This window comes from Spermophilus citellus, assembly GCF_964194105.1.
Source record: "Spermophilus citellus genome assembly, chromosome: 18".
Taxonomy (NCBI): Eukaryota; Metazoa; Chordata; class Mammalia; order Rodentia; family Sciuridae; genus Spermophilus; species Spermophilus citellus.
In genome coordinates this window covers 4474235-4762592 of record NC_138200.1, presented here as the reverse complement: position 1 = coordinate 4762592, position 288358 = coordinate 4474235, and the positions used below count along the sequence as shown (strand labels likewise).

Genomic DNA, 288358 nt, shown 5'->3' with positions numbered 1-288358 from the left:
ACAACTGCATAAAACTCAAAGATGAAATCCTTCATGTATAATTCCCATGTATGGACAGATAATGGAGGAGGATAAATCCATGCTCTTTGTATGTGTTAAACTCTGATGCAGCAAAGAAAAACCACCAACTCCAATTTTAAACAAATTAAAGCAAGTTTATATTTTGTGTACACAAAGGAAGCTGATCAGTGGCTGACTGTCCTAACATGGGCTAGAAACCAGCAGCCCTAGCTCCCCAAAGAAGAGATTTTATAGCTCAAAAAGTTGCAAAATAAGAGGGGGGTCTTGAGAACTTACAGCTAACAGGATTTTGACAAGCATAATTCAAAAGCAGACAGTAGGTTAATGATCTAAACTGCACAACATTTCAAGTTAGGGAGTAAATTCAGATCCCAACACCAGAATTTATGAGATGCTGCTGAGATGTCAGAGAGGGTTGTTATCTGGTCAGGGAAAGCCAGGTGTGGGTAAGTTCAAGGCCTGGGCAGGCATTCCAAGCAAGTTTAAAACATCAAAATAGGGCCAGGCCAAATAGAAGTCCTAATATTTTACAGAAAACAGAAATGAACTTTTGGGCTGGGGATGTGGCTCAAGCGGTAGCACGCTCGCCTGGCACGTGTGCAGCCCGGGTTCGATCCTCAGCACCACATACCAACAAAGATGTTGTGTCCGCCGAGAACTAAAAAATAAATATTAAAAATTCTTTCTCTCACTCTCTCTCCTCTCTCACTCTCTCTTTATAAAAAAAAAAAGAAATGAACTTTTTGTTACTTTTACAAGATGGCTCCAATCTTAAGAGGGAATTAGGCTGGGTTTATCTGTGTACACCTATGAGCCTCCTCTAAAGACTTTACATTGAGAAAAAAAATTTTCAGTTTTTGTTATCTTCAGATTTTTTCACAGCCTCTGGGAGGGTTTGAGGGGAATCTGGCAGACCCCAGGGTCAAAACAGAAAGACCCATAACTTTCAGTACTCCATCGACTCCACTCTTATTTCTACATTGATGCTGAAAAAATAGGAATGAGGCACTGACAATCCAATCTCACTCCAGTGTCTTGAGAAACATGGCAGAAATATATTATTATATGTAAAATATTATATATTTTACTTTTAACTTAGCTCTTGTTTCTTTGGTGTTATTCATTTTTAACATAGAGAATATTATTTCTTTTTTCCATTAATACAGTAAAACACTTATGATCTTTAATTGTTTATTCATTCAGGAGTCTACTAGGGAAGGGGCCAGAATCTTGCCTCCTGGTGCATGAAGCTCCAGGGCTTCCTGAGGCCAGAGCTTCCTCTTTCCCATGCGAGCAGAGACTTCCCTAGTCTCTGTGTTGCTTTTAAGGTCAGCACTATCAGGGAGGTTTGGTCCAGAAGTCTTGGTGTGGAAGGCATATGATAAACAAGTATTGAGTTGACTCTCTTCTGTGAGGAGCCTGTCTCCACTGATGCTCTGCTCAAAGCCATGGACATACTCTGTTATTTCCCCCCAGAAGCCATCCACTACACAGAGGGATTCTGAATTCTGCACAAGCCTCAGCCCACCTTAATGCCTGTCATGCTCAAACTCCTGTCTTCAAAAGATCATGATATGCACATCCTTGGAGTCTCCATCTCAATGTGTTTTTTATTCCAACAAAATTCATTAAAAGGGGGAAGAGGAACAAGTAAAGGATGGTCATACTTGAGGCTGGCTCTAGAGTTCCCTTACCTGACTTATTCCATTGATTTTTGTTGAAATATTGATATAAATGAATTCATCTCTTTGTGGTAGAGAAACAAAACAAGCCCCACTTGGTAGAGAGAAAATGAAACGCATGCTGCATATAACTTGGGTAGAGCTCCTCTCTGGGCCACTAAGTCTCTGAAGAAGAAAGGGAGAGCTCTCCTTACCTGCAGCAGGTGGGTCTCAGGCAGCCTTCTGTATGAACGCAGGTTCACTCAAACATTTCATGCTGTACTGCAGAGGTATGTAGAGCCCCAAAGGATCCTAAGGGTAGGGAAAATGAGAAATGGAAAGGTGGACTCACAGGCCCTGTCATACTGCATTGTCTGATGTACCTACCATTTGCCCTGCAGCAGATAATCTTCTCTGTTCTCCATCACAGCACAATCCATTCATTGTATCTACACATGCAGTTTAGAATATCTACCTCACTATTCTATATGTGACCCAAGTACCATCTGCCTTTCTTCACCCACAGAAATTTTGACACTGATACTAAAGCCACAGTCTTGAAAATCTGAAGTTTTCCCAGGTAGTTAATTTCTTGGTATCCTCACTGTGTTAACATATAACCTCCCTTCAAAATTTGTCTTTGCTCATATCAACACAGATAGAACTCAGTCCATGCCCATTAGTTCACAAAGTCCATGTATATAAGTAAAGTTTCAGGGTGCTCCACTTAAGACAAGAGCCACATAGAGCCAGAAAGTCTACCTCAGGCAGTAAATGGGGTCAAGACATGTCCATTAACACCAATGTTGTTTTTGGAAATTTGAATTTTTGCCAGAGCCAATCTGTTTCATTGTTGTTGTTGTTGAATATATTATTTGTAGTTGGCAAGAAATACGGAGGAAAATTGAAAACATTATTAGTGGTAGAATTTCAGTTGACATATCTTAACATGTGAATATCAGATCAGAGACATAGGGCTCAGACTTCTCTTAAGACAAGAGCTCAGTAGAAAGTCAATAGCTGACTTTCAAAACAGTGTGTGAGGCTGGGGTTATAGTTGAGTGGTTGAGCATTTGCCTAGCAAGTTCAAGGCCCTGGATTCCATCCCCAGTGACAGGGACACAAAAACAAACAGGGTAACTACATGTGTCTGGTTTCTCAGAAGTCAACATCCTTAGGGGCATCTCTGGGTAAATGATGTTTGCCAGACTCCAAAATGTGAATCCATAAATCCAAGTTTTCTTCACCATATGAAATATGAAAAACCATAATTTGAGAGGAGTTACCACTTGAGTCAGACCTCACCAGACTGAAGGTTCTGTCTAGTCAGCAGAACATCATCTATAGCTGAGAATATTGGACTTAGAAGGCAGAGATCCACATGCAAAATACTGATTTGCCCCTCATGGTCAATGCAGGCAGTTCATGTCACTTTTTATGGAGAGAGTGGTGTTATTCTCCTCCCTGTACCTCACTGAGATAAGAAGGAGATAAGTTAAACATTGAAATTAACTCCTTGGTTATTCCTGACAGACAATTTATTATTTGTTCCATGTCCATGATCCAATCACCCCAGATATTCATGTCAGGGTTTTAAGGTTCAAATATGAGTTATCCTACAAATCTTCTGTGTTACTGAGGGAGTGTGCACAGGTGAAATAATTGGATTATCAGAGCTCTAACCGAATAGGTCCCTCCACATTCGAGTGGACTAAATGTGGCAACTCTAGGCATGTGGACAAGGGCTGGGGGAATGACATCACTGGGGCTGGCCTTGAAGGTTCCCAAGTCACCCTGCCAATCAGCACCTCCACATCGCCAAAGCAACCCTTCTTAAGCTGAGGCTGCTGCTCTCTTCCTCTCCTTTTATTCCGCTTCAGGCAGCCCCCAATAAAATCTCTTGGTTGAATTTCCATCTCAGTTGAGTCACTCGCCTTCCATCCCTCTCCTCAGATCCACAGCAATGGAGTTGGTCAAGCACAAACTAAATTTCTAAAACCATGAACCAACATAAAAATTTCCTCATCTTGGTAGTTTCCAGGTATTTTGGTCTCAGCAATAAGAAGCTGGTACTGAGAAGTGGGACACAAATTGGTACTGAGAAGTGGGGTCCATGCTGTGACTGGTAAACCATGTCATTCACAAGACACTAGAACTGCTACATGTAAGGAGTTTGGAAAGGATTGGAGACATAGCATTGTCACAAGGCATCCATGGGCGGCGTGTGAACTATGATGCATAGCAGCCAAATGAGGGCATAGGCCTGGCTCTGCACAATCTGTCAGGGTGTGATCCTGTGATGCTGTGTGCCTCCCCCCAGCTCTGCCTAACATCCCACACAGCACCTGAGATGGGTGTGGCTTGCCAAGATGTCAATCAATCTGCTGACCACAAGACATCAGGAAGCCAACCTCCACCCTTGAATCCTTATCCCTGCCTCTGATGTCCCTGCTATAAAATAAAGAAAACATGGGTTCACACAGTCTTTCCAGTGTGAAAGCTGACCCTTAAGGTCACAGAGCCATCCCAACCTGGGTTTAAAAACTAAAAATCAAAGGCCAAATGTTTTCTTTGATATGAGGATGCTGACTCATTATGGTGATGGAGGTGGGGGAGCATGCAAGGAATGGAGAGTCTTCAGATAGGACAAAGGAGAGGGAGGGGAAGGAGGGGGAAAGGGAGTAGGAATGGTGGTGGAAGGAGTTAGACATCACTACAATAAGTACACCTTTGAAGACACGAATGGTGTGAAAATGCTTTGTGTACAGCCAGTGACTTGAAAAATTGTGCTCTATAGGTGTGATATGAAATGAATTGCATTCTGCCATCATGTATAACAAATTAGAATGAATAAATAATTTAATAAAAATAAACTCAGTTAAAACAAAACAAAACAAACAGAAAAATGTTCTCTGTGTTGTGTGATTTTTTGCCACATTCTTAGCTTAATGTTGCAGCCAGCTCTTTTAAACCCAGTTCATCTCATCTGTGCAGATCGTGGTGGAGACAGAATGGAGGTGAAAAATGGTTATAAACGGAGCTGCATGGGAGCTTCTGGTGCAAACTCAGAAGATCAGCATGCTGCTAAGAGTGCAACTTAAGGACTGTGTGCATGAAACCTCAAAGGGGAATAAAGAGTGGAAATTTGGCTGGAAGGCAGGTGTGTTACATTCTGCTGATGTCCTGAGACTTTGTGTGGAGCCAAATTTTATGACGATGTACTATTGAAATTGGTGGGGAGCGTTTCCAGGCACCACAACATTCACGCATTAGCAAGGGTGTGGCAGACTGGGAGAAGAAGGAGCAGAAAGTAGAATGGAAGGATTTTTAAAACTTGCAGTTTTGTCAGAAAAGCACATGTAAAATTGACACCAGTGAAAATGTGGCTATTGAAGAGATTACTGCCAATAAGATAATGGGGAAATTTCTTGAGGGCCTCTCAGGGATTAGTGGGACCCATCCACCATAGGCTCAGGGGTGTGCAAAAGAAAATTATTAAGAAAAGACCATAGGGGGCTGGGGATGGGGCTCAAGTGGTAGCGCACTCACCTGGCATGCCTGTGGCCCGGGTTCGATCCTCAGCACCACATACAAACAAAGATGTTGTGTCCACCAAAAACTAAAAAAAATAAATAAATATTAAAATTCTTTCTCTCTCTCTTTATCTCTCTCTTTAAAAAAAAAAGAGACCATAGGGACAATGTTCACATGTAGGGATTTTTAGGAAGTCATTTTCACAGGATTTTATTCACCATGTTCACTTGTACACATATTTAGAGGCTGTAGCAGCCACAGTCCAATGGGGCCTATCTAATACTTGACCTGTTGGAAAAGTTTGGTGTCATCCAAGAGAGAAGGCATGGTAGGAATGCAAGATGATGGAATTGAGAGATCATGGAGGCACTTACTGAGATTTAAAAGGAAGATATAGGAGGACAGGAAAAGTGTAGCAGGGCTGGAATCCACTGAGGCAGCCCCTGATAGGGCAATGCATTAAGCTGTAAAACTAAGCTGAAGTTAGAATGAAGATCCCTGGATTAGGGGCTCTGGATGTGGCTCAGTGGTACAGCACAACTAAAAAAATATTTTAAAAAGTAGGTCCCTGGATTTAGAGATGCCAGTAATGTGAAATGTCTGCTGAGATAAACTGCTAGCTATGAACAGAGCAGTCTAAGAGAGATCACGTCATCTACAAATGGCAAGTCCCCAAGAACAGAGCTACACCAACCCTTTGAAGATAACATTTCACTTCCATGTGCCTCAGATACAGAGGAAATGCTTGCCAGCTGTGTTTTACTCTCATCCCTTCTTTTTATTCCCTGATTTATCCCTTTGGAATGGAAAAGTTTAGTATGTGCCATTATATAGTCAATGAATAGGACTTCCTTTTGATTTTCACAGGGGCTCATTGCCAAGAGCTGGTCTTGAGTCTGGGATGAGACTTTAGACTTGGATTTTTGATGGTGCTGAAACTGTTGATTACGGAAACTCTTGGAGGTGAGTTAAATGCACTTTTTATTGTGACATGGACATGAGCTCATGAGGGCCAGAGGTGGGATGCTTTTGACTGGATATGATCCAGTCAAGATCTCCTGTGTTAAAGCAGAGGTACTTTGGGGTGAAACGATGAGATTAAAACACCTCTGACCTAATCATTGAGTAGTAACTATTGGGACATAGTTGGAGGAAGGAGGTCACTGAGGCATGACTTTGGGCTTCATATTTTGTCCCTGGCACCTTTATCATTCTCTTCTTCTTGACTTCCATTAGGCAAGCTCTTTCCTCACCATACTCTTATGTCATGATCTTCTGCCTCATCTCTGACTCACAGCAAAGGAACTGGCCAGCCATGGACTGGACCTCTCACACAGTGAGACCCAAATATATATTTCCTCCTGGAAGTTGTTCCTGTCAGGTTTTGTGGTTACATATACAAAAAAAATGTAGATTAAGGATTATAAGTATATAGGTCTAAATCCACACACACTACTTTAGACTGTCAGAAATGCAGATATGTGTATGCAGGAATCCACACTAAAGTACACGTATACACTTGCATGCTTATGTTCATACGGTCCCTCACATACACAAAGTCACTAGCATGTTCAATCATTTATGCAGAAACTTTGCACATACACCTTCACCACTCATATTCATAATACTCCCAATGATATACACATTCACATTCTTATAACTTATGTAGTCATCAGGCATGTGTCTTGATGACCTGTCCATATACAGAAGAGTTACATAACTACAACTCTGGGTGATAGCAAAGAGAGCCCCTGCCATACTTTAATCCTTCTACCCATAAAAAAGTCCTATGGGAATAAAGTAACACATAACTCTGTCAACTTTCCCTCCCTGTGATGAAGTCCCTGAGATAATCAACTCAGAAAGGGAAAATGGTCATTTTGGCTCATAGCTCTGGAAGGTCCATTCCATGTCCCATTGGTGCCATTACTTTGGCACTGGCAAGGCAGCACATGATGGTGAGAGTTTATGGCAAAGCAAAACCATTCACCTCAGCAGGCAGGAAGCAGATAGAAAGAGGAAGTGCCAGAATCCCACAGTCTTCCTCATGGGCAGAAGCCAGGGACTGAAGACCTCCCACTGGGTCCCCCATCTTAAAGAGTCCATCCCCCAGACTCAGGCCTTTAATACACTAATCTGTGGGGACATTCAATATCCAAATTCAGAGACAGCCTTAAAAACTGGTATGAGTGTGAGCACTTAACACCAAGAAATCTGGTGAGAAGGCTGCAGTGATTGCAGGAGAGATACTGCTTTGGTGGAGGACAGTGGAATCCAGAAGGGTAAAGGGAAAGAGTGTTGATGGGTAAGAGGGTGAGTCTGACAGTCTGTGGCATGGCAGCATAGAGAGCAGGAGAGGATCTGAAAGGAAAAGAGATGGTGTTACATGAAGCTGAGGGTTCAGTGTGCATTATAAGGATTGAGGATATGGGGCAAAGTGCAGGGAGGGGACTTAAGGGCATGGAGCACTGCAGATGATAAGGAGGGGAGGGCAGGACTTTGTGAGAGTGAAGGAGGAGGTGGGGATGGGGAGATGTTGGGCAAAAGGGTGAAAGTTGGTGGTTTGTAGAAGTCACAGCAGAAGTTCCATGAGGGGTTTAGGGAACGAGGTGTTGTAGGGGTGAGTAGCATGTTTGGGGCAGGAAGATTGTGGAAGAAGGCAGTGATCCAAGGAGGTTAAAACTGTGGGAGGGGGAGATTGAGACAGAGGGAGAGAAGAGACCTGGGCAAGGGGACAACAGGGCAGAGGATAGAGAAGACTCTAGGGGGACAGTGGGCAGGAGTCACCAAGGAAACCAAGAAGGGACTAGGATCACAGAGGTGGTGAGTAACAGGTGTTCCACTACTCACCTGTGTGCCTGTCCTGGGAAAATAAAACAACAACAAAGACATAAGAATCAAGGTAAATATATCAAGCTGTATAGTTTAAAATTAAGAGATTTTTCTTATGAAATATGTACATGGATTTTATAAAACTGATTGGAAGCATTTGGCGGAAATGAGGAGAAATCAACCTGTGTATACCTGCAAGCTAGAGACCCAACTCTTCCCACACTTACACCCAACAAAAAGCCCTGCTGGGTCTCCAACATGAGGCAGAACTTTCATGGCAAGACTATCCACGAGGCCCCAAACTGAAGCCCCACCTGGGCATCAAGGGAGGGATGATTCATTGCTGGAGACCCCCACAGTGGAATCCTGTCACTAACTGTGAAAATGAAGAGAAGGTAACAGGCATATGGAACTTTAAAAGTCAAACACTAAAGAAGTCATGCTGTGTGGATCCATTTATACAGAATACAAAGGGAAGACAGTGACCATGTAGTTAGCTGTCACATTGCGGTCACCCAGGGACAGTGACTGGAGAGGAATGAGGAGGCACCAGTGAGGGGGACCTTGCTTCTTTTGGACATTGGAGCTGCCAGCAGAGCTGTGGTCACTTAGTGAAACTCACTGAGCAGACCAATCATGACCCGTGCATATAATTATTTTAAAGACACAGGAGCAATTAAAAGTACATTGAAAGAAGGTAAACAGGTTAATATACAACAGTCTTAAATTGTTAAGGAAGAGGCCAAACATTCTAAATATCTTTACTGGGTGACTATCCACATGTGGACTCTCATTTATAGGCTGATCTAAGATATACTCAATACACATCATGAAAGAAAAAGGGAGAAGTATGGAATTATGAGAATAAATTGCAGAAAAGGAATCAATACAGATATTTAAACACAGAACAAGTGTCATGAAGAGCATAAGGTTTCTTAATAAATCCTTCCCAGGTGTGTCCATGATTGTATCACCTTGAAGACTAACTGTGATTTTAGTCAAATTTAGTTGAGTAAACATATCTGATAATTTTTTTCCAAGAGAAAAGACGGAGATAAGAAGGCACCCAGGCACAGCAGTAGCACATCTGACTCCAGAAATAGCTAAGATCAAAGAATTGAATTAGGTTAGAAAATATATATATAATATATATATCTGCATGGCATTTTAACCAGTTAACCAACTAGAATGGCAAGACAACATCCAATAAATAAACATTGTATTAAAGCACATTGTCATTATAAAATGAGCATTATTTTACAATCTTGAATTTGTACAACTTACATAAAATTTTCTAATATCATTTTATGCATAATAAACATCATCTGAATGTGGTCAGACATACTCAGGTAGATGCAGAGACACACATTATAACACACTATGCAAACGTGTGTGCATGTGTTGCACTTTTACAGTGTGACTGCCTTATCACTAAGAGTCTGTGGAGATGAGATTGTACAAAACTAAATGATGTATATTTTTCTCACATGATTGGCATTCTTCCTATTCTGCACCCAGGCAGAGTGGATCCTGGATGCAGTAGAGTCTCTGCTCATGAGCAGAAAGGGGCTGACGACTGGGAAACACCCAGAGATGATTGCAGCTGCACTCACCACAAACCAGTTGGGATTATAAATAATAGCTAACCAAACTTGGAATATACAGGAAAGTGTGTAAAAAGAGACAAAGGTGCTCACCAGGAGGAGGATGGTTTTAATGGCTCTGTACTCAGGGGAGGATCTGAGGGAGCTGGTCTTGTGAAGATGCTGCATTCTCTGCTTGTGCCTGTGCAGGATGAGCACCATGGAGCTGCTGGCCCAGAGCATGAGCCCCACACACAGGGCATCTGGGAAGGTTAGCAATGCTGCAAACAGTGAGTCTGTGGTTGTGTCATGACGAACACCAGAACAGTATCCAAAATCTTTTAGGATTGTGATGTTTTTGTGGCTTCTTCTCCCAGTCATATATATAAGAAAAACAACATTCACGAAGAGGTACAGGATCCAGCTCAGGTATATGGAGGAGCCAATATACTTATGAATATTTACTTTAAGGTCTGAACAGCATGAGTCTCCTGGGCTGATCTTAATGGCCTGGAAGACACTCAGGATGCAGGTGCTGCCAATGGACACACCCCTGCCCACCCTGTGAAGATAGAAAAGCAGCTTGCATCCAACATCACTGAGGAAAATTTTCACTCCAAAAGCTGCTACTGTCTGGGGAACTCCTTTACACAGGAGAGTTAACAAGTTGGCCACAATCAAGTGCTGAAGAATCCAGTCTGTGTGTCTTACCCTGCACCCAGTGAAGTAAAGGACCAGGTAATGGAGGAGAAGAGAGGAATTTCCCAAAACACCAACCACAGTCTGTGACAAGAAGATGATGTCTACAGCCACATCACTGGCTGCCATCCTGCCATGTCCCTGCTGTCCCATCCAGAGGGTCCTGCAGGGGAACAGGAGGCCTGGGCTGTACATTTCCTGTCAACCAAAACCCAGAATTACACACTCCTCCAGAGTTCCCACTGTGAAAACTTTTGGCCCAAGCATCACCGTCAGCTCTCTCTCTGCACAGGACTAGAGGATTCCTGTGAGCTGCTCCTACTCCACACAACAGGCAGAGACAGACTGTAGGTCCAGCACTAGAAATCACAGACATTTAGGGTGGAATTCCCTATGAGAGAAACTGAGCAGCTGAGTGAATTGAAAACAACATCCTTGTACATCATGAAAAATCACATTTCCTTTTCACTTGGATTAAACCATAACAGTCACTGTCAATGAGGATCACATTAAGTTAAATTAGGATCCGTCATGGTTTGGCATTGAGGCTGGGAACCCACTCATCTTTACTACCTGGATCCCATTCTTCGTCAGTTCTTCTTCTCCTTTTGTGGTTCTGGCTTCTACGGGTTCCATCCAGCCCCCCGTTTTTCTGATGTGATCACTTACCCAGACTCCTGAGCTGGGTCTTCCCTCCCAGATGCTGCTCTCACACTGATTGTGCATTACTCCTCAGGTTCTTTCTCTTTACCAGGATGGTGATCCTAGTGCACAGAGCTCTGTGACATGGACATGTGCTGCACGGAGGTGGCCACATCCTGAGATATGGGTCTGTGACTCTGTGACCTCACCTCCCCTGAGACCTGCAATTACCACTGTGCCTGTAGCAGCAATGGGCATGCAGGCTGGGGAGCTGAGGACACTGCTGGAAACTCTCTCCCCAGGTGACACGTAGCAAAACAATTATAGGTTTCTTCATAACATGTCTTAAGGGGACCCTGGAGTGTTTGGTCCCTGAAGGCAGCGTGTCTCACTTGGAGGGAACAGGAAATACTGAGGCCTGTCATGTGAAGGACTGGCAGTGAGCTGTGCATGTCCCATTGCATTCCTTGCTTCCCTGAGAAGTTTCTACCACAAGTCTAGTTGGTTCCTGTTCCTAATTTCAACAAATGGCAGCATCATTGAAGGTATCATCAGAGAAATGGAGAGAGAGAAACCTATAGGAAGGATATTAACACAGGTACCAGGAAAAGGAAGAATGTGGTGCTAGGTGTTCACCTTGGAAGTCACTGGATTCATCTGCACAAATGAGAGTCAGTTAATTGGACTCACTCGCTCAATCCAATTGAAACTGATATCCTCTAGTGTGGATACATGTATTCTCCCAATACGGACCCCCAATCCTGACAGGAGGAGAAACAGACCAACATCCACAGAAGGACTGGAGCAGGTTATTAATGGGCTCCTCCCTAATTACAGCCGCAGAACCAGAGGGTCTGTCAGGCCACATCTAGCATTTCTGCAAATATCCAATACACTTGGGGTTTGTCCACCAGGGATTTTGTCTTGGAAGCTTGGTGTCCAGTGTGGCCATGTTAGGAGGTGGTGAGGCCTGGTGGAGACAGGTCACTGGGTCTTTGCCAATTGAAATGACCAACGTGGATCTCATGGGATCTGGCTAGTTCTCAAGAGGGTTGTTATGAAAGAGAGGACTGGCCCCAGCTTGTCTCTGGCTTTCAAACTCACCATGTCATCTGTCCCTCTCACAGAGAGTCCCATACCATCTGCTATCCTGAGGGCCACAGAGAAACTGATGGTGGTGTCATGCTCAAAACCGCTGAAAGTGGGTTTGAGTTAGGGCTCAGAAGCAGAGCGCTTGCCTAGCATGCATGAGGCACTGGGTTCTATACTTAGCACCACATTTAAAAATAATAATAATAAAATAAACATTGTGTCCACCTATAAATAAAAAAATATTCTTTTAAAAAACCCTGAAAGTGAAATAAATAACCATCTGTGCTGTATACTGTATCCAACCTCTGGGGTTTTGTCATAGAAGAACAACTGCTAATACTCAAGTTTTTCAGCTTTACCCATGTGAGTTGAAGTGAAATTTCCCTCTGGGTTGAGAAGCCCATTTCCATATTCCCTCCCTGATGGTCTACTGAATTCATGATCTTAAGGTCATCTCTCCATTCAATATGGAATGATTCTTATTCTGGATTTCTGAAGCCTAAAGTTTTGGGGCACAGGGATCAAAACCATCCATTCATTCTGACATCCACACACAGCCCCTGAAGTTCTCACGTGTCCAGCAAGCTCAGTCTGGGGCTGAGGCAGTGAGATATCACAGGGAGCACATTTTGCATAAGCCACCCTCATTTCTGACACCAACTGCAAGTTCAAGGATTCCCAAATTACACTCAAGTTCAGCAGTTCCCCAGTAGGGCTCAGGGACAGTTGAAGGGTATTGTGCTCCCACGTATGACTTATTACAGGAGAAGGTCACAGGGTGAAATCAGCTGAGGGAAGGAGCAGGCAGGCAGCATCCAGAAAAGGGCCCAAGATGAAGCCTCTCATTGACTTCCCTGGAGAGTCCCAGACTGGTTTATCTCCTGGTGTTGACACAAGACAAGGCTTGTCAATGATTTGCAAGGAGGAACAGGTCACTCAGGCCTGGTCCCTGGGGATTCCAGGGCCTGGTCAGGTATTCTGCCTGGATGGCCATCAGGTCCCACCTTCCTAACAGTTCAGGCTGGAGGGTCTGGAGAGGGAAGCCAGTGTTGTGTCTGTGTCCTTCGGGTGTTTGGAGTCCAAATGAAGTGCCCCAATGTCACTGCCATGGAACAAAATGTCAGAACATTCAAGCCTCCACTTTTAAGAGAAGGTCTTGGAGATCACCTGAAATGGGGGTGACAAAGGAGGCCTCAGGGGCAGACCTCTACAGGGTCTTTGGAGCTAAAACTATTATTACACAGAGATACAGATTTCGTTTCCCCTGATTGCCCTGGTAACTCTTTCCATCACCCATTTAATATCCTCCAAGAATTCCACATGAGACAGAGGTTTTCTGTGAATCTGAATCCTCTGGGGAATATTTGAGAGACCTAGAAATTCTTTTTTTTTTCTCTTGGCTTATAGGAAAGTCCAATTTTATATGAAAATTTGATTTGAGTACAGAAGAGATACAGATATAGGAAAACTTTTAGATGTTGGGATAAATTCCTGGAAAAGCTGTAGCATTTCAAAGCTGTCAAAGTGATGTGGCAAAAAGAACATCATCAAGGAGTGAATCTCGATCCAGAAAGTAGCTGGGATCCAGGTGGAATAAATAGATTTCCCCCAAAGCATACCTTATACATAATTAGAGAATGGAGAGGAATAAAGGGAGGCCCAGGGAAGAGCAGATAGGTGGGACTGCCTGCAGGCTCTAGAGGGTGGTGGGTAGTGGTCAGGGGTACACATGCTGTTCATGGAGGAGCTGAGGTACCTGAAGGTTAAGCACCATGGGACTGAGGGTGTTGTGCAGCCAACACAGGGAATGGGCTAAGTGTTGGATCTTGGAGTAGATACAGGGCACGGGAATGCCAGACACAGGATATGGAATTTGTGGGGGCAGGTGGAGGTGAGCTGGGTGGTTCATTTAAGGTGCACAACAGGAAACTTGTGAAGTACACTGTGCAGAGATCACTACAGTCGTGTTAGTTAATATACCACCACCACCATGGCCACCAAGTGTGTGGTGAGGACACTCGGGATCTTAGCAAATTTCAAGAACACAACACAGTTCTACTAGTGCAGGGTCCATGCTGTGTAACGGATCCCCAGAGCTCATTTATGTCATAATGGAATTTTGGCCAACCCCCATGTCCCTTACTACCCACCTCTTTTCAACCCTCAATCCACTCTGTTTCTGTGGAGTTCTCTACAAGAGTGAGGTCATAAGACACTTGTATTTAAATAAAGTCACCTCTTGCACCACCCCCAGGTTCATTTATGTCCTGTCAGTGCAGTATTTCCCTATTTAGGAGGCTCAATGATATTCGCAACATTTTCTGTACCCCCACATCCCCTGGTGGACATGTAGGTTACTTCTATGTTTGGGCTATTATGAGTAGTTCTGCAAGGAACAGGTACTTGCAGTTGTCCCTTTGAGATAGAAATTCGTTCCCTTCAGTCACACTCCCAGACGTGAGATTGCTGCACCACATACATGTTTCATCCTCAATTTTCAGAGAGATCTTTGTGTTCCATGGTGGCTACATAGTCTCCTACAGGGGACGAGGTGCTCTGTTCTCCATGTGTTTCCCAGTTCTTGATTTCTCGCCTTTTGGAATCATTCATTCTAACACTTGTGTGGTAACATCTCTGCATGGCTTTATATATTTCCCTGGTGATTGGAGATCCTGAGCATCTTATTATGGATGTCCTTTTTGCATATCTTCTTTAGAATAGATATCTACCAAGGTGTGCTGTCCAATATCGGAAACAAGTAAGTTCTCCGGTGTGTGTCATGGTAGACAATGTGACACCTTAAGGTGCATGGCAAAGTGGTTACTGGGTTGAATAAATTATCTCTCTCAAAGATTCCCATATGTCCCACTTTGACAAAAACAGTTCTAATCTATTTATTGGCAAAATAATAACTAAAATATACTACCATCATGCCAGGTGTAGGGGTGTCCAGCTGTAATCCCAGCAACATGGGACGCTGAGGCAGGGGGATTGCAAGTTGGAAGCCAGCCTCTGCAACTCAGCATGGCCCTAAACAACTTAGTAAGAACCTGTCACAACAGTTTTTTAAAAAGGACTGTGGATGTGGCTTAGTGGTTGAGTCCCACAGTTTAATCACCCAGTAACCCCACTCCTCAGAAAAAGAGAAAAAACTAAACTATACTATATCAATGATAACTTCTTGGACCTTAGATCTTCTGAACTAGTCATCTTATATATGTGCCCTTTGGCATGTTTTACATACAGGTCTGGACAGGTGAACTTTCATACAAATCACATGTTCTGGGAGCCCAATTTTATCTCTAGAATTTGCTTGTTGTAAGTCCAGTCTTCCCCAATGGGCAAGGCCACCCGTCATCACCAAAACTGCAAATAACAAGAATTTAGAGCAAACAAAATGAATCCTCTGATTCACAGCTGGCAAAGAGACTCACACAGAACCTGAATTGAAGGCTACGCTGTTAGAAGAGAGCTTATCAGAAAAACCTTCAGGTGGCGAAGCACAGAGCAGAGGGTGGATTCTTTGTCTCACAAATTCAAGGAATGAGATCCACACACACGGAGGTGGGAGCAAAGCAACAGGGTTTAATAGAGAAACAGAAAGCAAGCAGAGCTCCCAAAGGGGAAGGATCCTAAGGAGGGGCCCAGGAGACTGGCTGCTGGCCTGAAGCTCATACAGACCCACTTAAGGCAGCCAGCCTCCAACTCCATCCTGGGTAAGGCACCCAGTGTCCACAGCTCCTCATGGTCCAATATGGTTACTGGGCCTTTTTTGTGGGGGTGGGTACCAGGCAGTGGATGTCTCGTTATCAGGTAGTTCTGTTTTTCCTCTGTTTCCACAGGAGTTGGCCTGGCCTTGCTGGGGCCTGGCTCGTGTCTGTACTTTCTCAGCCCCACTGCACGCAGTCCTGGCCGCCAAAGAGCTCAATGAAAATGTGAGTCTTCAGCACCATCACACATACACCAATTGTGAGTGGACTTCCACAGTAAATAATTAAGAAAACATAAACAGTTTTAGAAAAGTCAAATTCAGTGTTCTAAGAATAAGAAAATATTGCATACAAAACACTAACAATGCACAAAATAACAAATAAGATTGTATTAAAACTATGGAGCATTAAAAAAGACACACTTACATACAAGGAGAGACACTCAGATAAAAAGAGTCAGACAAAGACACATAATAAGAGATAAAGGGAAACAGAGATGCAAAAAATGATAGAAAACTAGATGTATGCAAATAATAATACCTGGATCCCGAGATCAAATCTTCTACTACAAAAGTTGGTTGGTTTATTCTCTCTCTCTCTCTCTCTCTCTCTCTCTCTCTCTCTCTCTCTCTGTGTGTGTGTGTGTGTGTGTGTGTGTGTTGTTGTTGTATTCTCTCTGTATAAGAGATGGGGTGGACCTGAGGTGTCAACTTAAGGTCTCTCAGCCCCACCTGGGACAGCGTCTTGCTCTGTGCTTGAACAATGAAGGTCTAAATTCTATGTTATATTCAAGGGCTCTAGAATGACTGAGATACAAATGGAGAATGAGGAAAATAGGATCAGGTGATGAAAAACAAAAAGACAGTTGCCCTTTGAATTGCAGGTGAGAAAAAAAAGTATATTGTAATGCCTGGGGAGGATGTGACCTGGCTGCCTGCCTCTGTGTCAGCAGGTGAGAGAATAACTTGTCAACCAGCAATGACAGCACAGGTCCCTAGTGGACACACAGGGTTCCCATAGCCCAGCCTGTCCTCTACAAGGTGAGGGTAGGCTGTGTCAGGAGCCCATATGCATGGCTGATGACTCAGGATGGGTGGGATGTGTGGATGCGGCTGTGCCAAGATCCAAAAAAACTGAAATTAATTTTCGTGTCCACTCAAGCTGTGTCCTGGAGTGTCAAGCCCTCAGTGTCCTCCAGGCAGTTCCTGGAGGATCATCACATCCCACATCTGTGGCAGTGAAGCCGTGTCTGTGTGGAGACAAAGTCCTGGGGCTCCTACCCACAGTCTTCCCCGGATCCTCTCCCACTGAGGACATTAGACCCCAGGTCTAACCTTGAATGTGTGGTGCCCAGACATTGATAGGACTGAGGGAGTCAGGAGAGGGGGAAGGAGGAGCCTGGACAGGAGTCAGCTCAGAAGGGAAGGGGTGCCATCCTGGGTGAGGCAGTGACAGGTGAGGACAGAGCGTCAAATCAACATTCTCAGAACATATTGAAATGTTTTGTTTACTTTATAAAACACTAAATCACTATGAATGTATGTAACAAGGAGAATCAGAATGGATTCCTGGTGTAAACTTTAGAGGTATAAGTTGATGTCTGATTAAAAGAGAGAGAACACCTTAGAGTCAGGTGTCATGGCAGAAAAAAAAATTAAAGAAAAGAAGACCACTCAATGTTCTCTTGTTATGCAGAGGAACACCTGGCACCCCTCTGAGTTCTGGCTCCTTGGTGGCCATCCTCCCCACCAACAGGTCCAGGGAGTGGCTTCTCCCACATGCTGCAGGCCACAGGCTGTCACCAGCTCCAGGGCTGTTGCAGTAATTGAGAAGGTCCTTCCAGCAGCATCCAGACACTTGATTCCATGGGACAAGGAAGGTGAAGAGGGCCTGTACACACACAGGAAGAGGAGAACCAGCAGGATGTCCATCTTTTCAGAAAACAGGCTGAAGAAGATGCCACTTGGATAGCGCTGTTCTATCCCCTGCAGCATCTGGGAAAGGGGTAGGTGGCCTACAACCAGCATCCAGAGCTTGACAGACAATGTGAGCTGGCAGATGTCTCTGGACCTGATGACCACGGTGCTCACACAGCCTCAGAGCCACGTGGACACTGTACCACTCACAGCTGGCATGGAACCAGAGTTCCTTGGAGAGGGAGTCCAAGCCATCAGGAAGTGGAGAGAGGCTGGAGTGAAGGTGGAGGGCTGCTCTTCAGGGAGTGCAGAGGCACAGGGATACAGAAGAAGCCATTCCTGAATTCTTGATGCTCATTTGATACCAGGATTAATACAAAGTTCAGAGGTGCCAGGGACTAGAAGGGAGTTCTCCTTCAAAGAATAGCCTGACAGTTACAAGAAACAGCCCCCTGGGAGACATCCCACCTGGGAGACATCCTGCAGCCATCTACCTCCCTGAGACATCCTGCCTTATGAAGACATCCAGCAACTGCCGATAAGAGAGCTCCCCCATCCCCAGCACATAAATACCCCTGTGTGAACAATAAAAGTTTGCAACTTGATCAGAACTCCTATCTTGCTGTCACCTTTCGTGTCTCTTGTCCCTTCATTCCTCCCCATCTAGGTTCGCTGCCCACGTTGATGTGTCCTGCCGGTAAGGACGAAGAGTAATCTAGAACGTTGCCAACAGCCTTGAACCAAGGACCTCTCAATTCTGGCAGATGTTACCTGAGAGCCAGGGCTGCAGGGGAAGCAGATGGGCACGTAGCTGTGCTGGGCGGACCTGGTGATGCAGGTTCACAGAAGAGGGGGACCTTCCTATGGCCTGGTGCCATCTGCAGCACAGGCTCCCGCCTCCTTGACGCAGAGCTGGGTGTCCAGGGAGGACCATGCTGCACCTCACATGTGTGTCCTCAGTGTCTAGCTTTATTCTACTGGTAAATTAGCTCACCTATTTACACAAACACTTGCAAGTTCATACATGTATATGCTTTCCTGGGCTCAGAAGTGGAAAAAGTTCTTCAGGTCAGTGAAAACAAAACTTAAAATTGCTTTATATGTACAAATTTTTGAGACCATAACTTCTCAGCCTTATTCACAGAAAACATTGGTTGGTTTAAGAAATTTCTAGGACTGGGACTATAGCTCAGTTGGTAGAGTGCTTGCCTTGCATGCACAAAGCCCTGGGTTCAAGCCTCAGCACCACAAAAAAAAAAAAAAGAAATTTCTAAAGTGAAGATCAAATATCAAATATGTTGGAGTCATCGAGTTGCATACAAAAATAGAAAGGTGGTTTTGAGAAATTACACAGAAGACTGCTATTTTAAATATTAAAAATCTTCAGAAACACTTTTGATAATAATTTGTTTCCTTGGTTCATTACAACTTAAAAAGACTTGCAATGGCTGCATTCCATATTTGCCTCCCTGGGTGAAAAAGACAAAGGCATTCATCTCTGCTTTGGAAGTATAAAAATGGGAAAGAAAACTAATTGGATCTTGAGCAATCGAGTATCTGTTACTTCGGGAGAAATGTGCTGATGGTCTGGAGCCCTTTGGGAGCCATGTCTCTCAATGAAAAGGAGCCCTGAGGCAGCGGCTCCAGTAGAAACACAGTCTCACTACTTAACCACTCAGCCCTCTGACGCTGGCCCCTTACCACCTGGGATTTGGTGGTTGCCTTTCTAACTGTGTCTTAGCAATGTTGAGCAAATGATATTCCAGCTTGTATGATTGTGTCGAAGGATACCCCAACAACAGTATGTGTAACTGTAACCCACTAAAGAAAAATGCTACAAAGCTGTAGAAGTCAAACAACAAGAAATTGGCATAAAAATAAAAGAGTATCTGTTAATTGCTCTTTACTGTTTTTTGACAATTCTGCTAAAATTACTCCATAACACCAAGAATGGTCATGATGAAAATGGAGTTTTTGAGATGAATCTTGACTCACCTCAATGGGGTTTGTGCAGCTGCAGGCCTCACCAATTCCTTATGTTTTTTTTCTTACAAATTTGAAAAATAAAACCCATAGACCATAATGAAGAGGAAAAGTGAGCAGAATGAGATTTAAGTGAGAAGAGACAGAATGCCTACACTGTGGGAGGGGATCTCATGGTATTACAGGGTGGGGGTCGTCCAGGAAACTGAGGCAGCATAAAGACCTCCTCTGTTGAAGGCCACAACCAAGGAAAGATGGCGCCTGGCAGTTTGCTAGGAGGAATGGTTTGTGAGGCAACGCCACCGAGCCATTAAGATGGTGAGGATTCCTTATTGGCTGACTGCTGTATCTAGATGATTCTAATTGAGTCAAGCTGTGTGTAATCAGTTAGGTATATATACCTCTGCTGTTTTGAAATAAAGCGGCTCTTGCTACCTTGAGTGCCCACTCAGTTCCCGCTGAGTTCCCCCGCAATAAAGCAGTTCCCTCTTCAACCTTCAAGTTGCTTGTCACCTCCCGGTTATTTTGCCCCATTCTTCTGCTTAAGTCAGAACCATTTCTGACATGTCAGTCCTCTCAGAGAGGAAGAAGAGAGCCTGCTTCTCCTGCTCTCCACTTTCATTGGGGATTCCAGAGAAGTCTCCAGAGAGTTATACCAGCTCCATCCTTGACATTTGACTGACAGCAGGATGACATCGACTTTTAAGTCCCCTTTGTCATGACAACTCTAGGTCACCTTGGCCCATGTTAACCAGTTCTAATTGGATCTCTAACTATGCATTCTTACAGATTTTATGGTTAGGAGAAATAAGCCTTATCTCCTGAATTTCAGGATCTGAGGTGTGAAAAGAGTCACAAAAGGCTCCCCCTTCATTGTAGTTTGGGTTCCTTTTATGCACATTATTTCAAGTCTAAATTTCTCCTACAGATAATAGGTAGTGTGCTGAGGAATGTAATGTATCCTTTTCACTTAAGCCAGGAAGGGCTTCTGGTGAATTTCTTCTTGGAAAATAAACCATAAGGGGGTCAGCAGAGTGAGCCCATTTATGGAATTATTCCCTTAACTTTGTGTTCCCATCACTCACATCTGTCGGCCCCTATCAACAATGTGTGACATTTTCTTCACAAATAAATGTGAGAAATATAATTTTATAACAGCATTACACATTCTAGTTGCATTAAAATAGGATTTCATGTTAATTGCATGGTATGATTAATAAAAGAATCTTCTTCCTTAAAAATAAAAACAGAAGCACCTAATGGGTTGAAACTCATATAAACACTCAGTAACATTATTGGCAATATACCCTAAAGCTGAGTATGTGTCAACTCTGACCTAAAAGGGCACCTCTACATGTACACCCCGCAGAAACTCCTGCAAGTGTCATCAAATCATGTTGCAGATCCCACATGTCAATGCAGATCATGATGCTCCAAACTGAAAGGCACTCATATGTTGTATTGATTTGTTTCTCCTGCATAACCAAATGCCTATGCAACACCTGGTAAAGAAAATAAATGCATTGATCTACAGTTCTGGAGATTAAAGAATGTGGTGTCTGCTCAGCTCTGATGAGTCCCTCACAGCAGATGGAATCACAATGGTGGGAGCACAGGCAGAAGAGACCACAGGGCAGGACAGGGAGCGAGACCGTGGAGACACCGGCACTTGCTGTAGGACCACCCATTAGTGTGTAAAATGATCTCCATACTCCAGGAGATCAGCATTTATCCCTCCAAGGGTGACTGCTCCATTACCCAAGCCCCTTCTCCTTGCCTTAGCTTTTCAAAGCCTCCACACCCAACACATCACACTGGGGCAAATCTTCCAACACATGGAACTTGGGGGGAAAAAAACAAATAAATCATAACCAAAGCAAAGCACATGTGCATCAGGAGAGGAACACTAGGGTTAAGTGATATTCCTGCACTTGAATTCTAACACCAACAGGGGAAAATATGTACTTTAAACTCTTAGAATTTTCAAAGTCAACATACAAGAGTCCATATTGCACTTGTTTGTCTATATAAACTATGAAAGAGGTGAATGTGATCTACCTGTCAGATGTCACCTGTGAGTCACTCTTGGTGATACTTATGGAAGAGGAAAGACAAGGCATATTAGAGAATGAGGATGCTGTTTTCCACACAGGAGCTCCACACTGGGGAGTGTGTTTAGCTTCTGTAAGGTAATTGAGGCATACCCATCTTGTACAGAAATTTTACCCATCTTTTACATGTATTTTAAAGATACATGTCAGTGACTTAAAAATCAGCTATAACCAAAATATATTAGTTTTCAATGTCATACATTCTCAAGTGGACAATAAATATATTACATAAATTTACATTCTTATCAACTTTGGAAAAGATGAAATGCAGCATTATAAAAATTACACAGAAGAAATAGAAAAATTAAAACATCTTAAAATAGACCACTACTAGACCATTGATACCCATTGTGCAAGGGAAAATACTCTTTGAAAATGCTTGCATCGACATTATCATCAAGAGACATAGCTCAAACATAAACATAAGAATAGATAAATGAAAAACACATTCCACATGTTTAAACAAGTTAATCAATCAAAAGAGTTGGAAAACATGAGTCAATTTTATGGTGAAGGATTTTGCCAACTTGTAGTTTTATATTTAAATCTAAAATTTATATTTGTTATATCTATTGATCCAGAAATATTGCTTGATGTCTGATAAACTTAATCCTAGTGATATGCATGAACATAAGCGTGCACACACAAACACATACACACAGAGTTATAATACACAAATAAATATTTATAAGTCACCATTCTTATGGTATATGACTTTGGATTACTGTTCTTACAATTTTGTGGGTAAGAATAAATAAACAACCTTTAGCAAATGAAACAAGATCATGTGATGAGAGAGAGGAGAAGCCAAGGCATTACGGATTTCAGAGATTACACTCCTGAGTTAATTAACACCTGACTTAAATGCAACTATCTCAAGGAAGCAAGATTGGTGAATGATATCTCAAGAAACCTGGTGCAGTCTGGCACATGTGGAGCATGATGTTGTGCTTTTAAAAATTCAAATACCAGATTATCACCTGTCATTCAAATGCATATATTTCAGAATTTTCACTTAGAGCCAATTTAGAATCACAGAAAAACTGAGCAGAAGGTGATGTGATTTCCTAACTGCCTCCTTCACTATCAAACTCCTAGACCTAATGTTATTGTGCAAAAGCTTACAATTTACATATTCCTCGTGATATCAGAGGTTTTCCTATTCCTTATCCATGCAAGGCAGAGCCTGGGTGCACTGGAGTTCCTATCCATGAGAAGGAAGGGGCTGACAGCTGGGAAACACCCAGAAACTATTGTGGCTGTGTTCACCAGGAACAAGTTGGGATTAGACATAATACCCACATAAATCTGAAAGATGCATGAAAGTGTGTAAAATGAGACAAAGGTGCTCACCAGGAGGAGGATGGTTTTGGTGGCTCTGGACTCAGGGGAGGACCTGGGGGAGCTGGTCTTTTGAAGGTACTGCATTCTCTGCTTGTGCCTGTACAGGATGAGCACCATGGAGCTGCTGGCCCAGAGCATGAGCCCCATGCACAGGGCATCAGGGAATGATACCAATGCTGCAAATAGTGATTGTATAGTTACGTTGTACTGAATGGTAGAACAGTATCCCAAATCTTTCAGGCTTGTGCTGTTTTTGTTGTTTCTGTTCCCAGTCGTGTACATAAGAACAACAATATTTAGAAGCAGGTACAGGAGCCAGCTCAGGTACACAGAGGAGTCAATATACTTGCAAATGGACATTTTAAGTTCTGCCCACCTGGAGTTCCTAGAACTAATCTTCACGGCCTGAAAGATGCTCAGGAGGCAGGTGCTGCCAATGGACACACCCCTGCCCACCCTGTGAAGATAGAAAAGCAGCTTGCATCCAACATCACTGAGGAAATATTTCAAACTAAAAGCTGCCACTGTCTGGGGAACTCCTTTACACAGGAGAGTTAACAAGTTGGCCACAACCAAGTGCTGAAGAATCCAGTCTGTGTGTCTTACCCTGCACCCAGTGAAGTAAAGGCCCAGGTAATGGAGGAGAAGACAGGAATTGCCCAGAGCTCCAACCACAGTGTATGACAGGCAGATGATTCCTAGAGCCACATCGCTGGCTGCCATCCTGCCAGGTCCCTGCTGTCCCATCCAGAGAGTCCTGCAGGGGAAGAGGAGGCCTGGGCTGCACATGTCCTGTCAACCAAAACCCAGCTTTGCCCACACTGAAGAGTTCCCACTGTGAACATATGCTTCATGTTTTTGTTTTTCTAGATTGGTCTAATAAGTTTTGTGTAAGTAGTTAAAAGCATGAAGCGTGGGTCAATCCCTGCTGTGCAGGTAGAATATGGTGACTTCTTCAGTCCTCACAATCATGAGGCAAGTGCTGAGATGACATTGAATAATTACAAGAATTCAGGCATGCAGAGGTTAGGTATTTGCCTAAATTCACACTGGCTCAGGGCAGAGAGCTCTTGGAACTTGTTCAGTGGTAACAGAGACAGTACAGTGAAACATCAGACCTCCCTGAAGCTATCAAGGGGGTTTGCAAACAACACAGTTCTAGATTTACTTTTTTTTTAACATTACAATTACCATCTAAGCTAGTGGCATTTATACATTTTTGTTGTAACAAGTTCCCATTCTCTTGAAAAGATTCATTTTATCAGCCAGTATATCTTATGAGGGAACATTTACACGTTCTCTTGAAGGCAGGTGAAGTGAGGGAACAAGATCACCACAGGCATCTGACTGGTTATGTGCATGAGGCCACACTGGCTCCACTTCAGGACCACTTTGGGGGTTAGGAACCAAGTACAATGGCATCTACCACAGGACTGGTCCAAGAACCACAATCCACACCAAGAGCTTTAGCACATGTGACCAGATCATGTGATGAGAGAGAGGAGAAGCCAAGGCATTACGGATTTCAGAGATTACACTCCTGAGTTAATTAACACCCGATTCAAGTGCAACTATTTCAAGGAAGCAAGATTGTTGAGTGATATCAGAAGAAACCTGGTGCAGTCTGGCACATGTGGAGCATGATGTTGTGCTTTTAAAAATTCAAATACCAGATTATCACCTGTCATTCAAATGCAGATATTTCAGAATTTTCACTTAGAGCCAATTTAGAATCACAGAAAATCTGAGCAGAAGGTGATTCAATCTCCTATCTGACCCCTGCACACTCGCTGCCTCCTTCACTATCAAACTCCTAGACCTGATGTTATGTATGCTACAATCAGGGGGATATGATTAAACCAGTGAAAGCAAGAAGATATTATGTCTGAAAGGTGGTGTTGGAAACCCACAATATTTAGGATCCATTTTCTATACATGTTTCTTATCACATTAAGAGGGAAACAGTGTCATGATAATCATAGACTGCTGATGACAGCAAGATTGGTACAGTCACCAAATCCACTAATGGTATCAGCCCAGAGTTAATGAAAAATTCCTGCTCAAACAATAACTAGTCAGATACATTTTCTACCCAGGATGAGGGAGGATTCCTGTAAATTCTTTCTACTCTATACATCAGGCGTGGGGAGACTAAGGTTCAGCTCCAGCAATCCTGAAGGTTTCAGGTAGAAATCTTCTTCTGGAGGCTTAGCAGCACACCGACTGAAGATTCATACACTTTAAAAGTCACACTTCATTTTCACATGGAAAATATGAATCTAACTTAATGTGATTCTCAGTGAATCACATTAAGTTAGATTAGGAGCCACGAGAGACTAGGAATATGGCTGGAACTCCATGCACCTTCACCATCTGATCTGCTCCCACAGAACTGATCTACTTCCTGGGTGGCTCTGGCATTCTATGGGGTTCAAACCAGAATGCCTTTTTCTGACACAACCACTTACCCAGATTCTTGAAGGGGGTGTTCCCTCTCAGACTCTGCTGCAGGCTGACGTTGGATAACACACTGGATTCTTTATTTTACCAGGATGGCAATCTTAGTGCAGAGGCCTCTCTGACTAGGTGGACAGCTCCTGAGATATGAGTCCTTGACTCTGTGACCTCACCTCCACTCAGACCTGCAATTATCACTGTGCCTGTGGCAGCAATGGGTGTGCAGGCTGGGGGAGCTGAGGACACTGCTGGAAACTTCCTCCCCTGGTGACACTGATCAAAAACAATTACAAGTTCTTCCTAACTTCTCTTCAGGGAATTCTGGAGTGTTTGGAGAGGACCTTATTTATCCCTGGTCCCTGGAGGGAGACAGGGTCTCCAAGGAAGTAGAAAACCCTGTGTCTTGTCAAGTGCAGAATGGGCAGTGAGCTGTGCACATCCCACTCTGTTCCTTGCTTCCCTGAGAGGTTTCTACTTCAAGGGTAGTAAATTACTATTCTTCATTTCCTTTAGTAGCACCATCAGTTACATCATTATCAGGGAGATGGAAAGAGACTAAATACCTGGGAAAAAAATTTTAACAGATACAACTTAAAGAAAAAAAAAATGTGATAGTCATAATTCACCTTGAAGTCATTGGACTCATTGGCACAAATTCAAGTCAGTGAACTTGGACTCATTGGCACAACTCATTGCCAATTCATGCCAAAATTTTGTAGATAAATATATTCTACCAATACCAATCTCCATTATTGACAGTGGGCAGACCCAGCACATCAGTACAAGACACAGAATTCTAAATGAGTCCATAATCAACAGCAGCAGCAGGAACCGATTGCTGGACAGGACAAAGCTACCCCTTCTATAACCACAAGATCTGCCACTGCTACTCAGTAATTCAAGGGCCTCAAGAAGAAAAGGAGCCCCCCTGCCTTTTTCTGTAATCCCTCTCAACCTCCTAGGTCCACATTTATAGTAAATCGTCTTAATAACTGCTGTGATAAGTACCACGGAGGGCAAGACCAACTGGAGCATTCTGGATGGTGACACTACCTAGGTGTCTGAGATGGAACTGCTAAGCTAGGGGATGACAGAGGATGAGGGGAAGGCGGGCATGGGGACAAGCTGGGATGCTGTGGAAAGACAGGGCAAAAGAGAGAAGGTGGGGGAGCAAATCTCCTTAAATACCCAGAAACAGCTCATGATTATGGTGGAGTTTGGGCACACAGGGGGCAACGAGGTAGGGACACTAAGGACAAGTTCCTACCAGACAGTAGAGTCATGGGTACATGGTGACACAGGAATGAATGGGCATCTGGAGACTGGGAGCGAGTGTGAACAAAGGTGAGGGTCACTGCTTGGTGAAAGTCATAGAAGATTAATGTCTCGGAGGCATCAATGTATCCCTGTGGTGGAAAATTGTGACTTCACATGGGGTGGGTTGTCCTGAGTGTCTGTATGGATCCAAAGGAGACCTAGAGTGTCAGAAAAGGAGGGTAAGGCTGGAGAGAGCTAATGGGCCTTCATGGTGACACAGTAGAGACAGGGCAATGAGGAAGCTGGTGGAGATACTGGGCAGAGAGAGCAAAGGAGGCCAGATAGCAAGATAAACAGGAAAATCCAGAGAAGGACACCTGCTCCTGGATTCCAAGACTTTCTTGGAGGCCACAGTTTTAACAACATGGCAGAGCTGGAGGACATGCAAAGACACCAGCGGAAACACAGTGAATTAAAACACACATCCCTACAAGAAGTAAGACAAAGTGGAGTCACCAGGGAGAAAAGTGGAGGAGGATGGGATTGACTGCAATTGATCTAGGGTTTGAATTGGAAGTGGAGGATGGTGAGAGTTGCACCTTGGACATTGGTTTGTGTAGGATACAGAGGTTATGGGGAGGGACCAAGATATTAGAATTGGGAATGGATAAAAGACAATAGAAAGGAGGACGCTGGTGATGGGTCTTTTTGAGGTAATGGCGGGTAGAAGGGCTGTCCTGAGGCCCCTGGGACAGGAATCACAGAAGAGTGAATGTAGGTCACAGGATGCAGGTATATATGGGGCTGATGTGGGTCTCAAATGGATTCACGGATGAGGGAGATTGGTGGAGTTTCAGCCTTGGCTCCAGCTCACAGGGTGGAGAACTGAGCCCATCTTTGTGATCTGGGGAAAATGCTTACAGATTCCCCCCCCACCTGCCCTGCTTCTTTAAAGTATGACTGAGAAACAAAGGTGTGTGTATTTAATGTGTACCAAGGCAGACCTGATATGTGTGTATATTGTACACTGATTGACACAATTCATTAGCATATTGACACAGCTCATTAACATATCTATGATGTCACATAGTTATCTCAGTATGTGTTTGTGCTGAGGACACTTGAGATGCCATAAAAATGTGAAGAACACCACACTGTCTTGCTAATGCGGTCTCCACGCTGGGCAGTGAGTCCCAGAGTTCATTCATGTGGTAATGGAACTTTGTGCACTTTGACCAACCCCACATGTCCCTCACTACCCTCCTCTTCACAACCCTCTTTTCACTCTGTTTCTGAGGCGTTGACTACTGTAGATTCCACATCTGAGTGAGATACAGGGCTTCTCTTTGATTTATGTCACCTCCTGCACTGCCCTCCAGGTTCACTCCTGTCCTCACGGTGGCTGTAGTTCCCTACCTAGGAGGCCCCATAATGCTCCCTTACATGAAGAGACCCCGTGCCCACACAGGCCTGGTGGACACCTGGGCTGCTTGCATGTCCTGCCCACTGTGAACAGTGCAGCTGTCTCTTTGAGGCACTGGGTTCTTTCCCTTTAGACGCTCACCCAGAAGGGAGGTGGCTTCACTTTCAATTTTCAGAGGGACCTTCTCACTGCTTTCCATGGTGGCTCTGCCAGTTCACATGCTCTCCTACAGGGCACCAGGTCCTTTGTACTCCATATAGTCCCCAGTGTTCCTTTCATTTTCTGTGCAAAACAATGTTTTAATAATTCTCAAAATTATTGAATGCTGTTGGATAAGATGGAACCATTTGCTTCTATGATACTTAAGAAATATGACAATTTTCTGGCTGATCCTCTAATGCTGTTAATTTTAATTGTGAGAGAGTGTTATAAGCGTCTCTCTTCTAGTGATAATGTTCTGATTAGACTTCCTATGAGTGCTGGGGTAATATTCATTAAGTAATGTTTCCTAAAATATTTTATATCATTATTTCCAAATTAATTTGCATTCAATTTTACAAATGAGTTCAGGACTTTGTAATGTAAATTGTGACATTATGTTTTTCCTTTTCCTTTTACCTCATTAAACATCCTTCTCAAATGATTTCTCCCTGCTTATTCACTTATTTATTTTGATTTGTTTTCTTGTTTTTTATAATAATGAACCTCAAATATCTGAATGTTAATAATTAATAAGATTGGACGTAGAAGAACTCAGGGAATTCTGAAGTCCAGTAAGATGTACAAACACTTGGCCCCATGGTCACATCTTACTATTTCCTGAATCTTCCATGTAAGACCCTGTCAGCCTGCAGGGATCAGGGAAAAGCAAAAAACTCCTCAAGACTCATTCTGAAGTTACTAACAAGGAACTAATAATTGCCTTATTAATTAGCAAGTGTGGAGAAAGTTTCTCAGCCTTGTCCTGGGCTCCCCAGGCCTGCACTGTCCTTGCCTCTCCAGGTGAAGTGATAATTGCAGCCCTGAGGGGAAGTGAGGTCACAGGAGCACAGACCTTTATCTCAGGGTGCAGCTGCCTCCCTCCCTCCATGCTGGCTGTCAGGACCTCACACTGAGCCCAGCACCCTGCACACAAGAAGCACAGTGAGTGTTCTCTATTTCTGACATAGAGGCAGAATGGGTAAGAAAATAAGTCTGAGGAAATGTTCATTTCTGAAAAAGGATTTGGTGTAGAAACAGATCCAGTGACCATGTAGTCAAGGGAGAGAAACAATTGTTTTGTTATGAACTGAATTAGTAAAAGCAGTTGTATCCCTGGCCTGATGCCAGATAATGATGACTCCAAATAGAATGTAAAAAGTCCTCACTGAGGGTGACTATGGTTAATAATCCCAGTTGTTGATACTGAAACCTGGTTGTGGAGGTGCTGAAGCATTCTGGTAATTAAAGCATCCTGCTGTCCACATTACATGAATCATAGAATAAGTCATCAGTATCATTGTAGCTGAGTTTATAATGCCTTCATGCCTACAATAAAGATAAGGATAAAACTATGAAAATCATCTCATCCTAAGCAGAAACCCAGAACAGCATCCATTTTTGATGCACTCAATGGAGATAGAAATTGTATCCCCACTGAATCACCTATGGTGTGATGCTTGTGGTGAGAATTCCTCCCCTGATGATCTTGGGAACGCACCAGGTAAGGGAAGTAACTTTATGAGTATTGGACAAGGTTGTCAGGACCAAAGATGTTGTGTTGCTTCCTCTGGTTTGTTAATTCTCACCTTAATCCCAAACTCATTCCTTTGTGTTTCAGCTTATATAACACACAGTAATTCCTACTCTCCAGTTGTATTTAAATGTATTTTATTCATCTTTCAAAAAAATTGCTTTATTATCAGTAGTTTCACAGGTGTTGGTAAATATCTTCTTTTAGCTTAAAATTGCTAAGGACTTAATTTCTAACCTACATTATATTATCATATATTAGTGTTTTATGTGTCATGGTTTGGGGACACAGCAATATCATTCAAAAATTGTTTTATACATCTCACCATATTTATGTTCTTATAATAACAAAAGTAATATTTTTGCTTTTATTAGTACATTAATATTATACAGTATAATAGTGGACTCATTTTGACATATTCATATATGCATGAAATTTATTTTGCTCCATATCAGTCCCCAGTACTTCTTCTTTCTCTCCTCTCCTCCCTCTCTTTATTCTACTTTCCTTACTTTACTGGTTTTCCTTCTATTTATTGATTTCCATTGGCTCTTTATAGGTATGCAGAAAGATGGAAATCACTGTGGCATATTTATACATAGGCATAGAATAATATTGTAAAATTCACTTAATATTTCCTCCCTTTTACCCTTTACATTGTACTAGCTTCCACCTATGAGAGAACCATTCAACACTTGATTTTCTGAGTCTGTCTTATTTCACTGAGCATGATGCTCTCCAGTTCCACCCACTAACTGACAATCGCCATAATTTCATTTTTTATGACTGAGTAGAACTTCATTTTGGATATAGGCCACACATTCTCAATACATTCATCTCCTGATGGACACCTGGTCTGATCCATAACCTGGCTATGAAGAATAGCAAGCAGTACACTAAATATTGATGTGCCTGCAGCACTATAGTATGGTCAGTTTTGTTCTTTTGGATAAATACCAAGGAGTGGGATAGCTGGGTCATATTGTGGGTTCCATTTCTAATCTTTTGAGAAATCTTTATACAGCTTTCCAAAGTGGTTGTACTAATTTAGTCACACTAACAATGAGTGAACCTTCTTCCCCACATCCTTGCCAGCACTCAATTATCAGATGACTGTAACTCTGTGACTTTCTCTCTGTGTCTTCTATTCTATTTCACTGGTATTCATGTCTTTTTGATGCCAATAATCTCTTCTTTTTCTACTATAGCTCTGTAATATAATTTGAGGTACAGTATTGTGACTCCTCTAGCATTGCTCCATTACTCAGGATTGCTTTGGCTATTCTGGGTCTTATATTTTCCAAATGAATTTTAGAACTGTGTTTCTAGTTCTGTGAAGAAAGTCATTTGGTATTGTGTTTGGGATTGCAAGGAATCTGCATAATGCCTTTAGAAACAGCCATTTTGACAAAATTAATTCTGCCTATCCAAGAATACTGGGAGTCCTTTTCATCTTCTAAGGCCTTTTTTGATTTCTTTCTTCAGGGTTTTGTATTTTTGATTAGACAGATCCTTCACCTCCTTGGTTGAATTTATTCCCAATTACTTTTTCCTGAGGTTATTGTGAATGGGATTGTTTTCCTGATTTCTTTCCCAGCAGATTCACTCCTGAAATAGAGGAAAGCTATTGATTTCTGAACATTGCACTTACATTCTGCTACTTTGCTGAGTTTGTTTATCAACTCTAAAAATCCTCTGCTGGAATTTCGGATTTCTAAAAAAAGATGTAGGATCATGTCATCACCAAACAGATGATTTGACTTCTTCATTTCCTATTTGTATTTCTTTAATTTCCTTCTCTTGGAATAATTCCAGAGTTTCAAGAATTACATTGAATAGGAGTGGTGATAATGGACATCCTTGTCTTGTTCCTGATTTTAGAGCACATGTTTTCAGTTTTCCTCCATACAAGATGATGCTGGCTTTTACTTTGTCATATTGTCAACTTGACTTTATCAAGTTGAGTCAAGACCCTTCTATCCCTAGTTTCTCCAGTGTTTTTAACTTGAATGCATGCTGGATTTTATCAAAGGTTCTTATCTGCTCCTCTTAAGATGATCATGTGATTATTGTCCTTAATTTTCTTTTATGTGGGGAATTACATTTATTGATTTGCATATGTAAATCAAATTTGAATCTCTGGGATAAAATGCACTTGTTCATGGTATATTATCTTCTTCTTGAGTTTTTGAAGGCAATTTGCTAACACTTTATTAAGTATTTTTACATCTATTTTCATTAGGGATATTGGTCGACAGATTTCTTTCCTTGGTGTTTCTTTGTATCATATTGTTACCAACATTATGAAGGCTTAAAAGAATATAAAGTCCCCTTCTTTTATACTTCATGGAGTAATTTGAGGAAGTCTGGAGTTAGTTCGTCTTTAATAGTATAGTAGAACTCAGCTGAGAATCTATCTGGTCATAGGCCTTTAATTATTGAAAATATTTTAATAGCTGATTCAATTTCCTTACTTGATATGAGTATGTTTAGGTTTTCTGTCTTCCTGATTCATTTTAAGCAAGTCATATATGTCCAGAAATTTGACAATGTTGTGGATACTTTTTAGTTTAATAGAGTATAACAGCTGGATGAAGTAGTGCATACCCTTAACACTAGTGACTCAGAGACTGAGTCAGGAGAATTGCAAGTTCAAGGTCAGCTCCAGCAACTTAGCGAGGCCCTAAGCAACTTACTCATACTCTGACTCAAAATAAAAAGGCCTGGAAAGGGTTGGGAATTCAGTGATATAGTGCCACTCTGTTATATCCCTACAGAGAGAGAGAGAGAGAGAGAGAGAGAGAGAGAGAGAGAGATACATAGACAGAGAATATATCCTCAAACTAGTATCTAGTCATCCTCTGGATTCCAGAAGTATGGTAGTGATATTTTCTTTTTCATCTCTAATTTTGTTGATTTGGATTTTCTCTCTCATTCTTTTGGTTAGATGGCTAAAAGTTTATAAATCTTGTTTATATTTTCAAACAATCATCTCCTTTGTTCTATTGATCCTTTGTATTTTTAAAATTTTATTATTATTATTGTACCAGGGATTGAATCATGAGGTGCTTAACCACTAAGCCACATCCCCAGCCTCACTGAGTTGCTGATGCTGGCTTCTGCCTCCCAAGACTTCTGCCTCAGCCTCCAAGCCCCAGGGATTATAGGCATGCACCACTATGCCTGGCTGTATTGCTTTTTTAAATCTCAATTTTATTAATTTTGGCTCTAATCTTTATCATTTTATGTCTTCTACTGATTTCTTCATGAGCACCTCAATATTTAGCATTACATTATTTGTTTAGGATCTTTCTGGTATTTTTTAGTGTAAGCATTCAATGCTATGAACTTACTTCTTAGAATTGACTTCATACTTTCCCAGGGATTTTGATATGTTATATCTCTGTTTTCATCTATTCTTAAAATTTCTTGATTTCTTCTCTCATTTTTTGTATGCTCCATCCCTCATTTAGAAATATATTTTTCAACCTCCACATATTTGTTTGGTTTCTATGTATCAAGCTGTTGTTCCGGTTTCATTGCACTCTGATCTGGATTCACAGGATAACATCAAATTCTTTTGTTTTGGCAAGACTTCCATTGCGACCTAGAATATGGTCTATTGAAGAAAAAATTGTCCTAGAGTGATCTGTATTGAGACCCTTTCATAGGTGTGGTGTCCACAGCCTGTTTCATCTATAACAATGGATGTCCATAGGCGGGACCTAGGGGCCCACCCCTAGCTGTTTCTACTTGGGGCCTGGTCATTAGTTTGGGTTTTTGACTCTTCTATTCTTTGTATTAAGGGATAGCTGAAGATTGAGTGTCATTCCTTTGTGTGTTGAACAAGGTGCGCTGTCTTTTGACTGAATTTAGTTCAGCAGCAGAGTTTCTATCCTGTGAACTTGTAGCATCTCTATAGTTTCCAGCACTTCACAGAATAGGAGGAAACAAACAATAAGCAACAACCTAGGTGAACAATATACAGCATTAAACTAAATACTTGGTTCCTACTATGCACCTACAATGTGAATTGTGACAAAAAACAGAAATGGTAAGGGCAGTGATTGCTTCCAAAAAAAAAAAAAAACAAGTAACCATGAACTGTATCTGGCATTAAAGCAAACAAGAGGTGTCAAGAATGGCATCCACAGCAGAAATAATTGCAAAAGCATTAATGATGGGGTCAGGAGTTATATAAACCAATTAGTGCTAAAAGATGGTAAGAACAGAGTTAACTAAAAGAAAAGAACATGTGATAAAAAGGTAGAAATGAGTTTATAATTTTAAAAATTTAATGGAGAGAATACAGAAGAGATGCAGCATGTGATGATTATAAGGAAGGAGAAGAAAAAACAGGCATACAAAGTAAAGGGAGAATGAAAGAGAGAACAATAGAATTTGTCACCAGAAGAAAAGGAAGAAAGAGAAACAACAGAAAACAAAATCAAAAATACTATTCAAAAACCCCAACCCTCAAGACAGAAAGCAGAAAATGTTAAAATGCTAAAAATTAGGAAAGAAAAACCATATGTGTGTGTATCCATGAAACAATAAGCACAGCAAAACACACACCAAAAAAGGAAGATAATTAATGAAAAAATAAGGAATCATTTCTACTGAAGTGCTCAAAACAGACCTCTTATTCAAAATGACTATCAAATACAGTTTATGCTGCAAATATTGAATTATGCTTTCTGTCCACTGATCTCACTTTCCATTGCTTCCTCCAGGTTATCATCAACTGATTTTTAAAGTTGACTTTCTTATTAAAATCTGGGAACTTCCCCTATTCCTTGGTACATCTATATTTTTTTTAATCCAACCCATGTACACAGTAAAAGTTATCCCTGGTGTAAAAAAATATATTTTGAGACAAGTTTTGCAATGTTTCCTAGGCTGAGTTTTAATACCTAGGTTCAAACCACACTTCTGCCTCAGCCTCTTGATTAGCTGGTACCTACAGATATATACCACTGTGCTTCACTACAAAAATTTTAATGAGTCATTTTTTTTGATCATAGCAAGGAGTTGCTATCATTCAAAGGAAAATGTGCTAAATGAGAGAATGGACTCCAGAGATGTGGCCATGGGACTGATATTCTTATCACAGACTGCTGTTGGAATCCTGGGAAATTTCTCTCTGCTTTATTATCATTCAGTCCATTTCTGCAATGAGCACAATTTAAGGTCCAAAGATTTGATTCTCAGGCACTTGATTATAGCAAATTCCTTGATCATTCTCTCTAAAGGAATTCCCCAGACAATGACAACTCTTGGGCTGAAACATTGCTTCAATGACCTAGGATGCAAACTTCTTCTGTATATTCAGCGAGTGGGCAGGAGTATGTCCATTGCCATCACCTGCCTCTTGAGCGTCTTCCAGAACATCACCATCAGCCCCGTGAACTCCTGTTGGAAGGATCTCAAAGGAAAAGCTCCCAAGTACATTGGCTTCTCCATTTCCCTCTGCTGGATCCTGTACATGGTGGTGAATTCCATTTTTCCTCTCTATGTGTTTAGCAAATGGAATAGCAAAAACCTGACAGAGAAAAGAGATTATGTTTACTGCTCTATTGCAGGGCATGACAAAATCACAGACTCATTATACACCACACTGTTTGTATTTCCTGAGGTTGTCTTTTCCGTGCTCATGATCTGGTCCAGTGGCTCCATGGTTCTCCTTCTGTACAGGCACAAGCAGAGGGTTCAGCACATTCACAGCATCAAAGTTCCACCCAGATCCTGCCCTGAGTCCAGAGCCACCCAGAGAATCCTTGTCCTGGTGGGCACCTTTGTGACTTTCCACACCCTCTCCTCCCTGATACATCTTTATATCACTCTGTTTTCCAAACCTGTTTGGTGGGTGCTGAACACCAATGCCCTGATCTCCATGTGTTTTCCCACTGTCAGCCCCTTTCTTCTCATGAGCTGGGAGACCATTTTATCCAGGCTCTGCTTCTAAAGAGCAAATATTCTTAAATTTGATCATAATTATATGAGTCATATGTTTTTAACAATGTGCAATTGTTAAGTCATTCTTCATGCTCAAAACACCAATAGAGAAACTTATAGGAGACTCACCTGTGCTTCTATTGTAAACTCCAAAGGGCATTGGGGTTCTCAGCTGGCTGAATGCAAGATTTTCATGGCCATGGTGATGGGAAATAAAGTTGGTTTTCCTCATGTTGATACATAGCATCCTGTAGACAGTAGGCTGAATTTATATAGCTGAAGGCCAAATGAATGAGCAGCTTCACCTTCAAAGTCAGTTTAATCACAATGCCTGAACAAGTGGTTTACTCCTGAAAATGTCTGCTGGAGAAATACAGTGGAGAAATGAGTGGTGGGTATTGCAGTATAACAATTGTATAATAATTGTCTTAAATGTTTCTATCTTATGGAGAGCTTTTCTTGGAAGGTGAAACCAGATCCAGAAAGTACCTAAAATATATGCAAAATTAATAGGATTTGTTTCCAAAATCGTACCATTAGTGTGATTAGCAAATGAAGATGAAATAAAGGGAGGCCCAGAAAAGAGTATTAAGATGGTGGTGGCCCTGCAGGTTGGAATCTGGTGCACTGCAAAGTGGAGCATTTTCATGCAGGCATCCTGCCTTATGCAGTGTAATGCACTCCAAGATCCCTGATGCATTTCTGAATCCATGCATACTACTGCATTTTATAGTAGTTTGGAGGCCCCAAGTAAAACCAATGTGGTTCTACATCTAGAGTAGCCAAGTAGGTGTAAGAGAGACTCCTGTCATTAATCCTATCTCCAATCTCCATCTCCATCTCTAAGGCTGCCCTGAAAGCAACCACTGTTCAATGATAGCCTACTGAAAATCAACACCCCAGCAGAGCCTGGAGGAATCTGACATGCCTCTGAAAAATTCTAGAAAGCACATCCACAGAGAACTTTTACTCTTTAACTTGTCTGATAAACTCATTTCTCATAATTTTTCGCCATTTTACCTGCCTCAGAATTTGATCACTGTACACACACTCCAACTCTTGGGGCACATGTCAACAATAACCAGCAGCAATTGTTTAATAGTGAAGCATTTAGAAGACTGAGAGTGTCTGGCTATGTGACAGATGAGAGTGACAGAGGACACAGGGAAATGGGATGACAGACTTAGGACAGTGGAGTGGCGAGCCTGGAGGTTGGGCTTACAAAGTTCTGGGGAAGAGCAGAAGGTGGAGAATGAGAAGACAGAAGGATATCACATGTTTCTCAGGGGCTCAAGACAGTGCTGGGCTTAGGTTACAAAGACAGCGTGTGTGTGAGGAAGTTAAGGATATTGGGTTCTGGAGGGGAGGAGGATGATAACAGAGGGTAAAATGACAATGTGTGGTTCAAAGGCAAAAGGGGATCAAGGTTCCAGGGAAACATGATGAAGTATGCTGTGGGAAAGGAACGTGAGAGGAGCAGACAGAGCTGGGTGGGCAATAGACAAGGGCACCTACAGGGGGTAAATAAAGGACATGGAGCCCGGGGGACACGATAGACATGGGGAGGGGGGAAGTGTAGGGAGCCTGAAGGAGGAGGGGATCTTGAGCATGAGTGGGCAAACACACCCAGGACCAAAGGGCAGGACCATGGGTTATGGTGAGTGGGCCAAGGTCATACAGTTCATGGAGGAGCCAGGGATGCCTGAAAGTCGAGCACCATGGCTTTTCCCCTCACATGTTGTGCATTCACAGCAAACACCAGAGCCTGTTTAAATGCTGCATGTGGACATGCTGTCCTGGTGGGATGTGGTAGGCTCAAAGGGAACATAAAGATCAGACAAGGCCACTCTCTATGGCATTCACAGGCCTGTAGATAAGCACAAATGTACACACACACACACACACACACACACACACACACAAGGTACTGAGACACACAATGAATATAAATGTGTGATTATGTGATAGTGAAACATGACAGTTGTATTGGTGTCTGCATTGCAAGTATTTGTCTGTTAAAGTATGGGAATGACTGTGTGAATATGATTCAGTATGCCTGAGTATGGGTGTGTATACTGGGTAATGAAATTATACACATGGTGTTGATACTAGGCCTACCAGATGATTCAAAGAGAATCAATGCTTAAATATTCACCCAGACTGGAGCAATTAAGAGAAAGAAGCTCACTAAATGGTGCCTTTCAGAAAAGTAGAAGACATAAAAATCCATTCATCCATGTAGAAATGAATACAATATGAAAAAGCCAGGGAACAAGCCCCCTTCAATTAGCCCATGACCATGAAAAAACTGATCCTATTTACATCACATTGGAGGAAATATCAGACAAAGAATTTAGAAAGCTCCTTCTTAAAAAAAAAGAAGGAACTAAGAAATAAAATATCCAAATGAAAGGTTATTTCAGTAAAGAGAGAGAGAGATTCTAAAAAAGAACCAAATTAAAGACTGAATAAATCAAAGTTAAAATTTCATACAAAGCATCACCAATGTATTATATCAAAAAGCAGAAAGTTTTGGGGGGCCAAAAGATAAAATGTATAATCTAGAAAATAAAAAAAGTTACTAAAACATCATAACCAGAAAAATTCAAGAAATAAGAGATAATATCAAGAGACAAATCTAAAAATCATTGGCATAGATGAAGACTCCAAGATACTTATGCTAACACACAACAAGGGAAGGTAGGGGAAGAATAGAAATTCAGTGGATTAGATAAAGGAAAAAGCAGAGAAGGGGTGGGAGATAGGAATAGGAAAGACAGTAGAAAGAATCTGACATAACAGCTATGTTCATGTATGAGACTCCACATCATGTACAACCCCAAGAATGGGATCCTAATTAGAATAATTTATACTCCACCTATGTACAATGTGTAAAAATACATTCTACAGTCATGGATATCTAAAAAGAACAATTTTTTAAAAATTGCATAATATTTTGAAAGAAATAGTATGAGAATTTTCCAAATCCTATAAGTGAGACACAAATCTACATACAAGAGGCATTTAAAATCCAAATAGATAATATCCAAGAAAAGTCCTCTCCATAGCACATCATAGTTAAAATTCCCAATATAGATAACATTGATAGATTTTTTGAAAGCATCATGATAAAAATGGCAGATCACATTTAGAAATAAGCTAATTAACACTTTTATGGATTTATTAGCCCAAACCTTAAAAATCCAAAAGGGTTTGAAAAATACATGAGGAGCCCTGAAAGATAACAGGTGTCAAAATTTCTACATCAAATCAAAATTGTAGTTCAGAATTGGTGATGAAATAAAAATTTCTCATGATAAGCAGAAACTAAAATAATTCATAACCACTAAACCAACACTACCAAATATGCTTAATGAAATATTTCACAAAGAATAAATGATATTAGCAAACATGAACAAGGAAAACCAGAAACCATTCAAAGATTGGAGAATAAATAATACATGCATAAACGAATAATGAGTCACAGAAGCAATCAGAAATAAAAATGATGTCCCTGTAAGAACATGAAATGTAAATGGAGTAAATGCTTCAGTTAAAAACATAGACTGGCAGTTTGGATTTTAAAATTCTCCAACCAAGACCTTCAATGATACATAAAATTATAAGAGGTTATGAGGGGCAAGGGGGAGGGAAAAAAAGGGAGAGAACTGAACAACAGCAGGGGAGGTAGAGAGGGAAGATGGGAGGGGAGGGGAGGGGAGGGGAGGGGGGATAGGAAAGGTAGCAGAATACAACAGTCACTAATATGGCATTATGTAAAAACATGAATATGTAACAGATGTGATTCTGCAATCTGTATTTGGGGTGAAAATGGGAGTTCAAAACACAATTTGAGTCAAATGTATGAAAGATGATATATCATGAGCTATGTAATGCTTCAAATAATCAATAAAAAAATTTTTAAAAAAATTCTCCAACCAGAGCCAATGCTGCCGCAGAGGTCACTGCCGAGCCTGGAGGTCTTTTCTCTGGGTACCCACGTTGCTACCTCAGAAGTTGCTGCCTCAGAGCCCAGAGGTCCTTTCTCTAATCAGCTGCTGCCTACACCAATAGCACCAATGCTTGCTGCCTCTGATACTGCTGCTGCCTCCCCAAGGTCGCCTGGAGGTCTTCTTTCTGGGTGCTGCTGCCCTTGCAGCTGCTGACACCAATTCCCACCACTACCGCTGCTACCACCACCCAGAGGTCTGCTGTAGGAGTCCTGTGTTTGGGATTGGGGTCTCTGATAGCCTCATGATTGTGGCATGCTTGGCAGCTAGGGAATCTTCTGTGCAAAGACACAGAATGCCTGGCTGTTAGGAAAGCTTCTGTACAAAGACAAGGAATGCCTAGCTGCTGTAGCAATGTCCTGCATAAGGAGGCTCTCTGATAGAGTCTTATCAGCCTCGACCTTGATCTCATGCACACAACTCTTGGAAATAAAGAAACTCTCTTGTTAGACAACCACAATGTTTTAACAAGTTCCTCTGGGCCTGAACCTGTCCACATAACAGTAACTTTTTAAACAATGGACTTTCTCAAGCACTGCACAAAGGTCCTAACATTGCATATTGTAACTGTAGAATGTGACTGCAGAATAGTCAACCTTACTGATACAATAAACAGTAACGTAGCTATGGTACTAATGACCTAATGTAACCTATTGGTATAAATAAACATGAACTCTTGGACAAGCAGCCATTTTTTTCCTGCCTCTACATCTTGTCTCTGTGCCCATTTTTTATTTTACTTACAGTCTTCTGCCAGGGAGACTCCAGGTTTGGTTGCACATGGCCACACTCATCATGGGACACAGACCAGGGCCTGGAGGACCAGGGTGCCAGCACATTTGCCAATACAACCACCTCTGTCTGGGGACACTAGCTGGAACTTGCAGGTCTAGTGTGGAGATGCCTGTGGGTTTGATGGTGCCTGGGGTCTCCCTGCTGGGGGTGCTGGTGGCCCCCCTCTTCCTGATGCTTCTCAGGGTCACTCCTTTGCATGAGCATATCCCTGCTAGTCTCTGCAAGTTGGAGCAGCATTGACATCTTGGGACTGCAGTGTGACCAAGCCTGAAGTAGCTGAAGTCCAGATTAGTGGTATAGTGACCAGGTCTGTGAGGGCAGATCTGAGCCAGATGATCCCATGAGAAGTCAGACACAAGGCTAAGAAACTTTTGAATGCTGATGGAGATGGTTCAGTTTTCCATCGATTTATTTTATTTATTTATTTTTTATATTTTCAAAGTTGTAGATGGACAGAATGCCTTTATTTTATTTATTTTTATGTGGTGCTAAGGATCAAACCCATTGCCTCAAGCATGCTAGGAAAGTGCTATGCTACTGAGCTTACATCCCAGACCCAAGACTTTACCTTTTTTTATTTGCTAACATCTCTACCATATTTTAATAAGGATGTAGAGGAATGTCTTTTATGAATGGTGTTTTGCAGCTTTGTTGTATTCTTACATCTTTAATTTTTTTCTAAATTTATATCCATCTCCTCACTTGTCTGTTTTCTTGGATTTTCTTTCTACCTTTTCTCCAAGTAACAGCCAATCTCTGCCATATTATCTTTTTCCATTCATCTATTGAAGGACAGACACCAAAGTTGGTTCCATAGTTTACCTATCATGAATTAAGCTGCTATAAACATTGAAATGGCTGCATCACTATAGGATGCTGATTTTAAATCCTTTTGGTATAAACTGAGGAGTGGGATAGCTGGGTCAAATGGTGGTTCCATTCTGAGTTTTCTGAGGAATCTCCATACTGCTTTTTATAATGGTTTTACCAATAAGCAGTCCCACCAGCAATTATGAATGTACCTTTTCCCCACATCCTCACAAAATTTATTGTTGCCTATATTCTTTTTTTATTAGTTGTTCAAAACATTACATAGCTCTTGACATATCATATTTCACACATTTGACTCAAGTGGGTTATGAACTCCCATTTTTCCCCTATATACAGATTGCAGAATCACATCCATTACACATCCATGTTTTTACATACTGCCATACTAGTGTCTGTTGTATTCTGCTATCTTTCCTATCCTCTACTATCCCCCCTCCCCTCCCCTCCCCTCCCATCTTCTCTCATTATCCCATCTTCTGTAACTACTAGATTCACCTGTGCTATGGACACTATTTGCAGGGCATCAGATAGTGACCACAAAAAGGGAGGCTTTGGGGCTGGGGCTGGGGCTCAGTGCTAGAGTGTTTGCCCAGCATGTGTGAGGCCCTGGGTTCAATCCTCAGCACTGCATAAAAATAAATAAATAAAGGTATTGTGTCCATCTATAACTAAAAATATTTTTTTAAAAAAGGAAGGCCTTTCCAATACGTTCAATTCCCCCAACACTGAAAAAATACTATTTACAATGAAGAGTTTTAAAAATTGCTGTGAGCTTTCCCACTCAGGTCAAGACCTGTCATAGGACAGGGGAGTGTTCAGGGCAGTGACCCTTCATAGCTGTGAGGAGAAGGCAAAGAAAGATGGCATAGGGAAAGGGCCTGGGGAGAAGAAGTGTAGCAGTTGGTGGGGAGCTGGGAAAGGACAGGGAAGAGAAGGTGGAGGGGAAGGGAAAGGGGGTGAAATTCAGAAGTCAGCGTATAGCTGGGCTGGAGCACACCGGAAACAAGTGTTAATGGATATTAAGGACACAGGGCCTTTGGTTCTAGAGGCACGGGGTGATGTTTTCATAGGATGAAGGGGCTCCTGGGGGTGTGGCCTGAGAGAAAGTGATGATGGTCAGCAGTTGGTAAAACTCATAGAAAATTCAACACTTGAGTTGTCAATACACAGGGTTGGGGGAAGATGTAGATATGAGTGGGGTTTGTTGTCCTGGATTTAAGTAGAGGCTATAACAGAGTGGCTGAAAAGGAGGCCGAGTCTGGGGAGAGAGAGTGGGTCTTGGAGAGAGACAAATTAGAGATAGGGAAACAATTGAGCCAGGAGGGCAGTGCCTTGAGAGAACTAAGGAGGCCGAGAGAACCAAGAACAGCAAGAGAAGATCAGAAAGACCAAGTTCAAAGGCAGACTCTTCTAGAGTTCCAGGCTAAGGGTGAGGAGACGTTGCTCCATCCATGTGGCATAGCTGGAGGACAAGCAAAGACACCAGTGAAACCAAAGGTCGTGTCCTGCCTTACCCTGCACACACATTAAACACAGAGTTCTGCCCTCAGGAGAAAAATGGAGGAGGATGGGGTTGGCAGACGTGGGTTTTGGATTTGAATTGTGAATTAAGATTTCCAGACTGGGCTAAAGATTCTAAACTTCGTCCTCATTTTCTGCTCCAGTAACCAAACTTCACTGCTCTCAAAGTCTCAGCGTTCAAAGTTGGTGCTTGGAGCATTTACCATTCCACCCACCTCTCCTGTCTGCCATTCCTTCAGTGACACCTTTCTGAGCTGTGGAGGGGTCAAGGTACACTGCCAGGCTCTGCTCTGCCATTTTCCTTCTTCTCTTCTATTTCTATTTTATACCAGGAATGACTCCCAGGATATTGCTACCCCACCAGTAGACTTTAATGCATTGGGGTTTTTATAATAAACTTCTATCTTGACTTGACACAGTTTGGAGGCCCTGGCTAGAGGAAGGTCAGTTTCCCTTAGTGGTCAGCTGATTATGTCCTAATTCAAATGACCTCTGTAGCTGGGCTGTCACACAGGTGGCTACCAGGCACCTGACCAAATTCCCTGAGCATTGTGAGCTTTCCCATTCAGGTCAAGACCTGTCATAGGACAGTGGGGTGTTCAGGGCAGTGACCCTTCATAGCTGTGAGGAGAAGGCAAAGAAAGATGGCATAGGGAAAGGGCATGGGGAGAAGACAGTGCAGCAGTTGGTGGGAAGCTGATTAAGCCTTACACCAAATATAAAAGGTCTCATTAGACTAAAATTTTCCCCCATTTTTATTATTTACTTAATAGTTTTTTTCCCTGTAATTTTGCTGGAACATACTGCCTATTTTATTCATAGTACATTCTGTAAAACTTATTCCCAATGGATGCTTCAATCTCTTTTGCACACACCCTGTGTGTAAGTGTGGCAATCAGTGGGAGGAAGCTTTTCATTTAACTTGATCTAATTTGTCATTTCAATCAGATTTGTAAGGTGTTTCTCCTCTTTGATACACAAATTGTTGCCTAGTAGTACAGAAATAGTCTTTTATTGTTGTGAAACTTCCATTTATTTTCTTTTAAATTACACCAAAAATCCACTCGAAACTGAATTGTTGTATGGTGTGGGTGGTGACTGGTGTTGCCTCTTCTTCAACATGACCAGGACATATCAGTTTGTTCTAAGAATGTTGCTTTATGCATTCTGACAACTGCTCTCACTTTTCATTGCTTCTCTCAGGGTATCACCACCTGATCTTTAATGATGACTTCTCAAAGAAAACAGTGTGGGAATTCTGCCCATCCACTTGTGCATCTTCATGTCTTTGCCAATCCACAGGTGCATACAATAAAAAAGTTACTCCTGGGGTAATTTGGAGATTGCTGTTGCTGTGTTGCCCAGGATGGCTTCAAACTCCTAGCTCAAGTATTTCTCCTGCCTCGGCATCCCAAGTAGTTGGTGACTACAAGTGCACACCAGTCTCTGGATAAAAATCATTTTAATGAGGCATTCTGGTCATAGGGATGGCTGTTGCCATAATCCAAACAAAACTGTGCTAAATGACAGAATGGCCTCCAGAGACGTGGTCATAAGACTGATGCTCTGACCACAGATTACACTTGGGATTCTGGGAAATTCTATCTTCTTTACTACTACCTACTCCTTTCCTATAGTGGGCATCCATTAAGGCCCACTGATTTGAGCCTCCAGTCCTGAATATAGCCAGCCCCCTCCTCATTCTCTCTAATGGAATTTCCCTGATAATGGCAGCTTCTGTGATGGAACACTTTTTAAATGACCTTTGATGCAAAATTATTTCATATATTCAATGAGTGGGCAGGAATGTATCCATTGGTATCACCTGCCCCGTAAAGCCTCCTGTGGGAGGGCTCTTAAATTAATAGCTCCAAAGCACACTGGCTTCTCCATTTCCCTCTGCTGGATCCTTGACATGATGATGAATTTCATTTTCCCCCTATGTGCTTGGAAAATGCAACAGTGAAGTCGCAAAGAGAAAACAGATTATGGGTGCTGTTCTTTTTTTTATTGGTTGTTCACAACATTACAAAGCTCTTGACATATCATATTTCATACATTAGATTGAAGTGGGTTATGAACCCCCAATTTTACCCCAAATGCAGATTGCAGAATCACGTCGGTTACACATCCACAATTTTACATAGTGCCCTATTAGTAATTGTTGTATTCTGCTACCTTTCCTATCCCCTACTATCCCCCCTCCCCTCCCCTCCCATCTTCTCTCTCTACCCCATCTACTGTAATTCATTTCTCTCCTTGTTTATTTTCCCATTCCCCTCACAACCTCTTATATGTAATTTTGTATAGCAATGAGGGTCTCCCTTCATTTCCATGCAATTTCCCTTTTCTCTCCCTTTCCCTCCCATCTCATGTCTCTGTTTAATGTTAATCTTTTCTTCCTGCTCTTCCTCCCTGCTCTTTTCATAGTTACTCTCATTATATCAAAGAAGACATTTGGTATTTGTTTTTTAGGGATTGGCTAGCTTCACTAAGCATAATCTGCTCTAGTGCCATCCATTTCCCTGAAAATTCTATGATTTTGTCATTTTTTATTGCTGCATAGTACTCCATTGTGTATAGATGCCACATTTTTTTATCCATTCATCTATTGAAGGGCATCTGGGTTGGTTCCACAGTCTAGCTATTGTGAATTGTGCTGCTATGAACATCGATGTGGCAGTATCCCTGTAGCATGCTCTTTTAAGGTCTTCAGGGAATAGTCCAAGAAGGGCAATAGCAGGGTCAAATGGTGGTTCCATTCCCAGCTTTCCCAGGAATCTCCAAACTGCTTTCCAAATTGGCCGCACCAATTTGCAGTCCCACCAGCAATGTACAAGTGTACCCTTTTCTCCACATCCTCACCAGCACTTGTTGTTTGACTTCATAGTGGCTGCCAATCTTACTGGAGTGAGATGGTATCTTAGGGTGGTTTTGATTTGCATTTCTCTGATTGCTAGAGATGGTGAGCATTTTTTCATGTACTTGTTGATTGATTGTATATCCTCCTCTGAGAAGTGTCTGTTCAGGTCCTTGGCCCATTTGTTGATTGGGTTATTTGTTATCTTATTATCTAATTTTTTGAGTTCTTTGTATACTCTGGATATTAGGGCTCTATCTGAAGTGTGAGGAGTAAAAATTTGTTCCCAGGATGTAGGCTCCCTATTTACCTCTTATTGTTTCTCTTGCTGAGAAAAAACTTTTTAGTTTAAGTAAGTCCCATTTGTTGATTCTTGTTATTAATTCTTGTGCTATGGGTGTCCTATTAAGGAATTTGGAGCCCGACCCCACAATCTGTAGATCGGAGCCAACTTTTTCTTCTATCAGATGCAGAGTCTCTGATTTGATATCAAGCTCCTTGATCCATTTTGAGTTAACTTTTGTGCATGGCGAGAGAAAGGGATTCACTTTCATTTTGTTGCATATGGATTTCCAGTTTTCCCAATACCATTTGTTGAAGATGCTATCCTTCATAGGCAGAACTAACATCATCAAAATGGCGACATTACCAAAAGTTCTCTATAGGTTTAATGCAATGCCAGCCAAAATCCCAACGGCATTTCTTGTAGAAATAGATAAAGCAATCATGAAATTCATATGGAAAAATAAAAGACCCAGAATAGCAAAAGCAATTCTAAACAGGAAGTGTGAATCAGGCGGTATAGCGATACCAGATTTCAAACTATATTACAGAGCAATAGTGACAAAAACAGCATAGTGCTGGTACCAAAACAGGCGGGTGGACCAATGGTATAGAATAGAGGACACAGAGACTAATCCACAAAGTTACAACTATCTTATATTTGATAAAGGGGCTAAAAGCATGCAATGGGTGCTGTTCTATTGTAGGTCGTGACAAAAATCACAGACTTGGTATATGCAACGTTATTTGTATTACTGAAGTTGTCTTTTCTTTGCTCAAATCTGGTCCAGTGGCTCCATAATTCTTATTCGTACAGACACAAGAAGAGGATTCAGCACATTCACAGCATCAAAGTTCCTCCCAGAACCTTCCCTGAGTCCAGAGCCACCCAGAGAATCCTTGCCTGGTGGGCACCTTTGTGACTTTCCACACTCTCCTCCCTATTTAATGTTTATATGGCCCTTACTTCCCCTCTGGGTTGGTGGATATGGAGTTAGTTAGGCTAGCTTAGGCAGTTAGGCTAGGTTGTAAATAGGAAGACCAAATGATCCATGTTTCAGTAGACTGTAGACTATGTTCAGTAGAATGTAAGTTTTTGGGGATATGGAAAAGATCAGAGTAGGAACAACAGGTGGGAGGCAGGTGATATGAGAGTCCTAATAGGCACAGATTTGTATAGAGTCTTTGGAGGTAAAACTCATTATTATACATGGATATAAATTTCTTTTTGCTTGATTGCCCTGGTCACTCTATTCTCATCACCCAAGTTATATCATCTAGAATGCCACATGAGACCACGTATGTCTGTGAATGTGAATTCTATGGGGAACATTTGAGAAATCTACAATTTTTTGTCATGGTTTATTTAAGAACACCTAATTTTAAATTTTATTAGAAAGGCTGAGTTGAGGATAGAAGAGATACCGGTAGAGTGAACAACTTAGGTATTAGCATAAATTCCAAAGAAATCTTAAGCACTTTAAAACTATCAAAATGATAGTGCAAGGGTGGGATCTTCAAGGAGAGAAATTAGAATCAGAAAGTAGCTGAGACACATGTGGAACAGGGTTTTTTCCCCCCAACGTATACATTTTTTATTAGAGAGTGGAGATGAAATAATGAGTAGCTGGAGAAGAGCAGGTAGGAGGAACTGGCCTGCAGGTTGGGTTCTACTGCACTGGACAGTGGAGACTGTCATGCACTACCCCTTCCTTACGCAGGGGAATGCAGCCCAAGATCCCTGATGGGTTCCTGAATCCACATTTACTACTGAAACTGTTTTACTCTACATGTACACCTACATATGATAAAGATCAGGTTATCATTTAGGGGTAGAAAGATATTAATCACAGTAACTTGTAAAGAAGTGGAACAGTTACAAGAATACATTCTAATGAAAGTGAGGGGAAAGTGCTCTGGTCTCTGGGATTCTCCATTTAACTGGAGGTTGACCTCATGTAACTGAGACCGTGATGGAGCACTGCATGCCTTATGCCATCCTTGACCTAGTCAGCTAAGCAATGCAGTTTCCTTTCTAGAGAGCTCCATAAGTCCACACCAGCAGGCTCAAGAGTGACTTCTGTCATTTTAGCTTAATCCACTCTCATCACCTCAGCTCAAGGCTGTCCTGAAGGCAACCACTGTGCAGCTACAGCACAGTGAAAATCAGCACCCTAGCAGAGGCTGGGGGGGTTCAGAAATGGCCCTGCTGTGCCCTGAAAAACATACCCACAGAGAATTTTCACCCTTTAACCTGTCTGACAGCTTGCTGATACTCATTTCTCATAATTTGACCTGACTCAGAACTTGATCTCTGTATGAACTCCAACTCGTGGGAATTTGTCAACAACTGCCAGCAGCAATTGTTCAATGCTGAAGCATATAGAGAGTGACCTTGTTTGCATGACACATGACAGAATAGGGCACGGGGAAAAGTGATCAAGGGCACAGATGGTGGTGCAGAGCCTGAAGCAAGGGACATGAAAAGAACATGCAGAGAGATAAAAGGTAAACCAGAATATATATCGGGGGATAAAATCAATGCCAGGATCAAGATTACAAGGGGAGATTATGTGCAATGAAGTTAAGGGTATAAACATATTTGGTTCTAGAAGGATAGGGATTTCAGGGTGTCATAGGAACACAGGGGAACATAGCAATGCAGTGTTAAAGGTCAAAAGAAAGAAGAGGTTTTGTGGAAAACGTGGTAAAAGCATGCTATGTGGAAAGGAGGATACAAGTAGAGGAGGCAGAACTTGGGTAATACTAGATCAAGACAGATACAGAAAGCAAGTAAAGGAGATGCAGCCTGGGGAACAGACAGACATGGGGAGAAGGGAAGATGTACACAGGAAAGTGTAGGGAGTTGGGGAATACCGTAGGTATAAGTGGACTAAAGCCCACAGAGATAAAAAAACAAACCACCTGTAGAGCATGGTGGATAATGGATCAAGGGCTTGCATGCAGTTCATGGAGAAGCTGAGGATGCCTGAAAGTTGAGTGCTGCTGTGGGGCTTAAGGGTGTTGGGCAGAAGGATACATGGAATGGTATGAAGTGTTGGATCTGGAAGTAGATACGGGAAAAGAAAAAGGAAGACACAGGCGACAGAGTACAGGAGCAGATGAAGGTGTGGTGGGTGGTCCTGGGAATGCTGGGTACACACTAGGAGGACTGTATTGGAATTGAGGGACGACAGAGGTTTGGCAGATCTAAGGTGACGGGTGGAGAGATGGACATGTAGCAGGACACATTGATGGACAGGGGCCCTTCTCAGGACTCCAGACGCCTTTTCCAACTGGGAGAATGGCTCTGTTCCAGATGCTGTTCTCTGCACCTGCGGGGACAGCTTTGTGCGACACCAGCTGCTCCAACTGCACCCAGCTGAAGACCAAGTGCAGAGTAGGAGACGCAGCCAATAGCAGATCATTAGTCCAGATGCCAAATGATGGTTCAGTCCTTTCCCATGCTCTAGGCCATGCTATGGTTGGAAGTGGACGTTTTTTAAAATAATGCTATACAGGGTCAAATTGCCCTTTTGGACCATACTGCAAGACTTTCTAGATGAGAAGTTCTTGTCCCTAATGACATAGGATGAGCATCTTTTCTTAGACTCTTTTGCTATCTGTTTACCATCAACTTTGGTAAAATTTTTCTTCAGAACTTTGGCCAGTTATCATCTGTGTTGTTTTCTTGTTGAGTTTTAAGAGGTCTCTATAATAAGTCTTGTATAAAATCCCTTTATCAGAAATGTATTATGCAAATGTTTTCTCATGGTCTGTGGCTTGTCTTCCTCTTAAGAGTGTATTTCACAGGTCTTATTTAATTTGAACAAAGTTCATCTGACTATTTTCTTTTATGGGCTGTGTTTTTTATTTTATACCTTCAAAGTCTTATCAAACCCCAAATCACCAGGATGTTCTCCTGTGTCATCTCCTATACTTTTTATAAGGTTTTTGTTTTAAAGTATCTGAGGCATTTGGAATTAATTTCTGTTAACAATGTTTCTGATAATGGTCCTAGTGTCCATCAGGAAGAGGGAAAAATGAACTATTTCATGTTCATTCATATATTGGAATACCACTCAGACATACAAAGGAATTAATGCTCATACATGAACTGAGCAGAGGAATCAAAAACATTACACTCAAGGGCTGGGGTTGTGGCTCAGTGGCACTGGGTTCGATCCTCAGCACCACATAAAAGTAAATAAATAAAGACCTACTGTGTTCATCTACAACTAAAAAAATTAAATAAAAAACACTTAATAACAATACACTGAATATAGAAGCTGTGACACACTGAAGAACAACCCAAAGCTGTGCACATCCTAATGTCCAGAACCTGTGAAAATATAACCTAACTCAAAAGGAACTTCAAATGGCCCTTTGTCCCCCAGGTGCCTAATTTTTTTTGGAGAGGGAGTGCCAGGGATTGAACTCAGGGGCACTCAACCACTGTGCCACATCCCCAGCCCTATATTTTGAATTTTATTTAAAGACAGGTCTCACTGAGTTGATGAATACCTCACTTTTTGCTGAAGTTGGCTTTGAACTCACGAGCCTTCTGTCTCAGCTTCCCAAACCACTTGGATAACAGTCATGCACCACTGCACCCAGCCCCAGGTGCCTAATTTTGAACCTAGAGACTTCCCATCTGTCACTGACCCCACATTTCCTCCATCTATGACAAAGAGATTCAGTTAGCAATTTCTCAGACTCCCAGTTTGTTAACCACACAAATTTCCTACCAGCGCCCCCATACCCTATTTTTTGACCCTCAAGACCCACATCACCGAGGAACATAGACCCAGACCCTCATCACGAGACAGGAAAGTAAAATAGGCCCTTGAGACGAGACCCTTAGAACATGAAGACCTCTGAAAACAAGACCAGTCATGCTGAGCTTGCTGCTTCAGCTAAAGATGAACAGGACATTCAATGTATGCTTATCAAAGACTAGATGTCAGTTAGAACATCTTCCACCTAAGAAAGCTACACAACATGCTACCATTGTATGAATGGTTAGAAGGTTTGACAAAGGAACATTCTGACCTTCAAGTATAAGGCGGTGACCACAGGACCTGACTGTCAGGTAACTCAATCTTCAAGGAAGCGTGTTAACACTTTCCAAATCAGCAAAATCTAACAATGGCACCTCCACTTACGCTCCAAACACACTCTAAAAAATCATATTAGAGAACTCAAAGCTGGGCACCTCACTCATCTTTTGAGATAAGGGCTGCCCTTACTCCAAGTGTAAATTCTGTGGATGTCCTTAAATAAATATCTACCTGTGCCTTGCTTTCTGAAGTTTCCTTTAATTTTGAAAAAAAAAAAAAACTGAGAACCTAGATGGTTTCCATTTGGTATTCCCATCTTGGGGCTTCCCCATACCCCTCTGGTGATTATTACTGATCCCCAAAGAACCCTTCCAACTCAGTTGGTGCCAGGGACCTCCTAAATCCAGCAAAGCACCTGTGAACTGCAAGTGGCTGCTGGTCATGAGGTGACCCAGAAAGCCTTTGTGGGGAGTTATGGCCACACCCGTGGAGCAGCCACCTTTCAAGGTGTACTACAAGAAAGAGGCATCTCCCACTGGGCACTTCAGCGCCAGAGTCTCTAATACCCCAGGTGTCATCAATACGTGAATGTAGACCACCTCCCAGCAGTAGAAAACCAACTCCTTATACCCACAGCCAGGTGGCCACGGCCTTCCTCACATCTCTTTTTGGGCAGGGGAAGGCCACCTTATGGGAGGATTCCGAATCCCAACCTGAAACTGTTAGCCTGGGAAGGGGGAACACAGCCAAGGCGAGAGCCAGGGGTGGTTTTTCATTTCAACACTCTGGTTTTGAAGTGAAGCTCAAGGCCAGAGTTGAAACAGAACTTGAGCTACATTCCTCCATCTGGAAGGAAGGGATTAAGCAAGCTGCACTCCAATAAGCCTGTCATCCTTGCCTTTAGATATGTGGCCACCCTTTTTTTCAGAGGGTGGGGGTTTTACGAGGGATTGAACCAGGGGGCTTAACCAAGGAGCCATATTCACAACCCTTTTGTTGTTGTTGTTGTTGTTGTTGTTGTTGTTGTTATTGAGACAGGGTCTCACTGAATTGCTTAGGGCCTTATTACATTGCTGAGGGGAAGCCACTGGGATTACAGGCATGCACCAGAAACCCAAGCACTTTCAAATGGTCACCAGGTGTCTGGTATTTTTGATAGAGATATTTTTTAAAAGGCCAACAAGTGTCCAGTATATCTGATAGAGATTTTTTTTCCCTAAAGGCTAACAAATACTTTATATTTTTGAAGAAAAAAAATTAAAAGAGAACAGAAATCCTAAAAAAAAAAAAAAAGGTCTGTTGATCCATTTCACTCACCAAAAGATGCCCATTTATTAGACACCAAAATATAAAACTGGAGTATGAGATGCAACTGAATTCTCTTATTTCTGCAGGCAGCTGAGGCAGGAGAGTTTCTCTGTCCCGTGGGGTCTACAGTAATGTGTTGTAGTTCTTAATGGTGGGAGAGGCCCTCCAATGTTAAAGCAGACCCCAGCAGATCAACAACAGTTTCTTCTTCCTGGATTCTTGTATCACAGATTCAAACGGAAAAAGTCCAGAGACAAGGAGGAGTGAGTATCAAAGGAATCACCCAAGTGCACAAACCAAACCACAGTGGAAGGAGAAGAAACCTGACAACTGTTGCCACTTGAGTGTGGGAGTCCAGGGATTATATAGCATTTGGGTGAATGCTCATCAGGGTTTGAAAATGGACTAAGACTATTAGTTCAAACTTATACTAAGGTTGAAAGGTACTCACACTACTGGTTAGTCCTGAATGCCACTTGGGTTTGCCTTTCTTCCATTTCCTCCATGCTTCTCAGGACGCAGGAGGTTGACATCAGCAAACTGCACCTGCTCAGTGGGGGAGGAGTCCTGGAGCTGCCCTATCAAGAGAGAATCACTGCAGCACAGAATGGGGAGGCAGAACAGCAGCCTGTCCACACGAAGGTGGCCACCACAGGCCCAGGTGTGGACATGGGGAACCTGAAGTCCATGAACCTTCGGACAAGCCTCAATGGGAGAGAAGGATTCGGAAAACTTTAGTAAGTAAACAGAAGAGGACAAGACCACCTTCAGAGAACATGTGGACTCAAGACCAAGAAGACGCAGGGCCAGGCTGTAGCCATTCTACATTTAGAGTCTGGAAACTAGGAGAAGTCCCCTGGAGGAAACCAGGTTGCTCATCCTGACAGGGGACACTGGTGACTGAAACAAGTAGCCCAGGGGCAAGTCAGGCTCTTCCACCCTCGGCCCTGTCCCTGGGACAGCTCCTGGGTCCCTGTCTCGTAACTCGCCTTCTTCCTCCTGACACGACCTTCAACCAGCTTTCTCAAAGTGCTGTCTCACAGTCATGGGAAACTTCCCCTGGGTGACACCCTGCCCACTGGCCCAGCTGCAACACCCCGTCTATTCCCACAGAAAGAGGGCAGCAGTGGCCCTCAGGGAACATCATGACAGGGTGGAGGACCAAGCTGCACTAACAGGATCTGCTGCCCCTCTTCATGCTGCTCCTGGACAGGTAGGGTCCACCTTCTTCAGGTTCCCTGAGCCCTCAACCTTCCACTAACAGCAGCATCCCACAATTCTGCACCAATGTCGCCCAGCTTTGGTCAGTATCTGAATGGACCGCCTCTTCCTGAATCATGGTCATGGCAGCTTTACGTCAACTTCACTGGGAACAGGACAGAAGGATTCTTCACCTGAGAAGAAAAGGGAAGCTAGAGAAATGTAGAACAGGAAACCTACAGTCTACAACTCCACCATCAACTAGAACCATACAATCTGCCACAGTCATCCTGGCAATAAAGGGCACACTGCCTGGAAATGTCCCCACAGTCTCACGGCCAGCAGGACACAGAGAACTCCCAGCCTGACCTCTTGTGCTCTCTCAGCCCACCTCACTCAGTTCTCAACTGATCTCTTTTTCTTTCATTTTCTGGTCCTGGGGATGGAACCCAGGGGTGCTCTACCACTGAGCTACATAACCAGCACTTTTTTTAAAAAAAAAAATGTTTTTAGTTGTTTTTAGTTGTCAATGTATTTTTTATTTTATTTATTTATTTACTTATATGAGGCGCTGAGAATCAAAACCAGACCTCACACATGCCAGGCAAGTGCTCTACCACTGAACCACAATCCCAGCCCCCACCCAGCCCTTTTTATTTTGTATTTTGAGAAAGAGTATCACTACGTGGCCCAAGTTGGCCTCCAATGTGGGTTCCTCCTTCATCAGCCTCCCGAGCAGCTGGGATTACAGTCCTGTGCCACCACACCTGGATTCACCTAAAATCTAACTTCTCTAAGCTCTTCTTTTCCTTATAGCTTTCCTTTTCCCTTGGGAATATTTTATCAGTAGAAAATTCCTTCGCCAGGCCTGGCCTCTCCTGAACACCTTGGGCACCATCAAAACCACAGAGAGCTGAACTCTGTACTGGATGACAGCAAGGAACATCAGCTTGGAGTCTGCTCCTGGAGGAAAGACGCTTACCTTGTCAGAGTGGAGGAGAGTTTAATGGAGGGGAACAGAAAGAAAACAGAAAAGTACGCATCTGGAAACTTCCAAGTGAGGAGGGGCTCAGGGACAAGGCAGACTGAGTGACAGGCCTCCTCAGGCAGCAGCCCGACGGGGCAGGAAGTGCAGAAGTCAGAGGTCAAGGAGGATTCAGAGTTTTCCCTTGGAGAAGGGCCTGAAGTGGAATTTCATAGCCCAGGAGTGGAGAGGTATGAAGAAGGGAATACTTGGGATTTGTAGGAAGAAAATTATGCCAATAAACTTCAAGGCATGGGTTAATAAAGAGGAATCAGATCCCAGAGGAGGGAAAGAGTATATTTTTCTATAAATCCCTCCAAAGAGGAAGGTCTGCACCCAGAGGCAGATATGGGAGGAGCGGCTCACCCCACCTTCCCCAGCTGCTCTCCCTCTCACCAGGACTGTTCACACCACGGGTTTCATCTCCCACTGTCCATGGTTCTCCTCCTGGCCACTTGGAGAGGGCATCTGGCTTGCTGGCTTGACACCCTGTTCATGGAAAATGAAAGACTCTTGGGCTCATTCTATTGGGCTGTGATCTGTCAAGAGAAAACAGTGTTGTACTTTAGTAACTCTGTGGTTTACATCTGCAAAGCGAAGGGTTTGCTCTCACAAGGGACACATTATAACTGGCACAATGGCACACACCTGGCACACACCTGTAATCCAGCTACTCAGATTCTGAGGCAGGAGGATCCCAAGGTCAAAGCCAGCCTCAGCACCAAAGGTAAACTTAGTGAGATCCTGTCTCAAACAAAAAGCTTGGAAGATTTAGGTCAAAGGTAAATCACCCCTGGGTTAAATCACCAGTACCAAGACTTTCTTTCCAATGGGCAGCACTATTTTCTTCCCAGATGTAACCCTTTCTGAGATTAAAGTGGACCCTCTTTTTATTCTGTTTTGCTCCATGGGCTTCACATGGAGAGGATCCATGAGTGAGCTGCAAGCCCAGTGGAAACGGGGCACTAATGGAAGGAGGAATGGATTACTGACCTCTGACCTGCCCAGTGGCCCCCTCCTCCTGACCTCAATGCTTCCCTCCTGAAGTGCACCCCTTAGGTTCTGTCCATTCTGTAGACCCAGTGAGACCACCTTCCAGAGCCTGCACTTGCAACAGCCCTGCCCACCTCCACCTGATGCTTCAAAGCCTCCACACCAGCTCTGCGGCACCCTTTGGTTCCTTCCCTTTGCCACACCTGTGCCCACGCACTTCTGGTGACCTCAGGAGACACTCCTATCCTTCCATCACCTCCTCCTCTTTCTTCCCCATGGATCCATATCCACCTTCATTCCAGTGTCCTCAACCCAATTCTCATGTCCTTGGAGGCCCTCCTTCAATATCTCAGCCCCCAAACGCTGGGTGGCATCCACCACCAAGTCACTCTTCCCACCCCACACCTGTGTCTTTCCTCTGGTCCCTCACTGCCTTCCCTGCCTCACTCCATCCTTTGCAGCTCTTACATCTTCCTTTCCCACACACCAGCCATGACGGCCTTCCACCTCTCCATCTCTGTAGCACTTGCTATTCCCAGGACATCACCACCTCACCAATAGGCTCTAGTAGGTTTGGGTTTTATAAAAATTCTGACAGGACACAGGTTGGAGCTCCTGATGAGAGGAAGTCCACTCCCCCTTCTTGATCAGCTAATTGTGTCCACATTCAAACCACTTCTCTGACTGGCTTTCACCTGGGTGGTTTTTGGATACCACACAAGTTGCCAGCGGGCCAGTACCAGAGTATCAGGGCCTATGACATTATTCACATTAATCAACCCACAGGGTGTTAGCAACACAAGTGAACCTCACTCTGCTTCCCCCCTGCCCAGTTTGCTGCCACCCTGTCTCTGCAATACCACCTGGGTTGTCCCCTGGCACCTGCTCTCCTTTGCTGCTGCAGGTAAAGAAGGTTTCTGTATTTCTTCTATTCCCATGAGAACTTGTGGTGTCTGTCCATCAAAACAATCTTTCAATCTTACAAAACATACACAACCCTTCCCTGAGTTCTGAAATCCCTTGTGAATATTGTGTCCAAGATTTTTTACGCACTCCTGTCCTTCACCCACTTTAGCCCAAAGTCACTGTATTATGTCCTTCATTCCTATGACTGATCAAACAGACATAAACTAAATCTACTAAACTGCAAACTCTGCCCATTGTGAACTCAAGCTACCCAGGGAATTTTAGAAACACCAGACCCTTTAGCCCTGTGCAACTGCCTGCTGCCATTTCCCTCCTTCTTCCTTCCTTCCTTCTGTCCCACCCCCTGAGCCCCAGGCCTTGCGCATGCTCCTGACCCTGTGACATCTGTATTCTACACTCCCACCCTCACCCTCTCACACTGGATCACACCTGCACACTCTCCAACTTTCTCATGACATCACATAACAAAGGTTGGAATACTGTTAAAATGCTGTGCATGTGAAATATTGTCCTGATGTCAGTGTTGGGGGTGGGGATCGATATAAAGGGCATCCATGACCATCCGCATCTGACATTGACTGACTTGGAGACATGCCCAAGTTTGTGGATGGCAACAACAGGTAACTGGGTGAGTGAGAGAAAAGGAGTGGAGCTATGAGTGTGCTGGTGTCTGCATTTCGAGTGTGAGTGAAGGAGCAAGGCAACTATGAGATCCTGGGAAGGCGTGTGTGTATCAGCATTTGACTTAGCATGTGAGAGGGCACACCTATGAGGCCACACGTGCAGGTGGTGGGGGAGGGGGGACGTGTGATATGGCCCTACAACTTGACTGCAAAGAGAATATGTACTGAAGGCTTAGTGAACCCCTAAGTACTGTTGGTAGGTTGAGGGGAAATAAGTACCCAATGCAATACCAGGATGTACCAATGATTATGAAAACACCACAGGATGGGGTCACCATTTCTTTAAATCTCTCTCTGTCCTCTCTGACTCTTCCAAGTGCTGTATGATCCCATTGCTGCCTGGGACCTGCCAGTGCTGTATGAAATCAGATTTCCAGCTAAACATGCTCACTTTGATTTAAGGGAGCCTTCTGCAGAGACCAGGAGGGGGACTGAAGTGGAAAATTAGTCTTGCCCAAGTAAGATCAGGCCTTTGCCTTTAGTTGCTGGGCAGTGGTCTCCAGGCACTGAAATGTGATACCTGAAGGGAGTGGCTGTGTTTGCCTGGAGCTTGGCCACCAGACTCTAATGATGTGAACTGTGCTGGGTTTGGGCTTCTGCCATTGTGAGTGCCATGTGAATGCCTGGCCTCAGGAGCCGCCGAGACTAAATACAGCCATGTGGACAGTGTGTGACAGGCTCCAGGAGCAGCTCTGAGCACCCAGGCCCAGGTGAGCTTCCCTGATTGACGATATCTAGGAGTGTTGTCTCATATGGAGACCCACAGGGAGGATGATGGAAGCTCCACCCTGGGCACCTCTCCTGGACTCTGCCAGTCAGTGTCTTCCCTGGGCTGACTGTAACCTGTATCCCTTCTCTGTAGTGAACCATAACCAGGAGCCTAATAGATTTCTGTGAATTTCATGAGTTCCTGAAATGATTTTGTGATTTTTGTGAACCCCCAGATTTGGATCAGCAGTAATCATGAACCCTTGTGAGCTGTGTCCCTCAAACCTCTCAGTTGGCAATGGATAGAGGATTCAGGTCAAACCATCAGGAGCAAAGGACAGAGTTTTGAACATTGCATTTCACACTTATTCATTATTTACATCGCCTATGGGTTCTTATTTTCTTAGCAAACACACGTATAGATAATTTGGATAACCATCCAGTGTTGTTGGGTTGAGGAGGCAGCATTTGCTAATGTGATGCTTCTTGCTGAGCACTTGAATCCCATAGTCAAACCCCGACCCACAACCCTGTCACCCCTCATTATGAGAAAGGGAAAAGGGCTTCCCTGGGAATCCTCAGCATCCATCCTGTGCACCTGCAGACCCACTGGAGCCTGCACACTTAAGGTGGCCGAACAGGGATGTGCTTGGCACAGAGGCCCAGTCTTCTGGATGTCTGACCCCAGAGCTGCTGTTAGTGAGGCTTGGAATCAACAGGCAGCCTGCTCTGGTGCCCTGGTTTTGGAGGACAGGATGATTAGAGATTCCTTATTCCATCCTGATCCTCTAAGGAAAATTCATATCTTTGTGCTGTCTGAAAAAAAACTGGAACCAAGGACCCAGCAGGAAAATACAAAGGCAGGGCTTTCCTACCCACACTGAGAACTTAGACATTTTAGGGAAAGAAATCCTGCAAAAAGCAGGAATCTAAGCAGGAATCTGAGTTTCTTCCCTGACAGGCTGAGCAAAGGGCTTCAGGGCCCTTCAGTGTTGGAACAACAGGGAGATGAGTGACTCCAGCTCAGCCACGGCATTAGGGAGAGTGGGAGGACTCAAAGCCCAGAGGGGTGGGGCTTTTCTGAAGCCCCTCTCTCCCTAATAGCTGGTCCTGCTCTCCTGTATCTCCTCCACGCCTTGCAAAACATCATGACGGGCCCTGGCTCCCGACCACGTCATCCCTCATACGCTGGTTCTCACAGGGCATTGGGACCACAGACGGCTTATCTCATAGTAGAGCCGGGCATTGGGACCGCAGACGGCTTATCTCATAGTAGAGCCGGTTCATCTGCCTCTTCTTGGCCAGACCTGGGTCCAGCATGTTCCTGGGAATTTTCAATCAACCCACTCAAAATAGAGGGAATACAACCCCTGTCCACCAGGGGGCAGTTGATCACAGCTTGGAGCACAGCCCAGGGGTCTACATCATCCTCACCAGAGGTTCACTGTGGCTGGCTGCAGGAAGTCCACCCACTCTAGGATCTCCTTATATTCTGTTTTCTCCGGCAGGATTGAAGGTTGGAGTTCACCTGTGGATTTCACACATGTATGCTGGATGTCTTGCTTCTGCGCCACCAGCTGCTATTTATGCTGGGCTGATATTTTCCCCAGCTGGGCCACACATGTCTACTCTTGTAGTACCACAGAGCACAGGTGCTTCATGCAGTCATAATTTGGGAGCTGACCTTTGGATCTCTCCAGGCTGTATTGGCTGCTTCAAGACTCCATGAATAATAGTGGATAAGGTCCTGCCCATTCCCCTGGGAGCTGGTTATGTCATACCCCAGGTCACATCACCGAAACCCAGGTCCTTCCAAGCGCTGGGGACAGGTTCCATGTTCACAATGCTCGATCCCCTTATGCCTCCACTCAGTGCCCATAAGTATATGCTCCAAGTGACCCATCTGTTGGCTGCTCTCCAACTGAGCTTTCCTAGTGACAAGCTCCATGGCCAAGGGATGGCTGTGATGACAGCATAAGGTGTCACAATCAGGAGCACTCACCCTGGGTGTGGTCTGCACTCTGCATACCCCAGCCTGCCTGGAGCTGAGGCCACAGGGACACAAGGATAGGCCCTGTTCTGGGTCCCAGCCTCCCCCCCCCCCCCGCCCAGGGGAAGGGAATGGGGAAGGAAGGGAAGGAGATGGAATTAATAAGATTTGGGGTCAAGAACTCAGGAAAGCATGGAGTCCAATGAGACACACAAACCCTCTTCAAGTCCCTCAGAGATCACGTATCACAACTTTTGGTACATTTCATAGAAACCCTGTCCGCTTCCAGGGATCATGGGAAATCAACAGCATCTCCCAGACTCCTCAAGACTCATTCTGAAGTTACTAACAAGGAACTCATAATTGTCTTGGTAATTAGCAAGTGTGGAGAAAGTTTCTCAGCCTTGTCCTGGGCTCCCCAGGCCTGCACTGTCCTTGCCTCTCCAGGTGAAGTGATAATTGCAGCCCTGAGGGGAAGTGAGGTCACAGGAGCACAGACCTTTATCTCAGGGCCCAGCTGTCTCCCTCCCTCCATGCTGGCTGTCAGGACCTCACACTGAGCCCAGCACCCTGCACACAGGAAGCACAGTGAGTGGTTTCAATATCAGTATCATCAATAAGAAAAGGAAGTCTGAGGATGTGCTCCTGTATGCAGGGGATTCCGGGATAGAAACAGATTCTGTGGAGAGGTAGACTAAGGAGAGGAATAATTCCTTCAGTAAAAGGAGAAGTGTCCCTGACCTGATGCCTTAGTTATTTAATAAAATCACCACTGAGGATGTTTGTGGGTGAATAATATCATTGATAGTGAATTCTGATTTGGAAGGGGCTTAAGGACTGAAGTTAGCAACTAACATATTCTTCACATTATTTTAGACAGACCTTAGAATAAATTTTTTTAATTTCCACCATATCCATGTATGTAATACCTTCATTGCCTATAGTAAAGATGAAGATGGAACTCTTTCTGTGCAGAAACCAACACCTGGGACTGTTTCTGGGAAAAAAAAAGTTGCTCTTTTGCAACTCTGATACAATCCACTTGAGTGAGACAGGAATCACGTCTCCTCTGAATGCCTGTGCTGTGATGGCTGAGGCGAGACTCTCTTCCTGCTGGACACACAGAGAAGGTAACATTATAGTGATGATAGTGGTTTTCAGTAACAAATGAATCTCTGTTAATAATCTGTATTAATAATACTTCAACATTAATTACAAACTCGTGACATTTTATTTATTTCATTTCATTCAGTGTGCAATTCACACGCTGCAGCTTCTACTGACATACCTCTTATAGTGAAATGTCCTCCATAAATCCTAGTTCATTGCCAACAATTTCACTAATACAGCTGTCAGTGCACAGGAGCTTTTAGCCTGAAATTAGTGAGAACTTCATTTCTATCCTAAAGTACTTTATCAGATATTAGTATTTCCTATTTCATAGTTTAGGAACAAAGTAATATTTTTGAACAATTCATTTATATATATTTTTATTCTAGCAATGACAACCAATGGATATTTCTGCTATGGAACTAAATCTTTGTTTAGAGGAGATAGTCTTCCATTCATCTATTATAAATTTTTAAATCACATGATTTCCTAGCATCTGTTTTGGTTCCTCAAGTAGAGTTTTTCCTCCTTATGCGTTTTTAGATTTTTCATTAGTGCACTATTGTTACACATAATACTGAGGCTCATTAGGAGAGCATGGCATACAGTTTGCTCCACTTTAGTCCCTACTACTTCTCTTTCCCTTGCCTCCTCCCTCCCCCTGTTCCCTGTGGAACTAACCCTCAGCTCAGTCTTACATTCATTAAACCCAATGTGGACCCAGGGCAATTTCTGGAGGGCACATGAGCATGCATCAGATTGGAATTGCTGGCATAGAGGTTTATATCTTAGCCAGTACGTGGACACCACCAGTTTTGCCACATGTTTGCACCAATCTTAACATCCATTGCCAGTTCATGAGATCCCTGTCCTATCTCCATCCCTGCCAATCATGGAATTGCCTGCCATTTTATTTTAAATTTAGGTTGGTATGTGCTTATACTATGGGATGGTTTAAATAAAGACACTGAATATTCCCCCGGATTTATTAGTCATTGAATGATGTCTTTTTATCTTGAAGTACATATTAGAAAGGCTTGCCTGTTTTTGTCCTATTGTGAATTTTGTAAGACTGTTGGTGCAGGATACATCAAACTCATTCACCCTATGTATGGCATCTGATGAGAGTTGATTCTTAAGGTAATATGCCCTGACTTGTCATTTCAACCATATGTTTAGGGTGTTTGTGCTGTTTAATATACATTTTCTTACCTAAGACCAAAGAAATAATTTTTTTGTGATTTTAAAAACTCCATTCCTTATACTTAAAAGTTTAGGTCAGAAATCCACTGAGATCTGATTTGTTGTTTGCTTTGGATGGCGATTGAAGTTCTTTTGCCAATGAGGCTACAAATATCATTCATTTGGAAATATTAAGTGCTAAATCCTTTCTATGCATTTGCTCCTACTTTTCATTGCTCCTCACAGGATAGCCTCATCTGATCATCCAGGCTCATTTTTTCTATAAAGTATACTGTTAATTCTCCCCAGAAACATGTGCATCTTGAGGTCTTTGCAATCCCACAGGTGCATGCAATAAAAGTTACTCTTGGTGTCAAAAATTATTTTAAGAAGGGGATTTCACTATGTTGCTCAGGCTGGCTTCAAACTCCTGGGCTCCAGTGATTCTCCTGCTTCAGCTCTGCAGGTAGCCTGTGGATACAGGTGCTCACCACTGTGCATGGGTACAGCTATTCTAAAGAAGTCATTTAGCTCAGATGAACGACTGTTGTCATAATTTAAAGAACAATATGCTGAATGACAAAATGGCCTCCAGCAACATGGCTATAGGCATGACATTCTTATCACAGACTGCTGTTGGAATTCTGGGAAATTTCTCTCTGCTTTATTATCATTTGGTTCTTTCCTGCAATGAGTGTACATTGAGGTCCAGAGATTTGATTCTCAGGCATCTGACCATAGCCAACACCTTGTTGATTCTCAGTAGAGGAATTCCCCAGACAATGACAGCTTTTGGGTTGAAATATTTCTTCAGTAATTTTGGATGCAAACTCATCCTATACATGCAGCGAGTGGGCAAGAGTGTGTCCATTGTCATCACCTGCCTCTTGAGCGTCTTCCAGAACATCACCATCAGCCCCATGAACTCCTGTTGGAAGGATCTCAAAGGAAGAGCTCCAAAGTACATTGGCTTCTCCATTTCCCTTTGCTGGATCCTGTACATGATGGTGAATTCCATTTTTCCTCTCTATATGCATACCAAATGGAGTAGGAAAAACACAACAGAGAAACGAGATCAAGGATACTGTTCTGTAGGTCGTGACAAAATAACAGAATCAATCTATGCAGGCTTATTTATATTTCCTGAGGTTGTATTTTCTATTATAATGATCTGGTCCAGTGGCTCCATGGTTCTCCTTCTGTACAGGCACAAGCAGAGGGTTCAGCACATTCACAGCATCAAAGTTCCCCCCAGATCTTGCCCTGAGTCCAGAGCCACCCAGAGAATCCTTGTCCTGGTGGGCACCTTTGTGACTTTCCACACCCTCTCCTCCGTATTAAATTTGTATCTTGCTCTATTTTCCAATCCGGTTTGGTGGTTGGTGAAAACCAATGACCTAATTTCACTATGTTTCCCCACTGTCAGCCCCTTTATTCTCATGAGCCGTGAGTCTACTATATCCATTTTATCCAGGCTCTGCTTTGTTTGAATAAAAATTCTGTCTTGCTGGGTGCTGTGGCACATGCATGAAATCCCAGCAACTCAGGGAGCTTAGACAGGAGCATTCCACATTGGAGGCCAGTCTAACAAGTTAGTAAGACCCTGTCTCAAATTGAAAAAGAAAAAGAGCTAGGATGAAGCTCAGTGGTAAATCACCCCAGGGTTCAGTCCCCAGTTTCAAAATACAAGTCAAAAGTTGCCTCATTGTATCATAAGTACATAATTGCATGTTTTTGCACAATGTTCAAGGGTTTCATTGTTCTTCATACTGAAAAGAGCAATAAAGAAATGGATGGAAGAGTCACTTGACTTTCTAACCCGAAAGGACACAGGGGTCCTCAGCTGGCTGGCTGTGGGACCCATGTGGCCGTGGTGGAGGGGAACAGAGCCGGTGGTCCTCACCCTATGCACAGCATCCTGTAGACAGCCATCCTAGCTCCTGTTCCTGGACGCAAACGGAATGGATGAGTTCCCAGTCTTTCCAGGTCAGTTGGATCACATGGTTGACCAAGTGCTACACTCTGGAAAGTTAGCCTAGAGCAAATGCAGTGGAGAAAGAAGTGTGGACCTTTTCAGAGGATAATTCTCCTTAGCATCGCCAGTAAGTTTATAACTCCCAGAAAAGTTTTGTTCCAAATCCTCTTTGTTGGATACCTGTTAAAACAGAGCTTGGGAAGACAGATTCAGCATCAACTCCTGGAATAAAGGAGAGGATATTTTTCTGCATACTGAAATAAAGATAATATTCTCTCAGGGGCAAGGAGCAAGGATGATTTGTTAGCAGCTCTCCTTAAAATGTTTGTTTCCCTTCATTAAGGGATTCTCAAGTGTGAGGCAAACTCCTTTCCTAGGTAGTGTCCACCTGGGCCACTCCACACACCCTGACCTCCATGGGTGGAAGAAAAGGAATTTGGTGGGAGCACAGTCCGCCTGCTGCCTGCTGTGCCACAAGGAAGGAAGTGCCTGGTTTCTCAGTCGCACCTCTTCTGCTAAGATCTGTTCAAGGGTTGCAGCATAATCTGACACTTTCACATTTTGTGAAAATACCCACAGCTGTCTTTCAAAACAGGTGGATAGATGGGCATGTCTTACCTACAACCTTAAAAGGTAGCACTTACCACTCTCCACATCAGAATACATTTATGTATTTAGGCTAAGTTACAGCCTTAGGAGAACTAATTCATCTACAAAAAGTGAGGTTGCTGGTGCAGGTAGGGATGTTAGTAAGATCAGAGCAGGTCCCACAGGTGGAGAACTGCAAAGGGGAGGGGAAGATCCATGAGGCTTCCTGGGTGAAAGCATCATGGAGGAACATTGGGGACAAATGATTATTATAAGAGGATATTTGTTTATGTGCCCTACACTGTCCTAATATCCCTGTCCCTGACTGTCACCCAAATGATATCTTCTGAGAAGGTCCCGATTCATTGAGCTTTTCCTGTGAAAATGAACTCTTTTGGGAACATTTGAAGGAGTTTGAATTTGAATTTGCTATTTCTTTATAAATCTGAATGAGAGTATTTCTACAGATGATTTTAGTTTGGATAACACCAACTTGGTAAAATGTTTTTCTAAGCTTTACATTTTAAAAGACTATATACTAGAAGAACATGAATACATCTAATGTTCGAAGAAACCAGTAAGGTTAGTGTCACAATTATAGAGATTTCCTTATACTATGTTTCACTTTCAAAGTAAAATTAAGGATCCATAGTCTATGATAACAATAATTATAGATCTGTATAGATTAGCAGTACTAGCAAAAACAAAAAGATAGCCTTAAATCTCTTATACATTTAGAAAATGATCAAATATAGACTTAGTTCTTATACAAACAAACATATTTAGTTTCAGATATATACTTATCTCTGGTCACAATATTAGGTTATTCATGAAAACCAAGCCTGGTCATTTTGTCATCTTTTTCTCTGCCAAAGAAAGATCCTAAAGCAATGAGCATTACACACTCAACATTTAACACCTCTCAAATCTGGTGCAAATGGGTACTCATCAGTGGGATGTTTCTTATGAGACAGAACAGGCATATTGTAGCAACTGGCAAGGTTGACTGTATTCATGTTTTAAAAATTTGTCCAGAAGAGAATGGATCCCCACTAATGCCTCTCTCCTAAGGGAAGTAATTATTTTTCCTGAGGCGAGTTATATCCTCCTTAAAGAAAACCTTGGTAAGACCACATGGATCAAAGGGCCTCACTCAGGTTTAGTAGACCTCCAGCAGAGCAGGCCTTGTTCCCTTCTCCTGGGAAGTGCTTCTAATGGAGCACATTTAACTTACATGATGAGTCCTACCCAGGAGGGAGTGGAAAGTCTGGCATATACAAAAACTGCAATAGTCTTTCTCCTCAGGGTGCACTCAAGGGGTTCGGGCACAGGCTGTTGTTGAGTCTGCTCTCTCTCTTACATTATCATAATGCCACCCACTTTAAGCAAGTTCCCCCACTGTCACTTGTGCTCAGAGCATGATTTTGGGACCTTCTTCTTACAGGAGCTATTGCTATTCAATGGAGGAGGTCTTCTCCATCCTGAGTATTGGGGTTAATTTAAGATCCCTTGCAGAGACTGCCAGCAAAGCCTAGGGTGACTTTTGTTTCTGTTCCCCTAGGCATATACCATAAAGGCATTACCTACTAGTTGTGAGGGTGTATATTTGTTCACCCTATTACATTGAAATTTCTTGTTTGTTTAATGTCCAGAGTACTCTGTCCAGTGAAGGCCACATGGACCATACGGAGACTGTTCAGAACTCCTCTCTGCAGAATCAGAGGGCTAAGACACAGGCAACTGCACACATGTGAACTACAGAAGGCACCTGGATTTTAGCTCTGTGGGCAATAGGCAGGGCTGCACACATAAGAGTTCCCTGACAGATGGATTACCCTTTTAGATCTTAAAAGTGGAGATGATTTTTGTCTTCATATTATAATCCAACAGGGTGGAAACCCATTGCCATGTCCCTTGTGACTGTCAACCTTCACCCTCTGAAAAACATAAGAGGGTTAATCACCAGGCAATCAGGACAGTGGGCCTCAATTAAGGTTTTTCAAACATAAAGTCCTCCCCATGGGATAGAACATTCCAGTCAACTCCTTTGTCCCTGTGTGGTGGGGAAATGAAAGTGGGGTGGACCCAAATGGAAATTATAGAAAAATTCAGACTCAAGTGCTTAAGGGCAGAGCCAGTTAGAAAGTCACAGGCCAATCAATAGCCCTGGTACCCACCCAACACCTGTTCAGCAGAGAGTCTAACAATTGGCTAAACACTTTTAAATACCTGTTCAATATGGACTCTGATCAAAGCCTTTATCCAGAAGCCACAAATACCAAGACTAGTACAAAACCTCACCAGGACAAAACCTCACCAGGTTACCCTGACATCATGGGAGTTCCATATTTCTCCTCTCATTCAAACAAATCTCACTCCTTTTACTTACACACTCTGCTACCACCTGTGGATTTCACTCTTTGAACTCATGGGGCAGGGACCCAGAAAGAACTCAGCAAGGCCTACAGCTCCCCCAGAACCCATCCACCTGCACAAGTGGTGTATGAGCTCTGTTTTCAAACTGGGGTTTTATTCCCTTGGGCACACAGGGGCTGGTAGACAGGGCAGAGGTCAGGTGCTCCTTGACCATGTCTCTACAGCCCAGGCAGCATTCCTGGGGCTTTCCCCCAGCTTAGGACTGGTGTCCCTCACCCACAGCAGGATGAACTGGGGCTTCCTTGGGCCTAACTGAGAAACAGTGGTGTTACCTTTGGGATGTCCAGTTGAAGTCCACATCCTTGGTTTCCCCAAAACAAAGATTGAGCAAGACACAGAAATAACAGGACAGTACAGATGTATTGAAGGTACAGATAGTACTGTTAGGTACAGCAGAGCCTTTTGAGCATCTTCCAGAACATCATGATCAATCCCATGAACTCCTGTTGGAAGTGTTAGGGTCCGGCGGAGCGTCGGAGAAAGAGACCACACAAGAGACTGGCTCCATGCAATTGGCAAAAGGGGATTTATTGGGGATCCATTCCAGCACGCTGGGACTCTGTGCTCACTCAAGAAGGGAGAGCAGCCCAGAGCCCAGAGCAGAGGTCAAGCAGAGCTTAAGTACACTTTTTGGAGAGGGTGGGGGGCTTTGCATACATCAGAACAAATCATCATGAGGCGCGGGAAAATTGAACAACAATTCTGAGACAGGATTAGTCCATTCATTGGCGGGAACAGTTTGGGCAGGGGTGATTGGTCACTTCTAAACGGGGTACACATTTAAACTGATTGGTTCTGGGGCCTATATGCTTACGTGCCATGCTACCTGGAGCCCTTAGCTATTAAACAACCAGGGAATCAATGGAGATATTTACTGGGCAGTTCCCACATTGTCCTAACAACTTTACAGAGATTACAGGTTCCGGGGGTAGCAGAGGAATTGTAACAATAGACTTTTACCTTTTAGCCCAGACCTTGTAATCTAGAAGCTTTACAATGCCCTAGTCTTTTACACTTTAACTCAGACTTTTGCAGCTTAGAATCAGCTTAGAAATTTTACCTTTACAGAAGGATCTCAAAGGAAAAGCCACAAAGTACATGGGCTTCTCCATCTCCCTCTGCTGGATCCTGTACATGGTGGTGAATTCATTTTTCCTCTCTATGTGCTTAGCATATGGAGCAGCAAAAACCTGACATAGATTTTGGGTACTGTTCTTCTGCAGGTCATGACAAAATCACAGACTCATTATATGCGGCATTGTTTGTATTTCCTGAGGTTGTCTTTTCCGTGCTCATGATCTGGTCCAGCGGCTCCATGGTTCTCCTTCTGTACAGGCACAAGCAATTGGTTCAGCACATTCACAGCATCAAACTTTCCCCCAGATCCTGCCCTGAGTCCAGAGCCACCCAGAGAATCCTTCTGATGGGCTCCTTTGTGACTTTCCACACCCTCTCCTCCATACTAAATGTTAATGTTGCTCTGTTTCCCAACCCCACAGGGTGGTTGATGAACATCAATGACCTAATATCGGTGTGTGTTCCCACTGCCAGCCACTTTATTCTCATGAGCTCTGAGCCATTCTACTTACTTTATCCAGGCTCTGTTTTGTCTGCATAAAAAATGCAAAGTCCTGCTGGGTGCTGTGGCATGTGCATGAAATCCCAGCAACACAGGAAGCTGAGAGAGGAGCATTCCAGGTTCAAGGCCAGCCTCAACAACTTAGCAAGACTCTGTCTCAAAACTGAAAAAGAAAAGGGGTTGGGATGAAGCTCAGTGTCACTCAATGGTAAAGCACCCCCAGGTTCAGTCCTCAGTACCAAAATATATGTCAAAAGTTGCCTAATTGTATCATAATACATAATTTCATGTTTTTCTACAATGTTCAAGAATTTAATTGTTCTTCATACTGAAAACATCAATAGAGAACGGATAGAAGAGACACCTGACTTTCTAACCCTAAAGGGCACCTTCAGCTGGCTGAAGGTGGGACCCACATGGTCATGAAGGAGGGGAATAGATCTGATGTGATGCAAACTTCTTTCCTGTGCAGCCTCCACCTGGGCCACTGCACACTGAGAGCCATAGCCAAGTAGGAATGACACATGGCATTTTGGGTTGAAAGGTGACCCTGCTCAGGGATTAGGGTGGCTCTGGGTTTAGGGTGGATCCTGCTGGGAATAGGGCATATCCTGCTGCCTCAGGTGCCTGCTCCTTTGGAGTTCCCATTGAGTTCTCGCGGGGTTCTGAGAGAATTGGTACACAGAGCCTGGTGGAGGGAGTGTATTTCCCAGGTAGTGTGTGTAGAGTGTGGCTGAGAGTTTGGGAATAAAGAGTTGCTGTTTGAATCTACAAGGCTTTTGTGGTGGCTCGGTTACTTTGTGCCCAGCCAGACTGCGGCACATTGGGTGGAAGAAAGCAAAGCTGGTAGGAGCACAATGCTCCTGCTCCAGCTATGCCACAAGGAAAGGAAGGACATGGTTTCTCATCTAGGAATCATACCTCTTCAGCTGGGATCTATACAAGAGTTACACATTTTATGAAAATATTCACATCTAGGTTTAAAACAGGTAGAAACATGGACAAGTCTTACCTACATCTTAAAAAATAGCACTTATTACTCTTTAAATAAAAATAAATGTATGTATTTAAGCTAGGTTGTATTCTCAGGAGAACCAATTCATCTATAAAGAGTGAAGTTGGGGCTGGGGATGTGGCTCAAGCAGTAGCGCGCTCGCCTGGCATGGGTGCGGCCTGGGTTCGATCCTCAGCACCACATACAAACAAAGATGTTGTGTCCGCCGAGAACTAAAAATAAATAAATTTAAAAAAAAAAGAGTGAAGTTGCTGGTGAAGGCAGAGACAGACGTGGGAAAGATCACAGTGGAGAACAGAAAACGGGGAGGGGAAGATACATGAGGCTTCCTGGGCAACAGCATCATGGAGAAACTTTCAGGAAAAGCATTTATAATAGGACATTAATTTATTTGCACTCCATTGCCCTAATATCTGTGTCCCTGCCTGTCACCCATATGCTATCTTCTCAGAAGGCCACATTCTACCACGCGGCCTGCGCAGTGGTTTCATTAATGAGGTTCTAGGCATAAAGTTAGTTAGAAGAGATCGAAATAAAACACACAGACAGTACCTTATTTATATTGCTAGGTCCGAGACGGCTCACCTCTCTGGTTCCCACCTCTAGCCGCCCAGCAGGGCAGCGAGGATTACTCAGGGCTAACAGGAGAGAGAAAGAGAGCGAACACGCCGGGGAGTAGCCTTTTATTGGGGAACAAGAGATTCAGGGGAGAATTCCATCCAATGAAGGTTGAGGGGGGGCTGCACTCCAAGGTCAGGGTCAGTGATTGGGTCTCCGGGGTCAGTGGTCAGGCACACCCCCACACGGATGGGCTCTCTCATCAGGAAAGGGTCGGGAAAGCTTCGACAGAGCCAAAGCGCCTCAGGCCCTTAACGGGAGTCACCCAATCACATGTTAGAATGGCTTCCCACATATTCCCCCTTTCTTTTCTTAACAATGAGGTGGCAGTTCACTCTCTGGAGTTCCTGGATTCTTGATAGGAAGAATCGCCATCCTATGGTTACAATACAAAAGAGAATTAACAGCAAAGAGAATAATCCAATAATGTACCAAGCGGAGTGTTTAAGAATATTTCCAGGGTTAAATCCATTTAACTCCTTCAATATTTGGTTAGCCAAAGAAGAAGGATCTGAAAAATCAGCTCTATTATTTTGAATGTCTTGGATATGGTGATGAAGTTCCAGAACATCCAAGCTATTATTACTATTTTGCCAAATACCTAATAAATGGTTTTTAACCTTCTCCCAATCCCAGAGAGAAGCATTGTACTTGGCAGCTGTAACACATACATACTTATAATTAGCATGGCATTTAAGCCTTTCCTTAAATTTTAAGGCTGAAAGTTCATTACCTATGTTTATAACAGTCGCCTCTAAGGCGTTTAATTTAGTCTCAATCCTTTCATCAATATTTACTTGATTATGCAGAGCCTTGGAAGTATTTTGAGCTAAATTATTAAGAAATTTTGTATGCTGAATATTTTGAGACAATGTCAGAGATGCAGAGACAGTTGAGGCAATAAAAAAGACCAGTGCTAAAACACCAACAATTATGACTCCAATAGCACGCTTAGGTCTTGTTAACTGGGCATGAATTTGCTGCAAGACTTGTAAACCAGCATCAGCATACCATGGCTCTGAAATATTAGCAGGTAATAAAACAAAAGAGGGCTGATGAAGTATCAGCACTCCTTTTCCTCTATTATACCTAGTAATACAATTAGTTAGGTTGCACTTATTACAAGTAACAGCATATCTGTCATCTATCCATCTAACTTTTACATTTCCAATAATTAAAATATAAGGAGATTGGACACAAGCTCGTAAGCCATAGCAAGATCCCTCTTTACACTTCTTGCCGACAAATTTTGGTAAAGGTTTATCTGTAAAATGTAAATACTCTGAGGCAGCAATTAAACACCAAATATCTCTTTGAACACCTCTTACACTATAGGTCAAAATATTACTACCAAATCCTGCAGGTGTCATAGCAGAATTTCTTCGTAATTGTCTCTTATCAATTTTTGGAGACCAGTCTAAAATATACCCACTATCTTTAGACACCTTATGTGGTACAGGAAAGGTATTTACACAATCCATCCATTTAGGGAAGGTGCCAATTTCAATTATAGAACTATTTGGACAGTGGGGTATCTGTGGAGGTTTTGTAGAAATGACTGGCTTGTTATGGGAAAGTCCCATCTTAATTACTGATCTAGTATTAGGTTTTAAGTCCCCATAAATAGAATTATTTGTCAGTTTAGGTCTACCAATCGCTGTCTTTTCTTCGAATGATAGTTTCAGACAGCCAGCATGTTTATCATTTGACCAACACAAAGGTAATTGGGCACTGTAGCCAGAATAATTAAATCTAGTCACATGATTGGGAGTAATATGAGTATCTGTAAATCCTCCCATCATGAATGAGTCATTAGTAAATACTGGAATAGATTCTCCAGTCCACACAGCTGGGTGTACCAGGGGTGGATCTGGGAAATATGTCCAATAAGTGTCTACTTGATTCCCTTTTACCTGACAGCCCAGTAGGGCAATTACTGTCGCTACCATCAAGACTGGGGTCCTGTTCTTTACTAGGCGTCAAAGTATTCAGGAAGCCTGGGTTGTTAGTTTCTTCACATCTTTCCACAAAATCAGCTTTTCGGCTGGTTCAATCTGGTCTTTTTCCATCTTTTTCTGATATCTCCTCCTTCTGGGTAGTGGCTCCTCCGGGTCGATCCTCAGTCGCTTGAATCTGGGTTCTATCTCCTCCATGTCTGATAGCACGTTCAGGCACCCAAATAGGACGGAAAGCACCTTCTGGGAAGATACAAGCATGGCATTTTCCCCACATTATTACCGGGTCTGGACCCTTCCACTGACCAGTCTGTAAATCTTTCCATAAAACTCTGCCTAAGAGGCCTATTACTGAGGGAGACATTTGCCTCTCAGCAGCAGTGTGACCTTCTGCATCACAGTTTAAAAAATTTAAAACAAACAAGGCATGATTAAGGCTATTTTGGGGAGTCACAATCCTATTCCCCCCTTTTAATTTTTGTAATTGAAGCTTAATAGATAAATGAGCTCATTCCACAATGGCTTGACCTTGGGGGTTATAAGGAATTCCTGTTTTATGATTAATTTTAAACTCTTGGCAAAATTGTTGAAAAGAAGAACTTACATAAGATGGAGCATTATCTGTTTTAATCTGCATACGACACCCTAAAACGGAAAAGGCTGCTAAGCAATGAGAAATTACATGTTGAGTATTTTCCTTAGTACGTGCGGTGGCAAAAATAAATCTAGAATAAGTGTCCACTATGACATGCACATAACATTGCTTACCAAATTGAGGAATTGAGTTACATCCATTTGCCATATTTGATTTGGTTTTAATCCACGGGGATTTACCCCTGATGGCAGAGATGGAGTGTGAATAACACACTTAGGGCATTGGCTTACAATCTGACGAGCTTGTTCTCTGGTAATACTAAATTTTTTACGTAAGCTAGAAGCATTTTGATGATGTAAGGAATGGGAAGCTAGTGCACAGTCATACGAAGACATCGGTTGACAAAAAGCTAGTAACTTATCAATTTTGTCATTACCTGAAACTAAAGGTCCAGGAAGGTTAGTATGGGCACGGATGTGTCCTATGAAACATGGGTACTTTCTCATTAGCACTGTCTTTTGTAAATTATGAAATAATTCAAATAGCTCCTGTGATGAAGTAAACCCAATAACTGAGGTTTCAATAGTTTTGGTAACTCCGACTGCATATAAGCTGTCAGAATAGATATTAATAGGCTCATTTGAAAAGTAATCTAAGGCACAAATCAGAGCTTGAAGCTCTGCTCTTTGGGCAGAAGAATAAGAAGTTTGTATTACCTCTGTGTGAACACGGCTGAAGAAACCTGCCTTACCAGAGTTTGAAACATCCGTGAACACGATAAAGCTTTCTCTATTGGATAAGCTCATACAATCTTTGGAAAGATAAGTGATGTTAATGATGCAAATTAACAATCTTATCACGAGGATAATGGCTATCTATCTGCCCAGGAAAATCTGCAAAGGCTATCTGCCATGAGCTAGAAGTTTGAAAAAGCCAATTAGTCTGTTGAACAGAAAATGGAATAATCATGATATCAGGCTCAGATCCAATTAATTGTAAAATCCTAGTTCTACCTTTAATTACTAATTGAGCTATAGAATCATGAAAAGGAATTAATGTTTTTTGAGGGGAGTGGGATAAATAAATCCACTCAATAACTCCTAATCTTTGCCATATGGCTCCTGTTGGAGTATGCTCAGTTGGAAATATTAATAAATACACTATTTTTTAGGATCTATTCTAGTAAGCTGTGCATTTTTAATTGCAATTTCTACTTTCCTTAGAGTTGTTTTGGCCTCCAGGGTTAGCTGACGTGGAGAGGTTGGAGAAGGATTTCTTTGTAATATCTGAAATAAAGGACTTAACTCAGAACTATTTAGTTTTAAGGATGGTTTTAGCCAGTTAATATCTCCTAATAGTTTTTGAAAGTCATTAAGGGTACGTAACTCCTTAACTCTTATCTGAAGATTTTGAGGACGGACTGTATGTCCTTGAATTATCTGACCTAGATATTGAAAAGGAGATACTTTTTGAATTTTTTGAGGAGCTATACATAAACCCATTGCTGTAAGTGAAGTCTCTAACTGAGTAAAAATTTCTGAAAGTACCTCTGGATTAGCATGAGCCAATAATATATCATCCATAAAATGAATAATATATGCATCATGAAAGCTATTTCTTAAGGGATCTATTGCCTGGTCAACATATTTTTGGCACAGTGTAGGACTATTATGCATTCCCTGAGGAAGTACCTTCCAGCAATATCTTTTAACAGGTTCCTTAAAATTAATTGCTGGGACAGTGAAAGCAAATCTTTCACAATCTTCAGGATGTAACCTTATAGAGAAAAAGCAGTCTTTTAAATCTATTACCATCAAGCTATAATCTAAAGGAATGGCTGTGGGGGAGGGAAGTCCTGGCTGCAATGATCCCATAGGCTGAATTGCATAATTTATCGCCCTTAAATCCTGTAGTATAATGTCCAATTTCCTGACTTTTTCTTAATAACAAAAATATGTGTGTTCCAAGGACTAAGCGTTGGTTCAATATGACCAGCCTGACGTTGTTCCTCAACTAATCTATGAATTATTTTAAGCTTTTCCCCTGAGATGGGCCCTTGAGAAATCCATATAGGCTCCTCTGTGAGCCACGTGATTTTTTCAGCTGTCTTAGGGATTGGGGAAGTACTCAGGGCCCCTAGTAAAAATTTTGGTTTGGAGCATTTACTAATTTTTGTCGTGGAGACTCGCTTGTAAACAGATATTCTTCCTGAAAGGTCTCCTTATCATCTCCAGGAAAATACCTCTGATTAACTTCCTCAACTGACCTTATAGAATTTGGAGTAACTAATAACAATCCCATTTTGGCTAAAATATCTCTTCCCCATAGGTTAGCTGGTAAAGACTCTAACACATAAGGCTTAAATACTCCACTGTTCCCATCGGAATCTTCCCAACGGAGATAGTTGGCACTTTGAGCAGGCTGTGAAACCTGTCCTATTCCCTCTAGATTAGCTGGTGCTACATGCAAAGGCCAGTTCCTAGGCCAAAACCGACTGGACAATACTGAGATATCTGCCCCTGTGTCTATTATTCCTAGGAAATTTTTATTATTAATTCTAAGTTTTAATAAAGGGCGTTCTTTCCGTAGTAACTGTGACCAGTATACTCTGTCCGGCGGTTTAGAAACTGAATCTACCGGCAGTTGCCTTTCTGAGACACAAGGCAATAATATTAATTGAGCCAAAGTATCCTTTGGGGTGAGCCTTAGGGCATAATTGGATTTTACAGTAACATATAACTGTCCTTTAAATTTTGAATGTATCATACCAGGTATTACCTCAATGGCTCCCTTTAATTCATTACATTCCAAAATCAAACCTACAGTATTATCAGGAAGCAGCCCGAAAATCCCAGTAGGGATTTGTTCCGGCCCCGTTTCAGGATCTAATTCAACTGTCTATGAAGGTCTTAAGAAAACTGTCTGCGATCTCTGTCCCGGCAAAAATCGCGGGCTGTCCTGGTCGGCGCCAGTGACGTCACATTGTGCGACCTCCCTTGGAATTCCCCGGCTCCCGCTAGGAGGGAAGGATGGCGATGGCGGCGAGAAGGCGGGCTGATCCGCGCCATCTGAATCCTCCGCATGGGGCTGCAAGTTTAAGTTCACATTTCTAACCTTTGGCTTGGCCCCTAGTGCCTTTGTTTTTAAACGGCTCAAGAGAAAGGGAATTAACTTAGCCTCAGGCTGATTTTCCATTTGAATAGACTTAACAGCTCTTTGAATGCCTTTTAAAAGGTCCTCAGGGGCCACGAACTTTGGCCCATATATTCAAAAAGACAAACTTCTAGGGCCATCCAAGTTTTCTGTATATTTTCTATGCCTCCAGGTATTTCATTAGAAAGACAGATTCTCTGTAACTTTCTTCCCAATTTCTCCCAAGTAAGTAAATTTGGAGACTCTTGGTCACAAAACCAAGGACAATATTCACCTACAATCTTTAAAAATTGTAATAACTGAGTTTTCTTTATCTGTTTTCCTTTCTGATTAATTATACTGTCTAAAATAGTCAGATACATTTCCTTATCCGTAGAAGTTGAATTTCCCATTTTAAGTAATTTAACGTCTCTTTCCTTCAATATCTCCAGGTACTTTTGTGACCCAATTGTCACCTCTTCCTTTATCTTTATTTTTATTCCTTATCTTCCTTTATCTTTATTTTTTTTCCTTATCTTTTTAGCGCGCTCCCACTCAATCTAACTAATCTAGAATGCCTCCCTCGTGGGTGCCAATTCTACCATGCAGCCTGCGCAGTGGTTTCATTAATGAGGTTCTAGGCATAAAGTTACTTAGAAGAGATCGAAATAAAACACACAGACAGTTACCTTATTTATATTTCTAGGTCCGAGACGGCTCACCTCTCTGGTTCCCACCTCTAGCCACCCAGCAGGGCAGCGAGGATTACTCTGGGCTAGCAGGAGAGAGAGAGAGTGAACACGCCGGGGAGTAGCCTTTTATTGAGGAACAAGAGATTCAGGGGAGAATTCCATCCAATGAAGGTTGAGGGGGGGCTGCACTCCAAGGTCAGGGTCAGTGATTGGGTCCCCGGGGTCAGTGGTCAGGCACACCCCCACACGGACGGGCTCTCTCATCAGGAAAGGGTCGGGAAAGCTTCGACAGAGCCAAAGTGCCTCAGGCCCTTAACGGGAGTCACCCAATCACATGTCAGAATGGCTCCCCACAGGGTCCCCTGTCAGTCACTGGATGAGAACCAGGGATCCCCTGTCAGGCACTGGATGAGAACCAGGGGTCCCCTGTCAGTCACAGGATGAGAGCCAGAGTTTGTTGTCAGTTACTGGATGAGAACCAGGGTTCCCCTGTCAGTCTCTGGATAAAAGCAGAGTCCCCTGTTAGTCACTGGATGAAAACCAAAAGTCCATGTCCATCACTGGATGAGAACCAGGGTTTCTGTCAGTCACTGGGTGAGATTCAGTGGTCCCCTGTCAGGCACTGATGAGAACCAGGGGTCCCCTTTCAGTCACTGGATGGGAACCTGGGATCTTTGTTAGTCACTGGATGAGAGCCATGTGTCCCCTGTCAGTCACGGGATGAGAACCAGGGGTCCCTGTCAGTCACTGGATGAGAACCAGTGTCCCCTGTCATTAACTTTATGAGAACCAGGGGTTCCGTGTCAGTCACTGGATGAGAACCAGGGTTCCCCTCTCAGTCACTGGATGAGAACCAGGGGTCCCCTGTCAGTCACTGGATGAGAACCCGGGTCCTCTGTCAGTCACTGTATGAGAACCAGTGGTCCCCTGTCACTGACAGTATTTGAAAGATGGTCCCCTGTCAGTCATTTAATGGGAACCATGGGTCCCCTGTCAGTCACTGGATGACAACAAGGGGTCCCTGTGAGTCACTGGATGAGAACCAGGCATCCTCTGTCAGTCACTGGTTGACTATATGTCCCCTATATGTCACTGGATAAGAATCAGTGTCCCCTGTCAGTCACTGGATGAGAACACATGGTCACCTGTCACTCACTGGATGAGAACCTGTGTCCCCTGTCAGTCACTGGATGAGAACCAGGGTTCCATGTCAGTCACTGGATGAGAACCAGGGGTCCCCTGTCAGTCACTATATAAGAACCCGAGTCCCCTGTCACTCATTGGATGAGAACGAGTGGTCCCTGTTAGTCACTGAATGAGAACCAGGGCTCCCTTGTCAGTCACTGGATGACAACCACAAGTCCCCTTATGTCACACGATGAGTACCAGGGTCCCTTATCAGTCATTGGATGAGAAACAGTAGTTCTCTGTCATTCACTAAATGAGAAACAGGGGTCCCTGTCAGTCACTGGATAAGAACCAGTGTCCCCTGTCAATTACTGGATGAGAACCATGGGTTCCCTGTCAGTCCCTGGATTTGAACCAGGAGTCACCTGTCTGTCACTAAATGAGAACCAGTGTCCCCTGTCAGTCACTGGATGAGAACCAGGGTTACTTTGTCAGTCATTGGATGAGAAGAAGAGGTCCACTCTCAGTCACTGCATGAGAACCAGGCGTCCCCTGTCAGTCACTGCATGGAAACCAGGTGTCCCTGTCAGTCACTGGATGGAAACCAGGTGTCCCTGTCAGTCAATGGATGAGCACCAGTTTTCCCCTGTCAGTCACTGGACGAGAACAAGGGGTACCCTCTCACTTACTGGATGAGAACCAGGGGTCCCCTGTGAGTCACTGGATTAGAACCATGGTCCCCTGTCAATCACTGGTTGAGAACAAGGGGTCCCCTGTCAGTCACTGGATGGGAAACAGGGGTTCCTGTCAGTCACTAGATGAGAACCTGGTGTCCCTGTCAGTCACTGGATGAGAACCAGTGTCTTCTGTCAGTTACTAGATGAGAACCAGGGGTCCCCTCTCAGTAACTGGATATGAACCACGATCCCCTGTCAGTCACTGGATATGAACAAGGGTCCCATATCAGTCACTAAATGAGAACCAGGAGTTCTCTGCAGCACACACTGTTCACTTTAGCTTGGCACCTGTTGCATACATTGTGGCCCAGCAGACATCCAGGGCAGAGGAGAAGCTTCCAATAGCTCAGGCATATGGACAGATACCAGAAGATGCTTTCAGGATACTCCAGGCCTGACTCCTGGCTGCAAAAGGCTATTTTTAAAATGGTGCCCTACCTGGGTCTCCGCTCCCTTCCTGGGCTCAATGTAGAGCTGTCAGGATGACCGATGTGAGCAATCCACTGTGGACCATTTACTTTCTTCTCAGGCTAGACCTCCACATCCACAGATGCATGCACTCAGGCTGACAGCAGGATCACATGTCCTTGGAGCCAATGGATACACCAGGCCAGTCTGCACCACAGCTCAAAGAAGTCCTGCAGTCATGACTTTCCCAAAGGATTCCTAAGCAGCAGCTTCAGTACCCAATCACTGGTCCTCCTATCTGCAGAACAGCTCCCCTGGAGCCCACAGACACCTGAACCCCAGGGTGCTGGAGGACCTTGGCCTGCACATATGCCAAGGATTCCCACAGGGTCCTCTGACCCTGACCCTCTGGCACTCACCTGAGTGCGCCCACCCAGTCTGACCCACAAGTCCCTGATAGTCCTCTGGACCCTGGTTCCTCTGCTGCTTATGGACACTGTGAATAGTTTCCATTGCCCAGAGCTCAGCACATCCTCTCAGAGCCAGGCCTTCCAGAAGCCCAGAGTGAGGACCTGGCCACCTGCTCACCACAGCTCATCTAGTGGCTGTGATTAAGAAGAGTCCACAGGGCTGGGGATGTGGCTCAAGCGGTAGCGCGCTCGCCTGGCATGCGTGCGGCCCGGGTTCGATCCTCAGCACCACATACCAACAAAGATGTTGTGTCCGCCGAGAACTAAAAAATAAATGTTAAAAAATTCCCTCCCTCCCTCCTTCCCTCCCTCCCTCCCTCTCTCTCTCTCTCTCTCTCTCTCTCTCTCTCTCTCTCTCTCTCTCTCCTCTCTCTTAAAAAAAAAAAAAAAAGAAGAGTCCACAGCAGAAACCACCTTTCTTGTGTCACCTTCAGGGCTGTCCCTAGAGTGCAGAACCACAGGAGTGGACTTGCTGTTCACCCATCCCGTCCTCTAAGTTAGGGTTGCTGGTGGACAGTGGCCACTGCAGTGCTGTCCAGGTGCAGTGCAATTGGGAGGCAACATTGTCCTGGACAGCCATCACCTCTGTATCTGAAGCTCTGCAGGATGCTGGGCCTGAGGGTCCTAGAGCAGGTTTAGGGCTGTAGGTCTGTGGTTTTATTCTGGGTGGGGCCACAGAGGGAGGTGGTTAACACTACTATCAGGAAAGTATAGCATCTGCTGAGAGGTTTTATCTTGAATGCAGGAGGAGTGCTGTCCAATGCTCTTATCATCTTCATGCCCTAATGAGTTTTTTCTCCATTAGTTGGTTCTTGTTGTGAATGATACTGCTCATCAAAGAGTAATGCACCTTGCATTTCCAAGGTAATAGTCACTTGGCTGGGTGCATTATAGCTTTTAAATTTATATTTGATTATTAAAAGCAATCTATATTTACAGAACAAATAAGCCTATAGTTAGGATTTCTCATACCTTTTCTGTGCACACAAAGTCCATGATTGTTACATTTTTCCATTATTATGGTCTATATCACAGTTAAAAAACTATATATAGATAATTATGGGCTAAGATCCATACTTTACATTGGAGTTCACTTTTTGGAATTGGAAAATTCATAGTGTTATAGATCCATTTTACTACATCATACTGAAGTTGCAGCATCCTAAAGATCCCCTGTGCATTATCCATCTATCCCTTCCTTCCTCCAAACCACTAACAACCACTGATTGATCTTTTCATGGTGTGTCTAAAATTGCCTATTTCTCAATATCAAGTAGATGAGAGCTCTGCAGTGTGTAGTCTTTCAGATTGCCTTCTTTCATTTGGAAATTTACACTACATCTCAAAGCTCTAGAAAAAGAAGAACAAATCAGCAGCAAAAGCAGTAGAAGGCAAGAAATTATTAAAATTAGAGCTGAAAGCAATGAAATTGAAACAGAAGAAACAATTGAAAAAAACTGACAAAACAAAAGGTTGGTTCTTTGAAAAAATAAATAAAATTGACAGACCCTTAGCTACACTAACAAAAAGAAGGCAAGAGAGAACTCAAATCACCAGCATCCGTGATGAAAACGGTAACATCACTACAGACACTACCGAAATACAGAGGGTAATCAAAAATTATTTTGAAAACTTATACTCCAAAAAATAGAAGACATTGAAGGCATTGACGAATTTCTTAAGTCATACGATTTGCCCAGATTGAATCAGGAAGACTTCAGCTCACCCTCTTGCACTGATTGACCCCCTTGCTCCTGTGCAGGTGTGAAGAGGCCTTCCTCCATCACTGCAGAGCTCCTAGTAACATCTAGTGACCACCTCGATGTCACAAAATCCAGTCTCGATAAAGCACATTCATTTGTAAACCCCTGAACATTTCTTGGAACAAATGAAAGGAATATATGCTGTAATCTGCATAACAGTGATGGAGGAAATGATGAGAGAAAATAATTATAAAATAAAAATAAACCATGTAACATATTGGCTTATATCATATTCTAAAATTAAGATATTATCCCTCGGGAAAAATACTCTTCTGGAAAAACTGTTTAATCATATGGATCACTTATCATCATTTCCAAACATCTTCACTGCAGTATTATACACATGTATTAGGCGGTTGATCTAAGGAGTTTTTTCAAAACATTTCCCACAACCTCACTGTTTAATGGCAGCTGGTGACAGCAGATGGAATACAGAAAACCATGAGCATGAAGAAATTGGAGCCTCCCAAACAACAAGCAAGGAGAACAAAGATGAAACATTCAGGGACCCCAGCCCCTGACTAGCCTTTGACACTGGACTGTGCATACCCCATCCTTGTCACCACTGTCCCTCCTCTCCCCCTGGCTAAGGAGATGATAAATTCCTCAGCAGCAGCTGAAGTCTGAAGCACACCCAGGTGCCCATACTGCAGCCTCACTGTCACAACGCAAGCCAGGCACTATTCCCTGTCCTCAGGGACCTCAAGAACAGCTTAGGTTTACCACCACCACCACCACCCCACCAAGCCTTGTTGTGTGATGGACATTTCAGGCTATGGTACTGGCATCCTTGATGAACTAACCTGATGTGGGTGGTGCTTAAGGCAGTTCTGGTCAGGTGGTAAGAAGCTAACACTCATGAGGATGAGAGTACAAACTTAACAAAACCCACTATGTATGCTAAGAAATTTTGTGGCATTCATCTTTAATGCTCATCTTATTACATACCCTTACTCTATTTTTATTTTTGCTTTATGGAAAAAGGTGCATTCTGTGTGTCTTACTTGCCCAATGAGAGACGCATTTAAAAACACACTAATAATGTGGTGTATGCTGGTAATCCCAACGGCTAGTCAGATTGAGGGTGGATGATCCATGTTCAAGCCCACCAGTAACTCAGCAAGGACCTATCTCAGGATTGAAATAAATAGAATGAAATAAAATAAATAAAGGGGCTAGGGATGTCCCTCAGTGGTAGAGAGGCCTTGGGCTTAATGCCCAGTACTAGGGGAGGGAAGAGAGGAAAAGGAAGTATGAGAGATACACATTCATCATCAATGACGCAGGCTCTTAGATGTCCATATCTGACACCAAGCTTCTGGAAGCCTTCCATCCTACCCACATACTTACCCTAGGGCAGAGCATGGAATAACTCAAGTACAAAACATGTTTATCTGTTCCCAAGATTATATGTTGTTTGATCCACCAGGGAAATTTTTTAAAAAACCTATTATAAATCTCTTTGAACCTTAGGAATCTAATGGTGCATGTTAAGTTTCCAGTATAAAGAACCAACTGAGGTGGAACAAAACTGTTGTAGAAGAAACACAATCCACTCATACTTATATGAAAGATTAGATTTTATTAACTACCATATGAAATCTATAGTAAATTCTGAATAAATCAGCAGCAAATGTAACCTCAGCAGGTAAAGGTGGATCCTCATGAAGCATGTGCTGTTGTGGTTCTTTAGGTTCATCTCTTCTCTCTGATACCTTTTCAGATCCAAGAATGAGACCAATTAGTCACCAACTGTGCTAAACAGCTATGGCCATTAAATGCAGCAGTGGCCACCATTTCCCTGCATTCTTCCTGGACATAATCAGGCCCTAAGAACACACTCCTCTCCTCTAATAAAAAGCCCAGTCCCTGCAGTCTTGGCTGTCCCACTTCAGGCAGTTTGTAGAGTGTTCCTTACCCCATCCCACTATGGACAATATGGACAAGGGGGCACAGACCACCCCAGACAGGATGACTGACATCCTAATTCTACATCCTGATCAGTCCCTTTGAAATATTTCTTGGTGCAGGCAATACTGAATTTTAATAGGCAGTGTCCTCCTACTCCAGGAGCAAGGACAACAGGGATCTTCGTTTCACGAAGTAAGACCTTTACTCCTATGGGTTCCTTTCTGGACACAGCCGTGAAAGACCCGTAAGGAAGGCACAGAACCCAAAACAAGCAGGATACTTTCCAAGAAATCTCGAAGAATGAGACACTTTACAACATGAAGATAACTGGGCCTTTTCAAATGTCCCTGCACCTTTGATATGTCCTGAGTTATAAAACATTATGTAATTTTTCCACAGTATGCGAGGCCAGAAGCTAATCTTTTTCCTGCCTCCTTGTGACGCAGTAAGGATGGCGTGAGGCCCTTGCACAGTGATTACATGTCGAAGCCTTCTCTCTAGTATAGATCCTCCAGTGTCATCTCAGGAATGATTCAGACTGAAGACCTTGCCACATAGATTTCATTTGTAGGTCTTCTGTCCAGTATGAATTATCTGATGCTCTGTTAGGTATGAGTTGCAACTGAAGATCTTTTCACATTCACTGCATTTGAAAGATTTCTCTCCAATGTGGATTCTTTGATTACTTGCTAGGGATGACTAGTGACTAATAACACTGTCACACTCATTGCATTTTTAAGGTTTCTCCCCAGTACGGATTCTATGATGATACGCAAGACGTGAATTGCAACTGAAGACCTTATCACATTCATTGCATTTGTAAGACATCTCCCAGTATGAATTATCATCAACTGTCTTGCTAGGTCTGAGTTTAGGATGGAGACCTTGCCACAATCATTGCATTTGAAAGGTTTCTCGCCAGTGTGAATTTTCTTGTTGTGCAAGGTGTGAAATGTGATTCAAGACCTTCCCTCACTCGTTACGACTGTAAGGTTTTTCTCTACTATGAATTCTATGATGAATTGTAAGGTTCGATTTCTGACTAAAGACCTTACCACAATCATTGCATTTGAAAGGTTTCTCTCCAGTGTGGATTCTTTGATGACTAATAAGGGCTGATTTTTGATGGAAGACCTTGCCGCACTCATTGCATTTGAAAGGTTTCTCTCCGGTGTGGATTCTTTGATGAGTTATAAGGACTGATTTTTGTTGGAAGACCTTGCTGCACTCATTGCATTTGAATGGTTTCTCTCCAGTGTGGATTCTCCGATGTTGTGTAACATGTGCAGTCTGACTGAAGCTCTTCCCACACTCTTTACACTTGTAAGGTTTCTCTCCGGTGTGAATTCTACGATGATTTGTAAGGATTGATTCTTTATTGAAGACCTTGCCACATTCATTGCATTTGTACGGTTTCTCCCCTGTGTGGATTATCACATGTTGAATGAGGTATGAGTTACGACTAAAGACCTTGCCACACTCATTACATTTGAAAGGTTTCTCTCCGGTGTGGATTCTACGATGACTTGCCAGGTGTGAAATCTGACTGAAGACCTTGCCACATGCATCACACTTGTAAGGTTTCTCCCCGGTGTGAATTCTCCGGTGGTTTGCAAGGTAGGATTTGTTACGGAAGACCTTGCCACACTCATCACATCTGAAAGGTTTCTCTCCAGTGTGGATTCTCCAATGTTGTCCAAGGTATGAACTGTTATTGAACATCTTCCCACACTCATTACACTTGTAAGGTTTCTCCCCAGTGTGGATTCTACGATGTTTTCCAAGGTGTGAACTTCTACTGAACATCTTCCCACACTCATTACATTTGTAAGGTTTCTCTCCAGTATGAATTCTAAGATGACTTGTAAGATAAGATTTTTTATTGAAGACTTTGCTACATATTTCACAAGTAAATCGTTTCTCTCCAGTACAGATTGTCTGATGTATAGTACGGTGTGATTCTTGATTAAAGGATTTTTCAAGCTCATTACATTTGTATGGAGCTGCAGGAATGTTTGTTTCCGGTTCTTCTAGAAATGATAAAGAATCTATAAGATCATGTTCATATTTATGAGAAATGTTTGCTTTGACAATCAAAGGAATTCTTTGGTGGGGTAGTAGGAAACGAACATTGAAAGAGGTAAAATAAGCCAGACTCAAAAATTAAGGGTTAAACTGTTGCTCTCATATATAGAAAGTAGTCCAAAATAAAGGAGAAAAGGCAGTTGAGGAAGTGACTGGATACAATAAAGATACAGAGAAGATCACGGGGGGGGGGGGGCGGGGAATGGGAGGAAAAATGAAATGAATTTAACAAAATCATGTTACGTTACTATATGAACATAACAAAGGGGATGTCATCGTCATGTATACATAGAGAAAGTTTAGATGAGGGAGAATAGGGAGAAGGAGCAGAGGAGGAAAAGGAGAAAGTGGAGCTTGAAACCAAATTCCTTGCATGTAAAGCCCAGGAAATGCACTTCACCTTAGCCCTGACCCCTCCTATTGCCAAAGCACCCCAACTCTACTTAGTGGGCAGCTGCCTCTCTGCCCATGTGAGCTCTTACCGGCTTTCACACCCTCCACAAATGCCCACTCATTTGCAGGCCTGGATATTTCCTCTGGGCCACTCACAGTCCAGAGCTCCCTCCATTGCTCCAACCAGGAGAAGACACTCGGGTCTGAAGGACACCTTCCTGCTTGTAAAGAGAAAAGAAGCTGATGCACTGTGGCTTCTCCACAATCCAGCCCTATCTGCACGTGAGGAAGAGGACATTACAGAGGGATACAGAAAATATTTCACTATGTCATGTAGGTATCTAGCTCTCTTCCTAGAACCACTGAATCAAAAGCACAGAAATAGAAAACAGGGAACTGGATATTTGAAGAGTTGGCTGTGGGCTTTATGTTGTGCTTTACCTGTAAAAGCACCACTGTAGTATCATGAAGGGGGCAGAACATCGGAAGAAGGAGAACAAAGTACAGAGGATGTAATGTGGAGCGTCTTTCACAGGCAACAGGACTTCAATTAGTCAATGTAGAGAATCCCAAAGACAAAAGGGAAATGCTACGATATACAGGGCAGATCCCAGCATTAGGGGAAGTCAAGCTCACCCAGAAAGACCAGGTTCCTGTAGGTCTCCAGCATCACATCCCTGTATAAAGCCCTCTGAGCAGGGATCAGGAACTTCCACTCCTCCTGGGAGAATTCTATGGCCACATCCCTGAATGTCAGCGGACCCTGAAATTAAAACAGACTTCACAATGGGGCACTGGGGACAGTTACAATCTTCATCCAAAATGTGAACCACAGAACCCAGACATGGTGGCACATGCTTGTATCCCAGCTATCCCCAGGATGAGGTGGGAACATTGTAAATTAGCCGTGGGATTTGGAAACATAGCAAGATCCTCTCTGAGAATAAAGAACATAGGAGTAGAGATATAATGGCAGAGGGGACCTAGGTTCAACCCCATTACTGCAAAGAAGTAAACTAAAGTGAAATGAGAAGGGAGGAGAAGTGTAAGCATGCAACTGATTCAGGTGAGAAGAGCTGCACTGTGAGGCTGTAAATACACATTTGGTATCTGTCTGTCTGCTGATGTGGAGCTCACCTGGAATCCATGGAGAACTAAGAAAGATTCCTGTGCTAGTGAGAAGACAGGTGCCAAAGCCCCCTAGAGAGCTCCACGAAGAGGCTTCTCCCCACAAAGCCTCAGGCAGGAGAGGCAGTTGTAACACAGTCCTGCCATCCACCTCCAGGGAAGGGAGAGGGACTGAAGTCCCAACTGATCACCAGCACCCAGGATGTAATCAAGCCTGCCTACATAATGGAGCCTCCATAAAATCTCAACAGGACGGGGTGAAAGGGTGTTCAGATCAACGCGTGGGTGGAGGGTCCTGGAGGGTGGCGCACCACACAAAGTCATGTGAGCTCCACATCCTTTGCCCACACCTTGGCCTATGCACCTCTTCCATCTGCGTGTTCACCTGTCTCTTCTGAACAGGCGTTACCACAAGGCAAATGCAAGTCAAGTCCTTCACAGATTTACAAAGCACTCTGACCACTTTTTGAATGTGAGGGGATGAAGGAATCCCCATTTATAGAAAGTCGTTCTGAATCATGGGCCATACTTTTACAGGCCTCTGAAAAGGGGCCCATGTTGTGGGACAGAGACCTCAGCTGGTGGGATCCACCATGTATCTACACAGACAGTGTCTGAATTAGGTGAAATGACAAGTGCCCTCTGAAGAACTGCATTTTTGGCATATGGGCAAAAACCCCCACTTATCTGGGATCACAGAAGCTTTCTGTGTGCGGAGGGTATATAGGAGAAACTGAGCTGGCTTTCCCTCTGTTTTCATATTTTCTGGTATTTCTGAGAATGTTATATCTCCTAGTTGTGTTTTATTTTAATTTCCCTTAAGGCAAGATACTGCCTAAATCTGTATAGATTTCTCCCCTGCAGAAAACACAAGAAACATAGTACCAGCCACAGTGGAGCAGCTGTAATCCTGACCCAGGAGGAAGAAGCAAGAGAATCACAAGTTCAATATCACCTCAGCAATGAAGCAAGACTCTAACTATAAAAAAGAAAAAAACAAGACAACAGGGATTGAGGATATAACTCAATGGTAGAAGGGCCTGATTTCAATTTCTAAGAAAGAAAGAAACAGGAGTCAGGATGCTCAGAGGCACTGTGTTCAGAGACTGTGCTGCAGGACACTGTGCAGCCAAAGCAGTCCATAGGAAAAAGAGGTCTACACAGAACCAGCCAGAGATTGGGGCTGAAGGTAGACAATTCACATAAAAATTCATCAAATTTAGTTATGGTACTGGACAAGGAACCTGGGTGCTTCACCACTGAATAAAACTGCCAGCCCCGCCCCCCAACTCCACGCCTTTTTTTTTTTTTTTTTGGTTTTGGAAGACTGACACCAGGACATTTACCACTAAGCTACTACACACGTCTATTTTTTCATTTGAGACACATTAGGTCACAAATCTTAACATTCAGTTTCAGAAGCCTAAAAGGACCCCAATTTTCTTTCTGTGCACAATGGAATAAATACAGAAGCCAACTGCAGAAGAAAAATTAATACCCCCAAATATGGAAAAATGAAACACCTCATTCTTAACCACCTAATGGTAAACAGGAAAAGGATTCAGAAAATATCTGAAACAAAAGCAAAATAAAAACAAATACACCAAAACTCATGAAATGCAATGAAAAAGAAAAACAAAAGAAAGATCTTAGGATACTGAAACTTTACAACAAGGAGGAAGAAACCCAGGTCAACTAACCATACACCTTCAGGGGACAGAGCCAACTGAAGGCAACAGAAGAAAAGGCAGGAAACAATGAGCACTAGAACGAGAGAACTGGTGTGGAGGACAGGGACACCACCAAACAGCACACTCACTTTTTTAAAAGATCAACGAAAATGACTGAGGATTCCCAGGGCCACACCTGGTGGCACCTCCTCATGGGTTCCCTGCCACCAGGTCACAGTGGGATGGAATCTAAGCACAGAGGATGGAGTAAGGGAGGCCCCGGGGAGGAGTGCAGGCACACTTGACAGGCAGGAGGCCACAGAGTCACCTGAGGCCAGCAGCTCCCAGGCCCAGCACTGCACAGGGGACTCAGGACCACCTGACAGCATCACTGTACCTCAGTGACAGCCATTCCTGACCCCTTTTCTTTCCTCCTCCTCTTCAGGGCTGTTTCCTCAGGTAACACAAGTCTTTACAAGTCAATCCTGGAAGGAGGAAACATACTGTTTAAGGCTCAGAATCATCACACCTTTCCTGTGCCACAGCCACACACATACAGGGAGGATCTCACCATGTGAGAAGACGGTCCCCTTCTGCCCACCCCTTTAGAGTGACCCAGGCACAGTAGTAAACTCCTGCAGGAAGGCACACAGGAGACTTCTGTTACTCCTCTCTTTGGGCCTGGTCTCCCTGCTGGTGAAGCACACACAGGCTGCAGCAGTGGGGAGCTGGGCAGCACTGGGCTCCCTTCAGGGCACAGCCTGGCTCTGACCAAACTTAACCACAGCACAGTGACCCTCATTCTCCTGGGATCTCAGGCTGATCTCAGTCCCCAGGATGGAGGACACAGAGCCAGTTACTCAATGCTGCACAGAGAAGAGAATCAACTATTTTTCAGTCTTATTAAAACTGGGTAACATCCTCACCCCTGAATGGCACATCCAGTTAGTAGAACTACTGCAAAATGACTTGGGACTCTCATGGAACCCAGGATTAAGTACCCCCATTAGGAGAAAGCCCAGCCCACTACCCACCTTCTAGCTCTGCCCCTCTCTTGGAACCTTGTTCTTACCAGGATCCAGACAGTGGATGGTGAAGGAACAGACAGAAATATGCAAAGGAGGCTGCATGGACCAGAGGTGGGGCAGGGTGTGGCTGGAGTGTTACAGGAGCTGGGGGGCAGTCACAGGAGTCTCCATGCAGCAGGTAACATCAGAACACAGACCCGAGGTGTTGACCACCTGCAGCCCAGTGTCCAGGAGGCCTAGACAAGGGTCAAGACCCAGTGAAGGCCCTGAGGCTTAAGCAACCTGCTACCAGGAAAAGAAAGAGGCCTGGGTGGCTGAGAAGCAGAACAACCAGGACCCAGGTCTTACCACATCTTTCCCAAGCCTCAAGAACAGTGTGCACTCAGGTTTCCTTGCCTGTGTGAAAAAATACACGTGATCTTTGTCTCTGTCCTCTTAAGATATAAAACTTACCAATATGATAGTACATTGCGCTATTTCGATATATGTCAAAGTGTCTAGCCAACACCCCCAAGTACAGGATCACCCTACCTGAAACGCTGAGGACTACAGGGGAGAGGCACCTGGGGAGCCAAAGAAGTACAGGACGGACCATGAAGGTAGAAAGGCCCACTAACATCCCGGCATGGACTTGAGGACACAACTGGCCACAGAACTCTAATGTTCCTAGGAGAGGTCTCCAGGAGAACTGTAGAGGAGAATGCTATCAAAGCTGGGATCAAAAGGATGAGGAGACAGTGGGCACAGACAGGCTGAGCAGAGGAACACGGCTCAACTGTGGGGCAGCCCTGCCATCAGAGAACAGGGGGTGGGGCCTGGCACCAGAGGAATTGCCAAAGTGATCAGGGAAGAATCACAATGGATGCAAGGAGAGTTTTAAGATAGGCAGATCTCCTAACAGCTAAGAAGAGAAAAGAGAAGAGGGAGTCATCAACTGGGCAATGTGCCCAGAAAAGAGAAATGAAAAAGGGAAATTGGATACTGCATTTAAGCCAGGCACAGTGGCACACCTGCAATCCCACCTACTTAGCTTGGGCCAGGAAGATGGAAACATGGGACACTTAGCCACACCCTCTCTCAAAATAAAAATTAAAAGGACAAAGTATGTGGCTCAGTGGTTAAGTCCCCCAGGGTTCAATTCCCAGTACCAAAAAAAAAAAAAAAAAAAAAAAAAAAAAACCTTACATTTTATATATTTGATAAGGGGTTTTTTGGTACTGGGATATTTGGGATGTGTGTGTGTGTGTGTGTGTGTGTGTGTGTGTGTGTGTAAAATCTGTTTCCTTTTCCTTTACCATCTGAGGCAGAAGAAAATCCCAACTGTTTCTACTGTCTTACAATCATTACACAATGCCTCCCCTCTATTCAGCAATATGTGGTTTCCCCTACTGGCAGATTCCTGCTGTCCCACAATCTCAGTACGGATCCTATTCATTTAAGGAAATGTCATCCTATAGATTAGGGGTTCAGGTCCACAACAAAGGCACTCACTTCACATGCTGTAATAGGGAGCTGTCATTCATCCTTGTGTGATAATGGATAAAAGTCATGGTGCCCAAAACCCCCTCCTGGGTTTCAGTTAGTCTTCTAGCATATTCTTCCATGTGTAACTGTATGCATAATAAAGTATTTCCCTAAGTGAAATTACCCCATGCAGCAAATTAACAAGACCCGAGCAGGGATCATGGGAAGCTCCAATTTATAGTCCACCAATGAATTCAGGTCCCAACCCAGGACATGCGGCTGGCATGGGAACTGGGGTGTGTACGGAATTATGGTACTAAAACCCTCAACCAGTGGCATTGGATGCTATCTCCAGGTAGTGATTCCCAAATCTGGATGCAACTACAGAAATCTAAGATGGTATATGACACAGAATGGTTTGCTGACAGAGACAGATTCCCACGTATTTAGAGGACCACAGTTAAGAGTGCTGTACACAGTGTTGCACTTCAGCTTTCCCTATCCCCTCACCAACACTACACCATCTCTGGAAAACACAAGAGGGTAACCCACAACTGAATGGCTCAAGTCACTGCCTTCTGGCCCAAGAGACCACAAAAGGAAGCTATCCTAATCCCAGAACTGCAGAACACACAAAACTTAGAAACAGCAGTTTTGTCATTCCCGTCTTCAGCTGTAGAGTTCAAACAAACAAACAAAAACTTAACTTACACTTACCTTATTGGAGACAGAAATCAATATATTACAACTTCATCATCCACACCCGGGTCCCCATCTTCATTGCTGCCTCCCTCCCTCACTCTCATCATCTCCATTCTCACCTCCACTCTCATTTCCTCGCCCATCCTGGGTCCTGCTCCCTTGGCTTCCCTCTCCTCTCCTGGTTTCTCCCTTCTTCCCTCTATTCCTTCCCTCCATCTGATCTTCCCCATTCCTGCAACTCCCTTCACCTCCAGTCAGTCTTTCTGCCCAGTCTTTGTCCCCAATCTCCACAGATTTCTGCCTCTTTCTTCCCCATCCACTCTCTCCCTCTGGCCTGCCTGCTGCAGGCCCCTGTCCACATGCTCTGGACCCGCACATCACTAGGCCTCTTCCCTGGGCTCCCTTGTCACTAGTTACACCTCTTCTTGTCCCAGCACCAGTGGTCCTCTGCCATCCCTGCAGATCATCCATCCTCTCCTCCCCGATCAGCCCGAGGTCCCTCCCCGTTATACCCCTTTCCCTATGTGGCTGTCCTTCACGTCTCTGGAGGTTGAGATTCTAGATTTCTCCATTTCCTTTTCTCCTTGTTGGGAGAATTACGAGACCAGGACGCGCCCTCTGTGGAGAACTACCCGCGCTCGGACTGGCTGCGGGCGGCGGGGAGGGAGCAGGGACCCACAGGGCGTCCAGCGGCCCAGGCCAACCCCGGCTGGGACTCGCGCCAGGGCGCAGACCAACGCGACTCTCCTGCGGCGACCGAGCTGACCACAGGTGGACGGCGCGCGGCAGGGACGCAGAGGTCTGTTGGGACCGAGTCCCCGCCACGGACCCGCCAGCGACCCAGTAGCGCAACAGCCCAGAGACAGGGAACTCACTTGCCTGGAGACAACCGGATCCACTTCCGGGTGTCCCCGTGGACGCGCGGACTCAGGGAAGATTGCAAAGAAGGAGGAACCTGGAGCTGGTGGGCGGGGCCGGAAGCGTGACGATGGAGAGAGTCTATCTCACAGGTTAAAACCCACCCAATGAGCGGGGTCGGAACGCCTGACGGGCAGGGAGGGACCCATGGAGAGGGCGGGCCTCAGAGGGTAAATCGCACCTAGTTGAGGGGGGGTCGGTAAAGCTGACGGACGGGGGCGTGGCGATGGAGAGGGCGGGAATCACTGGGTGAAACCCTCCCAGTGGGCGGGATTGGAAGGCTGACGGACAGGGTCGTGGCTACGGACATGGCGGGACGCACTGGGTGAAACCCACCCACTGGGCGGGATTTGAAGGATGACGGGCAGGGGCGGGCGATGGAGAAGGCGGGACGCAGTGGGTGAAACACATCAAGTGGGCGGGATTACAAGGCAGACGGAAAGGTGCGTGTCGATAGACAGGACGGGACTCACTGGGTGAAACCCACCCAGTGGGCGGGATTGGAAGGATGACGGGCAGGGGCGTGGCGATGGACAGGACGGGACGCACTGGGTGAAACCCACCCAGTGGGCAGATTGGAAGGATGACGGGCGGGGGCGTGGCGATGGAGAAGGCGGGACGCACTGGGTGAAACCCACCAGTGGGCGGGATTGGAAGGCTGACCGGCGGGGGCGTGGCGATGGACAGGACGGGACTCACTGGGTGAAACCCACCAGTGGGCGGGATTGGAAGGCTGACCGGCGGGGGCGTGGCGATGGGGAGGACGGGACTCACTGGGTGAAACCCACCAGTGGGCGGGATTGGAAGGCTGACCGGCAGGGGCGGGACGTTGAACCGACCCCTTTCGACGGAGAAACCCAGGCGAGTGAACCCAGGGGCGGGAGTCTCCAATGTGCTGAGAATAGAGAACCTTTGCTGGGTACAGAAATGCTAGCAGTTGAATTGGGTTGAGGTCAGCCTGCAGGGAAGTGCGGTGGTCCGGGATGTGCTGGACCTGAGCATGAACCCCAAAACGCAGGGTCTTAGTGCGCAAGGGTGTGGGCGAGGCCTGATTATCCTGCTTTCCGCGTTTTTGTCTTTTATGACTGAAGGAGGTGAGACTCCCTGGGAAGCTGGGACAACAGGGGAATGTGGGAGGTCACTTCGCCCTTGGGAAGGACCAGTGAGGTTAACTTTGGGTGACAGGATCTAGTTCGGTTCTTGCTATTACAATTAATTTTAGCAATTGAATTCAAAAACCCTGGGATTATCCATAAAGTTGATGGGAATCACAATGTGAAAGGAAAACGTGGTGGGCAGCATGTATAATTTCACCCTGAGGCCCTCAGGATATAAATCCCACCCCCCCACCTCCACCCACCCCCACCCCTCTCTTGTGACTGACATCACATTGTTCCTGTAACTAAGCCAAGGGTTGGGTACCTGCCTCTGAGGGGAATGGATGAAATAACTAGATAGTGTGCTCTGGTGGAAGTGCACATGGCAGGATGCATATGCAAAGCTTGGAGATTTTTTTTTCTTTTTATCACAATCAAACTTTTGCATTGCATGTATATAGCATATACGTAACAACACGGTAAATTGCAGCTCTTCTGAAACCAAGGACACTTAATTACTGAGCCACACCCCCAGGCCTTTTTATTTATTTATTTAGACACAGTGTCTCACTCAGTTGATTATGGCCTCACTAAACTAAGGAGGCTGCCTTTGAACTTTCTATCCGCCTGTCTCAGCATCCTGAGCCACAGGAATTACAGTAGTGGACCACCATACCTAACTACATATGAAATTTTAATATGTTCTAATCCTCAGAAATTCCTGACCTCAAACACTATTGGATATTAACTGCCCCCTACACACAAACACACAGACAACACTGAATCCCAGTGCACATGTCTGAGGTTTACCAGAGTCACTTGCAGGGTATATGCACTGTAAAAATGACACAAGGGTTTAGACTCTTCACTTCTGCCTCCAAATATCCAATGGGTGGCTAAAAGCAGCACTGAGACATGTCATCTCAGCCTCCATTTTACATCTAACTCTTTGGCTCCAAGTCACCTTGGATTCCAAACAACATTTGACCAGATAAACATCTTGTGTTGACTCCAGGCTACCTCACAGCAAGAGCAACTTTCTTTATTCAGGAAGAGGCTCCACCTGGCTAACCCTGAGATAATGATGGACTACATTGAGGTGGGAATTTAAAGATAAAGGGAAATATACTGAGTCTCAAAGGAAGTGCCCATGAACTGTTGTGAAACAGACTGGTCCAGCAGCAGCAAGTAGCACTCTTGGAGGACAACTCCAAACTTTATTTTTCACAAGCAGGACCAGAAGAGAACAAACTACAAATGCTGAGCACGGATCCTCAGTTTCTCACAACATTTAGAGGCTACTTCGTGCCATAAAATTTCTATTCTTCAGTCTGGTGTTGTGGCTGAGTGGTAGGACACTTGCCTAGCTGGACTAGATCCCAGAAGACTGTTGCCGTTTCAAAACAGAGTACTCAGACTCAGATATTTTCAATACAAAATGTTAGGGTTCATTAGGTTTGCTGAAGAAATGATATAGCAAGGGAAGGGAACTTACTCTTGCCCCAGGCATTTGTTTCTCGGGATAACATTTCTACAATTTCATTTTACAACTGGATCTCCTTTTGCTACCTCAGAACCACGGAAATGCATAAAGCACCCATGAAACAAATTGCAAGGCCCCACTGATATGTGCTTGATTCATGCCCTTCAGCCTTGTAACCTGAGGTCAATCCTCAAGCACAAGGAAAACATGGTATTTGCTTGCTCTGACATCGCTCCACCTCTAGCCCAAGAGCTAGGAACTGTTCCTCTAGGAATATTAACATCACCATTCTAGGGGTTAGTCCCATGCTCCAGAAAGAGCCAGGCTTCTCCCTTGAATGTATGTGCCTTGCTTTACCCCAGAGGAGACTCCATTTAGAGAGGGCTCCTATTCTTTCTTGAATATGCATTTACCTCCTAAATCAATCACATTGTATGCCTTTGGCATGTGCTGAAATTCTTTTCAGTCATGTGTGCCAAGAACACCCCTGAGACAATTTTGCCCCTCTGTCTAGAAGCTCCTCAGAGCCTTCTCCAAACACATCTCTTCCCCTGTCACAAGACATCACTTAGAGAGAATCACCTGCTTTGGCAGCAGAGAAAAGCCTTCTCCCATGCAAATCCCCAACCCTTGCTCTCATTACCCTTTTTTAAATTGTGTGTGTGTGTGTGTGTGTGTGTGTGTGTGTGTCTGTTCTTTCCTGCTAGGGATTGAACTCAAAGTCTTGTACATGTGCTACTTGAGTTACACCTACACCAACTGGAGCTATAACTCCAGCCCAACTCCCCCTTATTATAAAACCTCAAAGTCATTGTCAGCCAGTTTGGGGGTAGAGGCTTACCAGGCCTTGAATTCAGAGTTAGCAACAGTGATTCAAGACCTTCCCTCACTCGTGAGGACTGTAAGGTTTTTCTCCAGTATGAATTCTACGATGACTTGTAAGGTTTGATTTCTGACTAAAGAACTTCCCGCAATCATTGCATTCGAAAGATTTCTCTCCGGTGTGGATTCTTTGATGAGTTATAAGGCCTGATTTTTGTTGGAAGACCTTGCCGCACTCATTGCATTTGAATGGTTTCTCTCCAGTGTGGATTCTCCGATGTTGTGTAACATGTGCAGTCTGACTGAAGCTCTTCCCACACTCTTTACACTTGTAAGGTTTCTCTCCGGTGTGAATTCTATGATGATTTGTAAGGATTGATTCTTTATTGAAGACCTTGCCACATTCATTGCATTTGTACGGTTTCTCCCCTGTGTGGATTATCACATGTTGAATGAGGTATGAGTTACGACTAAAGACCTTGCCACACTCATTACATTTGAAAGGTTTCTCTCCAGTGTGGATTCTACGATGACTTGCCAGGTATGAAATCTGACTGAAGACCTTGCCACATGCATCACACTTGTAAGGTTTCTCCCCGCTGTGAATTCTCCGGTGGTTTCCAAGGTAGTATTTGTTACGGAAGACCTTGCCACACTCATCACATCTGAAAGGTTTCTCTCCAGTGTGGATTCTCCGATGATGTCCAAGGTGTGAACTGGTACTGAACATCTTCCCACACTCATTACACTTGTAAGGTTTCTCTCCAGTGTGGATTCTACGATGACGTGTAAGATTCGATTTTTTATTGAAGACTTTGCTACATATTTCACAAGTAAATCGTTTCTCTCCAGTACAGATTGTCTGATGTATAGTACGGTGTGATTCTTGATTAAAGGATTTTTCAAGCTCATTACATTTGTATGGAGCTGCAGGAATGTTTGTTTCCGGTTCTTCTAGAAATGATAAAGAATCTATAAGATCATGTTCATATTTATGAGAAATGTTTGCTTTGACAATCAAAGGAATTCTTTGGTGGGGTAGTAGGAAAGAAACATTGAAAGAGGTAAAATAAGCCAGACTCAAAAATTAAGGGTTAAACTGTTGCTCTCATATATAGAAAGTAGTCCAAAATAAAGGAGAAAAGACAGTTGAGGAAGTGACTGGATACAATAAAGATACAGAGAAGATGGGGGCGGGGGAGGAATGGGAGGAAAAATGAAATGAATTTAACAAAATGTTACGTTACTATATAAAGATAACAAAGGGGATGTCATCCTCATGTATGCATACAGAAAGTCTAGATGAGGGGGAATAGGGAGAAGGAGCAGAGGAGGAAAAGGAGATAGTGGAGCTTGAAACCAAATTCCTTGCATGTAAAGCCCAGGAAATGGACTTCACCTTGGCCCTGACCCCTCCTATTGCCAAAGCACCCCAACTCTACTTAGTGGGCAGCTGCCTCTCTGCCCATGTGAGCTCTTACCTGCTTTCACACCCTCCACAAATGCCCACTCATTTGCAGGCCTGGATATTTCCTCTGGGCCACTCACACTCCAGAGCTCCCTCCCTTGCTCCAACCAGGAGAAGACACTCGGGTCTGAAGGACACCTTCCTGCTTGTAAAGAGAAAAGAAGCTGATGCACTGTGGCTTCTCCACAATCCAGCCCTATCTGCACGTGAGGAAGAGGACATTACAGAGGGATACAGAAAATATTTCACTATGTCATGTAGGTATCTAGCTCTCTTCCTAGAACCACTGAATCAAAAGCACAGAAATAGAAAACGGGAACTGGATATTTTAAGAGTTGGCTGTGGGCTTTATTGTGCTTCAGATCTGGAACCACCACTGTAGTATCAATAAGGGGACAGAACATCTGAAGAAAGGGGACAAAGAACAGAAGATGTACTGTGGAGCATCTTTCACAGGTAACAGGACTTCAATCAGTCAATGTAGAGAATCCCAAAGACAAAAGGGAAATGCTACGATACACAGAGCAGATCCCAGCAATAGGGGAAGTCAAGCTCACCCAGAAAGACCAGGTTCCTGTAGGTCTCCAGCATCACGTCCCTGTACAAAGCCCTCTGAGCAGGGATCAGGAACTTCCACTCCTCCTGGGAGAATTCTATGGCCACATCCCTGAATGTCAGCGGACCCTGAAATTAAAACAGACTTCACAATGGGGCACTGGGGACAGTTACAATCTTCATCCAAAATGTGAACCACAGAACCCAGACATGGTGGCACATGCTTGTATCCCAGCTATCCCCAGGATGAGGTGGGAACATTGTAAATTAGCCGTGGGATTTGGAAACATAGCAAGATCCTCTCTGAGAATAAAGAACATAGGAGTAGGGATATAATGGCAGAGGGGACCTAGGTTCAACCCCATTACTGCAAAGAAGTAAACAACGAGAAATGAGAAGGGAGGAGAAGTGTAAGCATGCAACTGATTCAGGTGAGAAGAGCTGCACTGTGAGGCTGTAAATACACATTTGGTATCTGTCTGCTGATGTGGAGCTCACCTGGAATCCATGGAGAACTAAGAAAGATTCCTGTGCTAGTGAGAAGACAGGTGCCAAAGCCCCCTAGAGAGCTCCACGAAGAGGCTTCTCCCCACAAAGCCTCAGGCAGGAGAGGCAGTTGTAACACAGTCCTGCCATCCACCTCCAGGGAAGGGAGAGGGACTGAAGTCCCAACTGATCACCAGCACCCAGGATGTAATCAAGCCTGCCTACATAATGGAGCCTCCATAAAATCTCAACAGGACGGGGTGAAAGGGTGTTCAGATCAACGCGTGGGTGGAGGGTCCTGGAGGGTGGCGCACCACACAAAGTCATGTGAGCTCCACGTCCTTTGCCCACACCTTGGCCTATGCACCTCTTCCATCTGCGTGTTCACCTGTCTCTTCTGAACAGGCGTTACCACAAGGCAAATGCAAGTCAAGTCCTTCACAGATTTACAAAGCACTCTGACCACTTTTTGAATGTGAGGGGATGAAGGAATCCCCATTTATAGAAAGTCGTTCTGAATCATGGGCCATACTTTTACAGGCCTCTGAAAAGGGGCCCATGTTGTGGGACAGAGACCTCAGCTGGTGGGATCCACCATGTATCTACATAGACAGTGTCTGAATTAGGTGAAATGACAAGTGCCCTCTGAAGAACTGCATTCTTGGCATATGGGCAAAAACCCCCACTTATCTGGGATCACAGAAGCTTTCTGTGTGCGGAGGGTATATAGGAGAAACTGAGCTGGCTTTCCCTCTGTTTTCATATTTTCTGGTATTTCTGAGAATGTTATATCTCCTAGTTGTGTTTTATTTTAATTTCCCTTAAGGCAAGATACTGCCTAAATCTGTATAGATTTCTCCCCTGCAGAAAACACAAGAAACATAGTACCAGCCACAGTGGTACACAGCTGTAATCCTGACCCAGGAGGAAGAAGCAAGAGAATCACAAGTTCAATATCACCTCAGCAATGAAGCAAGACTCTAACTATAAAAAAGAAAAAAACAAGACAACAGGGATTGAGGATATAACTCAATGGTAGAAGGGCCTGATTTCAATTTCTAAGAAAGAAAGAAACAGGAGTCAGGATGCTCAGAGGCACTGTGTTCAGAGACTGTGCTGCAGGACACTGTGCAGCCAAAGCAGTCCATAGGAAAAAGAGGTCTACACAGAACCAGCCAGAGATTGGGGCTGAAGGTAGACAATTCACATAAAAATTCATCAAATTTAGTTATGGTACTGGACAAGGAACCTGGGTGCTTCACCACTGAATAAAACTGCCAGCCCCGCCCCCCAACTCCACGCCTTTTTTTTTTTTTTTTTTGGTTTTGGAAGACTGACACCAGGACATTTACCACTAAGCTACTACACACGTCTATTTTTTCATTTGAGACACATTAGGTCACAAATCTTAACATTCAGTTTCAGAAGCCTAAAAGGACCCCAATTTTCTTTCTGTGCACAATGGAATAAATACAGAAGCCAACTGCAGAAGAAAAATTAATACCCCCAAATATGGAAAAATGAAACACCTCATTCTTAACCACCTAATGGTAAACAGGAAAAGGATTCAGAAAATATCTGAAACAAAAGCAAAATAAAAACAAATACACCAAAACTCATGAAATGCAATGAAAAAGAAAAACAAAAGAAAGATCTTAGGATACTGAAACTTTACAACAAGGAGGAAGAAACCCAGGTCAACTAACCATACACCTTCAGGGGACAGAGCCAACTGAAGGCAACAGAAGAAAAGGCAGGAAACAATGAGCACTAGAACGAGAGAACTGGTGTGGAGGACAGGGACACCACCAAACAGCACACTCACTTTTTTAAAAGATCAACGAAAATGACTGAGGATTCCCAGGGCCACACCTGGTGGCACCTCCTCATGGGTTCCCTGCCACCAGGTCACAGTGGGATGGAATCTAAGCACAGAGGATGGAGTAAGGGAGGCCCCGGGGAGGAGTGCAGGCACACTTGACAGGCAGGAGGCCACAGAGTCACCTGAGGCCAGCAGCTCCCAGGCCCAGCACTGCACAGGGGACTCAGGACCACCTGACAGCATCACTGTACCTCAGTGACAGCCATTCCTGACCCCTTTTCTTTCCTCCTCCTCTTCAGGGCTGTTTCCTCAGGTAACACAAGTCTTTACAAGTCAATCCTGGAAGGAGGAAACATACTGTTTAAGGCTCAGAATCATCACACCTTTCCTGTGCCACAGCCACACACACAGGGAGGATCTCACCATGTGAGAAGACGGTCCCCTTCTGCCCACCCCTTTAGAGTGACCCAGGCACAGTAGTAAACTCCTGCAGGAAGGCGCACAGGAGACTTCTGTTACTCCTCTCTTTGGGCCTGGTCTCCCTGCTGGCGAAGCACACACAGGCTGCAGCAGTGGGGAGCTGGGCAGCACTGGGCTCCCTTCAGGGCACAGCCTGGCTCTGACCAAACTTAACCACAGCACAGTGACCCTCATTCTCCTGGGATCTCAGGCTGATCTCAGTCCCCAGGATGGAGGACACAGAGCCAGTTACTCAATGCTGCACAGAGAAGAGAATCAACTATTTTTCAGTCTTATTAAAACTGGGTAACATCCTCACCCCTGAATGGCACATCCAGTTAGTAGAACTACTGCAAAATGACTTGGGACTCTCATGGAACCCAGGATTAAGTACCCCCATTAGGAGAAAGCCCAGCCCACTACCCACCTTCTAGCTCTGCCCCTCTCTTGGAACCTTGTTCTTACCAGGATCCAGACAGTGGATGGTGAAGGAACAGACAGAAATATGCAAAGGAGGCTGCATGGACCAGAGGTGGGGCAGGGTGTGGCTGGAGTGTTACAGGAGCTGGGGGGCAGTCACAGGAGTCTCCATGCAGCAGGTAACATCAGAACACAGACCCGAGGTGTTGACCACCTGCAGCCCAGTGTCCAGGAGGCCTAGACAAGGGTCAAGACCCAGTGAAGGCCCTGAGGCTTAAGCAACCTGCTACCAGGAAAAGAAAGAGGCCTGGGTGGCTGAGAAGCAGAACAACCAGGACCCAGGTCTTACCACATCTTTCCCAAGCCTCAAGAACAGTGTGCACTCAGGTTTCCTTGCCTGTGTGAAAAAATACACGTGATCTTTGTCTCTGTCCTCTTAAGATATAAAACTTACCAATATGATAGTACATTGCGCTATTCCGATACATGTCAAAGTGTCTAGCCAACACCCCCAAGTACAGGATCACCCTACCTGAAACGCTGAGGACTACAGGGGAGAGGCACCTGGGGAGCCAAAGAAGTACAGGACGGACCATGAAGGTAGAAAGGCCCACTAACATTCCAGCATGGACTTGAGGACACAACTGGCCACAGAACTCTAATGTTCCTAGAAGAGGTCTCCAGAACTGTAGAGGAGAATGTTATCAAAGCTGGGATCAAAAGGATGAGGAGACAGTGGGCACAGACAGGCTGAGCAGAGGAACACGGCTCAACTGTGGGGCAGCCCTGCCATCAGAGAACAGGGGGTGGGGCCTGGCAGCAGAGGAATTGCCAAAGTGATCAGGGAGGAATCACAATGGATGCAAGGAGAGTTTTAAGATAGGCAGATCTCCTAACAGCTAAGAAGAGAAAAGAGAAGAGGGAGTCATCAACTGGGCAATGTGCCCAGAAAAGAGAAATGAAAAAGGGAAATTGGATACTGCATTTAAGCCAGGCACAGTGGCACACCTGCAATCCCACCTACTTAGCTTGGGCCAGGAAGATGGAAACATGGGACACTTAGCCACACCCTCTCTCAAAATAAAAATTAAAAGGACAAAGTATGTGGCTCAGTGGTTAAGTCCCCCAGGGTTCAATTCCCAGTACCAAAAAAAAAAAAAAAAAAAAAAAAAAAAAAAAAAAAAAACAACCTTACATTTTATATATTTTATATGGGGTTTTTTGGTACTGGGATATTTGGGATGTGTGTGTGGGTGTGTGTGTGTAAAATCTATCTTTCCTTTTCCTTTACCATCTGAGGCAGAAGAAAATCCCAACTGTTTCTACTGTCTTACAATCATTACACAATGCCTCCCCTCTATTCAGCAATATGTGGTTTCCCCTACTGGCAGATTCCTGCTGTCCCACAATCTCAGTACGGATCCTATTTACTTAAGGAAATGTCATCCTATAGATTAGGGGTTCAGGTCCACAACAAAGGCACTCACTTCACATGCTGTAATAGGGAGCTGTCATTCATCCTTGTGTGATAATGGATAAAAGTCATGGTGCCCAAAACCCCCTCCTGGGTTTCAGTTAGTCTTCTAGCATATTCTTCCATGTGTAAGTGTATGCATAATAAAGTATTTCCCTAAGTGAAATTACCCCATGCAGCAAATTAACAAGACCCGAGCAGGGATCATGGGAAGCTCCAATTTATAGTCCACCAATGAATTCAGGTCCCAACCCAGGACATGCGGCTGGCATGGGAACTGGGGTGTGTATGGAATTATGGTACTAAAACCCTCAACCAGTGGCATTGGATGCTATCTCCAGGTAGTGATTCCCAAATCTGGATGCAACTACAGAAACCTAAGATGGTATATGACACAGAACGGTTTGCTGACGGAGACAGATTCCCACGTATTTAGAGGACCACAGTTAAGAGTGCTGTACACAGTGTTGCACTTCAGCTTTCCCTATCCCCTCACCAACACTACACCATCTCTGGAAAACACAAGAGGGTAACCCACAACTGAAGGGCTCAAGTCACTGCCTTCTGGCCCAAGAGACCACAAAAGGAAGCTATCCTAATCCCAGAACTGCAGAACACACAAAACTTAGAAACAGCAGTTTTGTCATTCCCGTCTTCAGCTGTAGAGTTCAAACAAAAAAACAAGCAAAAACTTAACTTACACTTACCTTATTGGAGACAGAAATCAATATATTACAACTTCATCATCCACACCCGGGTCCCGTCTTCATTGCTGCTTCCCTCCCTCACTCTCATCATCTCCATTCTCAGCTCCACTCTCATATCCTCGCCCATCCTGGGTCCTGCTCCCTTGGCTTTCCTCTCCTCTCCTGGTTTCTCCCTTCTTCCCTCTATTCCTTCCCTCCATCTGATCTTCCCCATTCCTGCAACTCCCTTCACCTCCAGTCTTTGCCCCCAATCTCCTCAGATTTCTGCCTCTTTCTTCCCCATCCACTCTCGCCCTCTGGCCTGCCTGCTGCAGGCCCCTGTCCCCATGCTCTGGACCCGCACATCACTGGGCCTCTTCCCTGGGCTCCCTTGTCACTAGTTACACCTCTCCTTGTCCCAGCACCAGTGGTCCTCTGCCATCCCTGCAGATAATCCATCCTCTCCTCCCCGATCAGCCCGAGGTCCCTCCCCGTTATACCCCTTTCCCTATGTGGCTGTCCTTCACGTCTCTGGAGATTGAGATTCTAGATTTCCCATTTCCTTTTCTCCTTGTTGGGAGAATTACGAGACCAGGACGCGCCCTCTGTGGAGAACTACCCGCGCTCGGACTGGCTGCGGGCGGCGGGGAGGGAGCGGGGACCGACAGGGCGTCCAGCGGCCCAGGCCAACCCCGGCTGGGACTCGCGCCAGGGCGCAGACCAACGCGACTCTCCTGCGGCGACCGAGCTGACTCCAAGTGGACGGCGCGCGGCAGGGACGCAGAGGTCTGTTGGGACCGAGTCCCCGCCACGGACCCGCCAGCGACCCAGTAGCGCAAACAGCCCAGAGACAGGGAACTCACTTGCCTGGAAACAACCGGATCCACTTCCGGGTGTCCCCGTGGACGCGCGGACTCAGGGAAGATGGCAAAGAAGGAGGAACCTGGAGCTGGTGGGCGGGGCCGGAAGCGTGACGAAGGAGAGAGTGGATCTCACAGGTTAAAACCCACCCAATGAGCGGGGTCGGAACGCATGACGGGCAGGGAGGGACCCATAGAGAGGGCGGGCCTCAGAGGGTAAATCGCACCTAGTTGGGGGGGGGTCGGTAAAGCTGACGGACGGGGGCGTGGCGATGGAGAGGGCGGGAATCACTGGGTGAAACCCTCCCAGTGGGCGGGATTGGAAGGCTGACGGACAGGGTCGTGGCTACCGACAGGGTGGGACGCACTGGGTGAAACCCACCCACTGGGCGGGATTGGAAGGATGACGGACAGGGGCGTGCCAATGCACAGGTCGGGACTCACTGGGTGAAACCCACCACTGGGCGGGATTGGAAGGCTGACCGGCAGGGGCGTGGCGATGGACAGGGCGGGACGCACTGGGTGAAACCCTCCCAGTGGGCGGGATTGGAAGGCTGACCGGCAGGGGCGTGGCGATGGACAGGACGGGACTCACTGGGTGAAACCCACCCAGTGGGCAGATTGGAAGGATGACGGGCGGGGGCGTGGCGATGGACAGGACGGGACTCACTGGGTGAAACCCACCCAGTGGGCAGATTGGAAGGATGACGGGCGGGGGCGTGGCGATAGACAGGACGGGACTCACTGGGTGAAACCCACCAGTGGGCGGGATTGGAAGGATGACGGGCGGGGGCGTGGCGATGGACAGGACGGGACTCACTGGGTGAAACCCACCAGTGGGCAGGATTGGAAGGATGACGGACGGGGGCGTGGCGACGGAGAGGGCGGGACTCACTGGGTGAAACCCACCCAGTGGGCGGGATTGGAAGGATGACGGACGGGGGCGTGGCGATGGAGAAGGCGGGACGCACTGGGTGAAACCCACCCAGTGGGCGGGATTGGAAGGCTGACGGACGGGGGCGTGGCGATGGGGAGGACGGGACTCACCGGGTGAAACCCACCCAGTGGGCGGGATTGGAAGAATGACGGACCGGGGCGTGGCGACGGAGAGGGCGGGACGCACTGGGTGAAACCCACCAGTGGGCGGGATTGGAAGGCTGACGGGCAGGGGCGTGGCGACGGAGAAGGCGGGAGTGGAAGGCTGACCGGCAGGGGCGGGACGTTGAACCGACCCCCCTCGGCGGAGAAACCCTGGCGAGTGAACCCAGGGGCGGGAGTCTCCAATGTGCTGAGAATAGAGAACCTTTGCTGGGTACAGAAATGCTAGCAGTTGAATTGGGTTGAGGTCAGCCTGCAGGGAAGTGCGGTGGTCCGGGATGTGCTGGACCTGAGCATGAACCCCAAAACGCAGGGTCTTAGTGCGCAAGGGTGTGGCCGAGGCCGGATTATCCTGCTTTCCGCGTTTTTGTGTTTTATGACTGAAGGAGGTGAGACTCCCTGGGAAGCTGGGACAACAGGGGAATGTGGGAGGTCACTTCGCCCTTGGGAAGGGCCAGAGAGGTTAACCTTGGGTGATAGGGTCTAGTTCGGTTCTTGCTAGTACAATTAATTTTAGCAATTGAATTCAAAAACCCTGGGATCATCCATAAAGCCCATGGGAATCCGAATGTGAAAGGAAAATGTGGCGGGCAGCATGTATAATTTCACCCTGAGGCCCTCAGGATATAAATCCCACCCCCCACCTCCACCCACCCCCACCCCGCTCTTGTGACTGACATCACATTGTTCCTGAAACTAAGCCAAGGGTTGGGTACCTGCCTCTGAGGTGAATGGATGAAATAACTAGATAGTGTGCTCTGGTGGAAGTGCACATGGCAGGATGCACAAGCAAAGCTTGGGGATTTTTTTTTCTTTTTATCACAATCAAAGTTTTGCATTGCATGTATATAGCATATACATAACAACACGGTAAATTGCAGCTCTTCTGAAACCAAGGACACTTAATTACTGAGCCACACCCCCAGGCCTTTTTATTTATTTATTTATTTTGACACAGTGTCTCACTCAGTTGATTATGGCCTCACTAAACTAATGAGGCTGCCTTTGAACTTTCTATCTGCATGTCTCAGCATCCTGAGCCACAGGAATTACAGTAGTGGACCACCATACCTAACTACATATGAAATTTTAATATGTTCTAATCCTCAGAAATTCCTGACCTCAAACACTATTGGATATTAACTGCCCCCTACACACAAACACACAGACAACACTGAATCCCAGTGCACATGTCTGAGGTTTACCAGAGTCACTTGCAGGGTATATGCACTGTAAAAATGACACAAGGGTTTAGACTCTTCACTTCTGCCAACAAATATCCAATGGGTGGCTAAAGGCAGGACTGAGACATGTCATCTCAGCCTCCATTTTACATCTAACTCTTTGGCTCCAAGTCACCTTGGATTCCAAACAACATTTGACCAGATAAACATCTTGTGTTGACTCCAGGCTACCTCACAGCAAGAGCAACTTTCTTTATTCAGGAAGAGGCTCCACCTGGCTAACCCTGAGATAATGATGGACTACATTGAGGTGGGAATTTAAAAATAAAGGGAAATATACTGAGTCTCAAAGGAAGTGCCTATGAACTGTTGTGAAACAGACTGGTCCAGCAGCAGCAAGTAGCACTCTTGGAGGACAACTCCAAACTTTATTTTTCACAAGCAGGACCAGAAGAGAACAAACTACAAATGCTGAGCACGGATCCTCAGTTTCTCACAACATTTAGAGGCTACTTCGTGCCATAAAATTTCTACTCTTCAGTCTGGTGTTGTGGCTCAGTGGTAGGACACTTGCCTAGCTGGACTAGATCCCAGAAGACTGTTGCCGTTTCAAAACAGAGTACTCAGAGTCAGATATTTTCAATACAAAATGTTAGGGTTAATTAGGTTTGCTGAAGAATGATATAGCAAGGGAAGGGAACTTACTCTTGCCCCAGGCATTCGTTTCTCAGGATAACATTTCTACAATTTCATTTTACAACTGGATCTCCTTTTGCTGCCTCAGAACCACGGAAATGCATAAAGCACCCATGAAACAAATTGCAAGGCCCCACTGATATGGGCTTGATTCCTGCCCTTCAGCCTTGTAACCTGAGGTCAATACTCAAGCACAAGGAAAACGTGGTATTTGCTTGCTCTGACATCGCTCCACCTCTAGCCCAGGAGCTAGGAACTGTTCCTCTATGAATATTAACATCACCATTCTAGGGGTTAGTCCCATGCTCCAGAAATAGCCAGGCTTCTCCCTTGAATGTATATGCCTTGCTTCACCCGAGAGGAGACTCCATTTAGAGAGGGCTCCTATTCTTTCTTGAATATGCATTTACCTCCTAAATAAATCACATTGTATGCCTTTGGCATGTGCTGAAATTCTTTTCAGTCATGTGTGCCAAGAACACCCCTGAGACAATTTTGCCCCTCTGTCTGGAAGCTCCTCAGAGCCTTCTCCAAACACATCTCTTCCCCTGTCACAAGACATCACTTAGAGAGAATCACCTGCTTTGGCAGCAGAGAAAAGCCTTCTCCTATGCAAATCCCCAACCCTTGCTCTCATTACCCTTTTTTAAATTGTGTGTGTGTGTGTGTGTGTGTTCTTTCCTGATAAGGATTGAACTCAAAGTCTTGTACATGTGCTACTTGAGTTACACCTACACAAACTGGAGCTATAACTCCAGCCCAACTCCCCCTTATTATAAAACCTCAAAGTCACTGTCAGCCAGTTTGGGGGTAGGGGCTTACCAGGCCTTGAATTCAGAGTTAGCAACAGTATGCAACTATTTCCTCACTTACATTCTACAGTTGCAACATGTAATGTAGAGTGGGCACTTTACCACTGAGTCACATCCACAGACCTACTGTGTAGTTTATTTAGAGACAGGATCTCACTGAGTTGCTTAGTGCCTCACAGTTGCCAAGGTTGTCTTGAAATCCCCATCCTCCTGTCTCAGCCTGCTGGGGTTATAGGCACCCACCACTGGGCCTAGACATTGTCAGGCTCTTGAAGAGAGAGATAAAGAAGCAGGTACTCTTCTCTTCCCAATGTACTTCTACTGACTAAAGTTACTTTCATGGGTTTACCTTATTTTTTTGCGGGGGGGTAGGGGGTGACTGGCTTGACCTGATTTATTGAATCCTCAGAGCCAGTCCTCTGCTTGAGGACCTCAATACCAAGACATATAAAAATTAGTTTTTCCTACTGAAAATCAGGGAAGCAATTATCTACCCCTCCTTTTTGGACTTTCACCTTAGAAAACTTGAAATTTAATCTATATTCTCCTGTGCTTAAGATGTATATAAATTCTTTTGAAAACTGAATAGGACTGTTTTCAGCTTTATGACCCAGACATGTCTTCAAGGACCAAAAAGCCATCTCTTGAAACATGCCAGTAACTGAGGCAAGGTAGGCATCTGACTCTTCAGGCATTGTGCTGAAATTTGCAATCTCTTAGTGAATTGCCTGTGTTACCCACAACATTATAGTTTAAAGATTTATTCAATTACAGTATTTTCTTCTTTTTCTCCTACATTGGTGGGGAAGATTTTTTTTTAAGAGAGAGGAGAGAGAGAGAGAGAGAATTTTAATATTTATTTTTTAGTTTTCAGTGGACCCAACATCTTTGTTTCTATGTGGTGATGAGGATCAAACCCAGGCCATATGCATGCCAGGCGAGCACGCTACCGCTTGAGCCACATCTCTAGCCCAGTGGGGAAGATTTCTGAGGTGGGAAGCAATTTTGTTTTTAATTATATTTTCCCATGCTATCTATTGGCAAAAAAAAAGAGCATGCACTCAATAGTTTACAACTACTTGGAGGAAAATGTTCTCAGCTCCCAAGACAAGTGGCCTTCACAGGCAGCTTTAATCCCTCACCCTAACTTGCTGCACTATTAATTTCCAACCTAAGGAAGCCAACCCGGTCCCACAGGTCATCCAAAAGATGCAAGGAATGCAAAAACAGAACAATCAGCCCCAGCTGGATGACTCCATTTTCACTGTTCACCTTGACTTGGGGACTCCCTGCATGTGCTTAGTCTGTAGGAATGATCTCCAGGCTTTTTGATTTAAAAATATCTACTGTTTTGGAAGATCCTGATTTTCAAGCCAGCCTCAGCAATGGTGAGGCGCTTAGCCACTCAGTGTGGACAGCACTGACAGTGTCTGAGATTGGGGTCCCTGATGACTTCATGGCTACTTGGTGACTGGGAAAGTTTCTGTGCATAGGCATAGTGTGGGAAACCGTTCTCACACGTGATTGGGTACCTCCCTGACTGGGTGTGAGGCGCTCAGGCCAGCTGTGTCTAAGCTTATCCCCACCCTTTTCAGGTGTGAGAGCCTGTCCCTGTGGGGGTGTGACTGACCATTGACGCTGAAACCAATCACTGACCCTGACCTTGGAATGCTGTCCCCCTTGACCTTCATTGCATGGAATTTTCCCCTGAATTTTTTGTTCCCCAATAAAAGCCCACTCTCTGGCATGCTTCCCCCTCTCTCCTGCTGGTCTCTTGTGTAAACCTCCCTAGCATATTAGGTGGCTCAAGGCAGGAGCCAGGAAGGGCCATCTCTTAGCTGGGCAAAAAAAAAGGTAAATTGAGTTTATATGTCTTTATTTTGATCTCACTAGTTAGCTTCTATCTTTGGAACCTATAGCATGAAGGTAGCGTGCTGGTTGAGCAGCAGCATAGGATGCCTCCATGCTAGAGTCTTATCAGCTTGGACCTCATGCTCAGGCAGGGCAGCTCCTGGGAATGAAGGAACTTCCTTGCTAAGACAGCCACAATAGTTCACCAGTTCTGCTGCTCCTGAATCTGCCCCGAATTAGTAAATTTAAACAATGCACTTTCTTGAGAGCTGCACAATGCTCCTTACACTGCACGTTGCAACTGTACAATGTAACTGAGGAAATAGCTGCATACTGTTGCTAACTCTGTAACTTTCATGAATACAAAGAATAATGCTTGCACAATCTTTAATCTGATTTAGAGACATATATAATAAAGACTGCTGGAGTGATTCCTTAGACCTGCTTCTCCATCAGAGAGCAACTCCCCACTAGACCCCAGCTGTTTTAGCTTCAAGATCTGCCTGTGTGACTCTTACCTCCTCCAATCTCCCATGGCCCCTCCTTGGAACCTGCTACTTTGGCCATGCTGATCTTGGCAACTCAGTGAAACCCTGTCTCCAAATAAAATACATATGGGGCTGGGGATATGGGCCAGTGGTTGAGTGTCCCTGGGTTCAATCCCGAGTAAATAAATAAATAGATAGATAGATAGATACATAGATAAAAACATCAAAGCATCTACTGTTTTAAAGTACAGCTTGCTGTCACCATTGCTGTGAAGCAGCTGTTGGTGAGGTAAGTTATCACTGGCCTTAGCCCTCTGGCCCCACGACATGGATGTGTTCCCTAGGAGAGCCTCTGGAGTTAGCACAGGTGCGGGATCACCTTCAAAGTGAACTGAGAATAGAAATGGAAAAGAAGTTAATGCAGGACTTGAGGGACACAGCGAAAAGTGGAACAATCGACAAAGACGGTTTTGCGTTTCAACTGGTACTTCCTACCTATTTCCTGCCTGTCACTCACAAAAGGGGCGCCAGGTTCCAAGGAAGAATCTCCGCCAGCCACGCCCCTGCGCGCCCCGCCCCACCCGCCTTCTCCCGGGGCCGCGCCCCCTGTGGCTCTGGCCCCGCCCCGCCCGCCGCGGCCCCGCCCACCGCCCCTGTTTCCCTGCCAGGCTGCTCCAGGAGCGCTCTGCTCCTCCTCCCAGACCCGGAAGCTGATCGCGGAGCAGCGGTCACGGTGAGGCACGCGAGTTCCCTGTTCAGTGGCTGCCTCTCCTCCAGAGAGATAGGAATCACACAGGCCTGCAGCAGCGGCGCCAGGCAGGGAACCCGCCGGGTGTCGGGCTTGGCCTCCTGACCGCCCTGCAGCCTCCCCCGGCGCACGGGCCTCCATCTGCACACCAGGCCCTGCCATCACCAGGCCCTGCCATCACCTGGCCCTGCCCTCCTCAGTCCTGCCTTCACCTGTCCTGTCCTCACCCAGCCATGTCTCCTGGCCTCGCCCTACCCTCGCCCAGCCCTGTCCTCCTCACCCAGCCCTGCTCCCCTACTGGCCCAGCTTTTCCAGGCCTTGTTCTGCTACCTGGCCCTACCCTCACCTGACCCTGTCTACCTTGACGCTGTCCTCCTCACCTGCCATGTCCTCCTTGGCCAGGTGTCCACCCTGCAGGTCTTCCCTCCATTAGTCGCCCTGTTGTCTGCAGGAGGTGACCTGGGCCTGTGTGGTGACTTCCAGGGTGTCATCTGATGCCATCTCCAGGTAGCAACAGCCAGATCTCAATGTCATTACACAACACCAATTGGGCAGGTGGCACAGATTCCACCCCAGGGGAAAATATGCTCCCCTGGAGGTGGGCATCCCAGACCGTCCCCCTCCCTGTGATGTGTGGCACTAGGCTCTGGACAAAGAGCTGGACCACAAGTGAGAGAAAGGAGACAACAGAGAGACACCTTACACAGATGGCAAGGGATTGCAGAGGGAGGGCACAAGAGTGAAAGAAGAAGCCATAAAGCAGCAGAGAGAAGCAGATGGAGAAATCTAGAATCGCCAACTCCAGAGAGGGGAAGGACAGCCACACAGGGATATGGACAGAACAGGGGAGAGACCTCAAGCTGTCTAGAGAGATGAAGGACATAGAAAGAGACAGAATCCGGGAGGGACCACAGGCAGAGTGTGGGAGCAGATGACAGATGATCTGCAGGCATGGCAGAAGGCAGCTGTGGTGCTGGGATAAGAAGAGGGGTAAGAGGTGACAAGGGGAGCCCAGAGGAGCACCTTAGAGAGGAGGCCTCGGAATGGGGGCATCCAGAGCATGGGATTAGGGGCCTGCAGCAGGCAGGGCAGATGGAGAGTGTGGATGGGGAAGAAAGAGGCGGAAATCTGTGGAGATGGGGGACAAAGACTGGAGGTGAAGGGAGTTGCAGGAATGGGGAAGTTCAGATGGAGGGAAGGAATAGAGGGAAGAAGGGGAGAAACCAGGAGAGGAGAGGGAAGCCAAGGGAGCAGGATGCCCTCCCGTGTGGGGGTGGTATGGAGCACAGTAGAGGTGAGGAAAGAAATTGCAAAACTACTGCCTATGAGGCTTGTGTATTTTAACATTGTAGAGGTAACAGGATAGCTCCCTTATCCAGCCCGAAGGCAGTGACTGAACTCATTGTGTCCAGGGTCACCCTCCTTCCTTTTCCTGATTTGTGGTGTCATGTAGGAAGTATAGGAGATAGAAAGGGCAATTAAAGTGTTTTTGCTTTTGTCGGGATGTATGCAACAGTGACCACTCAGCAGATAGTTCTTCACCTCTAGTCGCATAAATGTGTGGGGATTTCTCCCCACCAACAAAGGGTGTCTGTGCCACCTTCCAAATTAGTGTTCTGTAATCACATTCAGATCTGGCTGCTGCTACCTGGAGATAGCATCAGATGACACAGAGCTTTCTCCTACAGCACTGCCCCACATGGTATGCCACTTACCTTGAGAAGTCGGGACCCCCTGCTCAGCACCTTGAAGGAAACATGGTACTTTTGTTTGCATGCTTGTTACAAATAAAGTGACACAGGTTACAGAGGTACAGACAGACGAAAGAGCCATGCTAAAGGTTAACTGAACCCGAGAAGGGTGTTTTGGGAACCCTGAAATACCAGGGAGGAGTCTGGCAGAGAACTGGTCATTATTGAACAACCACATATGCATTTTAGTGACTAGAGAGGTGGTATTGTTTGTGGAATGTCAGAGCACTTGAAACAGGGTGGGTTTTTCCTGTATCAGACAGTAAAAGGAAGAGATCTTGTCTAAGCTGCCCTCCCATCTCAAGGCTGGTGTCTCACTGCTGCCTGAAGAGAGAGTGTGTTTTCCTCTGGCTGGTGCTGACCCTGAGATCAAGCATTCTCAGCCCCTCTCACAGTCTGAAAAGGGTGTGGTGTCCTTCCTGTGTGTATCATCAGTTTTCCACATGCAGAATCATTGGGTCATTGTCCTCAGAACACTGGCATTGAGCATTTCCAATCACATGAAATAAAGCCTCTTTTGTTTTCCATTCTTCTGTCTCTTAAAGATAAAACACTTTGTTAATCACATTTTTTCTCTGTAATGTGGACTCCCCTTTAAGACTACATGTGCATGCTGAAAATTTGTTTATATACACTGTCTTCTAGTTCTGGAGTGACGTCTTCCAATCAAGCGTTCTCATCCACCCTAAGCTAATGGTTTAATTTTCCCAGTCTTTTGTGACATCACCGTTTCTATATTCCTTTTTAAATGTCTTGTCCTCGTATCTCTTCACGTCAGTACCACATGGCCCAGTTGCTGACTCCCTCTTCTTTTTTCTTAGCTCTACAGACATCTTCCTTATCTTAAAACTCTGCTTGCATTCATTGGGATTCCTCCAAGGATCACTGTGGCAACTCCTCTGCTGCCAGGCCCCACACTGTTCTCTGACTGGGGTGCTGCCCCACAGTGGAGCCTTGCACCTCTGCTCAGCTTGTCTCTAGTTCTCTGGGAGACTGCTCCCCTGAATCCCTAGAATCTTCTGGCCATTGTCTCCTAAACTTCATGCTGGGATGTTTAGCTGGCCTTTCCACTTTCACGTTCCTCCCATGGCCTGAGCTCCTCAGACGCCTCCCCGGCATAGTCCTCAACATCTCAGGAAGGTTAGCCTCTACTTGGGGGACTTGGCTGGACACCTCCACATATATCAAAATTGTACAATGTATTATGACATTGGCAGGTGGTTTTTTTTTTTATTGTATAGGAGAATGAAAAAAAATCACATGAGTTTTTCAGAGTAGAAAGGAATCTAGAGTACACACAGCTCTTGAGGCTTGGGAGACAAATGGGGAGAGACCTGGCTCCTGATTGCTCTGCTTCCCCAGGGCCTCTGCCCTCATCTCCTGCTGTGTCCTCTGCTTGCTCACTTTCAGCCACAGGGGCCTCTTTCCTTTTCCTGGCCAGAGATTGCTCCAGCCTCAGGGCCTTCACTGGGTCCTGTCCCTCTACCTAGCCCTCTACCTGGCCCCTGGGCTGCAGGTGGCCAACCCCTCAGGTCTTTGTTATGACATCACCTGCTCCCTGGAGACTCCTGGACCCCCGCAGCTCCTGTCACACTCCGGCCACAACCTGCCCCCACTCTGGTCCATGCAGCTTGCTGTGTCTGTCTCTTTCTGCTCCTTTACTGTCCACACCTGGATCCTGAGGAGAACAAGGGTCCAAGAGATGGGCAGAGCCTGAAGGTGGGTGGTGGCTCGACCTGCCTTCTGGGAGGTGCTCCATGCTGGCTTCCCCGAAGTGTGATGAGTCATTTTACATCCACTCAGGGGTGAGGCTGGTGCCCAGCCTGAATAATATTTGAGGGTGATTCTCTTCTTTGTACCAGCATTGAGTACCAGCTCTGGAGTGGTACTGGGGTCAGCCTGAGATCTGATGATAGCTGATGGGTCAGTGGTGTGGTTCACTTTGGTCAGGACTAGGGGGTGCCCTGAAGGGGAGCCCAGTGCTGCCCAGGTCCCCGCTTGTGCAGCCTGTGGGCTTCAACAGCAGGGAAATGAGGCCCAAAGGAAGGAGTCAGAGAAGCCTCCTGTGCTCCTCCCTGCAAGAGCTACTGTGCCTGGGTCTTGCTGTGCAGCGGGCAGCCAGTGGGCAGCCAGTAAACAGTACGTTTCCTCCTTCCAGGATTGACTTGTAAAGCCTCGTGTTACCTGAGGAAACAGCCCTGAAGAGGAGGAGGAAAGAAAAGGGGTCAGGAATGGCTGTCACTGAGGTACAGTGATGCTGTCAGGTGGTCCTGAGTCCCCTGTGCAGTGCTGGGCCTGGGAGCTGCTGGCCTCAGGTGACTCTGTGGCCTCCTGCCTGTCAGGTGTGCCTGCACTCCCCGGGGCCTCCCCCATCCTCTGCGCTTAGATTCCATCCCACTGTGACCTGGTGGCAGGGAACCCATGAGGAGGTGCCACCAGGTGTGGCCCTGGGAATCCTCTGTCATTTTTGTTGATCTTTTAAAAACGTGAGTGTGCTGTTTGGTGGTGTCCCTGTGCTCCACACCAGTTCTCTCGCTCTAGTGCTCATTGCTTCCTGCCTTTTGCTTCTGTTGCCTTCAGTTGGCTCTTTCCCCTGGAGGTGTATGGTTAGTTGACCTGGGTTTCTTCCTCCTTGTTGTAAAGTTTCACTACCCTAAGGTCTTTCTTTTGTTTTTATTTTTATTTTTTATTTCATTGCATTCTGTGAGATTTGGTATGTTTATTTTTTTTTTTACTTTTGTTTCAGATATTTTCTGAATCCTGTTCCTGTCGTTACCATTGATTGGTTCAGAATGAGGTGTTTCATTTTCTCTTATTTGGGGGTGTTAATGTTTCCTATGCAGTTGGCTTCTGTATTTATTCTGTTATTGACAGGAAAGAAAACTGGGGTCCTTCCAAGTATCTGAAACTGAATTTTAAGATTTGTGACCCAATCTGTGTCAAATGAAAAAATAAATAAAGCTGGGTGGTAGCTTAGTGGTTAAGCATCCTGGTGCCAATCCCCCGTAACAATAACAACAAAAAAGTCTGGCAGTGTCACTCAGTGGTGAAGCACCCGAGTTCAGACCAAAGTACCGTAAGTAAGTTTTATGATTTTTAAAATGAGGTGCCTGCATTCGTCTACATCGGATTGATTCTACCCTAGGCTGTAAATGTGCTGCCAGTAGTGGGGGCGCCTTCCTGTGCCAGCCCCTGCCTGTGCACCTGCAGGGACCTGCCGGGCAGATGCATGGTGTTGCCCTGCACTTGGTCCACATCTCTCAGGTAGGAAACCTGCTGTCAGTTTTCAGTGCACAGTCTCTGCCCCTAATTCTCCCATTGCTCAGGTTCAGCTCTGATTCCAATCACCTCGCTGGGTTTTGCTCTGTAATTTTGTACTCCATGACCCAAGAGACATTTCCTAGGGCGTCTGTGAAACTATCATGTGTGCAGAATGATGGGAATCCTTCTTCCTCTCCTGGGCCACTTTGTATAAGTTAGTGCGTGTAAAGCATTTAGGAAAAGGTGTGCACTCAGCAGTGTCACCACCCAGGTCACTGCTCTGTGGTCCTCCCCTGCTGTTGAGATTTTGCTATTGTCCACCCAGGGTGGACTCATCTTCTCAGGACACAGATTATGCTCTGGCTCACCCAGACCTGAGCATCACCTGGTGTGTGGAATATGGGGTCTCCACTCATAGACGCCTGTGTTGTCTTCCATCTGCATGTTTCTTTTCCTATCTTTCTTTCTTTTTTTTTTTTTTTATACCAAGAATGGAGCCCAGGCCAGTCTACCATTGTAATACATCCCCAGTCTTGATTTGTTTTGTTTTGTTTTGGTTTTGTTTTGGTTTGTTTGTTTTTTTGACAGCGTTTTGCTAAGTTGCTGAGGCTCGTGTTGAATGCGAATCCTCCTGAATCAGCCTCCTGAGTCTTGGATTACAGCTGTGTGCACTGTGCCCAGCTACTATGTTTCTCGTGGTGTCTATAAGAAAGAAATTTACACAGATTTAGCATGTATTTTGTCTTAAGAAAAAGTGTAATAAAACTCAACTAGAGAGATTTAACATGCTCAATGATACCAGATCATGTGAGAATATAGGCAAAGCAAGTAAAGTTTCTCCTTGTATATAATCCACACACAGAAATCTTCTGTGATCCCAGATGAGAGGGTTTTTGTCCACAACCAGGCGAGCAGTTCTTCAGAGGGCACCTTGTCATTTCACCTAATCCCGACACTGTGTATGTAGATACTCGGTGGATCCAAGAGCTGAGGTCTCTGTCCCACAAGAGTGCCCACTTTTCAGATGTCAGTCTTAGGCAAAAGTATGGCCTATGACTCAGAATGACCTTCTGTAAATGGGGCTTCCTTCATCCCCTCCTCAAATTGAAAAAGTGGTCAGAGTGCTTTGTAAATCTGTGAAGGACTTGACTTGCATTTGCCTTGTGGTAACGCCTGTTCAGAAGAGACAGGTGAACACGCTGATGGAAGAGGTGCATAGGCCAAGGTGTGGGCAAAGGACGTGGAGCTCACATGACTTTGTGTGGTGCGCCACCCTCCAGGACCCTCCACCCACGCGTTGATCTGAACACCCTTTCACCCTGTCCTGTTGAGATTTCATGGAGGCTCCATTATGTAGGCAGGCTTGATTACATCCTGGGTGATGGTGATCAGTTGGGACTTCAGTTCCTCTCCCTTCCCTGGAGGTAGGTGTCAGGACAGGGTGTTACAACTGCCTCTCCTGCCTGAGGCTTTGTGGGGAGAAGCCTCTTCGTGAAGCTCTCTAGGGGGCTTTGGCACCTGTCTTCTCACTAGCACAGAACTCTTTCTTAGCTCTCCAGAGATTCCAGGTGAGCTCCACATCAGCAGACAGACAGATACCAAATGTGTATTTACAGCCTCACAGTGCAGCTCTTCTCACTTGAATCAGTTGCATGCTTACACTTCTCCTCCCTTCTCATTTCACTTTAGTTTACGTCTTTGCAGTAATGGGGTTGAACCTAGGTCCCCTCTGCCATTATATTCCTACTCCTATGTTCTTTATTCTCAGAGAGGATGTTGCTATGTTTCCCAGTCCCACCTCCAATTTACAATGTTCCCACCTCAGCCTGTGGATAGCTGGGATACAAGCATGTGCCACCATGTCTGGGCTCTGTAGTTCACATTTTGCATGAAGATTATAACTGTCCCCAGTGCCCCATTGTGAAGTCAGTTTTAATTTCAGGGTCCACTGACATTCAGGGATGTGGCCATAGAATTCTCCCAGGAGGAGTGGAAGTGCCTGGTTCCTGCTCAGAGGGCTTTGTACAGGGTCGTGATGCTGGAGACCTACAGGAACCTGGTCTCCCTGGGTGAGCTTGACTTCCCCACCCTGCACCTGCCCCTTGCCGGGATCTTCAGTGCATACCTTTGTGTTTCCCCTTTGAGTTTGGGATCCTCTGAATTGACTGACTGACTGAAGCCCTGGTGCAGGTTAAAGAAAGCTTCATAGTGCAGCCTCTGCACTTTGTCCCCTTCCTTCAGATGTTCTGTCCCCTCCATGATACTGCAGTGGTGATTCCAGAGCTGAAGTACAGCATAAAGCCCACAGGCAACTCTTAAAATATCCAGTTCTACCCAGATGCGATGGCACATGCCCACAATCCCATGGATTGGTTTGCTGAGGTACAAGGATCAGAAATATTGCTGCAAGTTCAAAACCAGCCTCAGCAAAAGTGAGGTACTTAGCAACTCAGTGAGACCCTGACTCTAAATAATATACAAAATATGGCTAGGGATGTGGCTCAGTGGTCAAGTCTCCCAGAGTTCAATCTCTGGTACAACAACGACAACAACAACAATTAAAATATCCATTCCCCATTTTCTATTTCTGTGCTTTTGATTCAGTGGTTCTTGGAAGAGAGGTAGATACCTACATGACATAGTGAAATGTTTTCTGTATCCCTCTGTAATGTCCTCTTCCTCACGTGCAGATAGGGCTGGATTGTGGAGAAGCCACAGCGCATCAGCTTCTTTTCTCTTTACAAGCAGGAAGGTGTCCTTCAGACCCGAGTGTCCTCTCCTGGTTGGAGCAAGGGAGGGAGCTCTGGACTGTGAATGGCCCAGAGGAAATATCCAGGCCTGCAAATGAATGGGCATTTGTGGAGGGTGTGAAAGCAGGTAAGAGCTCACAGGGGCAGAGAGGCAGCTGCCCACTAAGTAGTGTTGGGGCGTTTTGGCAATGGGAGGGGTCAGGGCTAAGGTGAAGTCCATTTCCTGGGCTTTACATGCAAGGAATTTGCTTTCAAGCTTCTTTTCCTCCTCTCCTCCTTTTCTCTACTCTCCCTCCTTTAAACTTACTCTATGTATACATGAGGATGACATCCCCTTTGTTATCTTTATATATGAGTGTAACCTGATTTTGTTAAATTCATTCCATTTTTCTTCCCTTTCCTTCCTTCCTCCCACCTCTTGTTCTCTTCCTTCCTCTCCTGTCTTCCCTGTATCTTTATGATGTCTGGTCACCTCCTCTAACCCCTTTTCTCCCTTATTTTGCACTAGTTTCTACATATGAGAGCAACCATTGACCCTCAATTTTTGAGTCTGGTTCATTTCACCTAGCCCAATGTTTTCCATTCCACCCACCAGCCAATGCCATGATTTCATTCTTCATTTACCTCTAGGTTTTTAAAAATGAGTGCTGTGAATTAGTAAAGAATGTCTCATATTTTATACTAAAGATTCACAGTTTCCTTTTTGTTGAATAAGATTTGTCAGCCTTCTCTCAGGATCATGATGAGATGGTCATTTTCCTGTCAGTTCACTTCCAATTACTATTAGAAATCCAATAGACTTATTTACTTCAACCACAGCAGTTTATTTCTCACATTTTGGGGCCTGCAAAGTCCATGATCAAGGTCCCTATTTAATTAGTTGATACAGCAGGAGTGTTTTGGTCAGAATTTATTTAAACTAAGTTTTCCTGTTAAAGACATTTTCATTACATGAATTACATGTAAACAAGCTTTCCTTCTGTAAAAGTCCAGTTCCATATATTTTTTTCTTAACAGTAAAATCATGATCATGTAATCCTCATAACTGTTGTCAATACAAGTATTACTTTGGTATAACCTTATATATTTACGTGTAAGATAACATTTTTTGCTTCAGTAATTAGTCATAAACCGGTGGTTTCTTTTGTCTTCTAGACATTACTCCAGAACGTTTCATCAAGGAATGTTCACCAAAAAGGCACGGCTGTACAGGAGAAATAGTCCACACGGTGACATTGCAAACATGTGACGGCCGTGCCATTGAAGGATCATGCTTCGATGAAACCCGGAAGAGTACATGGGACTTATGTTGTTGGAGCAATGTAGGAAGACATCACACAGGATTTTCTATGACTCAAGAGGAAAGTCCCCCTGGTTGCAGAGGTGAACGTGGAGGCAGGGATGCAGGGAAGGTGCTCATCAACAGTTGGCTTGGATTCAGCTTTCAGTCACATCTGCCTGAACCACAGTCCTTTCAAGATGAAGGGAACCTTCATAAATGGATCGATAGTGAGCAGGCTCTCGACAATGGTTCCTTGCTTCCAGCCCACCAAAGAATTCCTTCTAGTGTCAAAGCAAACATTTCTCATAAATATGAACATGATTTTATAGGATCTTGTTTGTTTATACCAGAACCCAAAACAGACATTCCTCCAGGAGCTCACAAATGTAATGAGTTTGGAAAATCCTTTAATCAAGAGTCACAATGTACTATACATCAGACACTCCGTACGAGAGAGAGGCAGTTTATGTGTGATACATGTGGCAAGGTCTTCACTCAAAAATCAAAACTTACACGTCATCATAGAATTCATACTGGAGAGAAACCTTTCAAGTGTAACGAGTGTGGGAAGGTCTTCAATCATAGTTCACACCTTGCACAACATCGGAGAATCCACACTGGAGAGAAACCTTTCAAATGTGATGACTGTGGCAAAGTCTTCAGTCAGAAGTCCTACCTGGCAAACCACCAGAGAATTCACTCTGGGGAGAGACCTTACAAGTGTGATGCATGTGGCAAGGTCTTCAATCAGATTTCACACTTGGCAAGTCATCGTAGAATCCACACCGGAGAGAAACCTTACAAATGTGATGAATGTGGAAAGGTCTTCCACCAAATTTCACACCTTGCACAACATCGAACCATTCACACAGGAGAGAAACCTTTCAAATGTAATGAGTGTGGCAAGGTCTTCAGTCGCAACTCGTACCTCGTTCACCATCTGATAATCCACACAGGGGAGAAACCGTACAAATGCAATGAGTGCGGCAAGGTCTTCAGTCACATTTCACACCTTGCACAACATCGGAGAATCCACACTGGAGAGAAACCTTTCAGATGTGATGACTGTGGCAGTGTTTTCAGTCACAAATCTTCCCTTGCAAATCATCAGAGAATCCACACAGGAGAGAAACCTTTCAAATGCAATGAGTGTGGCAAGGTCTTCAGCCGCAACTCATACCTAGCAGAACATCTGATAATGCATACTGGGGAGAAACCTTACAAATGCTGTGAATGTGGCAAAGTGTTTGGTCGCAGTTCACATCTTGCATGTCATCGCAGAATCCATACGGGAGAGAAACCTTATAAGTGTAATGACTGTGGCAAAGTATTCAGTCAAAATTCATACCTAGCATGTCATCGCAGAATCCACACTGGGGAGAAACCTTACAAATGTAATGACTGTGGCAAGGTCTTCAGTCTGAATTCATCCCTGGCCCATCACCGCAGGATCCATAGTATAGAGAAGCCATAGTCATGTAATCAAAGTGCGCAGGGTGGTGCGTCTCACCTACTTCAGAAAAAGGCAGAAGGGTGGCAAGTGCAAATCCAGTCTGGACATAAATGTGAGACTCTCTAAATATGAAATAAAGGGCTGTGATGTAGCTAAGTGGTAGAATGACCGCCTAACACATTTTGAGTCCCTGGGTTCAATCCCTAAACCCCAGAAGAGGAAAATAGTAATGCAAAAAATGTGTTGAGGTCTTCAGTAACATTGACATCTCACATATCAAGCATTTATGGTGGAGAGAAACCCAATGAATGTGATGAGGGTCGCAAACCCTATAAGGTGCATCTGGCCTGCCTGGCCAATAATGTGATCCACACCAAGAGGGCTAGGCAAAGTGTTCACTGACATTTCCTATCATGCACATTGTCAATTTCTCATCCTAGAATAAAACCACAAATGAATTAGACAAAGTCTCAGCATTCAAACCGTGCAAGACCACTGAGAATTCCTAGTGGAGAAATTATCTCCCGTGTGTAATGACTATACAGAGTGATCCAGGCCTCATTTAAGGCTTAGTAACTTAGTTAGTCTGTGATAGAGAGGAACTTCACACATTCATTGGATGTAAACAGGCCCTATGGTAAAAGCCTCTTATCAGGATTCCTGCTGGAACAGAAACTCATAAATGTACCATGGTTGCAAATCTTTACTATGCACTCAGCCCTCTGTACACAACAGGTAAGGCACAAAAGCATCACTTTGACCAAGCCTGTCTTCAGTGCTCATGTCTCAGTGGACATCAGTTGATCCACACTGGAGAGGAACCATGGAAATGTCTGCAGGTGCCAAGCTCTTCTGGCACAGTTCACAGCTTGCACAACCTGGGAGAAGACGTCCAAGAGGTAGAGCTTGAATCCAGTGAGTGTGGCACCCCCTGCATTATGAGTTCAAGCAGTGGTCAGAGTCCATACTAAAGAGCAACATCCATCACAATCACAACACAGGACAGACTTCCATGCCTCAGAACCAGGGGGCATCAAAGGGACACCTTTGTGGAAGCTGTGCAAAAGTTATTTTCATGATGGGCTTAAATACAAGCCTCAAAACCTGGAACAGAGTACATGCCCCAGAGAACAACCAACCATCCAAGTGTAAGGAAAGTGCTATTTCATTGTCAAACATTTGTGATTTTGTTGTCCTGAAAGGATTTATTCTGGGGAGAAATGAGACAGGCATTGTGACCCTGGATAGTTTCTTCATCAAGGGAGTATCCTTGGGATTCACTAGTTGTACTGGTATAATACATTATTTCACCAATTCTCACACAATACCCCATGTCAGAGAATTTATAGGAAAAATAAATTAGTCTCTGATTGTCCAAGATTAGCTTCTGGCCTCACTACTGTGGAAAAATTACATAATGTTTTATAACTCAGGACATATCAAAGGTGCAGGGACATTTGAAAAGGCCCAGTTATCTTCATGTTGTAAAGTGTCTCATTCTTCGAGATTTCTTGGAAAGTATCCTGCTCGTCTTGGGTTCTGTGCCTTCCTTACGGGTCTTTCACGGCTGTGTCCAGAAAGGAACCCATAGGAGTAAAGGTCTTACTTCGTGAAACGAAGATCCCTGTTGTCCTTGCTCCTGGAGTAGGAGGACACTGCCTATTAAAATTCAGTATTGCCTGCACCAAGAAATATTTCAAAGGGGCTGATCAGGATGTAGAATTAGGATGTCAGTCATCCTGTCTGGGGTGGTCTGTGCCCCCTTGTCCATATTGTCCATAGTGGGATGGGGTAAGGAACACTCTACAAACTGCCTGAAGTGGGACAGCCAAGACTGCAGGGACTGGGCTTTTTATTGGAGGAGAGGAGTGTGTTCTTAGGGCCTGATTATGTCCAGGAAGAATGCAGGGAAATGGTGGCCATCCTGGGGCAATATTCATAAAGTAAGTTCTATAATATCTGTATATCATTATTTTAAAATTAATTCACATTCAGTTATACAAATCTTTGGAATTTGAAGGTGAATTAAGACATTATGTTCTTCCTTTTTTTTCTTATCTCATTAGACATCATTCTTAGATGCTTTTTCTCAGTCTGATTTTTTTTCTGAGAATAATGCAGCTTACTTGCCCCAGCACCTGCAGGAGAGGCCCTGCCGGGTGTCCCAGAGTTGTGAGCTAATTCTCATTCAGAGGCACTGAACCACAAATGGCATTTCTCCTAGGAGAACCCCATGCAACCAGCAGAGAACCTCCTTGAACAGATAAGGGCAGTACACCCCAAAAAGGGATTTATAGAGGAGTATCCCATGGACACCAACCACTTCCCAGTGTGGCCAGATAAAACCCCACCAACCTGAGACCCTCACATGGGCCATACAGCCATGTCATCCTGACTATAGTACCTCCACCTTACACCACTGCACCCTGCATGCTCCAGAGTCCATAAGGTGGAACCCATATTGGATCTGAGAGGGCTAGTCACAGAGATTTTCTTCAAGAGGATTCACAAAACTGTGGAAAACTTCCTCCCCACGGAATGAATCCTGGAGTATTGAGGAGGCTCTTACTTATCCCTCATGGGGGTAACTGACCAAATCAGACAATTCAGGACTGTCTACTCTGACCCACCAGAAAGCTAGTAAGTGCCTCAACACATGAAAGATGAGAGGAGCCGCCTCCTAGAATTGTATCTGAGGTGAGCTGGTCTAATCACCGTCTCCACACCAGGGAAAAACAGAGGCAAAGACAAGGAGTACCCGGCATCTTTAAAACATTCCAAACCCCGATAGAATCCAAATCAAGAAGATCCAAGAACACTCCCCACTTTAGCATGGAATATCATAAATACTTCTAATGTCAATTTTTATCTTACTGATATTGCTTTTCATATTGAATGGACATGTTCTGTTTATTTGGCATTGCAGCCTTCACCTCAATTGATTGTATTTCCTGTTTTAAAGCATTAACTATAAGCATTATATCTTTGCTTTTCTAATGTATATTTATACTTGCTCCTCTTAATTTCATGTTTACTTCTTGTATTACCTACTCCTGCCTCCAATAGCCTCACATTGATTCACCTTTTTTCCCTTAGTTTGTGTTATTTTATCTTTTCTTCTTTTCCATTTTTTTCTCTTCTCCCCTTTGTAGCCCCTATAGAATATAATAGCAATTTTACTATCTTTAAGAACTACTTTCTCAACCTACTGAAGAACACTAATATGGACTGGAAAAAAATATTTGTCAGTGCCTCTCCAACAGAAGAGATTAATATCCATAGTGTATTAAAAAACTCAAAAAGCTTCACACCAAAAGATAAAGAATGAATAACCCAAACAATAAATGTGCACAAGAACCAAATAGACATTTCTCAAAAGAAGAAACAAGAAAATGTAAAAACTACGTTGAAGCTTTATCCTCACTCCAGTTAGGATGGCAATCAATAAGATGGCAATTAATGATAAATGCAGACAAAGGTGTTAGAAAAAGGTACATGTGTATTTTTCATGGGACTACAAGTTAGAATGACCACTTTGGAAATCAGTTTTGAGGATTCCTTGGAAGACTACGAAGGGAACAACAATATGACCCACCAATTCCACTCCTCAGTGACTATACAAAAGAACTAAAATCAGTACACCATAATGATTCTTTCCTATCGATCCTTATAGCAATGCAATTCACAATAGCCAAGTTATGGAACCAGATCGAGTGCCCATCAAAAGATGAATGGATAAAGAAAATGTGAATATTATGTATACATTTACTTTATATATATATATATATATACAAATACAATATATATAGAAAATATTGTATATACACCAATGTGCACACACAATGGAGTTTTACTCAGCCATAAAGAAGAATGAAGTTATAGAATTTGTTTGCAAATGCACAGAACTGGAAAACATCAGGCTAAGTGAAATAAGCCAGACTGGAATTTTTTCTCCCCTATGTAGAAGCTAGAGTAATATAAGGGCAAAAAGGGAGGTTTCCATGAAAAGAGAATGGAGAACTTTAGAGTGGAGGAAGGGCACTGGGTGGAGAAGGACAGGAAAAGGGAAGAAGTGCTGAATATAATTGAGCAGATTATGCTCTGTGCGTATATGAGCATACCACAGTGAATTTCACCTTTATATATAAAGCACCAAAAAATAGATAAGATAAAGACCATTAGAGTAGATAAAGCAACATAGGGAAAAGGAAGGTAGGAAAAGAGGGTGTACTGGGGATATTCCATGCAGTTAGGATGGTGTCAAAATGAACCACTATTTTGTGTGACTATAATGCATCCACAAAAACATTTTTAAACAGAAATTGATTTTTCCCACATATCTTGCTCCTCAGAAAAACATTGGATTACTCATCAGGCTCATGCTGTTTATCCAGATGGTGCTTTCAGTGCAGAGGCCTCTGTGACCGGGACCTGTGCTGCAGGGAGGCGGCCAGCTCCTGAGATATGGGTCTGTGACTGTGACCTCACCTGCCCTGGGACCCGCAATTTTCACTGTGCCTGTAGCAGCCAGCTAGGGAAGCTGAGGACAATGCGGAAAACTTCCTCCCCAGGGAATCCTGGAGTATTGAGGAGGCTCTTATCCCTGATCCCTGGGGGCAGATAGGAGGTCACATGGAGATGGCAGGGAATCCTGAGGTCTGTCATGGGAGCGACTGGCAGTAAGCTATACCTATCCCGCTGCATTCCTCACTTCCGTGTGACGTTTTCTACTCCAAATATAGTTAAGTTTTATTCATTGCTTCACTGAGTGGCACCATCATTTAGACGATTACTAGGTGCATAGCATTTGACAAAATACCCGGTAAAGATTTTAAAACACACAGAGCAAGAGAAGAACATGACGCTGATAGATCACCTTGGAAGTCACTGTACTCATCTGCCTAATGCAAGTCAGTTAACTTCCCTCATTTGCACAATTTATTGCCAACTATTACCAAAATTTTGTGGATAAATATACTCATACTGATGTCATCAGTGACTGAAGGGAGAAACACAACAATATTTGTTAAACAACACAGAATGTTCCTTCACCAAGACAGCAGCAGGATCAGATGCTTCAACAGGCCAGATCTACCATTTCTTTAAGTATCAGATCTGCCAGGGGGCCACTAACATCATCTCAGCAGCCTTAAGGGGTGGCCACAGAAAAGAAGCCCTTCCTATTTTTTTGTAATCCCCCCAACCTTGCAAGGACAATTGTTAGAGTGAATCATCTTAATAAATGCTGTGAGGCTTGCCATTCAGGTCAAGACCTGTGGCAGGAACGTAGAAGGTTTGGGGCAGTGACACTGCGTGGGTGTGATATAGAAGTGGTGAGCAAGAGATCCCAGAGAACAGGGGGACACAGGGACAAGATGGTGGTGAAGATCATGGGATGCTAAGGAAATACTGAGGGGGGAAACAGAGCAGGTAGAAGGGGAAACAGCAAAAGCTCATCAAATGTCCAGAAAGAAGTATGGGTGGGGCATACAGGGGGCAAAGAGCTAAGGGGCGTTAGGGACCTGGTGCCTGCCAGTTAATAGAGACATGGGGTGTATGATTACAAGGGAATGAAGGGGCTCCTGGGGATGAGCAGAGAGCAATGATAAAGTTGAAGGTCACTGGCTGGAAAGGTTCATAGATTTAATGTCTTTAAGGCATTGATATCTACAGGTAGTGGGAGGCTTGTTAATATGCATGGAGAATGATGTAATGATGTAGTTGTTCAAATGGGCCTAGAGGGTGAGTCTGGGGAGAGAGAATGCATCTCAAGGGTGGGAAATTAGGCACAGGGCAATGAAGAAGCTGGGGAGAGAAGTAGGTAGAGAGAGGAACAGAGGCCGGGACAACCAAGAAGAACAGTAGAAACATCAGGAAAAAAAGGTTAGAACCTGTGACTTACGACTTCAGGATCAGTGAAGAGGTACAGTTTTGACAACCATGTGGTGTACTTACACTATAAAGCACATGAAAAGACACCAAAGAAACCAGGGTAATTCCTTGATTTAGGACCAGGCACATGGGAAAGAAATAACGTGGAGAGGTGTGCACCCAGGAGAGAGATGAAGGACGATGGGACCGGTTAAGATTCACGTTCTATTTTCTGTGACAGTTAAACCTGTTGTCTGAGTTTCCTCATATGTAACAAAAATGTGTTTGCTTGCTGTAATCTAAAAACAATTTTATATTGTGAAGTCAGGTAGAGCCATTTTCAAGTCACAAAATCATGTGGTTAAATGTTGACATGTTGAGCCCCCCATCAAACCCCCTTTGTTCTCAGTCTTCCAATTATAATGCCTAGAGTGTAGTAGGTGACCCATTGTTAACTGTAGTCCTTCCCCATCCACTCGCCAATTTTAAATTAGTCAATCCTGTACATTGTAACCTGAGCTCCTCCCATCCAAGCGAGGGGCAGTGCTGCATCTGGGATAAAAACGTGGGCACACTTCCTGCCCCGTGCGCTAGCTTGCCAGATTTGGGCGGGAGTAGCACACCCTTCTGTAGAAGTAACATTTGCCTTGCCACTTAACTTTTGAGCAGATGACTGATTTCTTGTTGCATCCCAATATTTCTAACACTATCACTTCACAGTTACTTGGTCTGTGGGTGGGGGCGGGTAAGGACATTTAAGAGCTCTGCAGATTCCAGCTGCACAACACTGTCTTACTAAGGTCTACACACTGTACAGTAGATCCCCAGGGTACATTCATGTTGTAATGGAATTTGGTGCACTTTGACCATCCCCGCAATGTCCCTCCCTAACCACCACTTTACAACTCTCATTCCACTCTGTTTCTGTGAAGGTGACTACTGTAGATTCCACCTGAGATCGTAGAGTGCTTGTGTTAAATTAATGTCACCTCACTTACTTCCTCCAGGCTCATTTATGTCGGCACAGTGGCAGGATTTCCCTGGTAGAAGGCTCAGTACCTTTCCCCTGAGTGTTGATGGACACACCACCTCACCTGCACACCTGCACACTCTGGTGGACACCACGTCTCACCTTTCTGCTGTCTTGCCTGTCTTGAACAGTGCTGCAGTGAACCTGGAGGTGCAGACGTCTTGTTGACTATGAATACTTTCCTTTAGATGCGCAGCAGGGAGTCGGATTGCTGCCCCACAGGTGAGTTTTACTCTCCATTTTCAGAGGCATCCTCCTGCACTTTTCCATGGTGGGGGTGCCAGGTTATCTGATCTCCCACATAATCTGCCCAAGGTTGACTTGCCCCATATTCCTGTCAATACTCGTTTTCTCATATTAACCATCCCAACACTTGTGAGGTAATATCTCCTTGTATTTTTGTGCACTTCCGTGATTATTAGACAGTATGAGACCAATTAATGTATCTTGCTCCTGCATTGTCTTTTTGAGGAAAAATATCTACTAAAATACTTTTTTTTTAATCAGAAAAGTCATTTATTAAAATTTTAACGAGGAGTTCACAAAGGGACCACAGGAGGACCAGCTAGAAATGGATAGAAACGAGAGCAGCTCTTAGAAACACACAAGAAAATAAGAGCAAGAAGAAACAAAATAAGCGAAATTAGAAAAATTTGAAGTTCACTGCAGATAGCTTTCATTGACAACTCCTTTGCATACAAGTTCTCTTCTACTAAAAGGGAAGGAGATGGACCGGAGGCCTTGTTTCCTCCCGGAAACACTGGATAGTCATCTAAAGATAACTGGGTATGTGAGTCATCCTGGTGTTTCGGATGATTAGAGATGAAGTTAAACTCCCACCTTCTCAGGTCCGTGGAGGTGATGCACCCAACTGCTGAAAAAGCCTGAGCGGATGGAGCCCAGCTACACAAGGGTGGTGGCTTCGGCTTGAGCAGGTAGGGACCCACGTGCTGTAGGCTGTGGAACTCTGGTGAGTAATTTCAACTTTTCTGACCCTTAGTGTCCTCATCTGGGGTGGTCGGATCATTTCCCAAAGTGGCTTGCTCACAGGGCTGGCATGTTGAACATGCTGTTAACAAGACACCTCAGTTTCCTTCCGTATGGACCTCTTACTTCTACAGTATTCTTCTGGTCACATGGACCAAACCATAGGAGAAGAATCCTTTCACAATATTATTAATTCATGGCTCTGCTGGGGCCGAAGGTCCAGCATGTGTTCTGAGGACAATATTCTGGAGTCTGAAGCTGTAGACCTCTGACTCAAGAGCCCGGTGATATTGATGCAGAATAGTAATGTAACTTCTCATCTGCTTTTCTTACTTTGTCTGAGAGTTTTCTTGATAGGCCTGGACTGATGCTAAATGTGAAAGAGTGACGTTTATCACTGACATTAGAGAACACTTGTAGGCTGGAAAGCTGGAAGGCAGGGTTTGAAGGTCTGCTTATCAGTATTCAGAGAGTAGCCTCTTCGATACAGAGATCTCTGGGGAGAACATGTCACCAGCTGGGTTCCATCTCTTTAACATTGGAGGTTAAAAACATCTGCATGGCTGAACGTCAGTATCTGTAAATTTTCATCTGGTCAGGTTCTGTTCTGTTTGGAAGGTTAGTCTGGCTGCCCAACCATTGGAAGCTGGCCAGGTGAAGATGGCTGTGGGCTTTCAATATTCAGTAGGGTTTCCCAGCTCTCTACTGAATTCATGTCCCTCCAACTTGTTACTCCATGCAGAGAGTGAACTTCCAATGTTCTGCTTGTTTTGAATGTCAGACTTGACTCCAGTCTCAGTTAGGGCGTGAGGACAAACTCATTGACTCCATCTGTGATGCAAGAAGTGGGAGTGGTCTAAAATACTTTTTAAAACAATGAATTTCACTGTGTATGTCAAAGCAGTCAATATAAGATGTAGAATAAAATGGTTACTAGAAAGAAACAAACTAACTAATCCTTCATCTCTCAGAGATACACATATTCCCCCATGTCAAGAACAGTTATAATCTACACTTTAAAAAGTATGGAGTATGAGAAGGATTTGTCACGTATTATTGGCATTGGAGTATGTGAGCCCTCAACCAAAAGTGTGAGAAAGAAATGGATGCTTTAGGCTGGGGTTGTGGCTCAGTGGTAGCATGCTTGCCTAGCACACACGAGCCACTGGGTTCGGTCCTCAGCACCACCTAAAAAATATGAAATAAAGATTGTGTGTTCACCTACAACTAAAAAATAAATATTAAAAATAAACATTAAATTTACATTGTTTTAACTAATACTTAAAATTTTACACATTTTTAGGTTCCAAAGATATTCAAATACAATGTGCACATTTGTCAATCTTTGCATCAGATTGAGCATATCTATCTCCTCAAACAGAATCTCATATGACAAAAACCTCAATTTTCCCAGAGGTTTGACAATACATATGACAAGAGATGAACACAGGTCATATAATAAGAAACTATGTTTAACACAACAAATTATTGACTCTAAAGAGGGAAATATAAATGATATTCATGAAAATAGGAGTATCTTCTTGGTTGAAATTCATGGAATCATTTGGTAAACTCTTTGGCAAAATATTCTAAGACCAAGGAGGTGTAAACCTATGACCAACAAGGGTACCACTACACACATACCAGCATATTATCATCAAAATTTGTTGCCAGTGCCCATCATGATGCTCCAAACTAAAGTGCACATGTTGGACTAGTGTGATTTTGCTGCCATCATCAAATACCTAAGACTGAATACTTGATACTGAACTTTATTTAGCTCACACTTCTTCAGATTCAAGAACATAGCACCAGCATCTGCTCAGCTCTGGTGAGGGCCTCACAGCAGATGGAATCACAATGGTGGGAGCACATGCAGAAGAGACCACAAGGCAGGACAGAACGAGACAAAGAGGAGACACCTGCACTCACTGTAGGACTGCCCGTTCTCATGAGAACTACTATACTCCAGGAGATCAGCATTTACCCTTCCAAGGATAAACCCAACCATCTTATCCTTGCCTCCACTCCAAAGGTTCCAACACCCAATGTCATCATACTGGGAACAAAGCTTCCAACACATGAAATTTTGGGGAAAAAACTTGTGTCATATCCACACAATTGCATGTGTGTATCAAGAAAGGAATGCATAAATGCGTTATTTGATATTCCTGAAGTGGAATTCTATTACCAATAGGTAAAAACAAATTTTAAAGCCTTTGGAATTTTCAAAGTCAAACATATGAGAATTCATGCTGAACTACTTCATTTATATAAAGCACAAAAGAAGTAAAAGTGATCCATGCTGTTAGATGTCACATACTGATCCCTCTTGGCAGAGGCAAGAGGAGGAGTCTTTAAGACTGACAGTATAGGTTTTGGTGCAGAAGTTGATTGCAGAGGTGTGTGTTGTTTGTAAAATTTCATTGTATGATGCGTGTCTGAATTGTACATAACATTGCTCTTAAGATGCATATCAGTAACTTAAAAATCAGTTGCAACAAGAAAAGAAAAATAGTACCTAATATCCTATATTGCCAAGGTGGACAGTAAATGTGTTAAATAATTTTACATTCTGATTCATTTTTTAAAAGATAAAATGTATATTGTGGATTAACAGTACAAATTAATGTAGAAAACTCAAAACAGTACCTATTACTTGCCTTTAAGCCCTGTACACTGTTAAACATAAAGGACTAATTTCATCTGCTATAGGCAAATATTATTGTTGGACTATATTCATTGAGATAATTCTTTCGACAGACACAGCTCAGACACAAATATGAAAGTAGATGACTAAAAAACTATGTTACACTTATTATAAATGCTAATCAATCAGAATAGCAAGAAAATATAAAAAGATTTTATGTGAAATCAGTTTGAAATACATTTATTTATTTATTTATTTATTTGTTTGTTTGTTTATTACTGGGGATTGAATTCAGGGGCACTTGACCACTGAGACATATCCCCAGCCCTATTTTATATTTTATTCAGAGACAGGGTCTCACTGAGTTGCTTAGTGCCTCACTTTTTGATGAGGCTGGCTTTGAACTTGCAATCCTCCTGCCTCAGCCTCCCAAGCCACTGGGATTATAGGCCTGCACCACCAAGCCCAGTATTTAATTGGTGTTATTAAAGCTGAAATTTATGTTTCTTACATACAATTTCACAGAAGTGTTTCTTGGTAAATACTAGTATAATTGAGGAGATATGCTCATGTACACAAACACACACACAAACACATTCATAATATACAAAAGAGCATGTATATAAAACACTATTTGCATACAATATGATTGCTTACAACTGTGCTTACAATATTGTAAGAATGATTAAAGAACTCAGAACTTTGCAAAACCTTAGAATTTACATGTTCCTCATAAAATAGGTTTTTTTTCATTTCTTATCCACCTAAGGGAGAGTGTGGATGTACTGGAGTCTCGAGAGCAGAATGGGGCTGACAGCTGGGAAACACCCAGACTACTGCAGCTGTGTTCACCAGGAGCCAGTGGGGATAATAAATGCAAAACTGAGAGATGCAGGAAAGTGTATAAAAAAAGACAAATGTGCTCACAAGAAGGAGGATGGTTCGGGGGACTCTGGACCCAGGGGAGAACCTGGGGAGCTGGACTTATGAAGGTGCTGCATTCTCTGCTTGTGCCTGTGCAGGATGAGCACCATGGAGCTGCTGGCCCAGAGCATGAGCCCCCCCCCCACTCCCCACCCACACACAGGGCATGAGGGAATGTTAGCAATGCTGTCTGCAGTGAGTCTGTGGTTGTGTCATGACGAACACTAGAACACTCTCCAAAATCTTTTAGGATGATGAAGTTTTGGGTGCTCTTTTTTCCAGTCATGTACATAAGAAAATTAATATTTGCAAGGAGTTACAAAATTCTGCTCAGGTATATGGAGAAGCCAATGTACTTGAGAGCCTTCACTTTAAGCACTGACCACCTCAGGCTCGTCTCTGGACCTATTTGAAATTCAGATGGCCCCAAACATTCCAATTAAGAGGACACACATTAATAGACAGGAGATCCATAAGCAGATCTTTAATATTACTGCACACCAGGTGGACCTCCCACACCAACCCAGAACACTGTATCCTAGGGCAGTAGGAAACGCATCTCTTAAAATCCACAAGGAACATCTATCTACAGGAGGGTCCATAATTAGGTCACACATCTTCAAATTCAGTTTCAGAAGCTTGAAAGGACCCCAATTTTCTTCCTTTACACAATGAAATAAATACAGAAGCTGAGTGCAGAAGAAAAATTAACACCCCCAAATATGGAGAAATGAAACACCTCATTCTTAATCAACCAATGGTAACAACGGGAAAAGGATTCAGAAAACATCTGAAACAAAAGCAAAACAAAAACAAACACACCCAAACTCAGGAAATGTAGTGAAGAAAATAGGAGAATGTTAGTGTAATCAGACTTTACAACAAGGTCAAAGAAACCCAGGACAGCTGACTACGCATCTCAAGAGGAAATGAGCCAACTAAAGCAAAGGGAAGGAAACGCTGATCACTCTAGCAGAGGGAGCTGGTAGAGAGGACAGGAACCCCACCAAGCAGCAGGTTTACTTTTTTAAAAGGTTAACAAAAATGACAAAAGGACTCCCAGGACCATGCCCAGTGGTGCCTCCTCATGGGTTGCCTGCCACCAGGTCACAGGGGATGGAATCTAAGTGTAGAGGAGAGGGACTGAGGGCGGCCCAGGGGAGTGCAGAGTCATGTCAGGCCAGCAGCTCCCAACCCAGCACTGCACAGGGACTCAGGACCACCTGAGAGCATCACTGCACCTCAGTGACAGCCATTCCTGACCCCTTTTCTTTCCTCCTCCTCTTCAGGGCTGTTTCCTCAGGTAACACGAGTCTTTACAAGTCAATCCTGGAAGGAGGAAACGTACTGTTTAAGTCTCAGAATCATCACACCCTTCCTATGCCACAGCCACACACACAGGGAGGACCTCAGCATGTGAGAAGACGGTCCCCAGCTGTCCACTGCACCAGGGACACCCAGGCATAGTACAGTCCTGCAGAAAGGTGCACAGGAGACTTCTGTGACTCCATTCTTTCGACCTCATTCCCTGCTGGTGAAGCACACACAGACTGTAGCAGTGGGGAACTGGGCAGCACTGGGCTCCCTTTCAGGACACTTCATCAGTATGATGCCAGTTAGTGGACATATTTATTGCAAAGTACCTCAGCACTCTAAAGGCAGCCAGGGTTGAACACGTACCAGAGGGGAAGGCCCAGCCCATTGCCCATGCCCTTCCATCATGATGAGTACATGGCCCAAAGCAGGTGGCAGCCGATCAGGGGTTGGAACCCATGAGTCTGAAACCGTGAGTCAAAACAAATCTTTCCTCCTTGTTCTCAGGTGTTTTGTCACAGCAACAAACACAATGAATGACCTGGCAAAATTGTTTAACCATATCTATTATCTACCAAACATTTACAACAATAGTTTTCATGGAACTACCATACAGACGTTAGGTAACTTGTCTAAACAGTATTTCAAAAACATTTTCAACAATCATACTGTAGAATGGGACCTACAGGTGCATCACGAAATGCAAATCTGACATGACAAAAATTGTAAGTTCCTCTATGCCAACCAAGAGCCCAGAGAATCAGGAGTAAACACTCAGGGTTGTGCTGGAGTCTGACCCATTTTGATGTTTATTGTTGACCCCTTTCAAGTCTCACTACTCCCTTTCTATGGTGCCATCTGGGCAAGCTGCTGATAACCCTAAGTGTTCCCTTCTTCGGGCAGCAGCTGGGAGTTCTAAAGATGACCAGGTTCCCTCACTCCAGCACCACCCAGGACCCCCATAAGAGGAGGCAGCCACTTCTGGACAAGTGTAGCAAGTCCACCCTGCTTCCCTGGAAGGCCTCCTTATGCTGTGAACTCTGCAAACACTTCAGTGTTTGGCATCGCCATTCCTGACAAACCAGCCCAACAGGGTGGGGTTCAGCTGGATGGGGTTGGGACTGGTCACAGGTGCAAACCAGCAAAAATTTTAGGGGCAAATACATGAGTTTCCACTTCACAAATAAGAGAAATTCCATCCTGGATGTTCATTCTGAAGTGGAAACTCATGAACGTTAACCTTTTCAGTATATCTCACAAGCACTTCAAGGACACAAAGGTATTCGTACACTGATTCCCTGAATTTTCTTATGTTTAATATTCTTGCTGTATTTCAATTTTCACTCTATGTAAATTAAGGTGCATTCCATGCAGTTTTGCTAAAAATGTATCATAAATCTCATGTAATAAAATTTAGTCTCTTTTTTGTTATTACCAACAATCATGTTCCTTTCCTCATTAGCACAGAAGATAGAGGTATTTAGAAATAATACAGTGCATGTTCCATAACAGTGAGGGCAGGATATCAGTCTGAACTACATTTTGTACTTTCATTATACACAGTAAGTATCCTAGTCAGACTACAGAGATGGGAACACAGCATTTCTCCAAGGGACTGTGCTTCTACTAAGTGTAGAAAGAAAATATATGTGAACATGAACAATCACTTTACAAAGAAAAACATGAGGTATTTCTGCATGGGAACAAATGAAGGGGAGAACATTGGGTGTGCTGTGCACAGTGAAAAGAACACGTACATCATGTCTGTCTGATTTTGCTAGAATAAATCCTCTCAGGACAAGAAAATCGCAAATGTTTGAAAAAGAAACAGTACATTCCTTACACTTGGATGGTGGCTCTCTGGGGCACATGATTAATTTGGGCACAAATTAAATCATTCCTCCTTGTTCTCTGGTGTTTTGTCACAGCTTCCTCAAAGGTGTCCCTTTGATGCCCCCTGGTTCTGAGGCATGGAAGTCTGTCCTGTGCTGTGATTGTGACGGATGTTGCTCTTTAGTATGGACTCTGACCACTGCTTGAATTCATAATGCAGGGGGTGCCACAGTCGCTGCATTCAAGCTCTACCTCTTGGACGTCTTCTCCCAGGTTGTGCAAGCTGTGAACTGGGCCGGAAGAGCTTGGCACTTGCAGACATTTCCACGGTTTCTCTCCAGCGTGGATCAACTGATGTCCACTGAGACATGCGCACTGAAGACAGGCTTGGCCAAAGTCATGCTTCTGTGCCTTACCTGATGTGTACAGAGGACTGAGTGCATACTAATGATTTGCCACCTTGGTACATTTGTGAGGTTTTTTTCCAGCAGGAATTCTGATGACAGACTTTTACATTAAGGTCTGTTTATATCAAATTATGGATGAGGTTCCTCTCCATCACAGACTGACTGAAAATTTCTAAGCTTTAAATGAGGCCTAAAGGTTCAGATATTCATTACATATAGAAGATAATTTCTCCACTAGGAAATAAAGTGGTATTACATGACTTGTATTCTGACAAAGACTGTGCTTAATTCATTTGTGTTTTTTTCCTAGGATGAGATCTTGACAATCTGAGTGATAGGAAATGTCAGTGAACACCTTGACATGCCCTCTTGGTGTGGATCACATGATTGGCCAGGCCAGATGCACCCTACAGGCTTTGCCACATTCATCATATTCATAGGGTTTCTCTCCACCATAAATGCTTGGCATGCGATGTGCCAATGTGACTGAAGTCCCCAACACATTCATTGCATTTCTTTTCCTCTTTGGGGGTATGGGAATTGAACCCAGGGACTGAAACATGCTCTACCATCATTTTCCCACTGATCTACATCCCCAGCCCTTTATTTCATTTTGTGAGCATCTCACAATTATATCCAGGAAGAATTTGCACGTGCCATCCTCCTGAGTTTTGCAAAATAGCCAGGATTACAATGTGACCCCCCACCCTGCACACACTGAATACACATCTAAGGCTTCTCTACACTATGGATCCTGCGGTGATGGGCTAGGGATGAGTTCACACTGAAGACCTTGCCACAGTCATTACATTTGTAAGGTTTCTCCCCAGTGTGGATTCTGCGATGACATGCAAGATGTGAATTTTGACTGAAGGCCTTGCCACAATCATTGCATTTGTAAGGTTTCTCTCCAGTATGAATTCTGCGATGACATGCAAGATGTGAATTTTGAGTGAACATCTTGCCACAGTCATTACATTTGTAAGGTTTCTCCCCACTATGGATCCTGCGGTGATGTGCTAGGGATGAATTCAGACTGAAGACCTTGCCACAGTCATTACATTTGTAAGGTTTCTCTCCCGTATGGATTCTGCGATGGCATGTAAGATGTGATATTTGACTGAAGACTTTGCCACATTCATTGCATTTGCACGGCTTCTCTCCAGTATGCATTATCAGATGTTCTGCTAGGTATGAGTTATGGCTGAAGCCCTTGCCACACTCATTGCATTTAAAAGGTTTTTCTCCTGTGTGGATTCTCTGATGATTTGCAAGGGATGACTTCTGACTGAAAACACTGCCACACTCATTGCATTTGTAAGGTTTCTCTCCAGTGTGAATTCTTCGATGTTCTGCAAGGTGTGAAATCTGATTAAAGACCTTCCCACATTCATCACATTTGTATGGTTTCTCTCCAGTATGAATTCTTCGGTGACTTGTAAGGATCGATTTTTGATTGAAGACCTTGCCGCACTCATTGCATTTGAATGGTTTCTCTCCAGTGTGGATTCTCCGATGTTGTGTAACATGTGCAGTCTGACTGAAGCTCTTCCCACACTCTTTACACTTGTAAGGTTTCTCTCCGGTGTGAATTCTATGATGATTTGTAAGGATTGATTCTTTATTGAAGACCTTGCCACATTCATTGCATTTGTACGGTTTCTCCCCTGTGTGGATTATCACATGTTGAATGAGGTATGAGTTACGACTAAAGACCTTGCCACACTCATTACATTTGAAAGGTTTCTCTCCGGTGTGGATTCTACGATGACTTTCCAGGTATGAAATCTGACAGAAGACCTTGCCACATGCATCACACTTGTAAGGTTTCTCCCCGGTGTGAATTCTCCGGTGGTTTGCAAGGTAGGATTTGTTACGGAAGACCTTGCCACACTCATCACATCTGAAAGGTTTCTCTCCAGTGTGGATTCTCCGATGACGTGTAAGATTCGATTTTTTATTGAAGACTTTGCTACATATTTCACAAGTAAATCGTTTCTCTCCAGTACAGATTGTCTGATGTATAGTACGGTGTGATTCTTGATTAAAGGATTTTTGAAGCTCATTATATTTGTATGGAGCTGCAGGAAAGTTTGTTTCCGGTTCTTCTAGAAATGATAAAGAATCTATAAGATCATGTTCATATTTATGAGAAATGTTTGCTTTGACAATCAAAGGAATTCTTTGGTGGGGTAGTAGGAAACGAACATTGAAAGAGGTAAAATAAGCCAGACTCAAAAATTAAGGGTTAAACTGTTGCTCTCATATATAGAAAGTAGTCCAAAATAAAGGAGAAAAGGCAGTTGAGGAAGTGACTGGATACAATAAAGATACAGAGAAGATGGGGGCGGGGGAGGAATGGGAGGAAAAATGAAATGAATTTAACAAAATGTTACGTTACTATATAAAGATAACAAAGGGGATGTCATCCTCATGTATGCATACAGAAAGTCTAGATGAGGGGGAATAGGGAGAAGGAGCAGAGGAGGAAAAGGAGATAGTGGAGCTTGAAACCAAATTCCTTGCATGTAAAGCCCAGGAAATGGACTTCACCTTGGCCCTGACCCCTCCTATTGCCAAAGCACCCCAACTCTACTTAGTGGGCAGCTGCCTCTCTGCCCATGTGAGCTCTTACCTGCTTTCACACCCTCCACAAATGCCCACTCATTTGCAGGCCTGGATATTTCCTCTGGGCCACTCACACTCCAGAGCTCCCTCCCTTGCTCCAACCAGGAGAAGACACTCGGGTCTGAAGGACACCTTCCTGCTTGTAAAGAGAAAAGAAGCTGATGCACTGTGGCTTCTCCACAATCCAGCCCTATCTGCACGTGAGGAAGAGGACATTACAGAGGGATACAGAAAATATTTCACTATGTCATGTAGGTATCTAGCTCTCTTCCTAGAACCACTGAATCAAAAGCACAGAAATAGAAAACGGGAACTGGATATTTCAAGAGTTGGCTGTGGGCTTTATTGTGCTTCAGATCTGGAACCACCACTGTAGTATCAATAAGGGGACAGAACATCTGAAGAAAGGGGACAAAGAACAGAAGATGTACTGTGGAGCATCTTTCACAGGTAACAGGACTTCAATCAGTCAATGTAGAGAATCCCAAAGACAAAAGGGAAATGCTACGATACACAGAGCAGATCCCAGCAATAGGGGAAGTCAAGCTCACCCAGAAAGACCAGGTTCCTGTAGGTCTCCAGCATCACGTCCCTGTACAAAGCCCTCTGAGCAGGGATCAGGAACTTCCACTCCTCCTGGGAGAATTCTATGGCCACATCCCTGAATGTCAGCGGACCCTGAAATTAAAACAGACTTCACAATGGGGCACTGGGGACAGTTACAATCTTCATCCAAAATGTGAACCACAGAACCCAGACATGGTGGCACATGCTTGTATCCCAGCTATCCCCAGGATGAGGTGGGAACATTGTAAATTAGCCGTGGGATTTGGAAACATAGCAAGATCCTCTCTGAGAATAAAGAACATAGGAGTAGGGATATAATGGCAGAGGGGACCTAGGTTCAACCCCATTACTGCAAAGAAGTAAACAACGAGAAATGAGAAGGGAGGAGAAGTGTAAGCATGCAACTGATTCAGGTGAGAAGAGCTGCACTGTGAGGCTGTAAATACACATTTGGTATCTGTCTGCTGATGTGGAGCTCACCTGGAATCCATGGAGAACTAAGAAAGATTCCTGTGCTAGTGAGAAGACAGGTGCCAAAGCCCCCTAGAGAGCTCCACGAAGAGGCTTCTCCCCACAAAGCCTCAGGCAGGAGAGGCAGTTGTAACACAGTCCTGCCATCCACCTCCAGGGAAGGGAGAGGGACTGAAGTCCCAACTGATCACCAGCACCCAGGATGTAATCAAGCCTGCCTACATAATGGAGCCTCCATAAAATCTCAACAGGACGGGGTGAAAGGGTGTTCAGATCAACGCGTGGGTGGAGGGTCCTGGAGGGTGGCGCACCACACAAAGTCATGTGAGCTCCACGTCCTTTGCCCACACCTTGGCCTATGCACCTCTTCCATCTGCGTGTTCACCTGTCTCTTCTGAACAGGCGTTACCACAAGGCAAATGCAAGTCAAGTCCTTCACAGATTTACAAAGCACTCTGACCACTTTTTGAATGTGAGGGGATGAAGGAATCCCCATTTATAGAAAGTCGTTCTGAATCATGGGCCATACTTTTACAGGCCTCTGAAAAGGGGCCCATGTTGTGGGACAGAGACCTCAGCTGGTGGGATCCACCATGTATCTACATAGACAGTGTCTGAATTAGGTGAAATGACAAGTGCCCTCTGAAGAACTGCATTCTTGGCATATGGGCAAAAACCCCCACTTATCTGGGATCACAGAAGCTTTCTGTGTGCGGAGGGTATATAGGAGAAACTGAGCTGGCTTTCCCTCTGTTTTCATATTTTCTGGTATTTCTGAGAATGTTATATCTCCTAGTTGTGTTTTATTTTAATTTCCCTTAAGGCAAGATACTGCCTAAATCTGTATAGATTTCTCCCCTGCAGAAAACACAAGAAACATAGTACCAGCCACAGTGGTACACAGCTGTAATCCTGACCCAGGAGGAAGAAGCAAGAGAATCACAAGTTCAATATCACCTCAGCAATGAAGCAAGACTCTAACTATAAAAAAGAAAAAAACAAGACAACAGGGATTGAGGATATAACTCAATGGTAGAAGGGCCTGATTTCAATTTCTAAGAAAGAAAGAAACAGGAGTCAGGATGCTCAGAGGCACTGTGTTCAGAGACTGTGCTGCAGGACACTGTGCAGCCAAAGCAGTCCATAGGAAAAAGAGGTCTACACAGAACCAGCCAGAGATTGGGGCTGAAGGTAGACAATTCACATAAAAATTCATCAAATTTAGTTATGGTACTGGACAAGGAACCTGGGTGCTTCACCACTGAATAAAACTGCCAGCCCCGCCCCCCAACTCCACGCCTTTTTTTTTTTTTTTTTGGTTTTGGAAGACTGACACCAGGACATTTACCACTAAGCTACTACACACGTCTATTTTTTCATTTGAGACACATTAGGTCACAAATCTTAACATTCAGTTTCAGAAGCCTAAAAGGACCCCAATTTTCTTTCTGTGCACAATGGAATAAATACAGAAGCCAACTGCAGAAGAAAAATTAATACCCCCAAATATGGAAAAATGAAACACCTCATTCTTAACCACCTAATGGTAAACAGGAAAAGGATTCAGAAAATATCTGAAACAAAAGCAAAATAAAAACAAATACACCAAAACTCATGAAATGCAATGAAAAAGAAAAACAAAAGAAAGATCTTAGGATACTGAAACTTTACAACAAGGAGGAAGAAACCCAGGTCAACTAACCATACACCTTCAGGGGACAGAGCCAACTGAAGGCAACAGAAGAAAAGGCAGGAAACAATGAGCACTAGAACGAGAGAACTGGTGTGGAGGACAGGGACACCACCAAACAGCACACTCACTTTTTTAAAAGATCAACGAAAATGACTGAGGATTCCCAGGGCCACACCTGGTGGCACCTCCTCATGGGTTCCCTGCCACCAGGTCACAGTGGGATGGAATCTAAGCACAGAGGATGGAGTAAGGGAGGCCCCGGGGAGGAGTGCAGGCACACTTGACAGGCAGGAGGCCACAGAGTCACCTGAGGCCAGCAGCTCCCAGGCCCAGCACTGCACAGGGGACTCAGGACCACCTGACAGCATCACTGTACCTCAGTGACAGCCATTCCTGACCCCTTTTCTTTCCTCCTCCTCTTCAGGGCTGTTTCCTCAGGTAACACAAGTCTTTACAAGTCAATCCTGGAAGGAGGAAACATACTGTTTAAGGCTCAGAATCATCACACCTTTCCTGTGCCACAGCCACACACATACAGGGAGGATCTCACCATGTGAGAAGACGGTCCCCTTCTGCCCACCCCTTTAGAGTGACCCAGGCACAGTAGTAAACTCCTGCAGGAAGGCGCACAGGAGACTTCTGTTACTCCTCTCTTTGGGCCTGGTCTCCCTGCTGGCGAAGCACACACAGGCTGCAGCAGTGGGGAGCTGGGCAGCACTGGGCTCCCTTCAGGGCACAGCCTGGCTCTGACCAAACTTAACCACAGCACAGTGACCCTCATTCTCCTGGGATCTCAGGCTGATCTCAGTCCCCAGGATGGAGGACACAGAGCCAGTTACTCAATGCTGCACAGAGAAGAGAATCAACTATTTTTCAGTCTTATTAAAACTGGGTAACATCCTCACCCCTGAATGGCACATCCAGTTAGTAGAACTACTGCAAAATGACTTGGGACTCTCATGGAACCCAGGATTAAGTACCCCCATTAGGAGAAAGCCCAGCCCACTACCCACCTTCTAGCTCTGCCCCTCTCTTGGAACCTTGTTCTTACCAGGATCCAGACAGTGGATGGTGAAGGAACAGACAGAAATATGCAAAGGAGGCTGCATGGACCAGAGGTGGGGCAGGGTGTGGCTGGAGTGTTACAGGAGCTGGGGGGCAGTCACAGGAGTCTCCATGCAGCAGGTAACATCAGAACACAGACCCGAGGTGTTGACCACCTGCAGCCCAGTGTCCAGGAGGCCTAGACAAGGGTCAAGACCCAGTGAAGGCCCTGAGGCTTAAGCAACCTGCTACCAGGAAAAGAAAGAGGCCTGGGTGGCTGAGCAGCAGAACAACCAGGACCCAGGTCTTACCACATCTTTCCCAAGCCTCAAGAACAGTGTGCACTCAGGTTTCCTTGCCTGTGTGAAAAAATACACGTGATCTTTGTCTCTGTCCTCTTAAGATATAAAACTTACCAATATGATAGTACATTGCGCTATTTCGATATATGTCAAAGTGTCTAGCCAACACCCCCAAGTACAGGATCACCCTACCTGAAACGCTGAGGACTACAGGGGAGAGGCACCTGGGGAGCCAAAGAAGTACAGGACGGACCATGAAGGTAGAAAGGCCCACTAACATTCCAGCATGGACTTGAGGACACAACTGGCCACAGAACTCTAATGTTCCTAGAAGAGGTCTCCAGAACTGTAGAGGAGAATGCTATCAAAGCTGGGATCAAAAGGATGAGGAGACAGTGGGCACAGACAGGCTGAGCAGAGGAACACGGCTCAACTGTGGGGCAGCCCTGCCATCAGAGAACAGGGGGTGGGGCCTGGCAGCAGAGGAATTGCCAAAGTGATCAGGGAGGAATCACAATGGATGCAAGGAGAGTTTTAAGATAGGCAGATCTCCTAACAGCTAAGAAGAGAAAAGAGAAGAGGGAGTCATCAACTGGGCAATGTGCCCAGAAAAGAGAAATGAAAAAGGGAAATTGGATACTGCATTTAAGCCAGGCACAGTGGCACACCTGCAATCCCACCTACTTAGCTTGGGCCAGGAAGATGGAAACATGGGACACTTAGCCACACCCTCTCTCAAAATAAAAATTAAAAGGACAAAGTATGTGGCTCAGTGGTTAAGTCCCCCAGGGTTCAATTCCCAGTACCAAAAAAAAAAAAAAAACAACCTTACATTTTATATATTTTATATGGGGTTTTTTGGTACTGGGATATTTGGGATGTGTGTGTGGGTGTGTGTGTGTAAAATCTATCTTTCCTTTTCCTTTACCATCTGAGGCAGAAGAAAATCCCAACTGTTTCTACTGTCTTACAATCATTACACAATGCCTCCCCTCTATTCAGCAATATGTGGTTTCCCCTACTGGCAGATTCCTGCTGTCCCACAATCTCAGTACGGATCCTATTTACTTAAGGAAATGTCATCCTATAGATTAGGGGTTCAGGTCCACAACAAAGGCACTCACTTCACATGCTGTAATAGGGAGCTGTCATTCATCCTTGTGTGATAATGCATAAAAGTCATGGTGCCCAAAACCCCCTCCTGGGTTTCAGTTAGTCTTCTAGCATATTCTTCCATGTGTAAGTGTATGCATAATAAAGTATTTCCCTAAGTGAAATTACCCCATGCAGCAAATTAACAAGACCCGAGCAGGGATCATGGGAAGCTCCAATTTATAGCCCACCAATGAATTCAGGTCCCAACCCAGGACATGCGGCTGGCATGGGAACTGGTGTGTGTATGGAATTATGGTACTAAAACCCTCAACCAGTGGCATTGGATGCTATCTCCAGGTAGTGATTCCCAAATCTGGATGCAACTACAGAAACCTAAGATGGTATATGACACAGAACGGTTTGCTGACGGAGACAGATTCCCACGTATTTAGAGGACCACAGTTAAGAGTGCTGTACACAGTGTTGCACTTCAGCTTTCCCTATCCCCTCACCAACACTACACCATCTCTGGAAAACACAAGAGGGTAACCCACAACTGAAGGGCTCAAGTCACTGCCTTCTGGCCCAAGAGACCACAAAAGGAAGCTATCCTAATCCCAGAACTGCAGAACACACAAAACTTAGAAACAGCAGTTTTGTCATTCCCGTCTTCAGCTGTAGAGTTCAAACAAAAAAACAAGCAAAAACTTAACTTACACTTACCTTATTGGAGACAGAAATCAATATATTACAACTTCATCATCCACACCCGGGTCCCGTCTTCATTGCTGCTTCCCTCCCTCACTCTCATCATCTCCATTCTCAGCTCCACTCTCATATCCTCGCCCATCCTGGGTCCTGCTCCCTTGGCTTTCCTCTCCTCTCCTGGTTTCTCCCTTCTTCCCTCTATTCCTTCCCTCCATCTGATCTTCCCCATTCCTGCAACTCCCTTCACCTCCAATCTTTGCCCCCAATCTCCTCAGATTTCTGCCTCTTTCTTCCCCATCCACTCTCGCCCTCTGGCCTGCCTGCTGCAGGCCCCTGTCCCCATGCTCTGGACCCGCACATCACTAGGCCTCTTCCCTGGGCTCCCTTGTCACTAGTTACACCTCTTCTTGTCCCAGCACCAGTGGTCCTCTGCCATCCCTGCAGATCATCCATCCTCTCCTCCCCGATCAGCCCGAGGTCCCTCCCCGTTATACCCCTTTCCCTATGTGGCTGTCCTTCACGTCTCTGGAGGTTGAGATTCTAGATTTCCCATTTCCTTTTCTCCTTGTTGGGAGAATTACGAGACCAGGACGCGCCCTCTGTGGAGAACTCCCCGCGCTCGGACTGGCTGCGGGCGGCGGGGAGGGAGCGGGGACCGACAGGGCGTCCAGCGGCCCAGGCCAACCCCGGCTGGGACTCGCGCCAGGGCGCAGACCAACGCGACTCTCCTGCGGCGACCGAGCTGACCACAGGTGGACGGCGCGCGGCAGGGACGCAGAGGTCTGTTGGGACCGAGTCCCCGCCACGGACCCGCCAGCGACCCAGTAGCGCAAACAGCCCAGAGACAGGGAACTCACTTGCCTGGAGACAACCGGATCCACTTCCGGGTGTCCCCGTGGACGCGCGGACTCAGGGAAGATGGCAAAGAAGGAGGAACCTGGAGCTGGTGGGCGGGGCCGGAAGCGTGACGAAGGAGAGAGTGGATCTCACAGGTTAAAACCCACCCAATGAGCGGGGTCGGAACGCCTGACGGGCAGGGAGGGACCCATAGAGAGGGCGGGCCTCAGAGGGTAAATCGCACCTAGTTGGGGGGGGGTCGGTAAAGCTGACGGACGGGGGCGTGGCGATGGAGAGGGCGGGAATCACTGGGTGAAACCCTCCCAGTGGGCGGGATTGGAAGGCTGACGGACAGGGTCGTGGCTACCGACAGGGTGGGACGCACTGGGTGAAACCCACCCACTGGGCGGGATTGGAAGGATGACGGACAGGGGCGTGCCAATGCACAGGTCGGGACTCACTGGGTGAAACCCACCACTGGGCGGGATTGGAAGGCTGACCGGCAGGGGCGTGGCGATGGACAGGGCGGGACGCACTGGGTGAAACCCTCCCAGTGGGCGGGATTGGAAGGCTGACCGGCAGGGGCGTGGCGATGGACAGGACGGGACTCACTGGGTGAAACCCACCCAGTGGGCAGATTGGAAGGATGACGGGCGGGGGCGTGGCGATGGACAGGACGGGACTCACTGGGTGAAACCCACCCAGTGGGCAGATTGGAAGGATGACGGGCGGGGGCGTGGCGATAGACAGGACGGGACTCACTGGGTGAAACCCACCAGTGGGCGGGATTGGAAGGATGACGGGCGGGGGCGTGGCGATGGACAGGACGGGACTCACTGGGTGAAACCCACCAGTGGGCAGGATTGGAAGGATGACGGACGGGGGCGTGGCGACGGAGAGGGCGGGACTCACTGGGTGAAACCCACCCAGTGGGCGGGATTGGAAGGATGACGGACGGGGGCGTGGCGATGGAGAAGGCGGGACGCACTGGGTGAAACCCACCCAGTGGGCGGGATTGGAAGGCTGACGGACGGGGGCGTGGCGATGGGGAGGACGGGACTCACCGGGTGAAACCCACCCAGTGGGCGGGATTGGAAGAATGACGGACCGGGGCGTGGCGACGGAGAGGGCGGGACGCACTGGGTGAAACCCACCAGTGGGCGGGATTGGAAGGCTGACGGGCAGGGGCGTGGCGACGGAGAAGGCGGGAGTGGAAGGCTGACCGGCAGGGGCGGGACGTTGAACCGACCCCCCTCGGCGGAGAAACCCTGGCGAGTGAACCCAGGGGCGGGAGTCTCCAATGTGCTGAGAATAGAGAACCTTTGCTGGGTACAGAAATGCTAGCAGTTGAATTGGGTTGAGGTCAGCCTGCAGGGAAGTGCGGTGGTCCGGGATGTGCTGGACCTGAGCATGAACCCCAAAACGCAGGGTCTTAGTGCGCAAGGGTGTGGCCGAGGCCGGATTATCCTGCTTTCCGCGTTTTTGTGTTTTATGACTGAAGGAGGTGAGACTCCCTGGGAAGCTGGGACAACAGGGGAATGTGGGAGGTCACTTCGCCCTTGGGAAGGGCCAGAGAGGTTAACCTTGGGTGATAGGGTCTAGTTCGGTTCTTGCTAGTACAATTAATTTTAGCAATTGAATTCAAAAACCCTGGGATCATCCATAAAGCCCATGGGAATCCGAATGTGAAAGGAAAATGTGGCGGGCAGCATGTATAATTTCACCCTGAGGCCCTCAGGATATAAATCCCACCCCCCACCTCCACCCACCCCCACCCCGCTCTTGTGACTGACATCACATTGTTCCTGAAACTAAGCCAAGGGTTGGGTACCTGCCTCTGAGGTGAATGGATGAAATAACTAGATAGTGTGCTCTGGTGGAAGTGCACATGGCAGGATGCACAAGCAAAGCTTGGGGATTTTTTTTTCTTTTTATCACAATCAAAGTTTTGCATTGCATGTATATAGCATATACATAACAACACGGTAAATTGCAGCTCTTCTGAAACCAAGGACACTTAATTACTGAGCCACACCCCCAGGCCTTTTTATTTATTTATTTATTTTGACACAGTGTCTCACTCAGTTGATTATGGCCTCACTAAACTAATGAGGCTGCCTTTGAACTTTCTATCTGCATGTCTCAGCATCCTGAGCCACAGGAATTACAGTAGTGGACCACCATACCTAACTACATATGAAATTTTAATATGTTCTAATCCTCAGAAATTCCTGACCTCAAACACTATTGGATATTAACTGCCCCCTACACACAAACACACAGACAACACTGAATCCCAGTGCACATGTCTGAGGTTTACCAGAGTCACTTGCAGGGTATATGCACTGTAAAAATGACACAAGGGTTTAGACTCTTCACTTCTGCCAACAAATATCCAATGGGTGGCTAAAGGCAGGACTGAGACATGTCATCTCAGCCTCCATTTTACATCTAACTCTTTGGCTCCAAGTCACCTTGGATTCCAAACAACATTTGACCAGATAAACATCTTGTGTTGACTCCAGGCTACCTCACAGCAAGAGCAACTTTCTTTATTCAGGAAGAGGCTCCACCTGGCTAACCCTGAGATAATGATGGACTACATTGAGGTGGGAATTTAAAAATAAAGGGAAATATACTGAGTCTCAAAGGAAGTGCCTATGAACTGTTGTGAAACAGACTGGTCCAGCAGCAGCAAGTAGCACTCTTGGAGGACAACTCCAAACTTTATTTTTCACAAGCAGGACCAGAAGAGAACAAACTACAAATGCTGAGCACGGATCCTCAGTTTCTCACAACATTTAGAGGCTACTTCGTGCCATAAAATTTCTACTCTTCAGTCTGGTGTTGTGGCTCAGTGGTAGGACACTTGCCTAGCTGGACTAGATCCCAGAAGACTGTTGCCGTTTCAAAACAGAGTACTCAGAGTCAGATATTTTCAATACAAAATGTTAGGGTTAATTAGGTTTGCTGAAGAATGATATAGCAAGGGAAGGGAACTTACTCTTGCCCCAGGCATTCGTTTCTCAGGATAACATTTCTACAATTTCATTTTACAACTGGATCTCCTTTTGCTGCCTCAGAACCACGGAAATGCATAAAGCACCCATGAAACAAATTGCAAGGCCCCACTGATATGGGCTTGATTCCTGCCCTTCAGCCTTGTAACCTGAGGTCAATACTCAAGCACAAGGAAAACGTGGTATTTGCTTGCTCTGACATCGCTCCACCTCTAGCCCAGGAGCTAGGAACTGTTCCTCTATGAATATTAACATCACCATTCTAGGGGTTAGTCCCATGCTCCAGAAATAGCCAGGCTTCTCCCTTGAATGTATATGCCTTGCTTCACCCGAGAGGAGACTCCATTTAGAGAGGGCTCCTATTCTTTCTTGAATATGCATTTACCTCCTAAATAAATCACATTGTATGCCTTTGGCATGTGCTGAAATTCTTTTCAGTCATGTGTGCCAAGAACACCCCTGAGACAATTTTGCCCCTCTGTCTGGAAGCTCCTCAGAGCCTTCTCCAAACACATCTCTTCCCCTGTCACAAGACATCACTTAGAGAGAATCACCTGCTTTGGCAGCAGAGAAAAGCCTTCTCCTATGCAAATCCCCAACCCTTGCTCTCATTACCCTTTTTTAAATTGTGTGTGTGTGTGTGTGTGTGTTCTTTCCTGATAAGGATTGAACTCAAAGTCTTGTACATGTGCTACTTGAGTTACACCTACACAAACTGGAGCTATAACTCCAGCCCAACTCCCCCTTATTATAAAACCTCAAAGTCACTGTCAGCCAGTTTGGGGGTAGGGGCTTACCAGGCCTTGAATTCAGAGTTAGCAACAGTATGCAACTATTTCCTCACTTACATTCTACAGTTGCAACATGTAATGTAGAGTGGGCACTTTACCACTGAGTCACATCCACAGACCTACTGTGTAGTTTATTTAGAGACAGGATCTCACTGAGTTGCTTAGTGCCTCACAGTTGCCAAGGTTGTCTTGAAATCCCCATCCTCCTGTCTCAGCCTGCTGGGGTTATAGGCACCCACCACTGGGCCTAGACATTGTCAGGCTCTTGAAGAGAGAGATAAAGAAGCAGGTACTCTTCTCTTCCCAATGTACTTCTACTGACTAAAGTTACTTTCATGGGTTTACCTTATTTTTTTGCGGGGGGGTAGGGGGTGACTGGCTTGACCTGATTTATTGAATCCTCAGAGCCAGTCCTCTGCTTGAGGACCTCAATACCAAGACATATAAAAATTAGTTTTTCCTACTGAAAATCAGGGAAGCAATTATCTACCCCTCCTTTTTGGACTTTCACCTTAGAAAACTTGAAATTTAATCTATATTCTCCTGTGCTTAAGATGTATATAAATTCTTTTGAAAACTGAATAGGACTGTTTTCAGCTTTATGACCCAGACATGTCTTCAAGGACCAAAAAGCCATCTCTTGAAACATGCCAGTAACTGAGGCAAGGTAGGCATCTGACTCTTCAGGCATTGTGCTGAAATTTGCAATCTCTTAGTGAATTGCCTGTGTTACCCACAACATTATAGTTTAAAGATTTATTCAATTACAGTATTTTCTTCTTTTTCTCCTACATTGGTGGGGAAGATTTTTTTTTAAGAGAGAGGAGAGAGAGAGAGAGAGAATTTTAATATTTATTTTTTAGTTTTCAGTGGACCCAACATCTTTGTTTCTATGTGGTGATGAGGATCAAACCCAGGCCATATGCATGCCAGGCGAGCACGCTACCGCTTGAGCCACATCTCTAGCCCAGTGGGGAAGATTTCTGAGGTGGGAAGCAATTTTGTTTTTAATTATATTTTCCCATGCTATCTATTGGCAAAAAAAAAGAGCATGCACTCAATAGTTTACAACTACTTGGAGGAAAATGTTCTCAGCTCCCAAGACAAGTGGCCTTCACAGGCAGCTTTAATCCCTCACCCTAACTTGCTGCACTATTAATTTCCAACCTAAGGAAGCCAACCCGGTCCCACAGGTCATCCAAAAGATGCAAGGAATGCAAAAACAGAACAATCAGCCCCAGCTGGATGACTCCATTTTCACTGTTCACCTTGACTTGGGGACTCCCTGCATGTGCTTAGTCTGTAGGAATGATCTCCAGGCTTTTTGATTTAAAAATATCTACTGTTTTGGAAGATCCTGATTTTCAAGCCAGCCTCAGCAATGGTGAGGCGCTTAGCCACTCAGTGTGGACAGCACTGACAGTGTCTGAGATTGGGGTCCCTGATGACTTCATGGCTACTTGGTGACTGGGAAAGTTTCTGTGCATAGGCATAGTGTGGGAAACCGTTCTCACACGTGATTGGGTACCTCCCTGACTGGGTGTGAGGCGCTCAGGCCAGCTGTGTCTAAGCTTATCCCCACCCTTTTCAGGTGTGAGAGCCTGTCCCTGTGGGGGTGTGACTGACCATTGACGCTGAAACCAATCACTGACCCTGACCTTGGAATGCTGTCCCCCTTGACCTTCATTGCATGGAATTTTCCCCTGAATTTTTTGTTCCCCAATAAAAGCCCACTCTCTGGCATGCTTCCCCCTCTCTCCTGCTGGTCTCTTGTGTAAACCTCCCTAGCATATTAGGTGGCTCAAGGCAGGAGCCAGGAAGGGCCATCTCTTAGCTGGGCAAAAAAAAAGGTAAATTGAGTTTATATGTCTTTATTTTGATCTCACTAGTTAGCTTCTATCTTTGGAACCTATAGCATGAAGGTAGCGTGCTGGTTGAGCAGCAGCATAGGATGCCTCCATGCTAGAGTCTTATCAGCTTGGACCTCATGCTCAGGCAGGGCAGCTCCTGGGAATGAAGGAACTTCCTTGCTAAGACAGCCACAATAGTTCACCAGTTCTGCTGCTCCTGAATCTGCCCCGAATTAGTAAATTTAAACAATGCACTTTCTTGAGAGCTGCACAATGCTCCTTACACTGCACGTTGCAACTGTACAATGTAACTGAGGAAATAGCTGCATACTGTTGCTAACTCTGTAACTTTCATGAATACAAAGAATAATGCTTGCACAATCTTTAATCTGATTTAGAGACATATATAATAAAGACTGCTGGAGTGATTCCTTAGACCTGCTTCTCCATCAGAGAGCAACTCCCCACTAGACCCCAGCTGTTTTAGCTTCAAGATCTGCCTGTGTGACTCTTACCTCCTCCAATCTCCCATGGCCCCTCCTTGGAACCTGCTACTTTGGCCATGCTGATCTTGGCAACTCAGTGAAACCCTGTCTCCAAATAAAATACATATGGGGCTGGGGATATGGGCCAGTGGTTGAGTGTCCCTGGGTTCAATCCCGAGTAAATAAATAAATAGATAGATAGATAGATACATAGATAAAAACATCAAAGCATCTACTGTTTTAAAGTACAGCTTGCTGTCACCATTGCTGTGAAGCAGCTGTTGGTGAGGTAAGTTATCACTGGCCTTAGCCCTCTGGCCCCACGACATGGATGTGTTCCCTAGGAGAGCCTCTGGAGTTAGCACAGGTGCGGGATCACCTTCAAAGTGAACTGAGAATAGAAATGGAAAAGAAGTTAATGCAGGACTTGAGGGACACAGCGAAAAGTGGAACAATCGACAAAGACGGTTTTGCGTTTCAACTGGTACTTCCTACCTATTTCCTGCCTGTCACTCACAAAAGGGGCGCCAGGTTCCAAGGAAGAATCTCCGCCAGCCACGCCCCTGCGCGCCCCGCCCCACCCGCCTTCTCCCGGGGCCGCGCCCCCTGTGGCTCTGGCCCCGCCCCGCCCGCCGCGGCCCCGCCCACCGCCCCTGTTTCCCTGCCAGGCTGCTCCAGGAGCGCTCTGCTCCTCCTCCCAGACCCGGAAGCTGATCGCGGAGCAGCGGTCACGGTGAGGCACGTGAGTTCCCTGTTCAGTGGCTGCCTCTCCTCCAGAGAGATAGGAATCACACAGGCCTGCAGCAGCGGCGCCAGGCAGGGAACCCGCCGGGTGTCGGGCTTGGCCTCCTGACCGCCCTGCAGCCTCCCCCGGCGCACGGGCCTCCATCTGCACACCAGGCCCTGCCATCACCAGGCCCTGCCATCACCTGGCCCTGCCCTCCTCAGTCCTGCCTTCACCTGTCCTGTCCTCACCCAGCCATGTCTCCTGGCCTCACCCTACCCTCGCCCAGCCCTGTCCTCCTCACCCAGCCCTGCTCCCCTACTGGCCCAGCTTTTCCAGGCCTTGTTCTGCTACCTGGCCCTACCCTCACCTGACCCTGTCTACCTTGACGCTGTCCTCCTCACCTGCCATGTCCTCCTTGGCCAGGTGTCCACCCTGCAGGTCTTCCCTCCATTAGTCGCCCTGTTGTCTGCAGGAGGTGACCTGGGCCTGTGTGGTGACTTCCAGGGTGTCATCTGATGCCATCTCCAGGTAGCAACAGCCAGATCTCAATGTCATTACACAACACCAATTGGGCAGGTGGCACAGATTCCACCCCAGGGGAAAATATGCTCCCCTGGAGGTGGGCATCCCAGACCGTCCCCCTCCCTGTGATGTGTGGCACTAGGCTCTGGACAAAGAGCTGGACCACAAGTGAGAGAAAGGAGACAACAGAGAGACACCTTACACAGATGGCAAGGGATTGCAGAGGGAGGGCACAAGAGTGAAAGAAGAAGCCATAAAGCAGCAGAGAGAAGCAGATGGAGAAATCTAGAATCGCCAACTCCAGAGAGGGGAAGGACAGCCACACAGGGATATGGACAGAACAGGGGAGAGACCTCAAGCTGTCTAGAGAGATGAAGGACATAGAAAGAGACAGAATCCGGGAGGGACCACAGGCAGAGTGTGGGAGCAGATGACAGATGATCTGCAGGCATGGCAGAAGGCAGCTGTGGTGCTGGGATAAGAAGAGGGGTAAGAGGTGACAAGGGGAGCCCAGAGGAGCACCTTAGAGAGGAGGCCTCGGAATGGGGGCATCCAGAGCATGGGATTAGGGGCCTGCAGCAGGCAGGGCAGATGGAGAGTGTGGATGGGGAAGAAAGAGGCGGAAATCTGTGGAGATGGGGGACAAAGACTGGAGGTGAAGGGAGTTGCAGGAATGGGGAAGTTCAGATGGAGGGAAGGAATAGAGGGAAGAAGGGGAGAAACCAGGAGAGGAGAGGGAAGCCAAGGGAGCAGGATGCCCTCCCGTGTGGGGGTGGTATGGAGCACAGTAGAGGTGAGGAAAGAAATTGCAAAACTACTGCCTATGAGGCTTGTGTATTTTAACATTGTAGAGGTAACAGGATAGCTCCCTTATCCAGCCCGAAGGCAGTGACTGAACTCATTGTGTCCAGGGTCACCCTCCTTCCTTTTCCTGATTTGTGGTGTCATGTAGGAAGTATAGGAGATAGAAAGGGCAATTAAAGTGTTTTTGCTTTTGTCGGGATGTATGCAACAGTGACCACTCAGCAGATAGTTCTTCACCTCTAGTCGCATAAATGTGTGGGGATTTCTCCCCACCAACAAAGGGTGTCTGTGCCACCTTCCAAATTAGTGTTCTGTAATCACATTCAGATCTGGCTGCTGCTACCTGGAGATAGCATCAGATGACACAGAGCTTTCTCCTACAGCACTGCCCCACATGGTATGCCACTTACCTTGAGAAGTCGGGACCCCCTGCTCAGCACCTTGAAGGAAACATGGTACTTTTGTTTGCATGCTTGTTACAAATAAAGTGACACAGGTTACAGAGGTACAGACAGACGAAAGAGCCATGCTAAAGGTTAACTGAACCCGAGAAGGGTGTTTTGGGAACCCTGAAATACCAGGGAGGAGTCTGGCAGAGAACTGGTCATTATTGAACAACCACATATGCATTTTAGTGACTAGAGAGGTGGTATTGTTTGTGGAATGTCAGAGCACTTGAAACAGGGTGGGTTTTTCCTGTATCAGACAGTAAAAGGAAGAGATCTTGTCTAAGCTGCCCTCCCATCTCAAGGCTGGTGTCTCACTGCTGCCTGAAGAGAGAGTGTGTTTTCCTCTGGCTGGTGCTGACCCTGAGATCAAGCATTCTCAGCCCCTCTCACAGTCTGAAAAGGGTGTGGTGTCCTTCCTGTGTGTATCATCAGTTTTCCACATGCAGAATCATTGGGTCATTGTCCTCAGAACACTGGCATTGAGCATTTCCAATCACATGAAATAAAGCCTCTTTTGTTTTCCATTCTTCTGTCTCTTAAAGATAAAACACTTTGTTAATCACATTTTTTCTCTGTAATGTGGACTCCCCTTTAAGACTACATGTGCATGCTGAAAATTTGTTTATATACACTGTCTTCTAGTTCTGGAGTGACGTCTTCCAATCAAGCGTTCTCATCCACCCTAAGCTAATGGTTTAATTTTCCCAGTCTTTTGTGACATCACCGTTTCTATATTCCTTTTTAAATGTCTTGTCCTCGTATCTCTTCACGTCAGTACCACATGGCCCAGTTGCTGACTCCCTCTTCTTTTTTCTTAGCTCTACAGACATCTTCCTTATCTTAAAACTCTGCTTGCATTCATTGGGATTCCTCCAAGGATCACTGTGGCAACTCCTCTGCTGCCAGGCCCCACACTGTTCTCTGACTGGGGTGCTGCCCCACAGTGGAGCCTTGCACCTCTGCTCAGCTTGTCTCTAGTTCTCTGGGAGACTGCTCCCCTGAATCCCTAGAATCTTCTGGCCATTGTCTCCTAAACTTCATGCTGGGATGTTTAGCTGGCCTTTCCACTTTCACGTTCCTCCCATGGCCTGAGCTCCTCAGACGCCTCCCCGGCATAGTCCTCAACATCTCAGGAAGGTTAGCCTCTACTTGGGGGACTTGGCTGGACACCTCCACATATATCAAAATTGTACAATGTATTATGACATTGGCAGGTGGTTTTTTTTTTTATTGTATAGGAGAATGAAAAAAAATCACATGAGTTTTTCAGAGTAGAAAGGAATCTAGAGTACACACAGCTCTTGAGGCTTGGGAGACAAATGGGGAGAGACCTGGCTCCTGATTGCTCTGCTTCCCCAGGGCCTCTGCCCTCATCTCCTGCTGTGTCCTCTGCTTGCTCACTTTCAGCCACAGGGGCCTCTTTCCTTTTCCTGGCCAGAGATTGCTCCAGCCTCAGGGCCTTCACTGGGTCCTGTCCCTCTACCTAGCCCTCTACCTGGCCCCTGGGCTGCAGGTGGCCAACCCCTCAGGTCTTTGTTATGACATCACCTGCTCCCTGGAGACTCCTGGACCCCCGCAGCTCCTGTCACACTCCGGCCACAACCTGCCCCCACTCTGGTCCATGCAGCTTGCTGTGTCTGTCTCTTTCTGCTCCTTTACTGTCCACACCTGGATCCTGAGGAGAACAAGGGTCCAAGAGATGGGCAGAGCCTGAAGGTGGGTGGTGGCTCGACCTGCCTTCTGGGAGGTGCTCCATGCTGGCTTCCCCGAAGTGTGATGAGTCATTTTACATCCACTCAGGGGTGAGGCTGGTGCCCAGCCTGAATAATATTTGAGGGTGATTCTCTTCTTTGTACCAGCATTGAGTACCAGCTCTGGAGTGGTACTGGGGTCAGCCTGAGATCTGATGATAGCTGATGGGTCAGTGGTGTGGTTCACTTTGGTCAGGACTAGGGGGTGCCCTGAAGGGGAGCCCAGTGCTGCCCAGGTCCCCGCTTGTGCAGCCTGTGGGCTTCAACAGCAGGGAAATGAGGCCCAAAGGAAGGAGTCAGAGAAGCCTCCTGTGCTCCTCCCTGCAAGAGCTACTGTGCCTGGGTCTTGCTGTGCAGCGGGCAGCCAGTGGGCAGCCAGTAAACAGTACGTTTCCTCCTTCCAGGATTGACTTGTAAAGCCTCGTGTTACCTGAGGAAACAGCCCTGAAGAGGAGGAGGAAAGAAAAGGGGTCAGGAATGGCTGTCACTGAGGTACAGTGATGCTGTCAGGTGGTCCTGAGTCCCCTGTGCAGTGCTGGGCCTGGGAGCTGCTGGCCTCAGGTGACTCTGTGGCCTCCTGCCTGTCAGGTGTGCCTGCACTCCCCGGGGCCTCCCCCATCCTCTGCGCTTAGATTCCATCCCACTGTGACCTGGTGGCAGGGAACCCATGAGGAGGTGCCACCAGGTGTGGCCCTGGGAATCCTCTGTCATTTTTGTTGATCTTTTAAAAACGTGAGTGTGCTGTTTGGTGGTGTCCCTGTGCTCCACACCAGTTCTCTCGCTCTAGTGCTCATTGCTTCCTGCCTTTTGCTTCTGTTGCCTTCAGTTGGCTCTTTCCCCTGGAGGTGTATGGTTAGTTGACCTGGGTTTCTTCCTCCTTGTTGTAAAGTTTCACTACCCTAAGGTCTTTCTTTTGTTTTTATTTTTATTTTTTATTTCATTGCATTCTGTGAGATTTGGTATGTTTATTTTTTTTTTTACTTTTGTTTCAGATATTTTCTGAATCCTGTTCCTGTCGTTACCATTGATTGGTTCAGAATGAGGTGTTTCATTTTCTCTTATTTGGGGGTGTTAATGTTTCCTATGCAGTTGGCTTCTGTATTTATTCTGTTATTGACAGGAAAGAAAACTGGGGTCCTTCCAAGTATCTGAAACTGAATTTTAAGATTTGTGACCCAATCTGTGTCAAATGAAAAAATAAATAAAGCTGGGTGGTAGCTTAGTGGTTAAGCATCCTGGTGCCAATCCCCCGTAACAATAACAACAAAAAAGTCTGGCAGTGTCACTCAGTGGTGAAGCACCCGAGTTCAGACCAAAGTACCGTAAGTAAGTTTTATGATTTTTAAAATGAGGTGCCTGCATTCATCTACATCGGATTGATTCTACCCTAGGCTGTAAATGTGCTGCCAGTAGTGGGGGCGCCTTCCTGTGCCAGCCCCTGCCTGTGCACCTGCAGGGACCTGCCGGGCAGATGCATGGTGTTGCCCTGCACTTGGTCCACATCTCTCAGGTAGGAAACCTGCTGTCAGTTTTCAGTGCACAGTCTCTGCCCCTAATTCTCCCATTGCTCAGGTTCAGCTCTGATTCCAATCACCTCGCTGGGTTTTGCTCTGTAATTTTGTACTCCATGACCCAAGAGACATTTCCTAGGGCGTCTGTGAAACTATCATGTGTGCAGAATGATGGGAATCCTTCTTCCTCTCCTGGGCCACTTTGTATAAGTTAGTGCGTGTAAAGCATTTAGGAAAAGGTGTGCACTCAGCAGTGTCACCACCCAGGTCACTGCTCTGTGGTCCTCCCCTGCTGTTGAGATTTTGCTATTGTCCACCCAGGGTGGACTCATCTTCTCAGGACACAGATTATGCTCTGGCTCACCCAGACCTGAGCATCACCTGGTGTGTGGAATATGGGGTCTCCACTCATAGACGCCTGTGTTGTCTTCCATCTGCATGTTTCTTTTCCTATCTTTCTTTCTTTTTTTTTTTTTTTATACCAAGAATGGAGCCCAGGCCAGTCTACCATTGTAATACATCCCCAGTCTTGATTTGTTTTGTTTTGTTTTGGTTTTGTTTTGGTTTGTTTGTTTTTTTGACAGCGTTTTGCTAAGTTGCTGAGGCTCGTGTTGAATGCGAATCCTCCTGAATCAGCCTCCTGAGTCTTGGATTACAGCTGTGTGCACTGTGCCCAGCTACTATGTTTCTCGTGGTGTCTATAAGAAAGAAATTTACACAGATTTAGCATGTATTTTGTCTTAAGAAAAAGTGTAATAAAACTCAACTAGAGAGATTTAACATGCTCAATGATACCAGATCATGTGAGAATATAGGCAAAGCAAGTAAAGTTTCTCCTTGTATATAATCCACACACAGAAATCTTCTGTGATCCCAGATGAGAGGGTTTTTGTCCACAACCAGGCGAGCAGTTCTTCAGAGGGCACCTTGTCATTTCACCTAATCCCGACACTGTGTATGTAGATACTCGGTGGATCCAAGAGCTGAGGTCTCTGTCCCACAAGAGTGCCCACTTTTCAGATGTCAGTCTTAGGCAAAAGTATGGCCTATGACTCAGAATGACCTTCTGTAAATGGGGCTTCCTTCATCCCCTCCTCAAATTGAAAAAGTGGTCAGAGTGCTTTGTAAATCTGTGAAGGACTTGACTTGCATTTGCCTTGTGGTAACGCCTGTTCAGAAGAGACAGGTGAACACGCTGATGGAAGAGGTGCATAGGCCAAGGTGTGGGCAAAGGACGTGGAGCTCACATGACTTTGTGTGGTGCGCCACCCTCCAGGACCCTCCACCCACGCGTTGATCTGAACACCCTTTCACCCTGTCCTGTTGAGATTTCATGGAGGCTCCATTATGTAGGCAGGCTTGATTACATCCTGGGTGATGGTGATCAGTTGGGACTTCAGTTCCTCTCCCTTCCCTGGAGGTAGGTGTCAGGACAGGGTGTTACAACTGCCTCTCCTGCCTGAGGCTTTGTGGGGAGAAGCCTCTTCGTGAAGCTCTCTAGGGGGCTTTGGCACCTGTCTTCTCACTAGCACAGAACTCTTTCTTAGCTCTCCAGAGATTCCAGGTGAGCTCCACATCAGCAGACAGACAGATACCAAATGTGTATTTACAGCCTCACAGTGCAGCTCTTCTCACTTGAATCAGTTGCATGCTTACACTTCTCCTCCCTTCTCATTTCACTTTAGTTTACGTCTTTGCAGTAATGGGGTTGAACCTAGGTCCCCTCTGCCATTATATTCCTACTCCTATGTTCTTTATTCTCAGAGAGGATGTTGCTATGTTTCCCAGTCCCACCTCCAATTTACAATGTTCCCACCTCAGCCTGTGGATAGCTGGGATACAAGCATGTGCCACCATGTCTGGGCTCTGTAGTTCACATTTTGCATGAAGATTATAACTGTCCCCAGTGCCCCATTGTGAAGTCAGTTTTAATTTCAGGGTCCACTGACATTCAGGGATGTGGCCATAGAATTCTCCCAGGAGGAGTGGAAGTGCCTGGTTCCTGCTCAGAGGGCTTTGTACAGGGTCGTGATGCTGGAGACCTACAGGAACCTGGTCTCCCTGGGTGAGCTTGACTTCCCCACCCTGCACCTGCCCCTTGCCAGGATCTTCAGTGCATACCTTTGTGTTTCCCCTTTGAGTTTGGGATCCTCTGAATTGACTGACTGACTGAAGCCCTGGTGCAGGTTAAAGAAAGCTTCATAGTGCAGCCTCTGCACTTTGTCCCCTTCCTTCAGATGTTCTGTCCCCTCCATGATACTGCAGTGGTGATTCCAGAGCTGAAGTACAGCATAAAGCCCACAGGCAACTCTTAAAATATCCAGTTCTACCCAGATGCGATGGCACATGCCCACAATCCCATGGATTGGTTTGCTGAGGTACAAGGATCAGAAATATTGCTGCAAGTTCAAAACCAGCCTCAGCAAAAGTGAGGTACTTAGCAACTCAGTGAGACCCTGACTCTAAATAATATACAAAATATGGCTAGGGATGTGGCTCAGTGGTCAAGTCTCCCAGAGTTCAATCTCTGGTACAACAACGACAACAACAACAATTAAAATATCCATTCCCCATTTTCTATTTCTGTGCTTTTGATTCAGTGGTTCTTGGAAGAGAGGTAGATACCTACATGACATAGTGAAATGTTTTCTGTATCCCTCTGTAATGTCCTCTTCCTCACGTGCAGATAGGGCTGGATTGTGGAGAAGCCACAGCGCATCAGCTTCTTTTCTCTTTACAAGCAGGAAGGTGTCCTTCAGACCCGAGTGTCCTCTCCTGGTTGGAGCAAGGGAGGGAGCTCTGGACTGTGAATGGCCCAGAGGAAATATCCAGGCCTGCAAATGAATGGGCATTTGTGGAGGGTGTGAAAGCAGGTAAGAGCTCACAGGGGCAGAGAGGCAGCTGCCCACTAAGTAGTGTTGGGGCGTTTTGGCAATGGGAGGGGTCAGGGCTAAGGTGAAGTCCATTTCCTGGGCTTTACATGCAAGGAATTTGCTTTCAAGCTTCTTTTCCTCCTCTCCTCCTTTTCTCTACTCTCCCTCCTTTAAACTTACTCTATGTATACATGAGGATGACATCCCCTTTGTTATCTTTATATATGAGTGTAACCTGATTTTGTTAAATTCATTCCATTTTTCTTCCCTTTCCTTCCTTCCTCCCACCTCTTGTTCTCTTCCTTCCTCTCCTGTCTTCCCTGTATCTTTATGATGTCTGGTCACCTCCTCTAACCCCTTTTCTCCCTTATTTTGCACTAGTTTCTACATATGAGAGTAACCATTGACCCTCAATTTTTGAGTCTGGTTCATTTCACCTAGCCCAATGTTTTCCATTCCACCCACCAGCCAATGCCATGATTTCATTCTTCATTTACCTCTAGGTTTTTAAAAATGAGTGCTGTGAATTAGTAAAGAATGTCTCATATTTTATACTAAAGATTCACAGTTTCCTTTTTGTTGAATAAGATTTGTCAGCCTTCTCTCAGGATCATGATGAGATGGTCATTTTCCTGTCAGTTCACTTCCAATTACTATTAGAAATCCAATAGACTTATTTACTTCAACCACAGCAGTTTATTTCTCACATTTTGGGGCCTGCAAAGTCCATGATCAAGGTCCCTATTTAATTAGTTGATACAGCAGGAGTGTTTTGGTCAGAATTTATTTAAACTAAGTTTTCCTGTTAAAGACATTTTCATTACATGAATTACATGTAAACAAGCTTTCCTTCTGTAAAAGTCCAGTTCCATATATTTTTTTCTTAACAGTAAAATCATGATCATGTAATCCTCATAACTGTTGTCAATACAAGTATTACTTTGGTATAACCTTATATATTTACGTGTAAGATAACATTTTTTGCTTCAGTAATTAGTCATAAACCGGTGGTTTCTTTTGTCTTCTAGACATTACTCCAGAACGTTTCATCAAGGAATGTTCACCAAAAAGGCACGGCTGTACAGGAGAAATAGTCCACACGGTGACATTGCAAACATGTGACGGCCGTGCCATTGAAGGATCATGCTTCGATGAAACCCGGAAGAGTACATGGGACTTATGTTGTTGGAGCAATGTAGGAAGACATCACACAGGATTTTCTATGACTCAAGAGGAAAGTCCCCCTGGTTGCAGAGGTGAACGTGGAGGCAGGGATGCAGGGAAGGTGCTCATCAACAGTTGGCTTGGATTCAGCTTTCAGTCACATCTGCCTGAACCACAGTCCTTTCAAGATGAAGGGAACCTTCATAAATGGATCGATAGTGAGCAGGCTCTCGACAATGGTTCCTTGCTTCCAGCCCACCAAAGAATTCCTTCTAGTGTCAAAGCAAACATTTCTCATAAATATGAACATGATTTTATAGGATCTTGTTTGTTTATACCAGAACCCAAAACAGACATTCCTCCAGGAGCTCACAAATGTAATGAGTTTGGAAAATCCTTTAATCAAGAGTCACAATGTACTATACATCAGACACTCCGTACGAGAGAGAGGCAGTTTATGTGTGATACATGTGGCAAGGTCTTCACTCAAAAATCAAAACTTACACGTCATCATAGAATTCATACTGGAGAGAAACCTTTCAAGTGTAACGAGTGTGGGAAGGTCTTCAATCATAGTTCACACCTTGCACAACATCGGAGAATCCACACTGGAGAGAAACCTTTCAAATGTGATGACTGTGGCAAAGTCTTCAGTCAGAAGTCCTACCTGGCAAACCACCAGAGAATTCACTCTGGGGAGAGACCTTACAAGTGTGATGCATGTGGCAAGGTCTTCAATCAGATTTCACACTTGGCAAGTCATCGTAGAATCCACACCGGAGAGAAACCTTACAAATGTGATGAATGTGGAAAGGTCTTCCACCAAATTTCACACCTTGCACAACATCGAACCATTCACACAGGAGAGAAACCTTTCAAATGTAATGAGTGTGGCAAGGTCTTCAGTCGCAACTCGTACCTCGTTCACCATCTGATAATCCACACAGGGGAGAAACCGTACAAATGCAATGAGTGCGGCAAGGTCTTCAGTCACATTTCACACCTTGCACAACATCGGAGAATCCACACTGGAGAGAAACCTTTCAGATGTGATGACTGTGGCAGTGTTTTCAGTCACAAATCTTCCCTTGCAAATCATCAGAGAATCCACACAGGAGAGAAACCTTTCAAATGCAATGAGTGTGGCAAGGTCTTCAGCCGCAACTCATACCTAGCAGAACATCTGATAATGCATACTGGGGAGAAACCTTACAAATGCTGTGAATGTGGCAAAGTGTTTGGTCGCAGTTCACATCTTGCATGTCATCGCAGAATCCATACGGGAGAGAAACCTTATAAGTGTAATGACTGTGGCAAAGTATTCAGTCAAAATTCATACCTAGCATGTCATCGCAGAATCCACACTGGGGAGAAACCTTACAAATGTAATGACTGTGGCAAGGTCTTCAGTCTGAATTCATCCCTGGCCCATCACCGCAGGATCCATAGTATAGAGAAGCCATAGTCATGTAATCAAAGTGCGCAGGGTGGTGCGTCTCACCTACTTCAGAAAAAGGCAGAAGGGTGGCAAGTGCAAATCCAGTCTGGACATAAATGTGAGACTCTCTAAATATGAAATAAAGGGCTGTGATGTAGCTAAGTGGTAGAATGACCGCCTAACACATTTTGAGTCCCTGGGTTCAATCCCTAAACCCCAGAAGAGGAAAATAGTAATGCAAAAAATGTGTTGAGGTCTTCAGTAACATTGACATCTCACATATCAAGCATTTATGGTGGAGAGAAACCCAATGAATGTGATGAGGGTCGCAAACCCTATAAGGTGCATCTGGCCTGCCTGGCCAATAATGTGATCCACACCAAGAGGGCTAGGCAAAGTGTTCACTGACATTTCCTATCATGCACATTGTCAATTTCTCATCCTAGAATAAAACCACAAATGAATTAGACAAAGTCTCAGCATTCAAACCGTGCAAGACCACTGAGAATTCCTAGTGGAGAAATTATCTCCCGTGTGTAATGACTATACAGAGTGATCCAGGCCTCATTTAAGGCTTAGTAACTTAGTTAGTCTGTGATAGAGAGGAACTTCACACATTCATTGGATGTAAACAGGCCCTATGGTAAAAGCCTCTTATCAGGATTCCTGCTGGAACAGAAACTCATAAATGTACCATGGTTGCAAATCTTTACTATGCACTCAGCCCTCTGTACACAACAGGTAAGGCACAAAAGCATCACTTTGACCAAGCCTGTCTTCAGTGCTCATGTCTCAGTGGACATCAGTTGATCCACACTGGAGAGGAACCATGGAAATGTCTGCAGGTGCCAAGCTCTTCTGGCACAGTTCACAGCTTGCACAACCTGGGAGAAGACGTCCAAGAGGTAGAGCTTGAATCCAGTGAGTGTGGCACCCCCTGCATTATGAGTTCAAGCAGTGGTCAGAGTCCATACTAAAGAGCAACATCCATCACAATCACAACACAGGACAGACTTCCATGCCTCAGAACCAGGGGGCATCAAAGGGACACCTTTGTGGAAGCTGTGCAAAAGTTATTTTCATGATGGGCTTAAATACAAGCCTCAAAACCTGGAACAGAGTACATGCCCCAGAGAACAACCAACCATCCAAGTGTAAGGAAAGTGCTATTTCATTGTCAAACATTTGTGATTTTGTTGTCCTGAAAGGATTTATTCTGGGGAGAAATGAGACAGGCATTGTGACCCTGGATAGTTTCTTCATCAAGGGAGTATCCTTGGGATTCACTAGTTGTACTGGTATAATACATTATTTCACCAATTCTCACACAATACCCCATGTCAGAGAATTTATAGGAAAAATAAATTAGTCTCTGATTGTCCAAGATTAGCTTCTGGCCTCACTACTGTGGAAAAATTACATAATGTTTTATAACTCAGGACATATCAAAGGTGCAGGGACATTTGAAAAGGCCCAGTTATCTTCATGTTGTAAAGTGTCTCATTCTTCGAGATTTCTTGGAAAGTATCCTGCTCGTCTTGGGTTCTGTGCCTTCCTTACGGGTCTTTCACGGCTGTGTCCAGAAAGGAACCCATAGGAGTAAAGGTCTTACTTCGTGAAACGAAGATCCCTGTTGTCCTTGCTCCTGGAGTAGGAGGACACTGCCTATTAAAATTCAGTATTGCCTGCACCAAGAAATATTTCAAAGGGGCTGATCAGGATGTAGAATTAGGATGTCAGTCATCCTGTCTGGGGTGGTCTGTGCCCCCTTGTCCATATTGTCCATAGTGGGATGGGGTAAGGAACACTCTACAAACTGCCTGAAGTGGGACAGCCAAGACTGCAGGGACTGGGCTTTTTATTGGAGGAGAGGAGTGTGTTCTTAGGGCCTGATTATGTCCAGGAAGAATGCAGGGAAATGGTGGCCATCCTGGGGCAATATTCATAAAGTAAGTTCTATAATATCTGTATATCATTATTTTAAAATTAATTCACATTCAGTTATACAAATCTTTGGAATTTGAAGGTGAATTAAGACATTATGTTCTTCCTTTTTTTTCTTATCTCATTAGACATCATTCTTAGATGCTTTTTCTCAGTCTGATTTTTTTTCTGAGAATAATGCAGCTTACTTGCCCCAGCACCTGCAGGAGAGGCCCTGCCGGGTGTCCCAGAGTTGTGAGCTAATTCTCATTCAGAGGCACTGAACCACAAATGGCATTTCTCCTAGGAGAACCCCATGCAACCAGCAGAGAACCTCCTTGAACAGATAAGGGCAGTACACCCCAAAAAGGGATTTATAGAGGAGTATCCCATGGACACCAACCACTTCCCAGTGTGGCCAGATAAAACCCCACCAACCTGAGACCCTCACATGGGCCATACAGCCATGTCATCCTGACTATAGTACCTCCACCTTACACCACTGCACCCTGCATGCTCCAGAGTCCATAAGGTGGAACCCATATTGGATCTGAGAGGGCTAGTCACAGAGATTTTCTTCAAGAGGATTCACAAAACTGTGGAAAACTTCCTCCCCACGGAATGAATCCTGGAGTATTGAGGAGGCTCTTACTTATCCCTCATGGGGGTAACTGACCAAATCAGACAATTCAGGACTGTCTACTCTGACCCACCAGAAAGCTAGTAAGTGCCTCAACACATGAAAGATGAGAGGAGCCGCCTCCTAGAATTGTATCTGAGGTGAGCTGGTCTAATCACCGTCTCCACACCAGGGAAAAACAGAGGCAAAGACAAGGAGTACCCGGCATCTTTAAAACATTCCAAACCCCGATAGAATCCAAATCAAGAAGATCCAAGAACACTCCCCACTTTAGCATGGAATATCATAAATACTTCTAATGTCAATTTTTATCTTACTGATATTGCTTTTCATATTGAATGGACATGTTCTGTTTATTTGGCATTGCAGCCTTCACCTCAATTGATTGTATTTCCTGTTTTAAAGCATTAACTATAAGCATTATATCTTTGCTTTTCTAATGTATATTTATACTTGCTCCTCTTAATTTCATGTTTACTTCTTGTATTACCTACTCCTGCCTCCAATAGCCTCACATTGATTCACCTTTTTTCCCTTAGTTTGTGTTATTTTATCTTTTCTTCTTTTCCATTTTTTTCTCTTCTCCCCTTTGTAGCCCCTATAGAATATAATAGCAATTTTACTATCTTTAAGAACTACTTTCTCAACCTACTGAAGAACACTAATATGGACTGGAAAAAAATATTTGTCAGTGCCTCTCCAACAGAAGAGATTAATATCCATAGTGTATTAAAAAACTCAAAAAGCTTCACACCAAAAGATAAAGAATGAATAACCCAAACAATAAATGTGCACAAGAACCAAATAGACATTTCTCAAAAGAAGAAACAAGAAAATGTAAAAACTACGTTGAAGCTTTATCCTCACTCCAGTTAGGATGGCAATCAATAAGATGGCAATTAATGATAAATGCAGACAAAGGTGTTAGAAAAAGGTACATGTGTATTTTTCATGGGACTACAAGTTAGAATGACCACTTTGGAAATCAGTTTTGAGGATTCCTTGGAAGACTACGAAGGGAACAACAATATGACCCACCAATTCCACTCCTCAGTGACTATACAAAAGAACTAAAATCAGTACACCATAATGATTCTTTCCTATCGATCCTTATAGCAATGCAATTCACAATAGCCAAGTTATGGAACCAGATCGAGTGCCCATCAAAAGATGAATGGATAAAGAAAATGTGAATATTATGTATACATTTACTTTATATATATATATATATATACAAATACAATATATATAGAAAATATTGTATATACACCAATGTGCACACACAATGGAGTTTTACTCAGCCATAAAGAAGAATGAAGTTATAGAATTTGTTTGCAAATGCACAGAACTGGAAAACATCAGGCTAAGTGAAATAAGCCAGACTGGAATTTTTTCTCCCCTATGTAGAAGCTAGAGTAATATAAGGGCAAAAAGGGAGGTTTCCATGAAAAGAGAATGGAGAACTTTAGAGTGGAGGAAGGGCACTGGGTGGAGAAGGACAGGAAAAGGGAAGAAGTGCTGAATATAATTGAGCAGATTATGCTCTGTGCGTATATGAGCATACCACAGTGAATTTCACCTTTATATATAAAGCACCAAAAAATAGATAAGATAAAGACCATTAGAGTAGATAAAGCAACATAGGGAAAAGGAAGGTAGGAAAAGAGGGTGTACTGGGGATATTCCATGCAGTTAGGATGGTGTCAAAATGAACCACTATTTTGTGTGACTATAATGCATCCACAAAAACATTTTTAAACAGAAATTGATTTTTCCCACATATCTTGCTCCTCAGAAAAACATTGGATTACTCATCAGGCTCATGCTGTTTATCCAGATGGTGCTTTCAGTGCAGAGGCCTCTGTGACCGGGACCTGTGCTGCAGGGAGGCGGCCAGCTCCTGAGATATGGGTCTGTGACTGTGACCTCACCTGCCCTGGGACCCGCAATTTTCACTGTGCCTGTAGCAGCCAGCTAGGGAAGCTGAGGACAATGCGGAAAACTTCCTCCCCAGGGAATCCTGGAGTATTGAGGAGGCTCTTATCCCTGATCCCTGGGGGCAGATAGGAGGTCACATGGAGATGGCAGGGAATCCTGAGGTCTGTCATGGGAGCGACTGGCAGTAAGCTATACCTATCCCGCTGCATTCCTCACTTCCGTGTGACGTTTTCTACTCCAAATATAGTTAAGTTTTATTCATTGCTTCACTGAGTGGCACCATCATTTAGACGATTACTAGGTGCATAGCATTTGACAAAATACCCGGTAAAGATTTTAAAACACACAGAGCAAGAGAAGAACATGACGCTGATAGATCACCTTGGAAGTCACTGTACTCATCTGCCTAATGCAAGTCAGTTAACTTCCCTCATTTGCACAATTTATTGCCAACTATTACCAAAATTTTGTGGATAAATATACTCATACTGATGTCATCAGTGACTGAAGGGAGAAACACAACAATATTTGTTAAACAACACAGAATGTTCCTTCACCAAGACAGCAGCAGGATCAGATGCTTCAACAGGCCAGATCTACCATTTCTTTAAGTATCAGATCTGCCAGGGGGCCACTAACATCATCTCAGCAGCCTTAAGGGGTGGCCACAGAAAAGAAGCCCTTCCTATTTTTTTGTAATCCCCCCAACCTTGCAAGGACAATTGTTAGAGTGAATCATCTTAATAAATGCTGTGAGGCTTGCCATTCAGGTCAAGACCTGTGGCAGGAACGTAGAAGGTTTGGGGCAGTGACACTGCGTGGGTGTGATATAGAAGTGGTGAGCAAGAGATCCCAGAGAACAGGGGGACACAGGGACAAGATGGTGGTGAAGATCATGGGATGCTAAGGAAATACTGAGGGGGGAAACAGAGCAGGTAGAAGGGGAAACAGCAAAAGCTCATCAAATGTCCAGAAAGAAGTATGGGTGGGGCATACAGGGGGCAAAGAGCTAAGGGGCGTTAGGGACCTGGTGCCTGCCAGTTAATAGAGACATGGGGTGTATGATTACAAGGGAATGAAGGGGCTCCTGGGGATGAGCAGAGAGCAATGATAAAGTTGAAGGTCACTGGCTGGAAAGGTTCATAGATTTAATGTCTTTAAGGCATTGATATCTACAGGTAGTGGGAGGCTTGTTAATATGCATGGAGAATGATGTAATGATGTAGTTGTTCAAATGGGCCTAGAGGGTGAGTCTGGGGAGAGAGAATGCATCTCAAGGGTGGGAAATTAGGCACAGGGCAATGAAGAAGCTGGGGAGAGAAGTAGGTAGAGAGAGGAACAGAGGCCGGGACAACCAAGAAGAACAGTAGAAACATCAGGAAAAAAAGGTTAGAACCTGTGACTTACGACTTCAGGATCAGTGAAGAGGTACAGTTTTGACAACCATGTGGTGTACTTACACTATAAAGCACATGAAAAGACACCAAAGAAACCAGGGTAATTCCTTGATTTAGGACCAGGCACATGGGAAAGAAATAACGTGGAGAGGTGTGCACCCAGGAGAGAGATGAAGGACGATGGGACCGGTTAAGATTCACGTTCTATTTTCTGTGACAGTTAAACCTGTTGTCTGAGTTTCCTCATATGTAACAAAAATGTGTTTGCTTGCTGTAATCTAAAAACAATTTTATATTGTGAAGTCAGGTAGAGCCATTTTCAAGTCACAAAATCATGTGGTTAAATGTTGACATGTTGAGCCCCCCATCAAACCCCCTTTGTTCTCAGTCTTCCAATTATAATGCCTAGAGTGTAGTAGGTGACCCATTGTTAACTGTAGTCCTTCCCCATCCACTCGCCAATTTTAAATTAGTCAATCCTGTACATTGTAACCTGAGCTCCTCCCATCCAAGCGAGGGGCAGTGCTGCATCTGGGATAAAAACGTGGGCACACTTCCTGCCCCGTGCGCTAGCTTGCCAGATTTGGGCGGGAGTAGCACACCCTTCTGTAGAAGTAACATTTGCCTTGCCACTTAACTTTTGAGCAGATGACTGATTTCTTGTTGCATCCCAATATTTCTAACACTATCACTTCACAGTTACTTGGTCTGTGGGTGGGGGCGGGTAAGGACATTTAAGAGCTCTGCAGATTCCAGCTGCACAACACTGTCTTACTAAGGTCTACACACTGTACAGTAGATCCCCAGGGTACATTCATGTTGTAATGGAATTTGGTGCACTTTGACCATCCCCGCAATGTCCCTCCCTAACCACCACTTTACAACTCTCATTCCACTCTGTTTCTGTGAAGGTGACTACTGTAGATTCCACCTGAGATCGTAGAGTGCTTGTGTTAAATTAATGTCACCTCACTTACTTCCTCCAGGCTCATTTATGTCGGCACAGTGGCAGGATTTCCCTGGTAGAAGGCTCAGTACCTTTCCCCTGAGTGTTGATGGACACACCACCTCACCTGCACACCTGCACACTCTGGTGGACACCACGTCTCACCTTTCTGCTGTCTTGCCTGTCTTGAACAGTGCTGCAGTGAACCTGGAGGTGCAGACGTCTTGTTGACTATGAATACTTTCCTTTAGATGCGCAGCAGGGAGTCGGATTGCTGCCCCACAGGTGAGTTTTACTCTCCATTTTCAGAGGCATCCTCCTGCACTTTTCCATGGTGGGGGTGCCAGGTTATCTGATCTCCCACATAATCTGCCCAAGGTTGACTTGCCCCATATTCCTGTCAATACTCGTTTTCTCATATTAACCATCCCAACACTTGTGAGGTAATATCTCCTTGTATTTTTGTGCACTTCCGTGATTATTAGACAGTATGAGACCAATTAATGTATCTTGCTCCTGCATTGTCTTTTTGAGGAAAAATATCTACTAAAATACTTTTTTTTTAATCAGAAAAGTCATTTATTAAAATTTTAACGAGGAGTTCACAAAGGGACCACAGGAGGACCAGCTAGAAATGGATAGAAACGAGAGCAGCTCTTAGAAACACACAAGAAAATAAGAGCAAGAAGAAACAAAATAAGCGAAATTAGAAAAATTTGAAGTTCACTGCAGATAGCTTTCATTGACAACTCCTTTGCATACAAGTTCTCTTCTACTAAAAGGGAAGGAGATGGACCGGAGGCCTTGTTTCCTCCCGGAAACACTGGATAGTCATCTAAAGATAACTGGGTATGTGAGTCATCCTGGTGTTTCGGATGATTAGAGATGAAGTTAAACTCCCACCTTCTCAGGTCCGTGGAGGTGATGCACCCAACTGCTGAAAAAGCCTGAGCGGATGGAGCCCAGCTACACAAGGGTGGTGGCTTCGGCTTGAGCAGGTAGGGACCCACGTGCTGTAGGCTGTGGAACTCTGGTGAGTAATTTCAACTTTTCTGACCCTTAGTGTCCTCATCTGGGGTGGTCGGATCATTTCCCAAAGTGGCTTGCTCACAGGGCTGGCATGTTGAACATGCTGTTAACAAGACACCTCAGTTTCCTTCCGTATGGACCTCTTACTTCTACAGTATTCTTCTGGTCACATGGACCAAACCATAGGAGAAGAATCCTTTCACAATATTATTAATTCATGGCTCTGCTGGGGCCGAAGGTCCAGCATGTGTTCTGAGGACAATATTCTGGAGTCTGAAGCTGTAGACCTCTGACTCAAGAGCCCGGTGATATTGATGCAGAATAGTAATGTAACTTCTCATCTGCTTTTCTTACTTTGTCTGAGAGTTTTCTTGATAGGCCTGGACTGATGCTAAATGTGAAAGAGTGACGTTTATCACTGACATTAGAGAACACTTGTAGGCTGGAAAGCTGGAAGGCAGGGTTTGAAGGTCTGCTTATCAGTATTCAGAGAGTAGCCTCTTCGATACAGAGATCTCTGGGGAGAACATGTCACCAGCTGGGTTCCATCTCTTTAACATTGGAGGTTAAAAACATCTGCATGGCTGAACGTCAGTATCTGTAAATTTTCATCTGGTCAGGTTCTGTTCTGTTTGGAAGGTTAGTCTGGCTGCCCAACCATTGGAAGCTGGCCAGGTGAAGATGGCTGTGGGCTTTCAATATTCAGTAGGGTTTCCCAGCTCTCTACTGAATTCATGTCCCTCCAACTTGTTACTCCATGCAGAGAGTGAACTTCCAATGTTCTGCTTGTTTTGAATGTCAGACTTGACTCCAGTCTCAGTTAGGGCGTGAGGACAAACTCATTGACTCCATCTGTGATGCAAGAAGTGGGAGTGGTCTAAAATACTTTTTAAAACAATGAATTTCACTGTGTATGTCAAAGCAGTCAATATAAGATGTAGAATAAAATGGTTACTAGAAAGAAACAAACTAACTAATCCTTCATCTCTCAGAGATACACATATTCCCCCATGTCAAGAACAGTTATAATCTACACTTTAAAAAGTATGGAGTATGAGAAGGATTTGTCACGTATTATTGGCATTGGAGTATGTGAGCCCTCAACCAAAAGTGTGAGAAAGAAATGGATGCTTTAGGCTGGGGTTGTGGCTCAGTGGTAGCATGCTTGCCTAGCACACACGAGCCACTGGGTTCGGTCCTCAGCACCACCTAAAAAATATGAAATAAAGATTGTGTGTTCACCTACAACTAAAAAATAAATATTAAAAATAAACATTAAATTTACATTGTTTTAACTAATACTTAAAATTTTACACATTTTTAGGTTCCAAAGATATTCAAATACAATGTGCACATTTGTCAATCTTTGCATCAGATTGAGCATATCTATCTCCTCAAACAGAATCTCATATGACAAAAACCTCAATTTTCCCAGAGGTTTGACAATACATATGACAAGAGATGAACACAGGTCATATAATAAGAAACTATGTTTAACACAACAAATTATTGACTCTAAAGAGGGAAATATAAATGATATTCATGAAAATAGGAGTATCTTCTTGGTTGAAATTCATGGAATCATTTGGTAAACTCTTTGGCAAAATATTCTAAGACCAAGGAGGTGTAAACCTATGACCAACAAGGGTACCACTACACACATACCAGCATATTATCATCAAAATTTGTTGCCAGTGCCCATCATGATGCTCCAAACTAAAGTGCACATGTTGGACTAGTGTGATTTTGCTGCCATCATCAAATACCTAAGACTGAATACTTGATACTGAACTTTATTTAGCTCACACTTCTTCAGATTCAAGAACATAGCACCAGCATCTGCTCAGCTCTGGTGAGGGCCTCACAGCAGATGGAATCACAATGGTGGGAGCACATGCAGAAGAGACCACAAGGCAGGACAGAACGAGACAAAGAGGAGACACCTGCACTCACTGTAGGACTGCCCGTTCTCATGAGAACTACTATACTCCAGGAGATCAGCATTTACCCTTCCAAGGATAAACCCAACCATCTTATCCTTGCCTCCACTCCAAAGGTTCCAACACCCAATGTCATCATACTGGGAACAAAGCTTCCAACACATGAAATTTTGGGGAAAAAACTTGTGTCATATCCACACAATTGCATGTGTGTATCAAGAAAGGAATGCATAAATGCGTTATTTGATATTCCTGAAGTGGAATTCTATTACCAATAGGTAAAAACAAATTTTAAAGCCTTTGGAATTTTCAAAGTCAAACATATGAGAATTCATGCTGAACTACTTCATTTATATAAAGCACAAAAGAAGTAAAAGTGATCCATGCTGTTAGATGTCACATACTGATCCCTCTTGGCAGAGGCAAGAGGAGGAGTCTTTAAGACTGACAGTATAGGTTTTGGTGCAGAAGTTGATTGCAGAGGTGTGTGTTGTTTGTAAAATTTCATTGTATGATGCGTGTCTGAATTGTACATAACATTGCTCTTAAGATGCATATCAGTAACTTAAAAATCAGTTGCAACAAGAAAAGAAAAATAGTACCTAATATCCTATATTGCCAAGGTGGACAGTAAATGTGTTAAATAATTTTACATTCTGATTCATTTTTTAAAAGATAAAATGTATATTGTGGATTAACAGTACAAATTAATGTAGAAAACTCAAAACAGTACCTATTACTTGCCTTTAAGCCCTGTACACTGTTAAACATAAAGGACTAATTTCATCTGCTATAGGCAAATATTATTGTTGGACTATATTCATTGAGATAATTCTTTCGACAGACACAGCTCAGACACAAATATGAAAGTAGATGACTAAAAAACTATGTTACACTTATTATAAATGCTAATCAATCAGAATAGCAAGAAAATATAAAAAGATTTTATGTGAAATCAGTTTGAAATACATTTATTTATTTATTTATTTATTTGTTTGTTTGTTTATTACTGGGGATTGAATTCAGGGGCACTTGACCACTGAGACATATCCCCAGCCCTATTTTATATTTTATTCAGAGACAGGGTCTCACTGAGTTGCTTAGTGCCTCACTTTTTGATGAGGCTGGCTTTGAACTTGCAATCCTCCTGCCTCAGCCTCCCAAGCCACTGGGATTATAGGCCTGCACCACCAAGCCCAGTATTTAATTGGTGTTATTAAAGCTGAAATTTATGTTTCTTACATACAATTTCACAGAAGTGTTTCTTGGTAAATACTAGTATAATTGAGGAGATATGCTCATGTACACAAACACACACACAAACACATTCATAATATACAAAAGAGCATGTATATAAAACACTATTTGCATACAATATGATTGCTTACAACTGTGCTTACAATATTGTAAGAATGATTAAAGAACTCAGAACTTTGCAAAACCTTAGAATTTACATGTTCCTCATAAAATAGGTTTTTTTTCATTTCTTATCCACCTAAGGGAGAGTGTGGATGTACTGGAGTCTCGAGAGCAGAATGGGGCTGACAGCTGGGAAACACCCAGACTACTGCAGCTGTGTTCACCAGGAGCCAGTGGGGATAATAAATGCAAAACTGAGAGATGCAGGAAAGTGTATAAAAAAAGACAAATGTGCTCACAAGAAGGAGGATGGTTCGGGGGACTCTGGACCCAGGGGAGAACCTGGGGAGCTGGACTTATGAAGGTGCTGCATTCTCTGCTTGTGCCTGTGCAGGATGAGCACCATGGAGCTGCTGGCCCAGAGCATGAGCCCCCCCCCCACTCCCCACCCACACACAGGGCATGAGGGAATGTTAGCAATGCTGTCTGCAGTGAGTCTGTGGTTGTGTCATGACGAACACTAGAACACTCTCCAAAATCTTTTAGGATGATGAAGTTTTGGGTGCTCTTTTTTCCAGTCATGTACATAAGAAAATTAATATTTGCAAGGAGTTACAAAATTCTGCTCAGGTATATGGAGAAGCCAATGTACTTGAGAGCCTTCACTTTAAGCACTGACCACCTCAGGCTCGTCTCTGGACCTATTTGAAATTCAGATGGCCCCAAACATTCCAATTAAGAGGACACACATTAATAGACAGGAGATCCATAAGCAGATCTTTAATATTACTGCACACCAGGTGGACCTCCCACACCAACCCAGAACACTGTATCCTAGGGCAGTAGGAAACGCATCTCTTAAAATCCACAAGGAACATCTATCTACAGGAGGGTCCATAATTAGGTCACACATCTTCAAATTCAGTTTCAGAAGCTTGAAAGGACCCCAATTTTCTTCCTTTACACAATGAAATAAATACAGAAGCTGAGTGCAGAAGAAAAATTAACACCCCCAAATATGGAGAAATGAAACACCTCATTCTTAATCAACCAATGGTAACAACGGGAAAAGGATTCAGAAAACATCTGAAACAAAAGCAAAACAAAAACAAACACACCCAAACTCAGGAAATGTAGTGAAGAAAATAGGAGAATGTTAGTGTAATCAGACTTTACAACAAGGTCAAAGAAACCCAGGACAGCTGACTACGCATCTCAAGAGGAAATGAGCCAACTAAAGCAAAGGGAAGGAAACGCTGATCACTCTAGCAGAGGGAGCTGGTAGAGAGGACAGGAACCCCACCAAGCAGCAGGTTTACTTTTTTAAAAGGTTAACAAAAATGACAAAAGGACTCCCAGGACCATGCCCAGTGGTGCCTCCTCATGGGTTGCCTGCCACCAGGTCACAGGGGATGGAATCTAAGTGTAGAGGAGAGGGACTGAGGGCGGCCCAGGGGAGTGCAGAGTCATGTCAGGCCAGCAGCTCCCAACCCAGCACTGCACAGGGACTCAGGACCACCTGAGAGCATCACTGCACCTCAGTGACAGCCATTCCTGACCCCTTTTCTTTCCTCCTCCTCTTCAGGGCTGTTTCCTCAGGTAACACGAGTCTTTACAAGTCAATCCTGGAAGGAGGAAACGTACTGTTTAAGTCTCAGAATCATCACACCCTTCCTATGCCACAGCCACACACACAGGGAGGACCTCAGCATGTGAGAAGACGGTCCCCAGCTGTCCACTGCACCAGGGACACCCAGGCATAGTACAGTCCTGCAGAAAGGTGCACAGGAGACTTCTGTGACTCCATTCTTTCGACCTCATTCCCTGCTGGTGAAGCACACACAGACTGTAGCAGTGGGGAACTGGGCAGCACTGGGCTCCCTTTCAGGACACTTCATCAGTATGATGCCAGTTAGTGGACATATTTATTGCAAAGTACCTCAGCACTCTAAAGGCAGCCAGGGTTGAACACGTACCAGAGGGGAAGGCCCAGCCCATTGCCCATGCCCTTCCATCATGATGAGTACATGGCCCAAAGCAGGTGGCAGCCGATCAGGGGTTGGAACCCATGAGTCTGAAACCGTGAGTCAAAACAAATCTTTCCTCCTTGTTCTCAGGTGTTTTGTCACAGCAACAAACACAATGAATGACCTGGCAAAATTGTTTAACCATATCTATTATCTACCAAACATTTACAACAATAGTTTTCATGGAACTACCATACAGACGTTAGGTAACTTGTCTAAACAGTATTTCAAAAACATTTTCAACAATCATACTGTAGAATGGGACCTACAGGTGCATCACGAAATGCAAATCTGACATGACAAAAATTGTAAGTTCCTCTATGCCAACCAAGAGCCCAGAGAATCAGGAGTAAACACTCAGGGTTGTGCTGGAGTCTGACCCATTTTGATGTTTATTGTTGACCCCTTTCAAGTCTCACTACTCCCTTTCTATGGTGCCATCTGGGCAAGCTGCTGATAACCCTAAGTGTTCCCTTCTTCGGGCAGCAGCTGGGAGTTCTAAAGATGACCAGGTTCCCTCACTCCAGCACCACCCAGGACCCCCATAAGAGGAGGCAGCCACTTCTGGACAAGTGTAGCAAGTCCACCCTGCTTCCCTGGAAGGCCTCCTTATGCTGTGAACTCTGCAAACACTTCAGTGTTTGGCATCGCCATTCCTGACAAACCAGCCCAACAGGGTGGGGTTCAGCTGGATGGGGTTGGGACTGGTCACAGGTGCAAACCAGCAAAAATTTTAGGGGCAAATACATGAGTTTCCACTTCACAAATAAGAGAAATTCCATCCTGGATGTTCATTCTGAAGTGGAAACTCATGAACGTTAACCTTTTCAGTATATCTCACAAGCACTTCAAGGACACAAAGGTATTCGTACACTGATTCCCTGAATTTTCTTATGTTTAATATTCTTGCTGTATTTCAATTTTCACTCTATGTAAATTAAGGTGCATTCCATGCAGTTTTGCTAAAAATGTATCATAAATCTCATGTAATAAAATTTAGTCTCTTTTTTGTTATTACCAACAATCATGTTCCTTTCCTCATTAGCACAGAAGATAGAGGTATTTAGAAATAATACAGTGCATGTTCCATAACAGTGAGGGCAGGATATCAGTCTGAACTACATTTTGTACTTTCATTATACACAGTAAGTATCCTAGTCAGACTACAGAGATGGGAACACAGCATTTCTCCAAGGGACTGTGCTTCTACTAAGTGTAGAAAGAAAATATATGTGAACATGAACAATCACTTTACAAAGAAAAACATGAGGTATTTCTGCATGGGAACAAATGAAGGGGAGAACATTGGGTGTGCTGTGCACAGTGAAAAGAACACGTACATCATGTCTGTCTGATTTTGCTAGAATAAATCCTCTCAGGACAAGAAAATCGCAAATGTTTGAAAAAGAAACAGTACATTCCTTACACTTGGATGGTGGCTCTCTGGGGCACATGATTAATTTGGGCACAAATTAAATCATTCCTCCTTGTTCTCTGGTGTTTTGTCACAGCTTCCTCAAAGGTGTCCCTTTGATGCCCCCTGGTTCTGAGGCATGGAAGTCTGTCCTGTGCTGTGATTGTGACGGATGTTGCTCTTTAGTATGGACTCTGACCACTGCTTGAATTCATAATGCAGGGGGTGCCACAGTCGCTGCATTCAAGCTCTACCTCTTGGACGTCTTCTCCCAGGTTGTGCAAGCTGTGAACTGGGCCGGAAGAGCTTGGCACTTGCAGACATTTCCACGGTTTCTCTCCAGCGTGGATCAACTGATGTCCACTGAGACATGCGCACTGAAGACAGGCTTGGCCAAAGTCATGCTTCTGTGCCTTACCTGATGTGTACAGAGGACTGAGTGCATACTAATGATTTGCCACCTTGGTACATTTGTGAGGTTTTTTTCCAGCAGGAATTCTGATGACAGACTTTTACATTAAGGTCTGTTTATATCAAATTATGGATGAGGTTCCTCTCCATCACAGACTGACTGAAAATTTCTAAGCTTTAAATGAGGCCTAAAGGTTCAGATATTCATTACATATAGAAGATAATTTCTCCACTAGGAAATAAAGTGGTATTACATGACTTGTATTCTGACAAAGACTGTGCTTAATTCATTTGTGTTTTTTTCCTAGGATGAGATCTTGACAATCTGAGTGATAGGAAATGTCAGTGAACACCTTGACATGCCCTCTTGGTGTGGATCACATGATTGGCCAGGCCAGATGCACCCTACAGGCTTTGCCACATTCATCATATTCATAGGGTTTCTCTCCACCATAAATGCTTGGCATGCGATGTGCCAATGTGACTGAAGTCCCCAACACATTCATTGCATTTCTTTTCCTCTTTGGGGGTATGGGAATTGAACCCAGGGACTGAAACATGCTCTACCATCATTTTCCCACTGATCTACATCCCCAGCCCTTTATTTCATTTTGTGAGCATCTCACAATTATATCCAGGAAGAATTTGCACGTGCCATCCTCCTGAGTTTTGCAAAATAGCCAGGATTACAATGTGACCCCCCACCCTGCACACACTGAATACACATCTAAGGCTTCTCTACACTATGGATCCTGCGGTGATGGGCTAGGGATGAGTTCACACTGAAGACCTTGCCACAGTCATTACATTTGTAAGGTTTCTCCCCAGTGTGGATTCTGCGATGACATGCAAGATGTGAATTTTGACTGAAGGCCTTGCCACAATCATTGCATTTGTAAGGTTTCTCTCCAGTATGAATTCTGCGATGACATGCAAGATGTGAATTTTGAGTGAACATCTTGCCACAGTCATTACATTTGTAAGGTTTCTCCCCACTATGGATCCTGCGGTGATGTGCTAGGGATGAATTCAGACTGAAGACCTTGCCACAGTCATTACATTTGTAAGGTTTCTCTCCCGTATGGATTCTGCGATGGCATGTAAGATGCGATATTTGACTGAAGACTTTGCCACATTCATTGCATTTGCACGGCTTCTCTCCAGTATGCATTATCAGATGTTCTGCTAGGTATGAGTTACGGCTGAAGCCCTTGCCACACTCATTGCATTTAAAAGGTTTTTCTCCTGTGTGGATTCTCTGATGATTTGCAAGGGATGACTTCTGACTGAAAACACTGCCACACTCATTGCATTTGTAAGGTTTCTCTCCAGTGTGAATTCTTCGATGTTCTGCAAGGTGTGAAATCTGATTAAAGACCTTCCCACATTGATCACATTTGTATGGTTTCTCTCCAGTATGAATTCTTCGGTGACTTGTAAGGATCGATTTTTGATTGAAGACCTTGCCACACTCATTGCATTTGTACGGTTTCTCCCCTGTGTGGATTATCAGATGGTGAACGAGGTACGAGTTGCGACTGAAGACCTTGCCACACTCATTACATTTGAAAGGTTTCTCTCCTGTGTGAATGGTTCGATGTTGTGCAAGGTGTGAAATTTGGTGGAAGACCTTTCCACATTCATCACATTTGTAAGGTTTCTCTCCGGTGTGGATTCTACGATGACTTGCCAAGTGTGAAATCTGATTGAAGACCTTGCCACATGCATCACACTTGTAAGGTCTCTCCCCAGAGTGAATTCTCTGGTGGTTTGCCAGGTAGGACTTCTGACTGAAGACTTTGCCACAGTCATCACATTTGAAAGGTTTCTCTCCAGTGTGGATTCTCCGATGTTGTGCAAGGTGTGAACTATGATTGAAGACCTTCCCACACTCGTTACACTTGAAAGGTTTCTCTCCAGTATGAATTCTATGATGACGTGTAAGTTTTGATTTTTGAGTGAAGACCTTGCCACATGTATCACACATAAACTGCCTCTCTCTCGTACGGAGTGTCTGATGTATAGTACATTGTGACTCTTGATTAAAGGATTTTCCAAACTCATTACATTTGTGAGCTCCTGGAGGAATGTCTGTTTTGGGTTCTGGTATAAACAAACAAGATCCTATAAAATCATGTTCATATTTATGAGAAATGTTTGCTTTGACACTAGAAGGAATTCTTTGGTGGGCTGGAAGCAAGGAACCATTGTCGAGAGCCTGCTCACTATCGATCCATTTATGAAGGTTCCCTTCATCTTGAAAGGACTGTGGTTCAGGCAGATGTGACTGAAAGCTGAATCCAAGCCAACTGTTGATGAGCACCTTCCCTGCATCCCTGCCTCCACATTCACCTCTGCAACCAGGGGGACTTTCCTCTTGAGTCATAGAAAATCCTGTGTGATGTCTTCCTACATTGCTCCAACAACATAAGTCCCATGTACTCATCCGGGTTTCATCGAAGCATGATCCTTCAGTGGCATGGCCGTCACATGTTTGCAATGTCACCGTGTGGACTATTTCTCCTGTACAGCCGTGCCTTTTTGGTGAACATTCCCTGATGAAACATTCTGGAGTAATGTCTAGAAGACAAAAGAAACCACCGGTTTATGACTAATTACTGAAGCAAAAAAATGTTATCTTACATGTAAATATATAATGTTATACCAAAGTAATACTTGTATTGACAACAGTTATGAGGATTACATGATCATGATTTTACTGTTAAGAAAAAATATATGGAACTGGACTTTTACAGAAGGAAAGCTTGTTTACATGTAATTCATATAATGAAAATGTCTTTAACAGGAAAACTTAGTTTAAATAAATTCTGACCAAAACACTCCTGCTGTATCAACTAATTAAATAGGGACCTTGAGCATGGACTTTGCAGGCCCCAAAATGTGAGAAATAAACTGCTGTGGTTGAAGTAAATAAGTCTATTGGATTTCTAATAGTAATTGGAAGTGAACTGACAGGAAAATGACCATCTCATCATGATCCTGAGAGAAGGCTGACAAATCTTATTCAACAAAAAGGAAACTGTGAATCTTTAGTATAAAATATGAGACATTCTTTACTAATTCACAGCACTGATTTTTAAAAACCTAGAGGTAAATGAAGAATGAAATCATGGCATTGGCTGGTGGGTGGAATGGAAAACATTGGGCTAGGTGAAAAGAACCAGACTCAAAAATTGAGGGTTAATGGTTGCTCTCATATGTAGAAACTAGAGCAAAATAAGGGAGAAAAGGGGTTAGAGGAGGTGACCAAACATCATAAAGATACAGGGAAGACAGGGGAGGAGAAGGAAGAGAACAAGAGGAGGGAGGAAGGAAGGAAAGGGAAGAAAAATGGAATGAATTTAACAAAATCAGGTTACACTCATATATAAAGATAACAAAGGGGATGTCATCCTCATGTATACATAGAGAAAGTTTAGAGGAGGGAGAATAGGGAGAAGGAGGAGAGGAAAAAAAGGAGCTTGAAAGCAAATTCCTGGCATGTAAAGCCCAGGAAATGGACTTCACCTTAGCCCTGACCCCTCCCATTGCCAAAACGCCCCAACACTACTTAGTGGGCAGCTGCCTCTCTGCCCATGTGAGCTCTTACCTGCTTTCACACCCTCCACAAATGCCCACTCATTTGCAGGCCTGGATATTTCCTCTGGGCCACTCACACTCCAGAGCTCCCTCCCTTGCTCCAACCAGGAGAGGACACTCGGGTCTGAAGGACACATTCCTGCTTGTAAAGAGAAAAGAAGCTGATGCACTGTGGCTTCTCCACAATCCAGCCCTATCTGCACGTGAGGAAGAGGACATTACAGAGGGATACAGAAAATATTTCACTATGTCATGTAGGTATCTACCTCTCTTCCTAGAACCACTGAATCAAAAGCACAGAAACAGGAAATGGGGAATGGATGTTTTAATTGTTGTTGTTGTTGTTGTTGTACCAGAGATTGAACTCTGGGAGACTTGACCACTGAGCCACATCCCTAGCCATATTTTGTATATTATTTAGAGTCAGGGTCTCACTGAGTTGCTAAGTACCTCACTTTTGCTGAGGCTGGTTTTGAACTTGCAGCAATATTTCTGATCCTTGTACCTCAGCAAACCAATCCACTGGGATTGTGGGCATGTGCCATCGCATCTGGGTAGAACTGGATATTTTAAGAGTCGGCTGTGGGCTTTATGTTGTACTTCAGCTCTGGAATCACCACTGCAGTATCATGGAGGGGACAGAACATCTGAAGGAAGGGGACAAAGTGCAGAGGCTGCACTATGAAGCTTTCTTTAACCTGCACCAGGGCTTCAGTCAGTCAGTCAATTCAGAGGATCCCAAACTCAAAGGGGAAACACAAAGGTATGCACTGAAGATCCTGGCAAGGGGCAGGTGCAGGGTGGGGAAGTCAAGCTCACCCAGAAAGACCAGGTTCCTGTAGGTCTCCAGCATCACGTCCCTGTACAAAGCCCTCTGAGCAGGGACCAGGCACTTCCACTCCTCCTGGGAGAATTCTATGGCCACATCCCTGAATGTCAATGGACCCTGAAATTAAAACAGGCTTCACAATGGGGCACTGGGGACAGTTACAATCTTCATCCAAAATGTGAACCACAGAACCCAGACATGGTGGCACATGCTTGTATCCCAGCTATCCCCAGGCTGAGGTGGGAACATTGTAAATTAGACATGGGATTGGGAAACATAGCAAGATCCTCTCTGAGAATGAAGAACATAGGAGTAGGGATGTAATGGCAGAGGGGACATAGGTTCAACCCCATTACTGCAAAGAAGTAAACAACGAGAAATGAGAAGGGAGGAGAAGTGTAAGCATGCAATTGATTCAAGTGAGAAGAGCTGCACTGTGAGGCTGTAAATACACATTTGGTATCTGTCTGTCTGCTGATGTGGAGCTCACCTGGAAGCCATGGAGAGCTAAGAAAGAGTTCTGTGCTAGTGAGAAGACAGGTGCCAAAGCCCCCTAGAGAGCTTCACGAAGAGGCTTCTCCCCACAAAGCCTCAGGCAGGAGAGGCAGTTGTAACACAGTCCTGACATCCACCTCCAGGGAAGGGAGAGGGACTGAAGTCCCAACTGATCACCAGCACCCAGGATGTAATCAAGCCTGCCTACATAATGGAGCCTCCATAAAATCTCAACAGGACGGGGTGAAAGGGTGTTCAGATCAACGCGTGGGTGGAGGGCCCAGGAGGGTGGCGCACCACACAAAGTCATGTGAGCTCCACGTCCTGTGCCCTACACCTTGGCTATGCACCTCTTCCATCAGCGTGTTCACCTGTCTCTTCTGAACAGGCGTTACCACAAGGCAAATGCAAGTCAAGTACTTGACAGTTTTACAAAGCACTCTGACCACTTTTTCAATTTGAGGAGGGGATGAGGGAAGCCCCATTTACAGAAGGTCATTCTGAGTCATAGGCCATACTTTTGCCTAAGACTGACATCTGAAAAGTGGGCACTCTTGTGGGACAGAGACCTCAGCTCTTGGATCCACCGAGTATCTACATACACAGTGTCGGGATTAGGTGAAATGACAAGGTGCCCTCTGAAGAACTGCTCGCCTGGTTGTGGACAAAAACCCTCTCATCTGGGATCACAGAAGATTTCTGTGTGTGGATTATATACAAGGAGAAACTTTACTTGCTTTGCCTATATTCTCACATGATCTGGTATAATTGAGAATGTTAAATCTCTCTAGTTGTGTTTTATTACACTTTTTCTTAAGACAAAATACATGCTAAATCTGTGTAAATTTCTTTCTTATGGACACCACAAGAAACATAGTAGCTGGGCACAGTGCACACAGCTGTAATCTAAGACTCAGGAGGCTGATTCAGGAGGATTCGCATTCAACACGAGCCTCAGCAACTTAGCAAAACGCTGTCAAAAAAACAAACAAACCAAAACCAAACCAAAACAAAACAAAACAAATCAAGACTGGGGATGTATTACAATGGTAGACTGGCCTGGGCTCCATTCTTGGTATAAAAAAAAAAAAAAGAAAGATAGGAAAAGAAACATGCAGATGGAAGACAACACAGGCTGCGTCTATGAGTGGAGGCCCATATTCCACACACCAGGTGATGCTCAGGTCTGGGTGAGCCAGAGCATAATCTGTGTCCTGAGAAGATGAGTCCACCCTGGGTGGACAATAGCAAAATCTCAACAGCAGGGGAGGACCACAGAGCAGTGACGTGGGTGGTGACACTGCTGAGTGCACACCTTTTCCTAAATGCTTTACACGCACTAACTGATACAAAGTGGCCCAGGAGAGGAAGAAGGATTCCCATCATTCTGCACACATGATAGTTTCACAGACGCCCTAGGAAATGTCTCTTGGGTCATGGAGTACAAAATTACAGAGCAAAACCCAGCGAGGTGATTGGAATCAGAGCTGAACCTGAGCAATTGGAGAATTAGGGGCAGAGACTGTGCACTGAAAACTGACAGCAGGTTTCCTACCTGAGAGATGTGGACCAAGTGCAGGGCAACACCATGCATCTGCCCGGCAGGTCCCTGCAGGTGCACAGGCAGGGGCTGGCACAGGAAGGCGCCCCCACTACTGGCAGCACATTCACGGCCTAGGGTAGAATCAATCCGATGTAGACGAATGCAGGCACCTCATTTTAAAAATCATAAAACTTACTTATGGTACTTTGGTCTGAACTCGGGTGCTTCACCACTGAGTGACACTGCCAGACTTTTTTGTTGTGATTGTTACGGGGGATTGTCACCAGGATGCTTAACCACTAAGCTACCACCCAGCTTTATTTATTTTTTCATTTGACACAGATTGGGTCACAAATCTTAAAATTCAGTTTCAGATACTTGGAAGGACCCCAGTTTTCTTTCCTGTCAATAACAGAATAAATACAGAAGCCAACTGCATAGGAAAAATTAACACCCCCAAATAAGAGAAAATGAAACACCTCATTCTTAACCAATCAATGGTAACGACAGGAACAGGATTCAGAAAATATCTGAAACAAAAGTAAAAAAAAAATAAACATACCAAATCTCACAGAATGCAATGAAATAAAAAATAAAAATAAAAACAAAAGAAAGACCTTAGGGTAGTGAAACTTTACAACAAGGAGGAAGAAACCCAGGTCGACTAACCATACACCTCCAGGGGAAAGAGCCAACTGAAGGCAACAGAAGCAAAAGGCAGGAAACAATGAGCACTAGAGCGAGAGAACTGGTGTGGAGCACAGGGACACCTCCAAACAGCACACTCACTTTTATAAAAGATCAACGAAAATGACTGAGGATTCCCAGGGCCACACCTGGTGGCACCTCCTCATGGGTTCCCTGCCACCAGGTCACAGTGGGATGGAATCTAAGCACAGAGGATGGGGTAAGGGAGGCCCCGGGGAGTGCAGGCACACTTGACAGGCAGGAGGCCACAGAGTCACCTGAGGCCAGCAGCTCCCAGGGCCAGCACTGCACAGGGGACTCAGGACCACCTGACAGCATCACTGTACCTCAGTGACAGCCATTCCTGACCCCTTTTCTTTCCTCCTCCTCTTCGGGGCTGTTTCCTCAGGTAACAGGAGGCTTTACAAGTCAATCCTGGAAGGAGGAAACACACTGTTTACTGGCTGCCCACTGCACAGCAAGACCCAGGCGTAGTAGCTCTTGCAGGGAGGAGGCCAGGAGGCTTCTCTGACTCCTTCCTTTGGGCCTCGTTTCCCTGCTGTTGAAGCCCACAGGCTGCACAAGCGGGGACCTGGGCAGCACTGGGCTCCCCTTCAGGGCACCCCCTAGTCCTGACCAAAGTGAACCACACCACTGACCCATCAGCTATCATCAGATCTCAGGCTGACCCCAGTACCACTCCAGAGCTGGTACTCAATGCTGGTACAAAGAAGAGAATCACCCTCAAATATCATTCAGGCTGGGCACCAGCCTCACCCCTGAGTGGATGTAAAATGACTCATCACACTTCGGGGAAGCCAGCATGGAGCACCTCCCAGAAGGGCAGGTCGCGCCACCACCCACCTTCAGGCTCTGCCCATCTCTTGGACCCTTGTTCTCCTCAGGATCCAGGTGTGGACAGTAAAGGAGCAGAAAGAGACAGACACAGCAAGCTGCATGGACCAGAGTGGGGGCAGGTTGTGGCCGGAGTGTGACAGGAGCTGCGGGGGTCAAGGAGTCTCCATGGAGCAGGTGATGTCATAACAAAGACCTGAGGGGTTGGCCACCTGCAGCCCAGGGGCCAGGTAGAGGGCTAGGTAGAGGGACAGGACCCAGTGAAGGCCCTGAGGCTGGAGCAATCTCTGGCCAGGAAAAGGAAAGAGGCCCCTGTGGCTGAAAGTGAGCAAGCAGAGGACACAGCAGGAGATGAGGGCAGAGGCCCTGGGGAAGCAGAGCAATCAGGAGCCAGGTCTCTCCCCATTTGTCTCCCAAGCCTCAAGAGGTGTGTGTACTCTAGGTTCCTTTCTACTCTGAAAAACTCAGGTGATTTTTTTTCATTCTCCTATACAATAAAAAAAAACACCTGCCAATGTCATAATACATTGTACAATTTTGATATATGTGGAGGTGTCCAGCCAAGTCCCCCAAGTAGAGGCTCACCTTCCTGAGATGTTGAGGACTATGCTGGGGAGGCGTCTGAGGAGCTCAGCTCATGGGAGGAACGTGAAAGTGGAAAGGCCAGCTAAACATCCCAGCATGAAGTTTAGGAGACAATGGCCAGAAGATTCTAGGGATTCAGGGGAGCAGTCTCCCAGAGAACTAGAGACAAGCTGAGCAGAGGTGCAAGGCTCCACTGTGGGGCAGCACCCCAGTCAGAGAACAGTGTGGGGCCTGGCAGCAGAGGAGTTGCCAAAGTGATCCTTGGAGGAATCCCAATGAATGCAAGCAGAGTTTTAAGATAAGGAAGATGTCTGTAGAGATGAGAAAAAAGAAGAGGGAGTCAGCAACTGGGCAGTGTGGTACTGACGTGAAGAGATATGAGGACAAGACATTTAAAAAGGAATATAGAAACGGTGATGTCACAAAAGACTGTGAAAATTAAACCATTAGCTTAGGGTGGATGAGAACGCTGGATTGGAAGACGTCACTCCAGAACTAGAAGACAGTGTATATAAACACATTTTCAGCACGCAAATGTAGTCTTAAAGGGGAGTCCACATTACAGAGAAAACATGTGATCAACAAAGTGTTAAAGAGACAGAAGATTGGAAAGCAAAAGAGGCTTTATTTCATGGGATTGGAAATGCTCAATGCCAGTGTTCTGAGGACAATGACCCAATGATTCTGCATGTGGAAAAGTGATGATACACACAGGAAGGACACCACACCATTTTCAGACTGTGAGAGGGGCTGAGAGTGCTTGATCTCAGGGTCAGCACCAGCCAGAGGAAGACACACACTCTCTTCAGGCAGCAGTGAGACCCAGCCTTGAGATGGGAGGGCAGCTTAGACAAGATCTCTTCCTTTTGCTGTCTGATACGGGAAAAACCCACCCTGTTTCAAGTGCTCTGACATTCCACAAACAATACCACCTCTCTGGTCACTAAAATGCATATGTGGTTGTTCAATAATGACCAGTTCTCTGCCAGACTCCTCCCTGGTATTTCAGGGTTCCCAAAACACCCTTCTCGGGTTCAGTTAACCTTTAGCATGGCTCTTTCGTCTGCCTGTACCTCTGTAACCTGTGTCACTTTATTTGTAACAAGCATGCAAACAAAAGTACCATGTTTCCTTCAAGGTGCTGAGCAGGGGGCCCAACTTCTCAAGGTGACTGGCATACCATGTGAGGCAGTGCTGTAGGAGAAAGCTGTGTGTCATCTGATGCTATCTCCGGGTAGCAGCAGCCAGATCTGGATGTCATTACAGAACACTAATTGGGCAGGTGGCACAGACACCCTTCGTTGGTGGGGAGAAATCCCCACACATTTATGCAACCAGAGGTGAAGAATTCTCTGCTGAGTGGTCACTGTTGCATTCATCCCGACAAAAGCAAAAACACTTTAATTGCCCTTTCTATCTCCTATACTTCCTACATGACACCACAAATCAGGAAAAGGAAGGAGGGTGACCCTGGACACAATGAGTTCTGTCACTGCCTTCGGGCTGGATAAGGGAGCTATCCTGTTACCTCTACAATTTTAAAATACACAAGCCTCATAGGCAGTAGTTTTGCAATTTCTCTCCTCACCTCTACTGTGCTCCATACCACCCCCACACGGGAGGGCATCCTGCTCCCTTGCCTTCCCTCTCCTCTCCTGGTTTCTCCCCTTCTTCCCTCTGTTCCTTCCCTCCATCTGAACTTCCCTATTCCTGCAACTCCCTTCACTTCCAGTCTTTGTCCCCAATCTCCACAGATTTCCGCCTCTTTCTTCCCCATCCACACTCTCCATCTGCCCTGCCTGCTGCAGGCCCCTAATCCCATGCTCTGGATGCCCCCATTCCGAGGCCTCCTCTCTAAGGTGCTCCTCTGGGCTCCCCTTGTCACCTCTTACCCCTCTTCTTATCCCAGCACCACAGCTGCCTTCTGCCATGCCTGCAGACAATCTGTCATCTGCTCCCACACTCTGCCTGTGCTCCCTCCCGGATTCTGTCTCTTTCTATGTCCTTCATCTCTCTAGATAGCTTGAGGTCTCTCCCCTGTTCTGTCCATATCCCTGTGTGGCTTTCCTTCCCCTCTCTGGAGTTGGCCATTCTAGATTTCTCCATCTGCTTCTCTCTGCTGCTTTATGGCTTCTTCTTTCACTCTTGTGCCCTCCCTCTGCCACCCCTTGCCATCTGTGTAAGGTCTCTCTCTGTCGTCTCCTTTCTCTCACTTGTGGCCCAGCTCTTTGTCCAGAGCCTAGTGCCACACATCACAGGGAGGGGGACGGTCTGGGATGCCCACCTCCAGGGGGGCATATTTTCCCCTGGGGTGGAATCTGTGCCACCTGCCCAATTAGTGTTGTGTAATGACATTGAGATCTGGCTGTTGCTACCTGGAGATGGCATCAGATGACACCCTGGAAGTCACCACACAGGCCCAGGTCACCTCCTGCAGACAACAGGGCGACTAATGGAGGGAAGACCTGCAGGGTGGACACCTGGCCAAGGAGGACATGGCAGGTGAGGAGGACAGCGTCAAGGTAGACAGGGTCAGGTGAGGGTAGGGCCAGGTAGCAGGACAAGGCCTGGCAAAAGCTGGGCCAGTAGGGGAGCAGGGCTGGGTGAGGAGCAGGGCTGGGTGAGGAGGACAGGGCTGGGCGAGGGTAGGGCGAGGCCAGGAGACATGGCTGGGTGAGGACAGGACAGGTGAAGGCAGGACTGAGGAGGGCAGGGCCAGGTGATGGCAGGGCCTGGTGATGGCAGGGCCTGGTGTGCAGATGGAGGCCCGTGCGCCGGGGGAGGCTGCAGGGCGGTCAGGAGGCCAAGCCCGACACCCGGCGGGTTCCCTGCCTGGCGCCGCTGCTGCAGGCCTGTGTGATTCCTATCTCTCTGGAGGAGAGGCAGCCACTGAACAGGGAACTCACGTGCCTCACCGTGACCGCTGCTCCGCGATCAGCTTCCGGGTCTGGGAGGAGGAGCAGAGCGCTCCTGGAGCAGCCTGGCAGGGAAACAGGGGCGGTGGGCGGGGCCGCGGCGGGCGGGGCGGGGCCAGAGCCACAGGGGGCGCGGCCCCGGGAGAAGTGGGAGGGGCGGGGCGCGCAGGGGCGTGGCTGGCGGAGATTCTTCCTTGGAACCTGGCGCCCCTTTTGTGAGTGACAGGCAGGAAATAGGTAGGAAGTACCAGCTGAAATGCCCAACCGTCTCTGTAGGTTGTGCCACTTTTCGCTGTGTCCCTCAAGTCCTGCGTTAACTTCTTTTCCATTTCTATTCTCAGTTCACTTTGAAGGTGATCCTGCACCTGTGCTAACTCCAGAGGCTCTCCTAGGGAACACATCCATGTCGTGGGGCCAGAGGGCTAAGGCCAGTGATAACTTACAGCACCAACAGCTGCTTCACAGCAATGGTGACAGCAAGCTGTACTTTAAAACAGTAGATGCTTTGATGTTTTTATCTATGTATCTATCTATCTATCTATCTATTTATTTACTCGGGATTGAACCCAGGGACACTCAACCACTGGCCCATATCCCCAGCCCCATATGTATTTTATTTGGAGACAGGGTTTCACTGAGTTGCCAAGATCAGCATGGCCAAAGTAGCAGGTTCCAAGGAGGGGCCATGGGAGATTGGAAGAGGTAAGAGTCACACAGGCAGATCTTGAAGCTAAAACAGCTGGGGTCTAGTGGGGAGCTGCTCTCTGATGGAGAAGCAGGTCTAAGGAATCACTCCAGCAGTCTTTATTATATATGTCTCTAAATCAGATTAAAGATTGTGCAAGCATTATTCTTTGTATTCATGAAAGTTACAGAGTTAGCAACAGTATGCAGCTATTTCCTCAGTTACATGGTACAGTTGCAACGTGCAATGTTAGGAGCATTGTGCAGCTCTCAAGAAAGTGCATTGTTTAAATTTACTAATTCGGGGCAGATTCAGGAGCAGCAGAACTGGTGAAATATGGTGGCTGTCTTAGCAAGGAAGTTCCTTCATTCCCAGGAGCTGCCCTGCCTGAGAATAAGGTCCAAGCTGATAAGGCTCTAGCATGGAGGCATCCTATGCTGCTGCTCAACCAGCACGCTACCTTCATACTAGAGGTTCCAAACATAGAAGCTAACTAGTGAGATCAAAATAAAGACATATAAACTCAATTTACCTTTTTTTTTTTTTGCCCAGCTAAGAGATGGCCCTTCCTGGCTCCTGCCTTGAGCCACCTGATATGCTAGGGAGGTTTACACAAGAGACCAGCAGGAGAGAGGGGGAAGCATGCCAGAGAGTGGGCTTTTATTGGGGAACAAAAAATTCAGGGGAAAATTCCATGCAATGAAGGTCGAGGGGGACAGCATTCCAAGGACAGGGTCAGTGATTGGTTTCAGCGTCAATGGTCAGTCACACCCCCACAGCGACAGGCTCTCACACCCGAAAAGGGTGGGGATAAGCTCAGACACAGCTGGCCTGAGCGCCTCACACCCAGTCAGGGAGGTACCCAATCACGTGTGAGAACGGTTTCCCACACTATGCCTATGCACAGAAACTTTCCCAGTCACCAAGTAGCCATGAAGTCATCAGGGACCCCAATCTCAGACACTGTCAGTGCTGTCCACACTGAGTGGCTAAGCGCCTCACCATTGCTGAGGCTGGCTTGAAAATCAGGATCTTCCAAAACAGTAGATATGTTTAAATCAAAAAGCCTGGAGATCATTCCTACAGACTAAGCACATGCAGGGAGTCCCCAAGTCAAGGTGAACAGTGAAAATGGAGTCATCCAGCTGGGGCTGATTGTTCTGTTTTTGCATTCCTTGCATCTTTTGGATGACCTGTGGGACCCGGTTGGTTTCCTTAGGTTGGAAATTAATAGTGCAGCAAGTTAGGGTGAGGGATTTAAGCTGCCTGTGAAGGCCACTTGTCTTGGGAGCTGAGAACATTTTCCTACAAGTAGTTGTAAACTATTGAGTGCATGCTCTTTTTTTGCCAACAGATGGCATGGGAAAATATAATTAAAATCAAAATTGCTTCCCACCTCAGAAATCTTCCCCACTGGGCTAGAGATGTGGCTCAAGCAGTAGCGTACTCGCCTGGCATGCATATGGCCTGGGTTTGATCCTCATCACCACATAGAAACAAAGATGTTGGGTCCACTGAAAACTAAAAAATAAATATTAAAATTCTCTCTCTCTCTCTCTCCTCTCTCTTAAAAAAAAATCTTCCCCACCAATGTAGGAGAAAAAGAAGAAAATACTGTAATTGAATAAATCTTTAAACTATAATGTTGTGGGTAACACAGGCAATTCACTAAGAGATTGCAAATTTCAGCACAATGCCTGAAGAGTCAGGTGCCTACCTTGCCTCAGTTACTGGCATGTTTCAAGAGATGGCTTTTTGGTCCTTGAAGACATGTCTGGGTCATAAAGCTGAAAACAGTCCTATTCAGTTTTCAAAAGAATTTATATACATCTTAAGCACAGGAGAATATAGATTAAATTTCAAGTTTTCTAAGGTGAAAGTCCAAAAAGGAGGGGTAGATAATTGCTTCCCTGATTTTCAGTAGGAAAAACTAATTTTTATATGTCTTGGTATTGAGGTCCTCAAGCAGAGGACTGGCTCTGAGGATTCAATAAATCAGGTCAAGCCAGTCACCCCCTACCCCCCCGCAAAAAAATAAGGTAAACCCATGAAAGTAACTTTAGTCAGTAGAAGTACATTGGGAAGAGAAGAGTACCTGCTTCTTTATCTCTCTCTTCAAGAGCCTGACAATGTCTAGGCCCAGTGGTGGGTGCCTATAACCCCAGCAGGCTGAGACAGGAGGATGGGGATTTCAAGACAACCTTGGCAACTGTGAGGCACTAAGCAACTCAGTGAGATCCTGTCTCTAAATAAACTACACAGTAGGTCTGTGGATGTGACTCAGTGGTAAAGTGCCCACTCTACATTACATGTTGCAACTGTAGAATGTAAGTGAGGAAATAGCTGCATACTGTTGCTAACTCTGAATTCAAGGCCTGGTAAGCCCCTACCCCCATACTGGCTGACAATGACTTTGAGGTTTTATAATAAGGGGGAGTTGGGCTGGAGTTATAGCTCCAGTTGGTGTAGGTGTAACTCAAGTAGCACATGCACAAGACTTTGAGTTCAATCCCTAGCAGGAAAGAACAGACACACACACACACACACACACACAATTTAAAAAAGGGTAATGAGAGCAAGGGTTGGGGATTTGCATAGGAGAAGCCTTTTCTCTGCTGCCAAAGCAGGTGATTCTCTCTAAGTGATGTCTTGTGACAGGGGAAGAGATGTGTTTGGAGAAGGCTCTGAGGAGCTTCCAGACAGAGGGGCAAAATTGTCTCAGGGGTGTTCTTGGCACACATGACTGAAAAGAATTTCAGCACATTCCAAAGGCATACGATGTGATTTATTTAGGAGGTAAATGCATATTCAAGAAAGAATAGGAGCCCTCTCTAAATGGAGTCTCCTCTGGGGTAAAGCAAGGCACATACATTCAAGGGAGAAGCCTGGCTATATCTGGAGCATGGGACTAACCCCTAGAATGGTGATGTTAATGTTCATAGAGGAACAGTTCCTAGCTCCTGGGCTAGAGGTGGAGAGATGTCAGAGCAAGCAAATACCACGTTTTCCTTGTGCTTGAGTATTGACCTCAGGTTACAAGGCTGAAGGGCAGGAATCAAGCACATATCAGTGGGGCCTTGCAATTTGTTTCATGGGTGCTTTATGCATTTCCGTGGTTCTGAGGTAGCAAAAGGAGATCCAGTTGTAAAATGAAATTGTAGAAATGTTATCCTGAGAAACAAATGCCTGGGGCAAGAGTAAGTTCCCTTCCCTTGCTATATCATTCTTCAGCAAACCTAATTAACCCTAACATTTTGTATTGAAAATATCTGACTCTGAGTACTCTGTTTTGAAACGGCAACAGTCTTCTGGGATCTAGTCCAGCTAGGCAAGTGTCCTACCACTCAGCCACAACACCAGACTGAAGAGTAGAAGTTTTATGGCACGAAGTAGCCTCTAAATGTTGTGAGAAACTGCGGATCCATGCTCAGCATTTGTAGTTTGTTCTCTTCTGGTCCTGCTTGTGAAAAATAAAGTTTGGAGTTGTCCTCCAAGAGTGCTACTTGCTGCTGCTGGACCAGTCTGTTTCACAACAGTTCATGGGCACTTCCTTTGAGACTCAGTATATTTCCCTTTATTTTTAAATTCCCACCTCAATGTAGTCCATCATTATCTCAGGGTTAGCCAGGTGGAGCCTCTTCCTGAATAAAGAAAGTTGCTCTTGCTGTGAGGTAGCCTGGAGTCAACACAAGATGTTTATCTGGTCCAATGTTGTTTGGAATCCAAGGTGACTTGGAGCCAAAGAGTTAGATGTAAAATGGAGGCTGAGATGACATGTCTCAGTCCTGCCTTTAGCCACCCATTGGATATTTGGAGGCAGAAGTGAAGAGTCTAAACCCTTGTGTCATTTTTACAGTGCCTATGCCCTGCAAGTGACTCTGGTAAACCTCAGACATGTGCACTGGGATTCAGTGTTGTCTGTGTGTTTGTGTGTAGGGGGCAGTTAATATCCAATAGTGTTTGAGGTCAGGAATTTCTGAGGATTAGAACATATTAAAATTTCATATATAGTTAGGTATGGTGGTCCACTACTGTAATTCCTGTGGCTCAGGATGCTGAGACAGGCGGATAGAAAGTTCAAAGGCAGCCTCATTAGTTTAGTGAGGCCATAATCAACTGAGTGAGACACTGTGTCAAAATAAATAAATAAATAAAAAGGCCTGGGGGTGTGGCTCAGTAATTAAGTGTCCTTGGTTTCAGAAGAGCTGCAATTTACCGTGTTGTTATGTATATGCTATATACATGCAATGCAAAACTTTGATTGTGATAAAAAGAAAAAAAAATCCCCAAGCTTTGCTTGTGCATCCTGCCATGTGCACTTCCACCAGAGCACACTATCTAGTTATTTCATCCATTCACCTCAGAGGCAGGTACCCAACCCTTGGCTTAGTTTCAGGAACAATGTGATGTCAGTCACAAGAGCGGGGTGGGGGTGGGTGGAGGTGGGGGGTGGGATTTATATCCTGAGGGCCTCAGGGTGAAATTATACATGCTGCCCGCCACATTTTCCTTTCACATTCGGATTCCCATGGGCTTTATGGATGATCCCAGGGTTTTTGAATTCAATTGCTAAAATTAATTGTACTAGCAAGAACCGAACTAGACCCTATCACCCAAGGTTAACCTCTCTGGCCCTTCCCAAGGGCGAAGTGACCTCCCACATTCCCCTGTTGTCCCAGCTTCCCAGGGAGTCTCACCTCCTTCAGTCATAAAACACAAAAACGCGGAAAGCAGGATAATCCGGCCTCGGCCACACCCTTGCGCACTAAGACCCTGCGTTTTGGGGTTCATGCTCAGGTCCAGCACATCCCGGACCACCGCACTTCCCTGCAGGCTGACCTCAACCCAATTCAACTGCTAGCATTTCTGTACCCAGCAAAGGTTCTCTATTCTCAGCACATTGGAGACTCCCGCCCCTGGGTTCACTCGCCAGGGTTTCTCCGCCGAGGGGGGTCGGTTCAACGTCCCGCCCCTGCCGGTCAGCCTTCCAATCCCGCCCACTGGTGGGTTTCACCCAGTGAGTCCCGTCCTCCCCATCGCCACGCCCCCGTCCGTCATCCTTCTAATCCCGCCCACTGGGTGGGTTTCACCCAGTGCGTCCCGCCTTCTCCATCGCCACGCCCCCGTCCGTCATCCTTCCAATCCCGCCCACTTGGTGGGTTTCACCCAGTGAGTCCCGCCCTGTCCATCGCCACGCACCTGCCGGTCAGCATTCCAATCCCGCCCACTGGGTGGGTTTCACCCAGTGCGTCCCGCCCTGTCCATCGCCACGCCCCTGCCCGTCAGCCTTGTAATCCCGCCCACTTGGTGGGTTTCACCCAGTGCGTCCCGCCTTCTCCATCGCCACGCCCCTGCCCGTCAGCCTTCCAATCCCGCCCACTTGGTGGGTTTCACCCAGTGCGTCCCGCCCTCTCCATTGCCACGCCCCTGCCCGTCAGCCTTGTAATCCCGCCCACTTGGTGGGTTTCACCCAGTGCGTCCCGCCTTCTCCATCGCCACGCCCCCGTCCGTCAGCCTTCCAATCCCGCCCACTTGGTGGGTTTCACCCAGTGAGTCCCGCCCTGTCCATCGCCACGCACCTGCCGGTCAGCATTCCAATCCCGCCCACTGGGTGGGTTTCACCCAGTGAGTCCCGCCCTCTCCATCGCCACGCCCCTGCCCGTCAGCCTTCCAATCCTGCCCACTGGTGGGTTTCACCCAGTGAGTCCCGCCCTCTCCATCGCCACGCCCCTGCCCGTCAGCCTTCCAATCCCGCCCACTGGTGGGTTTCACCCAGTGAGTCCCGCCCTCTCCATCGCCACGCCCCTGCCCGTCAGCCTTCCAATCCCGCCCACTGGGTGGGTTTCACCCAGTGCGTCCCGCCCTCTCCATTGCCACGCCCCTGCCCGTCAGCCTTGTAATCCCGCCCACTTGGTGGGTTTCACCCAGTGCGTCCCGCCCTCTCCATCGCCACTCCCCTGCCGGTCACCTTCCAATCCCGCCCACTGGTGGGTTTCACCCAGTGAGTCCCGCCCTGTCCATCGCCACGCACCTGCCGGTCAGCATTCCAATCCCGCCCACTGGGTGGGTTTCACCCAGTGCGTCCCGCCCTCTCCATCGCCACGCCCCTGCCCGTCAGCCTTCCAATCCCGCCCACTTGGTGGGTTTCACCCAGTGCGTCCCGCCTTCTCCATCGCCACGCCCCTGCCCGTCTGCATTGTAATCCCGCCCAGTGGGTGGGTTTCACCCAGTGCGTCCCGCCCTCTCCATCGCCACGCCCCTGTCCGTCTTCCTTGTCATCCCGCCCACTTGGTGGGTTTCACCCAGTGCGTCCCGCCTTCTCCATCGCCACGCCCCTGCCCGTCTGCCTTGTAATCCCGCCCACTGGGAGGGTTTCACCCAGTGATTCCCGCCCTCTCCATCGTCACGCCCCCGTCCGTCAGCTTTACCGACCCCCCGCACTAGGTGCGATTTACCCTCTGTGGCCCGCCCTCTCCATGGGTCCCTCCCTGCCCGTCAAGCGTTCCGACCTCGCTCATTGGGTGGGTTTTAACCTGTGAGATCCACTCTCTCCAGCGTCACGCTTCCGGCCCCGCCCACCAGCTCCAGGTTCCTCCTTCTTTGCCATCTTCCCTGAGTCCGCGCGTCCACGGGGACACCCGGAAGTGGATCCGGTTGTCTCCCGGCAAGTGAGTTCCCTGTCTCTGGGCTGTTGCGCTACTGGGTCGCTGGCGGGTCCGTGGCGGGGACTCGGTCCCAACAGACCTCTGCGTCCCTGCCGCGCGCCGTCCACCTGGAGTCAGCTCGGTCGCCGCAGGAGAGTCGCGTCGGTCGCGCCCTGGCGCGAGTCCCAGCCGGGGTTGGCCTAGGCCGCTGGACGCCCTGTCCGTCCCCGCTCCCTCCCCGCCGCCCGCAGCCAGTCCGAGCGCGGGTAGTTCTCCACAGAGGGCGCGTCCTGGTCTCGTAATTCTCCCAACAAGGAGGAAAGGAAATGGAGAAATCTAGAATCTCAACCTCCAGAGACGTGAAGGACAGCCACATAGGGAAAGGGGTATAACGGGGAGGGACCTCGGGCTGATCGGGGAGGAGAGGATGGATGATCTGCAGGGATGGCAGAGGACCACTGGTGCTGGGACAAGAAGAGGTGTAACTAGTGACAAGGGAGCCCAGGGAAGAGGCCTAGTGATGTGCGGGTCCAGAGCATGGGGACAGGGGCCTGCAGCAGGCAGGCCAGAGGGCGAGAGTGGATGGGGAAGAAAGAGGCAGAAATCTGAGGAGATTGGGGGCAAAGACTGGAGGTGAAGGGAGTTGCAGGAATGGGGAAGATCAGATGGAGGGAAGGAATAGAGGGAAGAAGGGATAAACCAGGAGAGGAGAGGAAAGCCAAGGGAGCAGGACCCAGGATGGGTGAGGAAATGAGAGTGGAGGTGAGAATGGAGATGATGAGAGGGAGGGAGGGAAGTGGCAATGAAGACGGGGACCTGGGTGTGGATGATGAAGTTGTAATATATTGATTTCTGTCTCCAATAAGGCAAGTGTAAGTTAAGTTTTTGTTTGTTTGTTTGAACTCTACAGCTGAAGACGGGAATGACAAAACTGCTGTTTCTAAGTTTTGTGTGTTCTGCAGTTCTGGGATTAGGATAGCTTCCTTTTGTGGTCTCTTGGGCCAGAAGGCAGTGACTTGAGCCATTCAGTTGTGGGTTACCCTCTTGTGTTTTCCAGAGATGGTGTAGTGTTGGTGAGGGGATAGGGAAAGCTGAAGTGCAACACTGTGTACAGCACTCTTAACTGTGGTCATCTAAATACGTGGGAATCTGTCTCCGTCAGCAAACCATTCTGTGTCATATACCATCTTAGGTTTCTGTAGTTGCATCCAGATCTGGGAATCACTGCCTGGAGATAGCATCCAATGCCACTGTTTGAGGGTTTTAGTACCATAATTCCACACACACCCCAGTTTCCATAGCAGCCGCATGTCCTGGGTTGGGACCTGAATTCATTGGTGGGCTATAAATTGGAGCTTCCCATGATCCCTGCCTGGGTCTTGTTAATTTGCTGCATGGGGTAATTTCACTTAGGGAAATACTTTATTATGCATGCAGTTACACATGGAAGAATATGCTAGAAGACTAACTGAAACCCAGGAGGGGGTTTTGGGCACCATGACTTTTATCCATTATCACACAACCATGAATGACAGCTCCCTATTACAACATGTGAAGTGAGTGCCTTTGTTGTGGACCTGAACCCCTAATCTATAGGATGACATTTCCTTAAATAAATAGGATCCGTACTGAGATTGTGGGACACCAGGAATCTGCCAGTAGGGGAAACCACATATTGCTGAATAGAGGGGAGGCATTGTGTAATGAATGTAAGACAGTAGAAACAGTTGGGATTTTCTTCTGCCTCAGATGGTAAAGGAAAAGGAAAGATAGATTTTACACACACACACACCCACACACACATCCCAAATATCCCAGTACCAAAAAACCCCATATAAAATATATAAAATGTAAGGGTTTGTTTTTTTTTTTTTTTTTGGTACTGGGAATTGAACCCTGGGGGACTTAACCACTGAGCCACATACTTTGTCCTTTTAATTTTTATTTTGAGAGAGGGTGTGGCTAAGTGTCCCATGTTTCCATCTTCCTGGCCCAAGCTAAGTAGGTGGGATTGCAGGTGTGCCACTGTGCCTGGCTTAAATGCAGTATCCAATTTCCCTTTTTCATTTCTCTTTTCTGGGCACATTGCCCAGTTGATGACTCCCTCTTCTCAGCTGTTAGGAGATCTGCCTATATTAAAACTCTCCTTGCATCCATCGTGATTCCTCCCTGATCACTTTGGCAATTCCTCTGCTGCCAGGCCCCACCCCCTGTTCTCTGATGGCAGGGCTGCCCCACAGTTGAGCCGTGTTCCTCTGCTCAGCCTGTCTGTGCCCACTGTCTCCTCATCCTTTTGATCGCAGCTTTGCTAGAATTCTCCTCTACAGTTCTCCTGGAGACCTCTCCTAGGAACATTAGAGTTCTGTGGCCAGTTGTGTCCTCAAGTCCATGCCGGGATGTTAGTAGGCCTTTCTACCTTCATGGTCCGTCCTGTACTTCTTTGGCTCCCCAGGTGCCTCTCCCCTGTAGTCCTCAGCGTTTCAGGTAGGGTGATCCTGTACTTGGGGGTGTTGGCTAGACACTTTGACATGTATCGGAATAGCGCAATGTACTATCACATTGGTAAGTTTTATATCTTAAGAGGACAGAGACAAAGATCACGTGTATTTTTTCACACAGGCAAGGAAACCTGAGTGCACACTGTTCTTGAGGCTTGGGAAAGATGTGGGAAGACCTGGGTCCTGGTTGTTCTGCTGCCTCAGGGCCTCTGCTGCTCAGCCACCCAGGCCTCTTTCTTTTCCTGGTAGCAGGTTGCTTAAGCCTCAGGGCCTTCACTGGGTCTTGACCCTTGTCTAGGCCTCCTCGACACTGGGCTGCAGGTGGTCAACACCTCAGGTCTTTGTTCTGATGTTACCTGCTGCATGGAGACTCCTGTGACTGCCCCCCCAGCTCCTGTAACACTCCAGCCACACCCTGCCCCACCTCTGGTCCATGCAGCCTACTTTGCATATTTCTATCTGTTCCTTCACCATCCACTGTCTGGATCCTGGTAAGAACAAGGTTCCAAGAGAGGGGCAGAGCTAGAAGGTGGGTAGTGGGCTGGGCTTTCTCCTAATGGGGGTACTTAATCCTGGGTTCCATGAGAGTCCCAAGTCATTTTGCAGTAGTTCTACTAACTGGATGTGCCATTCAGGGGTGAGGATGTTACCCAGTTTTAATAAGACTGAAAAATAGTTGATTCTCTTCTCTGTGCAGCATTGAGTAACTGGCTCTGTGTCCTCCATCCTGGGGACTGAGATCAGCCTGAGATCCCAGGAGAATGAGGGTCACTGTGCTGTGGTTAAGTTTGGTCAGAGCCAGGCTGTGCCCTGAAGGGAGCCCAGTGCTGCCCAGCTCCCCACTGCTGCAGCCTGTGTGTGCTTCACCAGCAGGGAGACCAGGCCCAAAGAGAGGAGTAACAGAAGTCTCCTGTGCGCCTTCCTGCAGGAGTTTAGTACTGTGCCTGGGTCACTCTAAAGGGGTGGGCAGAAGGGGACCGTCTTCTCACATGGTGAGGTCCTCCCTGTATGTGTGTGGCTGTGGCACAGGAAAGGTGTGATGATTCTGAGCCTTAAACAGTATGTTTCCTCCTTCCAGGATTGACTTGTAAAGACTCGTGTTGCCTGAGGAAACAGCCCTGAAGAGGAGGAGGAAAGAAAAGGGGTCAGGAATGGCTGTCACTGAGGTACAGTGATGCTGTCAGGTGGTCCTGAGTCCCCTGTGCAGTGCTGGGCCTGGGAGCTGCTGGCCTCAGGTGACTCTGTGGCCTCCTGCCTGTCAAGTGTGCCTGCACTCCTCCCCGGGGCCTCCCCCATCCTCTGGGTTTAGATTCCATCCCACTGTGACCTGGTGGCAGGGAACCCATGAGGAGGTGCCACCAGGTGTGGCCCTGGGAATCCTCAGTCATTTTGTTGATCTTTTAAAAAAGTGAGTGTGCTGTTTGGTGGTGTCCCTGTGCTCCACACCAGTTCTCTCGCTCTAGTGCTCATTGTTTCCTGCCTTTTGCTTCTGTTGCCTTCAGTTGGCTCTTTCCCCTGGAGGTGTATGGTTAGTTGACCTGGGTTTCTTCCTCCCTGTTGTAAAGTTTCACTACCCTAAGGTCTTTCTTTTGTTTTTTTTTCTTCTTCACTGCATTTCATCAGTTTTGGTGTATTTTTTTTTTTATTTTGCTTTTGTTTCAGATATTTTCTGAATCTTTTTCCTGTTTACCATTGATTGGTTAAGAATGAGGTGTTTCATTTTCCCATATTTGGGGATATTAATTTTTCTTCTGCAATTGGCTTCTGTATTTATTCCATTGTGCACAGAAAGAAAATTGGGGTCCTTTTAGGCTTCTGAAACTGAATGTTAAGATTTGTGACCTAATGTGTCTCAAATGAAAAAATAGACGTGTGTAGTAGCTTAGTGGTAAATGTCCTGGTGTCAATCTTCCAAAACCAAAAAAAAAAAAGGCGGGGAGTTGGGGGGCGGGGCTGGCAGTTTTATTCAGTGGTGAAGCACCCAGGTTCATTGTCCAGTACCATAACTAAATTTGATGAATTTTTATGTGAATTGTCTACCTTCAGCCCCAATCTCTGGTTGGTTCTGCGTAGACCTCTTTTTCCTATGGACTGCTTTGGCTGCACAGTGTCCTGCAGCACAGTCTCTGAACACAGTGCCTCTGAGCATCCTGACTCCTGTTTCTTTCTTTCTTAGAAATTGAAATCAGGCCCTTCTACCATTGAGTTATATCCTCAATCCCTGTTGTCTTGTTTTTTTCTTTTTTATAGTTAGAGTCTTGCTTCATTGCTGAGGTGATATTGAACTTGTGATTCTCTTGCTTCTTCCTCCTGGGTCAGGATTACAGCTGTGTACCACTGTGGCTGGTACTATGTTTCTTGTGTTTTCTGCAGGGGAGAAATCTATACAGATTTAGGCAGTATCTTGCCTTAAGGAAAATTAAAATAAAACACAACTAGGAGATATAACATTCTCAGAAATACCAGAAAATATGAAAACACAGGGAAAGCAAGCTCAGTTTCTCCTATATACCCTCCGCACTCAGAAAGCTTCTGTGATCCCAAATAAGTGCGGGTTTTTGCCCATATGCGAAGAATGCAGTTCTTCAGAGGGCACTTGTTATTTCACCTAATTCAGACACTGTCTGTGTAGATACATGGTGGATCACACCAGCCGAGGTCTCTGTCCCACAACATGGGCCCCTTTTCAGAGGCCTGCAAAAGTATGGCCCATGATTCAGAACGACTTTCTATAAATGGGGATTCCTTCATCCCCTCACATTCAAAAAGTGATTAGAGTGCTTCGTAAATCTGTGAAGGACTTGACTTGCATTTGCCTTGTGGTAACGCCTGTTCAGAAGAGACAGGTGAACACGGTGATGGAAGAGGTGCATAGGCCAAGGTGTGGGACAAAGGACGTGGAGCTCACATGACTTTGTGTGGTGCGCCACCCTCCTGGACCCTCCACCCACGCGTTGATCTGAACACCCTTTCACCCCGTCCTGTTGAGATTCTATGGAGGCTCCATTATGTAGGCAGGCTTGATTACATCCTGGGTGCTGGTGATCAGTTGGGACTTCAGTCCCTCTCCCTTCCCTGGAGGTGGATGGCAGGACTGTGTTACAACTGCCTCTCCTGCCTGAGGCTTTGTGGGGAGAAGCCTCTTCGTGAAGCTCTCTAGGGGGCTTTGGCACCTGTCTTCTCACTAGCACAGAACTCTTTCTTAGTTCTCCATGGATTCCAGGTGAGCTCCACATCAGCAGACAGACAGATACCAAATGTGTATTTACAGCCTCACAGTGCAGCTCTTCTCACTTGAATCAATTGCATGCTTACACTTCTCCTCCCTTCTCATTTCTCGTTGTTTACTTCTTTGCAGTAATGGGGTTGAACCTAGGTCCCCTCTGCCATTACATCCCTACTCCTGTGTTCTTTATTCTCAGAGAGGATCTTGCTATGTTTCCCAATCCCATGTCTAATTTACAATGTTCCCACCTCAGCCTGGGGATAGCTGGGATACAAGCATGTGCCACCATGTCTGGGTTCTGTTTTTCACATTTTGCATGAAGATTGTAACTGTCCCCAGTGCCCCATTGTGAAGTCAGTTTTAATTTCAGGGTCCACTGACATTCAGGGATGTGGCCATAGAATTCTCCCAGGAGGAGTGGAAGTGCCTGGTTCCTGCTCAGAGGGCTTTGTACAGGGACGTGATGCTGGAGACCTACAGGAACCTGGTCTTTCTGGGTGAGCTTGACTTCCCCTAATGCTGGGATCTGCCCTGTATATCGTAGCATTTCCCTTTTGTCTTTGGGATTCTCTACATTGACTGATTGAAGTCCTGTTGCCTGTGAAAGACGCTCCACAGTACATCTTCTGTTCTTTGTTCCCTTTCTTCCGATGTTCTGCCCCCTTCATGATACTACAGTGGTGCTTTTAGAGGTAAAGCACAACATAAAACCCAAAGCCAACTCTTAAAATATCCAGTTCCCCATTTTCTATTTCTGTGCTTTTGATTCAGTGGTTCTTCGAAGAGAGGTAGATACCTACATGATATAGTGAAATATTTTCTGTATCCCTCTGTAATGTCCTCTTCCTCACGTGCAGATAGGGCTGGATTGTGGAGAAGCCACAGTGCATCAGCTTCTTTTCTCTTTACAAGCAGGAATGTGTCCTTCAGACCCGAGTGTCCTCTCCTGGTTGGAGCAAGGGAGGGAGCTCTGGAGTGTGAGTGGCCCAGAGGAAATATCCAGGCCTGCAAATGAGTGGGCATTTGTGGAGGGTGTGAAAGCAGGTAAGAGCTCACAGGGGCAGAGAGGCAGCTGCCCACTAAGTAGAGTTGGGGTGCTTTGGCAATAGGAGGGGTCAGGGCCAAGGTGAAGTGCATTTCCTGGGATTTACATGCAAGGAATTTGGTTTCAAGCTCCACTTTCTCCTTTTCCTCCTCTGCTCCTTCTCCCTATTCTCCCTCATCTAAACTTTCTCTATGTATACATGACGATGACATCCCCTTTGTTATGTTCATATAGTAACGTAACATGATTTTGTTAAATTCATTTCATTTTTCCTCCCATTCTCCCCCCCCCCCCGTGATCTTCTCTGTATCTTTATTGTATCCAGTCACTTCCTCAACTTCCTTTTCTCCTTTATTTTGGATTAGTTTCTATATATGAGAGCAACAGTTTAACCCTTAATTTTTGAGTCTGGCTTATTTTACCTCTTTCAATGTTTCTTTCCTACTACCCCACCAAAGAATTCCTTTTATTGTCAAAGCAAACATTTCTCATAAATATGAACATGATCTTATAGATTCTTTATCATTTGTAGAAGAACCGGAAACAAACATTCCTGCAGCTCCATACAAATGTAATGAGCTTGAAAAATCCTTTAATCAAGAATCACACCGTACTATACATCAGACAATCTGTACTGGAGAGAAACGATTTACTTGTGAAATATGTAGCAAAGTCTTCAATAAAAAATCTTATCTTACGAGTCATCTTAGAATTCATACTGGAGAGAAACCTTACAAGTGTAATGAGTGTGGGAAGATGTTCAGTAGAAGTTCAAACCTTGGAAAACATCGTAGAATCCACACTGGAGAGAAACCTTACAAGTGTAATGAGTGTGGGAAGATGTTCAATAACAGTTCATACCTTGGACAACATTGGAGAATCCACACTGGAGAGAAACCTTTCAGATGTGATGAGTGTGGCAAGGTCTTCCGTAACAAATCCTACCTTGCAAACCACCGGAGAATTCACACCGGGGAGAAACCTTACAAGTGTGATGCATGTGGCAAGGTCTTCAGTCAGATTTCACACCTGGCAAGTCATCGTAGAATCCACACCGGAGAGAAACCTTTCAAATGTAATGAGTGTGGCAAGGTCTTTAGTCGTAACTCATACCTCATTAAACATGTGGTAATCCACACAGGGGAGAAACCGTACAAATGCAATGAATGCGGCAAGGTCTTCAATAAAGAATCAATCCTTACAAATCATCGTAGAATTCACACCGGAGAGAAACCTTACAAGTGTAAAGAGTGTGGGAAGAGCTTCAGTCAGACTGCACATGTTACACAACATCGGAGAATCCATACTGGAGAGAAACCATTCAAATGCAATGAGTGCAGCAAGGTCTTCCAACAAAAATCAGTCCTTATAACTCATCAAAGAATCCACACCGGAGAGAAACCTTTCAAATGCAATGAGTGCGGCAAGGTCTTCCATCAAAAATCAGCCCTTATTAGTCATCAAAGAATCCACACTGGAGAGAAACCTTTCAAATGCAATGATTGTGGTAAGGTCTTTAGTCAGAAATCGAACCTTACAATTCATCATAGAATTCATAGTAGAGAAAAACCTTACAGTCGTAACGAGTGAGGGAAGGTCTTGAATCACATTTCACACCTTGCACAACAAGAAAATTCACACTGGAGAGAAACCTTTCAAATGCAATGAGTGTGGCAAGGTCTCCATCCTCAACTCAGACCTAGCAAGACAGTTGATGATAATTCATACTGGGAGATGTCTTACAAATGCAATGAATGTGGTAAGGTCTTCAGTTGCAATTCACGTCTTGCGTATCATCATAGAATCCTTACTGGGGAGAAACCTAAAAAATGCAATGAGTGTGGCAGTGTTATTAGTCACAAGTCATCCCTAGCAAGTAATCAAAGAATCCACATTGGAGAGACATCTTTCAAATGCAGTGAATGTGAAAAGATCTTCAGTTGCAACTCATACCTAACAGAGCATCAGATAATTCATATTGGACAGAAGACCTACAAATGAAATCTATGTGGCAAGGTCTTCAGTCTGAATCATCCCTGAGATGACACTGGAGGATCTATACTGGAGAGAAGGCTTCGGCATGTAATCACTGTGCAAGGGCCTCACGTCATCCTTACTGCGTCAGAAGGAGGCAGGAAAAAAATTAGCTTCTGGCCTCGCATACTGTGGAAAAATTACATAATGTTTTATAACTCAGGACATATCAAAGGTGCAGGGACATTTGAAAAGGCCCAGTTATCTTCAGGTTATAAAGTGTCTCATTCTTCGAGATTTCTTGGAAAGTATCCTGCTCGTCTTGGGTTCTGTGCCTTCCTTACGGGTCTTTCACGGCTATGTCCAGAAAGGAACTCATAGGAGTAAAGGTCTTACTTCGTGAAACGAAGATCCCTGTTGTCCTTGCTCCTGGAGTAGGAGGACACTGCCTATTAAGATTCAGTATTGCCTGCACCAAGAAATATTTCCAAGGGACTGATCAGGATGTAGAATTGAGATATCAGTTATCCTGCCTGGGGTGGTCTGTGCCCCCTTGTCCATATTGTCCATAGTGGGATGGGGTAAGGAACACTCTACAAACTGCCTGAAGTGGGACAGCCAAGACTGCAGGGACTGGGCTTTTTATCGGAGGAGAGGAGTGTGTTCTTAGGGCCTGATTATGTCCAGGAAGAATGCAGGGAAATGGTGGCCACTGCTGCATTTAATGGCCATAGCTGTTTAGCACAGTTGGTGACTAATTGGTCTCATTCTTGGAACTGAAAAGTTATCAGAGAGAAGAGATGAACCTAAAGAACCACAACAGCACATGCTTCATGAGGATCCACCTTTACCTGCTGAGGTTACATTTGCTGCTGATTTATTCAGAATTTACCATAGATTTCATATGGTAGTTAATAAAATCTAATCTTTCATATAAGTATGAGTGGATTGTGTTTCTTCTACAACAGTTTTGTTCCACTTCACTTGGTTCTTCATACTGGAAACTTAACATGCACCATTAGATTCCTAAGGTTCAAAGAGATTTATAACAGGTTTTTTTTAAATTTCCCTGGTGGATCAAACAACATATAATCTTGGGAACAGATAAACATGTTTTGTACTTGAGTTATTCCATGCTCTGCCCTAGGGTAAGTATGTGGGTAGGATGGAAGGCTCCCAGAAGCTTGGTGTCAGATATGGACATCCAAGAGCCTGCATCATTGATGATGAATGTGTATCTCTCATACTTCCTTTTCCTCTCTTCCCTCCCCTAGTACTGGGCATTAAGCCCAAGGCCTCTCTACCACTGAGGGACATCCCTAGCCCCTTTATTTTATTTCATTCTATTTATTTCAATCCTGAGATAGGTCCTTGCTGAGTTACTGCTGGGCTTGAACATGGATCATCCACCCTCAATCTGACTAGCTCTTGGGATTACCAGCATGCACCACATTATTAGTGTGTTTCTAAATGCGTCTCTCATTGGGCAAGTAAGACACATAGAATGCACCTTTTTCCATAAAGCAAAAATAAAAATAGAGTAAAGGTATGTAATAAGATGAGCATTAAAGATGAATGCCACAAAATTTCTTAGCATACATAGTGAGTTTTGTTAAGTTTGTACTCTCATCCTCATGAGTGTTAGCTTCTTACCACCTGACCAGAACTGCCTTAAGCACCACCCACATCAGGTTAGTTCATCAAGGATGCCAGTACCATAGCCTGAAATGTCCATCACACAACAAGGCTTGGTGGGGTGGTGGTGGTGGTGGTAAACCTAAGCTGTTCTTGAGGTCCCTGAGGACAGGGAATAGTGCCTGGCTTGTGTTGTGACAGTGAGGCTTGAATGTGGGCACCTGGGTGTGCTTCAGACTTCAGCTGCTGCTGAGGAATTTATCATCTCCTTAGCCAGGGGGAGAGGAGGGACAGTGGTGACAAGGTTGGGGTATGCACAGTCCAGTGTCAAAGGCTAGTCAGGGGCTGGGGTTGTAGCCTAGTGGGAGATCTCTTGCCTTCCATGGGTGAGGCCCTGGGTTTGATCCTCAGCACCACATAAAAATAAAAATATTGTATCAGTCTAAAGCAAACATCAAAAAATGTCAAGCTCTGTGGTCCCTGAATGTTTTCTTGGTTCTCCTTGCTTGTTGTTTGGGAGGCTCCAATTTCTTCATGCTCATGGTTTTCCATATTCCTTCTCCTGTCACACAGCTGCCATTGCACAGTGAGGTTATTGGAAATGTTTTGGAAATACTGCTTAGGTTAACTGCCTAATACATGTGTGTAGTACTGCAGTGAAGATGTTTGGAAATGAGTGATCCGTATGATTAAACAGTTTTACCAGAAGAGTATTTTTCCTGAGGGATAATATCTTACTTTCAGAGTATATGATATAAGCCAATATGTTGCATGGTTTATTTTTAAATCTAAATCTTTATTTCATAATATGTATTGTCTCACCATGTTCTCCATCACTGCAATGCAGATCACACAGTGTATATTTCACTAAATTTGCTGTTCTAGTGAAAATGTTTAGGGATACATAAATGGAGGCACTTCTTCATGACTAGATTTTGTGACATGGAGATGGTCAGTAGGTGTGACTAGAGCTCTGCATGATGAAGGAGGGCCTGCTCAGTGCTGCATAGGGGCAAGAGGGCTGAGATCATACAGAATGGTGAGCTGAGGTCTCTCGGAGATGACTGAACATCAGCTCTGTGAGCTTTACCAGCATCTGGAGAGGTCATGGGTATAGAATGGAAGATGGAGAGAAGGGCTTCGAGATTCCAGTGGAGTTCCTGACAAGAGGTGATCTGTGGCCAGTCCCTGGAGCTCTGCTGCCACTCTCCTGAGGCTGGCATTCCTACTCAGCCAGAGGACCTTTCATGGAAGGATGGCGTAACTGCTCCTTTCGTGATGCACATGACACCCGATGTTCTCCCATTTGTTTGTTCCCATCTAGAAATATCTGGTATTTTTCTTCCATAGAGTATTGTTCATGTTCGCATATGTTTCCTATCTACCGCTTAAACTTAGAGGTACAATCCCTGGTAGAAATGCTATTATTCTTCTGCAGTCTGACTAGGAAACTGTGTATAATGAAAATATAAAATGTAGTTCAGACTGACATCCTGTCCTCCCTGTTATGGAACATGCAGTGTATCATATTTCTGAATGCCTCTTTCTTCTGTGCCAATGAAGAAAGGAACACGATTGTTGAAGGGAAATTATTAAGTTGCAATTATAGAAAAGAGACTAAATGGGGCTGGGGTTCTGGCTCAGTTCTTGCACATGCAAGGCCCTTGATTTGATCCTCAGCACCACATAAATATAAAGTTATTGTGTCCAACTACAACTACAAAAAAATAAATATTTAAAAAGACTAAATTTTACTACGTGAGATTTTGAACGAAACTGCATGGAATTCACCTTAATTTACATAAACGTGAAAATTGAAATACAGCAAGAATATTAAACATAAGAAAATTCAGGGAATCAGTGTACGAATACCTTTGTGTCCTTGAAGTGCTTGTGAGATATACTGAAAAGGTTAACGTTCATGAGTTTCCACTTCAGAATGAACATCCAGGATGGAATTTCTCTTATTTGTGAAGTGGAAACTCATGTATTTGCCCCTAACATTTTTGCTGGTTTGCACTTGTGACCAGTCCCAACCCCACCCAGCTGAACCCCACCCAGTTGGGCTGGTTTGTCAGGAATGGCGATGCCAAACACTGAAGTGTTTGCAGAGTTCACAGCATAAGGAGGCCTTCCAGGGAAGCAGGGTGGACTTGCTACACTTGTCCAGAAGTGGCTGCCTCCTCTTATGGGGGTCCTGGGTGGTGCTGGAGTGAGGGAACCTGGTCATCTTTAGAACTCCCAGCTGCTGCCCGAAGAAGGGAACACTTAGGGTTATCAGCAGCTTGCCCAGATGGCACCATAGAAAGGGAGTAGTGAGACTTGAAAGGTGTCAACAATAAACATCAAAATGGGTCAGACTCCAGCACAACCCTGAGTGTTTACTCCTGATTCTCTGGGCTCTTGGTTGGCATAGAGGAACTTACAATTTTTGTCATGTCAAATTTGCATTTCGTGATGCACCTGTAGGTCCCATTCTACAGTATGATTGTTGAAAATGTTTTTGAAATACTGTTTAGACAAGTTACCTAACGTCTGTATGGTAGTTCCATGAAAACTATTGTTGTAAATGTTTGGTAGATAATAGATATGGTTAAACAATTTTGCCAGGTCATTCATTGTGTTTGTTGCTGTGACAAAACACCTGAGAACAAGGAGGAAAGATTTGACTCACGGTTTCAGACTCATGGGTTCCATCCCATGATTGGCTGGCCACCTGCTTTGTGTCAGTGGCAAGGCCCATGATGTGCTCATCATGTTGGAAGGGCATGGGAGAGCAATGCTGTCTACCTCATGGCAGGTGGATAGCAGACAGAAGCAGAGGAAAGGGCTGGGGACAAGACACACTCTCCTGGGGCATGACCCCAGTGACTCACCTCTTGTTTCCCACCATCTCCCAACGGTGCTACTGGCTGGAGAGAAAACCTTGACCTTGTAAGCCTTTGGAGGACATTCCAGATCCAAACTATAACATAAAAGTGTTGATTTCAGGTGTGGTTTTAAGCACTACACTACATGGCTCATTTTCAACTGCAGAGAAAAGTGATCTCATGTGAATTTTTCTTGCCTTTATTGCTCCCAAACTTTGTAATGAGGATTACATATTTAGTATAGATTTGTTCTGTTATTCTCGTGACAACTGTGACAGATTCAGAATGGAATCATGTCTGGCTGTGAAGGCAAGTCACTCATCCCTAGAGCTAAGCACAGTTACCTCTGTGCTTCAATTATTCAACATCTGCATTTTATTTTCTAGTGATTTTTTTGTTTTCTGCTCAACTACTTGGGCCTCAACCTTGGGCTTCATGCACGTGGGCAAGTGTTCTACAACTGAACCACACTCAGGTCCTGAAGTGTTTTTCTTGTATAATTTCTTAACATGAGGGATTAGAGTCTGTGTTCACTAATTTGGACTAAGTCTTCAACAGGTCCTCGCTTATGAATCATAATGATCTTTCAGAGGTTTAAGGCCTTTGAATTATTACTTGGCTTTTCTCCACATCCATGTGCCATCTCTCTGTTGTGAGTGTGAATTCACCCATATCTTGCCCCCCCCACATTTGCCTACAAGAATGGCATGGCACACATACCCTCATAGGACAGTCACATGTGCTGTACTGGCCAGTGACACCTGGGCTGCGTCTTAGCTGAGTTAGGCCATGTTCAGTTCCTGAAGAAGGTCAGATAGGTCCCAGTTGGCTATGGCCCACCCAAACACGTAAACACGCCTTCTGCCTCAGGGTGAAGGAAATATTGGTGAGACGCCCACTTCACACAGAGAACCTAGGACAAAAACAGCTTCTCAACACAGTACTTCCAATCTCCTTGTCACTTTTCAATGGCTCATTTACGTGTCATTACAGTTGCAGTAAATTTGTATTGTCCATACTTCTACTTCAGATAAAAATTAACTATAACCTGATATTAATTGCAAATGTACTCATTACCATATTAAGCTGTAAGAAAGACTATCAGGTCTTTCATGAGAAGTATCTGGTCTCTGAAGAGCCAGTTTGTGATTCATTCCCCTCAATGAAGTGCTAACTCATGATTCAGTAATAGTCACAATGGCAATGCACACTTGTTAAACATATCTTGAGAACCTGTGTCCCAATGTTAATTTCCAGAAACAATTACAAGTTCCTAACTCATGCCACCAAAGACACACTGGAGTTGCTCTTTTCTACAATCTCTTCAGACTGGGGTCTGCATGGGAAAGGCAGAAAATGCTAACACGTGACCCTTGATGGACTGGTGATGTTGGAAATACGTTCATGAGCCTGTATTCTCTCTACATGTTGGCTAAAAAGTGTTACTTTTTCTTCCCCACACTTTCATCTTTAATATATTTGTATTTTCACTTTATATAAATCAAGATGCATGTCGTCTCACTTGGCATGTAAGGAAGGGCCATATAATATAGTGAAAATATAGTGAATATTTATCAACAGATGTAGATTTTAGGGTGAGACATGAATTTTCATTGTACGTAAGTATCCTAAGATAGGGTGTGAGGAGAATAACTCAATGGCAAATATAATATAGGTTCCCCAAACTGTATGATACTTGACTTCACAACCAAGTCTAGATCCCCCAACCTTAACTTTGGATAGTTGCTGTCATGAAGCTCTGACTGCACTGAGATGAATTAAAACTGTCGATCAAAGAAACAAATTACTTGTAGTAATGAAAAGATTAAATTTTATTAATTAAAACATCAGATCAATGATACATTCTACTAAAGCAGTGGCAAAACGTATGACCAGCAGTTAAATAATCCTGAAGGAAATGCTATTTTTTCTTTTTTTGTCGAACTTAGAACCCAGGGCCTTAAACATGCTAGGCGAGTACTCTAGCGAGCCATGCCCCGAGCCCCCATTCTGGTTCTTTTAATTAGATTCTCCAGTCTAATAACTCTCAATTTCAAAAATAGGGCTAATTACTCTTCAGTCTTTGCTAAGAGAGCTATTGTGATTCAATGGAGCATGTGGTTCCCATTCTTTTGCATTCTATCACAGTCTGTCCCTGTTCACCTGTGACTCTCATCCCATATGAGCCCCAGGATGGCACATCCTTGGTCTGTTTTATTTTACAGTCGGTGGAATGATTTTTCCTATAAACTACAGAAGGGCCTCAGGACACAGGAAGCTTGACGACTTGTATCCACTTAAAGACACGACTCTTTGCCTCTTCCAGATGCTAATTTAGACAATATTTACCTTGAAAGGCAGAGCTTGTCTTCCCAGAAGTTGAACAGAATGACCCTTACCTAATGCAGTAAGCCCTCCCATCCTATGCTTCTTTCCCAGTGACCATAATAAAGGCCTGGAAGGCAGGCACAAGGTGAGACAGGTTTTAAAGCCCAAGGTAAAAGTTTACATACAGCAAAGAAGCCTTCTCATGAGACCTCGAATGACTGAATAAAGTAATTCTTGACCTGAAGATAAGTAGTTGATTTCCAAAAGTCCTTGCACCTTTGAGTCTTAACGTATTTTGACTTGGAATTACTCCACAAAATGTAGGGACCAGGGTTACCCATAGAGAACTAGAGAATTTCTTCAAGTAAATCCTCATCTGCAGGCATGGTCATCAGGTTACAGCAGCCCAGTAAAGACCCTCCATTTGTACGGTTTCATCAATGACATGTTGCTGCTTTCCAGTCATCTGTGAGGTTGGACTGAAGCCTCTGTGGGGCACATTACAGATACAAGACTTCTTTCCATATGCTCTGGAACCTACCAGCGCTTGCACTACTGTCTGTGCTGGGCGTGGACCCCAGGGCCTAGCATGTACAAGGCAAGTACTCTGCCCTGGGCCACACCCCAGCCACGGATCAACTCCTGATAGTCTTCTACAGTCACTGCGTTTATAAACTCTCTTAAAAATGAACGCACAGATGTTGTGCAAGGCAAAGACCTGGCTACACTCATGTGTAAGGCTTGAGTCCAGAGTGAGTTCTTCGATGACTTGCAAGGTTGGAGCTTCGACTAAAAACCTTACCACACTCATTACATGTGTACGGCTTCTCTCCAGTGTGGACTGCCTGGTGGGTAGTCAAGCTTGAGCGCACACTAAAGGCCTTGCCACACTTATCACACTTGTAAGGCTTCTCTCCAGTGTGAGTCCTCCGGTGACTTGCCAGGTGTGAGTTCTGGGTGAAGACCTTGCCACACTCATTGCACTTGTACGGCTTCTCCCCGGTGTGGATCGCCTGGTGAGTAGTCAGGCTTGAGTACACGCTGAAGGCCTTGCCACACTCTGTACACTTGTATGGCTTCTCCCCGGTGTGAGTTCTACGATGATTGGCCAGGTGTGAGTTCTGAGTGAAGACCTTGCCACACTCAGAACACTTGTAGGGCTTTTCTCCAGTGTGGATGACCTGGTGGGTGTTGAGGTTTGAGTGTGAGTTAAAGGCCTTACCACACTCATTACACCGGTATGGTTTCTCCCCTGTGTGAATCCTCTGATGAATTGCAAGGCTCGAGGTCTGGCTGAAGACCTTGCCACACTCATTGCACTTGTATGGCTTCTCTCCAGTGTGGGTCACCTGATGGGACGTCAGGCTGGAGCGCACGCTGAAGGCCTTGCCGCACTCGGCACACCTGTAGGGCTTCTCCCCAGTGTGCACCCTCCAGTGCCTGGCGAGGTTTGAGGTCTGGCTGAAGACCTTGCCACACTCATCACACTTGTATGGCTTCTCTCCACTGTGAACTCCTCGGTGACTTGCCAGGTGTGAGTTCTGGGTGAAGACCTTGCCACACTCATTGCACTTGTACGGCTTCTCCCCGGTGTGGATCGCCTGGTGAGTAGTCAGGCTTGAGTACACGCTGAAGGCCTTGCCACACTCTGTACACTTGTACGGCTTCTCCCCCGTGTGAGTCCTCCAGTGATTGGCCAGGTGTGAGTTCTGGGTGAAGACCTTTCCACACTCAGAACACTTGTAGGGCTTTTCTCCAGTGTGGATGACCTGGTGGGTGTTGAGGTTTGAGTGAGAGCTGAAGACCTTGCCACACTCGTTACACCGGTAAGGTTTCTCCCCTGTGTGAGTTCTCCGGTGAATTGCGAGGCTTGAGGTCTGGCTGAAGACCTTGCCACACTCATTGCACTTGTATGGCTTCTCTCCAGTGTGGATCACCTGATGATTGGTTAGATTGGAGCGCACGCTGAAGGCCTTGCCGCACTCAGCACACTTGTACGGCTTCTCTCCTGTGTGAGTTCTGCGATGACTTGTTAGGTGTGAGTTCTGAGTGAAGACCTTACCACACTCATTGCACTTGTAAGGTTTTGCTCCCGTGTGATGTCTCTCGTGCACCAAAAGATAGGAGCGCCTGAAGAAAGCCTTGCCACACTCAGCACACTTGTACAGTTTCTCTCCAGTGTGGATTCTGCGATGATGTGCAAGAGAGGAGGTGTAACTAAAGACCTTGCCACACTCGTGGCATCTGTAAGGCTTGTCCCTAATGTGTGCTTTGTGCCTGGGAATGAGCAATGAAGAATAAATAAAGTCATTCCCGTATCCTTCCAGCGTTCTGACACTGGAAGGAACGCTTTGAGGTGGTAAAGCTGAAGAACCACTGTGCACAGACTTCTCCTCTTCACCACACTCACTTTTCCCTGCAGACCGAAGCAGCTGGGGTGCAGACAGGCCTGGCGGAAAGCCCAGCCCAAGCCAATCACTCTCAAGCTTGCTCCCTGCATCCTGTCCACCACCACCGTCTCTTCCACCCATGTGGCTGCCTTTATGGATCATGGGCACTCCCTTACAATCTCCTTCACCATCTCTCCACGGAAACTGGAAGCCATGTGCCTTTCTCTGGATGTCCCTGAAGGAAAAGGCTTCAGCGTCATGGTGCTCATGCCTTCCCAGCATGGCTTTCTGGAATCTCTCTTCTATACTGCTGTTTCTTTTTGAAGGTGATTTCTTAATTATGTGTTTAGGAGAGAAATCTACAAGATATAAAGTTACGTGTTTCTCATTAACAAAAGAAATATTCATATTGAAAAAGATGCTATTATTGCAAAAGTAATATTTGTATTAAGCAGACTTTTAAAACTTAATAACCATAAAATTTACCCCAGCTGGGGGTGAGGGTCTGTAATCCCAATAACTCAGGAGGCTGAGGCAGAAGGATATCAAGTTCAAGGCCAGCCTGGGCAATTTAGTGAGACTGTGCCTCAGAGAAAAAAAATTTTAAATGCCTAGAAAAGTAGTTCGGTATTAGTGCATTTGCCTACCATATGTGAGGCCCTGAGTTCAATCCCCAGTAATTAAACAAAAACTTGATTAATAATACATAGACCTTGAGAGGGTGAAAAGATAAATTTTTATATCTCTGAAGAATAGAATGGTAAGTGGGAGAAGTTTGAAAATTTCCTGTAAGAGCTCACAGCATAGAAACTTTTGTTTTCCCACAGAAATCTTTCACCCGTGGAGTTTCTCAGACAACACTGGGCGATAAAGCTTCTACTGTGCACATGTGAGCTCTTACCTGGGTTCACACCTTTGACACAGCCCCACCCACCGGGATTTCTTGCAATTTTCACTTCATTCTTCAAGGTCCAGGGCTCTTTCCCTTCTTCCAACATGGAAATAACACCAAGGTCAGGAAGGAAGATCCCTGTTTATAAAAAGAAAGGAATTCCATCTGTTGTGGCTTCTCCAGAATCCTAGTCCTATGAGTACATGAGAGAGGATGTTATAGAAGGAGCCCGAAAAACATTTCACAAATCCACCCATTCGTTGCCTCCTTCTGACAACTGAGGGAATACTTTAATATAAGACCTCTAGCTCTTCCAAAAACTAATAAATCAAAAGCAAAGCAGCACAATGACTGTTTATTTGCAGCTGCTCAAGAGGCTGAGGCAGGAGGATCACAAGTTTGAGGCCAGCCTGGGCAACTTTGTGAGACCCTGTCTCAAAATAAAACTTAAAAAAATGTCTAGGAATGCAGCTTAGTGGCAGACCTAGCATGTGCAGAACTCTGGACTTGATTCCCAGTACCAGGTGGGTGGAAGGAAGCAAGCAGAGCTAAATCTTCCATAGGGCCTGGGCTATCGGTCAGTGGCAGAGTGCTGGCTAAGCATGTGAGAGGCCATGGGTTTCATCCCCAGCACTACCATAAAAAAAAAAAAAAAAAAAAAAAAAGTCTGCCATCTGTGCATACCTGAGCTGTGTAACCACCCAATAATGTATCATATTATGTAGGCAAAACATCTACAGAAATGAAGGAGAAAGGACCAGCACAATGGTGCACGTGTGCTGTAATTCCAGCTAATTGGGAGGCTGAGGCAGGACAGCCTCAGCAACTTAGCAAGGCCCTGTCTCAAAAAAGTAAAAAGCACTACCATCTAGCTAAGTGGTACAACACCCCTAAGTTCAATCCCTAGTACGAGTGTGGTGGGGAGGGAGGGAGGGAAAGAGGGAAGGAGGTGGGGGGGAAGGTTGGGCTGTAGCTCTGTGGCAAAGTGGTAGAGTGCTTGCCTAGTATGTGCAAGGCTGTGTGTTTGATCCCCAGCACTGTAAAAAATAAAAAGATAGGTTAAGAGTCATAGAAAATAGCTGGCCATGCTGGTGCATACCTGTCATCCCAGTAACTGGGGAGGCTGAAGCAGAGAATTTTAAGTATGAGGTCAGCCTCAGCAACGTAGTAAGACCCTGTCTCAAAATAAAAAGTCAAAAAGATAGGGTTATAGCTCAGTGGCCAAATGCTCCTGGGTCCAATTCCTAGTGGTGAGGAAGAGGAGGAGGAGAGATGGTTAAAGTCCAGAGGCTGCATTAGGAAGATTTTCATTTCTGGGTCAACAGAGCTTCAACTTTACTCAAGTAATAAGAAGCTCCCCCGAGGCAAGTGAAGGGAAAATGCAAAGGTACACAAGACAGATCCAACCTCAGGAGGGATCACGCTCACCCAGGGAGACCAGGTTCCTGTAGTTCTCCAGCATCACGTCCCTGTACAAAGCCCTCTGTGTGGGGTCCAGGCACTTCCACTCCTCCTGGGAGAATTCAATGGCCACATCCCTGAATGCCAACTGTCCCTAAAATGAAAAATACGTTTCATCAAGAAGACATGCAGATAGTTATCATCTCCACATAAAATGGGATGAGAAGAGAACTGTAAGAAATCTCCTGAAGTGAGCATACCAGACCCAAGCTGGGATGCTATGGAAAATGTACTTGACCTCTATATTTGCGGATGCACAATTATTTGGGATCTCTGAAGTGATAAGGGAGGCTACAAACCCCTAGACACTTCAGGACTGGGACTGGTCACTGGAAAGATCCAGGCAGGATTTGTGGATTAGAACTTCCAGCCTTACTCCCAGACCACTCATGAGGGGACAGGGGCTGAAGGTTCAGTGGCGCACCAATGGCCAATGATATCACCAATCATGCCTGGTAATGATGCCTCCACAAAACCCTAAAGGACAGGATTTGAAGAACCTTCCGGCTAGCTGAACATGAGGTCCCCAGAGGAGGGATCTCCCAGCCAGGGGACGGAAGCTCCATGTGCCTTCTCCCACACCTTGCCTTATGCACCCTCCGTTCGGCTCTTCATCTGCATCCTTGATAGTACGTGGCAGGGTAAGTAAGCGTATCACTCAGTGCTGTGAGCCGCTCCAGGAAATTAACCAAACCCAAGGAGGGAGTCCTGCAAACCTGTCACTCAGAACCACAGGCATCTGAGGGACTGGGCCTGAGGGACTGGGCCCGCTCCCTGAGGGATCTGAGGCTACTCGTCAGAATCCAATTGAATCAGAGGACACAGAGCTGGTTTCTGCTGCAGAATTTCTTGCTGGTTGTGTGGGAAAACCCCACACATGTGGAGTCACAGAAGCTTTCTGGGTGGTGGGTGTACAGTAGGAGAAATTTAAATTTGCTTTTACTATGTCCCCGCACATATTAAAGTACATTTGAGCAACATTATGTCTCCCTAATTCTGTTCCAGTTTATTTTTCCACAAGAGGTTATACCCTGTATGTATACCCTGTATATATACCCTGTAACACCAAGGTCAGAAAGGAAGATCCCTGTTTATAAAAAGAAAGGAATCCCATCTGTTGTGGCTTCTCCAGAATCCTAGTCCTATGAGTACATGAGAGAGGATGTTATAGAGGGAGCCCAAAAAACATTTCACAAATCCACCCATTCGTTGCCTCTTTCTGAAAACTGAGGGAATACTATATATCAGTGTGGATTTCTCATTTTTGTGGATAATGTAAGAAGCACATAAATAAAAAGCCAGAACATGGCCAGAATGTGGCTCAGTGGCAGAGTTCCTGCCTAGTGTGGACGAGGCCCTATGACAGATCCCCAGTACCCACACAAAGCAAAAGCCCAACTCAGGCTGACCTCCATGGAAGCATTAGTTATGACATCTGCCACACCATGTGATGTGCACTCAACACCTAGGTGAGCTCTGGCATGAGCCCTGTCTTCAGAGACGATAGTCCACAGGGGCTTCCAAAAGTCAGAATCTAAAACTGTGAAAACAGCAACAGCAGTGCCTGAAGCTTCTAAATGCTGGCTATTATGACTTGTGTGTGTGTGTGTGTGTGTGTGTGTGTGTGTGTATGTGTGTATGTGGGTGTGGGTGGTGCTGGGTGTGTGTGAACCAGGGCCTTGAGCATACTGGGCAGGCACTCGATCACCGAGCCACATCCCAGCTACACACAGGGTGTTCAACACGCCTTCCGTGAAGTAACACCTATGGCGACCTAAGAAAGATTCATTCCCATCTTCCTGAGGAAACAACTGTGTCACAGATCCTGAAGAAACTCTGCTCAAATCAAAGAGCTGAGCATGGAAGAACGAGTACCTGACCCAGATATCTAAGAACTGGAACTAAACCTGAAGAATTAAATAGTTAAGTAGCAGAGCATCAGAAGTGAATAAACAGTACGGGAAGTGAGGACATAGAAGCAAGTTCAAGCAGAGCAATGTGAACTTCTGCATGCATGCACATGTAGCCACATAAGACTCCCATTCCTACCAGTGTCAACTTGTGAACATGAGAGGGGTCAGAGAATGCAAGACCACAGAAAATACAATAAATCAGGTAAAAACATACAGCTGTCTTTGATAAACAGCATACACTTGCACATCCATGTATGCAAGACAAGCATTCATATATATATATATATACACTTAAATGAAATAACAGGACTTGTCTCTCAGTGATAATTGTCCCAATACTTTTCATCACCACTGTTCTCACATGCATGTTGGCATGTTTGGGACAATAAAAATATATAAATCATCCTGAGTTTTGTTTACAAACACTGTCCATTAAGCCATTAAGACAGGACTACACAAGTTGGGGGTGTAGTCAGTGATAAGAGTGCTTGCTTAGCATGGGCAAGGCTTGGGGCTCAATCCCTAGTACTGCCCCCTCCAAATAAGGGAGAACATGTAACAAACAAACAAATAAACAAAAAACAAGAAAAAGAAAGAAATTTGAACTCTAATCCCTATGAGTCACTCACATTCAAAACTAAGAAAACAACTTCATCAATTTAAAATTAGATATTTAGGCAATTATCAATAGAATTTTATGCCTGACTAGTAAAATTGTGACATAACAATTAGGAAACGCTACTGTTACATATCAATTTAACAGACTAAAATAAGAAAATGTATCACCGCAAAACATACTTTCAGAAATCAATGGATCTTTAACAATCAGGACAAAAAGTAAATGGGAAGAAAGAAGTGACATTAAGCAGGAACAATTTACCCCACAGCACAATCAGCATTTCCTCCAAATAAAGGCAGAGAAGAGATGGACTAGCAGCCAGGGCTTTGTCTCGTCACTATCGGGCAGGCTGCATGAGCATGGGCCATAAAGAGGAAAAAGGTGGAAACAGAAGAGGTAAAGAAGATAGCAGAGACCTGGATCTGTTAGAACAGATGACATGACTTCAACACAGAAATACTGTACTGCAGGAGCTGGTAACAGTGGAAAACAGACTTCCTTCCTTAGTAGCCCTTATTAACACACATGTGCACATACAAAACATCCTGCACCTCCTTCAGCAAAGATACCAGAGCACCAAATTAAAAGACTTACCCAAAGGATTTAAAGTGAGCACACTACAGTGACATGGTCGTGTTAATGTTTACAGCAGCTCAATTCACAATAGCCAAGCTATGGAACCGACCTAGGTGCCCTTCAACAGTGAATGGATAAATAAGCTGTGGTACATATACACAATGGATATACCAGTCATAAAGAAGAAGGAAATTATGGCATTTGCCAGTAAATAGATGGACCTAGAGGCTATCATGCTAAGTAAAATAAGCTAATCCCCCAAAGCAAATGTTCTAATATGCAGATGCTAACACACAATGAGAGGGAGGGAAAAATAGTAGTTCACTGGATTAGGCAAAGGGAAAGGAGGTGGGATGAGAATGGGAAAGACAGTAGAATGAATCGGACATCACTTTCCTATGTTCATATATGAATACGTGACCAGTGTAAAACTCCACATCAAGTACAACCACAAGAAAGGGAAGTTACACTCCATATCCGCATGATATGTCAAAATATACACTCTACTGTCATGTGTATCTAAAAAGAATTTAAAAAAAAAAACAAGACTTCCAGGATCTCCCTCATGGTGACACAGACCAACAAGGATCTAAAAGCCACATGGATTCAGTGGTGAACCACTTAAGAGGCTGGGATTCTCACTGCAGGGCCAGATAGACAGTTTGTGGTCCCTGCCTACTGAAGCCTTGACCCTCTCAATTTCTCCTGGGGCAGGGGAGCATCCACCTAACATAACTTTGGGGGGAACTGCCTGAAAGACTGTGTTCTGCCTTCCATGAACCTAAGCAATAGAGACAGGCATCAGGTAGGGAAAGGCACGAAGACAGAGAGTCCCCATTAACCATGTCTAGAGTGTCCCTGGTGGAAACAAGGTGGAAATCCAGAGGATGGCTGACTGAGACACCAGAGAGGGCACAGAACAGCAGGAGGCAACAGGAGAGCCCTGGGTAGAAACTGCAAAGCTTCTCCTACAAGACTGCAAGCAAAAGCTCAGAGATGACAGATCCCCCGCCTCTAGCACAGACCACTTCCCTCAAGGAAGCCAGACACCAAAACCTGCAAGGTGATTGATTTTCAAACTGCTGGAGTCCAAGCACAAGACCACCAGCCACACAAACAGAAAGAAAACATGGCCCCCATAAGCAGAAAATTAAATAGCCACAAACCAACACTAAAAAATTGGAGATATGTAAACGACCAAAGAATTAATCCTGAGAGTTATAACAGTGCTCCAACGAAATAAAAGCAGAAACACAAAATCTGAAAACCAATGAATGGATAAAATGAGAATATTAACAGAAACTATGAAGCTGGGCAGGTGGCGCACGCCTGTAATCCCAGTGGCTTGGGAGGCTGAGGCAGGAAGATTTTGAGTTCAAAGTCAGTCTCAGCAACTTGGTGAGGCCATAAGCAACTTAGTGAGATCTTGTCTCAAAATAAAATAAAAAGAAAGGGTTAGGCATGTGACTCGGGGGTTAAGCGCTCTTGGATTCAATCCCTGGTACCAAAACCAACCAACCTACAGGGAAAAGCAGAGCAAGAAAGAATGACAATGAAGAAGGGCAGAGTGTGGAGGCATATACCTATAAGCCCAGCTGCTTGGGAGGCTAAGGCAGGAGGATTAGAAAGCTTGAGGCCAGCCTCAGCAACTTAGCAAGACCCCATTTCAAAAATTAAAAATTAAAAAAGGAGACGTCCCAAGGGACTCACAGGATACCTCCATATGTACTCCAGAAGAGGAGGAGAGAGAGAGGTAAAGAACCTATGTGACAACAATGATGGCCAACTATTTCCAAGATATCTGAGATACAGATATATATAGCCAATAAGCTTCAAGATACAGGGTGACATGAGCAGGGTCCTGGGTTCAATCTCCAAGCAAAAAGTATCATCTTGCAACCATTCAAATTTTCTTCTCTATCTAGAATAAATGCAGAAATTAGTAGCACAAGAAAAATGAAAATCCACAAATATAAATGCAAATTAAATAACTTCTTATGTGGATGTCCCAGGGGTATTCTACCACTGAGCTACCTCCCCAACCTTTTTTTTTTTTCCTTTTTCTTTTTGAGATAGGATCTCACAAATTACCCACAAATCATCTTCCTTCCTCAGCCTCCTGTGTTATTGGGAATACCAGCATGCACCACTGTGCCCAGCTAAATAACATTTGCTTAATCAGTCAATGAATCAAAGGCAAAAGGGGGAACTAAAAACAAGCAAAAAAAAAATCATTGTTCTATGTGACCACCATTATTCTGATGTCAAACTCAGGCAAACAGAAGGAAAAAAACACCACAGATCAACAACTCCAATGAATACTGATGAAAAATTCCTCAAAAAAAAAAAAAAAACTGGCAAATCTAAATGTATAGGACACTGAAAGGATTAGACACTGTGACAGGTGAGATTCATTTCTAGGAACAAGGGTGGAGCGACTAATAAGGTCAACAGCACAACACATGACACTGACAGAGAGGACAAAACGCACGGGACCAGGTCCACAGATTCCGAAAACACCTCAGAGCCAACGCCTCTCCTGGCACAAACACTCAAGGACCAGGCACAGAGGGAACCACAGGACAGTAAAGTTAGCTATGATTTCTTGGATACAGCATCAAAAGTACTGGCAAATGGAACGACTTACAGCTGAAACACTGTTGTACAACAAAGGACACTGTCAAGAGTGAAAACACCTAATTATATTGTGTAGAGGAGAACCAACACAAATCTGAAAATAAAAAGATAACAGAGGGGGGATCCAGAAACTGCACATGAACCTCTTCTGATATATACGATCAACAACTTTAAGCTGAATCAGGGAGCCTGGGATGTAGGTTAGTTTTAAAAGTGCTTGTCTGGCAGGCACAAGGCCCTGGGTTTGACCCCACAAACAAATGACTGAAGAAATAAATAAGATTGAGAGATAAGACAGGTATAGTGGCACACACCTATAATCCCAGCAGCTCTCAGGCTGAGATGGGAGGATGGCAAGTTCAAAGCCATTCTTAGCAACTTAGCAAGGCCCTAAGGAATTTAGTGAGACACTGTCTCCAAATAAAATATAAAAAAAGGGCTGGGGATGTGGTTCAGTGATTTAAGTTCCCTGGGTTCAATCCCTGGTACAAAAAAAAAAAAAAGAAAAAAGAAAGCTTCACCAGGCACAGTGGTACACGTTGGTGATCCCAGCTACTTGGGATGCTGAGGAAGGATTGCAATTTTGAGGCCACTGTGGGTAACCTAGTGAGACCCTGTATGGAGAGCACTGGAATACAGCTCAGAGGTACAGTACCCCTTTGTTCAATCCACAGTTCCAAGGGGGACACTGTAGAACATCTTTGATCACTGTCTCACTATCTTTCTATTCCCAGTCACTGAGATTTTGGAATCCAAAACAGTCCCACTGGATTATCTATAAAAGCAATATATTAAGCAATGCACATTTCCCTTTATAGTTCTCCTTTTCTGGAATTTAAAAGCATCTGTGCGCATTAATATGTGATTTCAAAGTGCAGCTTTTTTCACCCACATCGAGAGGCAGCTAACAGTGTACCCAGATATGCCTTAATGATCCCTGCTGCCCAACAGGACTGACACACAAGCCCTCACAGGCCCACAACCCTGCCAGGCTGTGAAATCCTTCCCAGGAATACAACAGTGGTGCCTCCTCATGGGTTCCCTGCCACAGGTCTCAGTGGGATGGAATCTAAGCGCAGAGGATGGGGGAAGGGAGGCCCCGGGGAGTGCAGGCACACCTGACAGGCAGGAGGCCACAGAGTCACCTGAGGCCAGCAGCTCCCAGGCCCAGCACTGCACAGGGGACTCAGGACCACCTGACAGCATCACTGTACCTCAGTGACAGCCATTCCTGACTCCTTTTCTTTCCTCCTCCTCTTCAGGGCTGTTTCCTCAGGTAACACGAGTCTTTACAAGTCAATCCTGGAAGGAGGAAACGTACTGTTTAAGGCTCAGAATCAACGCACCCCACAGCCACACACACAGGTGGACCCCTGCATGTGAGAAGATGGTCCCTGGCTGCCCACCCTTCTGGGCTGACCCAGGCACAATACACCCCTGGAAGAAGGCCCAGAGGAGACATCTCTGACTCCTTTCTTTGGGCCTGGTCTCCCTCCTAGTGAAGCCCACACACAGGTTGCAGCAGTGGGGGAACTGGGCAGCACTAGGCTCCTTCAGGGCACAGTCTGGCTCTCACCAAACTGAACCACAGCATAGCCCCCCTCACCTCTCCTGGGATCTCAGGCTGATCTCAGCCCTCAGGATGGAGGACACAGAGCCAGGTAAACAGCTCTGGATGTGGTGGTGAATGCCTGTAATCCCAGTGACTTGGGAGGCTAAGGAAGGAGGATTCAGCAACATAGTGAGGCCCTAAACAATTTAGCAAGAACCTGTCTCAAAATAAAAAGGGCTAGGGATGTGATGTGCCTAAGTGGTTAAGTGCCCCTATGTTCAATCCCCAGCACCATAATAAACAAACAAATAAATAATAAAAGGACTGAGTACTCAATGCTGCACACAGTAGAGAATCAACCTTACTTATTAAGGCTGTGCACCAGCCTCACCCCGTCAATGGGATGCCCAGTAGGTGGACAAACTGCTTGCAAAATGCCTCAGCACTCATGGGAAGCCAGCGTTGAGCACCTCCCGGAGGGGCAGGCCCAGCCCACCACCCACCTTCTGACTCTGCCCCTCTTGGAGCCTTGTTCTCACCAGGATCCAGACAATGGGTGCTGAAGGAGCAGGAAAACACAGGCAGCACAGGCTGCATGGACCAGAGGTGGGGCAGGGTGTGGCTGGAGTGTGACTGGAGCTGGGGGTCACAGGAGTCTCCATGGAGCAAGTGATGTCAGAACAAAGACCTGAGGTGTTGGCCACCTGCAGCCCAGGGGCCAGGTAGAGGGCTAGGGAGAGGGACAGGACCCAGTGAAGGCCCTGAGGCTGGAGCAACCTCCAGCCAGGGAAAGGAAAGAGGCCATGTGGCTGAAAGTGAGCAAGCAGAGGACACAGCAGGAGATGAGGGCAGAGGCCCTAGGGAAGCAGAGCAGGTAGGACTGAGGTCTGACATTTCTATTCCACACCTAAATGAAGTTTAAAATCCATTTCCTCACCTGTCTTAGGTAAACAAACAGTTTATTCTTTATTTTATAACTTAAAACACACTGTAGTATCTTCTATATTGTAGATATAGGCAGAGATGTTCACCTAAGCCCCAGGAAGTACAAGGCCACCCTACCTGAAAAACGTTGAAGACTACACGGAGCCTATCTGGCTGTTCATCTGTATCCCTTATAACAAGTGGATAAACTTTATCAAGTGTTCCCTGCACACTGGGTGTTGAACTAGAAAAGTAATAGAAGCTTAGCAGGGGTCATGGGAATCTAGGATGTATATCCAGTTGACTAAAGTCCAAGTTCCAACCTGATCATGCGACTGGCATCTAAACTGGGGGTCAGTGCTTCTATAATGAACCTTCAAATGGTGGCATCTGATCCTATCTCCAGGCAGTGAATGCCAGATCTCAGTTAAATTATAGAACACTAAGTTGCTGTCTTAAGGAGAACTTATGAATGGGAAGAAATCCCCACATATTTTATGGTACTGGGAATTGAATTGACGTGTGCTCTACCACTGAGCTACCCCCAACCCGCAACCCTTTTATAAATTTTCAGACAGTCTGCCTACATTGCCGTGGGGGCCTTGACCTTGAGAGCCTCCTGTTGTCCTGAGTAGGAATTCTGGTTTTTCTTCGTTATCTCACACTCACCCACACTACACTATCCCAGGAAAACAGAAGAGATGACCCCAAACTGAATGGGTCATGACCCTGCCTTCTGGCTGAATACGGAAGTAATTTGTACCAATAGTTTTAAAATAGGCAAATCCAGACAGTTTTGTAATTGTTATCCTCATGTAAAGACATAATTTAAGCACAAATTTTAATTTGTTGAATTATAAACATAGAAATCATTACACTTCAGCTTCACCATGCCCATCTAATCAAGTCACCATCTGCATCTGCACCCGGGTCCCCATCTTCATTGCTGCTTCCCTCCCTCCCTCTCATCATCTCCATTCTCACCTCCACTCTCATTTCTTCCCCCATCCTGGGTCCTGCTCCCTTGGCTTCCCTCTCCTCTCCTGGCTTCTCCCCCTCTTCCCTCTATTCCTTCCCTCCATCTGATCTTCCCCATTCCTGCAACTCCCTTCACCTCCAGTCAGTCTTTCTGCCCAGTCTCCTGATTGTCCCCAATCTCCAGATTTCTGCCTCTTTCTTCCCCATCTACAGGCTCCCTCTGCCCTGCCTGCTGCAGGCCCCTGTCCCCATGCTCTGAACACCCACATCCCTTCCTGAAGTGCTCCTCCCTGGGCTTCCCTCCTCAGGTTACCCCTCTTCTTGTCCCAGTACCACAGTTCCCCTCTGCCATGCAGATTATCTGTTCTCTCCTCCCATGCTCTGCCAGAGGTCCCTCCAGGTTTTATTTTTCCCTGAGTGGCTGTCCTTCACCTCTGTGGAGATTGCGATTCTAGATTTCTTCTCTCTGCTGCTTTATGGCTTCTTCTTTCACTCTTATGCCCTCTCTCTGCAATCCCTTGCCATCTGTGTTAAGGGTCTGTTTTCCCTTTTCTCTCATTTCTGGTCCATCTCTTTCTTCTGAGGCCTCTGCCCACCTCCAAAGGAGCACATTTTCCCTGGGAATCTGGGGTGTGAGAATCCTGGAAGTCACCACACAGGCCCAGGTCGCCTCCTCCAGAGTGCAGGGTGACTATGGAGGGAAGACCTGCAGGGGAATCACCTGACTAAGGAGGACAGGTTCTGGGGAGGAGGACAGGGCCAGGAAGATAGGGCTGGGTGAGGGCAGGGCCTGGGGAGGGGGACAGGGTCAGGTAAGGACAGGGCCCGGTGAGAAGGACTGGCAGGGTCTGGTCAGGGGAGGACAGGACCCGCTTGGCACAGGCTGGGCTGTAGACCTCAGTGGCCAGGAGGATCTGCGGAGGAGCACGCAGGGCGGGCTGGGCAGGCAGCGCCGAGGACCCGCGAGCTGGGAAGGCCACCGTCGGCGGGAGGGAGCGGCGCCAAGCGGAGCGTCCACGCGGCCGGGCTGGACACCTGTGGGACCCGCGCCGGGGCTTCAGGCCGACCCGGTTCTCCCGCAGAGATGGGACTGACTCGGGGTGGAGGGCGCGGTGCGGGGACGCGAAGGTCTGTTGGGACCCGCGTCCCGGCCACGGGCGCGCAGGGGACCGTGAAGCGCAGAGATCATAGAGCAAGGGAACTCACGAGCCAAGCTGTGACCTTCACTCCGCGATCCGCTTCCGGGTCTGCCTGGAGCCCCGCGCGCAGCCGGGAGGAAGCGTGGGCGGGACCGGGACGTGATGGGCAGGGCCGAGCCGTGGTCAGGAATCGCGAGTGGATCCGCGAGTCCAGGCGGGGCGGGACCGCGTTGGTGGGCGGGGCGTGACGGAGGGGCGGGGCCAGGGAGGCCGCCGGGGCGGGTGGGCGTGGCGCGTAGGAGGCGTGGCTGGCGGGATGCTGTGCCGGAGACCGCGGTGATGGGCGGAGCCTGACGCGGAAGAAGGGGGCCTGTGGAAGGCCCTGGGGACCGCAACTTGGGCGGGGGGCGGGCGACGGGCAGGGGGCGGGGCGGGCGGGAGGCCGCGCCTGGTCTGGGGCAGCCTGAAGCAGGGACCTGGCAAGGCAGGTCCTGTAGTCTTTGGCGACGGGGAGTCACTGAGTTGCTTAGGGCCTCACCGATGCTGAGACTGGCTTTGAACTCACAGTCCTCCGGCAACCCCTGGGATTGAGGCATGCACCACCGCACTGGGCTCTTTTGTGCATGTTTCTAAAATCACGTTGGAAGCCTGACCTCCCCCGGAGGCTGAGGAAACTGAGGTCTGCATACAGATCTCGCGGGCGGGTGAGGGGGCAGGATTAACTAGGAGCGGCCACTGGATCTACATAATTCCCACGTTTAGAAATTAAGTCACTTAAAAAACAAAACAACAACAAAAAACCAAACAGGAAACCGGGCGTGGTGTCACATACCTTTAATCCCAATGTCTCTGGAGACTGAGGCGGGAGGATTGCAAATTCAAGATCAGCCTCAGCAAATTTGATGTGCACCGCAATTTAGCAAGACCCTGTCTCAAAATTTTAAAAAAGAGCCGAGTAAGTGGTTCAGTGGTAGAAGTGCACCCGGGTTCAATCCTTAGTACAGCAAAACAACCATAACGACAGAACAATAACAATAAAATACTGAAATAAAGGAAACTTTGTAAATGGTGAACAAAGGAAAGACATGGGGCCAACTCTGCCTGGTAGCTCAGTTCGCTTAATCCTGGAGCACAAGGAAGGTCACATTGGTCTGTTTTTGTTATTGTTTTTGTTGTTTTTCAGAATATCAAGGTTGATGTCATCTAGTCAATAGATAATGTTTCAAATATACTCATAAGTCTCTAGCAATATTTTACCTTGGCCTTATTTAGTCTAAATAAAATATGTTGCATAAAAACAGCTGAAAAACCAGCCTCTACCTCAGAGCAAAGCCTGTCCAAGGAAGGGACATCACCTTTGTCCTTGGAAAAACCCACAGAGCACTCCTAGGCACATTCCCACCCTGCTAAGTTGTTTATCTACAAATAACAGGAGAGATCTGCTGCGTGCGCCAGGTGTCCCAGAGGCAGTCAGGCTAGGTGGGGACCCATAGCAGCCCCCTAGCAGCCACCAATCAGCATGAGACAGGGAAATACCTGGGATGCCAGATGACCCTCCCAGTAGTTTATGGTGGTTGATAACAAGTTGGGAAACCATGTAGTTCAGCAGGAACACCCCTCTTGGCTTAAACCAATCAGTTCAAATGAATACCCCTTTTGTACTGACCAATCACCCCTCCCCAACTTGTTCCCGCCAGTGAATGTGCTAATCAAGTTTTAGAGTTGTTATTTGATTTTCCCGCGGTGTGTGATGATTTGCTAAGAGATGCTATGATGTATGTGAAGTCCCTGCCTTCTCCAAAGAGTGTATAAAACTGCTGCAAACCCTGGGCTCGGGGTCTCTCAGGGTTGCCAGTCGCTGTGTGTGCGCGGAGGACCGAGCTAGCTCGCAATAAACACCTCTTTGCTGCTTACATTGATCTTGGGTCTCTGGTGGTCTTTTGGGGGGTCTCGAATTCGAGCATAACACAGCAATGCACAGAGGCATGAAATAAATTCAAATGTTGAAAGTAAGTTGTACATTTTCCCTACTCGTTCATCTTAATATTTGAAGTATCATTGAATTTGATGTATTTAAAAGATGGCGCTATTTTGTTCTTTCTTCCCCCCCCCCCTTTATTTTTATTTTTTATGGTGTGGGGGGATAGAGGCAAGAGCTGTCCTGCTAAACCACATCCCCTAACTGCTGCTTTTTTTAAAAAAATTATTTTTTAGTTGTAGTTGGACACAATACCTTTATTTTATGGGGTGCTGAGGATCCAATCCAGGGCCCCACAGATGCTAAGCAAGTGCTCTATCACTGAGCCACAACCCCAGCGCCCCCTAGCCTCTTAATCACTTTTTTTTTTTTTTTTTTTTTTAGCAGGCTGTCAGCAGAATAGGCTGTTTCTCCTTTTGTGTTGGCAAAGGAGGGTATTTTCCAATGGCACTTGTAAATGCAGGGGTAGCTGTTTTTCGGTGAGATTATTTAAGTATTTAATTTATACCACAAATCTTATCTCAGAGGAGAGATCAGACAATCTGGCATATACAAAAAGCTATGCCTTAACCTTGCTTTTCCTAGGTTGCATTCAAGGGTTTGGAGCACAGGATGTTGTTAAGCCTAAATAGTCATTCTTATCTTTATCAGGATACTGTTGTGGCGCATTAGTAAGAAATCACTGGGTCAGTCTTATGGTGGGACAGGAAGCTTTATTGCTGGCGGCTGAGATGCAGAGATCTAAACCTCTTGCCACCCATTGACCCTAATTGAGGGTAAGGACAGGCTTATAAAGCTAAAAACCACAAAAGGGGTGGGGGAGGGGAAGAAGAAGCAATCATAATCACAAGATACATTTCATAAAAGTGGAAAATTACCAGATTGTATATAAAAAATAGTCACATTCACATAAATTACATTTTCACAAGGGAAGAAAAAGAAGAGACATGACAAAATCAAAACATTTTTCTGTTTTGATACTGTCAAAGCAGAAACTTCTGGTTAGTAGGTGAGGGGGGCAGATGTGGGTACCATTTGGGAAGGGGCCTGGGGAATTTGGGAGTATATAAAGTATACCTAAGTAGGGTATCTGAACAAAAGGAAGTAAGTCTGGTAACAAGATAACAATACCATCAACTTTAAATGAGTTCCCACTGTGGATTGTGCCCAGAGGCTCTTGCTGGACTTTTATCTTATGGTAGCAGTCATTGGCTCTATGAAGTCCGCACATTTAAAAATACACAGGCATGAACTGATTTTCAGTGGAGGGGTTACAGGACTGGAACCTTTTGGGAAACTGAGGCAGTGTGAAAGTGATAAGTCCTGCTTCTTCACTTATTGAAGTATAATTAGAGAAGCACCCTGAGGCAAGCATATAAAGCAAGGCTTATTTAAAAAGGGGTAACATATGCCGCAGTCTAGCTGGGCACAGAATCACGAGCCACTCAAGCAGGAACAAAACTTTATTTTTGAAAATGCCGCCAATACTCCCTACGGGCAAGCCAACCGGTCCACCCACATGCCGCGTCTACTGGAACTGCCGCCCAGGACCTCCCCCGGAATTCCCTCCTACTATCCTTCCCCAACCAATGGGAACTCTCCAGGAGTCCCGTAACATGAGTCCCGTAGCAGGCCAAGGTGAACAGCAGGAGTCCAATTTCCATATGAATGTAAATCTTAACATAATCATATCATCTCAATGGCTAGCTGGTGTCACCTTACAACCAAAAGTGCCATGAATCATATTATTTGGTTGTGGCTCCTAGCAAACATAGACTTCTCCCACCGGAGAAGGGGGTCACAGCTGGTATCCTGGTATCCCAAGATGCAAGAGTGTTTTGCCTTTTTATATGTCCTAGGCTTCCTTTGTTCTACTGCTCTCTTCCCCTCCCTCTCTCCTTCCTGTGTATGTGATTAGGTTTAGGAGATGCTCCAATGGGATGGCCAAAAGGCAAGAAGCAGATAGGTTGGAGGGGCCAAGTTGGGGTGTAATCAACAACTCCCTATTGGGAGGGACAATCCCTGAGACCGGTTTCCTTAGCAATAGGTTGGAGCAGGGGCAGGTTATCTTGAGAAGGGTGAAGGAAGGGCTCTGAAGGAAGCCTCTGGATTCAACCCTTGCCTGTGTGCCTGTCTAATTCCAGTTCCAAAAGCCTCCCTTCAAACCCCAGTTCTTGTGATCAAGTCAGATAGTTTCTGTTCCTCCAGGACTTTATATACTTGAAAGGTAATATCAACTAACTGTAAGGTTTATGTCAATTGTTTGCTCCACCCACTGAAGCTTCTTCCTGATATCTGGGGCACTCTATTCAAGGAAGGTCATATTGAACCATGGGAAGGTTTTCAGGGACCTCTCGCAGAAGGGCCAAGAGGCATATATAGGGACTCTCAGCTACCCCCCTGCCTTTCCCTAGATTCCCTGGCCTTGAGTTACAGCCAAGGCCTGGGGAATTTGGGAAAGGCTTGTCCCTGGAGCTGAGGGCAGTCAGGTGGCACTGTTATGCCAGATTCATGGGACCCCAATAGACCTCCAGGAGCCGAATCCGATGCAAGCACACAAGAGTCTTGATTGCAAACTCCAGCCTGAACTCACAATTGTTCCCGATGTAGCGGTCCCAGGGAGTGAGTCCCGGTCCTTTGTTCAGTAAGTTTTGATAGATTTTGGGGGGATACTCTGAAAGGGTAAAGTTTCTAAGCTGCAAAGCCTGAGTTAAAATGTAAAGGACCAGGCATTGTAAACCTGCTTCTAAACTGCAAAGCCTGGGTTAAATTCCTGAGGCAGTTAAGACAATGCCCTACTGGCCATTTGGTTGTTTAATAACTTAGGAGTCTGTGTAGCCCAGCACGTAGGCATCCAGGCCCCAAAACCAATCAGTTTGAATGTGTACCCCGCTTAGAAGTGACCAATCACCCCTGCGCAGCCTGTTCCTGCCAATGAATGTACTAATCATGTCTAAGAGTTGTTGTTTGATTTTCCCGTGCCTCATGATGATTTGTCCTGATGTATGCAAAGCTTCCGCCCTCCCCAAAAAGTGTACTTAAGCACTGCTCAACCCCTGCCCGGGGCTCTGGGCTGCTCTCCTTTCTTGAGTGGGCATGGAGCCCCAGCATGCTGGTTCAATAAATCCCCTTCTGCCAATTGCATGAGTGGTCTCTTGGTGGTCTCTTTCTCCGACGCTTTGCCAGACTCTTACACTCTATGCATCACAACATCACACAGCAAATCATTCCATACCGCGGGAAAGTCAACAACTCTTAACATTGATTAGCACATTCATTGGTGGGAACAAGTTGGGTAGGGGTGATTGGTTAGTACAAGAGAGGGATTCCTTTGAACTGATTGGTTTAGGCCACGAGGGGTGTTTGTGCTAAACTACATGGTTTCCCAACATGTTAGCAACCACCATAATCTACTTGGGGGTCATCTGGCATCTGGTTTCTCAAAAATGGAGTCACATCAGTTTCTCAGTACCAGGAATAGAACCCAGGGGCACTTAACCATTTAGCCACATTCCCTGCCATATTTATTTATTTTTAAATTTTGAGACAGGGTCTCCCTAAATTGCTTAGGGTATCACTAAATTGCTGAGGCTGGCTATGAACTTGCTGGGATTATAGGTGTGTGCCCAGCAATTTTTTGTTTGGTTTTGCTCTTCTTGTGCATAATTATTCATCCTGCCAGTTCTCCTGTGCATTTATGTTGATGGGAAACCGTCATAGCAAGGATTGCTCTGCCCTAGTTGAAAGGTGTCCCCTGGCCAAATGGGGTGTCCTGTCAGACCTTAAAAGGGGAGGCTGCAAAAACAGACAAAAATACTCTTTATTTCACTTCAAGAATTTTAGGAAAATATAATTTAAGCAATAACAAAGTGTAGAGAAAGCAAACACTTTACTAATGAATAAATGTTGTATCAGTAGGTGATGGGCAATAAAAGGTAATCTGCTAAGGGATTGAAAAGAGAGAAAGAAAACTCACCTTTTGTACAAACCATTCCATACTAGTTTTCACATAAACACTAATTAGTCTTTAGTAATAGCATACAGGACTACAAAGCACAGTTGTTTTATTCTGATTTATTTGGTAATGTTGGCAGCCACCTGTTACCTAATTAGTTTATGTAGAGAGACACATTTAAAAAGCCAATAAAAATCCAAAGTCACACCTTTTTGACTGGTGTAGTTTTATACCTTGGAGCAGGGGCTCATTCCAGCTGGATCAAAAAACCCCCCAATATGCAGGAATATGCAAACTCTCTCCCTTGTTTGCACTGCAAAAGCAGAGCTCTTAAGTGCTTCTGAAAGACATTCAAAGGCCATTAGGCTACAAAAGCATTAGGTTGTTGTTTGTTTTGGTACTGGGTATTGAACCCAAGGGCACTTTAGCACTGTGCTACATTCCCAGTCCTTTTCAATTTTTATTTTGAAATAAGGTCTTGCTAAGTTGCTCTGGGTATCACCAAATTGCCCAGGCTAGCCTTGAATTTGTGATCCTCCTGCCTCAGCCTCGTGAGTCTCGGGTATTATAGGTTTGCACCACCATGTTGCCAAAAAATTGTATTCAAGTTTTAAAAACACATTTCAAGACGAGGCTGGGGCAGGGGCTCAGCAGTAGCACACTTGCCTGCCATGTGTGAGGCACTGGGTTCGATTCTCAGCACCACTTTATGAGTAAATAAAATGAAAGTCCATCAACAACTGCATATATATATAACATTTCAGGAGAAAAAGAAAGCAGACACATTTACAAGCTGTCAAAGGTAAATATTCTGACCAACAGAGGGAGAAAAGCAAATCTCATCTCTTATTTATTTATTTATTTATTTAGATACTGGGGATTGAATCCAGGTGTGAGGTACCACTACCTATATCCCCATCCCTTTTTATTTATTATTTTAATATAGGATCTTTCTAAGTTGCTCTGGGTGTCAATGAATTGACCCAGCTAGCCTTGAATTTGTGATCCTCTTGTGTTAACCTCCTGAGACATGCCACCACACCCTCCTTTTCCCTTATTTTCAAAATAGGAATTGTCTCTCCTTTTACACTCATATTTGTTATTAAGATACACATATACAGTATCCTTTAAACATCTTAATTTTGATCAAAAGAAAATTTTAACTAATTGAAAAATTACATACCCCATGGCTTTATTTCAAAAGACATTAATTAATAATTCATTTCAGTATGCAATAGGTACATCTTTCAGGTACCAGCTGCAAAGACAATGCAGTTTTCTTTATTTGTGAGGGTTTTAAATTTTAGGGTAAACAAATAAAAAATATAGATGTTTACTTTAATAAAGGAGGGAATACTTGGTTTTGGAATTTTTTTGAGGTATGGAGAAAAAAATGAGGTAAGAATTCAGTTCTACCTCCTCTGCTTCCCAGGGCCTCTGCTCTGTCTCCTGCTGTGTCCTATGCTCACTCACCTCCAGCCATGCAGGACTCTTTCCTTTCTTGGCATGAGGTTGCTCTGAGAAACTGATGTGACTCTATTTTTGAGAAATCAGCCTCTACCTCAGAGCAAAGCCTGTCCAAGGAAGGGGGCATGGCCCCTTGTCCTGGGAAAAACCCACAGAGCACTCCTAGGCACAAAGCCACCCTGCTGAGTTGTTTGTAAACAGGAGAGATCTGCAGCACCAGGTGTCCCTGACTCAGCCAGGCTAGGTGAGGACCCATAGCAACCCCTAGCAACCACCAATCAGCATGAGACAGGGAAAATACCTGGGATGCCAGATGAACCCCCAGTAGTTTATGGTGGTTGATAACATGTTGGGAAACCATGTAGTTCAGCATGTACACCCCTCGTGACCTAAGCCAATCAGTTCAAAGGAATCCCTCTCTTGTACTAACCAATCACCCCTACCCAACTTTTTCCCACCAGTGAATGTGCTAATCAATGTTAAGAGTTGTTGTTTGACTTTCCCGAGGTGTGAAATGATTTGCTGAGTGATGTTGTGATGCATAGAGTATCCCCCCAAAATCTATCTGTTGGTAAAAGTATAAACGGCAGCCATACCCCAGAGAAAAAACCCCAACATGGCGCCTAAGGACTTCTTCTTCCTACCTTCTTCTTCTCTGCAGTGGCGCGAAAAGTCCCCGCCCTTGTGAACTCTCCTGCCGGCGCCAATTTCAAATCTCACTGGTGGGGAACCTCAGCCCCAATTAGAACTAATTCCTGGGCACAGGAGCTGATATCTGGAAGAACTTGCCAATAAACGGGCGGCCTGCCATTTATCTAAGCCCTGCCATCTCCCCTTTAGTTCTATATAAGCACACAGCTTTTTGCAATAAAATTGGAATTCTCCCGGCGAAGTGTCTTTGCGTGGGCAATTCCTTCATTCTGGTGCCCCGTGTGAGGAGACGGGTGAGCTCTTTCCAACAAGAGCCCTGTCCCCTGCCCCGCTGAAGACTCTCCGCCCAGGTCCGCTGTTTTCAGACGCCGGCTTTTCTGCACTCACCACTGATCCCACCGTAGGTAAGCTTCCCTTGACCCCGGCTCACCAACTCCCTTCGAGGTACAGTACAGCTGGTACTGTGACCATTGATTGTCCGGCACACTCCAGACGCTCGTTGGGGGGAGGAAATTCACACCACTAAGACCTTTACTGGTCGCAGTGGACCCTCTGGTGATCCGTTTCCCTTTGGGGCGTGAGGCTTCTGAGTTTACACGAGAGGTTCTATGGGTTTTTTTCCTCCTCCGCTGCCGCTGCTGTTTCCTGCGGGGCTACTGTGTCTGGCCTTTCTACTCGGGGAAAACTGAACTCCCGGCCTGGAACTGCGTTCCGCCGGAGCCGGAGTTCTGTTTTAATTACTGACTTTTTCCGCTGCGGTCGAAAACTTTCCTGACGTCAGGTTGCCCGTGGCTCCGACCCCATTGGGTCTCACAGATCGCACTTCACTGGTGACGACCGGGTAGTGCCCTCTGTAGTTCCTGGCGACGGCTGGTCATTTCGGGGACGCCCACCTGACCCCCGTTCACCCTGGGCTTCCTGGAAGCCGTTCCAGCCCGGGTTTTTCCTTTGTCTCTCTCGCTTACGCTTATTCTCTCTTTCTCTCTTTCTCTCTTCCATCTCTCCCTGTGACTATGGGCACCTCTTCATCAGTACCTGAAGCCTCACCTCTCAAATGTTTAATAAAAAATCTGGCCACACTCTCCCTCACACCAGACATCAAGCCCAAACTTTTAATCAAATTCTGTACCCAAGATTGGCCTACATATCCACTGGATAATGGCAATCATTGGCCTCCAGAAGGCTCCTTAGATCCAAACCTACTTCGAGACCTTTTTAACTACTGCCAGCATCTGAAAAAGTGGAGGGAGATTCCCTGCATTGAAGGTTTTAGCCTTCTCGCACAGCACCCTGCTCTCTGCTCCTCCTGCTCTCCTTCTCAAGTCCTCCTTGCTTGCAAACCCCTCCCTTCCCCTACTTCTACTCCTGACTTCGCAGATTCTTCCTCATTCGACCCAGCAGATGAACTCCCACCTTATCCCCCAGCCCCATCTGCTCCTTCTCTCCCACTATACCCTCTCTTCCTCCGCCTGGTTCCACGGATCCTCAGCCTTCCGTTTCATCCCCCTCCCTTCCACCCTCTTCTGCCTGCTCCACCTCCTCCTCCACAGAGACACCCCCTTCCCCTCCCTCTCCTTCCTGTCTGCCGCCTGCCTCTTTCAGTCCTCCTGTTACCAGGTCTAAGGGACTCCTTCCCACCCCCAAGACAATCGCACCCCTTCGTGAGGTAGCTGGTCCCGAGGGTGTTATCAGAGTCCACGTGCCCTTCTCCATGTCGGACATTACTCAGCTAGAGAGAAAGCTAGGCTCATTCACCACTGACCCCACCACTTACATTCGGGAGTTTCAATGGGTCCTGCAAGCATATAGCCTCACTCATCATGACATATACATGCTCTTGGCCAATACACTTCTCCCCGAGGAAAGGCGACGGGTCTGGGAGCTAGCCCAAGCCCATGCTGATGAAAATCATAGGACCAATCCCAACCACCCCACGGGCCCTCATGCTGTCCCAGAGCAGGATCCCCTATGGGGTTACAACACCCCTGAAGGCTTGTAGTCTCATGACTTTTTTACATCCTGCCTCTTGGAGGGCCTGAAAAAGGCCACCCGCAAGGCTGTTAACTTTCAAAAGGTGCAGGAGGTCATTCAAAGAAAGGAAGAAACACCTTCAGAATTCTTGGATAGACTAACCAAGGCCCTTCAGCAGTACACAAACCTCAACCCAGAATCCCCTGATGGCCGTCATGTCTTAATGACATATTTTCTGGCCAAAAGCTACCCTGACATTAAAGCCAAGCTTAAAAAGCTTGAACAGGGCCCTGCTACTCCTCAGACCGAAATCCTCGCTGTCGCTTTCAAGGTTTTTCATGGTAGAGAGGATGAAAGCGAACGCCATAGGCAGAGGGCTGAAAATGCTAAGTTCCAAATGTTGGCCCAGGTCATTCAGAGAAGGTCATCACCATGCCGTCCTAATAAGACACCCCCTGGAGCTTGCTTCAAATGTGGTAAGGAGGGACATTGGGCCAAGGATTGTCCTTTGCCGAGGACACCCTCCACCCCCTGCCCAAAATGCCACCAAAGGGGACACTGGGGGGTGGACTGCCCAACAACCCGGAAGGGAGGTTGGTCAGCCGCCCAGCAACCCCAGCCTCTCCTGGGCTTGGCAGAGGAGGATTGACAGAGCCCTGGGCCTTCCCTCCCAACTATTACCATCAAGAAGCAAGAGCCTAGGGTCACCTTCCTGGTGGATGGACGCTTCATTACCTTCCTCTTAGACACTGGTGCCGCTTTTGTGGTCTTGAGGGAGTATTGGGGTCCTACCACACCCTCAAAAACTCCTATTGTCGGGGTAGGAGGTAAACAGATTTTCCCTTGAAACCCCCCCCCATCATGTTATATGCAGGGATCCCTTTTGTCCTTCACACACTCCTTTCTCGTTATGAGCCATTGCCCCACTCCCCTTCTGGGAAGGGACATACTCTCACTATTGAAAGTCACCATTCACATATCACCCCACATCTCTCCTACCTCTCATTTCCTCATGATGTTCCTAGGGGCAGATACACCTCCTTCACACACTCTTCCACAACTATCTAAACCAGTTAACCCTGAGGTTTGGGACACAACTACACCCTCTATGGCTAAATGCAGTCCTATTCATATTGTCTTACGGGACCCTTCAAGATATATTAGTCAACCACAATATCCACTCACAACCACAGCCCTCCTCGGATTAGAACCCATCATCCAAGATTTATTAGGAAAGGGATATCTTAGGCCTACACACTCTCCTTTCAACACCCCCATTCTGGCAGTTAAGAAACCTAACGGGTCCTACAGGCTGGTTCAAGACCTTCGCCTTGTCAACTCCTCTGTGGTCCCCATCCACCCGCTAGTGCCCAACCCTTACACCCTCCTCTCTCAGATCCCTGCCACTACTACCCACTTCTCGGTTCTAGATTTGAAAGATGCATTCTTTTCTATTCCCTTGTCCTCAGAATCTCAGGATATCTTTGCTTTTATGTGGACTGACCCTCACACCCGCCATTCTCGTCAGCTTACCTGGACTGTCCTCCCACAGGGATTCAGGGATAGCTCCCATCTCTTTGGCCAAGTTCTTGCCCAGGACCTCACATCCTTTCACCCCACCTGTCCTGACTCTACTCTCCTTCAATATGTCGATGACCTTCTTCTATGTAGTCCCTCTTGGGAACACTCTCAATCCCACACCGCCAAGCTTCTTAATTTTCTAGCAGACAAGGGATATAGGGTGTCTCCCCACAAGGCCCAGGTTTCCCAGTGTGCTGTCACCTATCTTGGTTTTCGCCTTACACCCGGGAAAAAGGAAATAACACTGGATAGGAGGCAACTCCTCTCTAATCTTCCAGTGCCCCATACGAAAGCCGAAATACTATCATTCCTAGGACTAGCAGGTTATTTTAGGGCCTGGATCCCAAATTATTCTCTTCTAGCCAAACCCCTGTATGACCTAGCAAAGGGACCCCCTAGTGATTCTCTTGCCTCCTCCCCCAACTACCACTTCCGCAGGCTTCAGCAACTCCTCTTAAAGGGACCTGCCCTTCACCTTCCTGATCTTTCAAGACCATTTCATCTATATGTCCATGAAAAAAGGGGGCAAGCACTTGGGGTCTTAGATCAAAACTATGGGCCTACATTTGCACCTGTGGCATATTTGTCCAAGCAACTAGACCCTACCATCTGTGGGTGGGCCCCTTGCTTAAGAGCTCTGGCTGCTGGACAAATTTTACACAAAGAAGCCTCTAAGCTGACTTTTGGGGCCCCTTTAACTATCCACTCCCCACATCACTTGAAGGATCTTTTAGCTTATAAGGGCCTTCAAACCCTTCCTCCATCCAGAGTTCTGTCACTCCTCACTTCTTTTCTGGAAAACCCTAATATTATGTTCCTCCCCTGCTCTGCACTGAACCCTGCCTCACTGCTCCCAACGACTCCCACGTCTGACACACCAACTCATAATTCCTTGGAAACCTTAGATGATTTCCTCCCCTGTCATCCTTCCATTTCTGAGGGACCACTCACCAAGCCTGACCTTATCTGGTTCACTGACGGCAGTTCCTTTAGACAGAACGGCACTCATTACTCTGGATACGCTTCAGCCACTGAGATTATAGAGGCCAAAGCTCTGCCTTCGGGAACTACCAACCAGCAGGCTGAACTCATAGCAGCCACTCGTGCCTGCCTTCTAGCTCAAGGCAAATCCCTTACCCTTTATACTGAGTCAAAATATGTCTTCCATATTCTATTATCCCATGCTGCAATATGGAAGGAGCGAGGCCTACTTACCACCAAAGGTAATGCGATCACTAATTCGGCTCTTATAACCAATCTGATAGAGGCCTCCCACTTACCCACCCAGTTGGGGGTTGTCCATTGTAGGTCCCATCAGAAGGACGGCTCTCTTATCACTGAGGGCAATGCCAGGGCTGACCAGGCGGCACGAATGGCTGCTACCACTTCCAATTATGGCCCCCCTGGGGGACATATAATGGCCACCTTAGACAGCTCATCTGAAGCCCCTACTTCTTCCAGTAAGAACAAGGATCTTTTGGAGTTCCTTCATACTCTATTCCATTCCAACTCTCAGTCTTTGACCCTCTTTTTACAGAGATTCTTTTCCCTCACCCCCTCTGACAAAGCCATGCTACAGAATATAGCCTCTAATTGTCAGATCTGTCAGCGGACCAACCCTCATACTCCTTTAAGGCCTAAACCTTTCCCCTCCCACCAAGCTCGGGGACACACTCCTGCTGCTGACTGGCAGGTAGACTTCACCAACATGCCCACAGTACGGCGCACTAAATACCTCCTTGTCTTTATGGACACCTTCTCTGGTTGGGTTGAGGCATTTCCCACTTCCAATAAAAAGGCTTCCACTGTAGCTTCAATCTTACTGACAGACATCATCTCTAGGTTTGGTATGCCCACTTCCTTACAATCTGACAATGGTCCTGAGTTTATTTCTAAGATCACACAAAAGGTCTCTCAAGCCCTCTCCTTCAAGTGGCATTTCCACTGTCCATATCGCCCCCAGGCTTCAGGGAAAGTGGAAAGGGTAAATCGGACTCTAAAGGAAGTCCTTACAAAATTGACAATGGAATTAAACTTAGACTGGGTCAAAATCCTTCCCTTGGCTTTGCTTCGAATCAGAGCTCTCCCTAAGAAACCATCTTTACTGTCTCCCTTTGAGATAATGTATGGAAGACCTCTTATACCCCCTGGGTTGGTAGTTTCACAAGGACCTCTCACCTGAGATTTGTCTTTGCCTCTCTTGTTTCATCTCCGCTCGGAACTCTGGAAATATCAGGACTGGCTTCTTCCGGACCCAGTCTCCTCTCCAAACACTCCTCCCTTAACACCTGGAAGTCTAGTCTATTATAATACCCCAGAGGAGAAAGGGCCTCTTACCCCAAAATGGGAAGGCCCCTATCCTGTCATTCTCTGTACCCCCACCGCCGCCAAACTCTCCTTACCAGACAACCGTCTCACTCCCTGGATTCACATTTCTAGGTTGAAGCCATATCACCAGGAGGCCCCACCTGCTGATGACAGGACCACCCCAGAGGAACTCCAAGAATCACCTCCTGAACCTCCCCTTTACTCCTGCTCTCCACACCCATCTCACCCCTTTAAGTTGCAGCTCACACGGTGTTCCCTGCAGCCCAATTCCTCTTAAAGAAGGCACGATGAGCTTTCACAACACCTCAGTCTTCTCTCTCTGCTTGTTTTTTGTGCTCTGCTTCTTTTCTGTGCTCTGTTGGGACCGGTCTTTACCCTCCTCTCCTACCATGTATCGATTCATTCTTCGGCAATGATACTCAGAACATGGCATGCTGAAGGTCCGCAAAGTGGATGCAACTACTTGCTTCATCCACAACTGCACCTCTATTTCCCTAAAATTGTCACCTTCCAGGACCTTCGTCCCTGGTGGCTGGAACTGGCCTTTCATTTGCTTCCTTTTTGATCAAACCAAAGGCTATTGCCATTGGTGGCCTGAGATATATAATGGGTGCCCCTATTGGTCATGCAGGTTCCATGATGAACATGGTAGCTATTCTTACCACTCACTTGGTTACCCTGTAGGATGGACTTCTAGTTACCTAAAATGGCATAAAGGTTCTTCATCTGATAACCATGGATGGTATACTTTAGATATACCTGACCCCAAGGCCAAACGTTGGGACTATGTTGAGTTTGCTGTCTATGCTCGGACAACCTCAGCCAGACCCACAGGGTGGATGACTGTTGGCCGCACCCTGATTACGCCACCTAAGGCAACCATTCAGGTAGTCGAGCACATCAAGGAGTCAGAATCAAAACTTCAAGATCTTATCCATAGCCCATCCAAAGAGGATTCAGAGCCTTCAACCCCCTCAGGCCTCCCTCCCACATGGCTCAATTTGCTACACCAAACTCTTCGATTATTAAACTCCACCCCTCTTTCTGTGCCTACTTCTCAGTGCTTTCTCTGTGCTTCACTTAGTCGTCCACTTCTAGCAGCGGTCCCATTAGCAGCAGGAAATATTTCAGCAAAAACCTACAATTTCTCTAAGAAAGGACAACCCCTACACGTGACACGTATCCCACTATGGGAAAGTTATTCCACCAATACTTCATTTCCTTTCATCTGTTTCCACCTGCCAACAATGAATCCTTTACCCATTTGTTCCTTGAGCTATAGCACCCCATCGAGCCCTGCGTTTATGCAACCTGGACATTTCCTCTGGTGTAACAGGTCTTTAAGTACCTCAACAATCAATGTCTCTGGCACCTGCTTCTTGGTTACTGTAGTTCTTCAACTGTCTTTATATACTCCCACCGAATTCCGACAGTTGGCCCTACCTTCCCGCACCCATAGGGCAGTCTTTCTGCCGGTTCTGGTAGGCCTCACTTTAACAACCTCAGTGGCGAGTCTCAGACTCTCTGGTGGAGCTATAGGTCATGCTCTATGGGCATCCAATGACCTGCAACAAAAACTGCAGGAAGCACTCGATACCACTGCTGAGTCTCTGGGCTCCTTGCAGCGGCAGGTTACTTCATTGGCACAAGTGGCTTTACAGAACCGAAGAGCGATTGATCTTCTCACTGCAGAAAAAGGGGGGTACATGCCTGTTCCTCAGAGAGGAATGTTGCTACTATGTTAATGAGTCTGGGCTAATAGAAAAAAATGTTGTTAAATTGCAGGAATTATCCACCCAATTGCTCAAACCCACCTCCTCTAATCCCATAACGGGGCTCTTCCAATCCTCTCTTGCCACGTACTTACTACCTATCTTGGGGCCCCTTATTGGGATGCTCCTTTTCTGTGCTCTCTTGCCCTGCATAATGAAGTTACTTCAAACCCAATTGCAGAAAATTTCTAATCAAACTTTCAACCAGCTTCTGCTTAGGCACTACCAGCCTCTGATGGCCGATGAACCCCCAACATCTCCAAGAGAACAGTTCACTCAGTGCTGAGGCTCCCTACCAGGCACGATGGAATGCAACGGACATCAGACAGCGGGAGACAACGAGCTTGGAGAACCTCTTAATCTGCCATCCTGGATTCATGAGTCTTTATGTCCTTTTAAGCCTCCTCATCGCCCTTGGCCTCTTCTCTGTCAGTCCCCCAACATGGAACTTCTGCCAAAAATTGACCTTTGCTTTAATCTTTATCTTCATTCTGTTTTTATTCGCTCTGATCTTCTCAGGTGCTGGTGATGCCATGTCCAGGCAACACTTCCAGTATTTCCTAGAGTCTCTGTTACAGCACCAGTGGCTGATACCAACAGTCTCCTCCATCCAGGACTGGTTCGATGCCATCGACGACTTGTGGCTTCAGGGAACTTTCATAGACTTCACCCCTACGGAAGTAGCTGTCTATAGCCACTGGGTTTTATTTCTGGCTGCCATGATATCCCCAGACCTGCCCCCAGAACATTCCTCCACTTCCCTTTCTAGGCCCTACGGCGCCCCCACACAGCAGGAAGCAGCTGGATCTGACTAACGACACCCCAATTCCTAAGAAAACAAAAAGGGAGGAATGTTGGGAAAAGTATAAATGGCAGCCGTACCCCAGAGAAAAAACCCCAACATGGTGCCTAAGGACTTCTTCTTCCTACCTTCTTCTTCTCTGCAGTGGCGCGAAAAGTTCCCGCCCTTGTGAATTCTCCCGCCGGCGCCAATTTCAAATCTCGCCGGCAGGGAACCTTAGCCCAATGAGAACTAATTCCTGGGCGTGGGAGCTGATATCTGGAAGAACTTGCCAATAAACGGGTGGCCTGCCATTTATCTAAGCCCTACCATCTCCCCTTTAGTTCTATATAAGCACACAGCTTTTTGCAATAAAATTGGAATTCTCCCGGCGAAGTGTCTTTGCGTGGGGAATTCTTTCACTATCAAAACTTACTGAACAAAGGACCGGGACTCACTCCTGCATCGGGAAAGGTTGTGAGTCCAGGCTCAAGCTTGCAATAAAGACTCTTGTGTGATTGCATCGGATTCAGCTCCTAGAGGTCTATTGGGGTCCCACGAATCTGGCATTACAGCTCCAGCCTCATGGCCTTCACTGGATCCTGTCCCTCTCCTAGCCCTCTGTGGCCCCTGGGCTGCAGGTGGCCAAAACACCTCAGGTCTTTGTTCTGACATTATCTGCTCCATGGAGACTCCTGTGACCCCCAGCTCCTGTCACACTCCAGCCACACCCTGCCCCACCTCTGGTCCATGCAGCCTGTGCTGCCTGTGTTTTCCTGCTCCTTCAGCATCCATTGTCTGGATCCTGGTGAAAACAAGGCTCCAAGACAGGGGCAGAGCCAGGAGGTGGGTGGTGGTTTGGGCCTATTGCCTGTGTTAGGTATTTTCTGTTACTACATTTTTAGCCAACATAAAACACTTCTGATACTAGATGTGTGGGTCCTCCACACCAACTGAATGTCTTGTAATTCACTTCCATTAGGTAATTGGAATGGAAGTCCAGCAAGAGATCGTAGAGTCAGAGGAGAGGAGATCAGCAAGCTGAAAGTGATGTCAGGAGGAAAGGAGTGTGACTTAACCTGAGAAAGAGCAGTGCCTGACTCCTCTTTCTTCCCTCCAGGACTGCTTCCTCAATCAACATTCTTTAGAAGTCAATCTGGAAAGTAGAAAACAAACTGTTTAACCCTTAAAGTGTACACATTTGTCCCCAAGATAATTTCATTATATATATATGCAAATATTCCAAATTTAAAATAAAGCTCAAAGTCTGAAATAATCTAGTCTCAAGTCAGTAAATGGATATTCAACCTATGTATGCATTTCTCTTTCTTTTCTTTCTTTTCTTTTTTGTGGTACTGGAGATTTAACCCAGGGATGTTCTTTCACTGAGCTACATCCCCAGCCCCTTCTATTTGGAAACAGGGACCTGCTAAGTCACCAGGCTGGACTTGAACTGGTCTCTTGCCACAGCCTCCAAGTTGCTGGGATTACAGGTATGTGTCACCAATCTGGACTATATGTATTCCTCATCTCTCCCCCTCCCCACAGCAGTAGTGCCAAACCATGGCTTCCCATTAGAGTGCTGAGGCATTTTGTAAATACATCTCATTTGCCCCCTCCTTGGTTTAGTCTGCTATTTTGCTGCTGTGAATAAAAAGACCCGACCAGCACAATTGTAGAGGAGGGAAACTTTCAGAGGACCTAGTCCATAGAAGGCTGACTCCATCCCTCAGGGCTCGAGGAGAGGCTGAATACCGTGGTGGGAGAGTATGGCAGAGGGAAGCATCTTATGTGGTGATCAGGAAGCAGAAAGAATCCTCTAGCCAGATACAAGTATATACCCAAAGCTTCGTCCCAATTTCCACCTCCTCCAGCCACACCCTACCTCTTTAGTCACCACTCAGCTAACCCCTATCAGGGGATTAAATCACTGATTGTGTTAAGACTCTAACAGCCCAATCATTTCTCCTTGGAACCTTCTTGTACTCTCTCACACCTCACATACAAACGATACCACCTCTTATCAAAGACTCTTGATAATACTTTGTGAAGGGTCATGGAAAATAATATTCCTAAGAGACAGCTCTCCAGGAGAAATGGAAGAGGAGAAAGGGAAAATTAGCCAAACATCAAACCTCTCCCAGTACGTCCTTCCCCCAAAAAACGGGTCCCGAGGGAAAAGGCAAACTTTCATCCCTTCCTGGGTTCATCCCCAGCATCTCGACCAAAAGCAATATTTTAGGAAAGATTGTGTAATGAGATGGACATCATTACCCTAGGTACATGGAAGATTGCATGAATGGTGTGACTCTACATCATGTACAACCAGAGAAATGAAAAGTTGTGCTCCATTTGTGTACAACGAATTGAAATGCATTCTGCTGTCACGTATAACCAATTACAACAACAACAACAACAAAAACTACACACACACAAAAGCAAACATTTACCCCTTCCCAACCACAGTTGGTCCTGAAGGGAATAGGCGAATGCTGAAACACTGGGCCCTGGACTTTTACGTTTTCCCATTGCAGATGAGTCCCGGATGGACAAAACCAAATAGTGAAGCCCTGGGTTAACAATGGGTCCCAGAGGAAGAAAATAAGCAGTGAACACAGAGTTGTGAGCTTTTCAACCTTTTTACATCTGCCTTCATGAGTTAAAAATTTAACCTGCGCAACTAGGTCCCTGACTGTCCAAACTGCATGTCTGCAGTCTCTGATGACTAACTCACCCTCATTGTAAACTAGATAACTCAGTCTCCTTCTGCTTTTGTAACTCAGGGGCCATCTCCCTACCCAGAAAATGAGCCCTGCCATGCCTGCCTTCACTGCAGAATAAATGAAAGCTTGCTGATCTGAGATTTTCTGCAGATCTCCCACCTCCATACTTTTTGCACTAAGTGCTTCTACTTTGTGCCTCAGGCAAATCTAATCCATATCTACCACTGAGCACATGGTCTCTGGGTCCTCCCAATTCTGAGGGACTAGGATGGTCTGTGATCTTTCGATGTCTGAGGAGGACTGTGCTCTATGTCAGTTTGGGTAGAGCCATGTTTGGGACTTGATGGCCCAGTTCAGCTCAAATGCCCACTGCTGCAGTGTATATATGGGTTTCTTTAGAAGATAATGAATTCTGTAAAAAGTATCAAAAAACTCACCTGGGTCAGACTTGATGGAGCACGCCTAAAAACCCAGATACTCAGGAGGCTGAGGCAGGAGGTGCCGGGTTTCTGTTCTTGCAATTAAAAGGCTCAGGGGTCACTCCAGTTAAACTGGGCTAACTGGGCTACATGAAATAACCACACAAGAGACATAAATACCTTTTTCTTTGGGTTCGCTGTGACGGCTCCTCTGACTTTAAGGGTCCACAGAAAGAGAGAGCAAGAGCATGAGCTAACCCCTTTTATTGAAGGAAGCTATTCAAATGAGGCAAGGGGTCAGGTTTCAGGGGGCTGAGTATCTTCATGATGTCCACTGTCAGCAGGTTGACTGACACCTGGGTAGGCCACACCCAAGGGCACAGTAAGAGAAGGTGACACATAGAGGCACTTCCATGGAAGATTCTATTCTAAACAGGGAAAGGGGTTATATTACAAAGGGACAGGTGAGCATAGCTTCACCCATGGGGCTATAGCAAGACACACCCATGCATGAGACACCAATCACATTTCTGTGATTGAGCGCCTCAGCACCCAGCTGGGGAGTGTGACCCAGTCACATGTAAGGTTGGCCTCCCACAAGGAGGATCACAAATTCAATTCCAGCCTGGGCAACTTAGTGAGACTTTGTCTCAAAAAAAAATAGAAAAGAGCTGGAGATGTAGGTCAGTAGTATAGTGCTTAGTGCTTGCCTAGTGTGCTTGAGGCTCTGGTTTTAATCCTCAGCACAGAAACAAAAAACAAAATTTACTTGGTTTCTTTGTGGTAGTTTTTGTCCCTTTATCGTTCCTGGTACAGTGGACAGCAGAGGATCATCATTCTGCATGGTAAGGTCTCTATGTTGTGGCACCAGATGGAGTGTAAGGTTAAACAGTTAATTTTCTACTTTCCAGATTGACTTCTAAAGACTGTTGGCTGAAGAAGAGGTCCAGGAGAGAAGAAAGAGGAATTAGGAATGGCTCTTGCTCAGGCTAAGTCACACTCCTGGTGGACTGTTCTGGGTCTCTTCTCCTCCGGACATTACTTTCTTTCAGCTTGCTGACTCTGCAGCCTCCTGCCTGACTGGTTTGTGTGTACTCTCCCAGGCCTCACTCAGCCCCTCTCATATCCAATAGACTCCATCCTTCCATGTTTCATGTGGCCCAGAGACAGGGAGCATGTGAGGAGGCTCCATGGGGTGTGATCCTGGAAAGGCACACCTAGGCAGGGGTTGGGGACAGTGCTGTTGGGCCACAGGGATCATTAGGGCACACCTGGATGCACTCTCAGCTCTCTGTAGGTCAGAATCGGGGTAGCTGCACAAGGTAGTTGTATTGATATGTGCCACTACCTGGTAAATTCTGGAAATGTAGACTGTTTAAGAGAATTCTCTTTGTAGAGTTCTGTGACCCATTCAAAGATAAATGCATGAGGATTTAGTGTGTTTCTAGGTCCAATTTTTAATGATTTGGAAAGGGAATGCAAAGTTCAGAAAGAGACATTAGTGAATAAGAGTTTTTTGAAGTACGAACCCAGAATCTTAATGTTTCACAGCAGAAGATGCAGAAAGCCCCTCGCTGGAAGGTTGCCTTTTCACTCTGTGGCATTTATTTGTTTGTTTGTCTGTTTATTTATTCTAATCAGTTATATGTGACAGCAGAATACTTTTCAATTCATGTACACAAATGGAGCACAATTTTCCATTTCTCTGGTTGTACTGTTATGCCAGATTCATGGGACCCCAATAGACCTCCAGGAGCGGAATCCGATGCAAGCACACAAGAGTCTTTATTGCAAGCTCGAGCCTGGACTCACAACTGTTCCCGAAGCATTGGTCCCAGGGAGTGAGTCCCGGTCCTTTGTTCGTGAGATTTTATAGATTTTAGGGGGATACTCTATGCGTCACAACATCACACAGCAAATCATTTCACACCTCAGGAAAGTCAAACAACAACTCTTAACATTGATTAGCACATTCAATGGCGGGAACAAGTTGGGTAGGGGTGATTGGTTAGTACAAGAGGGGGATTCCTTTGAACTGATTTTAGGCCACGAAGGATGTTCGTGCTAAATGACATGGTTTCCCAACATGTTATCAACCACCATAAACTACTGGGGGGTCATCAGGCATCCCAGGTATTTCCCTGACTCATGCTGATTGGAGGTTGCTATGGGTCCTCACCTAGCCTGCCTGAATCAGGGATACCTGGTGCCACAAATCTCTCCTGTTTACAGACAAACAACTCAGCAGGGTGGCTTTGTGCCTAGGAGTGCTCTGTGGGTTTTTCCAAGGACAAGGGTCATGCCCCCTTCCTTGGTCAGGCTTTGCTCTGTGGTAGAGGCTGGTTTCTCAAAAATAGAGTCACATCAGTTTCTCAGCACATGATGTAGAGTCACACCATTTATGCAATCATACATATACCTAGGGTAAGGACATCCATCTCATTCCATCATCTTTCCTAGCCCCATGCCCCCTCTCCCCACCTTTCACTCTGTGTTATTTGATACACAGAGCTTTCAAAGTTCTGATATACCATTTGGGTTGTTTTTTTTTTTTTTTGCTTTTCTTGCCTGTGCTATTAGTATCAGATTCAAAAAAAATCAGTGTCAAATAAAATGTTTTGAAGCTTTTTTCCTATACTTTCTTCTATGATTTTTTTCAGTTTTACATCTTAAGTTTAGGTTTTTAACTTGTTGTGAGTTAATTTTTACACATGGTGTAATTTAAGCCTTTCAACTTCATTCTTCAGCATATGGGTATCTAGTTTTCCCATCACTATTTACAAGTTCACAAGACTGTCCTTTCCCCATTTTACAGTCTTGTTTATTCATTTATTTATTTATTTTTGTACCAGGGATTGAACCCAGGGGTGATTTATCACTGACTCTTATCCTCATTATTTTTTGTCTTTTATTTTGAGACAGGGTCTTGCTAAGTTGCTTAGGGCCTTTCTAAGTTGCTAAGGCTGACTTGGAACTTGCCATCCTCCTGCCTCGTCTCCTGAGTTGCACCACTGTGCCCTTCCTGCTATTTCTTTTTCCTGTCTGATTGCTCTGGTTAGGACTTTTAGTACTCTCTAGTTAGCAGAGTACCTTATTTATATTTGCATTATCTTTATCTTAGAGAAAACATTTTCAGTTTTTCACCATTGAGTATAATTTTAGCTGTGGGCTTTTCATATATGGCTTTTACTATTTTGAGGTAGTTTCCTTCTGTTTTTGGTTTGTCAAATTTTTTTTTCCATGAAATATTGCTGACTTCTCCATTGCTTTTTCTGCACCAATTGAGATCATGTGGATTTTGCCCCTTACTACATGAATGTCCTACATTATATTGATTGATTTTCTTATGTTGAACACCATTCTTGCCTTCTATCAATAAACATTACTTTATTGTTATAATTCATTAATGTACTGTTAAATTTGGTTTGCTATGGGGCTGGAGTTGTGATTCAGTGGCAGAGTGCTTGCTTAGCATATGTGAGGAACTGGGCTTGATCCTCCACACCACATACAAATAAATAAAAGTATTATGTCCATCTACAACTAAAAAAATAATAAATTTTTGTTTTGCTAGTGTTTTACTGAGGAATTTTACATCCTTGGGGATATTGGTATGTAATTTTTTTTTCCTAATGATCTCTTTGTCTGGCTTTGGCATCAAAGTGATACTGGCTCAATAAACTAAGCATGGAAATCTTCCTCCTCCAAATCTTTGGAAGAATTTGAAGATTGCCATTAATCTTTTTTTAAGATTTATTTTTTAGTTATAGGTAGACACAATATCTGTATTTCATTTTTATGTGGTGCTGAGGATAGAACCCAATGCCTCATGCATGCTAGGCAAGCACTCTACCACTGAAAGGGTGAAGTTTCTAAGCTGCAAAGCCTGAGTTAACATGTAAAGGACCAGGCATTGTAAACCTGTTTATAAACTGCAAAGCATGGGTTAAATTTCTGAGGCAGTTAGGACAAGGCCCTACTGGCCATTTAGTGATTTATGGCCTGGGGTCCTGTGTAACTCCTCACGTAAGCATTCAAGACCCTGTGCAGCTTGTCACGTAGACATTCAGGGTCCGAACCAATCAGTTTAAATGTAACCCCCTCCTTAGGAAAGACCTATCACTCCAGCCAGCCCTGTTCCTGCCAATGAATGTACTAATCAAGTCTAAGAATTATTGTTTGATTTTCCCTCGGTGTAAGGTGATTTGTTAAAGGAGACTGTGATGTATGCAAAGCCCCCGCCCTCCCCAAAAAGTGTACTTAAGCATTGTTCAACCCCGGCTCTGGGCTCTGGGCTGCTCTCCTTTCCTGAGTGGGCATGGAACCTCAGCATGCTGAATCAATAAATCCCCTTCTGCCAATTACCTGAGTGGTCTCTTGGTGGTCTCTTTCTCTGACGTTTACACCACTTACACCACTGAGCCACAACCTCAGCCTGCTGTTAATTCTTTTTAAATATTTGTTAGAATTTTCCAGTGAAGTTATCTGCTCCTAACTTTTCTTTGTTGGGAAGGTTTGATTATTCTTCACTCTTACTATTGTTATCAACCTGTTATATTTTTATTTCTTTACAATGATGTCTTGGTAGTTTGTATGTTTATAAGAATGTATTCATTTTTTTCTGGGTAATCCAATCTTTTGGCATTGCTGGCATGTAAATGTATGTATTATAATGTCTCAAAAAATAATTACAGGAGAGTCATGAACAATTATGTTCATTTCTAGGATATCAGTTGTAATCTTCCTTCTTTCATGTCTAATTTTAGTTGTCTGATTTTTTTTGGGGGGGTGTACTGTAGATAGAAACCAGGAGCACTGAACCATTGAGCCACATCCCCAGCACCCCCCCGCCCCCCCTTTTTTCATTTTGAGACAAGGTCTCACTAAATATTTGAGGCTGCTGTCTTTGAATTTGTGATCCTTCTGCCTCAGTCTCTCTGGGATTATAGGCATGCACCAACATACTCAGCTTTCTTTTTCTTAAGTAATCTAGCTAAGGGTTTGCCAATTATGTTGATTTTTCCCAAAAGCCAACTCTTGGTTTTGTTGATTTTGCCATAAATTTTCAGTTTTCTATTTCTATTCAGTAATCTTATTATTTTCTAATCTTATTATTTCTTTCCTTCTGCTAATTTTGAGTTTAGATTTTTTTTCCTACTTCTTTGAGATGTTAGGTTGATGTGATTTTTTTTCTGTCTCAAAATAAACATAAAAAAATCAAACAAAAAGGGCTGGGGATATAGTTCAATGTTAAAGCATCCCTGGGAACAATCCAGAGTATCCCCCCTCATTAAAAAAGAAAAGGAAAAAACCCACAAAAATTTTATTTTGAGCTGAGTACAGTAATTCTAGAGACTTGGGAGGTGGAGATGGGAGGACTGAAAATTCAAGACCAGCCTCAGCAACTTATTGAGGCTCTAAGCATCTTAGACCCTGTTTGTTTTTAAAAAAAAATTTTTAAGACAAGGTCTTGTTGGGCTGCACAGGCTGTCCTCTAAGTTGTAGTCCTCATGCCTCAGCCTTTAAACAAAACAAAGCAAAATTTTTATTTGTGTGCTGGGAATCAGATTCAAGATCTTGCACATACTAGGCAAGCACTCAACCATCAAGTTATAGCCCCGACTCCCAGTTAAAATTAAGTGCTTCTGAGTAGCCAGGATGACTGGTGTGCACTACATACCTGGTAGTCCGGTGTGTTTTTATTGGTATATTGTTTTATTTAGGAGTAATAGTGGGATATTGAAGTCTACAATTGTGCTGCTCTTTATCTATCCTTCATTTCTGGCAGGATTTGTTTTATGTGTTTAGGAATTCTAGTGTTAGTTAGATATATATTTCTATTTGTTCTGTCTCCTAGTGAATTGACTGTTTCATCATTATGCAGCGACCTCCTGTCTCTATGATAGTTTGTGCCCTGTCCTAAAGTCCACTTTCTGATACTGTACAGCTGCTCCTGATCTCTTTTTAAGTTCTCATTTCTAGCCTTGACTTTTACCCTTTGACTCTCTTTAGATCTAATGTGACTCTTGTAGGGAACATACAGTTGTCTCCTTCCTGTTATCCATTCAGTTGATGCATATCTTTTACACGTAAGTGTTGACTCTGTTTACATTTAAAGAATTTCTCTTGGGAAGTACTCACTGTGGCCACCCTGAATTATGCTGGGTTGTCTCTGGCTTGGTTTTCCCTAATAAATGCCCTCACTGCCTTCTTTCTTGTTTAGTGTTGGTAGGGATGAATTTTCATTACCTTCTCAGTTCCCTTTGTGTATATTCTATAGATATTTTTCTTTGCAGTTATCATTATTCAAAAAATGTACTAAAGTTATAACTACGTGTTTTAAACAAATGACAGGTTAAAGTGAGCTCATATATGAAATATACTCCTTTAATCTGCCTTCTTCCCCCACTTAATGTTAGTAGTGACACAAATGGCCTCTTTTTGTATTATATATACCTTAATAGATTTACAATTATCTTTTATGCTTCTGTTATTAAGTCTATCAGATATAGGTGGGTACAGTGGTGTGCTCCTGTAATCCCTGCAACTCGGGAAGCTGAGGCAGAAGGATCACAAGTTCAAGGCCAGCCTATGCAATTTAGCTAGATCTTCTCTCAAAAATAAAAACTGAAAAGGGCTAGGGATGTAACTCAGTGGTAAAGCACCTCAGATTTTAATCCACAGTACCAAAAAAAAAAAAAGAAGTCAGATATAAAAGTGACTAATACACCGAGAGTGCTGTAGAATTTTGTCAATATTTTAAATTTATGTTTATCTGGGAGTTTTATATCTTCATTTTTGCTTCAATTTAAAGGACTTCCTACAGCATTTCTTCTTTTAGCCCTGGGGATTGAACCCAGGGACACTTTAACACTGAGCCACATCTCCAGTTCCCTTTATTTTTCATTTTGAGACAGGGTCTCTTAGGGCCTTGCTAAGTTACTGAGGCTGACTTTGAATTTGAATCCTCCCTCCTTGGCCTCTTGATTGCTGGGATTACAGGCCTGTACCACAATGCTGGCTTGCTCATATTCTCTCTCTCTCTCTCTCTCTCTCTCTCTCTCTCCAGTGCTGGGGATTGAACCTGGGGCTCTGTGCCTACTAGGCAAGTCCCCTACCATGGAACCACTTCGCCAACCCATTACTTTTCTCTTGAAGTAATGAGGATTCTTTGTGTCTGCCTTTTGATAGTGTATGCTCTCTTCTCATGTACCTCTCTTACTTTTATCTTAGTTGGATATTTTAAAACTTTGTTGATTTGCATGTCCATTTAGTTCCTCACGTTTGGGGAATGCACATAATGTCACACTTAGTTGAGTCCAGTAGGAGATCCCTATGTTCTCGTCATTTTTCTTTATTGTTTTTTTTCAATCTCTCTCTCTCTCTTGAATTTAAAAGTCCTTTGAATGTCTAGCTGGGACCTGCAGTTTATTGCTGCTGCCAGCATTGAGAGAGAGGCTATCATACTGCATATCACTTCTCACCACCCTAGGAAAAGAGCCAAATTCAGAATTCTAAGCATGGTTCCTGTGTATTACTTTTGCACCATTGTAAAACTGAGAAATTCTAAGTTGAACTGTTGTAAATTTGGGACTATTTGTCTATGTGTGTGCACGAGTACATGGATATACAAACTTGTGACATTTATAAAAGACAAGTCATCATTCATATGTAAGCTGTGTGTTCTTTTAACTGCTGAAATTGTCTTAAGCATTTTCCATTATCTTAAATTTTTCCTATGCTATCACTTAGTGAATTAAATAATGCACAGAATGTTAACATATCCTGTGAATGCTTGTGTGCATGATATACAGTGACCTTCTATGTAGTTCCATGTCATTAGGCTTGAACTTGTTTGAGGTTTCTTTACCTTTTTTGTTTTGTTTTGTTTTGTTTCAGGTTTCTTAGAGAACTCTGTCAAAGTACTCTTAATCCTGGGTTGTGTTGTTTAACTCTTTGATTCTTTAGCCTCAGTTTTTTATTTCTTAACTTTTTGGGGTGCTGGGGGTTGAACCCAGATTCTTATGCAAGCTAGGAGGGCAGGAGCTCTACCACCAAGCCATATCCCTAGCAAACTTAGGTTCAGTTTTGAAGCCTGACTGTCTGGGTTCACATGCTTCTCAGCTATTTCTTAACTATTTGACCTGAAGTGAGTTTGTGTCTGTGACAGGGTGGCCTCATGATGAGATGGGGTCTTTCTTTCCCTCACCACTATTATGTTGCTATATGAATCAGCATGTGTGAAAGCATTTAGAATAATTCCTGGCATGGGGAAAGTGTTCAAAAGTTTTAGTCATTGTCATCATTATGTTTTTTAGATTCTTTTTTTTTAAACCACTATGGACTGTGTCATTGTCACAGGAAAGCAGGAAGCTGAAACTCCAAACCTTGGTTCTTGTGTTCTGACAAAAGATTTAAAGTCAGACACCAAAGTCATGCAAGATAACTTTATTAGAAGTGAAAATAAAGTTTTTAAAAAAGTGAGACTTAAGCAAAGACACTTTTAAGGGAGAGAGTGGGTTTTCTCTAAGCAGAGGATGACGAAGGAGACAATGCTATCCCCAATTTTATTACTGTTTAATCAGGTGTTCAGCCTCCTTTATGTTAGGCTGTGGAGTTTTTGACCTCAGTTGGTCCTTTCTGAAACTGTCATGCTAGCCATACTATGGGGGGCTTCATGGTCAATGCCATGGGATCAATAGTTGGTTAGAAGTTACCTTAGTGTGTCTGTGCTAATAAAGGAATCTTCCTTCCCAGACAGTTGGAGACACATATAACCATAATTCCTAGCTTTGTGTCAACATCAATGGACCCTGTAAAGAGTTAGTCCCACTAATCCTTTTCCCTTGACATATTTCCCAATTCACTCCTTTTGCTTCCATTTATTTTTTACAAATTAACTAACACCCTTTGCTTTTTCTTCTACTTTGGAAGTAGTTTAAAGAAGAACCCTAAAGTAATTTAAAGACACATGTGACCTTACCTGCCTTTTCTTAATAAAGTTATCCTTTGATGAAAATGTTCTGATATAGACCTCAAATGCAATTCAGAAATCATCCATGGCTGCCTTTCATTGTTCATTGCTAGCTACTGCCTAACAACATCTCTGACAATACCATATATGCTGTAGCTCATCTAGATACTGAACATCCCCAGATGTGTAGAACATGATATCTAACGGTATAAAGATAACTGTGCATTGATGTGTGTGTGTGTGTGTGTGTGTGTGTGTGTATTTCTTATCTCCAGAAATGAGGAATCCATACTGATCTAGAGGATATCATAGCCTTCTATGGAAAAATATAATGAAATAAGATCAGAGACATGTAATTTGCTTAAAAATACTATCCATGAAGACTGTCAGAGCATTCACTTTAATGGGGTTGATTCTTATACCTTTCTCCTATTGTTATTTTTTGCAAATGGTAAATCTCTTCATCTGCCTGAAGTTAAATGTATTTTTGTTTCAGGGTCTGCTGACATTCAAGGATGTGGCCAGAGAATTTTCTGAGGAGGAGTGGAAGTGCCTGGGTCCTGCTCAGAGGGCTGTGTACAGCGACATGCTGCTGGAACCTATAGAACCTACATTTCCTGCTTGAGTACTACTTCCCCCAAGGTCGGGGTCTGCTCTGCGAATATTTCCATTTTCCCCCTGTGTGTCTCTAGGGGGCCCTGTGTGCCTCTTGGGGGCCCTGTGTGGGTTGACTGAGAATGAAATCCTGTTGCCTCTGCAGGGAGAAGCTTCAGCGTGACCTCTGACTTTCAAACATCTCCTTCCTTCAGGTGATCCTCCCCCTGCATAATCATGGGCGGTTCCGGAGCTGAAGTAGGTCTAGAGCCTTTCAGATTTTAAAATATCCACTGCTCTTATCGTTTACCTCTGAGCTTGTAAATCAATAGTTCTTGGAAGAAAGCTAGATGTCTTCATTACACTGTTCCCTAAACTTTTGGTGGAATGTAATAAGTGGATTTTTCTTGCTCCCCCCATCTGCAATGTCCTCTCCCGCAAGTTGAGCATGGCTGCATTCTGGAAAGCCATCACACAGCATGTCCCTTTCTTTCATAAGCAGGAATCTCTCTTCCTGATGGGAGTGTTGTCACTACGTTGGAACCCTGGACTATGGAGACCAAGGTGAAAATCTCATGAAGCTCCCCTCCCCTAGGTGGTGTTCCATCAAAGGTGAGAGCACAGGTATGAACTCAGGCAGCAGAGGAAGCTACACCACTCATAGTGGGCCAGAGAGTCACGCAGACAGGGCAGTGGGAGAAAAAAAAAAACAAAACCCTATTTCACATCCACCTGAAAGCAATTTTCTCTCCTGCCCTTGTCAGCTGTTCTTCAAATGGAAGTATTTATCCTCCCAGCAGTGCTGCAGCTCAGACAAAACAGAGTTTCCCTTGTGATGAACAGCCAGTGGTCAGTTCTCTGCCAGTAGATGTCAGAGCTGAGGCCTCCACACTCCTGCACCTGGACCTACCTGTCTTCTGGGTTTCCAGGGCTCGGAAGAGCTCTTCCAGGGTTAGGAAGTCTTGGCTGTCCTTCCTTTGCATCTGGGGCCCTACAGACTGCACCCAGCTGTCTCAATTCTGTTGTGGTCCCACAGATATTTTTCCATTCTGCTTTTAATGTGCTGCTCAGATGGTAGAACAGGCCTAGGATACAGACTCACGGTGGGAAAATTAGGCAAGAAGGAGAACGTGGGATCCCAAGCAAATTCAAAGGCTAGCAAGCAGACTCCATGAAAACTTGACTTAAGAATAATTCTCTTGGGCTTTACGCTCTGTCATCCAGGCCAACTGAGCTGTGAGTCCTGCTCTGGAGACTCAGTAGATTAGGCTCCCCATCCCCACTCTTCTGCTCTTAAGTATATTGAAAAGAAAATACCAAAGGTGTGTCTGACCAAACATTTGATAAGAAGATCAGCATGAATGTGAGTACTGGACTTGACCACTGTCCCATCAAAAGGCAAAAATAGAGACAGGATACTACTGTGAGCAGAAACCTGTGAGCAGAGCTCAGAAAATGGGCAAAATGAAGGAGACTTATCATATTTCTTCTGCCCACAGAGCTGGACTATAGAACTATATGGCTGAAAATGGGGATGTTTTTAAGACAAGGGAAAAGGGACTCTTTCCCAAGTGTGGGAATGGGGGATGTGGTGGAGTCTTTAAAAGCATGGCCTAGTGAGATGTCCTTAGGGTACTGGGGAAGCTGCCTTTAGAAGGAGTTCCAGAAGGATACCTCGGATAGGGTCCCTGAGCTTTCAAGGAGAATGAGTCATAACAAGAACCACCTTGATCCCTTGATTGCTCTCAGTCCTGTTTGGCAATGGAAACTCTCCCTCTGTTATGAGCTCCTGTATGCTCCTCCTGCTGTCTGCCATGAGGCCATCATGAGAGCTGAGCGGATGCCAGCACCATACCATCGAATCTCCAGAACTATCAGTTAAATTAACCTCTTTCTTAATAAAGTTATCCTTTGATGAAAATGTTCTGATATAGACCTCAAATGCAATTCAGAAAACATCATGGCTGCCATTCCAGAGTGTATGGGCCCCCAGGTCAGGGCTACATCCACCTTGATTTCAGAACTTGGGATGAAATCCAAGGAGAGTCATACAGTTGAACTCTGGGGGCAAACCTCATCTCAACCAAGAACTATGGCATGGATGGAGCCAAGGCAAAGAGTCCCAACCTGGGCAATGCCCTATAGAAAACTTCCACAGGACTGCCACCCAGAGAACTGCTTTGGGGAACATTCTGCAAAACCCCAACCGAAAACACTCAGGTGCACATCAGCAGGAAGTAATTAAATCAGTGGTCTAATATTCACACAGTAGAGTTCAATGCTGGAAAAGGATCCACACCACAAGCAAAATCTCAGATAAACTCAGAATGATGACATTTAAAATGCGTGAACATAGGAATTTCTGCTGTCTGATATTCATAGAGAGTACAAAAGAGGCTACAGTGCTGTGTGCTGATGGATGGAGGAATGGTGTGCACTCTCGGGAGAGGGAGAGCAAGGACCAGTAGCCCAACCTGCCCTGTCTTATATAAAAGACTCATACAGATTTGGGTTCGGTTTTTGAAATTCTATTGTTAAGTCCAACAATGACCTGTGCATAAATCTTTAGGTATTTTACATCTATGTTACAATTCATTTAACATGGAAGAAAGGGAAAGGGCTTAATGTAATAGTGTCTGCAAACATTAAGTTGCTTGACACCATGATTGATCTTTTAAACAAGGTATCAATTCTAGGTTACAAACTAAGATATAACAGACATACAACTCTCAGTGAAAAAGAGTAAAAGGTAGGATTCTCTTTGAATTAATACAAAAGATATTAAGAGACAGAAAAACAACAGTGCAAATATCATAAAAAGCAAACAGTAAGTTGATGAAACTAGTTCCAAATAGTTCCATTATTTTACTCAACAAATGTAGACTGCCTTTCTAATAGTGACAAATACTTTGCTGACAAAAATTATTTCTTGATGGTACCATGCATACTCTGACTGGTTGTCATATATACAGAAATACAGGAATGCACACATGTACGTGATCACCCAGTAGTAGGTCTGTTCTGACAGATCCCTGTACTGTGACTGTGCCACCCTTGTGTTTATGGCTCAGGGAGGTAATAACCAGGAGACATGGGACAGGGGCACACACATCACATGTTTCTGAGGACACTAGGGGAAGTTCTCCTCTTTATCCAGGAAAAGCAGACCCTAGTGACACTAGCATCTCTGCTCAGGAGAATAAAGGGGCTGAGAGCAGAGAAACCTGCATTGATTAAGGCAGAGAGGCGCAGCCTCCTCTGACTGGGAGGACCAGAAACACCTCACCAGAGATGAATGGTGAAGGAGAGAGTGTAGAGGGACATGAAGGTGCACACCAGAAGGAGGACGGTTTGGGTAGCTCTGGACTCTGGGGAGGACCTGGGGGATGGACTGTTGCCGCGGAGGTGCTGGAACCTCTGCTTGTGCCTGTACAGGATGAGAACCATGGAGCCACTGGCCCCGGGCATGATCCCCAAACAGAGCACATCAGGGAAGGACAGCAAGGTTATACTTAGTGCCTCTCTAGTGTTGTCATGAGCATCACCAGAGCAGTATCCAAAATCTCTTTGTGGTATTATTACTACCTCTGTCAGTTACACACAGGAACAGGCCGATGGCGTGGCTTAACCTTTGTATTAGACCGCCTTGGGCCAGCTTGGGTTGACTCCGTGCCTAAGGCTAATGAGCGGAGCTCAGAGTCAAGGGATCTTAATTCTTTTAAGAGTTGGATCTGTTCCCGTCTATGTTGGAGAGACTCTCGCAAGGGAGCCAGGTTAGGCAGGGGAAGTGGGGAAAAAATATCTGAGGGGGCAGTTGGCCCCTGAAGGGCCGGAGCACAAAAGGCAGGAGGGATATAGGAGGGAGGTGGATGTGTAAGTCCTATAGACTGTGGCAGGGTCCTGAGAGGTGGCAGGCCTTCTGAATGGTAGCGAGCTGCTTCCTTCTCCAAGGTAGCCTCCTCCCCAGGAGTAAATGTGTCTCCAGGATTTAAAACTGGATAAAGGTGGTTGGTAACTGTTGGAGCCTTATTTATTAGGGTGGGATTTTGAGGGGGACCAGGAAGGTTCCCAGGGTCCTGGAGAGACTGAGAAGGATCTGTGTCTATACTAACTGAAGGGCATGCTGAGGGGGGACGAGAGGTCTTTTGCATAGACTCTTCCCCACTTCTGACAAGTTTTAAGGTACCACTGTCAAAGGGTGAACTGTTAAGAATTTCATTAATTAAGTTCCAGTAAGAAAAGGTGGGAACAGGCACCTTTTCTGGGCCAAAGGATTCATAATAATCTTTTAAACAGTCTCCTACTCTAAGCCATCTTTTACCATCAATGGTCCCTTCAAGGGGAAACCATGGACAGAATTCTCCTATGTATGAAAAGAATAATTTTAAGTCCTTTTTCTTAACACACGCCCCCTGTGTCTTGAGGGCCTCCTTGAGGCCTGACAAAAAAAAAATCATGTGACAAAACTGCTTGTCCCATGGTGGGTCACTCACCGTGCGTCGTCCTCGCTCTCCTCCCGGATCTGTCTCTCGGTCATTTCTGCCGAGGCGATCGCGCGCTCCCGCTTGGCCAAGTCTTCCCCAGAGGACGGCGTTCCTTCTCAGTCAAAGGCTCGAGCCTCACATTGGGCGCCAAATGTCCCTACCAGCAGGACACATCAACGTGGGCAGCGAACCTAGATGGGGAGGAATGAAGGGACAAGAGACACGAAAGGTGACAGCAAAACAGGAGTCTGATCAAGCTGCAAACTTTTATTGTTCACACAGGGGTATTTATGTGCTGGGGATGGGGAAGCTCTCTCATCAGCAATTGCTGGATGTCTTCACAAGGTGAGATAACGCAGGATGTTTCAGGAAGACAGATGGCCGCAGGATGTCTCAGGGAGATAGATGGCTGCAGGATGTCTCCCAGGCGGGATGTTTCCCAGGGGGCTGTTTCTTGTAACTGTCAGGCCATTCTTTGAAGGAGAACTCCCTTCTAGTCCCTGGCAGAAGACACTCAAGAGGCAGGTGCTGCTGAAGGACATACCCCTGCCCACCCTGTGAACATAGAAAACAAGTTTGCATCCAAGATCCCTGAAGAAATGTCTAAAGCCAAGAGCTTCCATGGTCTGTGGGATCCCCTGAGGAGCAGGAAAAGGGAGTTGGCTACAGTCAGGTGCCTAATAATCCAATCTGTGCATCTTAACCTACATCCAGAGCAGTAAAGGCAGAGGGAGGAGGAGAGGAGACAGAAATTCCCCAGGATTCCAACCACAGTCTGGGTCAAGAAGACCACACCCAGGGTCAGGTCCCCAGAGGCCATTCTGCCAGTTCCCACAGACGATATTGATCTTTTTTTTTTTTTTATTGTTGGTCGTTCATAACATTACATAGTTCTTAATATATCATATTTCACAGTGTGATTCAAGTGGGTTATGAACTCCCATTTTTACCCCGTATACAGATTGCTGTATCACATCAGTTACACTTCCATTGATTTACATATTGCCATTCTAGTGTCTGATGTATTCTGCTGTCTATCCTATTCTCTACTATCCCCCTTCCCCTCCCCTCCCCTTTTCTCTCTCTACCCCCTCTACTGTAAATCATTTCTTCCACTTGTATTCTTCTTCTCTTATGCCTCCTTTCCTCTTATATGTAATTTTGTATAACCCTGAGGATCACCTTCCATTTCCATGCGATTTCCCTTCTCCCTTTCCCTCCCACCTCTCATCCCTGTTTAATGTTAATCTTCTTCTCAAGCTCTTCATCCCTACCCTGTCCTTGGTTACTCCCCTTATATCAAAGAAGTCATTTGGCATTTGTTTTGTAAGGATTGGCTAGCTTCACTTAGCATAATCTGCTCTAATGCCATCCATTTCCCTCCAAATTCTATGATTTTGTCATTTTTTAATGCAGAGTAATACTCCATTGTGTATAAATGCCACATTTTTTTATCCATTCATCTATTGAAGGGCATCTAGGTTGGTTCCACAATCTTGCTATCGTGAATTGTGCTGCTATGAACATCCATGTAGCAGTGTCCCTGTAGCATGCTCTTATTAGGTCTTTAGGGAATAGACCATGAAGGGGAATAGCTGGGTCAAATGGTGGTTCCATTCCCAGCTTTCCAAGAAATCTCCATACTGCTCTCCAAATTGGCTGCACCAATTTGCAGTCCCACCAACAATGAACAAGTGTACCCTTTTCCCCGCATCCTCTCCAGCACTTGTTGTTGTTGGACTTCATAATGGCTGCCAATCTTACTGGAGTGAGATGGTATCTTAGGGTGGTTTTGATTTGCATTTCTCTGACTGCTAGCGAAGGTGAGCATTTTTTCATGTACTTATTGATTGATTGTATGTCCTCCTCTGAGAAGTGTCTGTCCAGGTCCTTGGCCCATTTGTTGATTGGGTTATTTGTTATCTTATTGTCTAATTTTTTGAGTTCTTTGTATACTCTGGATATTAGGGCTCTATCTGAAGTGTGTGGAGGAAAGATTTGTTCCCAGGATGTAGGCTCCCTGTTTATCTCTCTTATTGTTTCTTTTGCTGAGAAAAAACTTTTTAGTTTGAGTAAGTCCCATTTGTTGATTCTAGTTGTTAACTCTTGCGCTATGGGTGTCCTATTGAGGAATTTGGAGCCCGACCCCACAGTATGTAGATCATAGCCAACTTTTTCTTCTATCAGACGCTGTGTCTCTGATTTAATATCAAGCTCCTTGATCCATTTTGAGTTAACTTTTGTGCATGGCAAGAGAAAGGGATTCAGTTTCATTTTGATGCAAATGGATTTCCAGTTTTCCCAGCACCATTTGTTGAAGATGCTATCCTTCCTCCATTGCATGCTTTTAGCCCCTTTATCAAATATAAGATAGTTGTAGTTTTGTGGATTGGTTACTGTGTCCTCTATTCTGTACCATTGGTCCACCCACCTGTTTTGGTACCAGTACCATGCTGTTTTTGTTACTATTGCTCTGTAGTATAGTTTGAAGTCTGGTATCGCTATACCGCCTGATTCACACTTCCTGCTTAGCATTGTTTTTGCTATTCTGGGTCTTTTATTATTCCATATGAATTTCCTGATTGTTTTATCTATTTCTACAAGAAATGCTGTTGGGATTTTAATTGGCATTGCATTGAACTTATAGAGAACTTTTGGTAATATTGCCATTTTGATGATGTTAGTTCTGCCTATCCATGAACAGGGTATATTTTTCCATCTTCTGAGGTCTTCTTCTATATCTCTCTTTAGGGTTCTGTAGTTTTCATTGTATAAGTCTTTCACCTCTTTTGTTAGGTTGATTCCCAAGTATTTTATTTTTTGGGGGGATATTGTGAATGGAGTAGTTGTCCTCATTTCAATTTCAGAGGATCTGTCACTGATATACAGGAATGCATTTGATTTATGCGTGTTGATTTTATACCCTGCCACTTTGCTGAATTCATTTATTAGCTCTAATAGTTTCTTTGTAGACCCTTTTGGGTCTGCTAGGTATAGAATCATGTCATCTGCAAATAGTGATAATTTAAGTTCTTCTTTTCCAATTTTTATGCCTTTAATTTTTTTCGTCTGTCTAATTGCTCTGGCCAGTGTTTCGAGGACTATGTTGAACAGAAGTGATGAGAGAGGGCATCCCTGTCTTGTACCAGATCTTAGAGGGAATGCCTTCAATTTTTCTCCATTCAGAATGATGCTGGCCTGTGGCTTATCATAGATTGCTTTTACAATGTTGAGGTATGATCCTGTTATCCCTAATTTTTCTAGAGTTTTGAACATAAAGGGATGCTGTACTTTGTCAAATGCTTTTTCTGCATCTATCGAGATGATCATATGGTTCTTATTTTTAAGTCTATTGATGTGGTGAATAACATTTATTGATTTCCGTACATTGAACCAGCCTTGAATCCCAGGGATGAATCCTACTTGATCATGGTGTATAATTTTTTTGATATGTTTTTGAATCCGATTCGCCAGAATTTTATTGAGGATTTTTACATCTAGGTTCATTAGAGATATTGGTCTGTAGTTTTCTTTCTTTGAAGTGTCTCTGTCTGGTTTAGGCATCATGGTGATGTTGGCCTTGTAGAATGTATTTGGAAGTTCTCCCTCTTTTTCTATTTCCTGAAATAGCTTGAAAAGTATTGGTGTTAGTTCCTCTTTAAAGGTTTTGTAAAACTCTGCTGTATACCCATCCGGTCCTGGGCTTTTCTTAGTTGGTAGTCTTTTGATGGTTTCTTCTATTTCCTCTATTGTAATTGGTCTGTTTAGGTTGTCTATATCCTCCTGACTCAATCTGGGCAGATCATATGACTTAAGAAATTTATCTATGCCTTCACTATCTTCTATTTTATTGGAGTATAAGGATTCAAAATAATTTCTGATTATCTTCTGTATTTCTGAAGTGTCTGTTGTGATATTGCCTTTTTCATCCCATATGCTAGTAATTTGGGTTCTCTCTCTTCTTCTCTTCATTAGCATGGCTAAGGGTCTGTTGATTTTATTTATTTTTTCAAAGAACCAACTTTTAGTTTTGTCAATTTTTCAATTGTTTCTTTTGTTTCGATTTCATTAATTTCAGCTCTGATTTTAATTATTTCTTGCCTTCTACTTCTTTTGCTGTTGTTTTGCTCTTCTTTTTCTAGGATTTTGAGATGAAGTATGAGATCATTTATTTGTTGGTTTTTTCTTTTTTTAAGGAATGAGCTCCAAGCAATGAATTTTCCTCTTAGAACTGCTTTCAATGTGTCCCATAGATTCTGATATGTTGTATCTGTGTTTTCATTTAACTCTAAGAAGTTTTTAATTTCCTTCTTGATGTCTTCTAGAACCCATTGATCATTCAGTAACCTATTGTTCATTCTCCAACTGATGCATGATTTTTCCTTCCTTCTTTTATCATTGATTTTCAGTTTCATTCCATTATGATCAGATAAGATGCATGGTATTATCTCTACTCCTTTATATTGTCTAAGAGTTGCCCTGTGACATAATATATGATCTATTTTGAGAAGGATCCATGTGCTGCTGAGAAAAAAGTGTAACTACTTGATGTTGGGTGGTATATTCTATATATGTCAATTAAGTCTAGGTTGTTAATTGTGTTATTGAATTCTATAGTTTCCTTATTTAACTTTTGTTTGGAAGATCTGTCCAGTGGTGAGAGAGGTGTGTTGAAGTCTCCCATGATTATTGTATGGTGGTCTATTAGACTCTTGAACTTGAGAAGAGTTTGCTTGATGAACATAGCTGCACCATTGTTTGGGGCATATATATTTATGATTGTTATGTCTTGTTGGTGTATGGTTCCCTTGAGCAGTATGTAGTGTCCCTCTTTATCCCTTTTGATTAACTTTGGCTTGAAATCTATTTTATTAGATATGAGTATGGACACTCCTGCTTGTTTCCGCAGTCCATATGAGTGGTATGATTTTTCCCAACCTTTCACCTTCAGTCTATGTATCTTTTCCTATCAAATGCGTCTCCTGTAGGCAGCATATTGTTGGGTCTTGTTTTGTGATCCATTCAACTAGCCTGTGTCTCTTAATTGGTGAGTTTAAGCCATTAACATTTAGGGTTATTATTGAGATATGGTTTGTTCTTCCAGCCATATTTGTTTATTAATGTTACTAAACCTGATTTGTTTTCCTCTTTGATTACTTTCCCCCCTTTACTGTCCTATCTCCCACTGTTGGTTTTCAATGTTATTTTCCATTTCCTCTTCCTGTAATGTTTTGCCAAGGATTTTTTGAAGAGATGGTTTTCTAGCTGAGAATTCTTTTAACTTTTGTTTATCATGGAAGGTTTTAATTTCATCTTCCATCCTGAAGCTTAATTTCGCTGGATACATGATTCTTGGTTGGAACCCATTTTCTTTCAGTGTTTGAAATATGTTATTCCAGGATCTTCTAGCTTTCAGAGTCTGTGTTGAGAGATCAGCTGTTATCCTGATTGGTTTACCCCTAAATGTAATCTGCTTCCTTTCTCTTGTAGCTTTTAAAATTCTCTTCTTATTCTGTATGTTAGACATCTTCATTATAATGTGTCTAGGTGTGGATCTCTTATGATTTTGCACATTTGGAGTCCTGTAGGCTTCTAGGATTTGGGATGCTATTTCATACTGCTTGAGTTTCTTTCTGCTTGGTGAAACTGTTGTGTTTTTGAAATTTCCCCCCTATTTATTTATATTGCTCTTGTATAGTTGGGAAATCTCCCTTGAAGGGCGGGTAGTGGCTGTGCTCCTCCTCTAATTAGGGTGATCTGTCTACCACGCTGGTCGGTCGCAGGTCTGCCCACCCTGCGGGCGCGGGTGGCGGCTCTGCTCTGCCCCCACTCCAATTGTGGTGACGTAACTACCACGCCCTTCGGTCGTTGGTCCTGATCCGGATGTGGCGGCTCTGATCGGCCCCTACTCCAATTGGTGTGACATGTCTACCATGCTGGCAGGCCTCTAGGCCTGTTCCGCCGGTGGGCCGCAGGTCTGCCTACCTTGCAGGCTCAGAAGGTGGCTCTGCACAGCCCCTACTCCAAATGGGGTGACTTGGCTACCACGCCGTAGGGTCGCTGGTCTTGTTCTAGGCATGGGCGGCTACTCTCTTCGGCCCCAGCTGCAGTTGGCGTGTCGTGATACCACACCGGTGGGTCACTCGGCCTGCTCTGGGTGCAGGCGGCAGCTCCACTCTGCCCCCCTGGCCCCCACAGCACCCAGCAGGACCTGGACCGAGAAGCAGTCACTGCAGGTTCCCCAGCCCTGGGCCAAAGCAGCTTCGGGAGCCAGAACCCGGACTCTCCGATCCTGGCCACACTCCGCTAGGAGCAGGCTCCACAGAGCGACCCCCGCGGGTTCCCCAGCCCCAGGCCAAAGCAGCCCTGGGAGCCAGAGCCCGGCCACTCCAAGCTCTCCAAGCTCGAGCTCAGTGCACACTCCGCTGGGAGCAGGCTCAAAGATGCAGTCCCCGCGGGCTCCCCAGCCCCGGGCCAAAACTGTTCCGGGAGTCAGAGCCCAGTCGCCCTGAGCTCAGCGCACGCTCCACTTGGAGCTGGCCTCAACACGCAGTCTCCGCAGGTTCCCCAGCCCTGGGCCAAAGCAGCCCGGGGAACCAGAATCTGGCCGCTCAAAGCCCGGCACACGCCTTGCCAGGAGCGAGCCCCAAGGAGTATTCTCTACAGGTTCTCCAGCCCCGAGCCTGAGCTATCTGTCTGCGAGACACAGGCAAATACCAGCCTGAAATCACCTGTTCCATAGCTGAATGAGCTGAGATCAGTAGAAAACAGGGATTTTTACATCAGCTCTCCAAGATGGCGGCTGCTGTCCTCCTCTGTGGTCCGACCGATTTCGAGGATCGAACTGGACCGCTTCTCTCCTCTGTCTCAAAGCCGGAACTCAGCACTAAGCACAGCCATTGCACCACTGGCAGGAGCCCCCAGAATCCGCATCGCTGCACTCCCGCTCTGGCACCTCGCTGCTTCCCAGCGCGCGCTGCAGACTCCAGCTGCGGGGCGGTCCGCCGATCAGGCACTGCGACCCTCCATGCGGAGAAATTGCCCGCGACCGAGCCCCCGCAGCCGAACCTCGCGCGATGGAAATCCGTCCACTAGATTCTGGAGCACCTCAATTTCACTGGAAATTCCCAACAAGATAGCCTTCAGCTGTTTCACCTCGTCTTTCTCCCGCACAGTGACGCGGCGCACTGGGGTGATGCACTCCCTTCCGACGATATTGATCTTAAGATCTCAGGATCCTGCATGAGGACAAGAGGTAAGGGCTACATTGAAAGGGTCATCTAAAGTCCAGTGCCTCTGCTTACTATTAGTTCACATTTAGGAACATGTGCTTTAAGGTGTTTCTATTACTAAAAGGATTCCATCATTAAAACATCTGTTTAATATATTAAAATGTGTTAAAAAAACATTGTTACATGTATAATGGCATAATTTGGCATGAACATTCTTTATATACAGAGTTACGAAAAATTGTGCTGTAAATGGGTAATAATGGGTGTAATGCATTCCACTATTGTCATGTATGTAAAAAACAAATAAATAAATAAAATAAAAAACCCATTATAAAGAAAAGATGTATACAGCCTTTTAATTTTTTACATTTTTAAACACTCCATGAGGCAGGTACTTTAGTATAAAGTCGAGGGATGTTTAAACTGAAGGATGTTTTCTGATTTTCCAAATCCACACTGGTTGAGATATCATGGGCTGATGTATAATGAGGCATTTAAACATCATGTTCTACTATCAAACCTAGTTTCTAGAGTTTCTCCAGTTATCCATACATATATTGAATTTTTACTGAACACACTAATACATTTCAGATACAGAATTTTCTTATTTTGGCTTTAAAAAAGATGTGCTCATTTGTAAACGATAATCCCACCAGCTACTATCAATTAAGATTGAACCTTATAAGATCTTGATGAAAGACAGATGCACTGATTCCTGTAAGATTTATAGGAATCTGTCCCATGATCAGGGTGGCTTTAATGAGCATCAGGTTATCCCCACATAAACAGAGCCACAGGAAGACACATTTGTTTTACTTCCAGGAAACATTGTAAAACATCTCCTACCAGAGGAATCATTGTACTCACTCTTTGACACCCTGAACCAAGGCACATGAGATACTAGTCAATGATGGAGTACAGAGGTTAAAGGTTAGTTTACTAGTTTAGTTCATGTACTCATCAATTGATGCATAATTTACGTAAAACAGCTAGCAATGAGGTAAGATCTACAAAGAGTATTAATACAGAATACTGTAACATGAAAGCTGCAGGCAGGAATCATTTAATACACACTATGCACTGACATAGTTGCTTTTGAAATTGGTTAAATAGACATTTAAAACTCAACAAGATTCATTGAAGTGTGTCAACTGCCATCTGACATTGATTATCACAAGTCACCTGTTCTTTCCATGCTTCCTAAAGAACCTCAGGAATAAAGGCCATCTTACCATCACCAACAGCCCCTCATGTCCCCAGTGCAGATGCAGTTACCATCCCATTCAGCACCTCCTAAGAGAATTGAGGAAGCATTTCTATTCCAGCCAGCAAAATTCAATGCACAGAATCTGCACAGGACTAGATAATTCCTACAGGTTTATCCTAGTCTTTATGGAAAGCATGAGGGTGATATACGTGTACCTCTAGTTACCCCCCACATTGTTTCTCTGATTGGAGTAAAGCAGGCTGGACAGCAGGTTAATTTGAGAATTACAGTCGAGCACCTTGTCATTCTGGTGTCATTGTCACATGGGTTAAGAACAAAAGTAACTTTCACTGGGGGCACCAGACACTGGTGGGGGTCTGCTGCCCTCAACTCCCGGCACTAGGGCAGCTTGGGCCTCAGGAATTTCAACCCCTGAACGGCTTTGGCACTGGAGCACGTCTGAACTCTAAGATCCCCTTTATCCGACACCCCACTTACCTAGACTCCGACATGCCTCCTTCCCTCACACATTCTGTCAGGCTCCAGTAGCAAATTCCAACCTTCCTCCATTCTGCTGACTGGTGAGCGCACCCAGTGGTCCTGACAGGCAGGGCTGTGTGGGTGGAGGCAGCCAGACCCTGAGATATGGCTTTGTGACTATGTGACCTCACCACCCTGTGGGAAGCCATTCTAACATGTGATTGGGTGACTCCCGTTAAGGGCCTGAGGCGCTTTGGCTGTGTCGAAGCTTTCCCAACCCTTTCCTGATGAGAGAGCCCATCCGTGTGGGGGTGTGCCTGACCACTGACCCCGGGGACCCAATCACTGACCCTGACCTTGGAGTACAGCCCCCCCTCAACCTTCATTGGATGGAATTCTCCCCTGAATCTCTTGTTCCCCAATAAAAGGCTACTCCCAGGCGTGTTCGCTCTCTCTCTCTCCTGCTAGCCCTGAGTAATCCTCGCTGCCCTGCTGGGCGGCTAAAGGTGGGAACCAGAGAGGTGAGCCATCTCGGACCTAGCAATATAAATAAGGTACTGTCTGTGTGTTTTATTTCGATCTCTTCTAACTAACTTTATGCCTAGAACCTCATTAATGAAACCACTGCGTAGGCCGCATGGTAAAATTGGCGCCCAACGTGGGGCATTCTAGATTAGTTAGATTGAGTGGGAGCACGCTATAAAGATAAGGAAAAAAATAAAAATAAAGGAAGATAAGGAATAAAAATAAAGATAAAGGAAGAAATGACAATTGGGTCACAAAAGTACCTGGAGATATTGAAGGAAAGAGACGTTAAATTACTTAAAATGGGAAATTCTACTTCTACGGATAAGGAAATATATCTGACTATTTTAGACAGTATAATTAATCAGAAAGGAAAACAGATAAAGAAAACTCAGTTATTACAATTTTTAAAGATTGTAGGTAAATATTGTCCTTGGTTTTGTGACAAAGAGTCTCCAAATTTACTTACTTGGGAGAAATTAGGAAGGAAGTTACAGAGAGTCTGTTTTTCTAATGAACTACCTGGAGGCATAGAAAATATACAGAAAACTTGGACAGCCCTAGAAGTTTGTCTTTTTGAATATATGGGCCAAAGTTCGTGGCCCCCTGAAGACCTTTTAAAAGGCATTCAAAGAGCTGTTAAGTCTATTCAAATGGAAAATCAGCCTGAGGCTATGTTAATTACCTTTCCCTTAAGCCATTTAAAAACAAAGGCACTAGGGGCCCTGATTACTTCCCCGATCCCTAAGACAGCTGAAAAAATCATGTGGCTCACAGAGGAGCCTATATGGATTTCTCAGTGGTCCATCTCAGGGGAAAAGCTTAAAATAATTCATAGATTAGTTGAGGAACAACTTCAGGCTGGTCATATTGAACCAACGCTTAGTCCTTGGAACACACCTATTTTTGTTATTAAGAAAAAGTCAGGAAATTGGAGATTACTACAGGATTTAAGGGCGATAAATCATGCAATTCAGCCTATGGGATCATTACAGCCAGGACTTCCCTCCCCCACAGCCATTCCTTTAGATTATAGCTTGATGGTAATAGATTTAAAAGACTGCTTTTTCTCTATAAGGTTACATCCTGAAGATTGTGAAAGATTTGCTTTCACTGTCCCGGAAATTAATTTTAAGGAACCTGTTAAAAGATATTGCTGGAAGGTACTTCCTCAGGGAATGCGTAATAGTCCTACACTGTGCCAAAAATATGTTGATCAGGCAATAGATCCCATTAGAAATAGCTTTCCTGATGCATATATTATTCATTTTATGGATGATATATTATTGGCTCATGCTAATCCAGAGGTACTTTCAGAAATTTTTACTCAGTTAGAGACTTCGCTTACAGCAATGGGTTTATGTATAGCTCCTCAAAAAATTCAAAAGGTATCTCCTTTTCAATATCTAGGTCAGATAATTCAAGGACATACAGTCCGTCCTCAAAATCTTCAGATAAGAGTTAAAGAGTTACGTACCCTTAATGACTTTCAAAAACTATTAGGAGATATTAACTGGCTAAGACCATCCTTAAAACTAACTACTTCTGAGTTAAGTCCTTTATTTCAGATATTACAAGGAAATCCTTCTCCAACCTCTCCATGTCAGCTAACCCTGGAGGCCAAAACAACTCTAGGAAAGTAGAAATTGTAATTAAAAATGCACAGCTTACTAGAATAGATCCTAAAGAAATAGTGTATTTATTAATATTTCCAACTGAGCATACCCCAACAGGAGCCATATGGCAAAGATTAGGAGTTATTGAGTGGATTTATTTATCCCACTCCCCTCAAAAAACATTAATTCCTTTTCATGATTCTATAGCTCAATTAGTAATTAAAGGTAGAACTAGGATTTTACAATTAATTGGATCTGAGCCTAATATCATAATTATTCCATTTTCTGTTCAACAGACTAATTGGCTTTTTCAAACTTCTAGCTCATGGAAGATAGCCTTTGCAGATTTTCCTGGACAGATAGATAGCCATTATCCCTGTGATAAGATTGTACAATTTGCATCATTAACGTCACTTATTTTTCCAAAAATTGTACGTTCTTATCCAATAGAGAAAGCTTTATCGGTGTTCACGGATGGTTCCAACTCCGGTAAGGCAGGTTTCTTCAGCCGTGTTCACACAGAGGTAATACAAACTTCTTATACTTCTGCCCAAAGAGCAGAGCTTCAAGCTCTGATTTGCGCCTTAGATTATTTTTCAAATGAGCCTATTAATATCTATTCTGACAGCTTATATGCAGTCGGAGTTACCAAAAATATTGAAACTTCAATTATTGGGTATACTTCTTCCCAGGAGTTATTTGAATTATTTCATAATTTACAAAGACAGTTCTAATGCGAAAGTACCCATGTTTCATAGGACACATACGTGCCCATACTAACCTTCCTGGACCTCTAGTTGCAGGTAATGACAAAATTGATAAGTTAGTAGCTTTTTGTCAACAGATGTCTTCGTATGACTGTGCCCTAGCTTCCCATTCCTTACATCATCAAAATGCTTCTAGCTTACATAAAAAATTTAATATTACTAGAGAACAAGCTCGTCAGATTGTAAGCCAATGCCCTAAGTGTGTTATTCACACTCCATCTCTGCCATCAGGGGTAAATCCCCGTGGATTAAAACCAAATCAGATATGGCAAATGGATGTAACTCATATTCCTCAATTTGGTAAGCAATGTTATGTGCATGTCATAGTGGACACTTATTCTAGATTTATTTTTGCCACAGCACGTACTAAGGAAAATACTCAACATGTAATTTCTCATTGCTTAGCAGCTTTTTCCGTTTTAGGGTGCCCTATGCAGATTAAAACAGATAATGCTCCAGCTTATGTAAGCTCTTCTTTTCAACAATTTTGCCAAGAGTTTAAAATTAATCATAAAACGGAAATTTCTTATAACCCCCAAGGTCAAGCCATTGTGGAACGAGCTCATTTATCTATTAAGCTTCAATTACAAAAATTAAAAGGGGGGAATAGGATTGTGACTCCCCAAAATAGCCTTAATCATGCCTTATTTGTTTTAAATTTTCTAAACTGTGATGCAGAAGGTCACACTGCTGCTGAGAGGCAAATGTCTCCCTCAGTAACAGGCCCCTTAGGCAGAGTTCTGTGGAAAGATTTACAGACTGGTCAGTGGAAGGGTCCGGACCCAGTAATAATGTGGGGAAAAGGCCATGCTTGTATCTTCCCAGTGGGTGCTTTCCATCCTATTTGGGTGCCTGAACGTGCTATCAGACATGGAGGAGATAGAACCCAGATTCAAACGACTGAGGATCGACCCGGAGGAGCCACTACCCAGAAGGAGGAGATATCGAAAAAAAATAAAGAAGGACCAGATTTAACCAGCCAAAAAGCTGATTTCATGGAAAGATGTGAAGAAACTAACAACCCAGGCTTCCCGAATACTTCGACGCCTAGGAAAGAGCAGGACCCCAGTCTTGATGGTAACAATAGTAATTGCCCTACTGGGCTGTCAGGTAAAAGGGAATCAAGTAGACACTTATTGGACATATTTCCCAGATCCACCCCTGGTACACCCAGCTGTGTGGACTGGAGAATCTATTCCAGTATTTACTAATGACTCATTCATGATGGGAGGATTTACAGATACTCATATTACTCCCAATCATGTGACTAGATTTAATTATTCTGGCTACAGTGCCAAATTACCTTTGTGTTGGTCACATGATAAACATGCTGGCTGTCTGAAAGCATCATTCGAAGAAAAGACAGCGATCGGTAAACCTAGACTGACAAATAATTCTATTTATGGGGACTTAAAATCTAATACTAGATCAGTAATTAAGATGGGACTTTCCCATAACAAGCCAGTCATTTCTGCAAAACCTCCACCAGTACCCCACTGTCCAAATGGTTCTACAATTGAAATTGGCACCTTTCCTAAATGGATGGAGTGTGTAAATACCTTTCCTGTGCAACATAAGGTGTCTAAAGCTAGTGGGTATATTTTAGACTGGTCTCCAAAAATTGATAAGAGACAATTATGAAGAAATTCTGCTATGACACCTGCAGGATTTGTTAGTAATATTTTGACTTATAGTGAAGGAGGTGTTCAAAGATATATTTGGCATTTAATTGCTGCCTCAGAGTATTTACATTTTACAGATAAACCTTTACCAAAATTTGTCGGCAAGAACTGTAAAGAGGGATCTTGCTATGGCTTAAGAGCTTGTGTCCAATCTCCTTATGTTTTAATTATTGGAAATGTAAAAGTTAAATGGATAGATGACAGATATATTGTCACATGGAACAAATGTAACCTAACCAATTGTATTACTAGGTATAATGGAGGAAAAGGAGTGTTGATACTTCATCAGCCCTCTTTCGTTTTATTACCTGCTAATATTTCAGAGCCATGGTATGCTGATGCTGGTTTACAAGTCTTGCAGAAAATTCATGCCCAGCTAACAAGACCTAAACGTGCTATTGGAGTCATAATTGTTGGTGTTTTAGCACTGGTCTCATTTATTGCCGCAACTGTCTCTGCGTCTCTGACGTTGTCTCAAAATATTCAGCATGCAAAATTTCTTAATAATTTAGCTCAAAATACTTCCAAGGCTCTGTGTAATCAAGTAAATATTGATGAAAGGATTGAAACTAAATTAAAAGCCTTAGAGGCGACTGTTATAAACATAGTTAATGAACTTTCAGCCTTAAAATTTAAGGAAAGGCTTAAATGCCATGCTAATTATAAGTATGTATGTGTTACAGCTGCCAAGTACAATGCTTCTCTCTGGGATTGGGAGAAAGTTAAAAACCATTTATTAGGTATTTGGCAAAATAGTAATAATAGCTTGGATATTCTGGAACTTCATCACCATATCCAAGACATTCAAAATAATAGAGCTGATTTTTCAGATCCTTCTTCTTTGGCTAACCAAATATTGAAGGAGTTAAATGGATTCAACCCTGGAAATATTCTTAAACACTCCGCTTGGTACATTATTGGATTATTCTCTTTGCTGTTAATTCTCTTTTGTATTGTAACCATAGGATGGCGATTCTTCCAATCAAGAATCCAGGAACTCCAGAGAGTGAACCGCCGCCTCATTGTTAAGAAAAGAAAGGGGGAATATGTGGGAAGCCATTCTAACATGTGATTGGGTGACTCCCGTTAAGGGCCTGAGGCGCTTTGGCTGTGTCGAAGCTTTCCTGACCCTTTCCTGATGAGAGAGCCCATCCGTGTGGGGGTGTGCCTGACCACTGACCCCGGGGACCCAATCACTGACCCTGACCTTGGAGTACAGCCCCCCTCAACCTTCATTGGATGGAATTCTCCCCTGAATCTCTTGTTCCCCAATAAAAGGCTACTCCCAGGCGTGTTCGCTCTCTCTCTCTCCTGCTAGCCCTGAGTAATCCTCGCTGCCCTGCTGGGCGGCTAAAGGTGGGAACCAGAGAGGTGAGCCATCTCGGACCTAGCAATATAAATAAGGTACTGTCTGTGTGTTTTATTTCGATCTCTTCTAACTAACTTTATGCCTAGAACCTCATTAATGAAACCACTGCGCAGGCCACGTGGTAAACCACCCTGCACAGCTGCCATGATCATGTCACCTGTCATGGCAAGGACCGTGTAGCTGGGGAAGCTGAGATCAACAGAAAACTTTTTACCCAGTTGAAATTACCAAAACAAGCCCCTAGCTCCTACCTGGCATCTCCAAAGAGACTTGGGAGTGTCTGGGGAGGCTCCTTTCCTTGATCCCTGGACACAGACAGTGGAGCACAGAAAGAAGAGCAGGGAATGCTGGGTGTCCATGGATGGATGACTGGATGAAGGAAATGAACATGCATACCTCTCCTGGAATACTATTCAGCTATTAAAAGGAATGAGATATTGTCATTTGTGGCAGCATTGAAGAAATTGGAGGACATCGTCATAAGTAGAAATGTAGACTCTGTTGTACAAATACAGAAAGTGTGACGTATTCTCACTTATATGTGGAAGCTTAAAATGTTTGTCTCAGGAGAGAGAATAAGTGAACAGAGGTAAGGACACAGGGTAGGAAGGTAAGGCACAGGCCCACAGGGAAAGTTGATAGGAGTGATATCTACTAATATTCTATAGCACAGTAGATAAATACCATCAATGCCCCTTAAACAAGTAGTAGAGAATAGTTTGTTTCCAACACATACATGATAAATGTTTGATGTGATATGCCAGTTATGCTCTTTGGAGCATTGTATATTTTATGCATGTATTGAAATGTCACTCTGGTCATCCCAGATGCCAGAGTTGAGAGAAGTAAATCCAGGTGTTTAATGTACAAGTGTTGTCTTAGACCAAAGGAGAAGGTTAATCCAGTAACGAAGGTAGTATTTGGAATTTTTCTTTTCTTTAAACACGGTGTATATAAGGAATCCTTGATAATTTTTATCATACAGGGATTTAGCATTTTATTTTATTTTTTGGGTACTACAGATTGAACACAGGGGTACTTGGCCACTGAGCCAGGTCCTTTTTGAATTTTATTGAGAGACAGGGTCTCACTGAGTTGCATATGGCCTCGCTGTTGCTGAGGCTGACTTTGAATTCAAGATCCTCCAGCCTTAGGATCCCAAGCCACTTGGAAAACAGGTGTGTGCCACTTTGCCCAGAAAAACAGTTATTTTAGATTTAGATTTTTCTTATACTTTTTAAGTGCAGTATCTTTTACATATTATCTTGGATCTCTTTAAAATATATAGATGGTATATTCAATTAGGTGATTTTCTTGTTTTACTTTGTAGCATTTTTTTTTGATTTTTTTTGCTTTTCCAATATATATCCCTGTATATTATAAACTCATTTAATTCCTGTGTTTTATTGCCACTAATATCACTTCCTAAACAGTATTTGATAAGCTAGGCACATTGGCAAATTCCTGTAATCCTAGTAACTCCAGAGGCCAAGGTGGGAGGATTGCAAGATCAAAGCCATCCTCAGCAAATGAGCAAGGTCCTAAGCAACTTAGTGAGACCCTGTCTCAAAAATAAATAAATAAATAAAAAGGACTGGGGATGTGGCTCAGGGTTTGTTGCCCTTGGGGTAAATTCCTAGTAGAGCCTCCTTTCATATACTAGATAATATAGAAAATGGAGGTTGTCTCCTGGTGCTCTCTTGGACTTCACTTGGAATAAAGTCAGCTATTTCTCTATAGGAAAGATAAATTGATGCTTAGTGACATTTCTTTGTCAAGTTGAATGAACAGTCATGGTATCTTGCTTTATTTTTATCATTATCATATGTAGGATTCTGTCATATCTCTTTGCTTGCATCAGCTCAACCATATGTCCTTCAGCTTATCTTGATTAAGAAATGAATTGACTTATATATTTTCTAACAGAAATAATTTTCAAAAGATATCTGCAAATCACAGAGTTCCTTTCATAGAAGCTCATACGAGGACGAGTGAATCTCATATAACAGCAACAATTATTGCAGTTCTTATATGAGAATCACTTGGTCCTCATATAATCTTCAGTGTGCCAATATTTGCTAACACTAGTTTTAGTATTTTTTTAATTCCAATGATTTCAGAGGTGACAAATATATTTTTGAAAATATCAGTAAGTATTTTGTGAACTATTTGGAAATCTTATTCTTCAATGCCTTTGAGTACCTTAAATTTCATTGAATTCTCCAATATTTGGGGGATAGTATAGGATATCAGATCCATGGCCTCACACATGCTAATCACCCACTGTACTATATAGCTACATCTTCTGACCCTAAAATATTTCTTTTGGTACTTGGTATTGAAATGAGCAATAACAAAAAACCTTCCAATAACAACAATGAAAAAGCCAGGAGAAGATGTATTCTCAGCTGAGTTCTTCCGGACGTTTAATCAGAAACTAATGTAACTCCTCCCTGAAGTATTCCAAGAAATATTAAAGGAATTAATGCTTCCATTTTTTTTTCTGTGAATCCAGTATCACCATAATTCCAAAACCAGATGAGGACAAATGAAGGAAAGAAAACTGAACAATATTCCTGGTTTGTTTGCTTGCATCACAGTGGGTCATTACTCGAAACTAGGCAAGTGCTCTCCTGCTGACCTATGCCTCAGCATGGTCGAAACTTCAGTTGGTGTGTGATCCATGCCAAACGTGTAACAATTATTCCAAAATCTCCCTGCTAGCACACAGACCTGACCTATGATTCTACTGATAAATGAGAATGCAGGGACCTATTGTCATTAGACACACCATAGTCCCATTCTGTGCAGAGAGAAAGCTCAGCAGACTTTCTTTTCTCCGAACATGTACCGGGGATTCAATGCAGGGGCACCCTACCACTGAGCCACATCCACAGTCTTTTTGATTCTGATTTTGAGGCAGAGTCTTGTTAAGTTACAGCTTTGCCAAGTTGTGGAGCTAGCTTGGAACTTGCAATCCTCGTGCCTCAGCCTCCTGCCTTGCTTGAATTACAGGTATGCTCTGCTGTGGTGCAGGTCTGTCCTTGGATCTTCTTAAATACTAGTTCTCAATGGTATCTCAGAGGCCAGGGTCTAAAGGATTTCATATGTTAAATTTTGAACATTTTCTGGACCACTGTGGTGCCCTCCCATGCCCTTGCAGGATGGTGGGGCAGAGCTGTAGTCTGCAGCCCCAGTCAGCCCTGTGACCACAGAGAAAATACTAATTCTCCAGTGTACTACTATGTTGCTAAGCTCTAGAATTCAGTAGGTCATGTGCCTAAATGCATTTTTCACGTTGGATATTTCAACTTAACATAGACTGTGTAACCACATTCTAAGCTGAGAAGCATCTAAATATGTGTGTATTTATTGAACATTTTATTGGTGCATTATAATTATACATTAGAGTGGAATCAAATTTTTTTAGTTGTAGATGAACAAAACAAATTCTTCCTTCCTTCCTTCCGTCCTTCCTTCCTTCCTTCCTTCCTTCCTTCCTTCCTTCCTTCCTTCTTTCCTTCCATGGAGGAGAGAATGGAACTCAGTGCTAGGCAAGTGCTCCACCACTGAGTCACACCCAAAACCTCCTCTTTTGCCTTAAAATCTCCCCTGCCCCAGCTCACAAATAAGAGGTAGAAGATGCGACTCTTGGCTTTCTGGGTCTGGCTTATTTTGCTTAAAATGATGCTTTCCAGTACCATCCATTGTTATGCACATGACATTATTTCATTTTTTATATTATACGAAGTCAGAGTCCGCAAAGTGTCATCACTCTCACCTGGAGTTGTGTGGTTGAGCAGATAGGGGGACCTTGGGTCCCTGGGTGGAGTGAATTTAAAGACTCCCAGGAATTGATACACTTGTATTTTATTTCAGGGTATTCATTGATTCAATAGGAGTTGGTTGAAATTATGACCCTGACCCTAGAATCATAGATCAAGTTGAGCAAGATCTGGCTGTGAGCTGCTAAGTTGTTGGTGGAGGATAAGAGTCTTATCCTCAACTTGACCTTGGAAAATCTTCTCCACTTTTCTATTTTTTTCATTCTCTCTCTCTCTCTCTCTCTCTCTCTCTCTCTCTCTCTCATCTGTTTCTGTATTTTTATTTATATGTGTGTGTTTTTAAGTGTGTGTTACTGGGGAATTGAATCCAGGGGTCCTCTACCCCTGAGCCACAACACCAGCCCTTTATGTTTTTAGTTTTGAGATAGAGTCTTGCTAAATTGTCCATGCTGATCTTGAAATTGAGATGCCCTCCCCTTCGTATTCTTCATTTGCTGGGATTCAGATAATCATTTGCATTTTTAAAACAAATCAGACTTTATTTTAGATTTAAAATAGGTTTTCTCCCCATAGAATTTCTGAGTTTGTTCTTTCCTTTTGCTGTGGCAAATATTGTCTTTTGTTTTCTCAATATACTCCTTTCCAACAGATGTAGTATCTTTTTAGGACAGCCTGTTATAAGATGTCCTGTTGTTTTCAAAGAAACCCTCCATCTTGTCATATTTTATTTATGTTTCCCTAAGAATCTATTTTCTGGCTAAAATTTCCATCCTTTTCTCTTTTTAGTAATGTCATTTTGGGTCTCTAATTCATAAGCTGAGCACACCTTTATATTTTAGAACATGGTCATTTAGATGAAGACTTGCTCCGTAAGGCAGGATTTACAGTGCTGCTAAGGTGGTCCACAAAAGGCTTTCTCTTTTATTTTACTGAGACTTTATGATTTCTGTTTGAATTTCATTGTTTATTTCAAGCTACTCAATTTCAGGAATTTCAAAGAATGTGTTTCATAGGTTAAGACATATTTAACATTATAAAGAAGTGACATGGCCTAGCACTATTTAATTTTGTCAGATTAATATTTTTATTTTTATTATTTTTGGTACTGGGATCGAACCCAGGTGCACTTAAGCACTGAGCCACACCCTAAGCCGTATTTTCTATTTTGTTTCGAGGCAGGGTCTCCCTGAGTTGCTTAGTGCTTCTCTGCATATGTGTGTAGTTATTAAACATTTTATTCCTTTTATAATTATCCATTAGAGTGGAATCAAATTGTTTTAGTTGTAGATGGAGAAAAATTTATTTTTATTTTTTCTTTCTTTCTTTCTTTCTTTCTTTCTTTCTTTCTTTCTTCCTTCCTTCCTTCCTTCCTTCCTTCCTTCCTTCCTTCCTTCCTTCCTTTCTTTCTTTCTTCCTTTCTTTTTTTCTTTCTTCAGTAAGCTGAGGATGGAACCCAGTGCTAGCCAAGTGCTCTACACTGAGTCACACCCAAACCCCTCCTCTTTTGTCATAAAAGCTCCCTGCCACAGCTTACAAATTAGAGAGAGAAGTTTTGACCCTTGACTTTCTGGGTCTGGCTTATTATGCTTGACATGATGCTTTCCAGTACCATCCATTGTTATGAACATGACATAATTTCATTCTTTTTGTGAATATTACTCTGTTCCGCACATAGGACACACCTTCTTTATCCATTCATGTATACGCAGCACCTGGGCTGGTTTCAGAACTTGCCTGTTGGGACTTGCACTGCTAGAAATCTGGATATTACTGTGTATACAGAGTCACATCTATTTGTTGTTGAAAGTATACAGTTATATGCTAAGCTCTTTGCAGTCTTGGGAACTGTAAGTAGGAAATTAAATTCTTTTAAAGAATGTAATAAAATGAGCTGAAACACCAAACAGAACCTTCCATCAATCAATGAGTAGATCACGTGATTGCTTACATCAATCTGGTGAGGTCTTCCGGGGCAGAACCAGGGGTCCTGAGGCACTATATAAAGCCCGGTAGGAGGGACCTTCCCTCAGTCCATCTTTTCAGCTCCTGGAAGCCGCAGGGTCTCCAGTGGAGTTGGCTCTTTGTTCACATACCCGTGTGGCCAGAGACAGGCAGAAAGACAAAAGGTGACTTTTCATTATTATTTTTTGCTGTGGTTTAATCCCAATAGAAATATAGGGATATGAAAAAAGATATTTAGTGCGTGATCTTAGGTATTAAGAATTAATTAGGTCTGGGTATATAGCTCAGCTGGTACAGTGCTTGCCTCGTATATACAAGGCCCTGGGTTCAATCCCCAGCTACACACACACACACACACACACACACACCCACACACCCACAGAAAAGAATTCATTAGTGGGGTGATATCCTTTCTTTTTTTCTTTATTTTTAATTTCCGTTAGTTATACATGACAGCAGAATGCATTTCAAGTCATTGGTGTGATAGCCTTTCTTAGTACAGAACGTAATTTAAAACATTTTAGAAATATTATAAGAAGTCAGAGTTCCCAAAGTGTCGTCGCTCTCACCTGGAGTTGTGTGGTTGAGCAGATAGGGGGACCTTGGGTCCCTGGGTGGAAGGAATTTAAAGACTCTCAGGGATTGATACACTTGTGTTTTATTTCAATGTATTCATTGATTTGATAGGAGTTGGTTGAGAAAAATGACCCTGACCCTAGAAGGACATACCAAGATGAGCAGGATCTGGCTGTGAGCTGCTAAGGTGTTGGTGGAGGATGAGAGTCTTATCCTCAACTTGACCTTGGAAAATCTTCCCCACTTTTCTATTTTTGTTTGTTGCATTACTCTCTCTTCCCCCCTTTCTCTCTCTCTCTCTATTTATATGTGTGTGTTACTGGGGAATTTAATCCAGGGGTGCTCTACCACTTGGCCACATCCCCAGCCCTTTGTATTTTTCATTTTGAGATGTAGTCTTGGTAAATTTTGCAGGCTGATCATGAATTTGAGGTACCCTCCCCTTCTTATTCTTCAATTGATGAGTTTGAAATAATCGTTTGCATTTTTAAAACAAATCAGACTAATTTTTTATTTAAAATAAGTTTTCCCCCATAGAATTTCTGAATTTGTTCTTTTTTTTTTGCTGTAGCAAATATTGTCTTTTGTTTTCTTAACATAGATTTTCCAACAGATTTAGTATCTTTTTATGACAGCCTATTATAAGGTGTTCTATTGTTTTCAAAGAAACCCTCCATCTTGTCATATTTTATTCATTTTTTCCTTAGAATCTATTTTTGGCTAAAATTTCCATCCTTTTCTATTTTTAGTAATGTCATTTTGGGTCTCTAATTCATAAGCTGAGCCTACCTTTACATTTTAGAACATGGTCATTTAGATGAAGACTTGCTCCGTAAGGCAGGATTTACACTGCTCCTAAGGTGGTCCACAAAATCTTTCTCTTTCATTTTACTGAGACTTTCTGATTTCTATTTGAATTTCATTGTTTATTTCAAGCTACTCAATTTCAGGAATTTCAAAGAATGTGTTTCATAATTTATGACATATTTAACATTACAATGCAGTGACATGGCACAGCCCTATTTAATTTTGTCTGATTATTTTTTTAATTTTTATTATTTTTGGTACTGGGACTGAACCCACGGCCAATTATCCACTGAGTCACAACCTAAGCCCTGTTTTATATTTTGTTTAGAGACTGGGTCTCACTGAGTTGCTAAGTGTTTTTGTTTTGCTGATGCTGGCTTTGAACTCGCTATCCTTCTGTCTCAGCCTCTGGAGCCACTAAGATTAGAGGTGTGTGCCACCAGGCCATGCTAATTTTGTCAAGTTATAACCAAGGGGAATACAGACTGAAAACATCCAGTTTTCTTTCTTTCTTTCTTTTTTTTCCTTTTTCTTTACTGGGGGATCCTCCTGCCTCAGACTCTCTAGCCACTGGGATTACAGGCGTCCGGCACCATGCCTGACTACTTTTCCAGTTCTGATGTAGCTAATCTTGTGATGTGATTACATTCCAACAAATCTACAGTAAATTGAATATAGCATAAGGCAAATATTTATTCAAAGCCTTCAACCTACAGAGCCTGGTGCTCAGCCACGCCCACCTTCAATGTGCTCAGAATACTTAAAGAAGAAGCCTACTCCCCACACATGTTGACCATCTCCTGTCATTTACTGAATGCTGGTGTCCAACAAACACTGACAGGATGGTGCACTGTGGAGTGTCCATTGGTTACCTCGTGGTTGTGTGGCTATCTGGGAGCTCCAACTGCCTGGCACCACTGCCCAGCATCGTCAGAGAGTATCCTGCCAAGTATTATTAGTCTGGGTCAAAAGCAAAGTTTGAAACGCAAAGGTTTGTATAGTACAGATGACACTTTTGTACCATCATAAGGTGTGAAACGTGCTGCCTTAAGCTTGCAAGTTGGTGGCTATCAGTGTATCGAATTGTCTTGGAAGCCAATGACATGACAATTTTCCTAGGCATTGTATGATGGGGTATGAGGGTCTCTGCATTCCCTTTGTGTAAAGCAGGGTAGGTTTAGTAAGCAGACTTGCTCCCTGGGAATGACAGAATCCTCAGTGCCTCTGTGTGCGAGAGAATCCAGGGATGTGGGGAACTCAGGGTCTCATTTTCTCTCCTCTAGGGAAACAGAACCCCTTGGGCAGGATCAGCACCAATGGATCCCAACACCCTCTCCATGGAACAGGGGAGGCAGTTCTTAAAACAGTGTGGGATCCCACAAAGAGATGTAAGTGTGCGAGTCCTTGGGGCTAGTGAGAGGCTGGGGAAGGGGTGGCGTCAAAGAGAGAGTCCGCTCTGAGGCAGACTCTCTGCCTGGGCTGGGAGTGGGTGTTCATGGTTAAACAACTTCAAACACCTGGGTGCTGGCCAGTTAAAATGCGCAGGCACCATCAGGATGGACGCAGGTGCATGCAACTGCTGTGGGAATGCCATCCTTGTCCTTGTACTCTCAGGTGGTGCCCTTTGGTGCCATGTAAAGGTCATGAGCCACCTCGTGGTGGGCTGTGGACTAAAGAGACTTTAATTGATTACACATCATTAGGACAAAAGGAATCAGGAGCTCACTCATCTCTTTATCCCAAGACCTCTTCCTGCCCAGAGAACTTGAACTGTATCTCGATTCTCTTCATCAGATTGATGTGTTGAAAGAGAAATGGATGATTGTCGCCTCTGTGGAGGTTCTGCTGAGATTCCCTCTGAGGCCAGGAGAGGACCCAGCAGCCCGCTGTGTCACCAGTGGAAAATATCAGCCTTTGGTGGACAGGCCCCGCACGATCTCACATAGAGGAGGAGAGCATAAGAAAGGGTAGGTCCAGCGTCAGGAGCTCTGTGGGAACTGCCGGGGCATGCCCAGGTGTAGACAGCAGATTTCTGCCTGAACTCTCTTGGGGGTGTCTGCCCTGCATGTTGCTAACTCTAACACAGCTTACACTTGAGTCGCCTAGGGGTAAGTTTGCACCTGTTGTTGGCTTGCTCAGGTACCCTGAGTTTGCTTGTCCTGGTGTGGCTTTGTGCCATCTTCCCTGTGTACCCTGCCGTGTGCTTATGGGGTCTCTGTGAAACATCCCAAAGTGCTCATGAGCTTACATATGAGAGCTCTGAAATGCTTTGTCATTGCATCTGGTTGGTTTTCTGATTAAGAAATTATTTTGTAAAACCAGTGGGTTTTCTGGCCAGATGAAGTTTTGCACGCCTATAATTCCAGTGGCTTGTGAGGCTGAGGCAGGAGGATGTCAAATTCAAACCCAGCCTCAGCAAAAGCAAGGCACTAAGTAACTCAATGAGACCCTGTCTCTAAATCAAACACAAAATAGGCTTGGCGGTGTGGCTCAGTGGTCGAGTGACTCTGAGTTCATCCCCAGTACTAAAAAATAAACAAAGAAACAAGGAAATAAACAACAAAAGAAAAATAAAACAAAACAAATAAAATAAAATAAATAAAAACAAAAATAACACTGTTGGGCTTTCTGATTTTCTGCATATAATTTGGAAAACCCAGTAGTTATTGGCTTCCTGTCTACTGGCTGTGATAAATATTGTTTGAGGCTTTAATCCTGTAGTGAGAGGCTGGGCAGAAACTCAGAGCCTAGAATACTTTCCTGCCAAGGGTGCACATGGCATTTTGCCCTCTGTAAGTCAGTGGGCTTCTCTCAGGCAGCGTCTTTTTTAGGGAGCTGGTCGATGCTGGCAGAGTGTCACAGAATGGGACATTAATCCTGAGAATACCAGATTGTGGTGGGTGTGACTTGGTGTCAGTTAGTCCTCCCATCTGGAGTTGGGTGTAGGCTGGACATTTTTCTTGTGTTTGTATAATTTTTAAAAATTCTTTTATCATCACCAGGAAATCTAACAATCAATTAATGAGCAAGACTGAGCAAAAGCCCAGGGCTGTGACACAAGTGTCAGGTGTTTACACCCATCTTCCACCTCAAGGAGCTGCTAAAGATAAGAACCTGAAGAAGCGACAGAGGGGATCAGATGGGCAGTGGGCTCCCGCACCAGAGGAGGAGGACACTGTGGTAAGTGTAGGGTTGGAACTTAGGAGAAGAGGGTTCTGCATGGACCCCAGAGAGCGGGTCTCCAGAGGACCCTGTGTCTGTGACGACTGCTCTGTCATATCTCAGGGACCTGGTTTGTGCTGTCTTCATCTGGCAATTTGGCCATTCAGAGCCCCTGAGGAACAACCCCATTCCCTGTTTGGTGGCACCTCCAGCCTGGTGTCTGTGCAATACCAAACTCTGATTTCTTGGCCTCACCCTTAGACACAAAAGTCCTTCCTTCTTGGGTGCCTGACAGGTTCTGGGTAGGACCATGATATCTTGAGTTTCCTGCAACTGTAGGCCATGCATCTAGGTTCCAAACACCCGTCCCTGTCCTGACCTCTGAAGGCTCCCTGTGGCTGCTTCCAACTCACTAGAAGGCGGTCTCTCCTCCACAGGCAACGTGCAAGGACTTCGGAGCCTCTGGGCACACCTCCCACCACCAGAGGTGCCCGGGGAAGTGCTGTGCTCAAGCCCTTTCCTTGCAGCCCTTGGACTCAAATAAGGACAAGGAAAACCTGAAGCCGAGGAAGCCCCAGCCCCTGAGAGGCCAGGATGATTTAGTCAGGAGAGAGAAGGATCCAGGGCAAAGGTGAGGATGCTGCAGAATCAGAATGGCCTTTGTACCCTCAGTATCTCCCCGTCCCTCTTCTGTGCATCCATCTGTGAGCACAGACAGGGACATGCCAGAGGGACAGGCCAGGGCTGCACATCTTGGGGCCACACCCAGAGCACACTGTGGGGCTGAGAAGCCCTGGTGTGGGGGACTTGGAATGCTGCTCAGAGCAGGCAGAACCACAGTGGGGTCTAGTGAAATTATGGAGTTCAGAAGTTCAGGGGAGAGGGGGATTCCTGGAAGTGGGGGCTGCTTCTGGGATAAGGGAAGGTGCAACATCAGATAAGAAGTGCACAGGGGCTGTCCTGCCTCCCTCGTCCCCACACTAGGGCTGGGACCCAGCTCTGGAATTGCCTTTGGCTCCCCATCCTTGGTGTTGACAGGAGGTCAGGCATGTCAGATAAGGTTCTCTGGATCTGTTCTGCAGGCAGGAGAAGCAGCAGAGGAAGGCTCTGCCCCAGAGACTTCCCAAGAGGTCCTCAGAGGAGATGGCGAGGATCCGGAGGGCAACTGCAGGATCTCCTGTCCCCGTGCGGGTGAGTCCGGTCTCACAACAGGGTGCCCTGAGTGGCTCTCTTCTATGCCCCTAGTAGGGTTACGTTGCAACTGAGGCTGGCCTGCGGGACGTCCTGCATATGCCGACTCCTTCCTTCCTTCCTTCCTTCCTTCCTTCCTTCCTTCCTTCCTTCCTTCCTTCCTTCCTTCTTCCTCCCTCCCTTCCTCCCTCACTTCCTCCCCTGCTCCTTCTTTTTCTTTTC

The 288358-nt window shown here is 44.8% G+C and overlaps 9 protein-coding genes, 1 long non-coding RNA gene and 1 pseudogene across 56 annotated transcripts; 3 read left to right on the top strand and 8 right to left on the bottom strand.

Annotated features, from left to right (window-relative positions):
* Positions 1 to 9511: 9511 nt before the first annotated feature.
* Positions 9512 to 10459, bottom strand: LOC308637329 (vomeronasal type-1 receptor 4-like; the record flags this gene model as incomplete). The annotated part of the gene is made up of 1 exon (XM_081273640.1): positions 9512 to 10459. One exon carries the CDS (start codon positions 10457 to 10459, stop codon positions 9512 to 9514), a length of 948 nt encoding a protein of 315 aa, XP_081129766.1.
* Positions 10460 to 22912: 12453 nt separating this feature from the next.
* Positions 22913 to 23851, bottom strand: LOC308638121 (vomeronasal type-1 receptor 4-like; the record flags this gene model as incomplete). The annotated part of the gene is made up of 1 exon (XM_081275201.1): positions 22913 to 23851. The coding sequence occupies one exon, from the start codon at positions 23849 to 23851 to the stop codon at positions 22913 to 22915; it is 939 nt and encodes a 312-aa protein (XP_081131327.1).
* An 11214-nt stretch (positions 23852 to 35065) lies between these two features.
* On the top strand, positions 35066 to 35962 carry LOC308638123 (vomeronasal type-1 receptor 4-like; the record flags this gene model as incomplete). The annotated part of the gene is made up of 1 exon (XM_081275203.1): positions 35066 to 35962. The coding sequence occupies one exon, from the start codon at positions 35066 to 35068 to the stop codon at positions 35960 to 35962; it is 897 nt and encodes a 298-aa protein (XP_081131329.1).
* A 21392-nt stretch (positions 35963 to 57354) lies between these two features.
* LOC308637328 (vomeronasal type-1 receptor 4-like) lies at positions 57355 to 63926 on the top strand (the record flags this gene model as incomplete). The annotated part of the gene is made up of 2 exons (XM_081273639.1): positions 57355 to 57383; positions 62957 to 63926. 2 exons carry the CDS (start codon positions 57355 to 57357, stop codon positions 63924 to 63926), a joined length of 999 nt encoding a protein of 332 aa, XP_081129765.1.
* A 4637-nt stretch (positions 63927 to 68563) lies between these two features.
* Positions 68564 to 146409, bottom strand: LOC308638116 (zinc finger protein 528-like). Of its 17 annotated transcripts, none has more exons than XR_014019742.1 (6): positions 142584 to 146409; positions 140028 to 140154; positions 134536 to 134623; positions 98254 to 98380; positions 69025 to 69177; positions 68564 to 68762 (listed from the first exon to the last, which is right to left on the bottom strand). XR_014019742.1 is itself a non-coding variant. In XM_081275190.1 (6 exons), exons 3-6 carry the CDS (start codon positions 134548 to 134550, stop codon positions 96293 to 96295), a joined length of 1161 nt encoding a protein of 386 aa, XP_081131316.1. In that variant the 5' UTR covers positions 134551 to 134623; positions 140028 to 140154; positions 142584 to 146409; the 3' UTR covers positions 96281 to 96292. The 17 variants fall into 17 exon arrangements, 6 of the variants coding, with proteins under 6 accessions (XP_081131316.1, XP_081131320.1, XP_081131317.1 ...); XM_081275190.1 differs by lacking the exons at positions 68564 to 68762; positions 69025 to 69177 and adding exons at positions 96281 to 97182; positions 97710 to 97838; XM_081275194.1 differs by lacking the exons at positions 68564 to 68762; positions 69025 to 69177 and adding an exon at positions 96281 to 97182.
* On the bottom strand, positions 84411 to 134885 carry LOC308638115 (uncharacterized protein; the record flags this gene model as incomplete). 8 transcript variants are annotated; one of them, XM_081275184.1, is made up of 5 exons in its annotated part: positions 134703 to 134885; positions 89112 to 89280; positions 86553 to 86679; positions 86006 to 86134; positions 84411 to 85468 (listed from the first exon to the last, which is right to left on the bottom strand). In XM_081275184.1, exons 2-5 carry the CDS (start codon positions 89124 to 89126, stop codon positions 84411 to 84413), a joined length of 1329 nt encoding a protein of 442 aa, XP_081131310.1. In that variant the 5' UTR covers positions 89127 to 89280; positions 134703 to 134885. The 8 variants fall into 8 exon arrangements, with proteins under 8 accessions (XP_081131310.1, XP_081131311.1, XP_081131314.1 ...); XM_081275185.1 differs by lacking the exon at positions 134703 to 134885 and adding an exon at positions 92784 to 92853 and having other exon boundaries at positions 89112 to 89199; XM_081275188.1 differs by lacking the exon at positions 134703 to 134885 and adding an exon at positions 91924 to 92777 and having other exon boundaries at positions 89112 to 89199.
* On the top strand, positions 111742 to 207378 carry LOC308638111 (uncharacterized protein). Of its 19 annotated transcripts, none has more exons than XM_081275163.1 (7): positions 111742 to 113095; positions 115245 to 115332; positions 115833 to 115883; positions 116232 to 116350; positions 118290 to 118416; positions 119093 to 119224; positions 120253 to 122760. In XM_081275163.1, exons 4-7 carry the CDS (start codon positions 116312 to 116314, stop codon positions 121851 to 121853), a joined length of 1899 nt encoding a protein of 632 aa, XP_081131289.1. In that variant the 5' UTR covers positions 111742 to 113095; positions 115245 to 115332; positions 115833 to 115883; positions 116232 to 116311; the 3' UTR covers positions 121854 to 122760. The 19 variants fall into 19 exon arrangements, with proteins under 19 accessions (XP_081131289.1, XP_081131294.1, XP_081131291.1 ...); XM_081275165.1 differs by having other exon boundaries at positions 111754 to 113095; positions 119096 to 119224; XM_081275152.1 differs by lacking the exons at positions 111742 to 113095; positions 115245 to 115332; positions 115833 to 115883; ... (1 more) ...; positions 118290 to 118416; positions 120253 to 122760 and adding exons at positions 156997 to 157084; positions 157585 to 157635; positions 157984 to 158102; ... (1 more) ...; positions 160845 to 160976; positions 162005 to 164512 and having other exon boundaries at positions 119116 to 119224.
* Positions 133135 to 134527, bottom strand: LOC308637262 (vomeronasal type-1 receptor 4-like; annotated as a pseudogene). Its single transcript has 2 exons — positions 134518 to 134527; positions 133135 to 133699 (listed from the first exon to the last, which is right to left on the bottom strand). The product of its transcript is annotated as a vomeronasal type-1 receptor 4-like (transcript).
* Positions 162282 to 187174, bottom strand: LOC308638125 (zinc finger protein 766-like). 5 transcript variants are annotated; one of them, XM_081275204.1, is made up of 6 exons: positions 186104 to 187174; positions 185549 to 185599; positions 185082 to 185200; positions 183022 to 183148; positions 182213 to 182341; positions 170771 to 172303 (listed from the first exon to the last, which is right to left on the bottom strand). In XM_081275204.1, the coding sequence occupies exons 3-6, from the start codon at positions 185118 to 185120 to the stop codon at positions 172272 to 172274; spliced, it is 327 nt and encodes a 108-aa protein (XP_081131330.1). In that variant the 5' UTR covers positions 185121 to 185200; positions 185549 to 185599; positions 186104 to 187174; the 3' UTR covers positions 170771 to 172271. The 5 variants fall into 5 exon arrangements, 1 of the variants encoding a protein (XP_081131330.1); XR_014019755.1 differs by lacking the exons at positions 170771 to 172303; positions 185082 to 185200; positions 185549 to 185599 and adding an exon at positions 162282 to 162412 and having other exon boundaries at positions 186104 to 187170; XR_014019753.1 differs by lacking the exons at positions 170771 to 172303; positions 185082 to 185200; positions 185549 to 185599 and adding an exon at positions 172310 to 172660.
* Positions 179164 to 180768, bottom strand: LOC308638126. The gene is made up of 2 exons (XR_014019757.1): positions 180065 to 180768; positions 179164 to 179980 (listed from the first exon to the last, which is right to left on the bottom strand). It is a non-coding gene; the product is annotated as an uncharacterized lncRNA (long non-coding RNA).
* A 533-nt stretch (positions 207379 to 207911) lies between the features above and the next one.
* On the bottom strand, positions 207912 to 215666 carry LOC308637327 (uncharacterized protein; the record flags this gene model as incomplete). Its single annotated transcript, XM_081273638.1, has 2 exons — positions 207912 to 215448; positions 215583 to 215666. 2 exons carry the CDS (start codon positions 215664 to 215666, stop codon positions 213745 to 213747), a joined length of 1788 nt encoding a protein of 595 aa, XP_081129764.1. The 3' UTR covers positions 207912 to 213744.
* Positions 215667 to 288358: the final 72692 nt, after the last annotated feature.

Coding starts and splice junctions, on each gene's coding strand:
- LOC308638116 (XM_081275190.1), bottom strand. Junction 97,839..98,253: donor CAGGAACCTGGTCTTTCTGG/GTGAGCTTGACT, acceptor CTTTACAAGCAG/GAAGGTGTCCTTCAGACCCG. Junction 97,183..97,709: donor TGTGGAGGGTGTGAAAGCAG/GTAAGAGCTCAC, acceptor TATCATTTCTAG/AAGAACCGGAAACAAACATT.
- LOC308638111 (XM_081275152.1), top strand. CDS start 158,064: ATGCATGGTGTTGCCCTGCACTTGGTCCACATCTCTCAG. Junction 158,103..160,041: donor ACTTGGTCCACATCTCTCAG/GTAGGAAACCTG, acceptor TTTTAATTTCAG/GGTCCACTGACATTCAGGGA. Junction 160,977..162,004: donor TGTGGAGGGTGTGAAAGCAG/GTAAGAGCTCAC, acceptor TTTGTCTTCTAG/ACATTACTCCAGAACGTTTC.
- LOC308638125 (XM_081275204.1), bottom strand. CDS start 185,120: ATGCATGGTGTTGCCCTGCACTTGGTCCACATCTCTCAG. Junction 183,149..185,081: donor ACTTGGTCCACATCTCTCAG/GTAGGAAACCTG, acceptor TTTTAATTTCAG/GGTCCATTGACATTCAGGGA. Junction 182,342..183,021: donor CAGGAACCTGGTCTTTCTGG/GTGAGCTTGACT, acceptor CTTTACAAGCAG/GAATGTGTCCTTCAGACCCG.